This window comes from Tachypleus tridentatus, chromosome 8, assembly GCF_004210375.1.
Source record: "Tachypleus tridentatus isolate NWPU-2018 chromosome 8, ASM421037v1, whole genome shotgun sequence".
NCBI lineage: Eukaryota > Metazoa > Arthropoda > Merostomata > Xiphosura > Limulidae > Tachypleus > Tachypleus tridentatus.
The window spans coordinates 121152232-121440589 of NC_134832.1; the positions used below are offsets into that span (position 1 = coordinate 121152232).

Below are 288358 nucleotides of genomic sequence, written 5' to 3' on the forward strand. Positions count from 1 at the left end.
ATACTAAAAACAATCACACGATCGTAAGTAAATACTTTATATTTTGCTATTTGATGTTTTGATTGGAGTATTCGCAATAAAACTACAAAATGGCTATTTGCGAATTGTTGTCCCTAATTATGAATTGATAAGACTAAAAGAAAATCCATGTGGTTAATAACACATCCCATTTTTCCGGCCCGGCATGGCCAGGTGGTCAAGATACTCGACTCATAATCCGAAGGTCGCGTGTTGTAATCCCCTTCACGCTAGACATGTTTGCCTTTTTAGGTGTTAAAGCGTTATAATGTGATGGTCAATCCCCCTATTCCCAAGAGTTGGCGGTAGGTGGTCTTACATCGCAAAATTAGGGACTGCTAGAGCAGATAGCCCTAGTGTAGCTTTGCACGAAAGTGGAAACAAACCAAACCTATTTATTCTTAAAGTACTTTTGATTGACCACATAATGAAGTTTGACCGTTTATATGTACCCATGCCTTAACACACTTTATTAATAACTTCTGAGGTGGCAGTTATACGAGGTCTGTTCAAAAAATACGCAAACTATTTGAATTGCGCGGCTCCAGTTGGTTCCAGGGGAATCCGCTTGATGTCGCTAGGTTTGCACAGATAAGCTGATTACGATTTGTGTATTAGCTACGCGGTTTTAAGTGAAGTGCGATTTTTTTCGTTTGGCGGATTTCAGAATGAATGACCTGAAGGAGCAACGATTTGCTGTGAAATTTTGCGTTAAACTTGGAAAATCTGCGACTGAAACTTTTGCTATGCTTAACACGGCTTACGGTGATGTTGCTATGAAGCGTACGGCATGTTTCAAGTGACATGAACGTTTTAAGGATGGTCGACAGTCCATTGAAGATGATGAGCGTTTTGGACGTCCTTCTACGTCAACTGACGACCCACACGTCGACAAAATCAACACCCTGGTGCGGGCAAATCGACGTCTGACTCTCAATGAGCTTGCTGAAGAGTGTGGGATATCAGTTGGATCTTGTTACGAGATTTTGACCGAAAAATTGAAGATGCACCGCGTTGCTGCGAAATTTGTGCCTCAGAACTCGTGAGTTTTTGGCCAAACACTCGATCACTGTTCTTCCCCACCCACCCTACTCACCTGACCTTACTCCTTGCGATTTTTTCTTTTTCCCCAAACTCAAAAGACCCTTGAAAGGAAGAAGATTTGAGACGATTCCCGAGATTAAGGCAAATGCGACGAAGGAGCTGGAGGACATTAAAAAAGAAGCGTACCAGGACTGTTTCAACAAGTGGAAACACCGTTGGGATAAGTGTGTGCGTTGGGGAGGAGAGTACTTTGAAGGGGTCCCAGACCTGTAACTTCTAAATAAAGTACATTTTGTTTTATGACGTCAGTCCGCGTATTTTTTTTGAACAGCCCTCGTATGTGTGTATTTTGTACTTCGTAATTTAATAGTTTAAAATATTCAAAAACGTTAGAATATATTATATAAAATGCCACATCAGAACTTAGTACTTAACCAGATACGTAGGAACAAAGTAATTAAAGTTTAAGAATATTTAATTAAGAGCCTTAAAATGTGTAAATATTAAAAAAAAATACAAGCAAGTGTCTGTGGAAAATTTACGACAGAAGTAAAGCGATTTTGTGCAGATAAAAGGACCTAAAAAAAGAGGCACTAGGGTCACTTAACAACAGAGAAATATTTAATGAGTTATTGGAGTATTTCATGCTATATGACAATCCAGAGGACTTGGCAGTTCATAAGTCTCGTATTTATCACGAGTCAGGTCTCGCTTTTATTATACACAACACTAGAGTGTGCACAAAGTGTGTCAGGTGATAAGTTTCTTTTAAATAAAAATTAAAAAGTTAGATGATGGATTGTTGTAGAAGTAGACGAGTTTAAAGTAGCAACTCCCTCTGTTGTCAAGCAATGAGTATTTTAATGGGTAGGAAGTGGTCAAGTATTTCAGTTCCTACTGAGAGATATTGTAAGTTGACCTGTGCATGAAATGCGTTTTAACCGAAACAACGACATTTTCTATTATTGGAAGTTTACAAAATTCATTTGTAAAGTAAACTGATTGTACGAGTTTATACATTTATTTCAACTAGCCCAGTAGCTAGTTTATCAGACTGTGGATCGAAAGGTCCAAGGTTTGAGCCTGATATGCCGTAGAATACGTTTTGCATTTTCAGCTGGTGATAGTAGGTGTTGGGACATTTTAGCTGTAACATTCAATCCTGTTTTTAGGTTAGGAGTAGCTAAATAGACGGTGGGTGCTGCGACCTGTTATTCTTCTCTTAGTAAGATAGCCTGGCATAGCCACGTGATAGGGTTGCTTGACTCGTAATATGAGGGTCGCCTGTTCAAATACCCGTCTCACCAAATAGCCACGAGGGCGTTATGATGTGAGGTCTATTCCACTGTTTTCTGGTTAAAAGAATAGTCCTATAGTTGGTGATGGGTGGTAATAACTATCTGCCTTCCCTCTAATCTTTCACTGCTAAATTAGGTATGGCTAGCAGAGGTAGCTCTCGTGTAGCTTTACGCGAAATTCAACAAACAAACAAACACCTAGTGAAAAGTTATAAATTAGAAGTGTCGCTGTCCCTCTTAGTTTAGCACTTTTGTATCATAAGGTAACGTTCACATTGAAAACACCAAATAAATACCATTACATAAGAGGCTTTGGCCGCTAGGTTAAAACCTGGGGACCCATGTTGGCTTAGATGTGAGACTAAAAGCTTATAAAACTAAACATCTGGTTTCAATACTAACTGTGAGCAGAGCACAAATAGACAGTTATGTCGATTTGTGTTTATCAAACACAAGCTGGGGACTACGAAAACATGATGTTAGGTTGGAAGTTTTAAAATGAGCAAATGTCTGATAAGCTGGTGATCATATGACATTTCTGGGATGCATAAAAGTGGATTAATATATATATTGCCTGGTCACCAGTTAACCAACTAAGCTGTTCATTTAAGTAACGTTCGTCTGTACATTAACTGAGTGTTTCAAACATCATACATTGTTTATTCTCTGTAAAAAGACGAATTCATGACAATAATTACTCGTTTTTATTGTATTAAACAATCTACCTTTCTACCACCTTGTCACGTGAAATCGTAGGGCGGTTGTTACACTGTAGCTTTGAGTTAAAACTTTTTCATAAAGATGCTTAACACAGGAAGGCGATGTCCCAAGGTGATGCGAGTAGTCGTAGAGAATCAAGGTTTAGTTGGCGTAATATTGATAGGTTATGGTTGTTAAGATATTCCGATTTTCTTTGAAATATGAAATGTCTTAATTTTCAATCTTCAATACGATTTGTTTGTTTGTTTGTTTTCTGAATTTCGCGTAAATCTACAAGAGGGCTATCTGCACTAGCCGTCACTATTTTATTAGTAACAGATAAGAGGGAAGGCAGATTGTCGTCATCACCCACCGCCAACTCTTGAGCTACTCTTTTACTAACAAATAGTGGGATTAACCGTACAATTATAATGCACCCACGGCTGAAAGGGCGAGCACGTTTGGTGTGACGGAGAATTGAACCCGCTAACCTCAGATTGCCATGCCAGGCCTCTTCGATACGAAAACCATATCTTAACAAACATTCTGTACTTCCATGATTTCTGTCACTTTTTTTGTAATATATTTTTGAAGTATGTGATTTTCTACCACGTTTAAGATTTCTTTCGAACAAGATCATAGTTAATTAATACTCTATATGCGTTAAGTTTTATGGATGAATTTTATTAGGGACTGTACGTATAATTTATTATATTATTACTGTTTTTTTTCCAGACACCCTTGGATTTAACTGAGGTGGAAGAAACTTTGAAATCCACATCGAAGCCTGAAACAAAAATAAGAATTGAAAAAATAATACCCAAACGAAGCAGCGAAACGGATGTGTAAGATTACCATGGAGGGTAAATCACACTTTATAGGAACTATGTTCCAGGTTTCGGGCTGCCGTTATAATTACTTCCTTCCTCTTGATCACACGTGGTTATTCAAATTGCCATGAATATAAACTTTTTGCTGTACAACAATCTCCATTGTTTTGTAAATGACTTTATGATCATTGTTGAACCACACTTTCCACACACCTTCCACTATACGTAAACATTGTCTTCCTATACCGCGTTTATGTCAACCTAATACACAGAGTAATGAATGTGTAGTAAACTGGCTTCATGGCTAAGTCGGAGAAGGGTAATAGCATGGCCACTGAATAAATAGCGTATTGTGGAATTAGGGATATAACTTAGCGCTATGTCCTGATGTAACCATCCTTTCATTGTTTACATTTCCTATTATACGTAAAGCTCGATGTAACTATAAGTTATAATTATAATAAAAGCAACAAACGTTATTTTACCGTTTTGGAGAGTCTATACCACTTTGTAGTTGGTAGAAAATCTCCCATTCCATGTCGCGGTTGTTATTTCACCCAGACTTGTCCAAAGTTGCAACAAATGTCCATCTCTCACGCGAATGGTAGTTTTAATACAATCTCTGCAGCTTGTATTTACGTCGCCAAAATTTTTGAAGAGTAGCGTGTGTTTCGTTTTTCTTTACAATAACAAATACATGTAAGATATACTTCTTTACAATAACAAATACATGTAAGATATACTTCTTTACAATAACAAATACATGTAAGATATACTTCTTTACAATAACAAATACATGTAAGATATACTTCTTTACAATAACAAATACATGTAAGATATACTTCTTTACAATAACAAATACATGTAAGATATACTTCTTTACAATAACAAATACATGTAAGATATACTTCTTTACAATAACAAATACATGTAAGATATACTTCTTTACAATAACAAATACATGTAAGATATACTTCTTTACAATAACAAATACATGTAAGATATTCTTCTTTACAATAACAAATACATGTAAGATATTCTTCTTTACAATAACAAATACATGTAAGATATACTTCTTTACAATAACAAATACATGTAAGATATACTTCTTTACAATAACAAATACATGTAAGATATTCTTCTTTACAATAACAAATACATGTAAGATATACTTCTTTACAATAACAAATACATGTAAGATATTCTTCTTTACAATAACAAATACATGTAAGATATACTTCTTTACAATAACAAATACATGTAAGATATATTTCTTTACAATAACAAATACATGTAAGATATACTTCTTTACAATAACAAATACATGTAAGATATACTTCTTTACAATAACAAATACATGTAAGATATACTTCTTTACAATAACAAATACATGTAAGATATACTGCGCACAGATGGTTGGAATATTTGCAGATTGCTACTAATCATTTTATGTTGTATTTAAAAGTAAAGTAGGTATCACTGAGGTGCACAGGGGAAGTTGGGTGGGCCCAAGCTACTCCCTTCCTGTCCTTCTCTTCCAAAAGTGTCTTTTTCCTCTGTCATAAAAACTGTAAATAGCTAAAATAATTACACCTATTTCTACACCTGGCTTGTCGAGAGTTATTAGGAAAAACAGAATACTGCAGAGTTAAAACTGATGACGCACAGGAACTTGTAGACCTTTATAATAGAAACAAACAGCAAAAAACTGATATACTATTATGTATCAACACGCAATAATTCACTGTTTGGTTTTAAATCGCTAAAGTGCTTACAAGATTAATTGAAAAAGAATAAAAGAGGATAGAATCTTGTTTCTTCTGTGATTTTTTTACCATATATGTACCACAGACAACCCATATTCCTCATGATTTCTTTTAATGTTCTCTCATAAAACACACGCAATTATTTAACGATTCTTGAGGAGTGAACGTTTAGTCAACGAGCCTCAACTCTTTTAATGCTCTTTGCACATTATTTGTAGTGATCGGTAATAGCTAACCACTTTACAAACTTAGGCAATGATAGTGATAGTTTTGGGTGCGGTAGGCTGTTGTTTTTCACTTATAGATGTTATTCACTCTAGTCGCCTTTAAAATTTAAATGAGATCTGAGTCTGTTTGCTGTTTCGCAATAGCAATCGTCTTTTTCTGGAAGTGCTGTGACATTTTGCTTCGGTCATAAGTTCGTCGTGAAGGCACTGCACACTGTCAGTGGTTGAGAATCCGCCATAAGTGAAATATATAGACACCAATTATGTCACTTTAGTGCCATGGCTCGCAGTGGTGTTTATATATAGCATACAACGTTTTATATTGTTTTACAGGCAAGTTTGTTTGTTTTGGAACTTTGCACAAAGCTACTCGAGGGCTATCTGTGCTAGGCGTTCCTAATTTAGCAGTATAAGGCTAGAGGGAAGGCAGCTAGTCATCACCACCCACCGCCAACTCTTGGGCTACTCTTTTACCAACGAATAGTGGGATTGACCGTAACATTATAACGCCCCCACGGCTGGGGGGGCGAGCATGTTTGGCGCGACGGGATGCGAACCCGCGACCTTCAGATTACTAGTCGCACGCCTTAACGCGCTTGGCCATGCCGGGCCCTTTACAGGCAAGAAAAGAACAAAAAGGAAACAGCACGTGGTTTTCACTACACGCTATATCTTCCATTTGAAATATTTATCATGAAACTAAGAGACTTCATAGATTTAACTCTAAAAAGATCAGAATGTTCAGTCTTTTATCATTGTTGTGGCTATTACCTGACGTCTTTCGCCTTGTTCACAAATATATTTGTTTTGTAACACGTTATCAAGAATTATCATTTTACTTGATTTGCTTACGGCAAGTGTTACAAAAATATACTTTCTCTTTATCATATCGTTGTTAGCGTCTGCTTTGGACCGGAGGAACGTGATTTCACAATACCTTATACGGATTTGTATTGTGTCTAAAACGTTATATCGCTAAATCGAAATATGTAACCAAGAAGAAATATGAAAATACTAAATAAAATTAAAGTTCGTTTTTCTTCCACTACTGGATGTCGAGAAAACCAAGTTTATAGTAGTATATTATACTTGGTTTGTTTTGAATTTCGTGCAACTACACGAGGGCTATCTGCGATAGCCGTCCCTAATATGGCAGACTAGAGGGAAGGCAACTAGTCATCACCACCTAATGCAAACTCTAGGACTACTCTTTTGCCAACGAATATTGGGATTGACCGAACCACTATAAAGCCCCAAAGGCTGAAAAGGCGAGCATTTTGGTGTGACGGGGATTCGAACCTGCGACTCTCAGGATTAAGAGTCGAGAGCCTTAACCACCTGGCCATGCCGGGCCTATATTATACTTCTTCTGTTGGTAGCTGTTATAATGACATTCATAGTTTAAAAGTTGCATTCAAAGGACACAGGGAACGAACCAAAAACTAATGATAATAATAACCTCATATTTCTGTATGTATGCTACGCAGTATATTTACATGCTTTACACGAATAGGAGGAGGACGTGATTTCCGCTTTACTGCTACTGGTTCTATAAGTGAAGAGTTCCTAACTGTCGTCCTCTATTTTTCTAGTGAATTTCCTGTTAATGAACACCCTGGCATGGCCAAGTGTTTAAGGAGCTTGACTCGTAACCTACGGATCACTAGTTCGAATCCCTTCGCAGAACATCCTCTCGTTTTCAGCCTTAGGGGCGTTATAATATGATGGTCAATTTTATTTTTCGTTGTAAAAGAGTTGGCAATGGGTAGGTTGGCTAGCTGTCTTCCTTTTAGTCTATCACTTCGAAATTAGGGGTAGTTAATGCATATGACCCACCAGTAGCTTTGCAGAAAATTTCAAAACCGAATAAACCTGTTGGTACAGTTTCAGCAACTGAAAAGTCTTTGTTTAGTTTTTCTCTATGTGAGCAACTAAAAATTATTTTTACACCAGTAACACTTTAAGAGAAATAAAAATCCGTCTTTAGTCCAATGAAACTTCACCTAGAATACTAGAATGTTTCTCTAGGAGTGTCACCGAAAATATTCTGGGGTTGGACCACAAGAAGAAACTATTACTCAAAATAATTTAAACATATTTGGGACGTAAGAGATAATAATTTATGTGAGATATATTTCAAGCCTAGTGAAACACTTCTGGTGCACTGCGCCCAGAGAGAAACCCAGGTCTAAGTGAAACGATTCTTTCACCTTAAAGTGTCTGCTTGCACTCAATAACGTTTGTTGACAGCAGACCTTCAGGTCTGGTTTAGCCCAATAAATTTGTCTTAGGACAACAGAAAGTACATTGTAGTGTCATAACATCCAGTACTTTATCAGAACACAGTAAAGTTTACTTGTGTTAGGATTTCGGATTGGATAAAAGTGATTTAGTGGTTACCATTACTAAATTTGATGGTCCACAGTTCGCTTCCCGTTGTAGCAAAATCCCTCGTCGCATTTTGGAGCTATAGGTAAGTTATAAGAGTAACAGTCAAATCTCCATTTTCATTAACAGCAGCTTGAAATTTGGCGGTAGGTGTTGTGGACTACCTACCATCACTCTCGTATATTAATTGAACGTTAAGGACGCAGATATGCTTGAGTAACTCGGCTAGAGCATCTGAAAGAAACAAAACAGCATGCCGGAAGACTCGTAATTTGAGGATCGTGGGTTTAAATCCCCCGTCACACCAAACATGCTTACCCTTTTAGCCGTGGGACATTATAATGTTACGGTCAATCCCACTATTCATTAGTAAAAGAGTAGCCCTCTAGTCTTACACTGCTAAATTAGGGACGGCTAGCGCAGATAGTCCTTGTGTAACTTTGCGCGAAATTTAAAACAAACTAAGTATGCCGGAAAAAAAAGAACCTGTCTGAATTTATTAACAATTTGTTAGTATAATCGGATAGTGCTTATCTGAACCAAATTATTATTTTGTCAACATTAACATTTCCGCTTAAGGCCTATAATCTGAATGTCAAAGTATCAGAAGTAAAACATATCTAAAGCTAATAATTCGTGTGTTAACATACCAGAATCCAATAACCATTCTGTCAGTACACTGAAATCCTGCCCGAAGTTAATAACTCTTGTAAGCATACAAAGAATGTCTGCTTGATTTCAATTATTTTTCAGGTATCATAACAGAAGACGTTTTTAAATCCAATAACTCTTATGTCAGCACATTAAAAGGTTTACGTGGCTCAAAATACTTTGAAGTAGCGTTTTCTTTCCAGAAGAAAAATATTATATCGATATACAAATTATAATAGGGCAAGTATATTCAAGCATAGGGCGTTTTATATGATCTCTTGAATGCTTTTTTTACTTTTTGTCGATGAAATGCAAAATTATAAAGTTGTAGTTTTATAATATTTAACTAAATATCCATGAGAAATAAACGAAGATACTTCTAAGTCGTATAGTTTTTTAAAAGAATTATATTAACTTAAATTTTGGTGGAAAGTTTTATTTTGTACGTTATCAAAGAGAGAGAGAAAGAGCTAGGAAACTTTGCGATCGTAGAAACGAGTTGTTTATTTTTTGTCCTTATTATAAGAATAAAGAAACAAAAATGCAGCAGAAAACTTGATACGTTTAAACAACGAATTTGCAAAACAATAAAAAAAGAACACGAGTTTTTTTTGATGGGTGAAAAAAATATTTTATACAACGGGCTTTCAAGAGCGCTCCCTACAGGTAATTACTAACAATTTTATTTTCATCATTAAAAATGCTTTGTAATAAAACAGAAATATATCAATGAAGTATTTTGCAGAAACTTTAACGACAAAAGATCGTCACATCAAGGACAACTGATACTTTTAACGTCATTTGTGTCATTTGATGTGGAATTGTAGTTTAACAAAATTATCTTTATAATATTTGATTTTCATTACCGGAATCGATATAATTCTTTAACTTCTAAATATTTTATTTACTTATTTTTATCAGAGAGATTACATGATATCCTCACGAATGACGTTTGGAAAGAAGTAATCATAAAGTATGTTTTGTGAATACGACATAGAATTCTAGAGTTTTTATTTCTTTCATATATAAAGACTGCTCTGGACACCAATATCTCACTTACGATTTTCATGTATATACATATAATATGATATTTTTAAATGATAGAAAAACTCATTTTCAAGATTGTTTTGCTATGAACGGTGGTGACAATAAACACATGCATTTAATTTAAATTGTAACCATCTTTGTGCACAGCAATAAAGTGCCACTATATAACCAATAAAATAGACTTACATTATATTAGGTCTACTCTGCTTTTGCTGCTATATTCTATTATGATGTAAGCTTCTATATATGTTTCAAGGAAAACTAAAAATTGCTTCGAATATCCTTATTTTAGAAATGACTTTTAAATATTTAAAAATGTTCCATATTAGATTCGTGTAGTTACTGTTTTTGATAGGAGTTATTACACTAGGTTTTAATTTTGGAAAGTAAAACAAAATTACACACAGTTGGAAACATCTCTATTTAATGTGAGTACTTTATGGACACAATGCACCACTATTATTTATGACTGAACTCATTAAGCACAAGAAAGGTGCAACTTTCCAGTCCGACATTTAGTTCAACCTTTCCTAGAATTTCAGGATTTTCTTATCTTTATGAATTTTATATAATATGATAGATCGCTTCGTTATGATTATTTAATTCAAACTGTAGTCACTTTTCTTGAAGTTAAGTACATTTACTTGAGGACTGAACAACAGCTTTGACAAGCTTAATCTAAGTCCATTTTCCTTGTTCTTGTCGATATGTAATAAGAAAACATAATTTTGAGAAGTAAAAACTCAGATCCGATACGAACTTTTGATTATTTTTTCATGCGCACTGCAAGTTATTATGTGTTTCAATGACTGGGTAAATTGAAGCCGAATAAATTAATTCATTCTCAAAAACTTGCAAATAAAAGTTTGCAAACAAACCCAGTTGTTTCTATACATTAATAAAATAATAAACAGGAAAATAATTGAAAACCGAATTTGTTTTTTTGATATTCTACAGTTTATTAAGGATTCTAAGAACGTAGGTTTCAGTTAAAGATATCTGTATTGCTGGGAGCAGTTTTAATTATTTAGAGATGGCTCTGTAGTCCCGAGGGTATCAAAAACTTTATCACATCAGAAAAGAAGAAAGGTGGAAATAACAAGCAAACAGTGATCTGCAGTACAGATGTCACTACTGTCGGGATGTTTGGCTTGTGTTTGTTTTTATTCGTTGCTAGCTTTTTGTTCATCCTTAACTTAGGTTTTCTAATGCTTTGTTTTTGCACTAATAGCGGCTCATAAAATTGGGTTATAAAATAAGTTTTATTTACTACTTTTGAGTGTGACGTGTACAGAGAGTGGAATTCTTTAAGAAATTTCCTTTATGCGTTTGGATGTTAAAGTATCTTTACTTCAGTATTGTTATGCGACTGGATGAACGAAAAATATATTCTAATGGTCTCTGTTGTTTGGCAGGATTTATTATTACCATTTGACGTCTAAATCGCTTAATGATCACATAAGTCTTTTATTTCTTCGACCAAAGTTTCACAAATTTCGTGCACAGACATAACGTTCACTAAGTGATAGGCGTAAAATCTAGATAATTAGCAACAGTTACTCCCTTATTGTCCCTAATACATACTAGCAGTTTCACGTATCTCTAGTATTAAGTTTAAACACAAACTCAAAATGCACAAAACTAAAGTAATAGACAAATCGACTTACAATCTTGCTTACTCAGTAATCAAATCAACTAATATAATAGATTCACAAATCAATCAACCAGCTAAGTTCGGTGACTAACTTACGTCACTTATGGTCAAGTGTTTTTTGATCGTTTAATGTTCTAATCACAAACTGTCTGCAGACAAATAAATATAGAAATCCAAGTTAAAATAAATATAACCCTAAAAGGAAAAAAAAGTTCTTAAAATAATTCATTGTAACTTAAGGTCGTTTATTGTTAAGCGTAAAGTTACTCAATGGGATATCTGTCCATTACCCACCGTGGGAATAGAAAACCAAAATGTCTGCAGAGAAGACTTGAATTAAGGCATCAGAAACTACTTTTGTCCCACTGGACTAGGCTTGGTTTGTTGTGGACATTGTTGAAGTCTGCATTATTCAGTTATTTTAATATCGAAAATTAAATCATTGAACGTCGAAAAACAATACATTCTCTCAAGGACTTTCAAATACAGATGTTCAATTTCATTTCTTTGTTTCAAAGGAATAGATAACGGGATACAAAAATCATGACTACTGTTTTAAATGCCTGATTAAGGTTCTTTATTCAAATTATAATCACAAACACGTCACAGTAAAGAAAAACTTGTTTATTCGTTATTTAACGTCCGCCAGTGGCACAAGTGTATGTTTGTAGACTCAAACCACTAAGAACTGGGTTTCGATGCCCGGGGTTGGCAGAGTACAGATAAGTGTGTAACTTTATGTATCATTCTAAACTGAATTAGTCGCTCTACAAAGATTTGAAATAGTTTATCTTTTGTAAATTATTTGATATTCAAGAATAAGAAACCCTGTATTCATTATTGTCAGTGTAGCATGACGAATAAATTGTGCGTGGAACGCCACGCGGTGATAAGTTGATGTAAGATTATACACACTGCACATGTGGGTATGTTAACTTGTTTGTTTTGAACTTTGCGCAAAGCTACACGAGAGTTATCTGAGCTAGCTGTCCCTGATTTAGCAGTGTAAGACTAGAGGAAAGACAGCTAATCATCATCACCCACCGTCAACTCTTTGGATACTCTTTTACCAACAAATAGTGGGATTGTCCTTCACATAATAAAGTCCCTAAGGCTGAAAAAGCGAGCATGTTTCGTGTGATGGGGATTTGAACATGCGACCCTCAGATGCAGAGCCGATCGCCTTAACCACCTGGTCATGTCGGGCCAGTTACGTATATAAACGCATGTTTTAATAATAAAGCTCTGTTGTTAATCTGTATTCAAGGGTTGTAAACATATGAGCATTTGTGGCTTAAAATTATTCGTATATATTATTATCATTGATATTGATTTAAGTATTTCGCATTCTATACACAAAATAAGTATTTCAAATTCTGTAATAAAATGTACGGTTTATTTGTTTATGAATTTCGCGCAAAACTATGCAAGGGCTATTTGCGCTAGCCGTGCCTAATTTAGCAGTGTAAGACTAGAGGGAATGCAGCTAGTCATCACTACCCCCCGCCAACTCTTGAGCTACTCTTGTATCAACGAATAGAGGGATTGGCCGTCACATTTTAATGCCCCCACGGCTGAAAGGGCTAGCCTGTTTGGTGCGACGGGGATTCGAACCCGCGATATTTATATGACGAGTCGAACGCCTCAATTCACCTGGCCATGCCGATCAAGAATGGACAGATTAACGTATGGTTGGTATCTTTAATGCATTTGGTTTCATGTAACCACGTGTTGTTTTGATGCGACTTATTTGACATCACGAAAATCCTCTTTATTAGTGCTACAAAAAATATGACACAAAAATAATGATTTGATCTGTGGTAACAGAAATAAGAAGAAGAAAAAAGAGCACATGTTTCACTTTCCGTATAATCTTTTTATTCTGATTTTAGTTTATCATAAATTGCCAATAGATGGCGATATATAATAAATTCAAATTCGTAAACGTGAAATAGTTGTCAATGTGTGAAAATTTCCACTTTGTAATGTTGGAAACTAGAGTTTTGTTTGTTTTATTTTATGACATTGAAAACATGTCTGAACTTTGAACTAAAGTGTTTTTGCGTGAGTTGTTCTGTCCGATTTAATTTGAGCATAAAACATGGTTAATGGCATCATCCTGTTACGTTCTTCGGAGTCAATTTTGGTCAACACAATCGATTATCACGTGAGGGCCGTTACAACATTATTAGCTTTGAAAAAAACTGTTGTTCATTAATGTGGAAATGTAGCATTCTAAGATAGACGTGATTGGCAACAACGTACAGGTATCCTCTGGATAACGCTTGTCAAATAGCAAAGAAACCCAACGCAGCTAATAGAACTTTCCTTATTTCGTTATAGCACTTCAAGCAACTGGTACTGTTGAAACAACATAGGTGAGATTAGTGAATTGTATGTTTATTAATATATTTACTTTCACATAGGAACAGAAAAGGTTGAAACGAGACTTATTAAAATATTTTACATGATTTAAGTCATTTGGTGTCCGTTATACACAAGCACAAATTTAGCTTTTATTTAAATCTCTTCATAAATCTAAGAGTATTTATCATATATTTTTGTATAACTAATTTTCATTCGTATATATATATATATCTAAATATATATAACAATCACAATGCTTAGTGTTTTATTTCTTGTCAACCTTATGACATGCTATGTTTTGGCATATCTTTAATTAACTTTAATTTGATTTTAGTTAAATAACTTAATCATGTAATTAAAATATATTAAACGAGAATTTCAAACTCTAGGGTTAGATTAAAGGACTGTTTATTCTTTTATGCTCAAAGCTAGATATAGGCAATAAGTGCTTTGTACAGTGTGGGTATCGAAACTAGATTTTTAGCGTTATAAGCAGTGAGACGTACCGTTGAATCACCAGGGATTCTGTAGGGTGAGGAAAATAAAAAGTAGCTGAATGAAAAGAGTATATATATAGATATATATATACACACTATTGATTTGTATACATGGATAGTGCACGCCATATCAGGCTATGGTAGAGGATGAAATTCTTGGTAGGCTACTAACGGCCATCTTACCACACTCACACAAAACCATCTTGCTATATTATGGTATTATATATATGCATATGTTATGCAGTAATTTCATGCAATTCTCACTATTTGGTCTTTGATTACATCAACATTTTGACGGATGTGGCAAGATCTTCCATTTGTAGGTGTTTATTTTAAGTTAATTGCGTATCATTTACTGACTTTAATGTCCATAACACGCATGTAATAAAAGTCCAAATCACCGAAGCTGATGTGCGATAAGTCGTCTTTCATGTAAGATAAATGTATCCACTTTACTGAGCACGATCGCTACTTACTTATAAGTTTAAATAATAATATAACATAACTGTTTTTGGTAATTATACACACAGAAGTTTATTTGTATAAGCCTCTATTATGAACTGTTATGTGACGTCACATATTCTAACCACACATATTCCGATCAGTCAAAATCCATATATAAATATGATATGCAAGTACAACAAGATGAAATCACTTGTTCTAGGTATATTTATAGTTGGCCCATATCAATTATTCAAAACTATTTAAAAACTGCAAATAGAATTCCGAAAATTTTATTTAAATCTTGGCAATCTGTTTTAGTTGTTTATAAATGGTATTTCACAACTCAAGTGTTACATGTGATAACAGAATTCCTAGATTTATTATCGTTAACGATGTCTACAAAATTTATAATTATGGTGAAAAGTTCAGACGATTTGAAACAGTATGTTATAAGACGTTATTAAGAGATCGGTTCTAATAAGTAGTTAGAGTTAGCAGGAGTTAACTTGTTTAGTAAGTGAGATACTACATTCTTCATAACATTTAAGATAATAAACTTGTCAGATGCATAAACAAATAGAATCGTTTTTAATTCTTGTACCACCTGCTCTTGACATTATTTGTTTTCATGTAGATTTCGCCATTTTAAGTTCCGATATACAAAGAGTTTTTTTACCCTAATTTACAATCTATATGCGTGAAAGTATCTCATTTCTAAAATTCTAGTAAAGTGCATTTGAAATGTCTGAAAGAAGACATATTGCTTTTAATTTGCTGAGCGTTGGTGGAAATAAATAAAAGCTATTTAATTATATTTTAATTAAACGAACTTTAAAGAGATCGCCAGAAGACAAATGTGTTGAAATAACGCCTGGAAAGAGCAGCACAAGAATGACACAAGCCAGTGAAACAGACAAATACAAAAATAATGTAAACGTTTAGGTAGAAATGTTGTGTCAAAGACAGGCTGAGAATTATTAGAATAGAAACAAAACAACGTAAAAATTATGCAATTAAGATGTATTAATGTTTACTTACTGTCTTCATTTTTGATTTAATCGAAGACGATTCTTTCTTAGACAATGAAAATTGTTTGGTAACTGTTTTGTTTGTTTGTTTAGAGTTAAGCAAAAGAACTACAGAAGGAGCTAGCTGTACTCTTCACACTACAGGTATCGAAACCAGGTTTATAGAGGTGTGAGTTCGCAGACATGCTGCTGTGCTACTGGAGGGCCCTGGCAGTGGTAACAAGTAAACATAAATAAATTGTACATGTCAACTGATTAATTTTTTTTTACTTTAAACTTTTCAACAGCTTTTATCAATGCCAAAAATTCTACCATGACGAGATTGTTTTTTTAGTTAATTTTCTGAACGTGTAATAGGAAACATATAGAGTGAAGCAGCTAGCGTGGCTAAGCTAAGTCAGATGAGTGAAAGACACAAGTCTAGCTTGGGAACTAAGCAGGGTTAGATAGAATGATATTTTATCGTTTTATACTAAGTCTGGAAGCGCACCAAGTCTTAAGCCGAGCGTGTTTAAACCTAGATGTATTGGTCCATTAAACTTAAGACATTTTACGATAATTTCGTCAAACATCCTGGATTTTTCGATCCACTAAATTCAGAAGTTTTTATGAGAAAAGACTTAACAAGAAGTTACACAAGTAATAATTCTGTGAAGTTTCTAACATCTTTCAAATTTATGAAAATACCAGCGTCATCGTTATATGATAAGTTTTAATTTGATTTCGAAATTGTTTATTTAATTCTGTATTAATGTGTTATAAACTATACAGCTTTATATTAATGTTATTAGTAATTCTGTTGTCGCCTCAATAGCTAAATTATACTAAGAACAATTAAAATAACCTCAAACTCAAATTAGTCTTATCAGTACAATATGTAAAAATCAAGTGATCAGGAGGTTAGGGCGCTCCACTCATAACCTGACAATCGCAGGTTCGAATCGATGTCACACCAAACATGCTCATATTTTCAGCCATGGGGGCGTTATAAATGTGACGTTCAATCCCACTGTTTGTTGCTAAAAGAGTAATCCAAGAGTTGGCGGTGGGTGATGATGGCTAGTTGCCTTCCTTCTAGTCTTATGTTGCTATATTATATACAGCTAGCGCAGATAGCGTTAGTGTAACTTTGCGCGAAAATTGAAAACGAAATCAAAATCTAAAGAAAGTCTGATTGCTAAAGGAAAATAATCAATATTTTGACTGTACATTTGTATGATCATGAACAAACTAGATTTACAGTGGCTTCTCATTTAGTAAAAGGCCACAATGATCCAACGGTAGATCTGAAGTTATAACACTAAAAACCGGGTTTCGATACACATTGTAAGTGCAGAACGTACAACCCATTGTGTAGCTTTATTTTTAACATTAAACAACATAAAGACATATTCAGAAAAGCGCCCGCAGTGGGTCAACAGTACATTTGAAGGCTTATAACGCTAAAAACCGGACTTTGATACTCGTGGTGAGTATACAACCCATTGCACAGCTTTGCGTTTACCAACAAACAAACAAACCTTAAAAACACAAGCAAGTGTTTTGTAGAAATTGTTCGAAGCTGGTTTATTTGAATAGTTAGTAGTTTAGTTGCTATCAAAGTTGCGTTACTAAACACATTAATTATTCTATCGTCTTAAGAAGAACAATTTGCCAGTGTCCAACACACGTGTCCAACATCGAACCTTTACTTTCCTGAACGACTTTATATTAATCTTTTTTTATTGTTTATCCGAGAAAGAAAATACACTTAGGTATCCGATACATGTTTAACGTTGTTGTAGAAGCAAGTTATTCAATAGGATATAGATATTTTTACCACTTTCTTTTGTCGTGTTTAAGCAAAATAATGAAACGACAGAGAAGGAAAGAATCTCATCATTACGTTTCTCAACTTTCTGCTCATTTGAAATGAAATCAAATTACTGCGTATTTGTTTAGAAAATGTACCATCGGCTAGGATGCCTAATCGAATTGATTGCTGTGAATTTCTACCAAGCCAATGAAACTGTTCTCCTTGGTGTAAACAGTAAAATTGAGACGGAAGACAAACGTCACTTGACGGCTTACTTACTCTTCTGGTCTATAAGGAACTAAAATATTAGGTTTCTTCATCAAAAGATTTTGCGGAGAGAATCTGAAACGAGGCGAGCGAATTAAGTTTGTTTCTATCCTAAAGATCTTTTCATGTTTCGGTTGGTATAATGGCGTTGATCTGTTTGCTAGATAACTTTATTTACGCGTTCGCTTGATCCTGTTTGCGTGTGTGTGTGTTTGCTGTAAGGAACAAAATAGTTCAAAGATGTCTGGTTTTGTTTGTTCTTATGCAACAAACAGAAAGACTCGTGAAAACAAAAATATTTGGAAAACTTGAGGTGAAAGTCAACATATTAGAAGTTATGATGTCTTTGTTTGTGTCTATATCATGAATGTTTAACGAACAATCAAAAACTGACAAATACAGTACACGTTAAGACCATTTAGGTTTGTTTTTGTCATTCCTAGTTTAACGTATAAAGTGGATCGCTAACATATTCTACTTGTGTGTGTCTTCTTATAGCAAAACCACATCGGGCTATCTGCTGTGTCTACCCAGGGGAATCGAACCTCTGAGTTTAGCGTTGTAAATCCGAAGACTTAACGCTGTCCTACCAGGCGACACTTTACTTGCAAAATAACTATTGAAAATTCTTAAAAGCTATTTAATATTTTAATACAAAGCGTATCTGATATTTTAGTATTTTCGAACTGAGCGTCACCTCATGCGACACCAAGCCAATGCGGTTAGACGAGAGACTCTTATTAAAGTTCGAGTACAGCCACTTTTAATTTAAAATTACTAACCAGAAAGAGGGCAACAAATGCAGCATTCACGTTGTCTGTGCGACTGTTCGTGGTCGAATGGTAGATTAACTGTTAAAAATGTCCTCATAGCTCAAAGAGAGAAACACATTCAGTGCAGTATTGCGGCTCAAGACTTGCGCCTTATAACACTCAACGCAATACGGTAATTATTAGTCCACACTGGCATGTCGTATCGATTATACCTTTATATTACAAGTTCTAAATCTTAAACTTTTTTATTGAAATAATTAATTAGAAAAATTTTGGTCTATAACTAGTGACGTAAGGATGCCTCTGCAGTTGCGAGGGCGGGAAGCAAAAGGGGCCGCTGAATCAAACAGAACCGTGAGTATAATTATAGGAGTTAAATACAGGGCGTCCAATTATTAGTTTATGCCGAAGCATCTGTTGTAATAATGCCACTACTGTTAGGTTTGTTTGCTTTTGAATTTCGCGCAAAGCTACACGAGGACTATCTGCGCTAGCCGTCTCTAACTTAGCAGTATAAAACTGGAGTGCAGGCAGCTAGTGATAACCTACCGCCAACTCTTGAGCTACTCTTTTACCAACGAATAGTAGGATTGACCATCACATTATAACGCCCTCACGACTAAAAGGGCAAGCATGTGTGGAGTTCTGGGGATTCGATTACGAGTCGAGTGTCTTAACCACCAGGCCATGCCGGGGCTTGTAGTAATGATACAGTTATTCTAAAGTAAAATAGATGTTATAAGCTAAAGGTAATTTTATGAATAAATTAAACATATTTTGTCAAGTATCTATGAAAAATATGTGTTAAGTAATAAACAAGTAATTAAAAAATAAAATAAATAGACCGAGAGCATCTCGCAGTCAGCATGCTTGAATGTGAAGTCACAGGGGCACTATAAAAGGGTCACATCTAAGTATGTATTCGATTATTTGGCGGATGGTATTGTTAATTATCTGCCTTTCATTTAATCTATCATTTCCAAGATTAAGGACGGCTAGGGTAAAAAATAAATTACTTTTATAAACCTAGTAGAAAAGACCAAAAAACCAAACGTCTCAAAGGTTTAACCTGACGTTATTAGACCGAAATATTTTCACCTGATGATATTAAGTTATTTGGTGAAACATTAATAAAAATATTAATAAATTAAATATTGCACTTATATTTGTACTGACCATGGCGAGTATAAGCAAAACATATTATTTAAAATGATTATGTCACTTGTTCTAAATGTCGTCAGAAATACATTGAGTTTTATTCAAGGACATCTGAGTATTGTACAAATAGCGTGTTTGGAAAACTGTCACAGACGCTGGTTATTATGCTTCTCGTATTTTTCAGTCAGTTTATCAAAAGGGAGCTATAGCAATCATCATCTGTTGGACAGCATTTAATCGGGGGAGGGAACACCAATCCCGTATTTTTGCATAGACGACGGAACATATTAGAATTTTTTTAGGAGAATATACACTTTATTTGCTGGATTAATCGTCCTCACTGAGTTGAAAATGGAAAGGGCGACTTTCCATGATAGTTACACACAATTCTTTATTTAATATTCAAAACGGCACTTCACCAGCGAGTCAAAATGTGGGAGCCTGTAGCTTCAGTGACTGTCCCTTATTACGCTACCCATGAATTTTTGAAAGAGAGAAAATAAGAAAAATAAATAATGCAAAATAAAAAAAAGCGATTTAGATATGCAGTATAATATACTACTTATACATTCTGTGTCATGTATAAATTATCTTGAATATACCTTATAATCCTCATCGTGCCTCTGGTGAAACGTGATTCATTCAGAAATAGTTCTTAATATATAATATTTTTAAATATGGGACTGCTTTGTAATCATTCTACGTATTGATTAAATATTAAGTATGCCTGAATTGCCTATTAATCATAAACATTGTCACCTTATATATGTATCTTATTTTACAACGTTCTTTATATCTATTTAAAAATACCAGTTAGACATTGGTGGATTCACTTTGTCTGTTTTTGAATATTGTTCAATAGCAGTTGGATTTGATATTTTATTGTAGGAGATTGTCACGAGTGAGAAAAAGTAGATGAAATAAAAACGAGTAAAACATGCAAGTGAAAAGATGAAATGTCGAGTGTAAAAAATACAATAAAAACACTACATGAGCTGTGAATGAAACGTATTAAAATCAAAAGACGAAATCTTGTATAGAAGAAAGATGGGCGAAAAACAAAGAAAAAAGGAACCGAGACAATAAAATGACGCCACTATGACGCAAATAAATAATAAATTGCTGTTTTTAAGTACTTGCCATTTTGTTAGGATGTAACCGATTCCCATGAAAGCTTGAGAGACCGATTAGTGGTAAAGAACCAAATTTATTTCTGTTGTAAAATAGTAAGCACGTTTGTCTTTCAGTCATACTTTATATATATATATTTATTTCTGTTGTATCACAGACAGCTCTGAAACTCCTTCCACACCGACAGTATAATTGTAAGAAGAAAATAACGAATTTTCTAGATATCGCTATAATGCAATCTGATCTATCTTTACTACAAATTGCTCTAGTCTTTTTGGTCTGAATTGCTCGTAATACTCTTCTTTCTTATGTTCACAGGTTCAAATATATTTCTGTTGGGATTTACGTTACAGTACGTTAATTCAAGATGATAACAGAAACAAAAATTCTGGATAGTTAATGCTCGGGTACTCTTGGCAGCTGATGTAATATTATTTTGAAGACAGAGAGCACCTAATCGAATTAACTTATGTTTAAGTCTGTTTTTTTTCTGAATTTAGCACAAAGCTACACGACAATTGTCTGCGCTAGCCGTCCCTAATTTAGCAGTGTGAGATTAGAGGGAAGACACATAGTCCTCACCACCCACCGCCAACTGTTGGGCTTCTCTTTTACCAACGAATAGTGGGATTGATCGTGACATTATAACGTTCCCACGCCTGAAAGGACGAGCATATTTGGTGTGACGGGGATTCGAGTCTGCGACTCTCAGATTAAGAGTCGAGTGCCTTAACCACCTGGTCATGTTGGAAGTCTGTTTAAGAAATAACACAAAATATAATGTGTTTAGTTATGAATTAATGAATATGATTTTATGACTTTTCGTACACTGATATTTCGTAAATGAACTATGATGAAAAAAAACAGGAACATCCACAGTAAATAGATAATTGAAAAAAATAATAAGTTGTTGTTTTTGTTGTTTTTGAATTAAGCACAAAGCTACACAATGTGCTATCTGTGCTCTGCCCACCACGGGTGGGTATCGAAACTCGGTTTTTAGTGTTAAAAGTCTGCAGATATACCGCTGAGCCACTAGGGGCAACAAAAAAAGAATAAGAATAAAATATAAATTAAGCAAAATCGAAAATAATTGCCAACAATATGATTTTTGAATATTACGAAAGACATATTGTGGTTTACGTTAAATATAATTATATTAATTTTATATTTAACACGTGTAGTTTTTTCTCTTATGACAAACTCACCTCGGGCTTTCCGCTATGCCCTCCGAGGGGAATCGAACCGTGTATTTAGCACTGTAAATATGTAGTCTTAACGCTCTCCCACCAGAGAATTAATTTGTTTTCCAAATTTTAAAAAAAATGTATATAATTCTTATACATTAGTCAATTGATCCATCTAGCCTTACTATTGAACAAAAGGTTGGGCAGTTATTAAAAATGTATCAGTTTATTATTGGATAGAATTTTATCGAAGAGACTTTACACAGTCTCTCAAACATCATTAAGTATGAAAAATAGAATTATTTTGGGTATTTTGTAAGTAGTCATGTTATATTAAAATCTAATTAAAGTTAATACACCAAAAGTGTATTACTTCTAAAAAATACTGGTCTTATTGAAACATTTTACTCCTAGATTACAGTAGATTTCTTGGTTTTGAACTGTTCTATCTTTAGTCAATCATTGTTTTGAATTTCGCACAGAGCTACCCGAGGGCTATCTGCGCTAGTTGTTCCTAATTTAGCAGTGTAAGACTAAAGGGAAGGCAACTAGTCATCACCACCCACAGCTAACTCTTGAACTACTCTTTTGCCAAGGAATAGTGGGATTGACCACATATTATAGCGCCCCAATGGTGAAAATGCGAGCATGTTTGGTGTGACGAGGATTCGAACCCGCGACCCTCAGATTACAAATCGAGTGCCTTAACCACCCGGCCATGCCTGGTCTCAGTCGTTGTTATCTCGTTCAAGGCTGCCATCTTAATTCAATGCTATTAGTTTTAAATCCAACTCATATAATACTTAATTAAGAAAACAAAGCGAGCACATAACCCCATCCTGTACTATAGTATTATATTTTAAATCACAACATTAAAATAAGCTTTTCTTACATTCGTAAGCGTTTTTAGTTTAGAGGAATAGATTTGCTCAAATAATGCTTTAACTTTCCCTGTTTTTACAGCATACAAAATGTGGGTTTGCTAATTTGCGATCGATAGAGTTTCTTACAGAAAAGATAATACGTAACATACATAGATAGTTACTTTTACTGTCTGCAAATCGGATAAGAATCATGAGCTGCCACAAACTCAGCTTCAACCACTAATGGATACAGATCTTGAATATGAGGTGCGTTTTGAGTGCCAGCTACGTTATGTTTGTGTATATAAAGACAGGTTTGTTCCCTGTGGGAACACTTAATTTATAACTTTTAAGCTCTCTTTCAACGTGGAATGTCTCGTGTTAACAAAATTATGCATCCTTAGTATTTTAACTTTTACTTAAAAATGGAAAAGTACAATTAATCTTTAGAGAAAGGGATTAAACATTTATACTTTTTGTACCTATGCTTAGGTTTTAACATGTAGGTAGGCTAGCATTAGAACGATAATGTATACTTCAATTCATTAAAAATATATGCACCCCATGGCTCAGCGGTATGTCTGCGGACTTACAACGATAAAATCCGGGTTTGGAAAACCCTGGTGGGCAGAGCACAGATAGCACATTGTGTAGTTTTGTGCTTAATTCAAAAAACAAACATTAAAAATATTTTTATTTTATTTTGATTTTCACTGAAAGTTAATTTTCACTTCAAGTTTAAGTTTTAATTTAACTTATATGATGCGGGACACATTCAGCTGATAAAACCTTTTGAATGAAGTTTCACATTACTTTTGTGAGATTGACACACATCGATAAACGCTGTGACATTATTTTATTTTTGTAATTGTATTATATTGTTATTTTGTGTAAATAAGAAATTTTCTGGATAAATATATATCTACCAACGTTGAGTCTGTCTTTGTGATTATTTTCGTTGTGGATCAGAAAAATTATTATACTCCAAAGTGTGGTCTAGTCCAAATGCAAAAAAAAAAGTCAGCTGTCCCACCTGACTAATTTGCACAAAACCCTTTTTGAATGGGAAATATGACAAAGTAGTAAGGCAGAGAAAAGGTTTGTGCTGTAACCATGGATATTAGCATTGTTGGGTGCTACAGATTCTCTGAGAAGGGTTGGCAGCCAGTCTTTTCAATGCTATAGTTATCCTCTGGTTATTTTATGTAGAGATGGTTTTCTCTTTGAGATGATGTTTGTATAACATGGAGGGTAAAGAGCTAGTTCTATGGTTGTGGGCCGATGTGAACTGACATTACCTTGTTAGTGGCAGCAAAATTGAGAGAACCATCTATCTCACTCAACTGACCAGCAGTTGAACGGCTTGCAGCAAACAGTTGTTGTTGCTGTTGAAGGCTTTAGGAAACCAATGAAGTTCCCAAGATAGGTATGGCTACAGATTAAGAAGTAAAATAAGTAGAGGTCATTCCAACAGAAGTTGTGGAAATCTTTGAGTATTAAATGCTCTGAATGAGATCTCTATTATGGCTAGTAAATTCTAACTTTGTTTTGACAAATTATGAGCATCTGTTTGTGACTGAAGAGACATGCCTCCAACTAAGTCTGGGTCACTTAATCTGGATGAGAAAGATAGCAATATTAATTCTCGGTTGTGTTATCGGTATATTGGGTATGGACATATTGCAAAAACATACAACAGACTTTGCCTATGCAACAATGAACTGCCTTTTGGCTAACAAGAACCGCCCCTAAAATGATGGATTACTTGTGGATAATTTACTAAGGATGTGTTCACACAATGTAAATAGTAATAGAACCAACCTGAGAGAGCAAGTTGATGTTTGCAATAGTAATCTGGGTTCACCTCAGAGGCTGAATCTCAGTAGCTTAATGGTTAGATGTATTAACATGTTTGTCAGACCAGATGGCCAACTGGGTAATACCAACCTTACATGCCGCTCCATACAGATTGGTGGCCAATGGCCAATACATCCACCTTACAGGGTTTCCTTTTTCAATAAGAACATAGCTAGCACTGAGACAATGTAAATGTTGAAGAACAGTGGTATTCAGCCATTCGAGAGTGCATGATTATTTTATGGTGTGATTTCTTGGTAAAAAACCCAATAATAACAATATGTGTCAATTTATCAGGAATGAATGCTATAACATGTGTTGATGTCCTTTCATTAGTGCAAACAGATAAATCTTTGTATGTGTTGGAAAACAGTTATCAGTTAAGTAAGCCTAACTTGGCCTCTGAATTCTGGCAAACTGAGCTAGATGATGAGATAAGAGTAAAAATTGCTTTTAACACATAGCAAGGGTAGTTTGAATTCAGAGTTATGCTACTTTCGAGAGGCTAATGGAGTTTAAACTGAAATGAATACAATAGGAGAAGTGTCTGGTATATGTACATGATGCCTTGTTATTTGGCTGAATGTTTGACTTTACTGATACAAACCGTTCTTTAATTTTGTAGTCAATAATAAGAAACAAGATTAAAGTTAAAAGTAAAATTTATTTGTAACATTAGTGATAGAGAATGAATCTCAATGGATCCTGTGAAAATCACAATGGCTTGAGACTGGTCCTAACCTGTGACAAGATGAAATGTTTAAAGTTTCCTTGGGCTTGCATTGTATTACTAATGTTTCATGGCCACTTTGTCCATGATGGTTGCACTCATATCTGAATGAGGAGTTACAAGTGCATTATAAATGCTCAAACATGATTTAATGGAAGGGTTTATGTTGGTCTACCTGTGGCATAATTGTGAGTTTCAGTTGGATACAGGTGTCAGCAGTAGTGAAATAAGCAGTGTTGTAGCATATGTTGGATGCGGCTAAATGTGTGATTGCATACACAAGTCTTATGCTAACAGCTTTTTAATACAGTTAAAGCACAATGAAGAAACACGTGTATGCAGTTGTAGTATTGCTGAGGCACTACCTGCACTACTTGTAAGGGATAAAGTTCACTCTCCAAGTGAGTCACATGTGTCTGAAGTGGCTCATGAGCTCTAAAAATCATGACATTGTAGAAGTACAGGATGATCACATTCTTCCATCTAGGAGTACACAGAAGTGCAGATGGACTCTCTAAGCACATGATGAGACCATGCCTGTTCATTGAACGTCTTGATATGTAGCTTCATGCTACAATTGTGACACTACAGGCCCATACTATTGATGGCTCCATGGATACTCAAACCCACCCTGCAGGAACTTCAAGATTAACAATTGAATATCAAAACTTAGCTTAGGTACTCCTTGAGCAACAGTACAGAAAGTGATCAGTATAGATTGACTAACTGAGCGCATATGTGTGTGTGTGTGTGTGTGTAGTTTATGCTAATTGTTGAAGCAGCTGCAGGTGCTAGAAAGTGTGTTTTAACAACTTTATTAACAACTTAGATATGGTATTCAATCTGTGATGCAGCTAGTGATATTCCAATTCTTATGGAAGTGATTCCTTAACCTCTGCATAACACAAGGGCTGGGGAACATCAGGATATTACTCCAAATATGGCCAATATCCATTAATTATGCTACTAGATGGGTGTGAGTCTTGATGGAAACTGATGGTACTTCACTTTTTGACAGGTGCAGAGAAACAAATAGCCATGATAGAGCAAACTACGGCAAATAATTATTGTTTTCTTCATATAATAGCCCAGATACTGCTGGTTCTCTCCCAGAGACTGAGCAATATAATCAATATGTCCTTGTCATTGTTGATTACTTCACTAAATGGGCCGAGGCATATCCATTGGTTAACATTTTTCAGCATAGATCATTGCTATTGTGTTGATAAAGCAACAGATAGCATGCTTTGGAGACTTTGAGCAATTTACAATAACCATGGAAGTAATTTTGTCAGTCAGTTCATTTCTGAGTTGTGTACAGTGTTATGTTTATGGAAGAGTTACACATCATCTTTTCGCTTCTGATTAGACAGATTGTTTGGCAGAATGAGTTATTGGATGCAGATGTTGGCAAAATTTATTAATGCCAGTCAAATAACTCGAGACAAACATTTGACATATATTATGATGACATATCATGCAAAAAACAAAAATTGACTGAATACTTATTCAAACGTGTGGATGTTAAATGTAGATGTAACGTATTACTCATCTCCTAGGTAAGAAGAACCACAAAGCCCAAATATATGTGGAATGGCTGAAAATGATACTAGTCGAATCTCATAATTTTACACACCAGAAACTACAAAAAGCTGCCATAGGGTAGAAGATGGACTAAGATAAGACAGTTTAAGAGAGAAGATCCTAGGCTGGATCCTGGATATGGTTATAGCAAATGGAAACAGCATGGAAGCATCTTGGCTATGGTTTAGCTGATCCTCACTGGTACTTTGACAGGCCAGTTCCCTGAGGTATGACATTTAGTATCCAATATGTACTATATATATGCTATGATTTCACTTTATGGACGAATTTTTCATGCTTTGTTTAATCCAAAAATTTGAGACTGAGACTGATTAGTTAGAGAAGGATATGAGTACCGTTGAAGAGAATATAAAATCAACTATTGAGACAGAAGATGCTGCTGCTGGTACGTACATGAGACAGAAGATGCTGCTGCTGGTACGTACATGACTATATTAAATGAGTCACGTTAGCAATTACCTGAATAGTTCAGTCAGCATGCTGACGACGCTCATCAAGTCAATATGGTTGGGAGTAACTACTAAATCAAACAGTAGGATAGCTATACCAAGAATGGCATGTAAGATGTTATGTGTGTGTTAAATGGTATGAGTAGCACTCGTGTACCATGCTGGAGCAGTTACTGACTGGAACCTGTTGTAATCCCGTTTTTTCTGGTTGTCCATGCGAGGTTTCTTCATGAAAATCGCACCCTTATCATAGTGGAAGTTTTCCCAAACCTCCAGTGGGAATTTTCTTGAAAATGACTTACAATTTTATCTGTGTTTTTGTCCCGCTAGGTAATCATCTAGTTCAAAGATTGCTAACTGATAAAGCTTAGCAACAATTGCTTTGTAAGCTTCTGAGTGTTGATAAAAGATGCCTTGTATAAGCAATATGGTATAAACAACGTTTATATAACATTTAGATGCTTGTTGTATGGAAAACTAATGATTGAAAGGGTGTTATAACCCTTTTAATTCTGAAAGTATGAGTGATTTTTCTCATAAAACCTTTTCATTTTGAATGCCTGAGAGACTTTTCTCATATAAATTGGCACCCTTATCAAAGTAGCTGTGGTTCTAGCAAACTGGTGGGAAGGCTGCTTTTAAAGGACTTATCCATTTACTTAACTATTGTTCCATGGAATATTGTGTTCTAACCTGAAGCATAGAATTAATTTAATGACTTTTCAGTGTAAGAAGACTTGTTTAGCTGTGATTGGCAATCTGTAGATTCCTGTGAAACTATACAATTTGAATGGATTGTCTTGTGTCAAGGCAGTGCACCAGTCGTAACAGTGTATGTAAATCTGCTGTGGCCTGATATACTTAGTAGATGTTGACAAGGGAATGAAATGATATACAAGTGTAGAGACAGTTTAATAACATTATTGGTGCATAAATCTTTGAGCTTAATAGTCTAGTTTAGGTAAATCTCACCAGAAAATGTTTATTTTTTGAGCCTGTGAAGCTATTGAATGGCAACAATTATTGAACCACAACTAGAATAAGTTAACTTATAGAAGTGTTGCATGTAGGCTACTATGATAATGGTACATGTGCTTTAGAAAGTATTTCAAAATCTGTTAGTGCATGTAATGATGAATAGATTTTGCAGTCTTAAGTGTATGTAAATATGCATTTGAAATTATATGCATGCTTGGTGTGTTATTTGTATATGAAGCTGTACAAAGTGAGTCAGAAGTATTCTTTAACATTGAATGAATACGTCACTGAGAACATAACGTAGGCAGAAACTTTAGTGGCAGTCCTGTATGACCTAAATGTTTGCTAGAAGTACAAAGATAGCTGTGTGTGCATTGGCTTCTGAGGCAGTATCTGAAGAAAAAAAACATGTTGTTATTTTCATTTATTTTTGTGTAAATGACTTAGTCGAGAACATTCATCTGGTATTGGATTTTCTGGTAATGGATAGCTCGTGATATAGTTGCAGTAAAATACGGTTATACCTGTATTTAGTGAGTACAGATGAACAATATTTCAGTTTGTTGGAGCTGAAACATGGGTAAGTAAAACTATCTGTAGAAAGTAATATTTATGAGTAGTGATGAAATATTCACAATGTATACGGTGTTCTAAATAATTTCTAAACATTCATTTACATGTGTAAATATGTACTGCGTACGAATACTGGAGGTGAAAACTAACACTTCCTTCTGAGAATATAAATCAGTTCTCTGCTAACCTTGTATTGTATTGAAGAAAATTATACGTTATTATCGTTGAGTTTCCATGACTTGAGTAATTAAGTTGATGATTGAATGGTGTTCGATCTAATGCTCATCACTGTAAGACCCATAGCTGTTGGTTTAATTGCTATTTGAAAAGAAAGGGAATTTGAAGGGTCTGTGGGAAAACTGTGTAACACAATCATTGCATAATAACATAAGAAAGCACGTTCTCCTTTAGATATAGCTTAAAGCTCGAGGATGCCAGCATCAATGAAGATGTCTGAAAGTCACATGGGTCATGAAAACACATAAGCCTGATGACGTAGAGCTTGACTGAGATTTGTTTTCAACATTAATTTTTATACCTTGGTTCTGATGGAATTTTCATAATGAGGTGTTTTTGCATCCACGCCATTATAGCATTAATGAACAGTTTTGACCAAGCTTCTCTGAGTGATAGGAATTATTTCTAACCTGTATTCTGAATTCCAGCTTTTTATATATAGGAGCAACCTCTACAAAATACTTGTTCTTTCAACCCGATTAATGTATGTGACCCTTGGTGTTTCTCAGTCCCAAAGTGCAATAAAAACATGGAGGGAACCAGTGAGGATAGCTTCTTTTATTTTAGAGATTTTGTGTATTTTTCCTTGCCTTCCATGCTTGAGGACAGCATAGTGTCTATGTTTGTGGAGCTAATGGATGAAGATGCATCGCAGGATAATGCATCTCACAACAGAGCCTGGAGGCTATAACAGTAGGTTTATTCCTCTATGTCTGAAGCATAGCATTACATCACCAGCCACTATATATATAACCACATAACTTAGTATGTTAGTTGTTTCCATGAAAATCCAACACCAGACATACTGACTCTTGGAACTGAGGAGAAAATTAAGAGCTGTAAGACCTGAAGACACAAAAACAAGTCAAACTCATAATTCAAGTAAGTCCTCTGATGGGAAAGAAGCAATGACAGAAGCACTCTGTTATATCCAGTCAGATGATATTTTGCCAGAAAAAAGAGCAGGTATGTTATGTGTAGACACTTTTTATGTGATCATTGGATAACGTGGCCATAGAAGATTCTCGCCTACTAAAATCTCTACCCAGAAGCCAACGGAACTTTCATCAACACCCAGAACAGTCCTTTGAGTGCCAGCTGCCACTGCAAGTTCTTTAGTCATAATAGTGATGGTAACAACGACTATCACCTCAGCGACCATGGCAGTGACTAAGCTACACTATGGCATTGTTTTCAATATCCATGGTGGTGATTTCGACAGTAAATCTGCAATTAAAGACTGAAAAAAATGAAACTCTTCATAAAGATCTCAAAATAGGTAAAGTAGCAACTCACACGAAAACAAATAGTGATTTTACAGCATTATTGTATGGATCAGATAGTCTAATGAATAGAGTACTGGACACTTGATGATCACAAAGGAGATCCACCAACACAACTTGAAAAAACTTGTGTTAACTGTGTGAGGATCTGGTGCATAGTGAGAAACTCATGCTAGAACTACAAAGGATATTAGCAAACCATCAACTAGAAACCATTGGAGGATTTTCTGTTGGGATTCTCCAGATGACCAACTTCATCTTAGTGTCTTAATTGTATAAGATGACTATAGAGATAGTTTCTCAATTTAGTGCATCATATTTTACAAGTAGCGTGAACAAAAAAGGCAAAATTACGCATTAGTGTTAAAAGTATCACGTAGGTGCAAATAGCACATGTTGTGAGATACGTCATACTGGACTGCTAAACCGTCTTTATAACCACACTGTATATATATTTCCATTAATTGTATATATGTATTCATTTATTTAAAGTTATAGTTTCATTTATACATCTAAGATTAAATTTTTCATTTGTGTATTGTATATATGTACTTACATTTCTTTAAGATAAGGGTTAGATATAAGAATTTTGTTTTAAGTTCTACAATATATATATGTATTATACTTTTGGACATAAATCACCTCAAAAACAATGGTTATATTTTAGTTTCTTGCCAATGTTTCGAACAAACGGTTTTTTTTTCAAGCCAAAAACAAATTTGTCGATTGATGTAAATTACAGGGAGTTTCGAAAGGAAGCAATACCAGAGAACAGGATGCAACACAAGATAGAACCAAGATAAATAAATAATATAGTAAGAACAATATGATAAAGTCGAAGTAAAAAACTCTCCTGATTTAAAGAAGGTAATAATAAAATTATTAAAAAAATAAGAACAAGTTTAAGAAGTAAAGAAAGAAATTACTTAAATATCTTAAGTTAATAAATGAAGGTTATTTTAAAAATAAATGATAAAAACTGAGTCATTCGATAAAACCCAAAGGACGAAATAGCCCACTTTTAAAATTATTTATTTTTTATTACAGTTCGTTGATTGGTGTTAGAAAGGACATGCCATAGGATAAGTACCTAAAAGTGCTCATGGAAATGATCAACCCTGTTAAAGTGCTGAGCACTTTAATTTACCTTCTGATATTTAATCAAGATGATACATAAGTATTCGTCTAAAGTGAGCTAGTGATCTTTGTCAGAAGGTTATTTTAATGTATTTTCTTTGTTTAAGAGTATGTTTTGCCCTGTTTTAAGTTTTTAGTTATGCATAACTACAGAATTAGCTACTTGAGTTGCACTCTGGTCATCGCAGGGAATCGAGCCCTGGAATTTAACATCATAAGTCCGTAAACTTACCGCTGACTCACCGATTCGTTTCCATCAGAACACCCACAGAAAGCAATAATTGGGCTCGAACAGCACGTTGTCATGTTGTTGGCTTTTATTTTTTTCTCGATGAAACTTACCAAGAACCCGAACATGAAACTTATTTCTAACAGGATTGTTATTAAAGTTGTTTGTCAATATTACTAATATTTAACTACTGACCAGAGGGACGGCAACTAATTATCAATACTCAACCTTTAATCAACATTGGTAAGAGATTGACCAACAGCTCAAAGTACGGGAAATGTTTTCTTATATTTTACTGATTATAACTCGGCTCAGTCACTACAACAGGTCTGAGATTTTTTTTGATACATTAAAAATATCTTACTGATTTGTTCCTTAAACGATAGATTCGTTGACGATGTCTATATACATAGCCATCACGTTCTCCTTACTTCAATATTTAAACTTCTAAACCCATAATCCGGACAACTCGCTACCTTAACACATTCAAGGACCAACATCCAAGCTGCCACCGTCAGCTAGCCAAATCAGTTCTCCTCTTCTCTTCTTTCTTTCTCATCTCATAACTTTCTCTGAACACTACATAGTTGACAGCCTGTAACTTATCTCAAGTGATTCGGTATGTATCACACTAGCCAAGTAGTTTCAATATTCATTTCCAGTAGAACTAAACCTTAATTATGCGAGTGGTGTTGAAGATAAACAAATATTTCTGAGCACCCCTTTCTGTCTCTCAAGCCCATTCGGGGCTTGTGAGATTCAAACTACAACAACTGCTAAATTACTTATTTACTCAATCCGCTGAAATTTCCCTTCTTTGGATTTCTGAAAAGCAAGTTCTGTGGTACACCACCAAACGATATAAGATTACATTTGTGACCGACTTGTAAACTGCCTTGAGCAGCGGTTATAATACTATACCATAAACAAATATATTTAATATAGAAAGAAACATATACTTGAAATCGATCAAATAGGCTCATAAGGGAGAAAATACTATTTGGTGCGTGAATTCTGGATAACTGGCTAGCTAGTTAATATAAGTGTGTCTTTAGTAAAAGAATAACAATATAAGCACACCTGATGTCTTTCAATCTTATGTACCTTCATAGCTACTAACACATATACTCTCATGTCTTCAGACTTAAGGATTGGTACAGATAGAAACAAGGCTGAAAGAACGAGCATGTTTGGTGCAGTTTAATTCAATTTGAAATTAGCTACCAAAATGTCTTTATGATTTTTATGTTTCTATCAACAACAACAAAAAAGGAAATAATTTATATCTTCGCATGTACTATTATACAAACGCTAAAAGGCTTTGAAGTAGATAACTTGTATATCTGTGAGGAATGTAATTAATAGAACATGTTTAACCGTGATGTCGAAATACGTTAACCTTCATAACAACTTTCAGTTCATTCGATTCCCACCAGTGGATCTAATTTAGCAGTGTAAAACTACATGGAAGGCAGCTAGTCATCACGGATTCGAACCTGCGACCCTCGAGTTACGAGTCGCACGCCTTAACTCACCTGGCCATGCCCGGCCGAAATGAAGAGTGTAAGAAGAGTGAAAGCTTCATAACGCTAAAAATCTGGTGTTGATACCGAAGTGGGCACATCGCAGCAAGCCAACTGCGTAACCTTATTCATAATTACAAACATTCAAGAACTGTTAAAACACTTGTTTGCAAAAGCTTATTACAAAGCTTTGTAAAGAAAACTGAAATATGATTTAATACGCTTTTACCAGTTAAATTAATGTATCAATTATCAAAGTGGTTACACTAACTGAGTCAGAAGCTCTACAGAGAGCTTAGTGAGCGACTGATAGATCCGAGGATTACAATGAAAGTATATGTTGTTTTTTATAGTAATGATACTAGTTTGTTTGTTTGTTTTGAATTTCGCGCAAAGCTACTCGAGGGCTATCTGCGCTAGCCGTCCCTAATTTAGCAGTGTAAGACTAGAGGGAAGGCAGCTAGTCATCACCACCCACCGTCAAACCTTGGGCTACTCGAATAGTGAGATTGACCGTCACATTATAACGCCTCCACGGCTGAACGGGCGAGCATGTTTGGTGCGACCGGGATTCGAACCCGCGACCCTCGGATTACGAGTCGGACGCCTTAACACGCTTGGCCATGCCGGGCCATAATGCTAGAAGTACTCTACGTATAATAAAAATGATAAAAAAGACTGTAATTCTACCCCAAAAGGTTTAAACATTAAAGCGACAATTTAGAGATACTTGTATTAAAATAAAGGATTTAAAAGCGAACGAGATTGGTTGGTAGTGCCGGGAAATAAAATATTGGCACGTCACTCTGTAGCTCTAGTCAAGACAAACACTATTATCGTGGTATATCAGTTTCTTTTACATATGTGAAAAGAACAAACATACAGATATTCCTTCGAAAAGCGACAGAAAACTTTGACTTGACAAGTGTGGCTTTTACAAATTTAATTACTGGAATACAATGAAGTGACTTCCATTTGAAGCCTATATCTTTCATTCTTGTATTTTAGGCTCTGTTAGAGTTGCTACAGCGTTAATCTTGTGCTTGCAATTTCGAAATTTCAGAATAACACAGGGTTTTTTTTTAAGTTATTACTATTTTATCATGCAACGAAACCTAATTTTGCAGTGTAAAACTAGAGGCAAGGCAGCTAGTCATCACCACCCACCGCCAACTCCTGGGCTACTCTTCTACCAACGAATAGTAAGATTGACCGTAACATTATAACGCCCTCACGGCTGAAAAGGCGAGCATGTTTGGTGCGACGGGGATGCGAACCCGAGACCTTCAGATTACGAGTCGCACGCCTTATTTAACCCATCTGGCCTGCTTGGCCAATCAAACTGTGAAAGGTGTTATTAATGTTAAGTGATCACTTAAATGCTCACAATATCTCAACTAATATTAGGGATAGAAGTGTGTGTGTTTTCTTATAGCAAAGCCACGTTGGACTATCTGCTGAGCCCATCGAGGGGAATCGAACCCCTGATTTTAGCGTTGTAAATCCATAGACATACCGCTGTACTAGCGGGGGGCACTAAGGGATAGGATACAACACAATAAAATTTAGGCTTAGTATGGAACACAATTTGTTCAGGATCAGCGTTTTGCATGTTATATTTGTCTTAAATAATTTCTGTCTCCGGATTTACAACGCTAAAATCAGGGGTTCGATTCCCCTCGGTGGGCTGAGCAGATAGCCCGATGTGGCTTTGCTATCAAAAAAACAAACAAACTTAAATAATTTCAATGAATTATCTCAACTTATTTTTTTGAGTGTTAGAGTTGGCGACAAATATACTAGACGCTCAACTTTTAGAATTTTTTTTGGTGAAAAATGCGAATAAATGCACTTTAATATATCATATTTGGGCGATAACCTCATATTCTTCTGCATTCACATAGTTGACAAGAAGAATTTTTAATAAAGACTGTAGTTCAAAAAATGTATTTTTTTCCTTTTTAATTTTGTTTTCCGTATTCGTATCTCAAGATGGAAAAGATAAGGGATAAAAAAATGTACTAGAACTTCATGTTATGTAGGCCTGGACGCTGGAAAACTTTCTGCAGCAAGCATTGCCTCACGAGCGCTTGGCGTTTCTGCGACTTTAAGTAGGGAAATCAAACACCTCTCATGCATTCATTCCACCCAAACGTCTCTTCAAGTCCTTCCTCAACGTCACATTGTAGGGTTATTTCAAATTCCAGAAAAATTCATGAAGGTCTCCAGAGAACTGGCTCTCGCCTTGCTCGTGTTCTCTGGCGGTCTTCACTTCGCTATCTGCATAACGTTTTCCCAGTCTCTGCACTTATATCACTCTACTGAATAAATAACCTCTCTTATACGTCCATCCACGCACTCTACCCAAATTTTAATATTCTGATCGTTAGAGAATGCCTAAAATCCTATTTCGTCCGTTCTCTCGTATTTCATAATAAGATTGACATTTTTTTTTCTACTTATGTCTTCAGGAAATGAAGTGGATTACACTACAATGACGATATGTGGTGAAATATTCAATTAAAGAAAAACAGTATTTGAAAGAAGAGTTATCCCTGTGGTTATTAAATGCACTTTATAAAACGCCTATCTTTACATATATATATATTTGAATTTTCGCGCGAAGCTAGACAAGGTCTGTCTCTATTTGCTGTCCTTAATTTAGCAGTGTAAGACTAAAGGGAAGGCAGCTAGTTATCATCACCTTCCGCCAACTCTTGGTTTACTATTTTACAAACGAATAGTGTGATTGACCGTCACACTATAATAATCCCACGACTGAAAGGGCGAGCATGTTTGGTGTGATGGAGATTGAAACTCGCGACCCTCAGATTACGAGTCGAGCGCCTTAACCACCTGACCATGCCGACCCTTGGATTACGCCCTAACCGCCTGATCACGATATATATTAATTGCATAAGAAGGAATATTAAAAGTTCATGTTATTTTTATAAAATGTCTTACTTTTCGTTCGTGGTCAGTCTCACCATCGCTGTTCTGTATCTTATTTGTTTTTTGTTGCTTTTTGTTTTGCAAGTGTTATAATTTTACTCATAAGATAACTTCTAAATTTATTGTTTTCAGTTTTGTTTTGGAACGCTGAAAGAATTCGTTACTTAACAAACCCTATTATATAACTATTATATTTATTTGTAATTAATTAAAGATTACTTAGACTGTCATAGTAACTAATTATACACACTAATCCGACATTGTCTAGAAACCAGTCGCTGCTTCAATGCATACCATTAGTTTTAGGTATATAATATTAATCATTAATAGTTTAGTTTTGAGTTTACTTACTGATAAGGTATATGTTGTTACAGTTTTCATCTTTTGCAGCAAATAAGATTAGTTTCCAGAACGAGTGCGACGTTTCGATCCCTGGTGCCATGATTAAGAACTTTTGTACTCGATAATGATCACACCAGTAATCGAAACGTTGCACGTTGTTCTAACAACTAACGCCACTTACTGTAAAAGCTGAAAACTGTGACAAAATGTTGTTGAACATTGTACAACTTATTAATATTTACCCTGCCGCTTAAGACTAGGGACTCGTATCGCTAAAAATCGGATTTCAATATCTATAGTAAACCAACACAAATAGCCCGTTGTGTACCTTTGTGCTTAACAAAAAACGTTCGTTCATCACTTCATAGTACGTGTTGCTACTTAACGGAGCGTATTTATTTATTCTGCAAATACATTTTTCATTAAATTATATGGCCAGGTGGTTAGGACGCTCGACTCGTAATCAAAGGGTCTCGGGTTCAAATCCCTATCACACTTAACATGCTCGCCCTTTCAGCAAGGGGGGCGTTATATTGTTACAGCGAATCCCACTATTGGTTGGTAAAATAATTGACCAAGGGTTATCGGTGGGTAGTGATGACTAGCTGCCTTTCCTCTAGTCTTACACTAATAAATTCTAAACAAAGCAAAATTTATAATTTAATGTTTGTTTGTTAGTTTGTTTCGCGCAAAGCTACTCCAGGGCTATCTGCGCTAACCGTTCCCAATTTATCAGTGTGAGACTAGAGGCAAGGCAACGAATCATCACCACCCACCGCCAACTCTTGAGCTACTCTTTTACCATCGAATAGTGGGATTGACTGTAACGTTATAACTCCCCCACGGCTGAAAGGGCGAACATGTATGGTGTGACGGGGAATAAACGTAGCTTCGTAACCTTTTTGTAAATGACTTGGGTTTAACCTCTCACACTTATTTATTTATACTTAAAAGAGAGGGAGTTAAAATTAAACTGTATTAATATTTTTTGTTTCATTAACTTTCTCTGCGTTATCTTAACGTTGCACTTTTTGAAAGATAAACCAATGGTAAAGTTTTTCTTTAAAAGGCAGTGGAAATGAGAAGTGATTTTTGAAGTACATTGTAAATATATTTTGTTAAGTAGTGGCATCCTCAAGCTTCCTTTTGAAACATAGTTTCATCGCGAGACCACTTTTGGAAGCCTGAAAAATAAGTAAGTTATTATTTTTAAATGGTCATGATGTTGAGAAGCTACTCTTTTTAATCCAATACTATATTAAGGGTAACTGATACCACAAAGCGTTTGATTTTAGTATCTCGACGAAACACATTAATTAATATTCACAATGCTTTTAATTATACGTCACCTGACAGAAAGGCTGCCATATTTAATACAGATAACTATAATTAATCAGTTTTGCTTTTTCAAGAGATAACTATTATACCATTTGTTTTCTTCTCATGGATTCTGCTGCAAAACGTGACAACCTGTAGCAATTGATGCGAATAGGTTTAAAAGCCAAAATGTTTTCAGCACATAAACATAGGAAAACGACAGTTTAAATATTACACGAGAACATTATGATGGTAATTTCACTACGTAACTCACTGTTTCTCTGCAATAAGAGTGAAAAAATGTCATTGCAGTGCAGGTGTTTCAACAAATTATATGTTATTATAAGTGGTATTAGAAACCACTTATAATATGTAGTTGCAAGAAGTACATCATGTGATCGAGCTTCCTTTGACGGATGTTTGTGAATTGCTCAAAGTGTGACTTTTTACGATTATATTAATAGCTTTATTTCCTACCTCTTAAAATTAGAAGGCATAGTTTAAAATAGTCCTGTGATTTTATTTATTTTAAAGATTACATGCTGAGAAACGGGGAGAATTTTTAATTGGTAAAGAAAATTTGCTGGTTTGTCATTTTTAACTTATTTGATATTATTTCATTAAACAAAGCAAAAGCATTTAAATGAACCCTAGTTAATATTGTACTATTCTTACAACATTTCTGCCCCCCAGCGGCACAGTGGTATGTCTGCGGATTTACACACTAAAAACCGGGTTTCGATACCCGTGGTGGGCAGAGCACAGATAGCCCATTGTGTAGCTTTGTGCTTAATTCAAAACAAACAAACAAACATACAACATTTCTATCCTAAGCACGGTGATATGTCTGTGTGCTTATGACGCTAAAATCCAGGTTTCTGTACTTGTGGTGGGCAGAGCGTAAATCGCCAGTCGTTTAGTTTAGTAAAAAACAAACTCGCAGCAATAAATTATACTCTGTTTTAAGCTCTAACACCATTGTATGGTTTGTATCAGTTTTAAGTTTGAAACTGAACCTTAAACTCTTCACGCCGAATTTCTAATCATTGATTTTTAATTATACATCATTAAGCACACCCAATAGGGTTTCTGAATATTCACAGTGAACTGCAATTATGCCGTGAGAAGAAATCCAATACAAAACCCACGTTATATCATTTGACTGAGTACAATTGTAAGTATAAAAGCTATAGAAATAATCATTCTGACATCCATGGTTATTCCAATTAGATCTATGTTTATATATCTGAGAGTAAAGATATAAATCTGACATTGTCTTACACAAGCCATTGGGTACAAAAGCAGTTGCTCCATAAATTTCCTTATCCAGTCTTTTGACAAAAGCTTCTATTTATTTCATGCAAAAGTCTGATTTACTAATATATTGTGGAAGTTCTCTAAACTCGGATCAGGAGGAGAGATACTTTCCAGAGTTGCTTGTCCATTTCTCTCTTCAGAGTCATCCATCACTTTCTGAATGAAAGAAGCAACATCTCGACAAGAATGTAGCCATTCTTCAGGACTGGCGGCTCGGAAAACGTGTCTAGACTGTCCAACCATCCAACAAGAAAAACACCACACACACAAACATACACACAATACACATAATGGCTGTTATAAACTAAGAATAACAGTGAGACTCGCATGAAAAAAATTCTCCTTACAGAACTGCTTTTGTCATATGAAACATGGAAACATAAAATTAAGAACTCTTTATGTCATTATAACCTTTTAATTTTACTACTTAAAGTGAAAAACGTATTCTTTTTGGAAGTTTTTAAAGAGTTAAAGTTCCAACGATACCTTACAGAACTATGGAGAGAAGTAAAGGTTCAAATACTTAAAGAACCGATAATGAAGGCAAACTATAACATTCGAATTGTATAAAAACTGTACAGTAAGTATACAAGATATCCTGATTTGTGCCTCGAGGTTCTCAGTGGTTTTGACATGTATATTTGATGTAAAACATTCGAAACTATTGATCTCAACTATGACATTTTTAAATAAAAACACAGTAAAACGTAAGGCACAAAATTCCAACAACGCTCAAGGTTAGGTAGTTAATACGTTTTGTAAAGTTTATTTTTAATTTTTTTAAGGAACACCCTTGTCTGATTTAATTTCAGGCAGGTTTCAAGTTCAATGCGTGACTGAAACTTTACACTGCTGTCAAAAGCAGAATATTACCCGTTTTAATTCGAAGCAACACATCAGTTTTGCATAAAAAGTATACATGTGTGACGTCAGTATTTTTTTAACGATTTTTGGGATTTTCAACCTCAACGAGACCAGATGCAACGACCAGGTCAGTTTGTCTGTTTGTTATAGAGCAAAGCTACGCTGTTTTTTTGTGGCAAAGCCACAGCGGGCTATCTGCCGAGCCCACTGAGGGGAATCGAACCCGTAATTTTAGCGCTGTAAATCCGTAGACTAACCGCTGTACTAGCGGAGGGCTACAAAGCTACGCGATAAGCTATCTTACCTACGTTTAATCTTCCAAGGGGAATTGAACTCTGCATTTTAGCGTTGGAAGTTTGTAAGCTTATACAGCTGAGCCAAGCTTACAAACTAACAACGCTAAAATGCAGAGTTCAATTCCCCTTGGAAGACTAAACGTAGATATGATAGCTTATCGCGTGGGACTTTAAAAACGCATTACGGAAGGTAATAATTTGGCAGCGCTATCCGCCCATACGGCTACTTTAACCACATAGTGAAGTACTTGATATTTTTGTAGTGTAGCCTGAGATATAAGTGTAGATCATGTTCAGCGGCATATCGAAAGCTCTGATCTTGGACCTTCTGATTCACATCCAGTCATGTTATTGGCAAGGCAACTTATACTCTTGTTTAATAAACTTGATTCCCAATCTGCAAGTGGGAAAGCGAAACCTATTTCCGAAGATGCTCATCCACAGATGCATTATGAGTGAAGATATATCCCATTATTCATTGTAGCCGAACAGTTGGCGTGTGTGCTGTTGACCAGTTACATTCCCTGTGGTTTAAAATAAAATTAACAACCAAGAAACGAATCGTTATGTTCAGCAAGGTTCATCACACTGTGAAACCAATTATTCATGGTTTGGGGTCGTTGATGTACTACAAAAGTGATAATCAAAACGCATTATTTGAAAAGACGTGATTATCCCAAACGTTGATGGTGGGCTCTGTTTACTAGCTGTCTTCTCTCTTGTCTGTTAGATAAACTTTAGAATGCCTTGTGCAGATACCCAGCCGTTCTATATTTTTGCGCGAAGTTCTTAAACAAGCATGCTAATAGTTGCTTATCAAGTGTTATGTTTATTATGGTACAAATATAATACTTCATGCTTAACCTGAAGATGACGTAAGACCTAAAAAGGTCGAAACGCTGTTCTCTACTTTATTTTAAAATCTATACCAGCCGTCTTGAGAATATATTTTTACTTCAAATGGATTTCTGGTCATCACGTAATGCTTCACCATTTTAGATAGCTGCTCCTAGCCTATAGCAATGTCTTAAGTTAATTAAGTTATTTTCTCTTGGTTTATTTCTATTTAACTATTTACCATTGCAATTGTTACGATCGTATTTTATTCGCGTTTTAATTTTCCTTCTCACGTTCACCAGCTTTTTTAAGCTATATTTGGTCCTATCAAAAATTTAACCATACCTAAATAAACATAAAGAAACGCTTTTTATTTCCAGTAACTAATAATACATGAATTAAGAACCAGTTTGTGCTTCTGACTAGCAACTGTATTACTTTCATCTTCACCTCTTTCGGTTTATTTGTTCTTTCTCACATCTTCCTGTCTTCTTCCTTTTTTTCGTCGAATTCCAGCCTTTCATATTCCTTTCTCAAACCCACGCTAAAGTTATTCTTTCCTTTCTGATATTGCATATGTTTCCTATATATCGAATTATAGCGTTTCATAACCGTAAGGAGTCACTATACAGGTTAAGCGTAGTAAGGCTCTGTTTCTTTTTGAATTTCGCACAAAGCTATAAGATGACCATATGCGCTAGCCGTCACTAATTTAGAAGTGTAAGATTAAAGGGAAGGCAACTAGTCATCACCACCCACCGCCAACTATTGAGCTACTCTTTTACTCACGAATAGTTGGACTAACGGTAAAATTATAATTACCTCACGGTTGAAAAAGCGAGCATATTTGCCCTAACTACCTGGCCATAGAAAGGCAGCCAATACCCGGTTACTCCAACAGTTTTCTAATGAAAATTAACCAATTTCGTTAGGTACCGAAATGCCCTAAATATTATAGATATAATATTTTGCTAAAAATAAGTTATTTTGAGCATCATTAGTGTACTGTTTTATAATTATGAATCCAGTACTTTGTAACCTAAATTTTCTGTCTTGAACATTTTTGTACATGTATTGTTCCATTATAACATTTGCACAGTTTTACCATTATACGTATGATTATTTACAGTTCAAGTCTAATTCATTCGCTAACTTGTTGTTTGATGTTAAGGATGTATTATTCCATTATTATAGACACTGTTTCCTATGGCACACCTGTGCACTAAAACATGTTTTTGGCATTTATTCATTTTTCATTGTATCCTTTATATTAAATTCCTAATGGAATTGTTAACACAAATGTTCACAACCAAGTCATAATTTCCTGCTTGTTTACATTGCAAAAATACATAAAGTAAGACTGTGTTTCTGTTTTAGTATCATCGACCTTGTGATCGTTCTTGTAGTTTTATTGTTATTCTCTTGTTTGTATTAAAATTCACAAGTCTGCTGCCGTTTCGGAAAAATAGAAGAAATACAGCAAACCCGAAACAAAGAAGTGAAACATGCTGCTCGTATTTCAAACATTTCCTCCTTACAAATGGAAGAAAAAAACAACAACACCGAAATGCGCTGTCCATGTCAATTTTTTTTTTTCAAATTGTAGCAATTTACTTGGACATTACAGTACATTAACTTGCAGCAAAGAGTCCACGTAACCATGCATTGAATTTCTATGAGCGGCAGAAAAAGTTGTGTCCAGTTCAAAGCGTTAAAATACTAGCTGTCTTGATTTATAAACAGTATCGTTAAAACAAAGTCTATTACTAAGTTTGGACATTTAACCAAAAGGTATTGCCAGCACAAGAACCGAGTGACGACAGGAATTTCTCTAGTGAGAGTGAAAGTCTTGGACTTCCAATCATTTCTTGTTTCTGGCAGCAGGAATAACTTGGTCGTGAAGCAGAGAAAACAAACATCTGCAACTAAAACAGTAGTTCTGACAACTGGGTTACTTTGGCCTTTTTGTTGTTTTTTATATCAAAGGCACTAATACTATTAGTATTTGTTGATAAATGTAAATTAGTATAAAATGAAGTTAAAAGAACTAAATTAGGACTATGCATTTTTTAATGTACTTCATGCTGACTTTGGAAAATTACTTAACATATTGTAAACTTATAATACTTAATAAATGATATTCTGGGCTTAAAGTGGCATAGCAGATAGTGTGTTTTTTCGCAACCTAATTACCACAGGATCAAAACCAGTCATCGAACATGCTCATGGGGGCCGTTATATTAAGAAAATCAATTCCAGTATTCGTTGGTAAAAGAGCAGCCAAAGAGTTTTACATTGTTACATTAGGGACGGCTAGCGCAGGTAGCTCTCTTGTAGCTTTGTACGAAATCCAAAACAAACAAACAAACACATTTTATAATATGACGTGACAAGGTATGGTAATGTAGTTAGGGCTCTTGATTTACAGTTTGAGAATCGTGATTTCGAATTCCCGTCACACCAGACATGATCACCTTTTCAGCCGTGGGAACTTCATAAAGTTGGGGTCAATCCCAGTATTCGTTGGTAAAGGAGTAATCCAAAAGTTGGCGGTGGGTGGTGTTGACTGGCTGTCTTCCCCTAGTCTATCGCTATTAAATTACGAACAGCTAGTGCTAATAGTTCTTGGTTAGTTTTATGCGAAATTTAACGAACTATATTTGTTTGCCATCGATTAATAGAACACAATAATATACTAGAAATGTAAAATTATGGCACATTTTTACGCCCTCTGAAAGATGGCAGAGTTGTAGAGTTCGATTCTCGCAGCGTATAGACCCCAGCACGTAGCGTTTTGATAAAACAAGCAGAATAACATATTACAAAACTAATTTCATTTCCAAATACCCTCCAGTGGCTCGGCGGTATGTCTGCGAACTTACAACGCTAAAAACCTGGTTTAGATACCCGTGGTGGGCAGAGCACAGAATGCCCATTGAGTAGCTTTGTGCTTAATTCAAAACAACAAGAACGACATCATTTCCAAATATTTCCCACGTGTATAACACAAAATAAGCAACTATGCTAATGAAAGCTTTATACATTTTTCTTAAAGGCAAAACACGTATTTTCGTTTCAAGTTCATTTACCCATTAGCAAGAGTGAATATATAATTATATTTTAAAATCAAACGTACTGTTCCAAGACGAATAAGTTTATTGGCTGAAACTAGCAATACGTGTTAATTTTTGGCCATCTTCGGGTCCTAAGAAGGTCTAAACATTGTTCTGTACTTTATCTTAATTAAAGTGCTAATACTCATAACAGACATCTTGAGAATACATTTTTACTTCATGTGGGTTACTCGTCATCACGAGTTTGTGGATATCTTTGTTTCATACATTGTGAAAAGCGAAGAATAAAAATGACCCACTTATTATTGACATTTTGATAAGTTTTTCAGGATTTCCTTAACCTACTTCAGTTATTTTCCTTTTATGCATTCTATAGCTGATTTACTGTATTGTACCTACCACAGATAACTACAGTTTTTTTTTGCTAATCTCCGTCAACCGAAACGGCTCGGCATGGCCAGGTGGGTTAAGGCGTTCGACTCGTAATCAGAGGGTGGCGGGTTCGAATCCCGGTCGCACCTAACATGCTCGCCCTTTCAGCCGTAGGGCGTTATAATGTGACGGTCAATCCAACTATTAGTTGGTTAAAAGAATAGTCCAAGAGTTGGTGGTGGGTGGTGATGAACAGCTGCCTTCCCTCTAGTCTTACACTGCTAAATTAGGGACGGCTAGCGCAGATAGCCCTTGAGTAGCTTTGCGCGAAATTAAAAAACAAAGAAACAAACAAACCGTCAACCGAACGTGAAAATGGCATCGGAAATCCTAATCCAGTCGATTTATGTAACTAGGCTTTGTGGTAGTGTAAAATAATTAAGATACGTAAAAACAATGGACTTCGTTACAGATTACGGAGCTAATTAAACCTGCCTTACGTTACGCCATCTTATCATAGCAATACAATACTACAATAAAATCAGGTATGTTTGGAAGGCTATGAATTTATTCATTTCATTGTAATATAATCAATCAGGTAGAAAAAAACTGATTAACAAATTTTAATTGTGGCTTTGCTCATTTGTCTCTCTCTCCCCAAGTCTGTTTTCTTGTTCCGTAGTTGAAAAGTTAACAACTGTTGACAAACCTTTGGCAGCGATCACGTGCTGCTCTACTCTTCAAATCTCTTTCGAAAAAGAATTATTCAGACTACTAAATTGTTGTTAGGTAGATCTGATGATGAAATCTAGTTACTATGCAACAGAATAGAATAGAATTTTAAATTAATCGCATTCACGTTTTATAGCTGTACAGTTTTCTATGCTCATATTGACATTAGTTTTATATAATTCATACAGTTTGGAGGTATTCTATCGAAGGTATTTTAATTTTGCTTTTGGGGCATAACCACTGAGGGTAAGTAGCTATTTTAAACTACTGACCAGACGGAAGGCAGCTGGTCAGCATCACCAGACCATCCACCTTCTATGCTAAGGAGTTATGTGCCATTCTTTTAATGCCACAACAGTTTAAAGAGCGGATAATATTTTGTGGTATTCACTCCGTCTATTGTAGTATAGGTCTGATCTACGACTATCGTAAAAGCACTTTCACAGTTTAGTAATTCAATTTGTAATGACCGTGTGTTTGTTTGCTTTTGAATTTCACGCAAAGCTACAAGCGAGCTCTTTGCGCTATCTGTCCCTAATTTAGCAGCGTGAGACTAGAAAAAAGGCAGTTAGTCATCAACACCCACTGTCAACATTTGAGCTACTTTTTTACCAACGAACAGTGGTGCTAAGCGTTACATGATAACGTCTCCACGGCTGAAAGGTCGAGCATGCTTCGGGGATTCGAACCTGCGACCCTCAGATTGGAAGATGCCTTAATCGCCTGGTCATACCGGACCATCGTAATGAAATAAGCGTTAAAATCAATAATATGGTTAATACTAGGATCAACAGTTTCTCAGTAAATATAATAACACTGTATCCAGTACAAAAACTGTATGTCATACCATTTTTAAGCCTGTTTTAATTAATTCAATCATTTGAACAGACACGTGTCGCAATTTGTTTTTCTGTTGAACATAATTTATTGATATTAATTTTAATTTTAATTTTAGTCTTACTCATTTGCTCTCAGATCTTTATGGTCATCTGTTAATACTTAACACAGCTTTTAGAGGGCTCGGCATGGCCAGTTGGATAAGGCATTCAACTCGTAATCTGAGAGTCGCGGGGTCGAATCCCGTCACACCAAATATGCTCGCCCTTTCAGTTGTGAGGAGTTACAATGTGACGGTCAATCCCACTATTCGTTGGTAAAAGAGTTGTCAAAGAGTTGGCGGTAGGTGGTGATGACTAGCTGTCTTCTCTCTAGTCTTACACTGCTAAATTAGGGACGGCTAGCCTCTTGTAGATTTGTGCGAGATATACATAAACAATATTCAAACAGTTAAATTGTACTAGACTGGCTGTTTTATGATTAACATTTAGCCAAATAAAAACTTAACTTTTAATACTTGTAAACGATGCAACTTTTCATGATAACTACATTGAAAACTTCCAAGGCTACTTTATAATATATCTTATAAACGTTGTTAATTTTTAATTTTTTGTTTGAGGGGTTTGTTGAATGACGTAGATACAATATTTTAAAGGTATTTTGAATTATCTATTAACATGGTAAGTTAAGTAGCTAATTCATGTAAACTAATTTTTTTTATTTGATACAAACCTACAGAAGAAATAATAGGTAAAAATTTATATTTTTGTTATTGGTTATGTTATTTCTGAAAAAAAAAGATTAGATTGCTAAATATAGAATAATTATCGTGTGAGCTGTTAGTTAGTTTATCCTGCTTTCACTTGTGAGACACGTCGATTTGCGTTAAAAATGTTACAATTAACACTAATTTGATGAATACATAAAAACATAGTTTATCGTTGCTGTAATGCAGCGCCACCGTCTGTTAACCTCATGAAACTATCAGTGGCCTGCTATGATGATTAAAAGTATTTTATCAGGCAAGAAATGATTCAGATAAAAATCCCTTCCCATATAATTTTTACTTTCAGTTAGATATGTTTAGCGCCACAAAGGGTGGTGACGTCACTTGGCTGGGATTTCCACCGCTTTTCTCTTGAGTCAGTAAACTTCAAGCCCTCTTTAGATGCCCTCTAGAATAACGGCGCGATTTATTCGAACTATCATTCTCGTTTCGTCTTTCTCATCAGACACTTTCCGAGACATTGTAACAGAGGCAACTGTACTGGAAGAGCTTGCACAGATACATTAAATTCTGTAAGGATTAAATACAACTTTATAACGCAAAATAAATGTGCAAACAAATATATTAGGTTATATTTGACACACATTCACTTAGTAAAGTAGAATTAGAAGATCAAATGGCGAGTTCTTTGTTCTGACAAGATTGTTTTTTGTGAATGTTTTATGAACTACCAACTCTAAATACTAAACCATAGATACAAAAGTAGAGTTTCCCATAAACCACCAAATGATTTTAATAGAGAAATCTGTTATTTTGAGCCCTGTGAAAATATAGTGAAATACGTTTAGATAATAAGGCATCCAATAAATATTCGCCATTAAACTTTTTCTTTCTTCCTGTGGTAATTTTTTTTGGTGAAAGACTCTGAGTGTATAGCTCGCACACCACAAAACATTCACCCATCCGTAGAGCGCGACGCGATTCGCTTGACGTCACGTGGCTACTTGCAATATGAGTCACATTTCCCGGCGGGACAGGGGCCAGTATCGACTTACACCCTAATCTATCGAAACTCTGCTGAAACAGTATGTGCAGAAGCTCAGTTTTGCCCGGAGCCTGCTTTTATTGTTTTCATTGCAACTGAACAGGCTTCAAGCTAAATAAATAGCCTCGCTTTCAATTGGTTCTGAAACAAACCAGAAACTGCTGACTGCATTTCAAGTGCGTGCTCTTCTATTCTCTGAAATAAGTAAAAAAGTCTCGGCATATTACACTTTCTATAAAAAAAGAAATTCAAGAGTAACAGCCACTTGGGACTTGGGATGGAAGTTTATAAATAAAAATTTTTATTTAAAACAAACAAACGGGAATTTAATTATCAGAAAGTATTTTACGATAATTCTGGTAGATCAAATCATTAAAACAAGCTCTTGGTTTTGCTCCAGGTAAAGATATTTTAGTATTAAAAACTTTTACTCTTTCCCGACAATCAATTAGAGAGTAACAGCTTCCATGCGTGCCTTCTTCCTCCTCGTGTTTTCTTAAAGAACTATTTATTGAGAACATGGCGGATTTTGGCATTACGCCTACCCAAACTGAAAGTGTTGAGAATTTTATTGTATTCGCTTCTTTTAAGTAACTCTTTGAATCGTCTGGTATTCTGTAAGATCGAAAGAAGATAAGGCTGACGCTTTGGTTATGTTATTATTATTATATGGTTTTTATATGATTTCGAAAATATTTTTTTCAGTTAGTGTTGATTTTCATAATTTCTGATAGATCCTTCTGATGGTGAGTGGTAACATCAGTTCGAATGAGTTTCCTAGTTTTGACCAGTTCTTAGTCTCAGCAGGTCGTCTGGATTATAAAACAAGTCGTTGGTCTTTTGCGTGCAGAATGCATAGAATTTGAATTGAAAAGGAATTTCGGAGGGCACCGGCAATTACAAGGGCACTATCTGTTATTGGATCTCGTGCTATAGCCGTTTGTCTGTGAAAAAAAGAAGGTCCACCATTTAGGTTTTCTCTTATTCACATAACGACAAGATACAGTTATTTATATCTAGTAGACTGTCAGCCCACCGCCATTGTCCATAACAAAACAAAAACAAAGGCACACGTGTCCGCAATAGTAGTTTATGTATACTATTATCTCAGACATTTCCAGGAATAAAACCAAGTATAGCCATCAGTATTTCTGTTGTTAATATAAAAAAGAAGAGACGTATAGAGCTTACAATTACACTCAGGTAACAACGTATTGATTGCTTACTTTCTTCTTAGTAAACCTAAAATCAATACCATATTGATTAATGTTAGTTTAGTGCTGATGGAAACAGCCTTTGTGCTACATTTAAGAAATCAGCTCTTTTGTATACATATCGCTTATATATTTTCTCGATACCATGGAGATAAGTACAAATACATTATTGTATAACACAGGAATAACCAAGAAAGTTTGTTACAGGGTAATATGCGTATATGTAGGCTCCACCGAATGAGTTCCGTTGAGCCAATGCTAAGCAAAAGACGTACAAAATGGGCTATGCACACTATGCCTATTATGGACAAACTTTCCGCTGAGTCACTGGGAGTAGGGAAGGACAATGATTTAAAACATACCACTGATAAACAACTTTTGTGTGTATTTGCAAGTTTGTTGCAATAAATCGATCTTTATATTCCTCACTGTTGTTACAAAGAAAACTAACTGAATATATAACAGATTAACATCCTTTGCATAACGTTGTTGGTAAATATCCATGGAAGTTATTTGGCCACTGATGATAGAACATGTGGTTTTCTAATGACATAATGCGGAATTTCATTAACCTTTTTTTTTTAATGAACTGTTTGTTTGTTTGTTTTTTGGAATTTTGCACAAAGCTACTCGAGGGCTATCTGTGCTAGCCGTCCCTAATTTAGCAGTGTAAGACTAGAGGGAAGGCAGCTAGTCATCACCACCCACCGCCAACTCTTGGGCTACTCTTTTACCAACGAATAGTGGGATTGACCGTCACATTATAACGCCCCCACGGCTGGGAGGGCGAGCATGTTTGGTGCGACTCGGGCGCGAACCCGCGACCCTCAGATTACGAAGCGCACGCCTTAACGCGCTAGGCCATGCCAGGCCACTTTAATGAACTGAGTTATCCAAAATGATCTTTTTATGTACACGTGTATAATCTCCGGTACAAGCAAGTTTTAATAGGGCTGTAAAGCGGTTTTCGTTATAAAGCACGAACTCTCTCTCTCTCTGTGTGTATATACAAATGAATATTTACTTTATGCGTAAACGAAATAAAAAACATGAAGAAAGTTCATTGGTGGATTCTTGTAAGGAAATTTATAATTTTTATAAGAGGTTTGATAATCATTCAAATTCTTTGAAAATAATAAGTCGTTTTACTTTTTGTTAAGGTTGTTTTTGTTAATAATAACTTATGTGTAAAAATAAAGAAGAGTGCATAATATATCAACCACATTATGTTTGTTTCAAAATTTCGCGCAAAGCTATACGGCTTCCCCTAATTTTAAACTGATTGACTAGAACGAATGCAGTTTATCAAAAGCACCCTTCACCAGCTTTTACACTTCTGTCGTCTGATCGAATGGGACATTACTGTTAAGCTTAAAGCGCACCCACGGAACACGTATTCTTTTTTGACAAAGGGTCGCGAACCATAAATTCTCGGATTTACGTTCCGAACGTACTGTCAACGACAACGTAAACAGTTTACAACTTGTAAACTTCAACACTTTCTAAAATATAGTATTTTAAAAACCGAAACAAAAATATTTTGAAATATATAATGTTATTTCGAGCGTAAAAATATGTAGATATAATTTTAAGAAAAACGAAGAAAAAACCTTTTAAAATTCGATTGTCGTGGGATACTAAAGAATTCACGAACCATAAAGCTAGAAAATACAAATCTATATAAACTATATAATGTGCATAAATGTATCATTTTATCCTAACTTATGGTAATATGAAATCAATATCGCTTTACCCAAATTTCTCAAATCCCTGTATAAGAGTATTCTCTGTATGTCTGTAAAATGTTTAGGAAAGTCGTCTTTCCTTGCTCGGACAGGAAACAACCATTAAGTAGATTAAGACAGAACAAAAAAAAAAGTTTCTTTTCAGAAACATTCGATTTGCAAGGAAAAAAATACTTCTTGAGTGTTACAATTTTACTGTTGTTTTTTGTTGTTGCGACACAAGCATTAATAAAAAGAGTTAAACACAGTAACTGATAGCTTGACTTCAACATATCATTCCCATTCTAAGCTAAGATGATGCTTGTTTGATTTGATCAGATATGTTTAATACACTACATCCGTTACTCTGTTTGGAGGATGAAGCTTCTTAACGAATATTATTAACCAAAAGTAGATATGGATTCTTAATATAACTATCCACTTATCTGGTTACTAACACAAGAGGCAATAAGCCAGTGTCTAAGGATCCGACTAATTACGCGGGAAATTTATATTAAATTTTTGCAAAATGTCGTGAAATGTAAAGATATCCAATTCGTTCATGCATATAAAACGTGAAGAATTCTAAAACATTAACACTGTATAAATATGTGTGTGTGTGTGTGTGTGTGTGTGTATTTTCTTATAGCAAAACCACATAGGGCTACCTGCTGAGCCCACCGAGGGGAATCGAACCCCTAATTGTAGCGTTGTAAATCCGTAGACATACCGCTGTACTAGCGGGGGGCGTATAAATATGAAGAATCCTGAAACATTAACACTATATAAATATGAGCCCCCCGCTAGTACAGCGGTAAGTCTCCGGATTTACAACGCTAAAATTAGGGGTTCGATTCCCCTCGGTGGGCTGAGCAGATAGCCCTATGTGGCTTTGCTATAAGAAAAACACACAATATAAATATGAAGAATTCTAACACATTAACACTGTATAAATATGAAAAATCCTAAAACATTAACACTGTATAAATATGAAACAAAGAAATAAGATAAAAACAGCAGGTAGCTACTACCACTGCAATGTATCTTTGAAACTGTTTTTACAACATAACCAAACCAAATAAATTGTCCGCAATAACTCAGTCTCATGAACACCTATACTTTCAGTAGAGTGACCTATAGAGGTCAATCTGCTTATAATATAATCAATCTAATGATAGACTGGGAGACAGACTTAGGTCATAGCTGAGATCACTCTTTCAAAATTGAAAAGGTTATTAGTTTCCGTAATTAATATTGTTTTATCCTCGATAACAACTGAGGAGCTGCTTGAATGGACCCACCTTTGGTAGTAGCTGGAGTTTAATTATATTAGTATAATTTGTAACCAGTCGTCGGTACATGTTTGCTAGAATAGACTAACCCCTTTCTCGTAAAACAGTTTCAAATGTAAAGAGATATCGAGGTCCATTCTATTAATTTCTCCAGTAAAAATTTTGTGAATTATGGACGGGATTTAGAGGAGGACAAGGCAAATTATGGATGTTATTTGACTCGTATCATTGCAGAACAAATGATGATGCCTAGTGAATTAACACGCTTGTAGAGGTATGCCTTTTCTATTAATATTCCATAAGTACATGTTCAGCAACATTATCCAGAATATAGAATAAAGCACGACATTTTTCAATGGTATGATATTCATTATGTTTACCAGAAGTAGGTAGCAGGATTCGCTTCTAAACGATTTCGTGTTTAAATTCTGCTTTACTTCTTTGAAGCTAAATATGCCATTAAAGATGACACCTTTTCTCCACAACTGTAATAAGTGGATTATGGGCTACAGGATGTCTATGAAATCCAGAAACATAAACCTCCCTCTTCCCGTACAATGTGAGAGTTAATTTTTATAAACCTTACTCAGCTTCACACCACAGGACTCACGAATCCAACGTCACTGATTTGGTGTTATACAGGAAAGTCCTGTTTGTTTGTTTTTTGGAATCTCGTGCAAAGCTACACAAGGGCCACCTACGCTAGCCGTTCCTAATTTAGCAGTGTAAAACTAGAGGGAAGGCAGCTAGTCACCACCCACCGCCAACTCTTGAACTACTCTTTTACCAACGAATAGTGGGAGTGACCGTCTCATTATAACGCCCCCACGGCTGAAAGGGCGAGCATGTTTGGTGCAACGGAGATAGGAACCTACGACCTCCAGATTACGAGTCGAATGCCTTAACCCACCTGGTCATGCCGGGCGGAAAGTGGTGTCCAAATCATTTATTGATATTATTTTTCATTTTGAGCTGCGTTGCTATTTGCAAGTTTAAACGACTAAATGGTGATCACTATTTCTAGTCTTGATTGTTAATTACAGAACAAGATGTTTATTATGATCATATTTTCAAAGTAGAAACTTAATATATTTATTGTTAGATTATTATTTGAAAGTAAAATATTGAGTAATTGTCGCTATTTCAAAATGAGTAAGTACTCTTATTACCATTAGTCCTACACTGTGGTAAGAACTGCAATAACACTAAAGATACTTTGCAGCTTCAACTGCCGACGCGTTATAAATGTGACAGTTAATTCCATTATTCGGTTCCAGAAGTCGGACAAAGGCATTGTGGCTGTGATAATGCTGACCGTCTGCCCTGTGTCTCGTCAGTTGTTCAAAATTGGGAAATTATACCCGAGACTCCTGTTTAGCTTTTATGCGCATGAGGTGCCGTTCTGATTAAAATGCCATTACTTAAATAAAAGCCCCCCGCTAGTAGAGCGGTATGTCTCCGGATTTACAACGCTAAATCAGGGGTTCGATTCCCCTCGGTGGGCTGAGCAGATAGCCCGATGTGGCTTTGCTATAAGAAAAACACAAACACTTAATTAAATAAAACTAAATACGTTCTAGCCCAGCCAGATTACCCACCCAATTAAAACATGACATTTTGGTTTCATTTTACTTTTGTGCTTATTTTAACTTTTGAAGGTAAATCTACTTCGATTACTTTTCGTTATTATAATTGACTTCTTAAGAAATCTGTTGCATGAGACTTTGCGTCATTTTCAACAATTCTGACGACGCCGAGACTCAAATAAAATACTACCGCAATTTTTCGAATAAAACATACTTTATTTTTTACTAAGAATTTATCTACAAGTTAGGGTAAGCAATCCATACCACCACTACATCGTGTTGTGAACAATGATGTTTACTTGCTAGAAATATTGTGTTCGATTATATATCTTATTAGTTTTCTTTCTTTCTAATGGTGCCCCCCGCTAGTACAGCGGTATGTCTCCAGATTTACAACGCTAAAATCAGGGTTCGATTTCCCTCGGTGGGTTCAGCAGATAGCCTGATGTGACTTTGCTCTAAGAAAACACACACTCCTTTTTAATGTATAACGGCCCGGCATGGCCAGGTGGGGGAAATGTGTCCGACTCGTAATCTGAGAGTTGTGGGTTTGAAACCCGGTCGCACCATTCGTGCTCGCCCTTTCACTCGTGGGGACGTTATCATGTGACGGTCACTCCCATTATTCGTTGGTAAAAGAGTACCTCAATAGCTGGCGGTAGGTGTTGATGACTAGCTGCCCTCCCTCTAGTCTTATACTACTAAATTAGGGACGGTTAGCGCAGATATCCCTTGAGTAGTCTTTGCGCGAAATTCAAACTAACAAATAACAATTCTCGTGTGTAAACGAGAATTGTCTCCTGTTTTCGTTCGTGTACAGAATCTTTAATTAAAGATCATTTTTGAAACAAAATGATCATGAAGTGAGTCTTGCGAATTTTAAGATTTATTTACATCCACACTTAGAAATATTACGAAACACAAAACTAATTACCGCTATATTACTTTTGATATTAAAATTACAAATCGTTTTCGCTGAAATCTTTAAATTCAGAGTCCAAATCACAATCTTCAAATAGTTAATGCAGTTCCTTTGTACAGCAAGCGCTGAGACAAACTTGCTCTTAGCGATTTTACGACATTTTGATGATCTTTGTTTGCCTGCTGTGATTGCAATGATGGCAAACACTACCCGCAAATTCTCAATTTGCAATTATATGAACACTCTAACATTATTTTCATCAAAGGGTTACTCTACCCGCAGTATCGTAAAAGTCTGGATACGTATTACTTTCGGTGATAAAACAAATTTGACTTTTTTTTGCATGTTATATTCGGAAAAAATTCGGTATTAATTTTCCTTTACTTTCCCCTATCCCATACTTTGCTCAGTTAGAGCGAAAATGTATGAGCGTTTAAAATAACACGTAATGTTACATGAGCTCATCACATTTATATATATATATATAATATATCGATATGTATCTGCTGTTTGAAGCTAACAGCAGATATAAGAATACTGCGTGAGGAAAAACACTAGTTTCACAATGATTCGCTGGTGATTTTCAACCTATTAGACCCCACGGTACAGGCGTCTAGGCGCCAGTGACGTCACATTAAGCGTCTGCTAAAGTAACCATGGTATTCAGACATATAATACTGGTCTTGGAACTTCTAGGAACAAAGGGTAAGTTTTGGACGTACCCGGGATGCCATAATTACTGTCATTATTTTGCTGCCTGAAATTATAAATGTAGCGCACGGTCCGCAACATAATTCATATTTATAGAAGTATAATATATTTATCTGTTTACTTAATTAACATAGCTAATATTTTCTTTTTTTAATCTATCTTTCTCTCTTTTCATTCAGCCTTCTTTGTTATTTCTTCTGTATGCTATATTTAGAATAACTATTTACAACGAAGGTGATACTTTCGTTTGCTTTTCAATACGTTAGGTTTCTCCAAATATTAACTATTCAAGTTACAATAGCATTGTAAATTTTACGTTGTCAAGTATGTACATTGAAACAAATGTTTTAATATAAAGTGCATAATATTCACGTGAAGTTTCGTGATAATTAAGAAACACGCGAGTGCATAATTTTCCACTTTTTATTTCGTCATACAGAGAGCAGATTTGAATGTTATTGTCAACTGGTTCATCCTAACATTCTGTGACAGACTACAGACTAATATAAAGTGAACCGCTATTATTATTTACCTTTTATTAAATTTGTAACCTAGCGCTATCCTGTTAGTTTCAGAATTTTCGCGCAAAACAAAGAGTAGCTGCTAGCTGTGCATGGCCATACCTAATTCTGAACTTCTATACTAGATAGAAGACTGCTAGCCCACAATATTCACCAACAACTTTTGGGCTACTCTTATTTAGTCTACTAGAGTGGTTTCAAGCTTATAGCGAACCCACAGCTACAAAGCGTGGGACTGGAACTCGGAATTTCTGATTCACACCAAGAGCTGCTAACCATTTAGCCACGCTCGACCCTGCATTTCTGTGAAGTTTTTTTTCCAGTGAATCGATCATTGAATCTGAATTTAGAAAGATATCAGACTTAATTGTCTGTACTTTAGTTTCACTACTAACTTCTAACTGCCATTTTAGAAACTAAGAGGTCAACCTGTTTCATTCAGTCTTCGTTAACATGGCAGTAAGTAAAGTCAAAATTGAATTTTTTTATTTTTCGGATACGATAATACAATTATGGATTAAAGCTCAAAATTGTAGGACAACAATATTTTAAACTGTTTTTATTGAGTTGATTTTACTGTTTCTTTATTTTAGAGAAAAACTACATTGGGCAATAATCTGCTGTGCCCACTGCGGGGAATCGAAAGTTGAATTTTAGCGTTGTAAATCCATTAGACTTACCACTGTCCCATGAGGGACATTTTTAATGGTAGCAAAGATATACAACAATACAGGTTGAGCCCTGATTTCATTACGATTAAATATGACATTTACCACTAATACTTAAAGACTGCGTTTGGTACATAAATATAATAAAAGTGTGAAGAAATAACAAAAAGGAACAAATAAAATTTAGATTTAAATGAGTCAAGTATAAAGACTGATAACTGAAACACTGGTTCCTGGTAGTTACAAAAAAAGCAATTTGTACAAATAATTAACTTCAAGTAAAGTTTGGTTTTGGTTTGAATACGCATAAAGCTACACAAGGACTACCTGCACTAACAGTCTCTAATTTAGTAGCATAAGACTACATGGAAAGCAACTGGTCGTCACCACCCACCACTTACTTTGCGGTTACTCTTTTACTGAAGAATGATTGGATTAACCGTCACTATAAAACGCCCCCACGGCTAAAAAAGACCAGGCTATGTGGTATGACACAGATTCGAACCTGTGGTCCACAGAGGAGGAGTTAAGTGACCTATCCACCTGGCCATGCCGGACAGTCAAACCACGTTATTTATTGATTTGTCCATAATTCTTTGAAGGCTACTTTAATGCTTGATTATTCTTACATAGGCAAAGAATAACTTTCATAGGAGACATTTGTAACATTTAGTGAGGGGGGAGGTTAATAATTTAGGGTCATATTCAGGGTAGAATAAAACTTCATAATCTATCGCATTCCCTACCTAATATTCCCTTTGTGTGAAGTCTACGGACTTTTACTGCTAGAAACCGGGTTTCAGATAGCCCTTGGTAAAGCTTTGAGTATTAATAACATACAACAACCTTCGTATGAGTAAACTGAGCTACTGCAGTATTTAAAGACCCAAACAGTAACGAAATAACTCTTTAAGATATTACCATATGAAACAGCATAGTTCTTATCCACGATATAAGTTGGTTTTTTTTTTACGGTATTTGTTCAATAAATAAAACAACAAAGACATTCATTACTTATATGGAATAATAGAATTAAAAGAAAACCGGTTAAATATAATATGACATATGAATTCTTATGACTGTTTTCCAACAATATCATTTACTTATTATTGTTGGCCTCTTTTTTTTGTTTTCGTGGGTTTGGACTCAGATATTTGGTTGCAGTGAAGTCACCAAGGTAACAGACCTAAAACATCACGTGACAAAGTGAGTCATGGCGCCAAACTGTCTTGAGTTCAGCCCTCTATCCAAACGGTAACAAGCACGGAGAACACGGTAGAGGTGACGCGGGGCTAGCAATGTCATTGGCACCTGTTCGACCCCGTGAATCCTGGCTAACCACTAGGTTCACGTTCACCCGCTGTCTCCTGGTAATGACCGTCTGGCAGTCCTATTTCCTGTTCAGTAACGTATGAAAATTAGTTCATAGTTCCATGCGTTCACCTGGTGTTAAAAGTATTGAAATCAGAATTATTTTTATATGTTAAGTTTATTCTGTGAACAATAATCCTTCTGAAACAGTTTTATTTATAATAAAAGTTTTTTTTCATTAATCTAACACCCCAATTATCTTCTATTAACCTATTATTTAGTTTAACTTCTACCTAGAAGGTTGTTAAAAGACATTTTTATCATAAGTCATCAAATAAGTTTGGTTTAAAATGTCACCCAACTGCCCCCCTCCCCAGTGACACATCAGTATGTCTGCTGACTCACACCGCTAAAAACCAGCCTTCAATACCCTTGGTGGGCAGAGCACAGTCTCACAATTGGTCTTAGATTATATCTCATAATTTCTGTTATATGTTATAGATTTATAAAAGTTTCACCGCCTGAAAAAAAACAAAACTCTTACAAAGTTTACCGCTCCGTTTGATATGGCCTGGCATGGCCAGATGGGTTAAGGCGTTCGACTCGTAATCCGAGGGTCGCTGGTTTGCATCCCCGTCGCGCCAAACATGCTCGCCCTTTCAGCCGTGGGGGCGTTGTAATGTTACCGTTAATCCCACTATTTATTGGTAAAAAAAGTAGCCCAAGAGTTGGCGGTGGGTGGTGATGACTAACTGCCTTCCCTCTAGTCTTGCACTCCAAAATTAGGGACGGCTAGCGCAGATAGCCCTCGAGTAGCTTTGCGTGAAATTCAAAAATAAACAAATCGTGTGAGATTGGCTAGAAATACACATTTCATCAAAAGATAAGGATCAATCTCTTTTATAACTATTCTGTATTTTTACAAGTTAGAACATTTGAAAAGCTTTAATTCTAATGGTGTTTCTTCATAGTTCATTGCTGGTTAGAACTGGTGTAATTATACAGCTAAGTACAAATGTTCAGAGGTCCGGCATGACCAAGCGTGTTAAGACGTGCGACTTGTTAAGCTCAGGGTCGCGGGTTCGCATCTCCATCGCGCCAAACATGCTCGCCCTTTCAGTCCTGGAGGCGTTATAATGGGACGGTCAATCCGCTATTCGTTGGTAAAATAGTAGCCCAAGGGTTGGCGGTGGGAGGTGACGACTAGTTACCTTTCCTCTAGTTTTACACTGCTAAACTGGGGATGTCTAGCGCAGATAGCCCTCGAGTAGCTTTGTGCGAAATTCAAAACAAACCGAACCAAACAACATTAACCTGAAATAAAATAAATAACGTGATTTCTGTGAAAATAGAAGTTGATTTTGTAAATGGCTATTTGGTAACGATTATTCAGGAAGTGACGAAATATGTCACTTAAGAAATTCGATTATTTTTAAATTTGTATATTTTTAAAACCTTGGCCTTTCCTCAGTGGCTCAACGGTAAATCTGATATCTTACTACGGTAAAATTCGAGTTTCGATATTCCCGGTGGACAGATTACAGATAGATAACCTTTTACACAATTTTATGTTTAATAACGAACAAAGAACAAACAATAAAAAAATTGATGTGTGTGTGCGTATGGTACCGGTTTCAGGAGCTCTGTAATATGCTTTCAACAAGGAGGACCTCTTTGATTTACTTTTGTATTGTTAAATATATATTGTTTTATAAACGTATTACTGCGTAACAATAAAACATTATAAAAATGGCTGCCAATGTCCGGTAAATAAGATGAACTATTTTAGCGATTATAACTTGGACAAGTCTCTTATTATTAGTTTAAGGTTGTATATGAGGATCTTGAACAACTCCAGCGGTCCTGAACTTTCAATTTGACTTATGTGTTCTTAGTAAGTTTAATTTTCACCGTGTGTCTATCAGAAACAAACAAATGACCCACCAACTTATCAAACAGACGTGGCATATCAATGTAATTTAAAGGAAATACTTTTGAACTCATTAGACAAATAGACATGTTACGATTTTGATAATGAACCAGCAGAGGCAAATTAAACGTATGCTTTTGCCTTAAACAAGACCCTCGCCCATTTGTCCTTCACGTGCAAAGTTGAATGAGTATGTATGATGCATAGAAGGTATTTTTTATTGGCTAAGTTGTACAAACGTGACCGCAACGGTTAAACTTACTGTTTGCTAATAGAAAGAGGATAAAACCAGTAAAATTAAATGTATATGGTTTCAAAAGGTGACCTTGTAACAGAGAGAAGCGAGTGGAATAATATTGTGTTTAAAGTTTAATAACATTGTAAGCCTGTCTGGACCTTCCGAAATGTCAACCTCTTCTAATAATTGAAAAAAAATAATATTAGTGATTCAAATTCTGCATTAGGTAAATTGCGAATCTGTCTTGTTTCCACGTCATTACTTTTGCACATTATTGTAGATAGAAACGTGAATAAAGTACTCACCTTCCCCCATACCCTGGGGATCTGATTGACATACTGAAGTGTTTAATGAAAATATAGACAATAATGTAGATGGCCTATTCACGTAAAACATTCCCTTTGTTAAAATTTAAATACTATTCTGTTTTCTACTCTATATACATCTAGAAATTATCCGGATTTCTTGCAGGGTCTTTTCGAATCTTTTTTCTTTACTCGGATATGTAAATACTTTTCCCAAACGTTTAAGGGATTTCAAATTTTTATCTACTAGGTTTAAGCAATAATGTTTTACTGCTACTTATTAAGCCGAGTGTGGCCTCGTAGGTGGCCTGCCCAACTGTGGAGCTAAAGCTTCGTGTTTCGCGTCCCATTATCATAAACAAATTACTCTCCGTACTTTAAGATCATGTGTGCGTTATTGGAGTGACAGTCAAAATTCCACACTTAGGCCTGGAAGAGTAGTCCGAAGACAATCGTTAATGCTGTTACCTTCTCTCTAGTTTGTCTGTTTAAAATTACGAATAGAAATCGAAGATGACCAGGAGATGAGGGCGCTAGGCTCCAATATGTCGTTTGCGGGCTCAAATCCCTGTCCCATAAAACTTGCTCGCCCTTTCATCCATTGGGGCGTTATACGTGAATCCCACTATTCGTTGGTAAAAGACCAGCCAAAGAGTTGGTGGTGGATAGTGAAAACTAGCTTCCTTCCTGCTAAATTAGTGTCGACTAGCTTGTGTACATTTGCCCAAAATACAATAAACAAAATATATGAATTTTTTTGTCTAATTTGGATTTTATTTAAAAAAAGGCTTATGTGAACACACAATACGTTTTAGAAATGTTTAAACCACTTGAATATAAATTCCCAAACGTTGAGCGTTTATTTTATTTATGTATTTGGCATAGGTCTGTTATGTGGATACAAATATCTGATGGATGTATAGATTATAGTATGTATATAAATAGCAACCAGTGTTACAATATTTAGAGTATATAATATAGTGGTCTGTAACAGATGCAAATAATTCCTTGTCCACTTAACAATTTGAGATCCATACTAGTTTTGTCTTGCTTACGAGGGCTGTTCAAAAAATATGCGGACTGACGTCATAAAACAAAATGTACTTTATTTAGAAGTTAAATGTCTGGGACCCCTTCAAAGTACTCTCCTCCCCAACGCACACACTTATCCCAACGGTGTTTCCACTTGTTGAAACAGTCCTGGTACGCTTCTTTTGTAATGTCCTCCAGCTCCTTCGTCGCATTTGCCTTAATCTAGGGAATCGTCTCAAATCTTCTTCCTTTCAAGGGTCTTTTGAGTTTGGGGAACAAGAAAAAATCGCAAGGAGTAAGGTCAGGTGAGTAGGGGGGTTGGGAAGAACAGTGATCGAGTGTTTGGCCAAAAACTCACGAGTTCTGAGGCACAAATTTCGCAGCAACGCGGTGCATCTTCGGTCAAAATCTCGTAACAAGATCCAACTGATATCCCACACTCTTCAGCAAGCTTCCTGACAGTCAGACGTCGATTTGCCCGCACCAGGGTGTTGATTTTGTCGACGTGTGGGTCGTCAGTTGACGTGGAAGGACGTTTAAAACGCTCATCATCTTCAATGGACTGTCGACCATCCTTAAAACGTTCATGCCACTTGAAATATGCCGTACGCTTCATAGCAACATCACCGTAAGCCGTTTTAAGCATAGCAAAAAGTTTTAGTCGCAGATTTTCCAAGTTTAACACAAAATTTCACAGCAAGTCGTTGCTCCTTTAGGTCATTCATTCTGAAATCCGCGAAACGAAAAAATCGCACTTCACTTAAAACCGCGTAGCTAATACACAAATGAAGATATCTGCAATCGGGAAATGGCGTCGTAATAAGCTGATCTGTGCAAACCTAGCGACACCAAGCGGATTCACCTGGAACCAACTGGAGCCGCGCAATTCAAACAGTCCGCGTATTTTTTGAACAGACCTCGTATAAATCGTTCTGTATAGAACAAGGACATATGGCTCTTAGTCAAAGGATTCCGTACTAATGTTTAAAGAAATGGTTAAACAAGTTCTACTACATAGTAGGATTAATATCAGAACGCGCGCAAGATTTTAAAAAAAAATCCTTTTAAGATTAATGTGTATATTTAGCACATTAATTTCTTAACTTATTGCACAATTTTCATTAATGTTATTAATCAGATATTCTTCTGAATTTTTATATTGTTTTCTTTTGTTTTTCATTAACTTATTACAAACTGCTTTTTTTCGTGCTGTGTTTCGTCTGTGACGAATTCTATTTCCTTTTGATCAAGTCTTGTATTAAGTTGCTCTTTGGTGTTCTGTTCTATGTATCTATGTGTTAAACTCTTAAACTGCATAGCCAGGTAGTGAGGACGATAGACCCACAATCAGAGGGTTGCAGCTTTGAATCCCCGTTACACCAAACATGCTCGCTCTTCCAGCCGTGAAGGCGTTATAATGTGACGCTCATTTCCATTATTCGTTCGTGCAAGAGTAGTCCAAGCGTTGACGGCAGGCGGTGATGACTAGTTGCCTACCATCTAGTCTTACACTGCTTAATTAGTGATGGTTAGCGCAAATAGCCCTCGTGTAGCTTTGCGTGAAATTAAAAATATTTAAACTCTTACTTACAGTTTTTCACTGCTGGCACTAACTAGTTCAGAACAGTTTTGGAATACAAGTGATTTTTGTAATAGTATTACTTGGTGTTAGTGTTATACTTAAGAATATCTTATTATTATGTCACGTGACGTGAAAATTTATTCGTCAGAAATCGATAGGCCTAGTAATGAAGAAATGATTAACTTAACTGATAAATATAAACACCTGCCACGCAAAAAAGGAGTTGGGTGGAAAAGAGGGGAGAGATAATTAACATTGACTTCCACCATCCTTATCGATTAGAAATTTCTTACTGACGTTCTAATAAACCAAAGACTATAAATCGATAAAACAATGGTGTCTTCTTCCTATACCAGGAGTCCTGGGTTCCAGAGTAAGAGAAGAATAAAACAAAAGAAAGATTCGAAGATATATGAGCTTCCTGTCCCATAGGCTACTGCCTGAGGAAAAGATTTCAAACTACAGAAAGATATATATAGTATAAAAAAGCGAGCTAAAATAAAGTGGCTATGATTAACGTATTCGTCCACTCTGTTCATCCATTATATCGATTTAAGAAGCAAAACTTCAGGCCGTTTTTTACAAAAACAGACGAATTGGATTCCGTCACTGGGAATTAAGCTTCTATTGAATTTTTCACTTTCAAGGATCTTAATAAAATCTTTTTTCTCTGATTAGAATCAGCAAATACAGAACAGATAAAAATGAGGATTTAGTCAGAGTTTGTCAGTCATGAATTAATTAATGTGTGTTTGCCAAACACAGCTGTTCTTGTAAGCTGTTCAAGATATAATGTGTGTATGTATAGAAACATTACTATACATATACATATAGACACACATTCCAAAGGCGATTGTTTTGTCTCGACTTCATTCTGTGTCTATCCATACAGACCCCCCCCAATTGCACAGCGATAAGTCTAAAGGCTTACAACGATAAAATCCTGGTTTCGATACCCTTGGTGAGCACAGCACAGATAGTTTATTGCGTGGCTCTGCACTTAACAACAAACAAATCATCAAGACAATACGGAGACTTTGTCGGAAATGTCTTCGTAGCGTTGATTCGCAGTGCTTTCAATATAATATATAAAACTTTACTTTTGTCAAAAGTCTGGTCGACGATAGAATATTTTATATGACTGAAATGTCTCCCAGCAGGATTTTTATTATCTCAGCGTATGAATATCTTGTGTCGGAGAGAGCCGTTACATGTTGTCCTAAAAACAACAGTTTTCAGTAGTATCACACACTACTTGTGTTAGGTCAAACGATGTCAAAATGTATTACTTATACATCCGTTCCATCATGATTTTCTGATTTTCTTATTCAATATAGAGTTAGTACGATGTACCTAACTATCTATATATATGATTTATTTGCCTTATTATAAATACCTAAAATATAATTATAATAATTGATTATAATCACCTTTCGTTAGCAAAAGATGTTCATACCGTAACGCCATAATATACATCACACAGTGAAAACTTATTATTTTACTCTTCTCATAAGACAATATTATTATAATTAATTATAATCACGTTTAGTCAGAACGAGGTGTTTTTATCTTAACATCATAACATACGCCACAAAGTAGCCAATTATTACTTCATTGCTGTTTTATAGACATAGAGTGTTCTCACTTTTATAGACCTGACTCATAATATTTATATCGTACATGATGTATACATTTTATAAGCAACACAGATGAAACGGATAAAATCTATTAGATATCTTTATTCTCAAAGGAAAACTACGATATGTGTGCCTTATCTTGGGCAGAATGCAGGAGTAAAGCACCTTGAACAGGAACAATAATTTTATCAGACGTATTAAATGGAAGGTTATATAGAAATGGAATCTCGAGAAACGTCTTTTGCAGCACATGAGAACCGCGTCTTTGCCCTTGATAGGATAGACAAGTCAAACACTTAAACCACAAGTTTGTTTATTGTAGCTTTTATTGGACTCGTCAAACACGTAAACTACAAGACTGTTTGTGGTAGCTCTTACTGGACACGTCAAACACGTAAACTACAAGACTGTTTGTGGTAGTTTCTCTTGAACAAGTTAAATACTTAAACCAGAAGACTGTTTGTGGTAGCTCTTCTTGGACAGGTCAAACACTTAAACTGCAAGACTGTTTGTGGTAACTCTTCTTGGACAAGTCAAACACTTAAACCAGAAGAGTGTTTGTGGTAGATCTTACTGGACACGTCAAGACTGTTTGTGGTAGTTTCTCTTGAACAAGTTATATATTTAAACCACAGGACTGTTTGTGTTAGTTCTTATGGACACGTCAAACACTGAAACTACAAGACTGTTTGTGGTAGCTCTTACTGGACACGTCAAACACTTAAACTACAAGATTATTTATGAGAGCCCTTCTTTCAATGAGGATTTACAGGGAAGAAAGGCTTAACGGAAACATATTTTTGAAACGTGTTATTTTGCCATTGGTTGAAGCACTGAAACACTATTTTTAGTAGAAGTCTTTGCATAAAAAATCCTTTGTTCCGTTTTCGAATTTTGGACTGCTTGACTGTATGTGAGTCTGTTCGTGAAATGATTGAAAAATGTTTGATTAATAAACTTTAAACATATAAAAAACAGTTACATCGTGAAGAATGTCTTGTAATAACTCAAAGACAAAAGTATAGTATAGAAACATCCAGTAATTTCGTTAAATGTTCGTTAAATAAGCATTATCGGTGAATGTTACAATTATAATAAGACAAGTAAATCAGATATACAAAGAGTTGAGTGAGTTGTATTAAAAAGAATTTGAATAAGAAAATCAACGAATCACGTGACAGTTACGTTATGCGAATAGTATGATTGTTTTTTGTTTTGAATTTCGAGCAAAGCTACTCGAGGGCTATCTGCGCTAGTCGTCCCTAATGTAGCAGTGTAAGACTAGAGGGAAGGCAGCTAGTCATCACCACTCATCGCCAACTCTTGGGCTACTCTTTTACCAACGAATAGTGGGATTAAACGTCACATTATAACGCCCCCACGGCTTGGATGGCGAGCATGTTTGGTGCAACCGGGATTCGAACCCGCGACCCTCGGATTACGAGTCGAACGCCTTCACCCACCTGGATATGCCGGGCCCGAATAGTATGAAACCACTGAGAACTGATCGCTTTCGAAAGCTATTTCCGAAGCAACGTATTAATACACTTAGATTGTAACTGAAATAGAATCTCTATAACCAGAACGCTTTCGAAAGATAGACTTTTCTTCTCCAGGGGTAAACTGGGGACTAAATACATATACAATAAAAAAATTTCAACTTGTAAATGTATTTAGAATCTTTTGCTGTCGTACATTCAACACTTTGCACAATCACTGTAAGCTTGATCATTAGAGTTGATTAAAGATTGTTTACACAATTTATATTTCATCAAAATGTGACATTATTGGCAGGGTGAAAACTTTTGCAAGGCACTGCATACATCACACTTAATCGTTGCATACTTCAAACATCATGAAAATTAAACGAGTATTCGTATAATTTCATCAATTTATTTTCGATCTCACTATTGAAATGGGTGCTGAAAAACATCCATTCTTGCAAACTGAATGGTTTATAGAAAAAATGCACAGCGGAGTGTAGTGGTTTAGACATGATAAACTTACAACGGAATATTTTACAATAAAAACTACGGTGGACGGTCGTCAAATTGTGCATATTTAGACGCGACGACGTGATGAGGCCACAAAATGATCTTTATAAAACGTACACATCTTCTGTATGTTAATTGACACATAAAGCTGAAACGTGTAGTTTTAATTAAATCAATGATTTGAAAACAAAAGTCACTGGAAAAAATCATACTTTGAATGATAATCCCAGAAACACCAATAAAAGTGAGTAAGCGCAATATAAATAATCGTTTAAAAAGTTTAATAGTAATAATATATTTCTTTATGTTTGATGTATACAAAGATAGAAACGTGGGGGATTTGGTTGAACCGAAAAGCAAGAGTAAAAGGCACGAAGCTTTCCTAGAGGGCTGAGGTCATATTCCTGTATTTTGAAAAAATGGTACATTCCGTAGTAACCGTCTGCATAAAATCGTAATGAAATAAACATTCGACATTCAAAATCTTGTGAACAGATTTATGAAAATGATGAGACATTTTAACTCACTACAAGAGTTTTCAATAACGTTTACAGTTAAACCAGTGTACGTTGCCTGTGTCTTGTGGTAGGAGGGGGTGAGATAGGTTTTGTAGGCTGGAGTCTAGTTCTAATCGCAGCTCTACGCCAAAAAGTAATCCATGTATATCTGTGTTTCTAGCAGACGAGTATACTAGGAACTGTAACGAGATAACTCTGAGGTAGAGAGCAGAAAAATGTGAATATTCCTTGGTTTAAAAGACACGTATTAGAAGAATAATTCATAGTGTGAGCATTATGCATATTCTTTTCTTTTGCTCAGATTACACGTTCGACTTATATCAGTAGATATTATTACTTCTTTATAGCAATTTCTTATTTGTTGGAATGTGTGTTGTTCGAGATTCGTATGTTGTTGTTCATATTTCCTTCTGAAAGTACTTCTCATTGAAGCCTTTTGGCTTCGTCACATCCTTGTTTATGAACAAACACATATTACCACTATTTCTTGTAAAAAAAAAACACGTTTTATACGATTTCTAAGTTCTGCTTTATTGTATCATTTAACTAAAAGTTTAATACATTTCCATCAACTCAACCAGTTATTTAATCAACAATATTCAGACAAACTTGAACTGATTTTTTGTTCGTATCTTATCGTGTTTCGCTTGTTTAAAAAATAAACCAAAAATATTGTACTTCTGATTTATTCCTTCTATATTTTGGACGTTACTCGTCTTATTAAGCCTTTTGCGAGTTTCAAAATTCTGTGCATAAAGAAATATCGATAGTCTTTATCAGAAACCAATTTTTACGAAAACCTTCGAACCAATATCATTTCTTGCTTCCATCTTTTCAAGGTACGTATAAATATTGATTATGTAACGTACTGAATATTCCATATTTGTATAGATACCATTAAACTCGTACCTATAACTGATAACTGATCGATATACGTAATATTGAGTGAACTTTACAATAAAAAGGATGAAATGAACTGATTTATGTTTTGTAAGGCTGATCTTTAAAAACATGATTTATTCTATATGAGAATAAACAAACTTCGAAAACCATCTTCTTCAACGAGAAATTTAAATTCCCACACAAAAGAAGCAGTGAACATGCATAGAAAAATAAAAATGAAGGAAACAGCTAGAAATCCTCACGATCTGAATAAATACATGAAATAACGATTTGGTAAACAACATCCTGATATCAAATGTTACGAAATATTTAGATATTAGGCCTAGAATTTCTTTTGTGACAAAGCAGTAATCGTTGTTACCATATATTTGTTCTGAGTGCGAAACGCTAAAACAATCCAACTAGTGTAATACATGTGAGAATTAGTTGGAAGGAACAAGTTGCAAAAACATGTACCTCGGTGAGACAGCAGTAAGATTAAAGACTTAACAGCTCTAAAATCTTGGTTCGATTTCCCCCACCGGAGATAGCCTATAGCCAAATGAACCTTAGCTCTAAACAAACAAACAAAAACTTTGCTCCCCTTATTTTGAATGGTCATTAACATGTCTGTCGGGTTTATGTAAATCAGTTATAACAACTGTTTATTTTGAACAATGTTTTATACGTCTGCATCATATTTAAAATATAATAAACCCTGAAACCCTGAAGTTTGGATATGGGAATCTTTTATTTGAATTTGTTTCTCTAATGTAAAAAAAATGAATTTAGTTTATCGTTTAGAGCAGTTCCTTCAGTGTTGTTACACGTTTAGAAATAAACCAGTTACAATAAACGCGAGAGTGGACAAGACCTTTTGTCACCCGGTGTGACAGGGTAGGTCTTCCGATTTACAATGCTAAAATCAGGAGTTCGATTCCCCTCGCTGGACACAATCAGTAGCGTGATGTGGCTTTCCTATAAGAAAGCGTAAAATCTTTGATCCTCTGCTTTTTTGGGGGGTGGGGTCTTTTCACGAGTCTTTCAAAATTATTTTTGTAATGTTAGTTCTGTATTGATTAAGGTTCAAAGGCTTACTCGCGCAAATTTCCAGTCGTTTTATCAAAACCCTGTAAAAGAAACTTAAGAAAATGAAGTATGCATAGTTCTAAAGTATGCAAAGTCTAAATAAGTGCTTTAATCAAAAGTACAAGATAGAAGAACTACTGTAACAATTATTTCTTAGTGTCATTCGGTTTAATAGAAAATTACCGTTTTTATTATACCTGAGTAAAAACTGTCAGTTTAATAATGGATTACCTGTGAGCATTATATTTTAGTAAAAACTGTAAGTTTCATTATGTAGTATCTACCATCATTATTTCTTAGTAACCACTATCAGTTTAATAATAGAGGTTACTACTATCACTATATCTTAGTAAAAACGGTCAGCTTAATAATGGAATTACAGTTATGATTTGCGACATGAGTACAGTTTTTTTTACAATTCATGTGGTTTAATTACCACAAGTGTGGTATTTGTTGTTTAGTCGTTTGATGTAGTTTAGATAAACCTTTTTCATCCATCAGAAGTATATAACGCCACCTTTATTATTGTAGTTAGATTATCATTATAAATATATTTAAGAATGTGTTTTGCAAAAACTTAACATGTATGATTTGCCATTGAAAAATCTTGTTTTTTGGTGATCTGGTGTACAAGAAGGTTCAGAAGATAATTGTTCGCACTCGAACTTCGTAATTTGTCCATTAAATATACATTATTTTGAAACAGATAAATATGAAAATATATTTTCATAATGTTGCAGGACGTCAAGTATAACAGTACACAAGATGTTTGCCCTACATCAAGTTTGGTCTGTGTAGTGCAAAAATCCCTCTGTCCTTATAGCAGGATCTAACATTTTCAACATAAGGCCCTCCTAACACATTACGCACCCTGACTGAAGCGTCCTACTCAATGAATGTATAGGTTCTAAATATCTTAACAGCATTCTGTGTTTTGTTTATTTGCTCCACCATCCTGTCACCTTCTGTGGTTCTCTGTTTAGGAACCCCTACCATATAGATGCTCCCGTACGTTTGAAACACTATTTAATGAAATTTGGAAGTAACGATAGTATAGTACTATTGTTTCTTATATTGTTTTAGGATGTGAATTACACATCCTGATTACGTGAATAAATTAATGTTAGAAACGTTTTTGTTTGAAGATAAAATAGGTTTTCAGACCAATGTGATGTGGTGGTAAGTAAGAAAGAAATGTAAAAAAACTTAAGGTCCATCCCTTTAAGGCTGTTCTAAGACACCAAGAACATGACAAAGCCTGAAGAGAAGATCATTTTAGTACCCACGTGACTTTCGCAATGAAGGAGATCATGAATGTATCTAAACAACGACCTCTAGTGAAAATAACAGAGTCGTTATTCGTGTAATTAGCTCATTAACGAGCCGAATAATGAAAATACACTAGGTTGTGTGCAAACACTGTACCATTAACTTTGTACGGTATGGGTGATTTTTTTCCTTCTGTTTTAACTCATTCATGATCCTTTTAAGTTGCCAGTTTTCGAAAAGAAGTTTCGTACAAGTGTTCCATTGTAATGGACGATCTGAACAGTTACAATAGGCTGTAAATGACAGCGTAATTATCAAACTACTTTGAAGATGTGAAACTTTCAAAGTGCATTGTTTTATTCTAACATCTAGACTATTTGCTGTCATGTAAATACAATAGAGTCTTGAAAACAAACTCGAGACTGAGCGTTCTCAACTGAGATTAATTAAATAAATTAATTAAATATCGTGGAGTAAAAGAGATTCACCATTAGCTATACATACCTAGAAAAGTAAGATTAAAATAATCAACAACTGGAGGGTATAAAGTATGTGAGTTACAGGTTTTGATATTGAGGGTAATACTATTCCTTTGCAGTCTGAAATGATGTAGTAAATACTGGCGGTTAATTAACATACTCCTTAATGCAGTGATTACCAGTAATACCATTACGGCTATAAAACTACTAAAGTAAATGAAATCGAGAATTACGAGTAAGCGCTCATAAAGACAATAACTTATCACTAAATGAGAATCTGAGAGAAAAACAGTTCCTGTAGGAAGAAGAAAATACAAAGTTAATGAGAATTAGATACAAAGCATTGGGTTTCATGGTATTAACTCACATTCTACAACGTAACAATGGGTATAAAAGTATTAGGTTGGGCGTGGCCTTATGGTTTACTCTATCGGTCTACTTATACAAAGGTCCAAGGTTCAAGTTCACGATATGTATTTGGAAATTGTATGCATTTTCAGCTATGGGCGCGTCATAAAGGTGACAGTTAGATCACTATTCAGTTCACATTAGCCGTGCATACTCCTCACAGTTGTCCCTCCATCTGATAAACTGTTCTAAGTAAAGGATGGCTGCGTCTGCATCTTATTTGGTGGCTTAAATGAGGTATCACATAAAGAAAATTTGTGGTAAAAATGGGAGTGTTAACTACGAATATCATAGAAAAAGCTTATAGCTCTTGGTAGCTTTTATTGTGAGAAATTTTAGTGAATTATGTGACGTAATAAAATGAGTCTCTAGAGCCAACTAAAATGTGGAAATTATAGTTAGTTGAATTTACATTGATAGATTGGATTTAGGGACAGCTAGCGTAGATAAGTCTTGGTTAGTTTTGGGCGAATATTCGAATAAAATAAACATACTCTATATATTTATATATATATGTATACATTTTTTAAGGGGCCACACAATAATTCACATGTATTGGGAAAAATAACTTTACACTTCAAACATTTTGAGATACTTGAATGATGTTTCTAAGTAGCCATACCCAACTATTAACGTTAGTAATATTTTGTGCGTTCTGTTAAATTTAGTCTCTTAGACTTTCAAACAAGATAAACCAATTTAAAAACAAAAACCTACTCAAAATACGTGCTACGTACATTTTCAAAATAATTTTTGAATAAAGATTTTAACACACGTATCTGGTTCCGTTCTTTATTTTAAACTGCTGACCAGAGGAAAGACAACCACTCAACTGCAACCTTCCACCTTACACCCACGTGAAGGTGATGACGGTTACTCTTATCCCTCCCTTTAAATAACGGGCAACATTTTCTGGTATCCCTAGAATTGGAAACCTCCTAAACATCTCCGAAATCTAGAGCTCTACCAAAGGGCTAACCAGAGCCCTGAGAATAAATGAACAATAAACTTAGAAAAGAGATATATATCCTGGGACTGAAAACCTTTCTTACAATATATTATTCCTTGTGATTTTTATAATTTTAGTACGCTTGTTAATGATATTAGCCCTCACGGAAATTTGCTAGTTAGTTAATAAATACGTTTCATACGAAAAAAAAAACCCAACGAAAACTAAAAGATCCCTCAACAAAAATAATTGTACATTAATCCCATTACTACGATGTAGCCTACAGATGCACATTAGGCACCAAGTTTGAAGAGGAAGGTATATATATATATAGAGAGAGAGAGAGCAGCTATATTCGACTTAAATCGAAAACGCAGCAATCATAACTGCTACGGATGAATTCGAGACATTAACACTGATGACTTTCGTCGTCTAAGCCTTTCATGTACGAGTGCAGTTTATCACTGTAGGAAAAGCGAATCGTATTATCAGGAGTTTTAATGATCTTTCTCAGAGCTAGTTTAGCGTATACTTTAGTTTTCCGGATCTCTTTTTCAATATACAGCCAACATCAAAATAAATTCGTACTGCTAGCCTTCAATGCAAGCAACTGCTCGTTTTAATGTAAATGGAAACTGTTTGAGATGCTTGTTGATTATCCTCGAGTATTTACAGATATCTATAAAATACTGTTCATGTGACATTAATGTATGTCTAAAGACGTATCTCAGTTCTTACCTCGATACAATGTGATGCCAAATGTGAAGAGAGAATCTATTTTCTCACTAGAGCATGGATGGAAAGCTTTATAAATCTGCATTCAAAAGTCGTTTGTCTAAAACATCCAAGCTCTGCCTCCATATTTGTAGCTATTTATTATATAGTCCGAGGTTTTAATTGAGTAATGCAAATCTCTAACTGATAGCAAAACGTGGATGTGAGTGGATTTCCATGGCAATCTAACAACCCGAGTTAAACCTCGTAACGTTGAAAGCTCGTGTTGCGCCCAGAAGCGACTGTATAACACGTCGGCTATTGTTCAAATGCACTCCACTTGTATAACTTAGGTACGAAAACTTGTCTTTGTTGGATTATTTTCTGAATTTATAAAGCTAAGAAGCAAATGTTTGTCTTTAAATTGCTTTTTAAACATAGCTACGAAGCGAAAAATGCATTTCAATCGATATTGAACTTGTGAGAAAAAAGCAGACATGAAAAATATTTTATACACTAATTTGAAACTAAAAGTTATCACTGACAACACTATAATCTACTTTCACTTACAAAATAGATATCTATTTACCTATATATATTATGAAATAATATAGGTTTGAAGGTTTACTAAGAATTGACTTATAAATATATCATAAAATAAAAGAGTTTTTCTCAGGCGAAAACAATAGTCTTGTGAATAATTAACGCTTGTTGACGTTTTCTTTCAAAATTTTAATTAATAAAAGTGTTTGAGAAGGACTTCTTAATTCTGAAATATGAAGAAACATAAACAAAAATTTATAGAACTGTTGATTTTTTCAGTGTTTGACTCCTTGACTCAGCAAAGTTTCCGTTAATATCCCCTTCATGTTAAAATAACTTTCGCAAATGTTAAAAGCAAAAGCAACATTTCTTACACTCGTTTTTAACAACTTTTTAAAATGAAGAAGTGCTTCTTAGGAATCAATAAACGTGAGAACTGAAACAAGGAAGTTTGAGAGTGAACTGATACTTTTGTTATATTACCGTAGTGCTCTTCTCTTCTATTTCTTCCGTCGTTAATTTTGGACTCTTCCAACAAAAATCTCGCTTCATCCTCAGTCAAAAGCCCCAAAGTGTTATTTTAAATACCAGCTTGGTTTCTTAAGATGTAGGTAAGCCCACAAGATAAGCTTTTTCAGAAGCTGGTTGATAGAGGAGGCGGTTGTATATTAAGGAAAACTGTTTAGTTTTCTGGACTTTTATGTAAACATTAATCCATTATTAGAATTCCAATGGATAACATTGATATTTCGAACACATAAGAACAGACTGCTTATAAACAAGATATTGTCCAGTAATCTGTTAAAACCTCCTAACGAGACTAGACTTACTTTTTCTTCTTTTTTGTTTTTAATTTATAGTCTGTATCGATCAACTGTTCTTATAACAATCCTTTACTTTTAAGAACGGTAAGTGTTTCATCTCTAATGTCTAGCTGCTCCATCATCCCAACAATTTTGAGGTTTATTTTTCCCAACTGATGGACCCCATTACCCTTTTTTTTTTATTTGCAGCGATTTTTGGTGGACAATATATTTCATGGACAATGCAACGAGTGATTACACACTGATATGTTTTTTTACTACGTCTGTTCAATCACAAATCTTACAAACCCAGTGTATATTAAATAAATGGTTAGTTTAATGCTAAGGGATTTAACACTTTTAATAAACATAACAATGATTAATTAAGGGATCATCTTCGTTGCAAGTATAAAATAGAATCAAGCTTTTGTGGAACTGGATTTCCGAAATATCGGACGTCTTAGTCATATTTAATGTTTACAAAAGTTAGGGCTCAGCATGGCCGTGTGGTTAAAGCACTCGATTCGTAATTCGAATAATGCAAGTTCGAAACCCCGTCGCACCAAACATGCTCGCCCTTTCAGCCGTGGGGGCGTTACACTGTGACGGTCATTCCCACTATTCGTTGGTAAGAGAGTAGCCCAATTGTTGGCGGTGGGCGGTGATGACTAGCTGCAATCCCTCTAGTCTTACCTTACTAAATTAGGGACGGCTAGTGCAGATAGCCCTCGTGTAACTTTGCGCGAAATTCAAAACAAACCAAACAAAAGTCAGTTTGGTGAAACTATTTTCACATTAAGGTTGCATAATGATCGGTTTGTAACATTTCCGTTAATAGATTTGTATTTTTTTTCTGTAATTGTATCTTTCACTTTTCTGTTATAGCGCAAGCGTGACCTAGTGTTAGCAAATCGGACAGAGAGTCCGATGGTCACGGATTCGTCTCCCCGTCCCATCAAACATGCTCACGTTTTCAGCCGTGAGGGAGTTACAATGTTACGATCAGTCCCACTATTTGTTGGTAAAAGAGTAGCTCAAGAGTTGGCGTTGGGTGATGACTAACTGTCTCCTCTCTAATCTTTCACTGCTAAATTAAGGACGGCTAGCTCAGATAATCCTCGAGTAGCTTTGCACGAAATTCAAAATAAATCAAACCAAATTTCTGCTGTTGTCTGAAATTTAAAATTAAGAGCAGCTATTCCTCAACCATAAGGGTTTTCGATCTGGTTGTTTATCACATTCAATTAAACAAAAAAACAAACTTCGTACTTTTCCGCGTTCAAAGTCTTTATTTAATAAAATCAATTAAACATTTCCACGAGTCTACTGTTTTGTATATTCAAACGCTGTGGTTTATAATTCAACCAGAATGTAAGTGTCCTCGAATTCTGCTGGAAAAATCACTTAAGGTAGTTAGTTAGTCAGGTTATTTGTTTTAGCGCAAAGCCACTCAATAGACTAACTGTGTTCTGTTCGCCGTGAAGACTCGAACTCTGGATTTTAGCGATTTAAGTTTGCAAACTTATCGCCGATCCACCGATGGAATTTGGAGTTAGAAAAAGACATTGAAATATATTCGTTTATTAAAATTTATAAATTGTTTATTTAATTTTTAATTTCATGGTCCTTTTCGAGTAGCAAGATGACCATTTATTATTGCGCGAGAGTAATGGCGTACGAATTCAAAATTTATCGTTCATATTACCTTTATTTATCGAAGGTAATATGTTTCGCACTTTGTCTACTACGGCTTTCCGTACTATAAATAGCTTTGATCTAACTCCCTATATAACAAACTTCTCTTTGTCCGGAAATCAGTGAAACATATAATGTAAGGAACTGCCTTTTACATAATTCTTTACTGAACTTTAATTTCAAGCTTTCTTTTAAAACATGCATTTAAGGAGTTTATAACCTTAATCACCCCCACATAAAAAAGAAACAAGTTTTAATGCACTTTGACAAAAAACAAGAATTGTTAGTGTCCATTAGATATTAGTTTTCTTAAATAAAGTTAAACTAATGGCTATGTTCCAAAACACTCTCTTCACATCTTCTGTTTTTCTCAGTCTTCCTTCCTTTCCTTCTGTCTTTGAACCAGGACATAATGATCTGGAAAGTTACACGACCCTTTTCGAGATGAAAGCACATAAACACACACACACACACACACACGAGTATATATACATAGACAAACTAACAAAATGACGAATAAAGATAACTTTCCCGTGCACGGCAACTGTTTTGATCTACATAATTCTTACACGCAACGGTAAGATTTTTATCCATCGACTTTCCTCATTTCTAGGATGGCATGCGTGATTCCAATGTTTCGATACCGTCCTTCAAGTGAGTTTTTAAAGAAAAAAGTTGCAAATGTTAATCACACGTGTCGGAACCACTTTATTGGTTGCTGTGTAAAACCTGGAAAAATACGTAAAAGTTTATTGGTTCCTCATGTGAACCTTGGCTGTATAAATAATTCTAGTTAAAGTAGAATATGGAATATTTTAACGGATACTGCTTGGATTCTACAAGAACAGCTAATTGTTCGTTCAATATATACTTTTATCTGTTTATATGTCTCGCAGTGTTTGACGCTATAGAACTAGGAATATATCGACAATTTTTCATGTATCCATCAATATATTTATCCATTTATCTCTCTATATATAAACATCCATTTATCTCTCTCTCTCTATGTATATATATATATATACATACATATCCATCTTTATATATTCATCCATTTATCTATTTATTTTTCTACCTTTTCATTCATTCATCTATTTGTCTGCTCGTTCACTATCATCCATCTGCCCTTATATCTGTCTATCTATAATATAAACAGAATAAAATAAGATAATACGCATTCTGCCAAAGGCATTCTAGCGAACTAACAAAACTCTACTGGTTAAACTTCTGGAATTCCTCGGTGACTGTTACGATGAAATGCAAGTTTCACAAAAAAGTTTATGTCTGTCATTCTTTAACCACAGTGCCTGGAATGAGCCTATTAACGAACAATGACTATCATTTGTTCCGGTTCATTTAGCTTCAGGTACTGGTGAGTAATTGGTCAAGAGATTCTTATTCGAACCAATGCACTGTAAGAGGATTGAATTCCATCTTCAAGCTACAAGAAATCTGAGTCTCAAGCGGCGTCTTTTTGCATGGCTTACAAATTGGGCGGTTTTTGGCAATTGTTCTTCAGTTTCTTTCTTTCTAACTGCAAAAAAACTGCTATCCATTTAGTTCGCTCTCCCTTGATATTTTGTTGGATTATTCCAGCTGCAATAAATACCATGTGATATCTACGACGTATGAAAAAAAATGGAGTTCGACTTATTACACTGTTCTTAGTAATAGCAGTGGTTTGTTTTGTTTTGAATATCGCGCAAAGCTATACGACGACTGCGCTAGCCGTCCCTAATTTTGCAATATAAGACTAGAGGGTAGGCAGCTAGTCGTCACCACCTACCACCAACCCTTTAGCTACTCTTTTAACAACGAATAGTGGGATCGACCGTAACATTATATCGCCCCCATAGCTGAAAGGGCGAGCATGTTTGGTGCGACGGGGATTCGAACTCGCGACCTTCAGATTGCAAGTCGAGTGCCTTAATCACCTGGCCATGACGAGCCAATTTAAGTGGTAATTAAAATGATAAATGCATCAGTTAATCTACAGATTATTAAATCTAGACTTTAAGCGTACCGTACAAGTCAAAGAAAGAAGAATCAAAATACGATGGTTTAGTTTTTACATATTTTGAAATTTTCAAGAAAGTTTGAATCACGTGAGAGCTTAGACTGCTTGCAATGTGTGTTTTTAATCCTGCTTTAATCCTGTTGAAGTAGTAAACTTGGAATCACAGTTACTTTGTGCAAACATATAATTCTGTTTTGTTACTGAAGAACAAAGCAAGGATAGTTTAGCTTTAAATCGCTCGAGCAGCTTGGAAATTTTAATTTGATATTTCAAGAAACGGATAAAGATAAAATATGGGTAACTATGACTCAATCATTTTATCATCAGATGGTTTATGAGCTTTTAAGCTATACAAATATTTACCAAAAAATGAAAAGTTAAAGTATATTGTGATGCGTAAATTTCATAAACGAAAAATTAAGTAATTTGGTTGATGTTTGTTTGTTTGAATTTCGCGCAAAGCTACTCGATGGCTATCTGTGATAGCCGTCCCTAATTTAGCAGTATAATATTAGAAGGAAGGTAGCTAGTTATCAACACCCACCACTAACTCTTGGGCTACTCTTTTACTAACGAATAGTGGGATTGACCGTCACATTATAACATCCCCACGGCTGAAAGGGCGATCATGTTTGGTGCGACGGGTATTCGAACCCACGTCCCTCGTATTACGGGTCGAGTGCCTTAACCACCTGGCCAGATGGTAAGATACTCAAGATATTAATAAGTTTGTTGAGGTTTTAAATTCAATAAACAGATTTTAAGTTGACGTTTGAAAAAAAAATGATAAAGCCATGCTCTTCTTAGACGTGTTGCTGAGTATTTTGGTTTTGAAAACGTATTTTTCATACATTGTGACTTCACCGTATATTGCTCAAACATCCTCCCGTTTGAAATGTTTCAAACCAAAATGACCATGACAAGTTTCTGGTACGTCGCTTTTGTATTTCAGATACATCAGCTCAATCAACACGATATTATTCTTTAATCACATAAAGAATCTCCAGAAAGTCTAATGTTGTCTCTTACTGTGCCACGTAACGCCTAATGTCGGAGAAGCGTAATATATAGATGGATATTTCGTATGACACTGAATAGAAATAAAACTGATAATAATCGTAAAATTTCTATCTTTGCTATCTTTACATGGTATTTATATCAGCCATTTATAATATATCTAGAGATGTAAGTAGCATTTATACCGAGAATTTGTTGCCTTTCCTTGACTTTGGTATTCATTAAAAGGTCTGGTGAGTAACTTCATAGAAAACATGCGGTTGAGATGGCATTATGTTCTTCTTATTTGAAACCCATGCATGACTAGTAAAGAATTGTTTGTTTTTGAATTTCGCACAAAGCTACTCGAGGGATATCTGTGCTAGCCGTCCCTAATTTTGTAGTGTAAGACTAGAGGGAAGGCAGCTAGTCATCACCACCCACCGCCAACTCTTGGGCTACTCTTTTACCAACGAATAGTGGGATTGAGCGTCACATTATAACGCCCCCACGGCTGAAAGGGCGAGCATGTTTGGCGCGACGGGGATGCGAACCCGCGACCCTCGGATTACGAGTCCCACGCCATAACGCGCTTGGCCATGCCGGGTCAACTAGTAAAGAAAGAGTTGATTGAAATTACAATCCACTTTACTGTGACGTAATGTTCCACAACGTGCAGATCCAAAGTCTAGTACCAATTCGTCTTTTCGAATGACTAACACTTGTCTTTAAGCCTCAAACAGAAATTTATGGGAAGAAGGTATAACTGTTTTGCCACCTTCTTATTTAAAAAACTGAATTTTTGAGTCACAGCTGTAACTTGTTGAGAGATGTTTTTGAGGTTTAATATCTTAAGAACAAATTCTTCTCTCAGATGAGAAGAATCTCCAAGTAGGACAGCGATAAGTCTTCGGATTTACAATACTAAAATTAAGGATTTGATTCCTCTTTGTGGATACAGCAAATAGCCCGATGTGGCTTTATTATGACAAGACACACACATGAAAAGGGATTTCTTCTTAAGATATTAAACCTCAAAATTTCGATTTGTTTTTGCACTATCCGCTGATGGTTAGGTCTAGATTTTGAGTAATTGTAGATTTTGCTTGTTACAACACTCATCGTAAAGAAATTACCAAAAACACTGGATAAATTCATTACTATTTGTATGAAAGATACAATATAATTGTGTTTGTTTGTTTATAGTTAAACGCAAACTGTGTTCATCCCACCACGAATATTGAAACTCTATTTTTGGTATTGGAAGTCCCAAAAGTATTGCTGTGCCAGTGGGAGGCAGTACAGAAGTGACCTCCAGCAGTGTTCGGTAAGGTTCAACAATGTTTATATCTTTATTGTGGTTCATATATTGTTAAGAACTCTAGATCAATTGGCGAAATTATAGCTTAGAAAAATGTGTTTAAACCAATAGTATAGACCCATCAATAATTCTAGGGTTAACTAAAATATCTCGGTGATATAATTTTTTTCTGCAGAAAAAAAAAAGAAAACATGTGTACGCCTTCAACTCCTTCTGACCACTTATGCTCTTTGATGAATGACTTAATTCAGTGTAAAATAACAACACTTTATGATACAGTTTGGAATTGAAACTACAAAATATATTGATTTTATATCAGTAATTTTAGAACTTTTATGGCCAGTGACAACATTTAAGATATTAGTAAAAACAGAACAGTAAATATAACGAATTTTATTTTAACATGATTTGAAAACATAGTTTAACATCGATCATTTTGTCTTATCCTACCATACGCGAACAATTTGTTTTAGCTGATACAGAACTGTACATTCTAAGCCTCTAGTAACTGCCTGCCATCTAATAACGAATAATGGGATTATAGCGTAAAAAACTAAGTAGTTGCTTCAACCATAGTCTAGACAGGAAGCCTATCTACTGACCTTCAGTGTCTTTCCACTTAACTGGACCGGCTAATTAACCATTAAGAGGTGCTTTTCTCTTCGAATCTATAATTGTATCTAATTATGTTATCGAAAATCCACCACTCTCAGGGTTCTTTGTTCTACAGGGGCCGTAAACTTCAGATTTAAATTTAGTGTAAACATTAGCCTTGAGATTTGATACAGAGCTATGACATGTGTAGTTAAAACAATATACACATTGTAGCCTAAGAATTAACTGTAAAGCCTTAAATGTAGAGACATGCAAAGAAACTTTAGATAGTTTTAATTTTGAATTTCGCGCAAAGCTACACGAACACTATCTGCGCTAGCCGTCCCTAATTTAACAGTGTAAAACTAGAGGGAATGCAACTAGTCATCACTGCCCACCGCCAACTCTTGGGCTACTCTTGTACCAACGAATAGTAGGATTGGTTTGTAATGTTAGAGCGCCCTCACGGTTGAAAAGGCGAATATGTTTGATATGACAGGGATTCTAACCCGCGATCTTCAGATTGTGATTCAAGCGCCCTAACCACCTGGCCATGTCAAGCCTACTTGAAATTGAGTAATCAACATCTATTTATCTATCGTCATCAGAGTAGAGTCTTTTATATGTCTTCTGTGCAAAACCTACCTTATTTTCACAGTGATAAGTGATAAAAAGTTATCAGTTAACAGTTCTGGCATTGGCTTTAGTTGATTGACTTTGAATACAGTTCTTTGTAATGAAGTACGCGTATGCTTAGTTTCTAATGATTTATATATGGCTAAACGTACATACTTAAAGAACTAGGATCACGATTCTAATTCACAAAAATAATTATTTCAGTCCGTACGGTATGTTTATTGGCTTAGTGCTTTAGGCTAAACATATCTTTGACCGTATAGTTTCTGGCGGCTTTTGGAGCCTCATTTGAAAATTTCGTCCATTTGATAATCGTATAAACAAGATAGCTTGAAGCTAATGTTAATCTACGTTTGGGTTTTTGGAAGTATTCTGCCGCATAACCTGTACTGGAAACAAACAAATAGTTATTTACGTTGAGAAGAAGTTTTTTATGGTACGTTTTTAGTAAAATGTGACCTCGTTAGATGCTGTATGTTATAAGAGTAAATTTGAGGATTAAGCAGTAAATGAGGACATAACTTACGTTGCAACGTGGAGTGAAGATGGACGTAATTCCTTCATCATCCAACCATCCCTATTTAAATTCTCCGAGGTATCGTTATAGTCTGTGCATGTGTCTTCCTATATCAAAGTTAATATTTCTTGGAGAGATTAAGAACCTTTTAAGACGGTAATAGATGGAAGTGCTTTTTAAAGGAAAGTTAAGTCACTGACCTGAAAAGAGTTTAAAAGCTGTATTTTTCTATACGGCAGGAACAGATAATTTTTGATACTGATTTTCAGTTCTATGTGTTTACGGTGTTATCTCTAAAATCATGAGTGGTTTTAAAAAAACCCGGTTTCTACCAGTATAAGTTGCAGATATACCACAATGCCACCAGAGGCTCAAGTTAAAATTTAAGGACATTGTAATATTACTACTTTTTCTCGAAAATATATATTGTTGAAAGCAAATTACAGTGAGAAATAATAATGAAATTAAATACTTTAGTTTTAGGGACAAAATACCTACTTTAACAGATTAGGTGTGTAAATAGATAAACTAGATCGTAGATATAATTCAACGTCTTAATAATGTCAAAAATAGAGTAAATATATCTAGTACCTATATTTAAAATAGGCATACTTGTATTTTTTATTTATAAAATAATGGTTAGGAGATAGTGATACATGATTTCTTATTAATAAAACCAGCAAGCATTTAATTTATTCAACTGTACTTTAACCGGATTCACTTCTCCCATCTCACTTTGGATGTGGTTTCTATAATTTTCTTTATGTGTTATATCTTCTATTAAGCGTTTATCATTTCAGTTTGTTTGTGTGTTTTGTAATTTCGCGCAAAGCTACACGACAACTGTCTCCGCTAGCCGTCCCTGATTTAACAGTGTAAGACTAGAGGGAAGGCAGCTAGCTAGTCATCACCATCCACCGCCAACGAATAGTTGGATTGACCGTCGCTTTATAACGCCCCCACGGCTGAAAGGACGAGCATATTTGGTGTGACGGGTATTCGAACTCGCGACCCTCGAATTACGAGCCAAGTACCTTAACCACGTTTATTAGTTACACAGGACTATAAACTTAAAAAACACACAATAAATGTTTAGGTTCATATATTGCTTGGCAAATGAGTAAAATCCTTGAATCTTAGCCATATTTTGGTATAATTACCTGGTATATCCATATCACTACTATAACACAGAAAAGCACTATTTTTTCATTCTTAGCAGTTTTTTTTTTTATCTTGTCTTTAGATATGATTGTTCTTTGATCTCAGTTGCTGCCTCAGAATCTGGGAAACTTGTAAATAATCAAATCTGGAACAACGAATGTGATACTGCAGCTGTAACGAGACATGGTTCGTGCTGTTCTGAATGTTTCATGGGTTTTCTGTCACCGTGTTGATACTTGTTTATTTCATTACCTTTGGCATTAAAATTAAAGTTCTGTAAGCAATGCTTCGCTAGAGAATGGCAAAGTGCTTCCGTCAGCTAGCGCCATCTTTCATTCGATTCTAATGAAATAATACCTATAGTGTAGTTCAACAAAGTAAAGTTATCGTGTATACTTAAATGTGTAAAGAGCTCTGAAAACACGACATTAAACAGTGGTATGCCTTTCAACAATAAGTAATATCATACCTCTCCCGGAAACTGGTGACCTTAATACACATTAAGAAGTAGCTAATACAAATGAATACTATCAACAAGTAGGTGGCAGTACTGGTTATTTGTTTTATCTTCTTCACAAGTTCTTCACAATATAGGCCTAGTATGACCAGGGAGGTTAAGGCGTTCGACTCGTAATCCGAGTCTCGCGGGTTCGAATCCCGGTCGCACCAAACATGCTCGCCCTCCCAGCCGTGGGGGCGTTATAATGTAACGGTCAATCCCATTATTCGTTGGTAAAAGAGTAGCCCAAGAGTTGGCGGTGGGTGGTGATGACTAGCTGCCTTCCCTCTAGTCTTACACTGCTAAATTAGGGACAGCTAGCGCAGATAGCCCTCGAGTAGCTTTGCGCGAAATTTAAAACAAAAAACAAACAAACAAAAATTTACTAAAATTTCAAACTATAAAAAATGTTGAAGAATGTTGACAAATTAATAAATCTTTCACCACTATACGTTTCCAATATTGAAAGACAGAAGTGGATCATAGGTAAGTTTTTGTCAACACAAATTTAAATCTTCAGAGAATTAAATCTTTCGCTATGGCTTCCCGCTAGTACAGCGGTATGTCTACGGATTGACAACGTTAAAATCAGGGGTTCGATTCCCCTCGGTGTGCTCAGCAGGTAGCCCGATGTGGCTTTGCTATAAGAAAACACACATACACTTTCACTGTGTGGAACGACTGGATGTTAATCATAAGTAATGCTCGTGATTAAGAAGTTAGCACATAGGATCTCACACAAAACGTTGTAATGGTTTTCAAGCGAGACCCGAAACTCGACCGTCGAAAGAACTCGAGTTTTGGGTCTCGTCTGAAAATCATTACAAATAAAAAAATGATGATAATAAATGTGGTGTCAATATCATTACAAAATCAAATGTATTAAGCGTATGAAAGATGTTGGACTAGTCCTTAGTAAAAGATCAGATAGGTTGAAGAATGCGATAAAATGTCTACAATCAGCAGTAACAAAGAAAAAGGTTTGAAAATCACCCTGAAAGAGAGAAGCAATGGATTCGCTAGATTCATTCAAATTTGGTTGGATAAGGTTGTATACAAATATGAGTTATCACTGATTAGTTTGTATACATGAAATCTTTAGGCTCATAAAGTATTTTCACAAGAAACTGGTTGCAATAACGAGGTATCATCCTTAGTAATGCATTGTATTACTACCAGGAAAGTGGTGTAACACCTTTATCTAAGAATTTCCTTATGATGTCCTCGCGATATCTAAGACTGATAGTATATTATCTTTTCTACTTAGGTACTGTATTAGTTAGTGTTGGAGTGACGAGTTTTTCGCACAAAGTCAATATTCTTGGGCGAGATATCTCGTCATCACTGGATATAGCAAGTATAGCGTGGCTGACATCTTTGTATGGATTATTCTTCACTTTCACTCATAAGTTGTTAGAACTGTTATCTACTGGAATGTGGAGGTTTCACTATTCTTGTAAAAGACGCGTATGGAGTTTCACAATCAACCAGGAAAGTTATGTGTATCGAAATATGAAATAAGAAATTTCTTGTGAATGAAAGTCCCTCTGCAACGATAAAATTAAATGAGAAACCCTTACTCAAGACATAAGTTTGGTAAATCTTATTTTATAAAGGCTATTTCAATACTACGAGGCCAAAATTTTGTGGAATGCAGAATTTGTTTTCTAAGAATGGATTCGCATGAAATATAAATGAAAAGTTCTGGTGTTTATAATAATGGATTCCATGGTTATGGTGAATATGTTTAGCTTAAAAGGTTTGCACAACTGTTGGAAGGAAGAACAACCAAATAATAAGAATATTAATACAAACAAACATCAGACAGAAAGTACCACTAAGTTTTGTTTGTTCTAGAATACATTAAAAGATCGTGAAACTGAAAAAAAGAAATTATATATAACAATAAGTTAACAGCGTACTATTATATACCAAATCACAAATACAACAAGGCATTGTGACACATAATACAATACTTTTTAATGGAAGGAAATAATAAATATAAAGAAAATGCATTAGAAGTGTTATAAATAAAATTTTATTCTTAACTATTTAAAGTATTAAGAGAAAAATACACATGTCAAGATAGAGAATGTATAAATAATTTGAAAAACAGATTTAAAATTTTGTATCAGATCTTACGTGTGTGTATAAAGACGGTTTGGTTTGTTTTAATTTCGCGCAACGCTATTCGAGAGCTATCTGCGTTAGCCGTTCCTAATTTAGTAGTATAATACTAGAGGGAAGATAGCTAGTCATAACCACCCACCGCCAACTCTTGGGCTACTCTTTTTACCAACGAATAGTTATATTGACCGTAACATTATAAAGCTCTAAAGGGGCGAGCATGTGTGGTGTGACGGAGATTCGAAACCGCGACTCTCGGATTACGAGTCGAGTACCTTAATAATCTGGCCATGCTGGGCCTGTTTAAAGAGAGAGGAAATGAATATAATATAAATGCAATGCTTATATAAAACACAAATCCATTAAAATCGTTAGAAGATTTGGTATGAATAACAACAGGATCAAACATTGTTTTTGAGGTTCACACTTCTATTGGTTTATGGGGGTTGGTCTAAGAAAAGAACGAAAAGAGTAAAAGTCTGTGGTTGTTATTATTAATAGTATGATGATAGTGTTTTCTAAGTTGCCCACTGACCATGAGATCAAACTCTTAAATACATAATCAATATTGTGGTACTACCGGAAAGCGGTTCACATTTGCTTTAACAAATCGAATAAGGTTTGTGTGTGTTGTATGTAGCAGATGCATATAAAAGGTATTTTGTCGAACGTTTGATTCGTCCTTGTGATATTTTCATTGAAGCAATGCACATTGAACTTCTGCACACGTCGTTACTCCGAACATGTTTAATATCTGTGTATTAATAAGTGTGTAAATATTAGTAGTTGTTTAAATTATTATACTTTAACAGACCGTATGACTCTGGACTCCAAACCAGTTTTCACACACAATTAAGCAAACACTTCTACATTTTGTTATATTTTGTGCTGGTTTTGTTTGAGGTTTGAAAGTTTGTACACAATGAACGTGTTATTATTAGCCCATATTGAATAATTTCCAGAATTTTTTATACATTTTATACGTTATATTTTATATTTCTAGAATATCTTCCTAGATGTAACATATCTCTGTTTATCTCATTTTGTATTCTTCTGGTATATATGTATACACATAAGGTTTCTTGTTCATTTCATCTCGATTGTTTCCAAAAATATCGTTGTATATATGCTGTCCCTTCTGAGCTCGCATTGAATACTTTCACAGTATCTCTACACAATTTTACTTCTGCTTAAATTAATATTCCCTGGTGAGTCAGCAATAAGTTTGCGGAACTGTAGTGCTAAAATCCTGGGTTTAATTCCCTGTAGTAGGCAAGGTACAAATAACCCATTCTGTAGCTATGAGCCGAAAAAACACACAGGCCTAATCGTCTTTAGGTAATGTTTCCATAATATATTTATGCATTTTAATGTTTTAATATCAAGGAATTATGCAATTTTGACCCAAAACCTAAGTTATACGAAAGGAATAACATACAAGCCTTTAATTAATATTGGATATTTCCACAATATCGCTGTACATCTGATGACAGTATCACTGCTAAAAAGATAAGTTATTCCACTTTTTTTTGCTCTCCAAATTTTACGCATGTGAGAAACTTACATAAAGCATTGATGTTTTAGGCTACTTTAATAATGAGGAAGTTTACAGCGTACGAGAAGAAACGTAAAATTGGGCATTAAAACACGACTAAAGTATTACAGTTGTTCTGTAAGAGATTCTGTAATTCCGAAACAAAGTTTAGGTCGTATGTGCTATATGAGATATAAACAGTACTTGTTCACTAGTAACAGTGCATTAGAGAAGATTAATATATCCCATTTTTTCGTGAAATAAAAAAAACCATCATTAAAGGGTTTTATCTGTAATTTTCGAGGCTTTTTTTATTATGACAGTTTTTCTGTGATAAATTGTACCCACGCTTTTGAAAAACCAAGTAGCAAGCTGGTGAGATATTTCAGTCTAATGGTGTGTAACGACTAAGCTGCTGTAGCATGTTACACTGAGATCTAATAGGTGTAATATTTCATTACAGTAAGAATGATAGTAATTTTTCCCAAAGATTTATCCACTGTGGCTGACTAATATCAGACACAGATTAATTATAATATTTAACTAAGAATCATCACTTATTCTTGCTGTAAACCCGTAGTGGCAACTAAAGACTGATGAGATTGTGATTTAAATTAGTACCAGCTTTACTCTGGTGTAATATTACACCGCTTACTTTTTAACGTATGAAAAATTGCTCTTCGTTCTCCTTTTCCTTCACTGGCTTTTACTTTTTCTGCTCATCTTTGGATGTTGATTTCATCTTTGTGTGGATATTGCTTAACTTCAAACAGGAATATGAGGTTGATGATTACAAGGAAAATAAATCTTCGGAAAGGTGATTTTTTAACTCGCTCGATCTGAGGAGAATTGTACGACAACAAACTAAAGGTGGTGATTAATCTGCATCCAAAGCTAGGAAGCAGATACGGGTAAGTTCCTTCGGAGAAAATTCACCCACGATTAGTCTGAATCGTCTAGCACTACAAAACTCAGATATTGGCTTTATTGGATTGTGTCTATTAATCACGGGTTATTAAATTATATGGGTTTAGACTTCCATTCTCGCATTATGCTGTTCAATTTTTCAAACTCCATTGACCAGGAGGCGTTCAATCTCTGACAGGTGTGAACAGTGATTAATGTACGAGAAATGGAAAGGAGGTACAGAGCAGAAGAAAGCACCAAAGTTTTGTACTGATCATTTTGTAATTTGAATAATGTTTAAAGACGAACGTGAAAAATCGTGTTGGTCAATGTTATGTTCAAATATTATTCGAGCACCCACAGTATAAACTCTGAAATGAAAATATGTATTCTCATGAAAGTTTGGTTTGTTTTGAATTTTGCTCAAAGCTATATGAGGGCTATCTGCGCTAGCCGTCCCTAATTTAGCAGTGTAAGACTAGAGGGAAGGCAGCTAGTCATCATCCCCTACCGCCAATTATGGGGCTACACTCTTACAAACAAATAGTGGGATTGACTGCTACGTTATAATGCCCCCACGGTTTAAAGGGCGAGCATGTTTGGTGTGACGGGGATTCGAACCCGTGACTCTCGGATTACGAGTCGAGTGCCTTGACCACCTGGCCATGCCGGACTTATGCTGAACAACTATATCTCTATATTCAATCAAGTATTTTATTCTTAAATTAGGATACATATAACTTCAAACTTCTAAAGAATTGTTCGATTCCCTTCGGTGGACTCAGCAGATAGCCTGATGTGACTTTGCTATAAGAAAACACACACACACTCTGAAGCATTGTTTGGTTGCTTGGTTTTTGACGAAGATATTGTATTTTATATTTCCCTATAATCGTCAATGACACCCGTCGTGTTGGGTTAAAACAAAAAGTTGTTTTCTGATATAGAAGTTAAAAGACTTAATCCAGAATTTACTAATGGGTTCGGACCCCAACTACTTCAAAGAAACATTCTTTGGAACTCTTCATGCACCATACTACGTGTGAATTCACGACTTGGTTGATTTAAAGGTTTCTAATAACACATGAGTTACACAAAATATGTAAAACAAAAACACCAGTTTTGTAGTACATTACATTGATTGTTGTATGAATCCCCCTGTGTATTATACATAGAGCATGAGTTCTTGATTTCTTCTTTACATCCCGTGTTCTAATAGATAAAAAAATAAAAGTATTTATTTGTTGATAAGGGCAAAGCTGATAAATGCCTCAAATACCGAAACCTACTTTTAGCGTTAAATACGTAAGATCTCAAAATTGCAGAAGTTATTGGGAAGCAAACTCAACAGTAATAATTACAGCGTGATGTGAGGACTGTATTATAATAAAATAAAGAAAAATTGCAGGTTACATAAATTAGTAACGAAGCTATTAAACTTCTTAATTTATACGAACTATCTTCAAAGCTTTCGGTACACCTAACATATAGTTTTAAAAACATATCCGACAGAGGGCAGTTAGTCTCAGTAAAATATTCATAATCTTATTAGACGAATTATATTTATAACCTATGTGATACTTGTCACCACATTAAATTAGATGCCGATTGATTTCGGGCGTTTTTTAATATTCCTATTTTATATATTTTGCCCCCCCCCGCTAGTACAGATTTACAACGCTAAATCAGGGGTTCGATTCCCCTCGGTGGACTCAGCAGATAGCCCAACGTGGCTTTGCTATAATAAACACACACTTATATATTTTATAACTTTCCACTATAATCAATTTCACAGTTCTAGGTATGTATTGTATTTACAGGAAATGAAGTGTCTAAGCAGAAATCAACAGAAATGGCATTTAGAAACTACGTTTGGTAGGGTGTGGCCTATGAATCAGAAAGTTCATAGCTCGCAATCCATTGCCATTAAAGTATTCTCCACAATTATAAGAATGAATGACAGTTAAATACCACCATTTAGTCAAACAATCTATAAATGGCATTGGTGCTGCTCGCTAGCAACCTTTCTCTAGTCTATTAGTTCATAATAAAGGATGAACGACTCTTGCGAAGATAGCTCTACTGTAGTTCTCGCCAAAAAATAACAACAAAAAATAGCAACAACGTTATAATTAATAATTTATTTCTAGGAGACAATAACACGAAATAAAACATTTTAAAACAGACTATTAAATAATACCTATTACAAAATTTAAAATGTTCAGTTCAATTTCCTGTAGCTAAAAGTTTGAAAGAAGTTATTTAAAAGTACAGATTGTGTAATTTTTACAAATATAAACGAATGAAAGTCTGACTTTTTCACCACAATTCTTAGCGTAATGTACAAGTAATTTAAGAATCTGTTATATGTATAGAGTGTTTACCAGTTTAAACAAAACAGTGGCAAGTCTTGAGGCTTACAATACTAACTAAATATTAGGTTTTCATACTTGGGGTGGATACAGATCAAACAGTTCGTTGGGTACTTAACAACACAATCCGTCCATTATGTTGCATATAAATTTTACTTGTTGCAAGTTTAATGTTGTGTTAAGATCGAGCATAGTTTATAAAGGTTAATGACCTACGTTAAACATAGTTTGACCCCGCTTACTACATTCACCCATAGAATAACATGCACTAGGAGTTTCTGCTTGTATCACTGTTAGTTTGGTTTTTTCCTTTCTTTACTGCTTTAATCTCAACTAATTTGGGAAAAACCAGTATTTTTGAAAGTCAATAATTTTTTTTTCACCCGAGGGACTGGCCCAGTAGACAATCCTCATGGACGAGTAACTTCAAGGAGAGGGATTCGAACTCATGACCATCAGACTATGAGTATAACACTCTCGCCACCAGACCATACCAGGTTCTGTTTACTGCTTACATTACATAATTAGTTGCGAAGAATTTTTCATTAAAGGACTAGAGGGTGGAATTATTTAAAGAACGTATGCACACACATACACATGTATATATACATATATTAGGAAAGGTTGAATGCATTCTTATAAGACAGAGAGGTATTTATACAAGTAGGACCTGTACAGCGGTAGGGATAAGCCGCCTATCAGGTTTGATAAATTTTCATAAGCCTCACACGTGAAAGAAAGAGCAGTTCACGAATCTCACATTTAAAATTACCATCATTAAACTAAGTTGGTAAAATAGTTACTATTTTTAATGAGATATATGTATAAAAATGAAAAAATAAACAGAACTAAATCAATGTAATTATAAGATTGGCTATAGATGTAATCACATACTTTTATGAATGGCATAACAATGTCTCAGTTAAAAACTAAATTTTCCTCCAAACTCTAAAATGTTAACAATTGAGCTCTGAATCAGCTATACACCCTGCTTATGTTGTTATTATTTGATGGCCGCGGCATATCGGCTTGTAGAAAGGATCTGAGGTTTTGAATTTGGATTTCTCAAAGTATAAACCTTTAGCTCGTAACTCCACCATCTCTTGGCTACTTTAATATATAATTACAGTTTTCCTCTCAGGAGATCAAACCCTTTCGATTGATGTATTTGACCACACCCAAGGCCTCACATATTAATTCACTCTAATCCCGCTTAAGAGAATTTCAGTTTGAGGGTAGGCAAGTAGAGATGCTGATGAGTATTAAAATCGAATCGGGTATACACGTGCTCCATTCTTGGTACTGCTGGCGCAAAAAAAAAAAAAAAAAGCCAATAGAAGCTGGATGGAGGAGGTCTCATTAGATTAATTTATTCTAATTCAGCCTAAAAGAATTTGAAATATCACCGGTATTAAGGATTCCCTTTGGTTTTACTTAGCACATAAGGCTTGCAAGAATGGATTCAATATGATGGACGATATATATATATCTTACCATTAAGCAGACCTTACTTTCGCATACAACTCTTAGTTGGGTACATTTTCTTAATTGATTTATATGAAAGCCAAGTGGTAATTTTCTTTTTTAGAATCAGAACAGTGGACCTTTTACACTTTTTAGAATAATTGGAAAGTCTTTCGAGGTCTCGAATTCCCCCCCCCCGGCTCTAATTACAGCCCTGTTACATTGTCTGTTATTTTCAATATTTCTCTCCTTCGAGAAAGTCATAAAAATTGTTTTTTCTGAGTTTCAGTTGTTTCGATCTGTGATAGAGCTCTGGATTTTGGAGCTCGTAAGACAATCAAAACCAGATGCAATGGATTTTTAAGAGCTGAGTAAATTTTTTATGCATGGAGGTGTCCAAGAACAACCGGTTCTCGCTGCTAAAACCGAGTTTTGATACTTGTGGTGGGCACAGCTCAGATAGCCCCTTGTGTAGCTTTGTGCTTAACAACAAACAAACACAAATAACTATATTATTCTAAACTTAACGTGAACATGAATATTACAACGCACATATTTTATATCTTTTAACGCGTGCTTAAGATTATTCAACGTGTAAGTCTTGATTTTCGTTAATATAACATTAACAAACATATATTAAAGAAGGAAGTTTATTTGGTTTGTTTTGAATATCGCGCAAAGCTTCACGAGGGCTATCTGCGATAGATATCCCTAATTTAGCAGTGTAAGACTAAATGGAAGAAGCTAGTTATATGACTAGCTGCCTTCCCTATGGTCTTACACTGCTAAATTAAGGACGGCCAGTGCAGATTGTTCTCGAATAGCTTTGCGCAAAATTAAAAAACAACAACAAATAAACAACCTTCTGCGAGCAACTGATGTATCTACAGAGATTGATATTCTGTCTAATACTGTTACAATTAGGAAAAATAAACAAGAGGGAATCCTCAATAGCTGCGGCACTTGAAATTATTATAGGAAAGATAAATTAATATATGAGACCGTTGTTTTACTTTGAATTATGTTTTTGTACGCTACCAATACCAAGGGCAAACGTATACTCGTTTCGGTTTTAATATTTTTACGAGCCTTCCCTCAAACTGAAATCATTTTGGTCAGGATTAGAAGAAATTACTCTATGAGACCTTGGACGTGGTCATAGGCATCAAATGAAAGAGTTTCATCTCCTGAGTCCAAAACTGTAATTATATCACAAATTGGTTAAGAAACGACGGAACTATGAGCTAAATGTTTGTGTATGAAAAATATACTAAAGAACCGTTCTTGAAGCCATTATGCCTTACAAGGGATCACTGGGTTCTTCAAGGTTATCATTGTAACCCAATATCGAGAAAGACAGTAAAATTAAGCGCACACTTTATATGTTTATATTTCTTTGTTTGTTTTGAATTTCGCGCAAAGCTACTCAAGGGCTGTCTGTGCTAGCTGTCCCTACTTTAGCAGTGTGAGACTAGAGGGAAGACAGCTAGTCATCACCACCCACCGCCAACTCTTGGGCTACACTTTTACCAACGAATAGTGGGATTGACCGTCACATTATAACGCCCCCACGGCTGGGAGGGCGAGCATGTTTGGTGCGACCGGGCTTCGAACCCTCGGATTACGAGTCGAACGCCTTAACACACTTGGCCATGCTGGGCCCTATGTTTATGAAGTCATCGATTTCTTTCTTAAAATCCTGTAGTGTGAGGTAGTGGCCACAATTACCCCTCACCCGCAACTAATCTATAAATAAGTCAGTCATCCTGTTAAAAAGATGAAACTATTTCAACTCTCTTTTCTAAATTTCAAACATGTGTTTTCTCATCCTTTTGTTTTAACATTTTCAAATCGGTTAAGAGAAAAAGGAGATATAACTGAAAGTTTGTACTTGAAAAAAAAAAAGAACTCAGCCATTCAATAAGCCGGTTTACTGTGGCTGAAAATGAAATAAACTGTTTTAAGTTTATTTTTTGACGAAAATGAGTAGGAGTGACAGAGTGAAATTACCTATAACCTCTGACCTTTTGAGAAAGCTTAGCGTACATTCAAACTAGCAGAAGCTCGAAATAATATGGTTATTTTCAATTAAAATTGCATAGTTTTTCAACACGAGTTTTGCACTGGCATGCGACAGTGACATTTCTCTGTTAGTGAGAAAGAGACCTGTATTTCGCTGATGTTGTATATATATAATTATTCATTATCCACGGTGGTTATTGTGTTATATGACAGGAAACGTGAGACGAAACATCTGCTGTCTCAGCTGAAACGTATTTTGTAGCATTCAAACTTGGAGAAACTTTTTCATAAAAGTGTTTCCAGAGCAACACATCTGAACAATCACCTAGTGCTTTTAATTTGTTATTTGCGTAAATCAACAATATTATTGTAGAGAAATGGAATTTCTTCTCTCAAAGACCACGAGAATGAAAGTTGGAAAACCAACAAATGTATGTACGTTACTACCGCACAGGGCTAATATAAAAGCTATCAATTCATGTTGCGTCTAAAATTAAGATTGAAAAGAATGGCAGTGAAAGGAGGACCGTTGTACACGTTGATTGTTATGGCAAGGTAGAAGCCTCACATGGAACAGGAAATAACTTGTCATAGAAATACAATTTCTGAGTCATACGTTCGACACTGATTAGGAAATAACTTGTCAGAAAAATAAAGTTCCTGAGTTGCATAATCTATATTGAATAGGAAATAACTTGTTGCAGAAATAACATTCCTAAGTTATAAGTTCTAAATTAAACAGCAAATAACGTCATAGAAATACAATTTCTGAGTTAGGCGTTTTACATTGAACAAGAAATAACTTGTTAGAGAAATAAAATTATTAAATAAAATTATTTTATTAAATAAAATCTACATTGAACAGAAAACCACATGTCACAGAAACAGAATTCCAGAGTTCTATATTGGACAAGTTTGGTTTGTTTTGAATTTCGCGCAAAGCTACTCGAGGCTACCTGCGCCAGCTGTTCCTAATTTAACAGTGTAAGACTAAAAGAATGGCAGCTAATCATCATCACCCACCGCCAATTCTTGGGCTACTCTTTTACCAACGAATAATGGGATTGACCATCAAATTATGACGTCTCCACAGCTGAAAGAGCAAGCATGTTTGGTGTGATGAAGATTCGAACCCGCGACCCTAAGATTGTGAGTAAAGTGTCTTAACCACCTGACCATGCGGGACCTATCGGACAGGGAACAGCTTGTCACAAAAATACAATTTAAGAATTATAAGTTCAAGATCGAACGGAAAATAACTTAGTACACCAATATAATTTCTAAGTTACGTTGAGCAGAAAATAAGTTGTCATAGAAATACGTGACCTTATGTTTAAAATTCCAAACAAAATCAAATTCATATGTCATTTCTAAAATTGGTATTTTTATTTTGTTTCTTTAATGAAACAGAATTACTGGACTGTGGTGATTGTTATGTTATCAAATAAGTGTTAGATATACACATAAGAGTAATGTTTACCTCTGGTTTATTTAACTGAATTTCGTGCAAAGCTACACGAGAGCTATCTGTGCTAGCCGTCCCTAATTTAGCAGTGTAAGACTAGAGTAAAGGCAGCTAGTCATCACCACCCACCGCCAACTCCTGAGATACTCTTTTACCAGCGAATAGTGAGATTAACCGTTACATTATAACGATCCCACGGCTGAAAGGGCGAGCATCTTTGGTGTGACTGGAATTCCAGCCCGTGACCCTCAGATTATAAGTCGAGCGCCCTAACCTCCTAGCCATAAGAGGGCGAAGATTTACTTGAATTAGCATTTGAGCTTTCATGATTGACTGTGTAACTGATTTAATGTTGTACATTATTTTAGTCTCTACATTTGTTTCAACTTTCTTTTTTTTTATGCATGTGACATATATTGTTGGATGTGTATTGCGCAAGTCCCGCATGTTCCCTAAATTTGTAGAAGTTTCTCTAGAGCAAAAATCAACAATATTTGTTTAAAGAAAACACTACCGTATTTTCAAACATTGTTGAAAGTCCAAGAATCTCGTCTGATTGGTGTATAAAAGTGACGCCCCGAGAGACTATTATTATTATTGGTCTGCTACAGTCAGTATACTACAAACCTCGGAAGTTATAATTGTGATTAACGATTAGTAATCGGAAAGCTACAGAATGTAAGCAGTAACGTTTACAGACTTGACTTTGAATATTACTAACCATGCAACTTCAGTGAATGAACTTCGGAAGTTAGTATTTCTATGAGGACATTAAGTATCTTCCTCAGTAAAAAGTCAGCTTATAAGTGTGTGAGGTCAGCCAAGAAAAGACACCACTAGCTTTAGCGAGATGTATCAATATTTACTCAGAATAAATTTGCTCGTCGTGGACCTGAACCGTGAATAAAATATTCAGTTCTAGACCAGAGAGAAGACTTAGTATGGTTTGTAAGCTTGTAAAACTATTGTATATAAATCAATATTTGTAATAACCGTTTTTATAAAATGTATTGGTGTTTGTATATAAAAATATATTCGTGGTAAGAAAGAAAATTGTGTGTATCAATCTTGTTGGCAAATATCATAAATTTGATACATATTGAAATTCAACATAATGCATCGTAGACTCGTCCGAGATAAATTATAATACGTATCAATTGTGATTCAAATTAATTGTTCAATGTATATATATATATTGTGTTTTCTTATTGCAAAGCCACATCTGGCTATCTGATGAGTTCACCGAGGGGAATTCGAACCTCTGATTTGAGCGTTGTAAATCCGTAGACTTACCGCTGTACCAGCAGCGGACCCAGTGTATGTAGATTAGCTGTTTCTTTGCCCCTAGTGGCACAGCGGCATGTCTATGGACTTGGACTCTAGAATCTGGTTTTGGATGTCTGTGGTGGGTAGAACACAGATAGCCCATTGTGTAGCTCTGTACTTAACTTCAAACAAACAAACAAATCTAACTGTTTATGTGTTAATTTTATGTTAACATAGGTGGTGGTAAATGTCATTTATTTATAAAAAACACTTTTAATTTATCTGAATTATTTTAAACGAAACAAATCTGTTTCACCTAATACAATAATTTTAAAAAACGTATTTTAATACAGACATTGTAAACAACATTTTAATGAGTAGCATTAGTTTCTAACTCAAATTTTATCTATAAACGAATATCCTTTATTTTTTCGAAGGAGAAAAACGAATAATAAAACATCTAAACTCAAAATATGTAAAACAAAATACACATGTAAAAACAGCAGTATAACAAGTAAGTATAGGTTTATAATTATCAAGTTATTTTGTAAGAATTGAAAATTATAACAATAACTGGCAAGAGTTAAATCAAATATCTGCAACAATATATTTGCAGAAACAGAAATTTTTTGTGTGATTGTTTGTAATTAAGCACAAAACTCTACAATGGACTGTGTGTGCTGTGCTTACCACGTGTGCAGGAAGTCGGATTTTAAGGTTGTAAGCATTCAGAGTTAACTAGGGTGGTATTGGTTGAAGATTCCTATATAACATACATCAGTTACAAAAAATAATTTGTTTGATTCGTGTAATTGTTACTCGGGGTCATTTTAATACGTAAAATGTAACTTTTTAATGATTTGTTTGTAATTAAGCACAAAGCTACACAAAAGGCTATCTGTGTCTTACCCAACACGGGTATCGAAACCCTGTTTTTAATGTTGTAAGTCCGCAGACATACCGTTGTGCCAGTAGGGGGCATTCTTAACGGATGTGAATCATGGACTGTTAAAACATTTCATGTTCTTTCCCGCTAGATCGCAGTTGTACGTATTACGTCGTATTGTCTATGTAAGCACTAAACTGTGTAATGGGCCCGGCATGGCCAAGCGTATTAAGGCGTGCGACTCGTAATCTGAAGGTCGCGGGTTCGCATACCCGTTGCGCCAAACATGCTCGCCCTTTCAGCCGTGAGGCCGTTATAATGTGACGGTCAATCTTACTATTCGTTGGTAAAAGAGTAGCCTAAGAGTTGGCGGTGGGTGGTGATGACTAGCTGCCTTCCCTCTAGTCTTACACTGCTAAATTAAGGACGGCTAGCACAGATAGCCCTCGAGTAGCTTTGATCGAAATTCAAAAAACAAACAAACTGTATAATACGCTATCAACGCTCAACACTGCATCTGCTGCAGAGATCTAACTCTGAATTTTATTGTTATAGGCGTCGAAGATAACCACGTCATTGTGTGGAAGATGTAAAAAATTGTGATCACAGAACATCATGCTTTAAGGGGAAAAACGTTTCGTTGTCGAGAAATACGAAATATCCATATTTCATTATTCATTAGACTCTTGTTATTAAAGCTCTGATTTGAGTAACCACGTATTGTTGATTATAGAAATTAAAGGGGTGAAGCTAGAAACGTTGCACAATACTATAATGGATTTAAACTAATCATGAAATATTATTTGTAATGTATTCTATCTTCAACATAGATCCTAACCTATCACTTGTTGAGAGCACTCGACAACAAAGAAAACATAATTAAATTATAAAACGATTTCGTTCCCAAACCATTTGTAACCCTCAAATGCATAAGTACTTTACAGTTTCCATGAATGGTTCGTAATATACGTTTTTTTTCTTTGTTCTTTTTGTTTTTGCTTTATGTTTCTCATGGAAACACTAGCAGCATCGCGGACGTCGAGTTTATTGATTCAAAGTTTATAAAAATATAGAACAGAAGGCAAACGTCGATACAAAGAGCACGTGGGTGTAATTTATTACCTCCTTGAAGAAATGCGAAAAGCTTTTCTTTAAGGAACGATCTTCAAAAGAATAAAGCACTGTTTAATGACATGCTATAAAAGACGTGTCAATTTTTCGTAAAAAAGTACCTTGTGTGAGTAGGAGCATGTGTGAGCATATTTTTGTAAATGTCAAAAACATACGCGTAGAAACTGAGAAAACTTCGTAGCACCTAACGTTGTAGGGTTACTAGATTTATTTTTATTTATTTTCAGACATTTTTTTGTAACATTAGATCGATTTACGTTTTATTTGTTATTTAAGAAATTTTATCAAATATTGGTGTTTTAAACGTTTTGTCTGGAATTTATACCAACGACTATGACCGAGTAAGTTACGTACATGATGAAAAAACTAAGTGTTTTGTTTCTAATGGATAAAGATCCATTTTCATAACGCACAATATATACGATTTTTCGTAGTATTTTATCAGCATGTGGCGAACAATAAAAATATATTTTAAGAAGACTGCACTGCGAGAGTTAACGAGGAATATCAAAACTGATTTGCCGAACGTAACAGATGATCTCTGATTTATTATGTTACATATTATGATTTCAAATAGCTGGAAATTTTCATTTGAATTCAGAAATTAATTGAATATCAACATGTATTACTTTTGTGATATTTGTAAATAATATTGATACACAATTTTATTTCTTAATACAAATATATTTTAATATACAAACAACAATACAACTTATAATAACGGTTATTATAAATAATGGTTTATCTGCAAAAGGTTTACAAACTTAGAAACCATACTGAGTCATCTGTCTGATCTGGAACTGAATCTTTTATCGACAATTCACAATGAGCGAATTAATTCTATGTTGATACACAGGTACAAATCTCTTGACGGGAAGCAAGCTAGCTTCTTTACACGTGAGTTTTTTTCCCGACGAAGATATCTAATGTCTTCGTAGAAACATTAACATTCGAAGTTAATTCACTGAAGTTAAACGTTTTAGATGTTCGAAAACTATAAATGTCTCTGGTTAAATAACCGTAGTTTCTCGATTAATAAGCGTTAATCACAGTTATGGTTTCCGAAACTTATTATGTACCAAATGTAGCAGACCAACAATAGACACTATCTCTTGGCGTGTCGTGTTGATTCATAATCATTATGCGAGCAACATTCTATAAATTTCAGTTGGCTGAAGAATACTGGCAATTACTAGTATTTACATATACACACTGTTGGTTCTGTTACGTACTATCATTTATTTCCGACGAGTCTCTGATTTATTTCTTTATTTACGTTACGTTTTATTCTATCTAAAATAACCGTAAATTTGAATTTGAGCTTAGTAGTTAATTAAATGTTAATACGTATTAACTTTATGTTATTTGCCAACAAGATTGATACACAAATTTTCCCTTTTTTGAATACAAATATATTTTAATATACGAACATACAAAACAATACAATTTATAAAGACAGTTATTACTAACAGTTATTATAAATTTTGGTTTATATACCAGAGCTTCACAAACTTACAAACAGCACTGAATCTAATGTATTCTAAAGACAGCTGGTATGGGTATTAGAAAAATGTTTTAATCCCAGCCGTCTTTAGAATACATTTTTACTTCAAGTGGGTTTCTCGTCATTATGGTCTGAGTCTCATATCCGGCTTAGAACACTAAATATTTTATCGACTATCCAGGTCCACGAAGAACAAATTAATTATGAGTACTGTCACACCACATTTAAGCTAGCTAGTTGTCGTTTCTTGATTGGCTTTACACCATGTAAAAAATTACTGCTTCCAGTGAAGATATTTAATGTTTCGTAGAAACAATAACGTGCCAAGTAATTCACTAAAGTTGAACGGTTTGTAATATTCAAAATCCATATCATTCCAGGTCAAATTCTATAGTTTTCCGATTAACAGACGTTAATCACAGTTATAGCTTCCTAGACTTAGACTAATTGGTTATTGTTGGTAGAACTGATACACAATGCAAAACAGAAATCCACAGAAAAATCACCCATACTGGATTATACGTTAACAAAACAAAAACTCAACAAATTAAGAAACCAAATAAACACAGCCATAAAATTATGTTTACCTGATAAAATTAATGATGAGATCAACAAAATAAAACAACAATTCATCAACATCAACAAATTTCCTCAAAAAACCGTGGAAAAAATTATACGCATACACCAAGACCAACAAGAAACAAACAACAATAAATCCCAAGATACAAGTAACTATGAAACCGTATACTACTGCATACTATATGTTCCCGACATCAGCGAAAAAAATAACCAACAGTTGGAGAAAATCTTATATCCAAACACGACATTTCAGTAAACACCAAATTTATTCTAAATCCAGGTACAAAACTAAATTTCATACTATGTAAAAAGTACATTAATAAACACAGTAACAACATTATTTATAAAATACAATGCAACAACTGCCACGACTTCTATATTGGAGAAACAAGTAGAAAAATGGAAACTAGATTTAAATAACATAAAATAACACCTTCACACGTTTTTGAACACTGCAAATCAAATAACCACAACATAACCATAGAAAACACCCAGATATTAAGTAGGGAAACAAATATAAACAAACACAAAATCAAAGAAGCCTTACTTATACAGCAACAGAAACCAAAATTCAACCAATATAAAGGAATACCTTTATATCTATACCAATTAATAACTCAACATCCAACTGCAACGCCCCCTACAATCTCTTACCCGTTTATACTCTCGTCCCTAAGACATGTGTATGACAACGATCACATTCAAACACTCTTTCTTAACCTGAAGATGACCTAGGAAGGAAGGTCGAAACGTTGTTCTCTCCTTATTAATAACAGTGTTACTACCCACCGTTGTTCTCTCCCTATTAATAACAGTGTTAATACCCACCGTTGTTCTCTCCTTATTAATAATAGTGTTAATACCCACCGTTGTTCTCTCCCTATTAATAACAGTGTTAATACCCACCGTTGTTCTCTCCTTATTAATAATAGTGTTAATACCCACCGTTGTTCTCTCCTTATTAATAACAGTGTTAATACCCACCGTTGTTCTCTCCTTATTAATAACAGTGTTAATACCCACCGTTGTTCTCTTTCTATTAATAACAGTGTTAATACCCACCGTTGTTCTCTCCTTATTAATAACAGTGTTAATACCCACCGTTGTTCTCTCCCTATTAATAACAGTGTTAATACCCACCGTTGTCCTCTCCCTATTAATAACAGTGTTAATACCCACCGTTGTTCTCTCCTTATTAATAACAGTGTTAATGCCCACCGTTGTTCTCTCCTTATTAATAACAGTGTTAATACCCACCGTTGTTCTCTCCTTATTAATAATAGTGTTAATACCCACCGTTGTTCTCTCCTTATTAATAATAGTGTTAATACCCACCGTTGTTCTCTCCTTATTAATAACAGTGTTAATACCCACCGTTGTTCTCTCCCTATTAATAACAGTGTTAATACCCACCGTTGTTCTCTCCTTATTAATAACAGTGTTAATACCCACCGTTGTTCTCTCCCTATTAATAACAGTGTTAATACCCACCGTTGTTCTCTCCCTATTAATAACAGTGTTAATACCCACCGTTGTTCTCTCCTTATTAATAACAGTGTTAATGCCCACCGTTGTTCTCTCCTTATTAATAACAGTGTTAATACCCACCGTTGTTCTCTCCTATTAATAACAGTGTTAATACCCACCGTTGTTCTCTCCTTATTAATAATGGTGTTAATACCCACCGTTGTTCTCTCCTTATTAATAACAGTGTTAATACCCACCGTTGTTCTCTCCTATTAATAACAGTGTTAATACCCACCGTTGTTCTCTCCTATTAATAACAGTGTTAATACCCACCGTTGTTCTCTCCTTATTAATAACAGTGTTAATGCCCACCGTTGTTCTCTCCTTATTAATAACAGTGTTAATACCCACCGTTGTTCTCTCCTTATTAATAATAGTGTTAATACCCACCGTTGTTCTCTCCTTATTAATAACAGTGTTAATACCCACCGTTGTTCTCTCCTTATTAATAACAGTGTTAATACCCACCGTTTGTTCTCTCCCTATTAATAACAGTGTTAATACCCACCGTTGTTCTCTCCCTATTAATAACAGTGTTAATACCCACCGTTGTTCTCTCCTTATTAATAACAGTGTTAATGCCCACCGTTGTTCTCTCCTTATTAATAACAGTGTTAATACCCACCGTTTGTTCTCTCCTTATTAATAACAGTGTTAATGCCCACCGTTGTTCTCTCCTTATTAATAACAGTGTTAATACCCACCGTTGTTCTCTCCCTATTAATAACAGTGTTAATACCCACCGTTGTTCTCTCCTTATTAATAATAGTGTTAATACCCACCGTTGTTCTCTCCTTATTAATAACAGTGTTACTACCCACCGTTGTTCTCTCCTTATTAATAACAGTGTTAATACCCACCGTTGTTCTCTTTCTATTAATAACAGTGTTAATACCCACCGTTGTTCTCTCCTTATTAATAACAGTGTTAATACCCACCGTTGTTCTCTCCTTATTAATAGCAGTGTTAATACCCACCGTTGTTCTCTCCCTATTAATAATAGCGTTAATACCCACCGTTGTTCTCTCCTTATTAATAACAGTGTTGATACCCACCGTTGTTCTCTCCTTATTAATAATAGTGTTAATACCCACCGTTGTTCTCTCCTTATTAATAACAGTGTTAATACCCACCGTTGTTCTCTTTCTATTAATAACAGTGTTAATACCCACCGTTGTTCTCTCCTTATTAATAACAGTGTTAATACCCACCGTTGTTCTCTCCCTATTAATAACAGTGTTAATACCCACCGTTGTTCTCTCCCTATTAATAACAGTGTTAATACCCACCGTTGTTCTCTCCTTATTAATAACAGTGTTAATGCCCACCGTTGTTCTCTCCTTATTAATAACAGTGTTAATACCCACCGTTTGTTCTCTCCCTATTAATAACAGTGTTAATACCCACCGTTGTTCTCTCCCTATTAATAATAGTGTTAATACCCACCGTTGTTCTCTCCTTATTAATAACAGTGTTAATACCCACCGTTGTTCTCTCCTTATTAATAACAGTGTTAATACCCACCGTTGTTCTCTCCCTATTAATAATAGCGTTAATATCCACCGTTGTTCTCTCCTTATTAATAACAGTGTTAATACCCACCGTTGTTCTCTCCCTATTATTAACAGTGTTAATACCCACCGTTGTTCTCTCCTTATTAATAATAGTGTTAATACCCACCGTTGTTCTCTCCTAATTAATAACAGTGTTAATACCCACCGTTGTTCTCTCCCTATTAATAACAGTGTTAATACCCATACCAGCCGTTCTGAGATATATGTTTATTTCAAGTGGGTTTCTCGTCATTAAGGATATTCTCTAGAAATTTTTCCCACCGGTTTCCTTTGGCATAAAGTTCTAAAAGTATCATAGATTGCAAGTTTTGAAGTGAAGTTCGTAACAGTATTGCATAAATAAATAAAAAAAAGCGTCGTGCGTAACGAACACATAAAATAAAGCAATGTTAATGGAAAGTAAAATGTATCCTAGCAGGAAAGACATATGAAGAAAGAGGACCAATAAATTGGAAGAGGAACACTTTCTATACAATCCTTATTTCCAGCTATCACATATAAAATATTATAAAATTAGTATTAAAAATGAATATCTGGAGCGCATACGTGTTCTCAAGTCCACAAGGTGAATGGCCGTTTTATATAGTCCCCCAAATGAGACATAGAACTAAGGGTAGAAAACTGAAAATTAGCTGATTGTTTAACTAAGTTATTGTACACAGATTATTAGTTTAGTAACAAAAATTTCATCTACATTTGTCCTTCCACTTTCCTTCATCACATCCTTGTAAACATATAGCATTTAAACCTAAGATGTATAGCTACTACAGTTACAGAAATGAAAATTAGGTCTTAGAATGACATTATAACTTTACTTATAAATAGTCTTAAGTACAGTACAGTTTAGACCTAACTAAACTAGAGTGAAAAAGGGACACAAGTTACAGTGTTATTTCTTTATTGAATTATAGGCCGTACTTAATAAAGGCTTAGCTAATCTTAGGCCATAAAGAAGTTGTTTTGTTGATTTCTATGCCTGCGTGTGTGTGTGTGTGTGTGTGTTTCTTATGGCAAAGCCACATAGGGCTATCTGCTCAACCCACCAAGGGGACTCGAACCCCTGATTTTAGCGTTGTAAATCCGGAGACATACCGCTGTAGTAGCGAGGGGCGTTCTATGCCTGCAATTAAAATTATTTTGAAATTGAAAGTCTTGATACATTAGTTTACTATTTGGCATTCATGTACTTTCTGTTAAGCTGGTTAACTGGAAATATAATCCTCTATATAAATAAGTAATATTAAAATAAATATACTGATTTGGTAGCAAATTTTTTGCAAGTTTCTGCTAAAACAGATAATTACATACATGTTATTGTAAGCTTCACATTAAACAAAAACTGTAGACTTTTAAAACTTTGTCATCAGATACCGTTTTTTTATAATTACATAAGTATATATAACATGTTTATAACAACGCTTCTTGGATATTACATTATCCATACAATCAAAATTTTAAGAGATTTTGAAACCTTTGCACAAGTTTTATGTTTGCAAACAAACAGAAAATATACTATAATTTCAGCTCATTTTAAGAGCAAATTCTATTCGTTAATCATCTTGTCCTAAATAATTGTTTAACATTGTATACTAAAACAACTGTAGTTGAATACATACCATCGAAGTTTCTCATATCCTTAATTGAAATATCTAATAGTACTGTAGCGCTACTGCTTACGTTTGAATGCCTTCTTCTGAACTGCTATCTTTTGTTTTCTTTACCAGCTGGAGTTACGTTGTCGGCATTGGATTTTTGCACACAAGTTATAACAAGTGATAACAGTCACATTTTTGTCACAAAATTCGTTAGTGTTAACCAAGCCAGGCAATACTTCACAGCACTGTGATAAATGTTTCCGTATTAGACCTTAAAATTTTGTTACGAGACCGAGGCATTGAATGTTTTTATTTGAAGCGCAACAATAGTTTGTGTCCGTCACTAACCAGGCAAATGGATTTCAGTCTCTTTAATACAGTGGTATGGAAAGTATTATGTATTCACTTGCTGTGCTACAGATAAGGAGGGTACATAGAATGTGCTCAAAGAAACTCTCTCTAAATGTAAAAAGTCAGTAAGTGATGAGATAACATACAATTGGTTGTTCTTAAGTTTTCCGTGTATGTCTCGCCCGCGCGAGTCCTTATCGTGCATTACACACCTGTCATGTGAAGAAAGCAGTTTATACAAGGATTTGGAAGAAAAAAAAATCCAAACACGAATATGATCTAACCTAAGGCTATTGAAATTTAGACCTCAATCCAGAAAAATTGTATTATTTTGTAGATGGATTTCATTGATTATTCTGTATTTGATAACACTGTGGTAAACCATTTTAGAATTACATAAAATACATCAGATATCACAAAAGTACCAAGAAAACATTAAGTAAATCGTGCAATAGTAACGTTGATTTGATTAAAAATATTCTTCACGTTTTCCCTTTCACTCGAGATCTTTGTTTACAAGTTAACATAATTATCTCTCTCTCTTCGTGATAGGTATCTATAGTGTTATACAAATCTCCATAAACCAGATATTCCACTATGAGATGAGAGTTTAAACCTAAAAACTCGTTCTCTACACAGTATTAAACATAGGCGATAAAAAAAAATCAAATGATGTCACTGTGTGTTCTTTCCTCAAAGTAACTTTTCAAAAATTACGGAGTTTAAAACACACACACGAAAAAAACTGACATTCTGAGTGACCTAAATCCCTGTTACGTGAAGTTTCTTGAGTGGATAGCAGTTATGAAGCTTTACGAGAGTTTTGTTTAAGCCCTTGGTTCACCTTCTGTTTGTTTTGCTTGTTTTACGGATAAAGACCTGTAGTAAATCTTTGCGTATTCTTTTTTGTAAGACCCGTCTCTAATACCTAGAGGTATAAATAATGACATGGAGAAAGTCTCTGGTCACTTGACAACAGACTGAATCTGTCACGATGATTTAGAAACCTAAGCTGTTTACTTTGAAAAAAAGTAGAAAATGAAAGTAGAAGAAAGCAGAAAAAAGAGCACGTGGTTGAAAGTGATAACGTTTAAAGTAACCGTGGCGAACGTTTTATCACTGGATATCTACAAACACTTCTGATAATTCCGTTTTCAGAAGCCTCAAGATTCTGTAGTTAGTCGATAAGGATAGTTATATATTGCAGGATCTCTAAATAAACGTTATTTATATAAACGTTTGAGAAAGCTTAAGAAATAAAGTTTTTAGACATCGTGTTTGTGCAAAATTAAAATGTTTGAATAGTGTGATATTTAATATAATGGTAAAAACAAAATCAGACTGTTGTAGTTAAAATACGGGAAGTAACTGAATAGATGTCATCATAAAATGTTCATGATAACTTGTTAATGCTAGGAGGAAAAATGTATGTTGGAAACTTTTAACAAAGCAGTTGTAATTATTGTCTTCGTTTTTATAAGAAATATATATTTTTTATGTTTTAATGTTCAGTATAATCTTTATGAAAAAAAAGAAAACTTATACTGAACATATATATATATATATATTTAAAACATATTCGGAAAAACAATCTGACGTACCGTCTTAAAGTTTAATAATGAATAGATAATCCAACATCATTTAGAATATGCCCCTGTCACATCCTAAAACAGTTATAGAGGTTCATAATCGTGTTTTAATGACGCGAGCAGCATGTTTAGTGAGAATATTAGAAAGGTTTGGTCTATAATTCTCTGTTTGTATCAAACTATAATACAAGTTAATACTAGTAGAGATTTGGTGTTTGAGAACATGTTCTAAGGAAGAGAAATTAATAATATTCTGAGGAAAGAGAGTAAATGTGTATGCTTTGCAATCGTATTCGAATCAAAACATGGGCACAGAAACGGATCGGTACCAAAGTCTCAATGTCGATCACAGTGTGATAGCATAACTTTTTATGCTAGTCTTTAAAATTGTATTAAATTTACAGAAACAAAAAGGAATCTAACATTTAGTATCCAGACGATTTTCGTGAGTATGTATTCTAACATTCATCCTTATTTCCTGAAAGTTACATAATCTGGTAGATGTTTGCTGTGTGTCAATAATAAAAAACACACAAAAAAACTCAAATATCACAGTTATAACGTCAGTGCCCCTAGTAGGACAGTGGTAAATATTTGCGCTTAAAACCCCGAAAATCAGGTTTCGATACCCGCAGTGGGCAGAACACAGGTAGTACATTGTATTGATTTGTGCTTAACATCCAATAAATCCAATCTTAATAACGTGTGTAAGTTTTTGTTTGTTTGTAGTTAGTTCATTACAAAGCTGCACAATGGGCTATCTGTACTCTGCCCATCATGGGTATTGAAACCCGGTTTCTACCCTTGAAAGTCTGCAGACATAACGCTGTGCCACAATGGGCATACGTATAAATATCCCTGTAGTGGTTTACTGTTTCAGCGATGTTTAGTCATAACGTAGTTACTTCGTTTTTTGAAACTAAGTTACATAATTCATCACTTTTCCTGCAGTATAAATATTTTTGCTTTCTTTTTATTTATAGAAAAACTGAGAATTAATAGTAGTTAGTAAATCTAATATGCATGCCGAAAATTTGTTAAAAATGATAATGAATTGCCTTGAGTCGTAATACCTAACAACAGATGAATTTAAAGTATTATTTGTCTTAAAGTGTTTGTCTTCAGTGTTCGGAAAATATTAATTATAATTTTCACATAATTTACTTTTTTTCTTGTCTGAAAGTCTTATCAAGTGCTTCTTGTACAAAAAAACAACAACAAGTGTTTTAGCTGGAGGTCCAAATCGGATTTAACTGACAGTTGTTTGAATAAGAAAATAATACAAGTGAAATTAAGGCAGATTTTCTGAAAGGTTATGATGCAATTATTACGTAAAGACAGCTTGTTAGATCCAAATGATATGACATTTTTCAAACTGATATTTAACGTATTCGGTACGAAAGTAATTATTGAAACTATGCACATAGATTGCTAATTGAAGTTACATTTAAATCTAATAATCTTGAACAAGAAGTGTTAAAGTAGTTTATTTCTATCCAATAGGCAGCTACTATTTTTACTGGATAATAACATTTCATTTCTTTAATTCCTCGAATGAACAGTCATGTGATATTCGTAAGTTTCAAGCATAGCTGAAGGACCTTTTGTATTCTCCGATATGTAACATCTACAAATCTCCCAAACTTCTGTTATCAGCTACAGTTAAAGTTTCAGAAATAGTGACTTGATTTATTTAGCTTTATCACGCGGATGTATTCATTCTTTCTACTCAACTGTTTTGAACTTTATTTTGCTTAATGCGCTCTTTTTATGAAACTGAAAAAAAGAAGTATTTCCCGAAAAGTTATCGCGTAGAATAAAACCCCTTTTTTACGATTTTGAACTCAGTCTACTTATTTCACCCAGTCGTTTTCATACGTTCCTCAGTTGGATAAGCAGATTTATGGCTTAACTTCATGACGTTCACCGACAGACGTCGCTGTAAGAGCCCGAATATTGCTACACGTTTCTGTACTTCGAAACACCTTTTATTCTTATGTCAAAAAGTCGAAAGTGGTTAACATATTCGAGACATTTCCTGAGATCTATTTTAGCGATTTAAAAAATTGTATTTCTTTTAACCGTACATCATTGGCTAAGTTGTTTGTAAACTAAGTTCCTGAAATTTATTTTAGAATGAGTTATATAATATCAAAATTTTTCTTACTAGTGTGTGTGTGTTTCTCTTATAGCAAAGCCACATCGAGCTATCTGCTGAGCCTACCGAGGGGAATCGAGCCCCTAATTTTAGCGTTATAAATCCGTAGACTTACCGCTGTACTAGCGTGGTGCTTTTTACTAGTGTTCGCTCCTCTACATAAAACAAATTTTCTCAACCCAAACAAAGCCGTTTTTACATATGTTCTTTCCTGCCCTGTGTTTTGTTGATTTGCTATTTAGACATAAAAATGTGCACCAGATACATGGGATATTAATAATTATTATTACTTTTTTCTATGCAATAGAGTTAATTACAAAACTGTCCAGTGTCCAGTTAAACAAATAATTAAATTACATTAAGAGGCAATTGGAGAATGGAGTGCATAAAAGAAAATGTTTAACACGTGTGACTTGATTGTCACGCACAGTAAAAATTTAATTTGTTATCTGCATCAAAGTTGAATTTTGTAATAGTAATGTTTAATATTTTAAGTATTATTGTCAAGTTTTATATGGGTTGGATTCTTTACAGTAGATGCCTGTGACTTCCTGGCAATAGATTTTAACAATAAAGAAAGAGCACACAGTCCACATATAACATATAAATGTCAGGTACAAGATGTAGCCTAATTCTTCTAGCCACCACAGTTTTACAGTAGTCTATTTTTCACGTGGTATTGTTGAAACGTAACTCTTTCTGAACATTAATTTCATTGAACCACGTATAACATTTTATGAAAACGAGTTGACAATATATAATTTTTCTAATGTTTTGAAAGATAATTTCAAAGCACCTATAATCACAAATCTTTACTTTACTCTTGAGATCTCAGTTAAAAGAAAACAATGAATATCTGTCATTTAAAATTTGAAGAAAATGAAATAATTGAATAAATTTTGAATACCTTATGATATATTAGAAACATTAAAGATAGAAAAGTGTCAAAAATACAAAAGATGCAAATTACTCTACAATAGCGTCTATTATCTTAATTATTTTCAGTTTTTAAAGTTGGCTTGTTTTTATGAGTAATTTTAATATGTACGTCTATACCCTGTGTTTGGATAAAAACGCAATGAAAATAGTGAATGAACATAGTTATATAATTGATACGTTACACTGGCGTAACAACATACTCATTTGTTACACTGATTCACAATTATTTATGGTATCTGTATATGTGTCAAAACGGCTGGTTTGGGTTGAGTAAATTTTTTATTTAGAGGAGCGAACAACATTTCGATCTTCTTCGGTCATCGTCAGATTCACATAGAAAGAAAGAACCTAACGATGACCGAAGAAGGTCAAAATATTGTTCGCTCCTCTACATAAAACAAATTTTCTCAACCCAAACCAGTCGTTTTGACACATATATTTTTCTCTACAAGAGGGTTTTCTCGTCATCACTGATTATGGTATCTGTGTTGATCTTGTCAGTTAGATTGATAACACTCAATATAAAAAATAGTAGATAGGAACAAGTTACCAGTATTAAACAACCAGATTTAACTTATTACTTCCCAGTCTGAATTAATTTAACATTTACAAAACTTGTTTTCTTAGTTTCAGTTGTCATTTAATGTTAATAACTTTTGCTTTACCATTTTACATTTGAACTTCGACCCAACATTTTATTTCACCCGTTTTGTTTTCTATGAGTGTTTCAAAACTGGTAAAATCCAACTTTCTTACAGTCTAGAACTTAATTTATTTGACTTATTTCTATTTCCAATTCTCACTAACTAATTGAAGTCACTTTCTGAAATATTAACTGATTGTTTACAACGAAAATGTTCGATATACAACACAGGCTTAAGAGACGTTTTTTTATAAAATTCGTCAATAGTTAGATACTACTATCCATTAGAATTTTTACAAAGAAAATGAATGGATTAATTCAATTTAATAAAAACATTGGTATGAAATATTCACAGTTTAACCACTTCTGTTTATAATAAATTTAAATTGCGTATAGTCTCTCATGTAGAACATCTAGGTACCAAAAGTCTTATGTAGAGTAACACTATCTGTATATAATATTACCATCTCTGAAACGATTTTGAGTAAAACAATTAATAAAAGGGGTTCAGTGAAATTCAACAGGTGATGATATTAAAAAAGTAGTTCCAATGCATTCGAACTACTTTACTCTTCGTAATAACATACGAGATTAAATATAATTAAAATATTTCACTTGTATTTGATAATCCATGTAATTTAGAAATGAGTTATCTTTTTTTTAAATATTAACTCCATGACTAAAGTGTTTGGAAAATTATATTCAGTAACCAATATATTTGTCAGAATTTCCTTCAAAAGTTAAAATATAAATATCTCTTCTTTGATAAGAAATAAACTAGATAAAGCATAATTATCTTTTTATATGCTTTTGTTTTGCAACTAATAATAACTTATGTATTAAGCAAATTATTTAATGTAAAAATATAATATGATTTAGAAAGTTGAAATGAATGTATAACTATTATAACAATATTAATTTAATTTCAGAAGAAAGAAGGCCTAGCGAACATTTGTGATTTTACAATGAAAACAAAACGTTGGCAGAATCATTTATATAGCAAAAGGCGTCTTATATCGCAACACACCATGTCATGTTTTACCCGTTTTAGTATATAAATTAACATTTTACTATTAGTGAAGTGGATTATAGCATTTTTTTTTTTAATTTCGCGTAAAACTACACGAGGTTATCTGCGTTAGCCGTCCCTAATTTAAAAGTGTAAGACTAGAGGGAAAGCAGCTAGTCATCGCCACTCACAGCCAACTCTTGAGCTCCTCGTTTATTAACGAATAATGGGACTGACCGTAATGTTATAACGCTCTAAGGCTGAAAGTGCGAGCATGTTTGTTGCGACAGGGATTCGAATCCTCAACCTTCAGATTACGAGTCGAACGCCCTAATCACATGGCCATGCCGGTCCCATACCACTTGTGAACAACGTAGGCAGCGGCGAAGTTTGTCAAGAACCATATCCAAGTTTATATAAACTATTTATACCTATTATGCTTGTTTGTTTCTAGTAATAGTGAATTATAGTCCCTCACTGGTACAGTGGTAAGTCTACAGACTTACAACGCTAGAACCTGCATTTTGACAACTGTGGCGAGCACAGCACAGACAGCCCATTGTGTAGCTTCATGCTTAACTAGAAAATTATTAAAAATAAATAATACAGTCATTGATTATCGTAAAATTTATGTAGCATAAATAAATCATTGTTATGCAGTTTTGACCCAAACAAATAAAATTATAGCATACGTACAAGTTCTCATAACTGAGATGAATACCGTAAGAAAATAATTGAATCAGAAAGAACCTAAATTAGGACTTCACCTGACATTACCTCTGCTGAAACCGAGTCTTCATCGTGTGAGATATTTGAAATTATTACTTATTAATGCTAGACGTTGCAAAGAACGTGGATCCCTCAATAAACCAATTAACTGTCTCGACATAACGTAATATTTTTCATTCAGAAAATTGGTTTTCAGTAATCTTAAGACTTTTAAAAAACATTGAACATGCATTGAATAAATTTCACTTCGGTAGTGACGATTTAAAAAAACAAATGTATTGTTCCAGCAAAAAAAATATTATACACAACTTTGACATAACCGATTTTTTATTAAAACGTTAATTCTTTCGTGATTTCTGTTCTTTTCTGTAAGCATTTCTTTAACAGATAAAATCACATGACTCTGTCTTTTGTTTCTTTAAGCCTAATCCAACCGGGAACTTGTTAGATTGTGAATGGCTGTATTGTCCTAAGAATGCTTATCATTATCTATCGAGCCCAAGAGTTGGCGGTGAGTGGTGATGACTAGCTGCCTTCCCTCTAGTCTTACACTGCTAAATTAGGGACGGCTAGCACAGATAGCCCTCGAGTAGCTTTGTGCGAAATTCCAAAACAAACAAACAAACAAACAAACAAACAAAAACAAACATTATCTATCGATTCTTTAGAATCTAGGCTTATCGTAATAATATACAGCTGAGATTAAGCGATCTTATTTCAATTTAGATGCAACTGTCGTTGTTGTTGCTTTTCAAGTTATTTCCGTGAAGTTTTTAAATGAAGTCTACATCCATTGTCGAATTGTATTCTGTCTATAGCTATATCATAAGACAAGACAACAAGAAAACGAACTGGCCAACGTTAACATCAGCTGTATATGGGAGTTGTTTATGAGTTTTGTTCGTAATCAAGTTTAAAGTTTGAACTTTCATTTGGGCTCGAACGGCTGGAGGGATAGGTCTAAGAGTTGGCTGTGACATAGACTGATGGCCAAGGGTGATGTGACCGAGCCAATTGGGACCATCTTGAAACACGATTCCTTCACTGCCATACTGTTTCCGGAAAAACATAAATCTTCGTAGAAAAAAAATGAAAAGAGCAGTCTGGCTATGTCCCTGGACTTCAAAAACACAATTCTTTTGTCACAATGTATGTTCATCAGTATACTAGGACGTTAACAAATCACATTACTTTAATAGATGAGAAAATGACTCGGAATTGGAGTGTTGTTAAAAAAACACGAATGATTCTCTAGCGTTTAATAATACTTAATACTTTTTTCTTGTGTGTTATCGTTCAGGTTTTCAAGAATTTATTAGCTATTCTCATTTCTATGTCTTCACTCGATATTCTGAAAAACTTCTAATCATAACATTTGAGTTTGTCACTGTTCTTCCGAGTATAAGACCCAAAAGTGATTATTGTTTTCACTCTTATAAGGGAAATTGTGAAGCATATCGTTCAGACTTCACTTATATCTTTATATGAATTTCTAATAAATTTAAATGGAAGCCAATTTTTCATGCTCTAACATAGTGTGCGAGAACTTACAAACACGTACGTATCAACTTCTGAAAAACGCCAAACCGTAAACTGTTTGTTTTTTTCCATTTGCAAGTGTCCTCCAGAGGGCTTAGGGACACTAAGGCTATCTGCACTAAATTGTTTTTAACTAAATATAAAAATCAACCGTTTCAGTCATAACTCCATAATAAATTAATTTTGTAATATGTCTACATAGTGGTGCACATAAAATGTTTATGGATTATCAGTTTTAATAAGTCAAACTTTAACAATAACTTATTACTTCAATTTATTTATAAACTAATCCCAGATTTCACTAGAGACATATAAGAAGCATTTATAGCCAGTAATGTCTATTATTTGACTGTTGTACTAATTTATTATGGCCCGGCATGGCCAAGCGTGGTAAGGCGTGTGACTCGTAATATGAGGGCCGCGGGTTCGCATCCCCGTCGTGCCAAACATGCTCGCCCTTTCAGCCGTGTGGGCGTTATAATGTGACGCTCAATCCCACTATTCGTTGGTAAAAGAGTAGCCCAAGAGTTGGCGGTGGGTGGTGATGACTAGTTGCCTTCCCTCTAGTCTTACACTACTAAATTAGGAACGGCTAACACCGATAGCCCTCGAGTAGCTTTGTGCGAAATTCAAACAAAAACAAACAAACTAATGTATTAGGAGTTTCGGTGGATATTCTAAGTCTTACGTAAGTCTCTGTGAAGATCCTATAATCTTTTGAAAATAATCATCCACACACGAAGAATTAACTATTCGAAAATGTCAAATACATTTTTCAACATTCATTATACATTCTTTATTCTGAATACTTTATCAACTTAATGAAACTTTTAGCTATCTTTAACAAAGTAAGTTCACATTGAGGAAATGACAGAAACAATCTAATGGGGCTTACTGTCATGACTATGTTTCGACTTCAAACATTTCCGATTAATTTCCTGGTTAATATTTATTCCTCAAAGAATCCAGTAACAAAGCTTTACTTGCATCTAGCGCAAGAGCGCACAGCAATATTGCGTGCTCAGATTTATTATATTTGTTCTCCACTGGTACACGTCATGGTTTACTTTCACGAAGCATTTTCCCACGTGCTATGACACGTGCCATCTAGTTTTACATTTATTTCCAACATTAAGGGAACCAATGAAATACGTAGACAAGGTGATTATGCAGTTACCTGCAGCGTACAACATGTACCCTATATAACTCACAAAAAGTCATTTCAAAAATGTTTGGTATTTTGAAAATAGTTTTCAAACCTCACGAACAACTAATATTAGGCTGTCACGTCCTACTGTACCAGTTTTCTCCACGATAACGAATTACGAAGGAATAAATGGTTCAATACATATATTAGACCTTTTGTTTTTTTATACAGCTTGAACTGCTTACCTTTTCCAAACGCTATTGCTGTCTAAATACCTAATTAATATTAATTTTCTGATGCATTCCTATGTTTACAGTTGAAACTCCGTCTGGTTAATGAATCTAATAATCCCGATTTACTTATAGTATAGTATGACCAGTTTACAATGTCTGACGATTACTGCACACAAGCATTAATATACCTACAAGGTTTGTTTGTTGAGTTTTGAATTTCTTTCAAAGATACACGAGGGCTAAATCCGCTAATCATGCCTAATTTAGCAGTGAAAGACTAAAGGGAAGGCAGCTAGTCATCATCACCCACCGCCAACTCTTCGGTTACTCTTTTACGAATAGTTTGATTAACTGTCATATTAGACAGTACCCACAGCTGAAAGGGCGAACATATTTTGGGGGTTGGAGATTCGAACTCACGACCCTTGTATGGCGAGTCTAGCGCTCTCATGCCAAACCTATATATCTCCAATATACAATACTAAATCCACAGGCCGGACATGGCCTATTTGGTAGGACACTTGCACGTTACAAGTTTGAATCTTGTCCTCGAAAATGCTCGTTCTTTCAGCCATGATGGTGGTAAATGAGTAACTCGAGTACTCATAATAGTCTAGTACAGTTGGCGGTTGGAAGTGTTGATTAGCTGCCTTCTCTTTAGTGTCTCACTTTTAAACTAGGGACAGTTACCACAGTTAAACCCTCAAATAGCTTTGCACGAAATTCAACAAATAAACTAAGCCTATTTATTTACTACTATTATCGAATACTTATAAAACACTTTACACTGTAATGAGGATGACAACAGAAAAGTTAAACCTAAACGCATTTATCCATGATTCTTAACAGTAAAGAAGATAAAATATACTTCTAGAAGCGTTTTTCATTAGTTACTGTATACAATAAAATGTAGGTGAAAAAACAGAGCTAAGCCTAAATACATTTTCCTTTAACCACCATCACATGATTATATTATATATGTCACATTGTAGTAAAAAAAGGGAGCAGGTAAGTCTAAATCCAATTATTTATGACTATTAACGCATAATTAATATATATCCACAACATAATGGCAGAAACCTAAACCATCATTCACTATATTTAAAATAAAATAAACAATTGACCAGCTAGTTAACAGATACGGAATGGCTTGCTAACGTTTTTAGGCATAACCTATGATCTTAGACCACAAAACTTGGTAGTGGTACTGAATTTACAATTGATACGGTTTACCTACTAAAGTAAGAACAATGGCGAAAATCCCATCTGTTACAAATGTCATTTGTTTACCATTATCACTTGATAAGATCGCTCAACAAGACAATGGGAAAGACTGTGGATAAAATACAATGTGCTAAGCTATATTATATATCCAGCAAAAGAAATAAATTGAAAGGTAAATAAGGTGGACGTTCTAAGTTTCTTTAAAAATTAGAATAAGAATCAGGAGTGTCATGTGACAAATAACTTGTTAAGGAGGGAGTAAATAAGGTTAACATTGCATAAGCTCCCACTCCAATACAGGTGATGGACCCTACGCTATGTATTAATCAGGTTTAAATGGAAATATTTCACAAAACTCTCCTTTGGGGTCTCTTCCCAAGATTTTGTTGTGGGCGGAGGAGACCAGTGCCCTTTATGACCCAATTACACGACGCTCGTGGCAACAAAAACAGTTTATTCTTGATGACGAAATACCCACTTGAAATAAAAATGTATCTCAGAACGGTTGCTATGGGTCAGTTGCAAACTCTCTCTTTGTTAACCTGAAGATAACCAAAGAAATTCGAAACGTTGTTTTCTGCTCATCAATAAACGTGTTAATACCCATACCAGCAGTTCTGAGATACAAATACAATTTATACAACACTGACGTCTATATTACAATCAGTTGGGCTTATCAATAGACAAACAATGATGGTCCATTCTCATCTACGTAATTTGTCCTTTTGATGAATTAATTTGCAAGAATCTACTCACAGATAGAATTGGAGACGGACGTAACGTAGAGAAATTGGCTCAGACAGATTTCATTAAAATAATGCGTCTCGTAACTTATACATCTTGACGTTCTAGTAAAAGGAGATTAGATGAGACCACTTATAATAAAATATCTTTCGATTAAAGGCCTTAGCCGAGAAAATGGAAATAGTTTTTTTCCTTTACCAATAAAAGCTTGGAATATGAGTTATCTCAGGAATAAGTCTGTATTTGTACTTAGGATTAATTAAATGTTCAACCTATTAGATAAATTTTCAATGAAGTTTGGGCTCTTGGCTCTTTAGTTAACCTTATAAAACACTGACTACAGAACAATCTTTGGACGCAGAGGCCGATTGGGGATCTCACCAGTTAGAAATTAGGTTTATTGTTGAGACTACTTGAGGTTAGTTAAACTAATTAAAGCAAGTGAACGAGGCTTAGGTCCAGTGCGAAGTAACGTGACTGTTCTTCACTTTCTGCCATTTATCTGCTTATACGACACGTAATAATCAAAACGTCTGGGTGACTAGATTGAAAACGATTTTCTAATTAATTTAAGTTATAAATTTGCGTTTTCCTTTTTATTGTTGTTGAATGAAACATTAGAGCTCTTTCTATATTACTGTCATAAATTATATATGCCGTATTTTGGGACTATATTTTATTTTCACTTAAAAAAACTTGTTACCATAGAAACATGTTATACGTATAGACGTAATGTGAACAATAACACGAAATTAGTTATTCAATTTCTAGGTCCTATAACAGTAAGTTTAATTACCATAAAAAAGAAGTTATGTAATTTAGAGAGATTAGATCCAACACTAAAATTTTTTCAAATAAAATATGCTCAAAATATTTAAAAATATGGTTTGAGTTTTGTTTCACACAAAAATTGTGACGTCCTTTAAATATAACAGACATTTTAGTGTAACGCATAAAACGGAAGTTGAAATAAACATTTGATCATTAAAAGGATTCACCAGTAGCCCTGGTGTGATACATTTGGAATTTATACGTATATGGAAACACTAGAAATATTATTTATACACACAATAACCCTATTCATAGTTAAGACGTTTTTGTTCCAAGTTTAATGTTATGCGTCTGTCTGCGTGTGATAAATTAACTACTTTTTAAAAATTTGTTGTACTTTTAACTGCTTGTTGCCTAACCACCCAGAATATTAGCACTTTCATGTTGAAATACGTTTTATTTGGAGAAACGCATGGGTTTTAAAACCAACTAAACTTAATTTCATACAAAAAGAAACTCACAATTTTTTAAACCAGAATGTATACGACTTAATGGTTATTTTCATTTCAAGGTTGAGTTTGTCTGTTTTTTTATTTTCACGCAACCCTACACGAGGGTTTTCCGCTCTAACTGTCCCTAATTCAACAGTTTAAGACTAGAGGGAAGGCAAGTAAGTAGTCATCACCACCCACCGCCAACTCTTAGGTTACATTTTTATCAACGATAATGGGATTGACCATAACATTATAACGCCTCCATGGCTGAAAGGGCAAGCTTGTTAGGTGCGATAGATTACGTCGAGCGTCTTAACTACCTGAAATGTGAGTGAGTAAATTTTCTGTATAATAATCTGCATGTGAAACATGGATATAGAAATATTCTTCACCATTCTTCTGTTATTTCTTACATTTTTTTTTAAAAGAAAATCGTAATTAGCTCGTTTGAAAACATTTTGAAACATTTCATATAATGATTTCTTAATGGAGAAATGAATCCGTTTTTTATATCTTTCGAGTTTTGTTCTATTATTAGTTTTATTTCAACAACTCAACTCAAACAACAGCTTGCTATAAAGACATTTTTAATTATTTAATGCATTCATTCTCTCTCACACAGAAGTGTTCGTGGCGGGTACACATAAGGTTTCTACGTGGAATTTCTACTGTCTTCGCTCTGCTGCCTGTTGTCCAGTCCAGTGGATTATCAGGTTAGGTCACATTCTTTAAATTATTTATCTCTAAACTGACCTTTATGTCTCTTTCGGACAACCATTTTCCTCTTTTCTTGTGGTGTCCACCGAAGTACTATTTTGTGTAGGGCGGAAGAAGGCATTCTGCCAACATGCCTCAGCCAACAGTTATTTAATGCTGATCGTATCACTAGCTCATAAAACTCTTTTAATTCGTCGGATACATTTGTTGTTTGATACAAACATATTTAAAAAAAGAGTTATAAAAATGAGCATTTTAAATTGTGTGTTGCTTCTGGTAAAGGGTAGTGGAAAATTTTTAAAATGCTTTTTAATCGACAACAAATGGAAAAAGTGTTTAAAGTTTATTTATTTACTTTTGAAATGCAAGTAGTGTTATTGGACTTTACCCAATAAAAATATTAATTCTTGATAAACTCGCCAGGACTACGTGTTTCGCTATGTTCAAAATTAATAATTTGTTTGTTTTATTTTATGCAAAACTTAACGAAGACTACCTGCGTTAGCGTTGTAAGTGACAGACTAGAGAGAAAGAAGACACTCAGTACCAGCCTACCGCCAACTCTTGGGCTATTTTTGTTACACCTGACTGTGGAAATTCAATGTCACACTTATATAACACACCCATGTATTGAAAGTACGGAGGACAATTCATTTTTGCCTGTGGCAGTGATGGGAGGCGAACATGGAATCCCATCTCCACAGTCCGGCAAGTCAACCACTAGGCCAATTTTGGTTCTATTCGCAATTACAAATTATTTTCTGAAGTATTCTGGTTCGAATTTTATTATTCACGGTGGTGAGCAATAAATAGATAAAGTTGCCGAGCTTAATGTATCTCATAAATTTAATGTTCCTTTTATTTGAAACGTTTTATGGAGCTATTTGGGTTAACATTGGGACATGGAGCTATTTGGGTTAACATTGGGACGTTTTAACTTATTCATAGTAATTTGATTTGGACTAATAACGTTTGGATCAATACTTTCGACACGGCTATAGGTTGGAAGGTGTTTTCAGTACAAAGTGGACTTTTTGCTGTGTGGATAAATAGTAATGCCAGTCAAAGTAGCTACAGGCCAACATTAGTTTACTACGTTATGTCAAATAGGAATACTATGCAGCCTTTCAATAAATATTTTCAGTTTTTTCGATAAGAAAACAGTTTATTGCACCACTTTTAGTACGACTTAACGTTACCTATTAATTAAAATGGTCTATTACATCAAGTTTTTGGAAGACTTCTACGTAAATACGTGGGCGGAGTAATCAGCTATGTCATTATTTTTACTAATATCACGTAACTTCTTGGTTAACAAGGTCAGTCATATCTATGTTGTAAGGAATGTCCATAAACTCATAGACAAAATTTTTTTATTGCATCGCCTTCAGTCTGAAAAATGTAAAATTATCCAACTAACTATCCGTTATTTCTTATTTATATTTCTTCCTTACTTATCATAATCGTAAGAGTTTCATCTAAATTATACGCGCGCAGCAGCTGCAAGCAGGAATAGATAAACGGGTTATCTAAATTAGCCTTTAGAAACATATCCCTTTGTTTCAGACCACATTCTTCCTATGTAACTGATAGGCATATTCTTACGTGTATAATTTTCAGTAAGGTATTAATTACTATGAATAGTATTTTAAAAGCCTTTAGTTACGCCATTTTGTTTGCCAGGAATATTCAACTTATTCACGGATCTGTGCTTAAGACTAAATCCACAAAATCGCACAGTTTAAGGACTTAATGCGTGCAGGCTTTGAATGAATTAGAATCAGAGAGAATGACACCGATTTACTGGACTTTTACTCATAAAACAGCACAAAATTTAAAATTAATATTAAAACAAATGGAACACTTAGCTTCTGAATATTCTATAAACTAGCTAGAGTCGTCGTTTCTTGAAGGGAAGTTATGTAAATTCATGATTAAATAAAGGTTATCGTTTGACGTGAAAAGTCGCTTCCTTTATATGTAATCGCAAAAAATAAAAAAACGACCACCAAAACTGCAAAACACAAAATATAAAACCGAAAATTTGTATGTATTTCCGCGTGGACCAATAAACTTTCAAGCAAAATTTGTTGAAGTTTCATCAACAGGGAACGAAGTAGTGGTAAAAAAAAAAACACACACACACGCAAAAACTCCAGTAAAAACCGCAAAACGAAAACTGAAAACTTGTATGTATCGTTACATGTATCCCGTGAACCTTCATGCAAAATGTGGTGCAGCTTTATCAGTAGCTAGTAAAATAGTGGCAAAAATTGCTCATAAAAACCATAAAATACAAACTGAAAATTTGTATGGATTTCCCCATGTATTCAATGGACTTCCATATCAAATTTGGTGAAGATCTATCTTGGGGGGAGGGGCGGGAGAGAACAAACAGTGCTATTACATTATACAGATGTGACACATGTAAGGAAGTACTAACATTTAAACTTAGAAAGCAGATATTATTACGATTCGAGCAAAATAAATGGTGCCTCCTAGCAACACAGTAATATGTTTGCCAACTTATACTGCTATAAACCGGGTTTCGATACCCGTGGTGGGCAGAGCACAGATAGCCCTTTATGGAGCTTTGTGCTTAATAATAACAATCAGCATAAATATCATCTTGCAATATACGTGTAGTAAAATTCTGCACATTGCTAACAAATAAACAACAACCGTTTGGAATTAGATGTAAAATATGAACGTCAATTGCTTTCAATATCCAGTTAAAGTAATAAGAACGAATAAGTCTTGTAACTGTTTATGAGGTTTCCCGTCCAAAATACCTGGAATTGAAGTAACTGTTCTCTACCAATAGAAGAACGAATAAGTGATGTAGCTGTTTATGAAGATACCTGCTCAAAATGCCCAGAACCGACGTATCGGTTCTTCAAAATTGACCCTCTACCACCCTTTAGTTCGTCAATCAAATCTCACACTCCCAAAAATTTAATCCATGAGCATTGGTTCTCGGGAAATGCTGAGAATATACACACCATTATTAGTGAACGGCTGTATGCAGATGTAAAATCCATATGTGGTAACAGAGCTTTTAAAATTATTAGTTTGTTGTAAAAACACAAAATTACACAACGAGCTATATGTAATATGCCCACTATGGTATCAAAACCTAATTATAAGATTATTAACTCATTAATTTACTACTGAGCCACCAGAGAGAGACACTTTTCAAACTGAAAAACAAAATTGAATTGTGATGTGATCCGTTGTCAAGTTTAAGGATTTATATAAAGCTACGCCTCGAGTGTAACATTTTCATTTTTGGCTATCGTTGTTGGTGTTATATTATCTCTTATACAACGTTTTTAACGCACAATCTGCAATTTTTACGATTATTTTTGGGAAACTATTTTAATTGTTACTGATGAATCCTCCATTAGAAGTACACACAATAAATCATACAGACTTTAAATTTCATATCTGTTTTCTCTGTATGTTATTTGATTACTTGCAGTTTGAAGATAAACACTTTAAGGCCTACGCAAGTAATATGTGAACATGAGTTTGTAAGGTCATTTACGCCTTGGAGTTCGACGAGTTGCTAGTAATCGTTAACTAAACGCTTCAGGAATTTCTAGCAGTTTTGAAAGCCAGTTAATTGTTTTGCTGTCAAATGCAGCTTGCTATGCTGTCTTTCCTGGCCTCGTTGGGAAGCTTTCCTGGGTTGGCGTTCTTGTTCATTAACTGCCCACTGGTCACAAACATGAGCAGCACGAGAAAAAAAAAGTACATAAACCAATCAGAGGGTCTGAAGAGTTTGCTTACTCTCGACGACAGTTCCAATGGCGCTCGTTTGTCTAACGAAACAGAATTAAAGTAGAAGAAAAAATTGAGGTACATCAAGTTACAGAATAGAACAGAATGCATGTTCACAGTAAACAAAAATTCCACAAGTTTCTTTTTTTCTTCAATATGTTACGTGTCACATGGAGAAACATAGAACTAATGTATGAAACGTATATGATGCGAGAGACCTGAGGGAAGCTGACAACATTGTATAGTTTCCGCCAAAACCACCTGTCTATTTAGAAGGGGATAAGTTGACTTAGTTTAGAACGCCAAATTAGCCGATAAATGTGGCTGAATAGCTTTTAAAATATCAAGGGTTACGAAGTTACTAGATATTATCACCACAGTTCTGAGTAACTAATAATTATTTTTAAAATAATTTTTAGTGATTCGGCGTTTTTGTACTGAAAACAACAACAACGTAGAATGGCAAAAACTATTTTCTTGTATAAAACAACTGCGCATACGAAAGGGTGATTAAAAGACTCAGGTAACTTTATTCTGATATCGATTTTTACTTACTAATTTAACTACTGCACTTCCCAGTCATCTTGAAAACCGGTTAATCAATGTTCAACGTCTCTACGTTTCTTTAACACACTTCAAAAATCCCACTGATTTTCTTTTATAGTGGGTAGGTAACAGTTTCACGTACACCAATCTGATTGCTTTCACAGCTTTACAAGAAAGCTTTCCTTTTGCTCTTTATCCCTCGAGGAGGAAAAAAAAACTCATTTAATCGAGCACTTCAAATGGGAAGACATTTTTAATTCAGGAGTGAAAGGACAACCCAGGTATTATTAAGACAACTAAGGTACCATTAAGACAACCAAAGTATTATTACACTCTTCGTCAAAGAGAAGTAAGTTGATTATCGTATACCTTGGAAAAGTAGACATAGGCCATAAGATTTTAAATCGAATTTAACATAAATATTTTCTTTCAGATGAATACTACAAATACCCGCTATTGTGTGCGAGCTAGTCGAACTTTAAAACGTGGACCATTAACCTGTTGACTGCCAAGTACTTCAGCTGCTACGGCAACTACGAACCAAGTTCAAAATACAACTCTAATGCTTCTTCATTTTGTAACTTTTTCGTGACTCCATTTGGGATCGAAAGTGAAACAATTTGTAAGAAAGTCAAATGCATGTATGGCGAGGCCTGGCATGGCCTAGCGCGTAAGGCGTGCGACTCGTAATCCGAGGGTCGCGGGTTCGCGCTCGCGTCGCGCCAAACATGCTCGCCCTCCCAGCCGTGGGGGCGTTATAATGTGACGATCAATCCCACTATTCGTTGGTAAAAGAGTAGCCCAAGAGTTGGCAGTGGGTGGTGATGACTAGCTACCTTCCCTCTAGTCTTACACTGCTAAATTAGGGACGGCTAGGCTAGCACAGATAGCCCTCGAGTAGCTTTGTGCGAAATTCCAAAAAACAAACAAAACAAACAAGCATGTATGGTGCTATCATCTAGCGTTGAAGTTAGATATTATTGAGAACGAATTAACTCGTCCGTGGCGCTGTTACCGATCGGCTTGGACGAATTATTTCGTCTACTGCACTGAACAGGTTAAGTAGATGAACAATTACAGAGGTTGAGTGTGTCATATCAAAATGATTTTGGAGCCTTACCACGTTGTTATTGTCCACGTTCCTACAGGCGATCTTACAATATTTAAAGGCCTTACTTTTTAGCAATAATCCAGTAACGTAGTTTAAATTACTAAGATATCGTCGTAAGTTTGTCAGATCTAAGACGCACCACTAATTCCTGCATGTTTTCTATAAACTATCTTATGTATGAAGACAGTGTTGTTGTTGTTTTATTCACTGCTCAATACAATAGTTTGATTGTACAGAAATCCGTAAGCAATGCGTCCAGTGATATGACCGATATATTTTTACAAAAAATAACTTTATGTTGTATGTTGTTCCTGGGTTATGTGGATGACTTTTGCTACTGACCTTTGTGGTCGTGGATTATTGTCTGTTACAAAACGTCTTGTTGCATCTTTTTCCGAATGGTACTGGTATGCTAACTTGATCTATATTTCTTTGTTTTTCAATATTGTCACATATTAGGCAAATCTCGTTTGTAAAATTCTAAATCCTCGACTTAAATAGGTCTTTATTAACAAATGTATCAGCACTTTGCTTCCAAAAGAGGTGATTGGTTAAATTTTTACGCTTAAGTTTTTACCTCTGTTCATCTTTTCTTCGTAGCTGCAAAACGATATATAATCTTGGTATATCTTTAAACAAAACTATTTGCTTGGAAATAAACATCTATCTATAATTTTCAACTTGTGGAAACTATGTTACACTCTAGCTTAAGAAAAGATAAGACTGTATTCAATTAATTTGTGAAATTCCTGGTAATGATTACCAATCATTTCTCATTATGAACAGATAAAGCTAAGCTCTAACTGGAGTATAGTTTTCATTACTCCAAAGTTTATGTCCTCCACTGATACAGCGGTATGTTTGCAGACTAACACTGCTAGAAACCATGTTTTGTTACTCGTGATGGGCAGAACACAGATAGCCCATTGTGTAGCTTTGTGCTTAATTCCAAACAATCAAACTAAAGTTTATGGTATAAGAAAGATGGAAGATGGATATGGGTTAGTGGTCACTGAACCAAGAGTAGAAATATAAGGATTCATGGTTTTGACCCACTGTTTCGAAAATGCTTTTTATTCTTTGGGTTCGTAGATGGGCCATAAGTCTATGTTTGTTGTTATGCAAAAACCACACAAAGGGCTATCTGTGTTTTGCCCACCACTATTATCGAAGCCCAGTTTCTAAAGGTATACGTCCACAGATATATCACTGTGCCACTGGCTAGTATGGGCTACAAAGGTAAGGATCAGGTAAGACTCCAACAGTTGACGGGAATATGTTGACTAGCTACTATTTTCTTTTTAGTTCAAAACTAGAGACGTTTTTGCACAGTTTGCTCTTCTATAACTACGAGAGAAATTCTGCAATCAACAAAACGTGACATAATTTTCTGATTGACGCGCTAGAATCAACTTAACAAATGAATCCTGTTGATAACTTTTGGGACCGATATAACTTTCTCTATATTCTTCAAGTTTAAGTATCTTGTAGTTTTATGCTACTTGTATTTTATAAGCTAATCTCATTTGTCTAACTATTAAATATAATGGCCACACTCATAGCATGCTCACAATCTCAAAGTACAGAACAACGCGAACTCTCATTTGTTTCTATATAACTTGTTTGATGATATTCTGTAATTAATTGTCTTTCTCCAAGTATAAATGTATAATGAAATATATTTTATCGTCTTCCAAGTAATCAGTGCAAGCAAGACAAAAACTTTTGCCCTGTTTTGTGCTAAATCAAGCTTTTACAATGCTTTAGAAAGTATATTTTCTATTATGCAACATCATCAACTAACTACTAAGCCGACACATGTGCGTTATGGGTACTTGGAGCCATAGAAACTCAAGATTGCGGGTTGTATCCGTTGCAACTCACAGTACTTTTATCCCCATCATGCAGTGAGTGCTTGTGCATTTTATTCTCTTCATGGGGGCGTTGGAATCTCTTTATCTGTAGAGACTATTAAGAGGAGTATTTCCTACCTTCATTAGCAAACGGTGTATGCTTTAATATTACAGTAGAGGTGTATGCTTTGATATTACAGTGAAGGGTTAACAATCAATCATAATTGTATAATATTTATAAAGTTGTGAACATTATTTTGTCTTCCATTTTTATTATCTTTTTATTTAAATATTTTCATATTAGTATTTTCTCTATGTGATATCAAAATAAGAACTTAATTTAAGCATCGTTTAAATTACCATAAAAATCTTTTGTGAAACAGTTGCTTTTTGATTAAAAAAAAAGTGAAACATCTCAACATGTTGTTTATGGTACTGAAACGAATTAAGTTTGAAGTTTAAAAATCATAAACTGATTAGAAATCTTGAACAATTAACTGTAAATACTTTTATCCTTATCCAAACGGTACAGCAGCATGTCTTCAGATTTACAACACTAGAAACTGGATTTCGATACCTGTGGTTGACAGAGCAGCACAAATAGTTCACTGTGTAGCTTTGTGCTTAACTCCAAACAAACATATTACCTTACATATATTAGTTCTAGTGGGTCATCGGTAAGTTTACACAGAGATTTCCAGCTCTAAAATTGTGGGTCCGATCCCTCGTGCTGGTGAGGTTACAGATAACCTATTATATAGATTTTGACTAAACAAAAATAGAATATTAGTTATAGCATTTCAATCAGAGATATTGAAAAGAAATTTTAAAATAAAACGTAAGCCTCTCCAGTCGGTTATTTTATACCACTGCTTTATTGCACGTGAGAAGAATATAGCCCAATAACATTCCTGAATCACTGTCTAGCATAATTTTACTGACATTTAAGCTTTCGGTTAGATTTTTTATTTTTATTTGCTCCTTTACAGACCTTCTGCAAAGACACTCAATGGAAAAAAGAATTGTATTATAATGATAATAATAAAAAAATAGAATGATCTCTGAATATATATTCATATTATTGAAGTTCCAAATCATTTCAAACTTGTCTTCAAAACTTCATGTCTGATTATCTTTAATACGTGTACTTCATACGTAGAGAGATCATATACAGTTCGTAAGTTTTTCTGTTGTTACACAGCTACACAGGCCCGGCACGGCCAGGTGGGTTAAGGCGTTCGAATCCCCGTCACAACAAACATGCTCGTCCTTTCAGCTGTGAAGGCGCTATAATGTAAGGGTCAATCCCACTATTAGTTGGTAAATGAGTAGCCCAAGAGTTGGATGTGGGTGGTGATGACTAGCTGCCTTCCTTCTAGTCTTACACTGCTAAATTAGGGACAGCTAGCGTAGATAGCCCTCGTGTACCTTTGCGCTAAATTAAAAAAAAATAGAAAAATACAAATATACAGCTACATCAGTTCTTCAAACATAAAACATGAATAACTGTTACTCTGGACCCATCTGATTATTAACTTAAGCCTTTCAGTATGCGGTATACACAGGCCCGGCACGGCCAGGTGGGTTAAGGCGTTCGAATCCCCGACACAACAAACATGCTCGTCCTTTCAGCTGTGAAGGCGCTATAATGTAAGGGTCAATCCCACTATTAGTTGGTAAATGAGTAGCCCAAGAGTTGGCTGTGGGTGGTGATGACTAGCTGCCTTCCCTCTAGTCTTACACTGCTAAATTAGGGACAGCTAGCGTAGATAGCCCTCGTGTACCTTTGCGCTAAATTAAAAAAAATACAAAAATACAAATATACAGCTACATCAGTTCTTCAAACATAAAACATGAATAACTGTTACTCTGGACCCATCTGATTATTAACTTAGGCCTTTCAGTATGCGGTATACATGTAAATGTGTAGAGGAAATGCCCTATTTCAGAGCGATGCATATTAATGTTTTGTATACAAGTAGACATGAATATAGAAGTAAATTAAACTTACAGCAGTCAGGTCCTTTTATCAAGACATAGCATTGGGTTTAGAAATCTTAACCACTCTCACCCATTATATTTTGCTACCACCAATGGAACGTTCTTGTATTTAGTTTTTTGTCTAATATTTCGGGTTCTTCAAGAAGAAATGCCCGAGAAAGTTCTAACGGTGAGAGTACTGAATAAACCTGTTGCATTTTCTGTATTTTTCTGATAAGAAAGAGGTTAAAATTTTGTTGTGATATTAAAAAAATATGTCTTCAGGTTTTTAAATCAGTTTGACATTTCAAGAATTTCCCTTTTCTCTGGGATGCTTTATTACGGGAATGAAAGTGATATTTAAATTAACTGTTTATTACCCACTTTGTATTTTCTGTACTTCCACATTTCAGATACTCTAGACACATATAATTAGCATTGCTAATTATGACAGATTATTAAGACGTTTCACGTTATATTCTACTTTATTCATTCTATAACGTAATATACTGGGAGTGGCTCAAATGTTGGGTTCGGATCATATGACCTATACAGTTCACTGCACGGTGTCCAGGAACACTATTGGCAATTGCAACTATGGTGGCTTTAGTGTTAATACCTACTGCTGATCTTAACCTACTTGCATTGCGTGTGTGCTTAAATGAACTTGTAGTAAGTAGTTATTTGCACAGTTCTTATCAACGGATTTGAAGGATGACGTGCATTTGGGAACCATTTGGTATAAAATGTGACAGAAGCTCGTGCATTTTAACCATATTACCCGTTCAACTTAACCATGTTAACTCTTCTTTGTCCATCGACAAGATAACGATAAGCCTTACAACGCTAAAATACGAGATTGGATTCCTAGCGGTGCATCGCAGCAGATAGTCCAATGTGGCTTTGCTCAACCAAACAGTTAACTTTTCTTCAGCTAATACTGCTATTATTCAAATAATTTCGGAATAGCTGTTGCGCAACGGTTGTGTGTTCCTTTATGTACAGGGCTTTTATTGTAACACTTGTAACGTTTTAGTTCCTTAATAGGTGTGATAACCTAATTATGAAAAATTCTGTACATCAAACCTATATTGTGTGATAACTTGTGCAATGAGCAGATTTCAATCTTCTACGTCACTACACGAGATTAAAGAAGATTGATAGATTTGTATCAATAATTTTTATTATTGAGGAGTGATTTCTTCAACATACTTTATTTACTGTTGGCAACATTTCTGCTAGTGTCATATTAGGTATATAATGCATATTAATAAATGTTTCGAATGATTTGACGTTTAATGTCACAGAAGTATGGTTACAGGATAGGTTCACTATACCCTCATTCTATATCGGCTATAATAATGCGACAGAAGTATGGTTACAGGGTAAGCTCACGATACCTTCATTCTATATCGTCTATAACTATTTACTTTACTTGTCAATAGACCTCTCGATCATGCTGTTTGTAATTTTTGATGAAATGTAAAATGATGACCATGCTTCACAGTTTCTTTTTCAAAACCTAAAAACAACTAACCCTGTTATATTTTTGAATTTTGTGGAACTAGTTCTTGAAAATAAATTATTTATCACTCTTTACCATATGCATCTTTTGTTTTTTACCGAATATACAATGCTCCGTCTATACCGCTAACTATCATAACGTTATAGTAACTCGAACACCAGACGTTTCCATAGAAACGGACTCGAGTAGATGCCTATCAGTTTTTGACTTGGTAAACTACGTGCTCTCCAATGATAAATAAGTTATCTCGAATCGACTGAATCTTGAGTTTCGGTCTTTACCGCAGTTTCTCGATTTTGTGAGGAGAATTTAATTTCCGGGCATATGTGTTTGTCTAGTTTAACATCAAATAAGAATATTGTTGAAATATAAAAAAGAACGCGGGAGGGAAGTAACTTGGGCCTGAGGTGTATTTAATTTTGAGTCCTGCCTGGGATCGAGGTTATCTACTCCTAACCGAGAAACTTACAGTAAGAAAAACAAAACTCCTTTAGTGTATGCTAAAGGTGGCCTCAGACATTTGGAAAAAGAAATTCTAGCTGTCAACTGCAGCTTTTAACTTTCAAAGGTGGAATTTTACAAGTCAAAAATAACTCATACTGGCTTTGTATCACATTACATTTGGTAACAGTTTTGAAAAACAACATATTTGCTTGTTTTACACTTTCACAGAGGTCATTTTTAATTACACAAAATGCACTGATTTCATTCAAAAATGAAACAATGTAAGTAAGTTTTATATCAAACTAACAATTCTGATGTCTAAGAATACAATTACATAACTATACGTATTATCTATATAAATGAAGACATAATAAAATATTTCGTATCTTTATTATATGGTTTTCAGGTTTGAGTTGTTTATATATTTATACAGTTTTGAATACGGAAAGTTTAACCTACATGACAACCACAGCTCGTATAAAATCAGGACAGAACGGCATGTATCAGATATACGATTTGGCTTTGTTTAGCGTTGGTTAGATCGTGACAAATATGGATCGCTTTTATGAAGTGAATGTAATTGCCCATTCGACGCAAAATATTGAGACACCCAGACCTTACACATGTTTTCAGATAAGGAAGTTAGAATTTTCAAGGCAGGGATACTCTTTGTACTTAACCTGTTAACTGCCAAGTATTTCAGCTGCTACAATACAACTCTAATGCTTCTTCATTTTGTAACTTTTCACGTGACGCCATTTTGAATCGAAAGTGAAACAATTTGCAAGTAGGTCAAATGCGTGTATGGTGCTGGCATGTAGCTTTGAAGTTAGGTATTATTGAGAACGAATTAACTCGTCCGTGGCACTGTGTTACTGATCGGCTTGGACGTGTTATCTCGTCTACGGCACTGAACAGGTTAAAGGCACTGGGAAACAAGGACATATGGATCAACTAGGGTCATCAAGATCATCCAACAAGAGACCTGAAAAAGTCGTTATTACATCAGCCTTGGTAAGCAAACTGCAGCCTCTCACAATAGCACGGATTAGTGAATATAGTGACAAAATCAGTCCACTTTTCCTTTAAACAATAGTAAGAGAGATAATGAAGGACTTTCGTCTGGAAAAACGACACAAGTCACGTCTAAGCGAGTTACTTCCACAACATACAATTCAACGTCACATAATTCGAGTAACTGTAGAATGAAACAGATAATCGTCATATTCCATACATACATACCAGTCAAGTTATCACCTTTACACCGTGCCTATGGATTTATGTGCGATCGAATTTTTGAAATGAGCGCTGCAAAAATGTCGTTCTATTACACACTAGTTGGCTTATGGAAATTTCGCACAGAAAAAGGACGTGCCTTGGACATGAAACCCTCGACGGATTCTTTTGCAATAGTAACTGCTCTGCAGTGTTACTGTGAGGCTTCAAAATTGTTTCAGTATAACTGTCAAACAAGTTAAGATGGCGTATGTTACTTATGCTTGGTTTAAGTTGTAGAAACATTGAATTAGCAACAATGGAAGCGTTGTTCCAATATATACGTGAGTGGCAGTTTGAATACAAATACTATATTCGAAGCATCTTCATTAGACGATAATGAAAATATTATCATAAATAGAAGTTTATAAGGAACTGTGGTAGGCTTTAACTAATTAATGAGGCACGTTTTTAAATTAATATATCCGATTTCATAAACTTAGAAATAATAAGCTTTAGGTTTATGTAAAGTAGGAACAATTAAACAGACTGATAGTAATAAACAGAGACTTGTATTAAGCTTTTACCTAGGACGGAGTTAAGAGGTCAGATCGACGCTGTGAAAGAACATTAGAACTGTAGAACAAACCGGTAGGTTAAGGCACTATTTCCTTGGAGAATGATTTCGTCTGTCCAGAACTGCGACAAAAACCTTCTCGCTATCACGTTTTTAAAAGTTCTGTATATAGAAAGATAAGAAAACGTTCTGTTCCGATGGGATTTCTTTAGAGCTGGGGAGATAATATTTACTGCGTCTTATGGCTTTTCAGTCCTTGCATTACTGTTCATAAAACTTTTAGAAGAAGAAATGAAACTTTCCGGGGAAGTTGCCCGCAATAACTGCTCCATTAATGATACCCCAAGATCCTTTAGCTGCTGTTTTAAAGATAGTAAGGTACTTTTTTTTTTCTCGTCATTAACCGAACGTCACGTCATTTGGTGTCTGCCAAGGCTTAGTGATTAAGGCTCGACTTGCTGTCTGCGGGTCGCGGAATCGAAACCCGGCGCCGAACATGCTCGTCCTTTCAGTTGTTGGGTCATTATAATGTTATGATGGCCAATCCAGATATTCGTCAGTAAGAATATCCAAAGAGCTGTCAGTGGATATTGCTGGACGGCTATCTCCCCTGTGGTTGGAAGTAACCCTTAGAAGTTTTGCTGAAAATAAAACAAACAAATGTAGCTTCGTGAACTACATGCTGAGTTAGCGCTTTTCTGCTATAAACATACAGAACTCAGTTCTGTGGAAAGAAAAACAACACATGTGAATAACAATTTCTAATGCAAAACTCATTTTTTAGTGGTGAAAAAGCCAACATGTGTAAGAAAAGGATTACTAGTGTAAACCTGGTTCTTGTGGTGAGAAAACCAACGTATGTAAATAGCGATTGCTAGTGTAAACGTGGTTCTTCAGTGGTGAGAAAACCAACATGTGTAAATAACGATTGCTAGTGTAAACCTGGTTCTTCAGTGGTGAGAAAACCAACATGTGTAAGTAACAATCACTTGTGTAAACCTGGTTCTTCAGTGGTGAGAAAACTAACATGTGTAAATGATGCTTAAACATTTAATGATGAGAAACACCCATGTGAAAAGCAGTTATTATAACTTACAATATCCATACAGTTTTTATTACAAAATTACATTTATATTCAAATATATAATTATGTTATGCCTTATCTTTATTAGCTTTCTTAAACATCTGGAAATCATTCTTGATGACGAGAAACCCACTTGAAATAAAAATGTACCTCAGAACGGCTGATATGGGTATTAACACTTTTATTGATAAGCAGAGAACAACGTTTCGACCTTCCTAGGTCATCTTGTTAACCTGAAGATTAACAAGATGTTAATCTTCTCTGCTTATCAGTAAAAATGTTAAAAGCCCTACCAGCCGTTCTGATATAGTCATGTGAAAAAAGATAGGACACCATATGAAAGCCTGTATATTTTTGTAACATTTTTGGATATATAGATATTTAATCTCAATTTAACAATAGTGAGATATTATAGGAATATAACTAAACAATTAAAACAGAAGAAAAGTCTTTTCAAGGTCTTCTGTAAATGTTTTTCTACAAAAATGCATATTCTAACTGAAGAAAAAGTTAGAACACCCTCACATTTATTCCCACTTATAATGGCTCAACTCAGACACAGGTGTATCACACCAGGTGCACATGATTAGAAGATCATTACTCAGCATTTTGAATGAGGCTTGTCCTATTTAAACCTCAGACATTTAGTTTGGTGTGCTCCTGACTGTTGAAATGAGAATAAGCACCATGGTGAGAGCAAAAGAGCTGTCTGAGGTCTTCAGAAATAAAATTGTAGCAGCTAATGAGTCTGGTAAGGGATTTAAAAAGATCCCAAATGATTTTGAAATCATCCATTTCACTGTCCGGAAAATAGTCAACAAGTGGAGGGTTTTCAAAACAACTCCCAACATGCCCAGGTCTGTCATCCAAGCAAGTTCACCCCGAGAGCAGATCGCAAGATACTAAAAGAGGTCTCCAAACACACTAATATGTCATCACGGGACCTGCAGCAGGCTCTGGCTACTGTTGATGTGAAAGTGCATGCCTCTACAATCAGAAAGAGACTGCACTAGTTTAACTTGCATGGGAGGTGTGCAAGGAGGAAACATTTGCTCTCTTAGAGAAACATCAAGGCCAGACTGAAGTTTGCCAGAGAGAATGTAGAGAAAAATCAGGACTTCTGGAATAATGTTCTTTGGACAGATGAGTCCAAAATTGAATTATTTGGACATCAGAACAGAGGACATGTTTGGCGTAAATCAAATACAGCATTCCAGGAAAAGAACCTCATACCAACTGTGAAGCATGAAGGTGGAAGTATCATGATTTGGGACTGCTTTGCTGCAGCAGGACCTGGACAGCTCACAATCATAGAATCCACCATGAATTCTACTGTGTATCAGAGGATGCCTGAGGTTCATGTGAGACCATATGTACGAAAATTAAAGCTGAAGCGGAACTGGACCCTGCAACACGACAATGACCCAAAACATACCAGTAAATCCACCACGGACTGGCTGAAAACTATGAAATGGAGAGTCCTGGAATGGCCGAGTCAAATCCCAGATCTTAATCCCATTGAGATGCTGTGTGGTGACTTGAAACGGGCTTGAGGAGTGGGGCAAACTTTCTTCAGACCGATGTCAGAGACTGGTAGATGGCTACAAGAAGCGTCTCACTGCAGTTATTTCAGCCAAAGGGGGTAACACTAGCTATTAGGGGGTAGGGTGTCCTAACTTTTTTCTCAGTTAGAATATGCATTTTTGTAGAATTACATTTACAGAAGATCTTGAAAAGTCTTTTCTTCAGTTTTATTTGCTTAGTTATATTCCTATAATCTCTCAGTATTGTTGAAATTGAGATTAAATATCTATATATCCAAAAATTTTACACAAATACACAGGCTTTCATAGGGTATCCTAACTTTTTCACATGATCTGTATGCATCTTAAATCAGATAGTTCCTTCTCGGGTTTTATGTTTCTAGTTCAAATGATTTATTTCACTCTGGATGAATTCCTTGGTAAAATAATTAATAACAGTTCATTGGTTTGGTTTGATTTGAATTTAGGGCAAAGCTACACGATGGCTATCTGCGCTAGCCGTCCGTAATTCAGCAGTGTAAGACTACAGGGAAGGCAGCTAGTCAACACTACCCACCGCCAACCCTAGAGCTACTCATTTACCAACAAATAGTGGGTTTGATCGTAACATTATAACGCCCCAAGGGCTGAAAGGGCGAGCAAGTTTTGGTGTGACGGGGATTCAAACCCGCGATCCTCAGATTGCGAATCGAATGCCTTATCCACTTGGCCATGCCGGGCCTGAGAAAATTTCATATCAACAAGTACCCACCATGTTTTAACATCAGTTAGGTTATTAACCAAATTCTATAGACACGTGCATGAAAACTAAGATCAAATTACTCCTGATCAGATTATCTGTAACACCTGTTTGAGGTGGGAAAAGAAAAACCAAGGTTATCAGTTCAGATGATGTTTTCAGAACAGTATATTTAACATGATAAGGGAAGTGTAAAGCAGTAACGTATTTCAAAGCTTAAATTCATCCTTTACAACTCTGAGCGAAAGCGGTTAAGCAGTAATAACCCTTGTAAAATAAAAAGATGTGAAATGTATTTTCCTGGAACCATCGCTATTCTTTCGGCAGTGATACAACAGCAAACAAACCAAAAACAATTTGTCTCATTAATTTTCCAAGGATATATGAAAGAAGTATAATAACTGAAATATATCAGAATATATACCGCCCATAGATTTTTTGGAGAGGTTTTTTATGTGATGATAAGGTGATTTGATTGGCTGAAAAAAAAGTCCTGATGAAGAAAAAAAAACTACGAGAAAAAATAATATGATTTTTTTATGGTTTTCACCAAGAACAAAAATTCTCATTTATAGATTCCGAGCAATAAGGGAATGTCTTTACACAATATTTGTCCGATACAGAAAACCTGCTTTCCTAACAATATCATTCTAGGGTTTATTATCTGTTCCTAAGGGGCCCGGCATGGCCAAGCGTGTTAAGGCGTGCGACTCGTAATCTTAGGGTCGCGGGTTCGAATCCCCGTCGCATCAGACATGCTCGTCCTTTCAGCCGTGTGGGCGTTATAATGTGACGGTCAATCCCACTATTCGTTGGTAAAAGAGTAGCCCAAGAGTTGGCGGTGGGTGGTGATGACTAGCTGCCTCCCTCTAGTCTTACACTGCTAAATTAGGGACGGCTAGCACAGATAGCCCTCGAGTAGCTTTGTGCGAAATTCCAAAACAAACTGTTCCTAAGTAAATCTTACGTTGCATATGAGTTACACTGTCAAACTTTACATATGCTCCCTGAAATTCATTTTCTTTGATGTGATATTCAGTAAGACCACGCAAATAACTGCTGTCATGTAGCGAATGTTACTATTTGATGTTCGTGTTCTACCATAGAAATTTATAGTTTTCAAATAATTAGATATGTTTCTAGTGACATTTGAAAAGTAGAAAAATAAATATTGAATTTCTTAATATAGATCTCACATTCAACGGCTGTGTGGACTTCATTACTCACGTATGTAAGAAATACAAAACAAAACAGATTTTACATTTAAAGTAACTGCAGAGGAAGAATCGTATTATTTTCACATCTTGTTTCGAATAACAGAAACTATCATTGTACAGGCTATATTGTTGAAAATAATTCGTGCAGATACACGATATATTTGGACATTTTTTAATTTTTATCAAATACCATGATGCGAGTTTCTTCTTAGATTACTGATGATTGCAAATAAAGTGTAACGAGTATAGAACAAGGTAAGATATGACACTAGCACAAAGTAAGATATGATACTAGAACAAGGTAAGATATAATACTAAAACAAAGTAAGATATGATACTAGAACAAGGTAAGATATGACACTAGAACAAGGTAAGATACGACACATTCATTGTTTTAGCGCGATTTCTTAGTGACTTTTTCACGATGAAGTCGGTAGAATGTTTAACTTTGTTTAACAGTTCGCAGTGAAGGGGTTTCTATAGTAACTAGTAGAGGTTGTTTGTTTTTTGTTTTTGGAATTTCGCACAAAGCTACTCGAGGGCTATCTCAGATAGCCGTTCCTAATTTAGCAGTGTAAGACTAGAAGGAAGGCAGCTAGTCATCACCACCCACCGCCAACTCTTGGGCTACTCTTTTACCAACGAATAGTGGAATTGACCGTCACATTATAACGCCCCCACGGCTGAACGGGCGAGCTTGTTTTGTGCGATGGGGATTCGAACCCGTGATCCTCGGATTACGGGTCGAACGCCTTAACTCACCTGGCCATACCGGGCCAACTAGTAGAGAGAGAATCAGTTAACTGTGAGGTAAAAACAGGGAAGGATGAAGAGAGTAACAAATAGTTAACTGTGAGGTAAAAACAGGGAAGGATGAAGAGAGTAACAAATAGTTAACTGTGAGGTAAAACAGGGAAGGATGAAGAGAGTAACAAACAGTTAACTGTGAGATAAAAACAGGGAAGGATGAAGAGAGTAACAAACAGTGAACTGTGAGGTAAAAACAGGGAAGGATAAAGAGAGTAACAAACAGTTAACTGTGAGGTAAAAACAGGGAAGGATGAAGAGAGTAACAAACAGTTAACTGTAAGGTAAAAACAAAAAAGGGTGAAGAAAGTAACAAACAGTTAACTATGAGGTAAAAACAGGGAAGGATGAAGAGAGTAACAAACAGTTAACTGTAAGGTAAAAACAAGGAAGGATGAAGAGAGTAACAAACAGTTAACTGTGAGGTAAAAACAGGGAAGGATGAAGAGAGTAACAAACAGTTAACTGTGAGGTAAAAACAGGGAAGGATGAAAAGAGTAACAAACAATTAACTGTAAGGTAAAAACAGGGAAGGATGAAGAGAGTAACAAACAGTTAACTGTGAGGTAAAAACAGGGAAGGATGAAGAGAGTAACAAACAGTTAACTGTGAGGTAAAAACAGGGAAGGATGAAGAGAGTAACAAACAGTTAACTGTAAGGTAAAAACAGGGAAGGATGAAGAGAGTAACAAACAGTTAACTGTAAGGTAAAAACAGGGAAGGATGAAGAGAGTAACAAACAGTTAACTGTGAGGTAAAAACAGGGAAGGATGAAGAGAGTAACAAACAGTTAAAAACAGGCGATGAAAGCAATAACTTAACCTCTCACATTTATCACTAAAACTAATTACGAAAATATATCTCAGCGTTTACAGGACAAAAACTAAAATAATTAATCAAATAGAACTTGTTTAAAAGTTGTCGTTGGAAAACTTTGTCTTGTAAGTTTAGAAAATACTATTAAGTCGGTGCTGTCTTTTCAAAGTAATGAAGAAAAAACTACAAACTCATTACTGGTCCCTACTGAAACTACACAACAACTATGAACTCAAAACAAAACATAGATTATGTTTATGACACAAATAAATTTCATGAGGTAGAACAAATAGACAAATTACAAAGCAGGGAACCTAATAACTTGAGTTTTTTCGACAACTAAACCTTCCTTCACAACGAAGAAATCGGATAAGTTCCGTGAACATCTTTGAGTACCCGAAATCTTTATAGTGAATTTTATTGAAGAGTCATAGGGTAGTAAGATTGGTCAAATAACGTCAGGGTGGTAAAAGAAATAAAAATCTGAGCTGTATGGTAAATGTGCTTATGATATGGAGACTGTAATACGTCTCCTCTATGTATCAGATACTTACTCAAACCTGAAACAGTGCACACAACCAAACGATAATGTAAACAACATATTCATGAAATGTTGATCAAGCTTTGGTTACATTGCAAATATACTTTAACGGTCAAGAGATGTTTGGCGTCTTCTGAGGACTTCTAAGTGACAAAATAAGCAATGGGCTAGGTTCCATAGTATAATGATCACATGTCTGGCACGTGCAAAGTTTTACAAGGGCAGTGGTTGAAGTGGTGATGTGACAATAGATTTTAGTAGATCCATACAGATTTTGTAACGTTGTCGTTGATGGTCGAGCCCACGTCTACTGACGACGACAGTGATACACGTGTGATATGTTTATTTAACCTTAAGTTCCATGCTTCAGGAAGTAGATGCGAGTCTTTCAAAGTTGAGACTGGCCTGCTTGTGGTATTACTGGTTGTTTTAGATGTGTAATTGTCATGCCCAAGAGAAAGATACACAGATACAAATAGAGCATATTTTATTGCTTTGAGTTTTATTATCACGTATTATTAAACATTACACGCGCAAGACGCCTACTTTTATCGTTAACTTAACAGTGAACGAGAATATCTTGTCACTCGTTCTGTTCGCTGTCACCACTATTGCCAACAGATACTTTGTACGGGACAAAAGGTTAACCATCTGTACTGTTAGCACCGGACTACAAATAGTAACAAATTTCCAACAACTAGCAGCTATTATTTGCAGGATCGGTTGCATGATGTCATTAAAGGTCGTCACTTCACTAATTTCACATATTTATGTTTTTCTTAATACTCACTCAAAATACGCAAACCGGTTGTCTGTCTACGCTTCAATATGTAGTTTACATATAAATTATGCTGTGCTATTTATTTATGCTCTTATAATTAAACAAAACAATTAAAGAACTGTAGTCATTGAATTATTGGATTTTTCTGACTGTTTCATCAGTTTTCTTTACCTATGTATTTTGTAATTTATTCATAATTTCACTTATGTTAGAAGGCAAATTGTTCTGTTAGAAACATCTTGAAATTATTACACAGTCTGATATTTAAATCTTTACAGTTTTCTGGAGTCAACAGAGAACATTACAGAGAACACATACGTTTATCTAGATTATACACAAAAGTCAAAGTATGAACTGTACTCCTCTTTCTTCTGTGTGTGAATTCAAAAACATAGGAACTTTCAAGACTTTAATGTACAAATACATCGATAAGCTAATATTTTGAGAACTGACAAATACATACACTCAAAGTGATTAATCGAAAAGTTTTTGCTCCTTCTGGTCAACAAACCTCACCCCTTATTTGACTATTTGCAAGCTGCGGTTTGTTTTAAGCGCAAAACCTCGAAAGTGGGATATCTGCTCATTGTAGAGATCGAACCATGATTTAACAATATGAACTCTCAAGCTAAACGTTAAGTCACCGAGGGCAGGAAAACTATTGAATCTTTATGGGTGTCTGACTTCTATAAATGTAAATAGAAACCCAGATAAACTAATTCAAAACACTCTTTCGATTTAAAAATGAAATAAATATTATGATGTTCCAGGCTTTGTGATATGATGGTCAAAATCAGAATCTGTTAAAACCTTTGTTTGTGGAAAGTTTATTTGTTCGTGAATATTTTTTTTTTGCGTTTAAATCTTTCTTATTCATAAGAAGTACACGAACTACAAGATAAAAGACTCTTAGCAATGAAGAAATTAAACCTATGGTGAGTTTTAGACTATGGAGCTCCCATTCAAAGAAATACTATCAAATTTTCTCTGAACACCTGAGAATGTTCAATATCCCACTATGATATTGCAATACGTGTACCCTCGCCATCTTCCTATCCGGCATGCTGAAAACAAACACTGCGCAAAAATGATTCTTGTAAGGTAAAAACCATGAAATGTACTTGTTGTAGGACACTTCTGTTTGTATTTAACAAGGAATGTGTCGTTTCACACAGCTAAATTTTCTATGAATCTCAGTTGTGATTCATCATTATAAATGTAAATGAAACGTGGGTCGTTTCACTTTATGATTTTTACAGCACTTCATATAATCTACAATTACTGAGAGATCACGTTAAATGTTCATTTGATCTTGACCCTGAGCTACCTGTAAACTTACATTAACCTCTTTTTCTGACCCAAGTATGCCTGTAGTACTTATCTTTGACTTTTAATTCGGAATATCGCTTGTCAACTAAGAATGATGTAGTTGTTTAACTCTGATCCACATTTGAGACGCTGGTGTTCATTGAAATGTTCATATGACGTTCATATATAAATTATTGATATAATTCTAGAAACTCCCCCTAATATATGTCACCAAATTTTTAACAACAAACCTGACCTATTTAGGTCATTTTAAACAATGAACTCGATTTGAAGGTGTGGCCAAGACGTTAGTGTTCCAGATAGTAAGGTTTAACGACTAAACTTGCAATACGTAGTTAATGCTGTGTGTGTATACATATATATATGTGTGTGTGAATTGTTTTCTGTTACAATTAACACAAAAAATGATCATTAATACTGAGGTTTTCAATATTAGACAAGTAATAGACTATTATTCAAACTTTAAAATTTTCAAAGTACACCATTGTATTTGTCCATTTTCCTATACACCGAACTCTTCAGTTTCCGTCCTTATTTACCTATCAATATTATACTTTTGGCTGTGCTCTAATGTATCTAGGATCATAGCCATGTCGTGCTTTATAGACATCTATCAGAATATACCGATTACTTTGTATGCACGGTTTACTAGAAAGTCAAAGAAGTGAATACTCAATGTGAACCTATGCACGAGCCCACGCTCGATATCATCTCGCGTTTTATGATGAAATAAGTGCACTAACAGCTCTATAGTCATTGCTCATAAAACAAATGAAGTTGCCATATACTTTATCATAAAGTCCGATACATACGTTTTTAGTTATTTGAAATGTCCGACCAAATAACTTTGTACATAAGTTGTTTAATAGAGTATCGAAATGATAACACGATTTATTATAGTTAGCAATGTATCCAATTATAGGGTAATTAGTTTCTGTAACTAAATGTGATTATAAATCGTGGAAAAATGCAACAAAATAAATCAGAATCAGTCGTAACGAGGCACTGGAAATATCTTTCATGCTCCCTTGTCTCTTTAATTTACCTTAAATAGAAACGAATAAACTGCAAACTCTCATAAATAGGCCGAACTCCAAATACTTCAAAAGGCTATGTTACAATGAAGTAAGGATATCACACAAATAAGGCCGTAAAAACACAATTAATACACATATATAAACATGCATATAGATGTGTGTATGTTTGGCTTTTCTTCTCACTAAAAATTATACACAGTGTAACGTTTCTACAATTCTCGCATTTCATTAGTGGCATTGTTTAGGCCCGGCATGACCAGGTGGGTTAAGGCGTTCGACTCATAATCTTAGGGTCGCGGGTTCGAATCCCCGTCGCATCAAACATGCTCGCCCTCCCAGCAGTGGGGGCGTTATAATGTGACGATCAATCCTACTACTGGTTGGTGGGTGGTGATGACTAGCTGCCTTTCCTCTAGTCTTACACTGCTAAATTAAGGACGGCTAGCGCAGATAGCCCTTGTGTAGCTTTGCTTGAAATTCAAAAACAAACAAACTGCATTGCTTATTTTTGTCTCGTCTGTTTTCTGGTCATAAATCTTACCGACTGTTAAAATAATTTTGAAGACTAAAATATATTTTGGTGAAATTATTTAGATTTAAACCAGGCGATTTTAGCAACAGTTTGCTGCTACTTACACTCACAATTTGTGGTTTCGATGTCGGTTATGAGTCTGTTTTGTGATGAAACGATGAGAAAATTATTACCTTAAAAGTGAAATGAAACACAGTATGAAGATTATTATGTTTCTCTAAATTGGTATAATATTATGTTTGTAATATTACTAGTAGACACAACTGTAGCTGTCAGAGGAATTATCGAATTAGGAGGAAATTGCTAACACTTTTATTATCATAAATTGATTTTTGTTAAATATCACATTATGATAAATGAAAAGAATATTCATAATTATTATACGAGTAAAATAGAGAATGTTGAGTTTTTCATTTTAATTGATAGTTTCTCTAAAAAACCTTTAGTGATAGCCTTGGAAAAAATATTTCAATATCTATCTACATAAATCTATCATTGAACGACACCAATTGTTTGTTTTGAATTTTGCACACAGCTACTCGAGGGCTATCTGTGCTAGCCACCCCTAATTTAGCAGTGTAAGACTAGAAGGAAGGCAGCTAGTCATCACTACCCACCGCCAACTCTTGGGCTACTCTTTTACCAACGAATAGTGGGATTGACCGTAACATTATAACGCCCACACGGCTGAAAGGGCGAGCATGTCTGATGCGACGGGGATTCGAACCCGCTACCCTCAGATTACGAGTCGCACGCCTTAACACGCTTGGCCATGCCGGGCCAACAGCAAGTCAGAAGCTGACAATTAACACTTTGTTATGAATCTCGAGATCAACTTTCAGCGACATCTATTATAAATACCACTAAACACAATGGTAAAGAACAAAACGTTTACAGATTTTGTCAACAAAATTTAATGTCATAAAGAAGGAACGGAACATGTTGGCGCAGGCACAGTCTGCTTCAAAATAAGCATTCATTGTTGTTTGTTTTGACTGTATTGTTTAAGTGTACGCCAACTATACAGTGCGCAGTTTATGTACGGATATTATTAATCAATGTAAGTAAACGAGAGTGTCGAATGAGAATCTTTCACGTACGATTAAAACGGTACACGTATGTTTGTTCGTTCAAACATTGTTAACTAACGAAACCGTTACTTAGGTGAACAAAAGCTTGTATGTAACACGTAGCTTATGACGAATTTCGTCATGTCTAGAAATTACTTCTCGTTCGTAAAACCATCAGCACGAACCCACGACATAGTAAAATATGACAAACTTTATTCGACTTACAGACCGACAGAGTAGATATCGACGACAGGGTTCGAACTGAAAATCTTGGAAGAAATTTTGTTTAAATTAACACCAGTTTATATTCAGTATACTGTTTGTTTGTTTTCGAATTTCGCGCAAAGCTACTCGAGGGCTATCTCCGCTAGACGTCCCTAATTTCGCAGTGTAAGACTAGAAGGAAGGCAGCTAGTCATCACCACCCACTGCCAACTATTGGGCTACTCTTTTACTAACAAATAGTGAGATGTGACCGTCACTTTATAACGCCCCCACGGTTGAAAGGGTGAACATGTTTGTAGTGACGGGGATTCGAACCCACGACTCTCAGATTACGAGTCAAGTGCCTTTAATCACCTGGCCATGCCGGGCCTATACAGTATATCCATCGAAATTTTTCCCGAAAACTGGAAGTCTATTATCTTAGTTTGAGTTCTTAATTTTTGTTCTTTACACGTTCACGTCATTCGAAACTCAGAAAACAAAACTGAATCACACGTCTTTCTTGAACAACAACGCTGGCTTTTCTTCTTCTTTTTCTAAGAAGTGAGGTTCAGCGTTGTCCGACATGATGATGTGACTTCTATACTTACACGAAGCTGCGAAATAATTAACTGCGCTTCTTTATTCTTCTCCGTGTTCAGTTTCATCAGATGCTAGGGTGGTTCTCTACAGACTCTATCACACACAAATGTCTGTCGATGCTATTAAATACAAAATGTTCTTTTCACACTTCTTTTCTTTTAAAGAACGTCGAGTCATTACGGAAACACTTTGGTCGGTGCGTAAACCGAACTTCAAGTGAGGTGTCGCCAACGGTTAGCACAAGAATGAAACTACCTTAGGCTAATTCTTCCACAGTTTTAAAATATCTCGTCTCACACTCTTAACAGCAATTAAAGTAAAACACCAGAGAAATTCCAGAGATTCACGTGCATGCTGATACTCGAACTTAGAAGGTGAAATGTTACTTTTTTCTGAAAGTAAAAGGCTAATATCAGTAAAAGGTGTTATGTTGTCATAAACTATATAAACCTTGTACAGATAGTTTAGGAATAAATAAGTATATGTGTATACGCCTGTATATTAATAAATAGGAGAATACAGTGTATCGTTCGTTTGTTTGTTTCAGTGTAACGCTACACAAAGAGCTCTCTGCATACTCTATAACTTGAATCGAACCCCAGATTTTAACCTTCCAAGTGCGTAATATTTTTTTGTGATCCACTATGGGGACAAGAGCGTATCAAAATCAGATAAAGCAACTTGTGTTACATTGGAAGGATGTACCCTAAGATTAAATAAAAATATATAGATAATCACATACTAAGAATATAAAACACACAAACACACGAAAGAGTAAATAATTAGAAGAGGGAATCGTGTTTCTCAAAGACAAATATCAAACTAATTATTGAGTGTCAATTTAAAAGTGAAACAAGTTCGTAATTTAATACACGTTTATCTTCTGTAATGGCATTGCATTTCAGTTGTGCATTGTCCTAGAAAAAAACTGATAATTACACGTAAAAGTTGTAAGAAGTGAATATATAATGTCATGTCACTTGTAAATATGGTTTTATGTAAAAACAACTTTTCAACGCAACCTAAGATGTTATTTAAATACTTTTTAAGATATGGTTGCAGCCAGGGAAATTTATATTAGTGAATATTTGAGTACTTTAGTACATTATACCAGATGGGTGCATTTGTTTGTCGAACTTTGTACAAGACTACTCGCGAGTTATGTGCGCCAACCGTCACTGGTTTTGAAGTGATAGACTGGAGGGAACGCTCATCGCTATTAACTCTTCGACTGCTCTAATCTAATAGTGGAATTAACTGTCACAATATAACGCCTCCACGGCTGAAAGGAGCGAACATGTTCGGCGACGTTCATCCCACGATCTGCAGATTGTGAATCGAGCTCCACATTTAGGCCTGATGAGATTTGTTTATTTTAGAAAAGACATCTGTTTACAGCCCTTTGTAAATTTAAACTGATAGTCTACAGAGAGGGGCAGCTGATTAACAGAATCTATTAAGAGCTCTTGGACTTCTCTAATAAAGCATATTGCACAGTCCGTTTTCGCAACAATGGTTCTGTAATAATTAAAAATCTTCAATATATCAAGACTTGAAAGCGAAAACTGTTTAGTACTGGGTAGATTTGCGTTACATTCAGGCTTCTACATATATTGTAAAGATTTAACGTGAATTAAATAAATCCCAAATACACTTAAATGTGTTATCCCTGGACCATTCAGAAAGTAATATCAGTAAAAGAAATCATGTTATTGTAAGCTCTACAAGGGCCCGGCATGGCCGAGCGTATCAAGGAGTTTGACTCGTAATCCGAGGGTCGCAGGTTCGAATCCCGATCGCACCAAACATGCTCGCCCTCCCACCCGTGGAGGTGTTATTATATGACGGTCAATCCCACTATTCGTTGGTAAAAGAGTAGCCCAATAGTAGGCGGTGGGTGGTGATGACTAGCTGCCTTCCCTCTAGTCTTAAACTGCTAAATTAGGGACGACTAGCGCAGATAGCCCTCGTGTAGCTTTACGCGAAATTCAAACAAACAAGCTATACAAACCTTATATAGTTAGTTTAGGAATAAATAATTATATATTGATCTCAGTAATACCACTGTTCTGTACGTTATTTTGTAAGGACGCATGCATAAGGTTTTTAAACGTTTGATTGAAAATATTGAGGAAACTAAATAAGAATGTAAACCAAGTATTTTTTGGGACAAAAAAGGGTTTAATTCTGAGTTTTTTTATAGAAGTTGCGAGAAATGGTTTAATTTTAGATTTAATGATCTCGAATTACCGCTGTATTCGCATTATGTGCCAACTGAAACTAGAGCGATAAAAAACAAAAAATAACCTATTTCTTACCTGGAACCTACACTAATGTAGGACTCTTAATTTGGACTTATTTATTTTATCCAACGTGAAATGCTTGTCTTTTATTGTTACTTAATCTTTGGATGCTATGTGCGATATATTTCACACGCTAAAAATATACAGGGTGTTCGGAAGGCCACTGTGCACTTATATATTTATTAACAGACATGTTTCAATATAGAATACAGAGGTAAATATGAATGACAATTATAAACAATGTTGAATGTGACCCCCGTTGGCATCAATACAGGCTTGGATCCTTCTTATTTTGTTTCTAAACACAGCTATCAGTTGCTGGCTTGAAATAGACTGAATATAATACGATTATAAAACTGCACAGTGACTTTCCGAACACCCTGTACAATGTTTTTTGTTTTTTTTAATTTCACACAAAGCTACTCGAGGGCTATCTGAGCTAGCCGTTCCTAATTTAGCAGTGTAAGACTAGAGGGAAAGCAGCTAGTTATCACAACCCACTGCTAATTCTTGGGCTACTCTTTTACCAACGAATAGTGGGATTGACCATTACTTTATAACGCCCGCACGGGTGAAAGGGCAAGCATGTTTGGTGCGATGGAGATGCGAACGCGCGACCCTCAGATTACGAGTCGCTCGCATGCCTTTGCACTCTTGGCCATGCTGGGCCTATACAATATGAAAAATTTGTCCATACGACAAATGAATTTCTTGTTTTGTTTTGTTTTTTGAGTTTTCGACAAAGCTACATAAGGGATATCTACACCAGCAGTCCCTAATTTAGCAGTGTAAGACTAGAGGAAAGGCTGTTAGTCATTATCCTCACCGTCAACTCTTGGGTTACTTTTTACTGACGAATACTGGGATTGACCGTCACATTATAACGCCCCACGGCTTAAAGGGCGAGCATGTTTGGTGCGACTGGGACAACACATGAAATTAGTGTTTTATTAGTAGAAGTGAAACCGTCAAAAATGTTGTTTTTGAATTAAGCACAAAGCTACACAATGTGCTATCTGTGCTCTGCCCACCACGGGTATCGAAACCCAGTTTTTAGCGTTGTACGTTTCCAGACATACCGCTGAGTCACTGGGGGGGCGTTAGAAAACGAAGAAACTAGCATAAAAATAAAAGATAAAGGTCATTAAAACTGATAGCAACTTTAATATTCATATTTTTGTTCTATAAAATAAATGCCAAAGAATATTAAAAATTCCTGATCAAGCGACAAATAATGGATATGCATTTATATTTGCCATTCCACCATAGCGCTGGTATTTTATGCACAGATTAACGAATCTTTGTATTACTCAGCAGGAGCATTGGCATACGTGCTTAAATTATCTGAAACATAAAGAACACAAGTGAAGTTCCAAATCTGCCACACCCTCTTCCCTTTATAAAAATGTTTTTAGCAATATACTGAAAGGAATGGCATTTTTGTGGTATTCATTACAAGAGACCTTTAACCTTTTAATAAAGTCAGTGGGGGGATGAAAACTCATATTTATGTCTCTCCCTTCCTATGACTCTGCGCTGTTTTTGAAAACTTACAACGCTGAGAAATTGAGTTTCGATATTCGTGGTTGACAGAGTACATATAACCCATTGCGTAACTTTGCGTTTAACTGCAAACAAGCGAAGTAATCGAGCTAGTAATAAGCTCACGACATATTTAAACAAAGGAAGAACGAACAGTTGAAAACATTTCAGGAAACCTTTACATCCTTTTTTATATATTATGCCTTTTAGATACTTGTAAATAACAATTATACAGAGGGTACTTTTGGCAGTTACTTCTTAATGTCCACTGGAATGGTGTCACTAATGTTAATACTACTTTCGATCAATTAAAATACCTTGGAATCTAAAATAACATTCTGCGCCATCTACTGAATGTCAGCTGTATCTGATTTCTATCACTCTCCAAGTCTAGGTGTGGATTGTAATCTTATATTCAAATATTTAACTTTCAAAATCATTCAGTTAATAATAGTTACTTATACGAATTTTTTTTTTTCATGGCATTTAGTACCTTCATATTAATAATCATATTATACAACACTTGGGCTGAATGGTTAGGCTGAAAACGTCTAGCAAGAGCTCAGACACAGCCATCTGGCCCGGCATGGCCAGGTGGGTTAAGGCGTTCGACTTATAATCCCAGGGTCGCGGGTTTGAATCCCCGTCACTCCAAACATGCTTGCCCTTTCAGCCATGGGACGTTATATTGTGACGGTCAATCCTTCGTTGGTAAAAGAGTAGCCGAAGAGTTGGCGGTGGGTGATGATGACTTGCTGCCTTCCCTCTAGTTTTACACTGCTAAATTAGGGTCGGCTAGCGCAGATAGTCCTTGAGTAGCTTTGCGCGAAATTAAAAAACAAACAAACAAACACAGACATCTATAATATAAAGCTATTGATTAGAGAATGGACAACAAGCAAGTCGTATATATCTATGTGGCAACTTGTAATCGAATGGCTGGATTTATTATCAGAATTATAACACTCTTACGGCCGACAGTGTCGGGCGTGTTCAGCGGCATATCGCGATTTGGACCTTGGACATTACGTGTCGTAAGTCTAGCATTAATAATTGGGCACTCCTGACCCATTTAACACACACACGCATATACGTATATATAATTTATAAACATATGAATTTCAGAGAAAACTTACCTAGTTATAAACCCACACTATAAAATCGGAAAATAAAGTACAATGGAATGCCAATAATTTTAATAACATCTAAAGTTAGTGATTTTAGCTTGAAAATATTTTCATTTTGTTGAAATGGTGCGACTTATTTTATCTTTATGGGCAAAGGAGAAACACTAAAAAGTAATAAGTACATGAACAGCTTGTATATTCTAATATCCCACTTCACAACAAACTGATAATTAAGGCTCAAACTGTCTGAAGAGTTACTGACTTCGAGAATACACATGGTAATATAAATTAACAATTAATGTTACAAGTTTTTAGATAACTCTTATTCATGGTGGACATAGCGCAAAAGGACTGTTGGTTAATTATGTGTTAAAATAATCATAACAGTATTACCTTCTAGAACTGTATATCAAAGACACTAACAAGTAATGGTAACTTCGAACAGTACGTTGCAGTGTAATGAAAAGAAAAGTTGAAAGACTTAATTATTGATTTCTATAGTTCATCACTTTGTTGTAAGTTGTAACAAATCAAGCGTCTTGTATAGTTGAAAAGTTAGTGACTTCTAGCACCATACGTTGCACCATGCATTTTACAAAGCAAAATATTTATAATTTTTGTTATTCTTGTCATAAGATGTTACTATTAGGCCTATCATGTCTTTAAATACTACATTATTTATCTAGTACTTTAGAGCTTAACAAGACTTGAAGAGTATATAATAGTAGTATTCCATCTACACTATATTTGTAATATCTATTGTCGACGACGTGTTCCGCCTAATACACATATCTTTAGGCCTACTAGAATACAAAAAACACAGTAGTTGTTGGAACTGTTTATATAAGTCATTTTTAGAACAACAACTGTTACGGTGTGAACGCCTTTTACAAGATTATGAGGCGAGATTAGAATTAATTACACATGTCATAAGACATTACCACAAGACCCATTATGTTGGTAAACGTTACATTATTGTTTATCTTGTCCCTAGAGATCTATAACTCTTTTAAGTTCTCGATAGCATAATGTGCTTTGTGTAACGTTAGATATTCATATTGTGCATAAATAAAACGGTTGCTGAACTTTCAAGTTGTTTTTTTATCTATCACTGAATACAATAATCCTTCATGTTCTGCTCCTCTTAAAAGTTTGCGGAAAACTTACTTCTGTCCTTTGACAATTTCGCAGAACTACTAAAAACTCCTTGTACAATGTGCTGAAAAATGTAACTGTTTTACCACTCAAATATAATTTTTATAAGAAACTGCAAAATTTTTATCCTAGAAAAGGATTTACGGTCAGTTTGTTTGTTTGTTTTGAATTTCGCACAAAGCTACTCGAGGGCTATCTGCGCTAGCCGTTCCTAATTTAGCAATGTAAGACTAGAGGGAAGGCAGCTAGTCATTACCACCCACCGCCAACTCTTGGGCTACTCTTTTACCAACGAATAGTGGGATTGACCGTCACATTATAAAGCCCCCACGGCTGAAAGGGCGAGCATGTATGGCGCGACGGGGATGCGAATCCGCGACCCTCAGATTACGAGTCGAACGCCTTAACTAGCTTGGCCATGCCGGTCCTGTACGGTCAGTGTGTATGTTCCATTTCTCGAAAAATAAAAGTACAGTTTATGTAGATGACTTCAAAGAATTTTCCAGGGTTAACTAAGAGATTATGATTGACGCTAATTTTTGCAAACGAAACACCAAAAATAATGAAAGCCGAAAAAACCCAATTACTTTATTAATGTACAGTTAAGTATTGATTGTTTACTATCCAGAAAATAATGATTTTATAAAATAAAAAGGTTTCGAAAGACGTTGGGCTAAATTTTACGATCCAAATATTGAGATGAAATCTAGTCAATAGATGTTCATCACTCTACTAATTAAATTAAAGTTTGACGACGAAAATAAAATATATTATTTTATAAATAATAAAATAATTATTTATTATTATTGGACATTAAATATTGTATGCTCACAGTGGCTTATGAATATAATTTATCCCCTGAAGCTTTATCATCTCGGCTACAGGTCTTCCCTTTAAATTTCCAAAATGTCTTACCGAAAAGAGTAAATTGGATGCGCTGTTATTCATTCGCCAGATACTTTATTGCCTACTGTGGTTTAACAAATAATAGAAGCAGAGAATGGCAGAATACCAATGTTATAAACAAATTTAGACACGAGAAGACTTGCATGGCAGAAACCGAGAACTTGATCTTGTTGTTAGCTGTTCCACATTTGAAATTTTCCTTAGATGTTCCGAAGTGGATCTGAATTCATAAATTCATCTTTGATCTTCCGAAGAGTGTGCTACTAAGAACCTTGGAAAAAGACTTTAAAATAATTCATAGACCTTGAACATGAAGTCACGAAAAATTCTAAGTGGTTTCACAAAGATATAAGCTTCTAACAATTTGAACTATAAAGAAATTTCTGTCTTTATATAACCTGAAAACGTTTTGGTCATTTAAACTGTAATTGTTAGCATGTCTGGCAAAAGTTGTTATTTTCTATAATATCACTTTACAGAGCCCTCAAATGATTCTAATCCATAAGTTCTTGACGAAGGCACGAGAATATTCAGAATACATCAAAGTAAAGTTATGTTTAGTAATAGTATTAATAACAATGTTGAGTGCATATATACATTACAAAAATTACTTTGCACTGTTAGCTTAGTGTGTGAATTAATGACTAACCTAAATCGCCTTAGCTGGCCTGATTTTATCAGACACTAACACAAAATATCCACTATCCACTGCGGGATTATGAAGCACCCTTATGATTCATAGGAGTCTCAATGTACCAGTCAAGTGTCTCCATTATCTTAACTTAATTACTTCTATAGTTGTCCCACTGCGTCAATCCTTTAATTGATGTTTATCTTGTCATTTACTGAATGTGATTCAACAGTTTTTTTTTAAACCAAATAGTTTTAATTTAGCTTTCCAGATTCCTTTTTTTCTTCCTGTGTTTTTATGTGAATTATTTTTAACTTCTGAATTCTCCATTATTCACCGATAAGTATTTTTCTTCTTGATTTTTGTTTCCGTTTCCCCAACTCAGTTTGGTTGAAATTTTTTTTTAATTTTAGATTTGTATTTTTCTTCTCGTGTCTGTGTTGAAAAAAAATAGTATTTGGCAAAAATCTCCACTCGTTGTTCATTCAGTAAGAGGGAATTAGAACAAAATACGACACTTTTCTGAAGACCTTCGGAAAGCAGAATTATGAAGGTTAAGGGCAATAGGGCAAAATTGGGCAATAAGCGATGAATCAGCACATTCTGATAATTAAAAGTTTTATTTTTATGGCGATTCATCAGATTTCATTTTATTATTATTAGTCTGATCACTATACAAAATTCGCTATATTGTTTATTAACCTACTAGTGTTGGTTTATATTATTGTAATTAAGCTTGTTTTCATCAAACGTTTTTGAGGATTAATATTTTTGAAACTTACGTAAGTCACTAAAACACGGATTGCTGAAGAATGTTAAACTATCTTTCGTCCTACTTATAAAGAACAGACCTAATTTACGCTTTCCACCCTTTGAAAATTTTCCTCGGCTTTTAAGGAAAATCATCAATATATTCCAGATTATATTATAATTGAATTTATATCGCAAACTATGTTATAAGTACAATCATGCAGTTTCAAAAAGAAATTAGTAACAACAAATCTTTACTTTTGGAAAAAAATAACACAGTACATTTGTCCTCATTTTCCACTTTATTAGCGCCAGACAAATAATTTTTGTTGCTTTATTAGTGTAAAGCTAATAATGAGCTATCTACACTTTGTCTACCGTGAGTAGATAAACCATGAATTTTAGCGTTGTAAATCTATACAGTTACCTCTGGCTATTCGCAGGAACAGATAAACCTGTATACTGGGATTTCTATTCTTTTCAGCGAATAAACCTGAAGAAACAGACACGTCTTTGTCAGTAAACTTTACATTAACCATCAGTTTCTGCTGAGACCTGTTTTACTTGTTCCACAAAATTACTTGAAAAAATATCAAATATTCGGTGTTTTTATACATTAATACGTTGTTTGTTTGTTTTGAATTTCGCGTAAAACTGTGCGATGTTTATCTGCGCTAGCTGTCCTTAACTCAGCAGTGAAAGACTAGAGGGAAGACAGCCAGTCAGTTATCACGCCTAACGTCAACTATTCGGTTACTCCTTTACCAACGAATAGTTTGATTAACTGTAACATTAAAACGTCCTTACGGCTGAAAGGGCGAGCATATTTGGTGTGGCGGGGATTCGAACCGGCGACGCTCAGGTTGCGAGTCGAACACCCTAACCACTTGGCCATGCAAGTCTCTGGAAGCTGTGTTATGAATAATGCATAGAAGAATCGTTAAGACTTGTGTACTTATATACACGTAAGCGAAGAAAAATATAATAAATAAATCTAGGAATGGCTAATTTGTCTTCCAAAACAATACAAACAAGATAGCAGTGATGGAATTCGCACCATCCCTACATAATATCACAGAGACACAGTGTAGTTGATTGTCAACAGAAAAAAATAGAATATATGAAATTCATTTATGATTGGTTTATATATATCTACTGCTATATTTTAATTCTATGTTATGTAGGGGTGATTTAAGTACCACCCCTACTATTCTGTTTGCATTGTTTTAGAAGACCTGATATTAGCCTTCCTCCCAGTGGCTCAGAGGTATGTCTGCGGACTTACAACGCTAAAAACCGGGTTTTGATACCCGTGGTGGGCAGAGCACAGATAGCCAATTGTGTAGCTTTGTGCTTAATTCAAAACAACAACAATAACTGATGTTAGCCATCCATATATTTACCTCCTTTTTTTGAAAAGTATTTACTTCACTTGTTCACTTAATTTTTTAATGCAGTGTTTCAATAAACATAGGATAGATGAATTTATAGCCAAGTCCTAGATGCGATGAAGTTCCAATTGTAATATCTATCGTTTATCAATTTTTTGTTTTTTGTTTCCTAGTTTCTGTTTCACCCTGAACTTACGTTTTTCAAAAGAACACCAAATTTCTCTAAAAAAACTGACGATAAAGGGTAATAATAACATCGTTTACAATGGAATTATGATTTTTTAAACATAGTTACTAATTAACAATACTCATATAAGCGAACACTCGTTGTTTCGAAGCCACGTTACCTAGTGAAACTGGTTGACACAATTGGTTTGGTTTTTCGGTTATCATGATATCGAAACGAAGAATCTAAAGAAAGAAAAACAAGAAATCCAAACTTTTTGCTGTTATATCTACAGCCATTCTTGGAACTTGGAACTCAGCCATTACGTAGATATTGTTACAAAAGGAAACTCCGTATAATATTATACATGTCTTATGACCTGTTGAGGAGATATTTATAATAAGATTACAATAAACAATCCGATCCATCTCTACACAGGCGGTACTACCGCCTGCCTTATATATTTGTTACTTCAGATTTACATAGTAGAATTGTTTTTTGTGGTAATTTCGTGTAAATCTACTGGAGGGCTGTCTAAATAAGCAGCCCTAACTTTCAAGTGATTAGCTAGAAAGAAGGCAGCTTGCCAACACCATTTCCAACTCTTTCTAGTTATTCTTTATCAACTATTAGTGGAATTGACCGTCACTTTATAACAACCCCAATGCTCAAAGGGCGAGCATGCTAAGTGATGGAATTCGAACTCTCGACCTTCAAATTACAGATCGACTACTCTAACAACTAGACTATGTCAGGTAGGTAGGAATGAAATAGCTATCGTTGAGTGTAGGTGGTACGAGAAAGTTGTTGGTCCTACAAATTTAATCATCAATATTCATATCTTATTTACCGACACTAATTTGTGTTTAACAGAACATTTTAAATGAATACTTATCATTTAAGATGACCCGCAATAAAGACTTATTTGCCAGAGTAAATGATTAGTTCTAGGCTAAAGGTATTTACTTTGTATCAATGAATTGGTTTACTATTGTTCTGCTACAGTTATAGTTATTTTATCACTTATTACCTTGGGTGTTATTATCAGTTATGTTTGATATGAAATTAGAATCTATTGTATTTTGCTTGTTTGATTGTTTTGATTTTCGCGCAAAGCTACTCAAGGGCTATCTGCGTTAGCCATCCCTAATTTAGCAGTGTAAGACTAGAGGGAGGGCAGCTAGTCATCACCACCCACCGCCAGCTCTTGGGCTACTCTTTTACCAATGAATAATGGGATTGATTCACATTATAATGCTCCTACGGCTGAAAGAACGAACATGTTTTGGTGCGACGGGGATTCGAACCCGCGATCCTCAGATTACGAGTCGAACGCCTTAACCGACCTGGCCATGCTGGGCCTCTATTGTATAATTTACATAAATACACCAACTTCAACTTTTTCGCACGTATTTAACACATTCAATATAAATGTATATATTCAGGATATATTACAGATTTCCCTCTCTCCTCTCCGTCGAGCCCTCCAGTGGCACAGCAGTACGGTAAGTTTACGGACTTACACCGTTATAAACCGGGCTTCGACACCCACGGTGGGCAGAGCACCGATAGCTTACTGTGCTTAATTCCAAACAAACCTCTCCTTCAAAAAATAGGTGTTACAGTTGCATAGATTTATTAGTAGTAAAAACACCATTGTTCTTCAAACAGTTTCTAGTTTTTTTGTATATTCCCCGAATGCCTACTTTATTTGAACATTCAACAAATACATATAAAAAAAAATCATTTGTAGCATAAGCAAACAAGGAGGTAATTTCATTGTTTGATCCGTATACCTGTAAAGGTATATAACAGTCATCATGTGAGACAATGGGTAAAGACAAGGAATTTCAACAAATATTTCACACACACGACATCATAACAGTAACATCTTTATCAATTACCATTTCTTTGACTTATTATGCAAACAATTCTGTCAAAATTTTTAAGATGTAATGAACAAAATAAGTATGTCTTTCAGAAGAAAAAATTGCAATTACTAAAGGCTGGTGATTAACACATGGAAAAGGTAAAGATAACTGAAAAGGCTTATAAAGTTAGTTGACGCTATAATGTGTGTAAGTTGACAAGCATTCTTCAAAATATTTAGGAATAACTAGCCATATACAATGTACCAAAAATGAATACTACGAAAACTGCTGTATGAGAGCTGATAACCAGTATGTAAGTTCATGTTCTCTAACAGAAAACTATGGCTTCACTTAACGATTGTACGTTATTAGCTTCTACTAAATCAGAACACATCATCATTATGAAACATAAATTTAAAGAATTTAGAAATGTTTCACTTCCAATGGCATTGACTTGAACTTACTGACAAATTACGCGTACTGTAGAGTTACTAATATCATATAATTTCAAGAGTGGCGAGCTTACGAAATTGTACTTTATAGTAACAGTCATTCTTACAGTAAGAGGTATCCGTACAGTGATTGATACAGGTTAACATAATAGGATACTCTTTTACTGGACAAGAGACCATAATGAACAAGTTATATTTGAATAATTTATTCAAGTACGTTTTCTTGTCCGATATAAGAATAGAAATAAATTATAATAAAAACCTGATTACATGAGCTCATATGATATCATATAATTAATGGGCTGAGTAGTGTTTTTTTCTCTTCATATTCATTCTTATTTATGTAACAAGTGTGTGGCTAGTGTGGCCTTGTGAATACCGAGTCGAACTGTAAATCTGAGAGTCTATGGTTTGTGTCTTTTGCCACAAATTCGCGCTCCGCACTTTAGAGCCATAGGTGCATAATAGGAATAGTAGTCAATTCCAAATATGTTATTAGAGTAGCCCAGTGGTTGCTGATAACTATCTGCCCTCTGTCTAGCCCACAAAGTTCAAATTCAGAGACTATAAATATAGATAGATTTTGTATAGCTTTGCGCGAATATCAGAAACAAGTAAACAAAGAACGAAACGTAAGACAAAAAAAACTAGACGAAGTCAGAGGAAAAGAAAGTTTCAAACTGAAATTATCAGTGAGCTGTGGATGTAACATATTTACTATTGTACAGTTATTTTAGTGCCTTCGTATGTTTCAGTGTACTTTTATATTTTCGCATGTGGCGTGTATTGTTGACTGTGTAATGCGTAAGTCCTGCCTGTTATCGAAATTTGTAGAAGATTCTTGAGAGTAAGTATCAACAATACTTCTTTTCGGAAACCCTGGTGTGCTCGATCATTGTTGAAACTTCTAGAAACTCGCGTGATTGCTATATAAAACTGACGTGCCGGAAGAAGAAGGTTATTATTGGACAGCTATAGTCAAGGTGCTATAGCCCTTGTAAGCTACAATTGTGATTGTGACTATTAATCGGAAAACTACAAAATTTAACCGGAAACGCTTATACATTTCGAATATTACAAACCGTAAACTTCAGTGAATTAACTTCAGACGTTAGTATTTCTACAAGGACATTAAATATCTTCGTCGGGAAAAGTCAGCTTCTAAAAGTGTGAGGCCAAACAAGAATAGAGCTAGAAAAATATATATGTAAAAACGGCTCTACGTAAAAATTTTCTCAACCAAAACGAGCGGGTTTTTACATATATATTTTTTCCCAAAAGTGGGTTTTCTCGACATCACTGTAGAATAGAGCTAGCTAGCATTCTCGTCAAGTGAAGTATACCTTTGTATGAACACCAAAATAATTTGCTTTTTGTGGATCTGGATTCGATAAAATATTAAGTTCTAGACCGGATATGAGACTCGGTATTGTCTGTACGTTTGTAAAAAACTGTTATATATAAATCATCATTTGTAATAACTGTTAGTAATAACCATTATTATAAATCGTGTTGTTTTCTTGTTAGCATATTGAAATATATTTGTTTTTAAAATAAGAAAACTGTATGTATCAACAATGTGGGAAAATACATATTAACATTTAATTAACTTCTAAATTCAAATTTCTGGTTTGTTTGTTTGTTATTTTGCGTAAAGCTACACGAAGGCTATTTAAGCTAGTCGTTTCTAATTTAGTAGTCTAAGACTATAAGGAATGCAGTTAGTCATCACGACCCACCGCCAGTTTTTAGGCTATCCTTTTACCAATGAATAGTGGAATTGACTGTCACATTATAACGCCCTCCACGACTGAAAGGGCTAGCATATTTGGTGTGAAGGAGATTCAAACCCGTAACCCTCAGACTGCGTATCGAGCGACCTAACCACCTGTCCATGTCAGGTTTAAAATTTCCGGTTATTTGAAATAGCAACACGTAATGTACTCGTCCGAGGTAAATTATTTGTAATACGTAACAAGATGAATCTGTAGTGCTTTGTTATATTCATTGTTAGAACTATATTTAAATTCTGAATAATTTTGCAGTAGATCCCGACTAAAATACATGTTGAATTTGTATTCCTTGTCCATTTCTTTAACTTCTTCCATTATATATATAACTTTATATATAGTGATTGCAAAAATACTCAGAAGTGTGTTATTTAGGGGAAAACAAATGTTCATTTGTACAATAATAATTATATCCCTAACTATAAAGGTAGAATACAGATTATAGTTACATAAAAATATAGCATGTTTTGGTAGCTTTTTCGTGCTTGAATCTTTTGTTTATTATCCACTTTCGTTTTTACTTGTATAGTTTAAAAGAGACACTGAGTTCACTTGTTACGTGAGTTTACTTTAACAGTAAGTCTGTCAGGCAGGCTACAAGAGGAACACAAAACAGGATGATATACTTTTAGTATTATTTAATTTAATTTAACAGTAAGTCTGTCAGGCAGGCTACAGGAGGAACACAAAACAGGATGATATACTTTTAGTATTATTTAATTTACTTTAACAGTAAGTCTGTCAGGCAGGCTACAAGAGGAACACAAAACAGGATGATATACTTTTAGTATTATTTAATTTAATTTAACAGTAAGTCTGTCAGGCAGGCTACAGGAGGAACACAAAACAGGATGATATACTTTTAGTATTATTTAATTTAATTTAACAGTAAGTCTGTCAGGCAGGCTACAGGAGGAACACAAAACAGGATGATATACTTTTAGTATTATTTAATTTACTTTAACAGTAAGTCTGTCAGGCAGGCTACAAGAGGAACACAAAACAGGATGATATACTTTTAGTATTATTTAACGTTGGTAAAGTTGCCCAATTACGAAATGGTTCACTTGATAAAATATGTGTAACTAAACGTGCACATACTACTGCCTATCTATAACGAATATAACTGGTTTCTTTGGGCTGTCACTCAGGCATGTTTGAAGACAAAAGTTGAATGAAAACTTAATTGTAAGTGGAATACAAATTGTGAAATATTTCCGCTTGAGTTAACTCTAATGGCCTGATATGTAATACCTAATTTGAATTTGCATTGTATAACATTAACTTATTGAATATTTTATGGTTTCTCACGTTACTTGAAAACGACACGCAGTCTGTCACTATAACTCACACAAGTTATGTATAATAATTATCTCACCAGGTTCTTCACCTGGATGTCTACATGACAGTGAGATTATTGTTATTTCGGTAATCCTGTTATATGTAGAATTCAAACACTGCGTTAACACGTACCCATCTGATAAGGTGGATAGAAGGGTAGGAAGGCTATCAGAGCCTAAACTACCGTAAATTATCACTAGTGTCTCTCACACGCAACAGGCACGAACACTGGTATACTAGGTAGTTTTACCCCAAGTTATCGCTATACTCGTATTGGAACTAATTTTCTAGTTACATACACATATCTATTTACTTTAAGACCACACATGGGTCTTGTCTTGATATACGATATCTGGACATTTAATATCTATAACTGCTTTTCGTGGAGCTTATTACACTGAGTTGTCGTTTTTACTCAACAAAATTGTTTATGGAATGAAACTCAAAACGATCAGTATCTTATTTCTCGATGTTAAAAGTGACTTTTCACGAATAAATAAATGTTTTTAATCTCGAATGTCTCGAATTTACAGTTTCCCTAGTGTTATTTGATTATATTAAATGTTATACTGGGACGTTCTCGCCACCAGAAGGTAGTAACAAAGAGACTTGACATAATTTAAATAAAGTGTTTGCTCTTAAGCATAAAGCTGCACAGAGACATACCTGTGATTTCTTCAATATATACGTCGAAACAAGATATCTAGTATTATAAGTAAAGATCTATATTCATTCTTACAGATGCACTGAACAGGGAGGCGTTCTTTAACGGCGTTCAAAGAAACACGTTAAGTTTATGCTTAGCTCGTTGATCTTGCTAAAAATCACATATGTGATTTGTTTTCCTGGTTAAGAAGGCCTAACGTTACATACTATATTCTGTAGCGCCACCCACGTCACTAAAGGTACTTTCAGTAGAAAAAGGGTATCACCTGATCTAGTGTGTAAAATACCACTGTCTACATTTACAGAGTATGTGCTACTTTACAGCCAAATTTGTCCTGAAGAAGTTTACGTGACACCACAAATGAACAACCCAGAACAAAAGGCAGCTGAAGGGAAAGAAATTTAATCAGAGTAATTCACGAAATTAGCAAATGTGGAACGTTCAGTTCACTTACTTAAGTACGTAAGAAATACTAGGTATGCGTTTACATTATGCAATACGTGGGGTACTAAGATACTAATTAATTAGGAAACATCGTCTTAAATAAAATACGGCTTTGATATACCACTACTACAACTTCATTTTAACAAGTAACAAACACTAAAATCCATAGTTTGATTCCTTGTGGTGCACAGAACATAAATAACCTGTCGTGTATATTAGTCCTAAACCAAACAAACAAATTCACTCTCTACCAAAGGAAACTTCAGTAAGTTGCGATTGTCAACTTTTATTTCAGTCCAAATAAATGCAAACCGTTAGCACTTTAAAACTAGCAGAAACCCAACAAATTAGCCAATAGGACATTATTATGCACAACGTCAAAAAAGACTGGCATTTTATTGGTTATATTTTCGGAAAAAGTCTAAGAACTACTATGTTTTTTTTAAGTATTTTGAGTTCATGTTTCAGTGTTAATCCATTACTCGAATTTACCATGCAGATGTTACTCTGTGTTACATTTCAAATTGTAAAACTTTAATGTTCTGATGGCGTATACCGAGTTAGCAGAATATGCTGACAAAGTGAAACAAAGAAACCTTTGTAACTAAATCCATTTCTTTCTTGTGGAAATCAAATTTGATGCAAGCGTGGTACAAACAAACAACAGTACGTGCTTTGAAACTTTCTTAAGAGGAAAACGGAAAAAAAATGTGCAACTTTCTTTCAAACTTAAACAAAGAAGAACATAAAGTAATACAATAAAATGATTTATAGGCCAGAAAAGCGGTCGTTTTCTTGACAAAGTTTCAAAACTAAGGCAGAAACAGAAATAAAAAGTTTTGTCATCAAATCAAATATGTACACAACGGAAGGAAGATCAATACAGTAAAAATAGATTAAACATACACTGTGGCCTAGAACAAAATATTTCGCGAACATAATAAATTTTCTTAAAACAACTCTTAAAGTGCACAACGCCATCTGAAGAAATTTAAACTATTTCTCGGTTAAATCTCGAGAGGATGGATGGCATGAACATGAAGAGGATGGATAGTGACACACGCTTCTTAATCTCTCTCTCTCTCTCTCCCCCATCTCGGACAAGAAATTTGGGTAGGAATCAATCGGGTTTGTAGAATACGGTAGAAGCTGATGCAGCTCTTTAGGAGACAGAAATGAAGCTGGCGCATGCTTAGGGATTTCAAGTTCTTTCCAGTTAGAGCAAGGGACCTTTCTATTTTTGCTCACGGACACTTTGTTTGATTTCTTTCGGATATTTTTCTCTTCGTCAGGAAATAAAACTAATGGAAAATTTGTGTATATTTCTAACAACCACTTTCATTGTCTAATGTGATAACAGTAAGGTTAGGCTTTTTCTAACAGCTGCTTTCATTGTGTAATGTGATAACAGTAAGGTTAGGCTTTTTCTAACAGCTGCTTTTATTGTCTAATGTGATAACAGTAATGTTAGACTTTTTCTAATAGCCACTTTCATTGTCTAATGTGACAACAGTAACGTTAGGCTTTATCTAACAGCCACTTTCATTGTCTATTGTGATAACAGTAAGGTTAGGCTTTTTCTAACAACCACTTTCATTGTCTAATGTGATAACAGTAAGGTTAGGCATTTTCTAACAGCTGCTTTCATTGTGTAATGTGATAACAGTAAGGTTAGGCTTTTTCTAACAGCTGCTTTCATTGTCTAATGTGGTAACAGTAAGGTTAGGCTTTTTCTACAACCACTTTCATTTCTAATGTGATTACAGTAAGATTAGGCGTTTTCGGCATCATATCTGTCTTTTGTCGTGAAAAGTAATTTAAGTAATTTTATTCATTGCTTTTAGATGTATGTAAACATAATATAACTTCGTTTCCAGAAGACAAGGTGCTACCACATCTTATAGGTAATTATACGAGAAATCACGAATTTAAACTGTTACGCCAATGTACTTCTTGAAATCGTCTCCTGAAAGCGCATACTAAGTGAAAACTAAAAAGCGTACACGAATACCTGCATGTCCTGTATCCTGTATGAACATATTTTTTCAATGAATATTTTTAGCGTCACTAGATACAAGTAGACAAAAGTAAGACGGACATCAATATCGTTCATAACTATATATTTTAATGTTGCACGTATAATTCGATCTTATATTTTACTGTTACGTGGTGAAAGGAGAAATCAATTTAAATAGGTGGACAAGATGCCAACACATCCTATATTTCAGATGTCGATCACAGTGATGAATAAGGTTTTCAAGATCCTTTAAAGCAGACATTTTGTGTCAAGGGATTTATTATTTCATCTTTTTAATGATCTAGCGTATATTTAATCTTAGCGTGCCTGGAATGTTTATTTGAAGATTCGTGGTTTGGGACTTAATTGTGATAAACAGTGACAGTCAAATCCAACTATTTGTTGACACAGCAATTGCCCAAAAATTGATGGTAGGTACCGTTGACTAATTGGCCTCCTTGTAGTTTATCAAGTCAAGATAAAGGATAGTTACACGCAATTCTTCAGTACCTCTTTTGTTTTGCAAAAATTGTTAAACAAACTGTATCTAAAAGTGCATTCAAGTAAAGATCCAACTGTGGAATGGTAACATCTCATAGTTATCTTACTATATGATCTATATGTAAAACGAGAAAAAACTATTGTTATATATATATATGGAAAAGGATACATCTAAAAAAGTGTTCCAATTTTTTTGTTTGAACACTAATACTAGAGCATTGCTTGCAAAACAGAAAATGTTTGTTTGAACACTAATACTAGAGTATTATTTGCAAAACAGAAAAGTTTGTTTGAACACTAATACTAGAGCATTGCTTACAAAAGAGAGAAGTTTGTTTGAACACTGATACTAGAGTATTGTTTACAAAACGAACAAGTGAAGAGTTTTTAAACAAACACCATGAAGAGCAAGATATAAAATTAATCTTAAAGAAAAACATTTGCCAATTAATGGGCAAAAAACGTTAAATTAATAAAATATATTGGCAGATGAAATCTAAGTCAAATATTTACAAATTTAAGTTGATCAGGTTAACTGCCAACATTAGATAAAAATTGTTCTGAGCAAAAACCAAAGTTTTTGCTGACGATACCATCTATTTTCACCGGGCGAAACGGTGTCGTTTTGCTTATTTAAAGTTTCTGGGCAAAACCGAAACAAAGAACTATTTGCGCATAGACATCCATAATTCTTCACTATAGTCTAGAGAGAAGGTAGCTAGTTAACAGAGTTACAACCAGTTCTTGAGCTACTCTTATCTGATCGAATAGTTGAAACTGACTGTCACTTTTATTGTGCATCTTCAGCTTCAACGTGCACATTTTTACTGCAGTGGGTCGCGAACCATGAATTGTGAAATTCTCAGTCCCCGATCTTTAATGTTCGTACTCTAGTTTTGTTATTATTTAACCTTTGTAAGTCTGTGAACAATGTTTATACTTAGCATGCTAGCACTGTTACGAACATTATTTACTGTTACACTGCACACATTGGACACATTTCATGAATGTCGTACTTAAAAAAGAAAAATGGGCCTGGCATGTAATGGAGATGAAGACGTTTGATTCGCTATCTGAGGGACGTGGATTCGAATTCCTGTCATCGAACATTCTGGCCCTTTCAGACCATGCGATCAATTCCACCGTTCGTTGGGAAAAGAGAAGTCCTATAGTTGGCGATGGACGATATTGACTTGCTATCCTTCCTTTATTCTATCTCTGCTAGCTTAGAGACGACTAACGCAGATAGCTCACGTGTTGTTTTGCGCAAAGTTCAAAATGAAACAAAAACAGTCAAAAGACAAATATAAACAAACACAGATACGTTCGTATATAGAACTGAAAACTTTCAGTAAACAAACTATGCTATGAATTTATCATCAACCAATTGTTTTAGACAAATCTGTATAGTTCCTTACATTTTCCTAAACGTATCGAGTCGACCCATCATTCCATGGGTCACATTAAGGAGTCCGTATCATACCTTATAATATCATGTTTAGTAAACGAAAAGCAAACTGGCAACCATTTAAGGCTACCCACTGAAGATTAATTGGATATTCTAAAACATCTGCCTTTAAAGAAATGAGTAGAAAATTTAGACTCGGGAGACATTTTTTTTTTTAAATGACAGAAGTGATAAACTGCAGTTTATAACCTGTACTTTAGATGAGACACCTTAGTTTGAATGACATAACGCGTGCAGTATGTGTGAGCTTGCGCAAGACCCGACTTTTAACCAAGAGTAAGTTTTTATCTAGCGGATGATTAATGCTAACCTTTATCACGCTCATTAGCAAATGGACTTAAAACTCCATTAACGTTCCCTGATTTGGTCTACGAGCAGTTCTTCTCAGTCGTTTCCATAGATACCTGGGATCTAACGAACAAAATTGGCATTCTCCAAATGATAGTTTCATCAGCCAAATGTGCTAATGTGCTAATGTGCTTTGAAACACAGCTGTCTCGAAACTTTCCTGAGTTTCCAGCAATTTCTTAACAATATTCATGTATTCCTTTGGAATAAAGAAACAAAAGGAAAGTTGATTTTGGTCAAATAATTTTAAACGCAGATAAAGCGCGTGTTAAACGTGAAAAATCGTAGAATTATTTTTTCAGAAATACATATTTAGGAAAATAAATTGTGTTTTGACTAATTGTTTTATAGTGATATGTTAGTCTTGACCCAACGCATCTTGCATAGTTGGAGTTTCTATCCTTCAACCGGTTGAATTACCTTGATGGGGGGCCCGGCATGGCCAAGCGTGTTAAGGCGTTCGACTCGTAATCCGAGGGTGGCGGGTTCGAATCCCGGTCGCACCAAACATGCTCGCCCTTTTAGCCGTGGGGGCGTTATAATGTTACGGTCATTCCTTCGTTGGTAAAAGAGTTGTCTAACAGTTGGCGGTGGGTGATGATGACTAGCTGCTTTCCCTCTAGTCTTACGCTGCTAAATTAGGGACGGTTAGCGTAGATAGCCCTCGAGTAGCTTTGCGCGAAATTCAAAACAAACAAACAAACAAAACATTGACGGGGTACACATAAACCAAAGCTGTAAAGAACAGTTCACGTATTGTAGAGAATAATGTTAATCGAATAAATTGACGGCATGTCAAGGACACCTAATTAATTCAACATTAGATTTCTATGTAGACACTCGTTTATCTTCACATAAAATCACAATACTAAAGTTAACGGTATAACAATCCAAAAAAACATCAAGATTAACAATTATGTTGGTTTACAATCACATCCGGGCTTTTACTGTGGTTTTAGAATGGCATATTTTTCGTTAAAGGGTTGGTTGCAAGTAGAAAAGGGGCTTCGAATATGAGTAAAGTATTATATTAATGACTGTGACATTTTTTATTCCTACACATTAAGTAACATATAATAAACTAACAACAATATGGTATATTAGTATGACTGTTTGTTACAATTATTCCTACACAATAAGTAACATATAATAAACTAACAACAATATGGTATATTAGTATGACTGTTTGTTACAATTATTCCTACACAATAAGTAACATATAATAAACTAACAACAATATGGTATATTAGTATGACTGTTTGTTACAATTATTCCTACACAATAAGTAACACGTATTAAACTAATCGTACTGTGGTAAGATATTATTTTAGTAGTATTGTTTTAAATATATATATAACTTAAAAAAAACAAGCCGAAAGTAAAATAAATTAAATAAAAAATGCTCCACTAATTGTAAAGGTCCCAGGGTACAAACTATAACGTGGGATTATAAAATGTACCCTAGGGTTTGGAGGTGATTGCGGAATTAGGTCCCATATTGCGATGGGGATACATCGTTTACCAGTCTTAACCTCCATTCGCCAGTCTCACGTAAGAAATAAAAGAATAGAAACAGTTGTAGAAATAGAAATTAGAAGAGCGAGATATGGGTGCTCAATCAAGCCCACAACGTCCCAAATTTATATCACCCTTCACTACCTGCTGACAGTTGTGGGAAGGTGACTACTCTCCCAAGTAAATAAAAATAAGGTACTGCCATTTGGCGGTAAGTGAGTTGAAAACTTCCCTCTTGAAGTGAGCATTCAAACCCCCAATATAATACAAAGGCACTAAGTGACAACACAGCAAACGAACTATATCTACACGAAGCGTCCCATTCACCTGTCCAAACAAACTAATATATCTCCCGAACTATCACCCATTCACCAAGTCTACTGTGACTATCATGTTTTAAATAAGCCTTTATATACTTATATGTTTCACATTTCGTTCTCCTAATTCCAATTTCTATACTTGTTGCTACTCTTTTATTTCTTATGTGAAATTGGCAAATGGAGGTTAAGACTGATAGACGGTGTATCCCCATCGCAATATAGGTTCTAATTTTTCAGTCACCTCCAAAACCTAGGGTACATTTTATAATCCCACATTATAATTTGTAGCCTGGGATCTTTTCAGTTAGTGCAGTGTCTTTTGTTTCTTTTTGTTCCGGCCTGTTTTTTTTTAAAGTTATAACAAACTAATATAATTAGTCAGTGAATTAGGTTTGCTGTTTTTAATGCAGTCCTTCCTGCATGGAAAGTAACATGTATTAAACTAAAAGTGCGCGTGATCTCTTGCAATAAATGTAAAGCGTACACGCATAAAAGACCAATTTTAGAAATAAGGAGGAACTGTTTCCTCTTTTGTTACTTACATTACACCTTGGACAGAAAAGTGAAAGAAAATATAACGTTATATAATTCCAATAAAATTCACTTCAGAAACTGATACTAATAAGATCTGTTTAATCAGTTATTTATTTTAACTATATTTGTACCACGTTGTCTTCACATGTTCTACACATGAAAGTCATTTCATAACTTTCCATTTTGTCTTCTCTATTCGCCTCTCTTACCTCCCATTTTTGTATACTTTATAAAGGATTTACCTCAAACTGGGACAAGTTCGCTATATCAGTAACAAGTTTTCATTGAGTTAAAAGGCGCACTGGTCGAAATACTACCCACTGAAGAAACACGGTAGTAAAAGCCTACCTCCAGCAGAAGTTTTACAACTCCGAATTCTCTGCAAAATACAATCTAACAAACTTATGAAGAGAATAATTCCAAAATCAGTGAAACGTTTCAGTTTAATGACCGTGGGCAAGAAATTACTTTTGAATAACGTAAACATTAACTATTAGAAGGTGATCCATTCTGCACTTTTCCTGTTCTATTGTTGAAGGGGGTCCAGTAGTGAGTACAAACTTCCTGAACAGTAATCAAAACGCAAAGCAAAAACAAAAGTTGCTATTTACTTCGATAGAGCAAAAGTTACTAAATAACTGAAGGAATTTTTATTATACGACTGCTATTGAAGAAGATACTACTAACACAATCACTTTTGATCAAGTTATTGTTTATTGAAAATTAAACTACGATTTAAGTAAGTAGGCTTAATCCACGTCTGTTGTTCTGTGATGGTGTATACTTTATTTAAGATGAATGATGCAGTTGTTTATTTTTTTAATTTATATTCATATGTTGCATTTAATTCGATTTAGATAATTAACATAATTTATTCTTATCGTTTGTCTGTTTCAAGTCACTTTTGTACCGTCCCATACATAATACCTCTCTTTGATTCTGTAATTAATATGAATATTTGGTAGAACATTATTCACATTGGGGTGAAAATGAGAAAAAGTTCAATCCAACGTTTTATGTTTAATGAAACGTTAAGCAGTACATTCACGTTCTAATTTACAGTAAAAGGTAAAGCACGACGTATCCTCGTATTGTTGTAATCAGTTTGTTTGTTTGTATGTTCTTAATTTCGCGTAAAGCTACACGAGGGCTATCTACGTTAGCCCTCCGTAATTTAGCAGTGTAATATTAGAGGGAAGACAGCTAGTCATCACCACCCACCGCCAACTCTTGGGCTACTCTTTTACCAAAAAATAGTGGGATTGATCGTCACATTATAACGCCCCCACGCCTGAACGGGCGAGCATATTTGGTGTGACGGGGATTCGTATCCGCGAGTTGTAATCTGTTTTTTAAACAACAACGAAGTTGAAGTACCCCTCCCCTGGACGGAAGTTATGTAAGTTCATGATTAATGAAAGGTTATCTTAGGACATTAAAAATTGCTTACCCTATACGTAGTTGTAAAAAAACACCCATAAAAAATGCAAAACAAAAAATGTAAATTTGCACTCACGGACCCAAGAAACCTTGATATCAAATTTGATGAACATCCATCTAAAGGAGACAAAGTATTGGAAAAGAATGTAAAAACACCCATGAAAAAACACCCATGAAAAAACACATCCATCTAAAGCAGTGGTTCCCAACCAGGGGTGTGGGATAGTGTGCCAGGGGATGCGAGATAATATTTCAGTTTCTTTTTTTATATTAAGGGTGCTGTCCTATATATTCAAAAATTGTGCCACGCTTTGAAAAACTCTTAAAAAATAAACAAGAACAAAGGAGTCATTAAATTTAAATTGGCTTATGAACATTTGAACATTTCAAATTCAAAGAAATTTCATTTCATGCATGGATGAAATTTATTTTTTTGTAGGCCATGTAGGGTTTATGCAACATTTAGTTTGTTGTAATATTTTTTCTTTTCCAAATGTTTCGTTTTTATTTATATATCATTAAAAACTAATTATAAAAATTTATTTTGGCCACCTTTACCTTTATTCCTAAATAAATAATTACTGTGAGGGGTGCGAGAACATATTAAAATTTTTTAGGGGTGCAGGGCATAAAAAAGGTTGGGAACCACTGATCTAAAGGGTACAAAGTATTGGAAGAAAATGAAAAAAGACGCATAAAAACCACATCCATTTACAAGGGACAAAGTATTGGGAATAAAATGTAAAAACACCCATAAAAAACACAAAACTGAATATTGTATGTACCCAACCCTTTGGAGCTAAGTTGTATCTGTTCCTACACTTCAGCTCATCAATGGTTTTAAGCCAGTACAAAGGTTTAAAAATACCATGTAACCCTTAATTATCTTTAAAAGACAACTTCCAAACATCTTTCTAATCTATTATTCACAACCATAGCTGACATTTGTATTTAAAAACAGAATATCAGATTTGTCTAATCACCTTTCATGTTTGATAGTCAGCCTTGTGTCTTCTTTTTCTGAGCCCCCAATGGCAGAACTGTATGGCTTAGGACATACAACGAGAGAAATCGGCTTTCGATACCCATGGTGGGCAGAACACAGACAGCCTATTGTGGAGCTTTGTGCTGAATTTAAAACAAACCCTAAAAACGAAAGGCTAGGTCGTGGTTCGTACAAAATACCCTTTTTGCTACTTTATTAACAGGATAAGCTATACTTATTACTTAGGCCAAGACAAGTACTTGTAAATGTATTTGAAGCAAATATAGTGATATTAAATATCAAAGACAAATAATTTATTTGCACAAAAGTAAGCTGTTTTTATTACAATTTCTGATGATAAACCTATAATAAATATGTTCGTCTATTATACTATTAAATGCTAATAAAAGATACGTCCTTCAAACCAGTAAACGCTTTCGATAGACTAATTATAAACATACTAAATTATAACCACATCTTATACGAATATACGTAGACTACACAAGGCTGAAAAATTAGACGGTAGTTGAATTTAGAGTAATTAGAAAGATGAATATTTAACCCTCGAATGCCAGATTAACCAGGAATTTACCTTCTAAAATAAAATAACAATTTATAGATAGTTTAATAGGCATATGTACAATATCTTGTACAACTTATTTATGAAAAATCACATTCGATATTCAAGCCCTTCTATAAGAAATATAATAAATCAAGAAACAGACATTTAAAACGAGATAAAATGGTACGAAAAATTTGGTTTGTTTAGAGTTTCGCGCAAATCTACACAAAGGTTATATGAACTAGTCGTCCCTAATTTGTAAACGAAAAGCTAAAGGTAAGGTACATAGTCATCATCATCCGTCGCCGACTCTTGAGCTACTATTTTACCAATCAATAGAGGAATTGACTGTTACTTATAACGCCCCCACGGCTGAAAGGGCAAGTGTGTTTGGTGGGGCTGGGATTCGAACCCACTGGTTGCCAGTTGAGCCTCTTAACCGTCTGTCAATGACAAACCGAAAACATTTGGCAAAAAAAAACGACTGTTGAAGAATTGATGTTAATAAATATATTTGAACAGAGATCTAACCTGAAAGTAAAATCACTCTGAAAACATAATGTTTCTCACCACCTCTAAAGTCCCCCCCGCTGGTATATCAGTATGTCTAGGGATTTATAACGCTAAAATCAGGGATTCGATTCCCCTAGCTGGACTCAGCAGATGGCATAATGTGGCTTTGCTATAAGAAATAAACCACCTCCAAAATTCTATAACAATGAACTACACATGTTTGTTGCACGGAAAAATAGCAAACAATTTAAAGTGAGTGTAAAAAGAAACTTATTGAAGAAAAGTTCTTTTATTGAAATATTTACCATTTTTAGTATCTTAATGCATACATCGATCACCAATGATTGTTAGGTAAAAAAAATAAAATAATTTTAGTCCTCAAACTATCGACTGTTTTAATGTCGATCACTGTCGCTGGGATCCACACATCATCTCACGCTATTTGTTTCGTTATTCTAGCGCCAAGCTGCACGATGGCCTTTCATCTCTGTGGTCATCGAAGGGATCAAACCACGATTTTAGCATTTTGAGCCTCCAAGCCTTCGCTGAATTATGTAGGAAGGCAGATGACATCCACTTTTACTCTTGTGTATTTATTTTTTTCTATTACAACAGACGGGGTAAAGAACTAACAATATAAATGGAGTAAAATCAATAACTTATGTTGCTATTAAAATATATAGGAAGCTCCAGCAGAAACTATTGGAGTGGGTGAAATGATACATGGGTAGTACTTTTGTTTGTTTGTTTTGAATTTTCACGCAAAGCTACATGAAGGCTATCTTCCTTAGCCGTCCCTAATTTAGCAATACAAGACTAGAGGTAAGACAGGTAGTCATCACCACTCACTGCCGACTTTTATGCTACTCGTTTACCAACGAATAATGAGATTGACCATCACATTATAACGTCCAGGAGTGAGGATGTTTGGTGTAACGAGGATTCGAAACCGCGACCCTCAGATTACGATACGAGCGCCCGAACCACCTGGCCGTGCCGGACCGAGTACCTTTGTTTACATTTTTTTGCGACCGATGTGTTATTAGGGTCCAATGCCAAACTAAGTAAAAGATCAACAAGTTATTTTAGGCAAACATTAGCTTATTAAAATGCGTTTAAGAAATTAATGGGATCCAAAGAGTTTTAATTTCAGATTATTTAAATTACCCTATGTTCATTTTTTAGTTGCATTTCTTTCGCTACGTTACAAATTAAAATGTGTTTTGTTTCGAACAATAGTTATTAACGCGTGCAGTTCACTATTTTATACTGCCGATGGCTCAGATTAGCTCGAGGGCTTATAACATTGACAATCGGGGTTGAGTTTCCATAGTGAGAACCATAGAGTCCCTCCCTTGTGCAGCTAAGAGAAACAAACATTTATCTGGATCGAGCGTCATCTATTTGCTAGTCTGTTTGGACTAATAATTCAAGAATTCAGTGTTTGCGTCCCGTTAACGCAAAAACCCGCTAAGTACTTTGCGGTAATAATATGTTGTAAGAGTAATGGGCAAGTCTCACTGTTCGGTAAAATAAGAGTAGCCAAAGAGGCGACGTTGGGCACTTTTCACTCATTACGTTTCCTGTATTCTATCAGTTAAATATTACGGACGGCTATGCGTAAAAACATTTGTGTGTCTTTCAGTGGCATAACGGTATTTTTTCGGATTTACAACGCTAGAAAACGAGTTTCGATACTCGTGGTGGGCACAGCACAGATAGCTCATTGTATAGCTTTGTATTTAACCATAAGCAGACAAAATTTTATGTAAAAATACAATATTTAATATATTTGTTTGAAAACAGCCTTCAGTTAAAAGATCCTCCTTCCCCACTGGCAAAGTGGTATGTCGGTGGACTTACAGTGCAAGAAACCGGGTTTCGATACTCGTGCTAGGCGGAATATATTTAGCCCATTGCGTAGCTTTGTGCTTAACTACAAAAACGATCGAGAGTGAATGAAGCATTGTTATCTACTTATCCAACCTCACTTTCTACAATATTTGCGTATGAAATGATATATCAGTGTTAAAGATAATGTCTTAGCTGTTTGAATATTATAAAGAAATGTTTTGTAAATTAAATAACTTTTGCTTTTGGGTTAAAAAGTTGTAACATGAGAAATCGAATGTAGAACGCCATATTCTTAGCCTTCAGCTTATACCAACCTAACAGATGTGCTTTCGTTTAAATGGATACGAAAAAAAAAAAAAATTCAACAATGATCTCATGCCTCGTGGGTTCGTGTGAAACTTCTACTCCGCATTCATTATGAGGCATTGTTGGCATTCACATCAAACTTTCACGAGCACGAGCTAAGTGAACACTGGTGCCATCTGCCGATCGGTTCTGCATCAACGAATTATTTACAGTCTTATAAATTTTAAATTAGGGTTGATACACGCGAAAAAATTTCCAGTCAATTTGGTCATGTTAAAATAATCTTGTCGGGTCATAATCATTTTAGAATGCCCATCACAAAACCTCGATCCCCCTCTCTCTTTCAATGAACCTAACCTTTGACATAACTAGAATGAATTAATTCTAGCCTAAGACTGTACGAAAAAATAAAAAACAATTCATGTAAACATACCTTTAAATTTTAAAGAGATATTTCTAATTGTGTATCTACTGACATATATAATATTACCAGTTTTGAGCCGGCACTGATGGTCATCTTTCGAAAGAGAAAGATTGACAGTTTTGAAGTACAATTAGTGGTTACATCATAGAACTAACATAAAGTTCAATAGATTTATCTAAATTACAAAAGCTCTCTTATTATTATTATTATTATTAATTAATTAAGCAAAGGAGACTTTAGATAATCAGTAATGCAATAAAATTATTATTCGTGTTCATCTGATTTACATGTTCCTTTAAGGGCTAACCGCTTGACGCAGCTTACAGAAGAGTCTTCCGCGTTCACATTTTTTTTTATACATTGAGTACAAAAGTCACCGCAAGGAAATTCTGGTAATCGTTTGCCAACACTGCACTCACATAGTGAAAAGTCAACTTGACTTTACTTCTGCTAAAAACCTCAGATCGTTCTGTTGGCGCGATTCAATCTAGACTTGCGCAGCTGGCGTTCCTGCACGCGCGGAGCGACACGCGCATAATAAGCTGTGTCACGGCTGCTGTTTAATGCAGGTTGGAGGGAGAGACGAGGGCATTTAGTTCTTGTCGTCAAAGCGGCTCTGTTGATTTGAGTAGTTACGAAGTTGTGCGCCGGTTTCGTTCTTTTCCTTCTGTTTTTGTTTTCGTCGTTTTATCTCTAGTTAATTCACACACCTTTTAGTTGTTTTTTTTGTACACATTTCAATTGTTTATATTGTCGAAACAGATCCCAATCATAACAAATATTGCAGTACCAGGGCCTGGGGTAGAGATAGTCACTTAATCCTTCCAGTGGAGAAGAAAGGATTTCAACTTACACCGTTGTATTTGGTTCGTCGTTGGTGTGTTCCACAGGAGTTAGTCACCGTGCAGGCATTTCAAGGTATAGAAGCTGTAGCAGAGCAGCTGGGGGCTTTGCAAGGTAAGAGTGGAAAGTGCTTTCCTTACTGAAGAAATAGTAGTATGTTTTAATTGTTGTTTTCAAGTTGTAGAACAGTCACTCGAATGCGCACGTGTCTTTAGTTTAACTTGTAATACGGGTGTGAATAGTAATAATAATAATAAACAAAGAACCGACAGTTTTGTAAAGTATCCGGTTATCTTATGTATCACCTGAAAGTAGAAGCTTAGAAAATGTGATTTTACTTCACCTCAAATTACGTTTTTTTAGTTAAACATATAATTTTGTTCTGTTATCTTCTTAGCCAGTTTTTAGTTTTATCACTATAAAAGTATACCAGATACGAATTTCTCATGTCATTCTACTGACCGTGGTTTGGCATACATTTACATGTGTAATCTAAAGTTTAATTTTGTAATACTTTTGTCACATACAAGTTATTTATAAACATTAATTTTTTTTATAGTTGAAATATCTGCTTTATTAATTATGAACTCTGGGACTAACATAATATAGAATCATTAAATAATTATTCCACCAATTAATAATAACGGAAAGATTCAGGCTAATGTTAATTAAACAACGTGACTTGTAATGAGGTGTGTTGAGAAGTCGTGTCTTCGTATTGGTGTATATCGTCTTTGTTATAATCAAATGCACGATCAAAAATTAGCTGATATCTATGATGCCTAACGTAAATACATTCCTTTTGGTTTTACGGCAACGAATAATAACTGCCAGATTTTCCTTTTCGTTATCCAGATGATTCAGTTTATTGCGCGTTCTTCGTTTTACGCTGTTTTCTTGCACGGTCATTTGAGGAGGAAGAGGTCGAGTGCTACCTGACCCTCCAGGGTATTCCACATAATTACCCAAATACCAACACAGAGAAAGCTCGAACGGTTATTTGAATTCATAGTGTGTATAACATGATTGATAGTCCTGAAGCTTTGTGTTTGTTTGTCTTTTTCATGTACCAACTTTGTTTTATTTTGAGAAATTTAAGTTTCTATATCAATACCTTGGTTGTAATTACATCGGCCAGTATCATTTTGAGCAGTTGTAGAAAAAGAAAATGGCCGAATAGCACGTGACATTCGAAAACCAACCATACCGTCTTTGCTTTCAAGAAGCAGGAATACAGTACTTTTATGAAGGGGAATCACAAACTCTTAACATTGTAACGCTTTCATTAAATTGTAACTGAAAAATTACAAACAAAGGTATAACATAATTACAATTTATAGTAGTGGATATACTTGTACTGAGGTAAAACAGCATTTACACATGTTTATTTTTTGCATACGTATTGTAGGGCATCCAATAATTAATTGTTATTATTATTATGGTTAGAAGACTAAGAGTGTGTTTTAAATATGTTAGGCCTGTCTTATACTTACTCGTAGAGAGAGAAGAGGATGGGGAGGAGTTTCTTTCACGTGATCAGACGTTTGTCTGAGAGATGGCATGCAGGCGGCCTCGCGCTCAAGCTGCGTGACCGAACATCAACCGTTAGGGGAGGCTAGTAATGGAGGGTAATGGATAAGGGTTGATTGAACTACATCTCTTTGTACAAAAGCATCTAAAGCGATCTCGGCAAGCTGTCAGATTCTTTGGTGCCGCATGGTGGATCAAACTTGAAGATCCTAACTGATTAAACCGTCAATTTTTTCTTGTTAGTTTTACATAGATTACGTATATTAGTAGTTCGCATGGTAATTTATCTTTGTGAATTATATAATAATAATAATAAAATCCAGTATTTTCAGTAACAAAAACTGCATATAAATGTTAAAATATTATCCCTTAACCAGTTTTTCTTCTTTCTCAGAAACGTGTTTATGTTTCGATAAACCATAAAACTTGTTTATTTACAAATGAGTGTGGAAAGTATAGTTTTATTTCCTTCCCCCCATTTAGTATAAACTTTGACGTCAAAGGTAATTTATCTGTAGAAAGTGATGTGAAACCACGTGCTTCTTTCGTCGTATTAAACTGGGTTAAAGATCGTGATGACACATCATTCCCACAACGTAAGCATTAGTTTTACTCGCCCTGCGATACAAGTTAGCCACGTGAAGCCGCTTGCATTGGGAAATTTGTCTCGTTTTAAAGTGGAATACATTGTGTATAGTTAATGTGCTCGGTCATTTCAAATCACTACAGTTACACCAAGATCCAACCTTTTAGATCAAACTTTCATTTTACTAGAAAAATGAATCGTTCCTCTTTCGAGTTTTTCTTTCAGTTTTTATCTCGAGTGAAATTTGTTGAAATGTTATTGACGTATCTCGCTGATCATCTAGCTTTCTAAACTAACGTGTCAATTTGAGATTCCCCGAAATAGTGTTTCGAGAAACTAAAACCCAAGCGTAAAAGGCTGAAAATGTTTGAACATAAGCAACTAGTCAGTTTTCACCTACGGGATACTGTTATAGGTTTTAACATTTATGCAAAGCACGTGTAGTGGTTTCTATTGTTTTGTTACTTGTTTTGGGTTCTTGAGTGATTCTGTATATAAAATAAGTAAATAATAACAATGATGCAAAGTCTAATTCATTCAATGATAACATCTTTTTTTTTTTTTTAGATCAGAAGTTCTGAAGGTTCATTTATAAACACCCAGTACTGTCTCCTTTCTCAAGTATTTCGTTGAATAACTAAGAAGAGTAAATAATGACAGTTTAATATCGTTAACCCAATAATCAATCTACATATTAATTTAATCAATCATTTGTTATATCTGATTTGCGATATCTGTTGTTTAAATTACTTTTGTACGCTTTTGTTTTTAAAGTTCGTCATTAATATTTGGCCACAAAACAGTATAAACGTATAAATGGAAAAAATAAAATCCTCCAACACTTCCCCCCCCTTTGCTGCATTGTGATATCCGTTGAATAATATTACACAATAAAACATTTACTTCCATAATTAATAATAAACTTCATAATTAACATTAATATTCATAAATACAAAAATTGCAATCATTATGTGAGATTAATAAACAATATTTTGATTTATTCTATCCAGTTACCAGATTTTTCTTTCATATGTGAAGACCTCTTGCTGGTTATCAACACTTGTTATTTCAGATAGTTTAGGAAAACTATTGATGGTTATTTTTTGTGATTTTAAGTGTTCTAAACAAGAGCATTAAGCTATTTAGCACGTTCAATTAATTCTGGCAGACTTTCCCAAAGCCATTATTTAGCCATTATTCTCTTGAAGTGCTTCCAAAACTTTCACGATGGATAACCTTTAGCTTGTAGCAACTGCCTTCTTGGTTTTATCATCTTGTACTTTGTTGTAATTGGAGCCCAACATTTGATACCTGTTGTGTAGTACTCGGTTTTCCTGGTCTTAAACCTTCAAACTGTTTGATGCAAGTTCATCTTCGCAATTACGTTCCCATATTGCCTATCTTCCAAATTCAATCGCCCATATTATGTTGTGTGAAGGGCCTCCTTTTGGTGAAACTTTGACAACTTGCTGCTGTTTGCATCAGTCCAGCCTTTTTATTCATTTGGAAGGAGTTTTCCACCTTTGTTACCTAGTCGTGTTGAACAGGAGTTTTCCACCTTTGTTACCTAGTCGTGTTGAACAATAGCAATGCAGAGCTAGTGACAATCGCCATGTTGCAAGACTTCAGTTAATTGATTAAATTTACTTAGACTGGTATGTTCAAATAATGCCCTACTTGTATCAGTTGGAGCAAATAAAGTATTATCATCCTGAAAATATTGTCTTGGTGTATTATGTGTTAGATTCATTTTAGTCTTTGATAGATTGCTAGTGTTTTCCACACTTACGGTAGCACCCTTTTCAGATTTTGTTGCAAATTACGGACTGCACCTTCTTTTAACTTGTAAATGAAACGCCCTCTGTTCCGTGGCTTACATTGAGTAACCAGTTATCTAACTAATCGTTTTGGTTTATTCTACATTTCTATAGGAAAGTTAATGTTCTCCGACTACTGGATCCGATGATCGCATATCTTTTGGATGGTAATTTTCTAAGGGTATATATCTATTTTGCTTCAGTCGAATTTGCATATCTTCATTCAAATGACATGCGAATTTATTTTTCACCAAAGAGTTAATAATTTCATGAAACGTTAGTGAGGTAATCACATCTTCAGCAATCTTGGTTGTTTCATTCCTCCTCCTCATTCTAAAACTTGTTTGAGATTTCTTATCTATTTGACTAATGACTGGAAGTTTCCATGATTTACAGGTCCTTGAGTCAGGTCACATAACTGATGGTAACAGTTGTCGACCAGATGTGTTGTTCTACTCCTTGTTAATGGTACTTCAGCTTTTTGGAATTCCTGAAAATACGTGGCTGGTTTGATGTTTGCATTTGTGAATTTTTTCGAGACGTTTGATCTTGGGATTCTTATTACTTGTTATCATATTGTTTTTCTTGCTCTTCATCTTTTGAATTTCTTTAACGTCTCTCATTATAATCCTTCTTTAGAGCTTTTTTTTTTTTACTTGCTTTTCTAATTAACTGTGTATCTTCTAGATTTTATTCCATAAAGTTGATCTGGGTTTACATTTATTTAGTAAATATTATATCTTTACTGAACTAACTTTTTATTTTTAAATTTCAGTCTCTTCCCTCAAATTGTTTCTTCTTTAACCTTCATTTCATTAACACTTCTCTTAACTGTTTGATTTTCTACCATTTTATCATTTCCAACAAATTTTATTTGTCGCCAAAATAATACCACTTCTGAAACCAATGTTGTAAAGTTTTCTGTTAGTAAGCAGGTTCGTTTGGATTATTGGATGATAATAATAAAAATATATAGTCTAGTCAACTTGATCATAAGTTTTATTGATTATTTTTAATCGCAAATGCTGCATGTTGGTTTTACCAACGTCTATGATAGGCTTAAATTTGTCTTTAAAATTACAACAATTTCACTTGATTTCTAATTTCTCGTATTTCTAGTAATAATAAACAATTTCAAAATTCACAAAACCTGAACTGACAGACGCATGACTGATAAACTTGACTCTGTAATCTATTCTCTTCGTGAATCAATATAATATAGACTTGACTAACATGTTTTTCATATCGTTCAAATAATTTATTAAAAGATCTAGGAAGTTAGTCATTTAAAATATGATCACATGTGATATTAATTTAACTAAAAGTAATAAATGTGCGAATTAAAAATATCTCGCGCACAAGAATTCCAGGTTTACTTTTACAATGAAAATTTGCATGTCTAAAACATCATAAAACTGACATATTTAACATAACTAAACTTCATTAGCTGGGGATTAAAATATCTTGCTAATGAACTTTTCATGTAATAGTTCTAACTATACCTAGACATTTTTAAGGGTTGTTCGTTCAATTTCGTTCTCTCGACACTACAGCGGTAAGTACCACGCACCTGTTCCGTGTTCAAGCATTCGTGGATTCTACTTGGAGATGTTGGGGACTTTGTGTGGTTTCTTTGACTACTTGGAGATGTTCAGCACTTGTTTTCTCTCTTTCGCTTTATATGGCTCTTCAGAATCGGAAGATTTCGGCACTTACGCATTTTGTTTCTATTGTTCCCTAGATTTCACTTGCAGATGTTTTTATATTTGCTCTTTGTGGTTTTCTGAACTACATTTGGAGATATTTCGCACTCGCCATGGTTTCTATGATTTCCAAGAGCCCATGGATAACGTTCGTCACTTGTGGGTCTCTGTTTTTGTAGTTCCCTCACTTGGAGGCGTTTTAATATTTTCACACACTGTAATTTCCGAGACCTCCCTGGGAAATATCAACACTTGGTCTTTCTCCTGTTTGGTTCTTCGGCTTCATAGGGATAAAAATAATGAAATAAAGTTTTATATTAACTCAAGGAAATGTTATCAGGAAGATTGCACTTTCCTTTGAACTGTTTTTGTTTAATCCATGCAGTATGTTAACTTTCATTGGTCGTAACTAAAGGAATATGTGACTATACAGTCCCGATCGAGAAAGCCACCTAAGAAATGAATCCTCGACGATTCCTGGTTCACTTGGAAACATCGCACTTTGTTCTTCTTTTTATGGTTCCTCAGACTTCGTTTGGAGCTGCCGAGTACTTGCAGTATATCTATCTATATATATTTATCCTTGAATTATGTTTGGATTACTTCAACAGACTTTCTCTGTTATATATACTCTGTTTTTGTTGTTTGTCTACTCTGTGTATAGTTCTACTATAGTTAAGTTTTATACCCACCTAAACTTTACAGTATGCAATACAGGTATGTATGTGCTTGTTTGTTTTAAACTTTGGGTCTGGTTTGGCGAGATATCGGGCTTTCCCTCATTTTTTTTAACTTAACCATGTAGAGATTCTTTCCGAATCGCTCTATGAATCTGTCTCGATTGTATGAGTTAAGTGCATATGTGCTACAGTGTATTCTGTTTTGTTGTACGTACGAAGTGCTTCGTAACTTGCACATTATAACCAGCTGTTTTCTTCAGACCTACAAAGTTGTGTATTCTCCACATTCCAATGTTAATAACATAGCTTTCATTCCTTTCTTCTCCAGTCTTAATTACTTATTTTCACATAACTTAAATTTGAAATACAATTAACATGGCGGTTGTACAATACAAGTTTGTTATGCCAGATTTAATTCTTCTATGTGCTGTCTCCAAACTAAAAGTTTTTCGAATCAAACGACATCCATTCCCCCACCCAGTGTAGTTTCCGACGCTCCATCGTGGATCACCTGATTGGACTTAACGTTAATTAAGGAAGTTTTTCTCAAGTGACAGCATCTTGTTTCTATATTGTGTTTACCTTGAGAAAGCTCATGATACTACTTGGAGGTATGACATCCTGTAAGACCTCCACTCGTATGGGTTGTGTGGCCATTAGCCCATTTTTTTTATTAAACACTTTTTAATAAACTGGACTGGCGATTCCAAGTCCCCTGGATTCAACATTTTTGTGTTCCTTCCCACAGGAACTTGAGTCCTTTAGGGCTGTTTTGAGTGTCACACTTTTCATTATAAAGACTAATGCCATCAGTGGACAACCCCTAATCGTTGACTGAAGTGGTGGATCACAGGAGATGATTTTACCTATTTTCACTCTAAAACTGTTTGCATGCACTTCTGCTGCCAACGGGGTATTCACCCTAATCCCGAACTCCTCCTTGGAGAAGTTGTACTTTCCACGGTCCCTGAGGCAAAGTTCTTGGGGCTTATCTTTGACCTATAAGCTGACCTTTATTCCACACATCATGCAGCTACATGTCAAGTGTACAAGGGCACTGAACATCCTTCGTGCCCTCTCTTCCACCTCTTGGGAAGCAGATCGATGTTCCGTCCTAAAAATACATCGTGTCCTCATTCGATCGAAACTGACCTATGGGTCTCTGGTCTATGGCTCTGCTAGGACCTCGGCCTTGAAGATGTTGGAACCCTGTTCACCATCAGGGACTTCGGCTGTGCACGGGGACCTTCCGCACATGTCCAATCTATAGTTTGTACACTGAGTCTCATGAATCTCCTCTACACCTTCGCCATTTGCAACTGTCTTTACGGTATGATTCAAAACTTCGATCCACACCACAGCATCCCACCTGGGACTATGTTTTCCTTCCTCAGTAGGCCATGCATTTTCAGATTAGGCGATCTACCATCCTGTTCGGGTACAGTTGGATAAATGGGATCTGTCCTTGGATAACATTTGATGTATCCACTGGTCAGTCCATCCTACAATGACTAATTACCATCCCCCAAATGAGACCTTCCTTTGAGTTATCTGAAGAAGGCGGATATTTCCGATTGAAAATACCGTCTTCTATCTGCTGAACATCTTTCGGACCATTCCTTCATTCTCATTTATAAGAATGGTTCGAAATAACAGACTGTGGGATCAGCCATGTTGTGGTTCGGTGGTTGCCCAAAGAATCCCCTCTATAGTTTGTGTTCATCTTAACTTGTATGCAATTTCTCTTGCCCTGGTTCACATAGAAGCTAAGCAGTACTCGAATTCGAATTGCACTATTTATACTAATTCACTTAGTTCTCAACTGGCCCTGGAATTGCTCCACATTAATTCCATTCTGTTCTCGTCGATATTTAAAACTGACTGGTCCGTCTCTCTCTATTATCTACTTTTAACCATTTTTGTTCTGGATACCAGGCCACGTTGGTATTCGTCGAAATGAACTCTGACATTGCAGCTAAGTCTGTCTATTCTGGTGCTATCACGGCCGTGCCTATCTCACACATGCACTACGGTCCTGTATTCAATGCTCGGCTCCGCGCCAGTTGGCATTCGAATTGGAGTGAGCAAAGTGATAAGTTTTTCCAGATCAAACCTTCTATTGTTCTTTGGCCATCTTGCTTCTGTAAGCATCGAAAAGATGTCCTGGCTAGGCTACGCATTGGTCAGTTTTTAATTCATCGTTTTCTTTTATCTGGGATTGATGCGCCAATGTGTGGTCTGTGTGACACTCAAGTCACAATAGCCCCTATTTTACTGTCGTTACGACGGTGAGCCACGGCACCATTTTAAATATATTTTTACCATGGACTCACCCTTGACGTCGGACATTGGCAATCGACAAATTTGTAAGGGCCATTGGCCGTTTTAACTCTCAAGTTTTTAATTCGAGAACTGGACTTTGTTTTCACATGATTCCTTTTTACGAATTTTAATATATTTACCTTAATTTTTACCGGTTTGCATTTTCATCAAAACTTGTATTCTAAAAAAACATTTTTGTATCGCATCTGTTTTATTCCCACCCATCAATTGTTAATTCTACCAATTTCTACAATAATTAAATTGACTGACTTTGAACTCAGAGTGTAAACTATCGTTTAACACCGTTGATTTTAAGCCTAGCTGAAACTTAAATTAAGAGTGTATTGAAGTATATGTACTGTTTTCTACTCCAAGATATGGAATAAAATATGTGATACTTCGGGATACGAACAATGTCTTATCCAGTTACTTTTTATATAATTTACCTTTTTAGTTTTTGAAGACACCTTAAACGTTTGTTTGCAGTTTTTGGTGTTTTTTTTCGAAGTAAGAACTCAATTACGTCAGGAAAATTACTTCAAAAGAGTTTCCAAGTGCGAACATAATTATATAGGTAATTTAGTAATTATAGCTTGTATTTTTCAAAATGAGAAATTGCATTTTGTTGCATAAAATTTGTGTCACAAAATCTTGTGATATTTCTAAAAATTAAAGAAATTTTGGTGGTCGACTTCATTTGATTACCGCATTCACAAAGTATGAATCTTATATTTTATCAAAGTAGCACAAATTTTTACAAAATTCTTTTTATGAATAGGAATGCAACATCAAAAGTCATTTTATTTAATTTTTTTTTCTGTAATCTTTTTTTTGTTCTGGTGAGACTTTTTGTATCCTGATACTTCTGTTATCATTTAGAACTTGTACACTATCATTGCTTTTGTAACGTGGAAAAATATTAGATGATCAAAATTGGTGATATGAACGGGTTCAAAGCATTATCAGGCTCATTTAAACATGTTTCTTTCTGATCTTAACCCATAATATCAGCAATTGGATCAATGATGTCTTGGTACGCCAATACATTCAGTATTATTTAACACAAATTTTGGTTCTTGGAATCTCGACACTAGTTATCTAGTGCATTAATTTTTAGGTTTTATAAACTGTGCTTTACATCAATTATCTGACGCGTAACTCAGTTTCTGATTATTATTTTGAACGTTTCCACTGACTTCAGTGGTAGTTGCGCGTTTCGTTTTTTTATCTAACTCTAATAGACAGTTAGTCTTTCAATGTGTAATCTAATGTGTTAGTAACTTGAGAGGAAATAGGAGTGTGCTAATTTATCTATGTGCAATGAATTTGTTAATTCACCGTCCGCCTGCTTGTAGTTTTAATATCGGTCTCTGAGATCATAACATGTTGTCTGAACTAGTTGAAATTGATATGGGAGCAAAATCCATCTTACAATGAGCCAGCATTACGTTTATTAACGTAACTCTAAAATGTGTTAAACTTTCTGTGGTGGACACAGCGCAGAGAGTCTCTAGTGTTAACTTTTCACTAAAACAAAGCAAAATATCTGGTAAAAATCATTTGTCTATTTCCTTTACTTCTGTTCATTTCTTGCCTACATCAGAATTTGCATGTTCAGTTGAAGAAAGTAAATACTGTTTACTAGTATGCATTCGAAACGTTACATCTTCCTGGGTGGATGGGTTTCAGTATGTACACTGTCGCTAATAGTTTTACTTAATGAAATTACGAAGAAGTGAGTCGAACTATACCTTCACATCCAGATGTTTTATATACATGTAAATTCAGTGCAAGTGTTTTTAGTATATCGTACCTGTATGTATTTACTAGAATGACAAAAGTTTTAGTAGGTAGGTTTTGGTTCACTGTATCGTCACTCAATGAGGTAGGCTTTGATTATCCTTCATTATATGAATCGAAGTGGTGGTTTTGAACGCACTTGTTTTCGATCTTAGACCTGTTGAACAATTTTTATTTCAGACGATATGTCTCTAGCTTATTTTGTCAGTAATCGGTCCCTTATTTATTTGTAACCTAACTTGAATGTATCCTCACAACCATCAAAACATTGATGGCTTTGTTATCAGTTCCTGGAGATTTAGTGGAACAGATGTATTTTTCTGACATACCAATTTCGTTTTCGTGTTTGGTTATTTAACTGTTTCAGTCATGTGAGGTGAAAAATTTTTAGTTCTATTTTATTTAACTGTTTCTTATGTCACATTGGCTTTTAATCTTATTTTTAACTTTAAAAAGCCTCGTCATCAGACCAGTTCAAGTTTTCATTTTTACATATTTCTCTACTTATATCAAGAACGTCAGCTGGGGACACTGAAATTATTAACATTTAAACTTAAACTACAGCAATACGTGTAAGAGTTAACCTTTATTTCAAAGTTACCCTTTTAGACGAAGTGATAATTGCTAAAATGCGTGGAAATTTGGCACGAATAAATTACTTTTGATATTAAACACTCTAAAGGCCGTGTTGATTTAAAGGATCTTTAGGCATAGTAGACGTAGTTTAATACTATGAAACAAAAGTTCACGTGGGATAATAACATTTACCATAATCTTCTGAGAGGGTGACGTCAGCCATATAAATCTTCTCTGGGTAACTCTTTCGTAGAACTATCTGTGTTGGTGGGTTATAACGTTGTTAGAATTTGTAATTCTCAACTGTTCTTAAAGTCTGTTTCATTACCTAGTGGAAGCTCATATTTTAAACCTGTTTTTATATTGTAACACTCGTGACTGACAAGTAAATGAAACCCCATATACCCGTTTATATTGAAAGTTTAATACACGTTCCTAGAGCCCTGAGATATTTTTGTGGTTAGGATGATCTACTTGCAAACTGCTAGTCGCAAATTCGAATCATCGTCATTTCAGCCATGAATGCATAATAATGTGATGGTTAATCCCCTTATTTATTAGTAAAAGGGTAGTCCAAAATTTGGAAGTGGTTGTGTTGGCTAACTGTCTTTCCTTTAGTCTTTCACTGCTAAATGGAGATTATCAATACAGATAGCCCTTTAGTTACTTTTTTGCAAAATTTAAAAACAAGCTTTCCGAGAATGGAAGCTGAATGTGATCATATGTGAGAACTGTATTGTAATCATAGTACCGTGGTCTGTTTAATGGCTTTTATCAATTTCTTTCATTGAATGTACTTACGATATTCTACTCATTGCTTATTAGGCCCGGCATGACCAGGTGGTTAAGGCACTCCACTCGTAATCTGAGGATCGCGGGTTCGAATCCCCGTCACACCAAACATGCTCCCCTTTTCAGCCGTGGGGGCGTGTTATAATGTGACGATCAATCCCACTATTTGTTGGTAAAAAAAAAAAGTAGCCCAAGAGTTGGCGGTGAGTGGTGAAGACCAGTTGCCTTCCTTCTAGTCTTACACTGTTAAGTTAGGGACGGTTAGCGCAGATAGCTCTCGTGTAGCTTTGTGCGAAATTTAAAAACAAACAACTGATAGAGGAACTGCAAAAAAACGCAACAAAAATAGTCGATTCGGTGGCCAAAGAAATATTTCATGGTGTTATTAAATAGGATTTTCTTAGAAACGTTTACAGACCTGCTTCTTTACATTATCTTGTATTTTTAACCCTATGGGTAGGAATTTTAGAGAGCTTGCACTGTTAAATTAGAGACGGCTAGTTCGTATAGCTCTCGTGTAGCTTTGCGCGAAATTCAAACGAACATCGCTTATCAGTTAATCTGAGGTTTGAAGTGTGTGTGTATAAGAAATGCGTTATAACACATGTTTACAAACTCTTCCCACGTAGTTGCTTAGAAATAATGAGAAACGGTTTCTCAGGTGACCATTTCTATATTAGAAACACGAGTAGGTTTAAAACTTCAAGCAGTTCTAAAATCTGATATCACAGACTTGTTACGAAATTACAAAACTTTTAAAGAAACTTTTATAACGGATAAAACAAGGTTTATTTATTTCGAATATCTGAGTAAATCGAGAAATCATGTATGCGTTTTTAAGTACGTATTATTGCTGTATTACATCCACTTCGACGAAGTAGACGTAGAGAAACTGTCGCAACGACGTATATACATTATAAAGCACTGCGAAAGCAGTAGCCGTTTGAATTGGTAGTTCCGTAGTTGTTTGTAAGGGCTGTGTGTTTACTACCTAAATATTTCACATAAGATCTCGGAATCAGCACCATTAGATATTCCTGCATGGCTTTTCTTCTTTCTGGTTCTCCCCCTTTTCGTATAATGTACTTGTTCCAGACGCTACCGAAGAATGATGGCAACTGAACCAGACATATCGTAGCTCGCGGCCCCTGTAGATAATGTTTCTCCTCTCACATAAGCAGTTATACGTGATAATCACATTTTAGGGTTAACTGTTGACGTGTATGACGTCAGTTACCAGAGGAACTTCACCCGTTCTAGTTTGAAATTGTGGTTTTTATTGTGCGATAAACGTTTGTCGTTGAACAAAACTTACGATGAATAAAAAAAAAAAGTATTTTGTATTACTTTTTGGGTGAAAAATAATGCGTGATAAAATGTGGTTGAATGAGGAATAAATTGGAAAGCGTTCACACTAAACAATTACCTTTTATAATTAGCATAATGAAGTGTGACGTCAAATAATAGGTGAGTTTAAACGCTGGTTACAGTAGTTGTATAAACTAACGATAATTTATAAAACACACAAACAAAATTCTGGAAAATGAGTACGTAAGAACCTTCGCTTAGTTTTAGAAGAACGAAAATAAATCTAAAAGTAATTATCGAATAACTGGTTATGTACTAGAGTAAAGGGAGCTTCCATCTTTGAATTTAACATGTGTGGAGGGGAGGGCATTTAGAGTCGCCGAAAGATGTTTTGAAACTGTATTCCGATGACATCGCGAGTAACTGAAGTGACTGAATAATTTATTTTTACGCAACGTTTATAGATAAAAATCAATACTTTTATCAGAAGACGAATTTACTTGTATTTTAACAACGTTTCGGATCTGTTTTATAACGCGGCGATAAACATGTAACTTAAAAACGTATCTTTCAAGGTGATGGGCCTCTGGAGAAGGGCAGTGTATAATTGTGAGTGTGCTCAAGTAAGAGCTATGAAGAATGTATGTAGTAACGGTGAACACTGTGGTACTTGTACCTTGAACCTATGATGGCATTGGGGCACTTAATCGATAAAGCACACGACAAAGCAGTGTTTCGGATTTGGTTACCATAGTAACCATCACGTCAGCAAGCTGTTCTTGGTCTAGTTGAATCTACAGTACGCGTATTAGCTCCTTCGATACGATTTTCTTTCTGCAGTTGGAGTTTTAAAAAACTTGTTTTTACTTAGCCTTTACACAATGGTATTGAAGTTCGTGCGTAACGTTTAGCAGATGTGCACTTCTGCAACTTCTGTTTCTACGTAGATTCAACTGTACAGCTATATGTAAATTAATATCTTATGAACAAGAACGAGATGGGGGGAAGGTAACATCGTTATTTACGTGTTCCGTGAAAGAAAGTATTTTATAATGTGACTTAATAGGTGTTCGCTGAGCAAACAAACTTTATTTGTACAAGATTAGTGGTTTTGATAATGTTAAAGCATTTTTAGCAGTTCTAAAATTAAAGTGGAAAAATCATGTTTATTGGTTTCTCAAAGTAGCTGTAAATGTTTTCCGTTTTGAAGTTTTAAATGACAATAGGAAGAGACTATATGCTACTGTACTTTAATAATACTCTATTTAGCAAGGCTGCTTCTAGTTCGTGTGTGTGTGCGCGACCAATGCACATTTGTACCACCATATAACGAAAGTAAAATGTGTTAGTGGAGGTTACTTAACGATTATTTAACTGAAATTTACGTTGGTGTTCACAAATAAGCAGAAATGTTCTAATGCCTAACTTGCAGTTTTTGTTACTAATTGAGAGAATTAACTATAACAGCTCCTCTTCTATAAGTAAAAATGGTAGGTATGGTAGCAGTTGAAGTTTGCATGTTTTAAAATACAAGCCCTAGCCATTAATGTACAGTATTCATTGCTCAGGCTGTTTGTTGTCACTTTAGACATATAATAGCAGACTTGGTAGTTAACTTGAACTGATACTGGTTTGGATTATTTAGTATTCGATTTAATACATGCACTATGATTCAGTTTTTAATTTGAAATTAATTTTATTCACGTACATTTTTCGAAGAGGATTAGTCGATATTTCTTATCAGGACTTTCTTCTGCAGCTTACAAAAAGAGCAGATAAGTTGTTAACATCACAAACAATAGTGGAGAGGAGTGTTGTCCGTTGAGTGTTGTCAACGTACATTTTGAGTCGTAATATAGAATTTAAGAACTTGTACTTAAAATTTTAAATTTCTGTAAGTTACTTTTCTGTAACTACTAAAAGAGCGCCACAAAATATTTGCGGTTAGAATAGTATCGTCATTGCAACAGGATTTGTCCCTCTCTGGTACAGCGGTAAGTCTACGGATTTACAACGCTAAAATCAGGAGTTCGATTCCCCTCGGTGGACTCAGCAGATAGCATGATGTGGCTTTGCTATAAGAACACACACGTGTTCACGCACGCAACGGAATTTAAATACAGAATAATGCAAAATAATTCTAATCGCGTACCGCACACAAAAATGTACAAGTCCAATTGTCGTAGGCCTAACTAACCTTACGAAGCTTTCATTATGAACGTACCGTCTATATTCGAGAAAAAGATACATTAACACTGTAAACTGTGTACGTTTTTCGCTTTAGTTTAATTAGGGCTGAGCTTTTCCGTACTTAGTATTATCATATTATTACTAAATAAACTTACTGTTATTCTACGACCTAGCGTTAGATTTTTATAAAAACTTTTTTAATGTGTTGTACAAAATACCAAATAAAATATTTACATCTGTGCACACGCATTTCAGGATAGACGAAAACTTGGTATTATCATCATAAGATTCTTTCAAATGTATTCGCTGTAAATATGTTCAGTCAACGATGCTTTAAGTGTGTTGATATTACGTTCTTCAGCTTAAAAACATATTGCTAGAATTTCTAAATTGTGTTATAAAATTCGAAAAACATCTGTAACTAATGGTTTGTTGGTCTCAAGTAAATTACTTGTTTTAGTACAAGCGAATAAACATTTTTTTTGGTGTGTGAAAAGTTATCACAACACTTCACTCTTTGTAAAATTAAGTTCTGTACTTCAAAATCCTAACTCCTTGTGTACAGCCGAATTCATTCATTCCTGTCAATTTTTAACTACGATGTATGTGAAAACAATGTTTTTAAAAAAGAAATTCAGTAAGTGGTAAGTTGGCAAACTGAATTTTCAGAAAACCATTTGTTTTTCTAACAGTTAAAATAAATCTTCTGAAAGAAAAAATTAGATAACCGATGAGGAACGTAACGTTTATGGGAACAAAGCCAGTTTATGAAAATAGAAATGTATATTTAAAAAAAAAAAAAAACAGTACGATAACATTAATGTATCGCCTTGATCTGTAACAAAAATAATGTTGACAAACCGTCTCTTTACATGTTTTATCAAGACATGCTTCAAAGCACTTTGTTGTTGAAATTCATATATCGAGACAAAACCTAAATGTATATATTTTAGTGCCAGTGAGTATCCGATTAGGTGTGTATACAATACTTGATTTAAAAATATATGTAAGTCTCTCACTGCTTAATATTACATTTGCATTACATTATTTTATGACAACGATAGGATTTTTAAAAACATAACTGAGTGAAAAAAGGGTAGAATTTATTAGTGTTTTTTAACATTATTAAATAAAAGCGACATCCGTATGCAGTTGGTTAATACTACTGCACGCAGCTTTCAAGATACAGAGAAAACATGCCATCTTTATTCATAAATTTCAAGTACTGCAAGTCTATTTTGCCCGAGATCTTCAACTAGTTGTTAGTTTATAACCTAATCGAATGTTATGTTTTTTAACAGTTTAATACTCCTAGAACGTGGTATTTTCTGTAACTTGTTATTTAAAGAAAATAAGGCTACAGTGACGGCGGTAACGGTAAATTTTAACTTTGTTAGACCCAACGATAGCTTGTTTGCCAAGATAGGCCTAATTTATGTGAAGTTACTATTAGGGATACAACTCGCGCTGAATATATAATTATAATGTAAATATGAATTTGTTTATCGTTAGTGCATAAGTTATGCGAATTTAATGTATATATAATCTCTTTTTGTTTTTTTCTTAGGGAAGAATAGAGTACAACTAAATTAGTAAACTTTATTGTAACAACTAAAATAATTTTTGTTGATAATCTACCGTTACCATTTTTTAAACTATACGGCTCTATTTCAGCTTGTAGAATATATTCTTCCAAATATGGCATAAAAAAAGCTATAATTTTAAGATTAATTTGGATGCAGAGATTATTTAAGATGTTGCAGCTATATGCTAGGGAACAAAATCTGTTTTTTCTTTAATATAAAACTATTTTAATAAATCTAGTGTCCAGTGTATTGGCCTAATTGCAGATGGTAAATGGGAACTTAGGCGAGTGTTTTGGGTTTCCCGTGGCGTTATTGGTACTTCTTTTCTCTGTAACTCTGAATGTAAAGCTTTCGAATAGAGATTAAAGCGAGTAAATGACGTAGCTGTAACGCTGTGTAGGTGCTATTTACATGGATATCAACCATAGTAATTTATATCTCGCATTTTCAACAATTCAGGCTGTGCCAAAATTATTTTCCATGTGACGATTTTTAGCTGGTGCCTGAAAACTTGTATTAAAAAAAAAAAAAAAAAAGCTAACATAATGGGGAATCTCTAAAACAATGTATTTAACGCACTTGCTATAATGTTCAATGATGAGAGCCTGTATCATTTGATTTTTGATGTACTAAACGCAACGGTTTAAAATGAAAATATGAAAAAAGCGCTTAAAATGAGGACGTTTTGAGGGAGTTGATTGTTAATATTTGGGACAAACTGCTGTCTTTTCATAGACGTGTATGTTTACGTTTACAACATTCATCACCCAGAGTTACCTTGTTCGATTACCTTAATTTTTGTATGGTAGCTTGACTGTGCACATGCGGTATTTTGTCTTTACTAGAGAAATGGGGTAGAGGTCCCGAAACAGTATACATTGCCACCTTTTTTGTATATTCTTGGCTTTGAATTTTAAAACACCAGTATCTAATCAGTTAAATGAGTTTTTTTTTTTCCCCCTTCTATAAAGTATAGTATATAATTAGCATCTAACGAGGTCATTAGAAATTTAATAACAAAGAAGGGAAACATTATCTAAACTTATTCTATGCAGTTTTTACTTTGCTAACAGGTACTCCTCGGCTAGTATTAATAATACTATTGCTTAGTGGTAGCTCAACGGCACATCTGAAGGTTCATAACACTAGAAATTGGGTTTCGATACATGCGATGGGCAAAGCACATGTAATTCATTTTGTAGCTTTGTATTTGACAACAAATAAACAAAACTATTGTTACTACTAATAGTAATAAATGTTTGTTATCAAAGCGTGAGTGAGTTTTGTGATGACGTTGTTCATATGAAATATTTCACCCACTTCAATTGGTGCAAATTTCACATTTTCTTTCTTTAATATAGGTGGCAGCAAGGTCCTTTAAAAGGAATGCTTGAATTAATCACGTGCCGCGGGTTTACGAAGCTCGTGCATGCTGCAAAACCTTGAGTTGACGCCCACTATAGCAGACTGTCTGGTGCATTTTGACGTTGTATTTCAAATAATTCTGAATTTGTCGCTGCTGCTTGTAAACCTAAAAGGGCGTGGTCAGTTTGTCACGAAGATGCCCAATTTAACCATCCACTTTCTCGTGATCGATAATTATGCAACTTTTTAAAACAAGATTAACCGTGAAAATTCTACATAGTTCTAGTTGGAAACATAAATCTCGCGGCTGAATAATAATGTGTGTTTGCTAAACTGATTTTCATTTGTCTCGTCTTTCTCGTTAAATTAAATTTTAAAGTAACGTACATAGCTATCCTCTGGTAATTGGAACTGTGGAGATAAACCGTGTACACTCGCCCATTTAAGTAATTTTATTACCTAAAAATTCAAACCGTTCTTTAAATGGACTTGCATTTCCAATTTCCACTTGCAAGTCCATTTAAAGGAATCCCCCCGCCTTGTTTTGTAAAGTGATTTTGCTTCAATTGGGAGTGCTTCATCTTCTCTGCGGAGAAGGAATTCATCTTGTATGCTTTTTAGTTTAGACATGTGACCAGTCGGCGCCAGAGTAGTAAATGCGATGGATAAAATAACGTGGTTTATAAGATGGCGGTACCGATTTCTTCATCGTACACATCGCTTTTAATACTTAAATTGAGAACCCTTTAATACCATTTTCTTAATAGTGACAAAGGCCGTGGCTATTTTGACCGGTTAATTAGTACACTTAAAAAAAATATGGATGAAGTAAAACTATACTAATATTATATTTTTTCAGTATTATTGATTAAAACATTTAATTTTATATATCCACTTCTGTTTGACTTTTTATCAAGTATTTATTTATTACCTTTTACATATTTCGAATCTGTAGTGTTTCTGTGAAAGTAGTAATAAAACACGAACGAACGGTGAAAGCTTCCACCAGTAGAAACGTAACTAGGCTTACCCTAAAATAGCCAATGTTTTTCCAGCTCCAGCGGTATTTTTGGTAAAGTTCAACTTTTGTATAATAATTATTTTCAATAGCTAATACGTACATATATTTTGGCTGATAATAAATTTACTAATATACTCAAACAAGCTCTTTGAGTAGTTTTGCCCTCCCAGAATTCCTTGAAGCTTACAGTATACACTAACCCTAAAAATCATCTCGTACAATGATATTAGCGTCAGTTTTTAAATTTCGCTACATCCCTGGTTTATCATTTAAACCTTTTTTTTTCTTAAGATATTCCCGGGAAACTGAATATGTTTGTGGAATTCGCATCTTGTGTAAACTCGTAATGGCCAATCTTATCTATTCACCATCTGTTTAAATATATTTTTGCACTTAGTATTGTTGTGTTTCTGGTACATCTTCACGTGTGCATCGTGCTCACCGAACAAATAATTGATTTGTACTTTTAAGAAAATCGCTTGGAAATGTTTAAGATAAATTTAATTTTTGTTGTTCATTTCAGATCTTGCACATTCGACTATGTTACTGTGCCCACAATATAGGTATCGAAATCCGATTTTTAACGTTAACGTCCACAGATTTATCGCTGAAGTCTGTTGAGGGAGGAGGTAAAATCTGGTTTATTAGAAACATATTTCTCATTATTTCATGCTCATTTATCTTGTATAACAGTACTTAATGTTTTGATATTACTGACTGGAAATAGTGACATTTGTCTTCACTAAAATGTGCAAATTGAATGAAGAAAAAAAAGTGTGACGTGGATCCAAACATCCAAGTTATTATAGGTTATTGGTGGTGATTTAAAGGACACATGCACACAATGTAAATAAATAAACTATATATATATACAATAACGATAAATAGTTAATCATCTCTATTTGTAAAGGTTTAACAAACGTGTATCTAAGTAACAGATTCGAGAGCTTTGTGACAACTCTGCGTTTCCGCCCAGAAAAGTTCAAGAATTTTGGTTATTTATACATAATTCATCAAATCTTACCACTTGGCTATTTATTATGTGTTCTGATAAAAGCTAAATGTAGGTTTTTTTGGTCCGTTATCAACTTATTTGGCCCAGTATGAGAGAGAGAGAGAAACAAAGGTTTTTGGAACAAATGTTCTAATTCTTTGACTTCAATAAGTTTTTATCGCTACTAATCTCGCTGTAACAGTTTTAATTCGACCGATAGTAAACATAATTTTTCAGCAAAATCTGTTTGTCTATTGAAGGTGTGATACATAATTTCGAAGGGGAATATAAATGCTTCTTTAAGTTAAGTTCAGGATTTCTCTGTATTTTTACGAAGTCTTTAATTTTTTTCTTTTCATGCGTGCATTTCAACTGAACGTTTGTCGCTCGGGTCGTTTGCCTTATTTCGGTTTTCTTTAAAATGTTTCAGATAAGTGCTTAGCACGAGAAGGAAACTTAATGTTTAAACAATATACGATAAAACAAACAAACAAAACTATCCACTAAGAAACTTTACTGTTTAGCTTGGTAACCTGCTGATTACTTTGTAAATAAAGTAGCATTAGCTTTATGGGTAAAGGTGTTTTATGGGTATTTTGTGCACCGTCATAATCAAACGCTGGATTTGCAATGAAATGAACTACAAAATGAACACGAACTTACTGCTACTGGAAATTTTCAGTCTTCAAAAACACTGATCAAAGCTAGATAGGATGGGATAAACAACAAATCGTATACCTCGGACCAAGCTGGAAAAGAATGAATGACATCTCTTACTGGATGAGTTAACGCCTCTTCGTGCACAGCTGTAGGACATTTCACCAGTGACGTAGTGATATACAACTTAATGGTACACCAAAGTTGTGCTACTAATGTGTTTAAAACTGGGGTATTTAGAATTTTATATACGAGGGCTGTTCAAAAAATACGCGGACTGACGTTATAAAACAAAATGTACTTTATTTAGAAGTTACAGGTCTGGGACCCCTTCAAGGTACTCTCCTCCCCAACGCACACACTTATCCCAACGGTGTTTCCACTTGTTGAAACAGTCCTGGTACGCTTCTTTTTTAATGTCCTCCAGCTCCTTCGTCGCATTTGCTTTAATCTCGGGAATCGTCTCAAATCTTCTTCCTTTCAAGGGTCTTTTGAGTTTGGGGAACAAGAAAACATCGCAAGGAGCAAGGTCAGGTGAGTAGGGGTGGGGGGTGGGGAAGAATAGTGATCGAATGTTTGGCCTAAAACGCACGAGTTCCGAGGCACAAATTTCGCAGCAACGCGGTGCATCTTCAATTTTTCGGTCAAAATCTCGTAACAAGATCCAACTGATATCCCACACTCTTCAGCAAGCTCCATGACAGTCAGACGTCGATTTGCCCGCACCAAGGTGTTGATTTTGTCGACGTGTGGGTCGTCAGTTGACGTGGAAGGACGTCCAGGACGCTCATCATCTTCAATGGACTGTCGACCATCCTTAAAACGTTCATGCCGCTTGAAATATGCCGTACGCTTCATAGCAACATCACCGTAAGCCGTGTTAAGCATAACAAAAGTTTCAGTCGCAGATTTTCCAAGTTTAACACAAAATTTCACAGCAAGTCGTTGCTCCTTCAGGTCATTCATTCTGAAATCCGCGAAACGAAAAAATCGCACTTCACTTGAAACCGCGTAGCTAATACACAAATGAAGATATCTGCAATCGGGAAATGGCGTCGTAATCAGCTGATCTGTGCGAACCTAGCGACACCAAGCGGATTCCCCTGGAACCAACTGGAGCCGCGCAATTCAGACAGTCCGCGTATTTTTTGAACAGCCCTCGTATTATCAGCAACCTTAAAGCGTATTCTCTGTTCTTCATTGTCCTGGTTCTTTCATGGCCCTGCTTATAATGAAGCTACTGCGATTACTGTAGCTGGGTTACTTGTATGTTAAAACAACAATTGAAGTTTTCAAAGTATAATTAAAACACTTAAAACTTCTTTGTAATTCACCTTTTTATGTAGCGTCTCGTTTTCCTAACTCAATCGTAAACCTAACCTAATCGTATTAAATCTATTGGAGACACAATACGAAGTAATTAAACACAAAACCTTGCTTTCATAGCTTGTCGAATACTGCTAGATAACGATAGGATACACAAATAAGGGACTAAGTTACGAATGACAATAGTTCATCAAACTTGATGCTTCCCATCTCAAGGTGGTATAAAATTCAACACCGTTTCGCGGTGTCTCCACGTGGAAGTTCTTGTCATAATTAATTGTTGGCATATATAATTTTTTAAATCTTTCACATTTCGCGTGGTGGGAAGAAAAGAAGTAAGAGAATTGGGGAAAGTGAAATGAAACATGCAAATCCATCCAAATTTCTTTTTGTCAATAAGAACAAATCACCAAAAGCCGAAAACATTGAAGTTATAACTAGCGATTCCAATCCAATTTCCCAGAGCCATTCATTTCACGAGTGGCTGGTTGAACACACAGCACCTCTGTTGTGCTGAAGAAAACGAATTCACTCTCCCAAGAAGAAAAAAAACAAACGAGTGGATTACTGAAGAAAGAAGAGACTTGATGAACGATAATGGTGAAAATAATTTAAATGTCGGCTGTAACCTTAACACCATCAAGTTGGAAGAGATACGATGATTTAAATTGATTCGCAATGAATAACTATATACATGCAAGCATAATATATGCACGAATATTGCACCTATGCACAAACAGTAAGATAAAACTAGCACTGAAGACTAGTGTTTCTGTCAACTCGTCGTAAATGAGTTCTTTATTCGGAATAAATTCATTGCCGAGCAGCTTAAACTAATTGTTTAACCAACTAATTCCTCAGTGCTCAGTTTGTTGCACCTCGCTGGAAATCTTGGATCATTCATTATTTTTTACGTAATTTGGACTATTTACTGCTTTCCCAACAATCTTGAATGTAATATCATAATGTTTGTTCATAACCAACTTCGTAGCAGTCTTTTTGAAAACATCAATAAATATCGATTTAATTTTAAAATAAATGTTTTTTTTAAAGATATTAGCACATGGTACTGGTTACATTTATATATAGAATTTGTTGCTGATCGCATCCACTATTGCTACAATTAAATTTTTTTTTTGTTAATCACTAGACAACTTTTATAAAACGTTAATGTTATATTAAAGGTGTGTGTAACAAATATACTGAGTTGGACAGAATATAAATAGAACAAACTTCAATATTAGAAGTTCCAAGAATGGGTGTATCTTGGTTAAGCCTCTACATGTGACACACTGCTTGATCACATATGTAATACCGTTGTCACGCAACTCCAACATTGGAGGTGACGACAAAGATATCTTTCAAAGGACAATTTAGCATCAACGACGTACCGGCGCCAGGTGGCAGCTGAATGTTTATTTCTTAAAACGTAATCACATTTCCCATTCATGAAAGAGGTTTTCAAGATGTGTTCAATCTCGGCTCTAGTTTTATATCGAAGCAAACCGAAGCTTTTAGAAATAAGAAATATTGTATATTACTTTTATTCAATATAAAGTAGGATTTCAATGAAGTGATTTTGGGCTTTAGCATAGTAAATGTTGGCACAATACTCGCATCCATCTGTTATAGATCTGTGATTACAAAGCTTGCTTTAACTCGTAGTCGAATTGGAAAGCTTTACTCGAGGCAAATCGTAATTTATAAAATGTCTACAGTAGAACTAAAACGTCAAAATAGGAGAAAGATGGACATAATTTCTTCACAATATTTGGTTTATCTGTATCGAAACTATAAGATTCATGAAAACTTGATTTTGAGGAAAATAGATTAGGTTACATGTACTGAAGTCGAGTAGAAGCTGAAATCCAAAAAGCCTGTTGTCGTTCTTACAAGTTAAATGTGATGCTATTTTAAACCTCTTCTACATATTACAATATCCAGATAACAAATGTAACTGTTGCTTGATAAGCATGTAAGTGCTTTAATTCTGTAGTTCAGTGATCTTGCTTTCACGCAAGTTTTTAAATAAACCATAGGATTATCATTTTGTTTGTAGTTAAGTACAATGCAACACAAAGGGCTATCTGTGTTCTGCCTATCACGGGTATCAAAACCCGGTTTCTAGCGCTGTAAATCCGTAGACATGCCACTGTGCTACTGGGGGTGGATATCGTTTGGTTTTTCAATTGAACAATGCTATTTCTATGTAATTTACCCAAATTTATTTCACAATATAAAACTATGTTTGTTTTGTTTTTTATTGGAGTTTCTTACCCTAATTTCGTTATGCGGCCAATGTAGGTTGAGAATGGATGTTTCTATGAAGAAAAAAAGTACATTCCTTTATACAATAGCATATATCGTACATTGTAAAAAAAAACAACAAAACCACCTATCATTTGGAAAAGCAATAAGAAACTAGTTTTCATACTAAGCTTACGATAAATTTGTATACTGGGATTTAAGCAGTAAATATACGAGTGAGTTAGAAGGATTTTTGTACTATTTTCTTCTTTGGAAACTTAATACGATATTGGGGGGGGGAGTAAAGCTCAAGCTCACTAATAGATATTAGTAAAGTAATTTATTACTTTACCCACCGTTTCGTAAGACCGTTGGCGATCTTCATGTGGTTTTACAACGGACGTTTCAGTAAGGATTGTTTTCAATATTTCAGTGAGACCAGCGTACGCCATGGACTCGACCACAGTTGTGTCACAGCAGAACGGCACCATTCACAACTCGGTCCAGACAGGAAACATGGTAGACGATTGTAACACGAACTTGATCGTGAACTACCTGCCCCAGACCATGACCCAGGAGGAGATCCGAAGTTTGTTCTCCAGTATCGGAGAAGTGGAATCGTGCAAGCTTATCAGAGACAAAGTTACAGGTGAGACTGTTTTGAACGGTATGAAAAGGTTCCTGCAATGGTCTGCTTATGACAAAAATATATATTCGAAGTGGTGTTTGTAAGAGTTAGAAGAAATGTTTGTATAGGGTGTATTTGTATGTGTGCGCGCGCTGTATTCTTTCATTAATATAATTACATTTGTAACGTATTATTTCTTTCGGACAAGTCTCCGATTTATTACTTTACGTATGTTAATGTATTATTATTTCAAATAACCAAAAGTTTGAATTTCTGGTATTTGCTAACAAGGTTGATGCACACAATTTTATTTTTTTTAACACAAACATATATTTTAATTTACAAACATAAAACCAATACAATTTATAATGACGGTTATCACTAATAGTTAATAATGGTTTATATACAAGTTTTACAGACTCGCAGAGAATACTGATTCTTATATCTGGTCTAATACAGAATATTTTATCGACGGTCGATGAGCGGCTTAATTCTGAGTTGTTGATTAGTGTCACACCCTCGCTTAAAATAACGATGTCTTTCGATGATTTTCCGTACACCGATTGGAAGCTCTCTTCTTACCGAATACATTTAATGTTCTCTTAGATATAATAACGTTCAAATTAATTTACTGAAGTTGAATGGTTTGTAATATTCTAAATGTATAACGTTCCTGGTCAAATTTTGTAGTTTTCCGATTAATAGACGTTAAACACAGTTATAGTTTCCAAGGTCTATAGCACACTGAACGTCGCTGTTCAATAATAATAATAACAATAATATTAATACTCTTATCTTTCGGCGAGTCTGTTTTTTACATGAGAATTACGCGAGTTTCTCGGCATTCAAACAATATTCCAGCGTGTTTTCATAAAACAAATATTACAACTATGTACATGTATTTTTGTTCCTGGATAGTATATGTTATTTCTTAATTGTTCATGTTGTGAAAGTACAGAAAATGACCATTATTCTCTTCAAACTTTGCTTTTGTGACCTATATAATGAAATTTAGAAATTAACCTATTTTCTATGTAAAAACGGGCACATTTGCACACTTTACATGAGGTCTGAATAACACAACTTATGAATCAAGGTTTATATGTATTTATACTAAAGTTATACAAAAATGAACAAAAATGTTTAGAAGTGAGTATTTTATCGAGATTTGCGATTGTAATGTAAATCACTTTCCTGTATCAACCCCCAAATATAGTCTCCCATAATGTTTCGTTATACGCTCCTAGGTCACAAAAGCAAAGTTTTAAGAGAAAAGCAGGTATTTTCCATTTACTTTAGGCATAAGCAATTGGGAAATTAACACTATGCCTAGGAACAGGAAAAAGTAAAAATTTTGTTAGTTAGTATTGATTCTCACTTTTAAGAACTTTCTACAAATTCTGAGAAAAGGCGGGACTTGTAGCTTGCTTTCGCATGTGATGTATATTCTTGACTGTTTATTGCACAAGTGTGTATATAGAGAAAAAGCGTAGGCGCTAAAATAAACGTATAACAGTAAATCCGTTACACATTGAATCAATACAGTTAATATTCTGTCACGCTCTGCAATAATCATTTTGAATTATTTTGGTTAAAAATTAAACCTACAATATTCATTGAAGCGAGTTGATTATTTATGATTTCTCGTAAAAATACTAATTTGCGTTTATATTTTGGATTAAGCCTAAGTAAGGCAAATTCTGTCTGGCCGGACTTCATGAATAATAAGGATTACGATGGAAAACTGTTCATGAGGATGGCAAAACTTGAATCACTTTAATGCTTCGTAATGTTTTCATAATTTTATATTTTCGTTTATAATCGATATATTGTGTTTAAAAATGAAATGGTATTACCTCTGTTTAGTTTTTTAATACCGTAAATGAGCGAAGGTTGTTATCTTGATAGCTAATACTGCAAACATTTTCGATTAAATAAATTTGTGTTTAAATATTTTGACATCAGTGTTTGGCTCTTTGGGGTTCAAAAGTAGTTCGTAATCTTTGTTCTTAAAGCTTTGTAAAATACACGTTAAATTTGAAATGTTTTTATAACATGAACTACAGACTAATGTGGGAAATCCATACTATTGTAACAGATGTAAGTATACATTTATTTTAATATCTACGTTTGTTTCGGTATATGTATTTTTTATGCATGTGTTGCATATTGTTCGATGTGTATTGCACACGTCAAAGTTTCATCTGTTCTTTAAATTTATAGAAGACTCTTGGGAGTGAGAATTAACAATGTTTGTTTTAAAAAACGCTAGCGTGCTTTCGAACATTGTTGAAAGTTCTAGAATCTCGCGTAATTGGTATATAAAACCGATGACCCGAGAGACAGTTGTTGTTGTTATTATAATTATTATTGATTAACTACAGCTAGTATACAACAATAAGTCTTGGAAGCTATAATTGTGATTAACGCTTATTAATCGGAAAACTACAGAATTTGACAAGGAACTTTATAGATTTCGAGTATTACGAAATGTTTAACTTCGGAGAATTGACTTCGGGCGTTACTGTTTTTAAGACATTAAATATCTTCCTCGATTAAAAAAAAAAAAAAAAAGAAAGAAAGAAGGGGTTAAGGCCAGCAAAGGAAAGACTGCAAAAGCTTAACCGAGGCGTAACAATATCACTCGGAATTAGTTTGATTGTCGTGGACCTGGATCGCCGATAAAATATTCAGTTCGATACCGGATATAAGACTCCTTATTGTATGAGTTTGTAAAACTGTTGTACATAAATTATTATTTGTAATAAATTAATATCAATTGTGTTGTTGTTTGTATATTAAAATATGTGTTAAGAATGATAGATTATTTTCTATTTTGTTGGCAAACATCATAAATTTGATACATATCGAAATTCAACTATCTGCTAAATTAAAATTACAATTTCCGGCTGTTTGAAATCGTAATACGAGTACGTAATATAATAAATCGGAGACTCGTCAGAGATAATTATAATTCGTAACACTATATGTGCCGTACGTTTTAATCGCGCTAAAACGCTGTTGTTTTATCAAGTGAAAAACGAAGTTTTATGAAGAACACGGTAACGCCAAAAACGTATTTTATTACGGATGTTTAAATTTCATCATCAGCGTTAATCTTAAATATAACGTTCAAACTACAAAAACATTAGCATTGAGAGTTTTCGCAATCGGAGTTTTAGAGAGAACCCGATTAAAACGATAATGTAATGGAATGTACAGCAAAACATGCGGCATACATGTTTTTAATAAATAATTTATCAAGGAAAACCTTTACAGAAAAGGGCTTAAATTTAAGTATAAACACTATCTTTAAAATAATAATAATAAATATCAAATAAAAACTGATAATTGGGAACGAACTACGTGCAGGAAAAGTCAGTTTGTAGAGGCACGTTCGAAATAGAAACCGTTATTCCCGTGGATCAGTGCGGGATTCATGAGGGTACAACCCATGCAAGTGCATAGAGGGGGAACCTAAACCTAAAACTCCCCCCTTCAAAAAAAAGGTACTTCAATTTTGAATCGCCACAGGAAGGAGGGCGTCCAGCTTCGTAGTATTGCGTGAAACCTGAAAGGTTAAATCCATCTCTTACCCGTAAATTACCTATAAGTTGGGTGAAATTTTAATAGATTCTGGGAATTTTTTTTTAAAACCTGCCATCACTGTGTAAATCGTAAAATATTTTTATCTTCAAACGATTTAAATTCCTTTTCTCCACCTAAGTTGCTTCGTGTGTAAAATGTATTTTTCTGGTCTGTGCTGAGTATCCTTGTTGGATGAGTAATAAGCGTGAGGGCTTACAACGCTAATATTTACAACACAGGAATACAGCCGACTGTGGATTACAAGAGAAAAACTACTTCAGTTAAAATTTTGTGGTGAATTAATCAGCTTAGTTGTTATTTTTACACGCACACCATTTTAAGAGAACGTATTTTACAAACTCCAATGATTGCGGCTTCATAATTTTTTGAAACTATCCGATATAAGTCCAGAATTTAGTTTGAAATGGTAATTTGTAGAAAATAAGGTCTTTTATTTCAGTCTATAACAAAAATACTTTTTAATGAGCAGTAACGAACATTTGGCTTTACTCACAATCATGTCTCTGCTTCTAATATTTACTATCTCATTAATGTACATCTAGTGGAATACATTGACATATCTCGAGCAAAATCGTTATAGAGGTAAGATTTTAAGATTTGTTCCTGTTCCTTTCTGAAACTTTGGAAAGTAGTTAAATTTTGGGTATGGTTTTCATCTTGTTACTCGCCTCAACCTACTGTTGGATAACGCATGTAGGACGACGTGGTGCATCTTGCAAAATTCCATCAGTTCAGTTAATTCTGTGAGGTTCAGTGCGATAAATCCATAACGGATTCTTTAGTTGTTACAAGTGAACCAGATCCAGTAACCTTGTACAATATCGCATGTGGTCACTCATGCTGTTAGAAAGACTTCCTTACCTAAAACAGCAGCAACATTCATCTCAACATAACCGACTCTACTGATGTTCACAGAAATGTCCATGTTTAATTATCGTGAGAACCCGCTGCTCGCACTCATGGCTATACAGAGCAATTCAGGTGTTTGTCATATCACTATCTTCGTTTCACGCGTTTCAAAGTTAGTTTGAATCGAGGAGTAAACGTTCGTCATGACGACATTCATTTGTTTCCTTCCTTTTATTGTTATCACTTGTACTACCAGTGATTTTTAACAAATGATAGTTTCTCTTGAAAGGTCTGGCTTCTTATGAATCTGACTAGTTCTCTTGCAGTTGCTTACCTTGTTTCATAAATTCTACGTAGTAGTGCACCGTAAAATTCACTAGGTAAGAGTAATTTAAGTTAATATACAGTGCTACCACTTCATGTTATAAAGTGCGAGCATTGTTTAACTAAATTTACATTTTGTAGCTGCTGAATATAATGTACAGTTATAGTATTTGTTTAGGAAGTGGGAAATTTTCAGATTTTAAGATGTTTCATCACATGAAATTAGCAAGGAATCGATGTGACCTGAATTAACTTAAACATTATCACCAAATAAACAGTCTTAGCTGAGTTCTGAAGACTTGTACAGTTCAGTACGTGCTACCCGGACGTAATTAACGTACCTATTTTTTCACTAGATATACTATGCATAATTCCAACTTGTTTCATTTTTTTAATATAATGCTATAGACCAAGATTGTATTTACCATGTCCACATCCAAGTATGTATGACCTTCAAATACAGCATATTCTCTGCACGGTATGACCTTTGAGCATTGCGTTATAGCAGCCTCCACTCCCAATAACCTTGTTTGAGAAGCTTTAATAAACCACGGTTTTAAGACTCTTATAAGACTGAAGAAAAGCTGTAAAAACTGCTCGTTTGGGTTGAGATTGCTTTTTTTGTACGTAGAGGAGCGAATAACATTTCAACTTCCTTCGGTCATCGTCATTTGTATCGAGATTTGTATGTGCTTTCGAGTAAATAGAACTGAGCGAGACCGGCCTAAGCAAGAACATTCCTTCTAACCATGAAATGTGTCTTGTCTGATTGGTTAACGTTTTTCTGAATAACAAGACTTGGTCTAGTGAACATAGCTGTTTTATTTGAAAGGAATGGAATCGAGTGTTTTTTGACATTTTGTCATCAAGGATATTAAATTGTTGTTGGAGGGGGGGGGGGAGAGAAATAACTCCCTTCCTGTGTACATGTCTCGTTTCCAGTAACGACAGCACAGCTACGAACTGTCGAGGCTTGCTGGGGTTTCGTAAGTTTCAACTACTGAAATTGCCTCGTAGCTGCTATCTAAGCAGTCTTGGGCGTGGAATGTGGTATAACTTTGACTACCTAATTATCAGTCAAATCAGCACATTGCCCTGTGAGTTGAGCACGTTATCCTTCGTTAAAGCACGTATAACTGACGTAACTCGACAAAGGAAAACTATAGTTAACGTCTTTTTTGTTGTTTTTTCAGGTTGTACAAGAGGCTAAAACTAGCACTTTCGAAACGTGGGCCTTCACTAAAACACGTGTAACGTAAAAAAAAATTCTTGCGTTAAATTGTTTATCAATATAATTTAACCCCAAAACAGCAAACATTTGCTTTTAAAAACTGCATGATTGGCCTTTATTTTCACTAAGAAAACTTGGTAACACAGACCATGGAATTATAATGTTTTAATGTCAAATTTCGTAATAATAACTTTACTCAAGACATTAACAGTAACCAGTTCTAATGTAGCACTAGTTTCTGTTTAATAAGTTAATCAGTAACAGTTTGTGTACCACATTTGCTAACCACAAGTTCCCAAGGGTAACCGTTTTAATAGTAATAAGGCATCTAAGGTTTTTAAGGCCCTATTGAGAGGGATTTTTTGTGCTGGAATTTACACTGTGGTATACCACAAAATGTTATCCATTAAATTTGTAGGTGATAGATAACCCCTAACGTCAATTATTGGTAAGACTACTACTCACTCGCCCTCGATTGCTACTTCAAGTTTTCAGTCTTAATACATAGTTCTGAAGTAGATGCATAATGAATTTCCTGTGTTATACCGACCATAGGTATCAAAACCTAGGTTTTAGCATTGTAAGTTTTCATACTTGGCTCTGAGTGGGAGACCTAGTTTTGTAAGTAACTGTAACTTTTACTCGGAGAACTAAAAATTCAACAATAAAGGGAAGTGTAATTAGTTAATAGAATCTGTGTGGGAAAAATTCGACCTAATACTATGGTAAGTAAATTATTCATATTCTTATGAAAAGCTATTCAAACGAATAAGTTAACAACTATAAGAAATACGGAGAATTATTATAATAAATTCAATGGGGGGGGAAGGTAGGAACGCTTGTATATCTACATATGGCCATAGTGAGGGTTTAAAATTTCTCTTTAGAAACTGGTCGTGAATGGCTACATTTTGCGTACACACTAGGCCAGGTTCTGAAAAGCACGAACGTACGCAAAAGGGGGGGGGGGTTGTCAACTGAATCCCGTATTTTGGTAACGTGAAACGTAATTATAGCGCAGCTGTTTATGTTGTTGTGCATTTTGTACGCAGTCTACATTTTCGATGAAGTATTAGCACTTTCAGGCGTGCAATACACTTAAGCATGTCGGGCAAATCTCTTTTTAATAACTATTTATTGTGTAAGACTTTAACGTTGTATTCCTCCTAATTTTAAATAACCAAATAAAAACGTGCATTAGACTAGGAAATGGTGAAGTGCCCGAGGCAGGCTGGGTTAGAAAAGTGGTTTTGTGAGCTCATACTCGGCGAGGAAAACTTTCAGCACTTGTTTAAGTATAGTTGTAACAATTGACTCCTTTGCTTAATTGTATGCTTTATTGAACTTCTAACGTACATAACTTTTATTTGCTGATTTTTATTTTAAAGCGTTTTGCGCGTTTCAGTTTCATCGAAGACTGTTTTATTTATTTATTTATTTTTTTTTTTTCGTCATAATATTCAGAAGCAACGCTGGGAAAGTTAGTTGTGGGACCATAGTTTCTGATTGTTAATCGAACATAACGTAGATTAGGGACGGAAGCAAACAAGGTTTTAAACATGACATTTTAGGAAAAACATGTAGGTTTCAGAGAATTAGTACACAACTTCAGATTTGCAGACGTAGACAGCGCTACGATAAGTTCCGAACTGCGTAATGATGCGTGAAGTTCATCCAGGTGACGCTCCTTACAAATGCTTCCCCCCATTCCCCATCTCCCTTCCAACGCGATTGTAACGTCCTCTATTATTGTAAGGCTTGTCAGCTGATCAGAATACTTCCGTTTGTTTGCTGCTAGCTTTTGTTGTATACTATACATGTTTGGCACGTGTCCAGCAAGTTTGACCCAATCTATAGCGCACACGAAAAACTCGTTAGTTAGCCCTACGGAAACAGATGCTCCTTCCCCTTTTGATACCATAGAATGGTTGTCATGACAACTCTGGAAAACAGCTGCGTTCAAAATAGTATTTCAGATTATTGAATTATAAACAGTCGCTGCTGACAGCGTTATGATTTTGAGATCAAAAGTAACTGGTTATTGGATTTAGAAGATACTGTAATTGTTGATTTCTTAAATTGTTATTAACTTTCCATGAGATGCTAGTGGACGTTACGTTACCATTGTTGATTATACTAATATTAAGCGCGACAACCAAAATGCCTAAAACTTGTTTCGGTCAATTACTCATAATAAAATTAGAAATAACTTTTAAGTTCTCAATAATTGTTTAAATTAAAAACTAATTATAATAAAACTTTAAGAAACTTAACTAACAAAAAACAAACCCTTACTCTCCAGGTAAATATTAAAGAATAGATTTTATTTTGACCAACGATTCGCCTTTGCGGCTTCTTCAGGGTTAGTAGAATAATTGTTTATTTATTGCATATTATAATTTATCCGGAACGAATCCTCCAATCTATTATGTTACGTGCTATAATTTAGTATTTCCGAATGAGTATCCGATGTACAGGGTGTTCGGAAAGTCACTGTGCAGTTTTGTAATCATATACATGTATAGGTGCACAGTGACTTTCTGAACACCCTGTATTATATTACATATGTTAACGTACTACTGTTTCAAGTAACCACAGATTTGAGCTCAGTAGTTAATTAAATGTTTGTATTAAATTAATTTGCCTACAAGATTGATACACACAATTTTCTTTGTTTTTTTAAAACAAATATATTTTAATATACAAATATAACAACAATACAATTTTATAATAATGGTTCTTACTAATAGTTATTGCATATGAGGTTTATATACAATAGATTTTACAAACTTTGCAGGCAGTACTGAGTCTTATATTCGGTCTAGAACTAAATACTTTATCGATGATCCAGTTCTGAGTTGATATTGTTGCACCTCGCTTCAGCTAATGAAGTCTTTCTTGGTTAGCCTCACTCTTACAAGCAGATTCCTTACAGCGAATGTTTAATGTCCTCGCCAAAACAGTAACGTCCGAAATGATTCACTACGTCGAACGGTTTGTAATGTGTAAAATCTATAATGTTCCTGGTCGAATTCTCTAGTGTTTTTTGGTTTTTTTTTCCGTTTAATAGACGTTAATAACAATTATAGCTTCTTAAGCCTACAGAACACTGATTGTAGCTGACCAATTGTAGTCGCTTTTTATAAGAATAACGCGAGTTTGCAGAAATTTTGACAAAATTCTTGCGCGCTTTCGTGAAACAAGTATTTTTTTTCGCACTGAAGAATTCTCTATTAATTTCGAGAATAGGAGGGATTTTCGCAATACAGTCAAAATATATGTCACATGCAGAAAAACTACAGAAATCGATGTAGATACTAAACGTATAACGGTAAATCCGTTACAAATTAAAATATCTTTTTAATTGTAAACTGTTTTGTAATATTTTATTTCTCGATTCTGTTGTAACGCGTGTCTTAACAATGTATTATATATTATTTTTGTTATACTACGTAGCCATATAAACATATATTAAGTAAAATATATAAAATAAAATAGAACCATAATGTTTTAGATTAACTGAAAATACAAGTGTTACTCCAGAGAATGCAAGTGTTAAACTGTATAATTAGTGGATTTATTTTGTTTAATGAGTATAGCTTCCATGTAATTTCTTTTTTAAAATAATAACCGTAATAAAATAATTTTGATTTACTTCGTATTATTTATATCGGAACCTTTTGTTCCTGTTTTTGTTGTTAAATTTCTTCCTGATTACAAAGTATCTTCCACGAATCCCCTTAAACTTCACATCTCTCGCTTTAAATATCAACTTCTTCCCATTATAAACCTACCTGTGGAAAAGGTATTTCGATGTTTAGAAGATCTACAAAGATGAACCAGTAAAGAACGTTTAATATCGTACAACGCTTGAAACTGTTTCGATAGAGATATCCATTTGTGTAGTTTTGCGATTAACTACAAACAACAGTTTAATAACGGATCAAGATTTTCCACTTTCAGTGCTAGAAGAGCGTGTTATAGTTCAGTCTTTCAATAAAGATTCAGTTTGTGGCCTGTACTTTGGAAGATATCGCCATTATAAACTAGGGCTGTTACGATACGTATCCAAATACAAAAGATTTACCAATGGTTTGTTACAAAGCTTCAGACAAACTTTTAATAGAAACAGACGTACAATGTTAAGAGCTTTAACTTATCTAGTGTAACTGTAATTTATTGCTACAATTTGAAGTAATTTGTAGAAAGAAATGGGGAGGGGAATAAAAGGATAACTTTGATTTTATTTTGTTTTATGAAGCTGGTCAAATCGACCGACTTTACATAATTTATTAAAAAAAAGGTTTGAGAGAAATTTATTTCGGAGTTTTAGAAATTCTATAAAATTTTAATTTTTAGATAAAAAATTATTAATTCTAACGTAAATATCTTTGCACTTGAAGCAGTGACTGCTTTGAATTTATACATTAAGTCATTAAATTTTAGTAAAAATACTTTTATAAGCTTCGTGAAGAATAATGGATTGTATCAAACGATGTATCGATAAAAACCGTATCACGGCTTCACGATACAATATTATCGTTTCGTATCACTGTCACCACATTCATACAAGACTAAATGTAGATGTCTGTTATATATATTGTTGAAAGGAAGTAATAGCAACTTCTGGAAATTATAAAACTACACCCCCTAGGTACAGGGTAATGACAAATTTTGGCCAACATCGACATTGTATTTATAAATTAGTTTGTTACACTAAGGGTTTTTTTTTTTTGTTGTTGTTGATGTTTACAGTAATTGCTTATGATGTAATTAACTTTCTAAGAATGTGTAGAGAAATGGGAATCTCAACATTTCCTGATCTTGTATCTCAATATTTTTTTGTATATGTCATAAACTTAGTGTTTGTTACACCTACAATTAATTTCGAAGATTTGATGCACATAATAACAATGGTTTGCGCAACCGCAATATTGCAAATGTTACAAAACGTGATACGCGATGTGTGCGAAATGACATTTATGATATCAACGACACAATTTCGAAAGAAGTGTAAAGTTGAAATCAAGAGGATCTTGATTGTACAATAATTGCTCACTATATTGTAGAGAATTAGGTGTTTAAAAAAACCCAACAAACTATGGTTGATTTGTTGGGAGAAAATAACCGAGTATTTAAAACTTACAGAATTGGAGAATTTCTTTTTTCATTTGCTTTGAACTTATTAGTCTGAACGCTAGTTATTTCATACACCGAACGCAATATTGCGAAAGTTTTCTACTTCCACAGAAGTCTCTAGTGTAGATTCGTATTATTCTGATAGATTTGTTTATTCGGTTGTAAAGAAGATCAAATTCTTAATCTTACAGGTTTGTCTTTGTGTGTGTATGTGGAAAGGATGTCATCTTAGATTTGGTATGCACACATATATATGTTAAATCTATTTTTTTGATTAGTAGGTCAAAGTCTGGGCTATGGGTTCGTTAACTACGTTCGTCCAGAAGATGCTGAAAAGGCAATCAACACACTAAATGGACTCCGACTTCAAAATAAAATAATTAAGGTAAGAAATATTCTTTGTTGCACTAAAGGAATTGTCGTTTTACTTGCGTTTTAGAGGGATACAGAGTACTTTCGAAATCGAAATGCTTGAATGTTTCAAAGACTTGTCCCCTGAAGGAATGCACAGTGGAGATTTACATGTTTCAAACGAGCTGTTGTGTCCATTTGTCTATGTTCGGAAGGGGGTAATTTAAACCTTTTCTTGTGTTTATGAACTTATGAGACCCTGGTTGTGGATCCAGCACTTTCTGCTTGTTTTACACCATCACGCCCATTTTGTGTATTTTAGCGTACAACAGCCACTTGGTGAAACAACTTCTAATCTTTAACGCAGGTGCCCCCCCCTCATGGCACAGCGGCATGTCTACAGACTCGCACTGCTAAAAACCGGGTTTCGATACCCGTGGTGAGCAGAGTACAGATAGCCCATTGTATAGTTTTGTGCTTTGTTCCGAAACAACAACAACAACAAATAACCTGACGCAGATAATAACCTACACAGCCGTAACAACGCAGATGTTACGACATGCGAGTTGCATGTTTCAAAATGAACGCAATAGTGTAATTAGTAATTGAGCTGTCTTAAACATGAGAAATTCAAATAGTTGATGCATAAGCGTAACTGCCAAACCATAATAGTTCCCGTGATGCACCTGTAAGAAACGTTTTGATTCTCGCTTCGAAATACTGATACTTAATATTCCAAACTGGGAAAGATTCATAAACTTGTTAATAGTAAATAAACAAGCTACACATTGTTATGGTACTTAATATCTGTAGATTCGCTTGGAGTGGAAGATTGATCAGGTTATGAAATTTTCTGGAAGACCTTTTACAGAGAAAGTTTAGAAACCCATACCTAATTTTGCTCTTCCCATAGTGATACAGAAGTCCTGGTTACATTACAGTTAAGTCTTCATCAACAGCAGAGAAACTAAACTTGTCGTTCTCATCATTTGGAATTGATGTGTAGATATAAATGTACTGGACATTACGCAGCTCAGCATCTTGTCTGTGCCAGATATTTGCATTAGGCTTAACGGATGACCAATGTGCTTTAACTTCACGCTGGATCACTTCCATTATTTTCGTTCTGACATATAGTAAGTTGGAGAATGACGAGACAAACGTGGGTTTTAATAAAGATGTAACTATGGTACCTCACAAAAAAGGTATATCAATCTTCCTGATGTTGAAACCTAATTTCACGCTACACGCGTATTTTACAACCTTTGAATCTCTAAATCCTGGGTTAGAATTAGGAAACGTTTCGTTCGAATAAACCTTTTTGGAAAAGCAACCGTGTGTGTGTAAAAACAAAATTTTTCCAATTGAAATCTATTTGAAACGTTATGTAGTTTGAAATCTCGCTCAAAAAAACAACTCTACTTTCCATGGAGAACTGGTGTGTTTTAAGTGTTCGTTTTTAGAGAATTTGAAAACTTTAATTCTTCGTGGTGGTGCTGAAACTCTTATACGCTAAACGTTTTATTTTGAGCGGCAGAATGCCAATTTAAGTTTTGGTTTCGGATACCAAAAGATAATTTTACAATTGGTTATATCAATGTGCGTGGCTTGATGTTTTGGTTGTGCTATCTACTCTTTAATAATAGTTAAATAATTTATTACTGTTCTTAAATGCGAAGTTGTCCCCTCAGTTTAAAATGCTAGCAGTAACAGTTTTTCTTGGTGTTAAAAAAAAAAATCAAATCTTACTATGATCGAAATTGGGAGCCAAGCTTGTATCTATACTTAAACATTGATAAACATTTAGCAAATATTCATTATTTAGTCAGACTGCGTTTACTGTAAAGTTATAAATGTTGTAAATGTAGCTACCTGTTTGGATACCAATTTGTTTTTATTATTCTTTTCAAGTCGTATGCTCAATCCTTTTAGGCCGCACCCCACCCCCCTCAGGCTAAGGTATGTTTATATAATACATATTTATTCACTTATTTTTTTTGTCAATACACACCAGTAAGCCACAGCAAGTAAGAAAGAAAGCGACAGTCAGTAGTCACTAACATTAGCTTTAGAATCGCAACTTTACAGAACCAACCAGATTCTTTAAAATATTGTTTTTGTTTTTGAATTTCGCACAAAGCTACACGAGGGCTACCTGTGCTAGCCGTCCCTAATTTTGCAGTGTAGGACTAGAGGGAAGGCGGCTCTTGGGCTACTCTTTTTACCAACGAATAGTGGGAATGATCGTCACATTATAATGCCCCCACGGCTGAAAGTACGAGCATGTTTGGTGCGATGGGGAATCGAACCGCGACCCCGCGACCCTCGAATTACGAGTCGAACGCCTTAACCCACCTGGCTATTCCGGACCCGCCTTAAAATATATGGTTGTAGTTTTCCCTCTCAAAAACATTGTTAATAGTTTTCTAACATTTAGATTAATAGTTTTTTTTTTGTCAACAACCTGCGATCTTTACAGCTATAACAAATATCGTTTTCCCGCTAACACTGTCTGAAGATAAACCTGTTAAACCACTTTTAGTTATAGGTGAAGCTGTATGAGAAAAGGCTAGTGACAACTCGTTTGGTGTAGGCATGCGAAAAGTGTATTCTGTTTAAGTTGAGAAGGTTTTGTTGAATAATTTTCCCAAGTGACTTATTTACACTAGTTGAGAGAGACTCCGTCGGTGTATCAGATTTTTAAATAATCCGTTTTTTTAATTCTAAGAAATAAATTTAAAAAAGGAAGAAACTGGATCAAAATTTGAATTATTTTGGGTATTTCTTAATCGGTTGCCTTAAGATCCTATATGTAAGTCGGGAGTCCACTGGAATACATCTACTGATAATGTGATAGTTTCGATTGCCACAGTCCGAGCAACAGAACGTAAAATCACTAGACTATCATTCGAGTTAACAATGAAGTGCTGTCCTGCTAGAACAGTGGTTCTTAACCTTGTTGGAGGTACTGAACCCCGGAAGTTTCGTACTTGCATTCACTGAACCCTTCGTAATTGGAAAAATAAAATGACTTTTTTTCAAATTCAAAACATAAGTAGATATTTTATTAGTGCACAAAATGAACACCATGGATCAGTTGCACACAATATCACTGTGTTCAAAGAACAAAACAAACAAAACATGAATTTCACACAAAAACAAAACTCTATGAATATTTACTGCAAATCAATGTGACTTTTTGCTGTTGCCTTTCAGAGACAAGTTCAAAAATGCACGGCTTCACCTTGGCAAGTGCCACTCTCATATTATTTTCGCAACAAAGTCTGTTCCTTTTCTTCGTTTTTATGTCTACCATCCTCGAAAAGGATTGCTCGCAAAGATACGTTGTAACAAATGGTATGAGTATCTCAAGGGCTTTCTTAGCAACAAGAGGGTATGCTACGATTTGGTCGCTGAGAGCGTTGTTGTTCTGAAAAGTTGCTGTTGAACCTGGCTCTGCTGAAGTTCAATGATTTCGTCGAGGTATTCATCATTGACATCTGCTGTCGGAACACTAAACGTGAACGGCTGTCTCACTCATGCTGTATATGACTCTCTGGTGGGGAAGTATTTGTCGCGAGACTTTGCGAGCTCATCTAAGTGCATGGCAATTGCTTGCTTCAGTTCCCCGGGTACAGAAATGTCTCTGATTTTAGACACATCTTCGATCTTACTTACACAGTCGTCCAGCAGGGGAAAGTTTGCGAAGTTATCATTCTCTTTTCGTCGTTTCCATAACGGTAGATTTTTTTTGAAAACCTTCAGGTTTTCTTCCGCTTCGATGATGTTGACTCCACCTCCCTGCATCTGTTGATTTGAGATGGTTGTGAGTATTGAAGATATCGGCCATGTACGCCAAAATGAGAATGAACTCGGATTTTTCGAAGCAATCTGCATGACAGTGTTGATGCTCTCGCAAAAACAGGGCTAATTCAACACGCATGGCAAAAACACGATTCGGGATAATCACCGAACATTAGAATGGTACAGAAATACTTCGAATTCAGAGCCCATTTCATTGCACAGCTCTTTGAAGATGCGATGCTTCAGGGCACTATTTTGCACAAAGTTTACACATTCCACTACAATTTTTAATACTTCTGCCAGTTTTGAAGGCAAGGTTTTTGTTGCCAACGCATATCTGTGCAGAACACAATGCGTTACAATGATGTGTGGTGCATCGGCTTTCACCAGCGCACCAAAACCAGAGTTTCGTCCCAGCATGACTGGACCTCCGTCCGAACAAACTGCAGAAACCATATCCCACGAAAGATCGTTGTCTCTGAAGAAGTCATCCACAAGTTTCTTCACGTTGGTTGCCTTAGTTGTTGTTGTAAGAGGCTTACAAACTAAATCTTTTATCTCGTCGTTCTTCACATAGCGCACGAATACAACAAGACGGCTTAGAGTGGAAACGTCGGTGGTCTCGTCGAATTGGAGGCTGAATTTTGCTGGGCTTGAAATCAGATCTGCAACTTCTTGAGCCAAGATGTCATCGCTCATGTAATCTATTTTGCTGCTGATGGTGTCATTTAAAAGAGGAATTTGGGATAACTTATTTTCAGCAGCTTTTCCCAGCATGATATTCGCCATCTTCAACGCAGCTGGTTTCACGAGTGCTTCACCAATGGTGTGTGGTTTTCCCTGCTTTGCGATCAATTATGCAACTTCGTACGTTGCTGTGAGGATCGGTTTGTCGATGGGTACAAAGCCGAGAACAGACAAAGTAGCCTTTTATCAAACCTGGCTCTCTTTACCTTGAATTCAGCAAGCGTCGTGTTCTTGTATTTCCCATTTCCATGCAGCTTCAGGGAGTGTTCTTAGTTTTGACGGTGCTAGACTAGAATTGCTTAACTTGGCATTGCAAATCATGCATTGAGGACGCTGACTCCCATCGTGTTCCGTTATACACGTGAATCCATATTGTACGTATTTGTCCGACCACTTTGTTTTTGCTCGACATAGTTAGTATGAAGGGATTGAAAGATTAAGAAAAAAAATCGCAAATGACGCACGATTACTACAGTCCCAAGTCGACTGCTAAGCGCACGAAGTTCCCTGCAGCACAGATATTATGGCCAAGTGATGTGACGTAATCAGCCGCAACCAGTTATGGCCAAGTGGAGCATGACGTCACCAATCATACGAGTAGGGTGAACGGAATGGACACACACACACACACACACACACACACACACACACACACACACACACACAATGTATGACTTGACCTCCGCCGAACCCTGAGACTGACTCACCCGAACTCCTGGGGTTTGATTGAACCCAGGTTAAGAACCACTGTGCTAGAAGATATCTTAGCTGCACGACACGCTACCTGGTGTCTTGATATACTTAATCCTCTTGAAAATAAAATATAACATTTAGTACCTTGTATGGTGCTTCTGAACTCTGAATGTTAAAAGTAAAGTGACAGATTTCTATGTTGTATTTAAGTCGCCATTTTAACTAAATAGTAAAGTAACTTGTGATATGAAAAAGCAGAAATTCGAAATTATTTGATTTTTTACTTTTTGTTGCTTTTTTTGGGCTTAAACGAAATGTTTATTTTAGTTTAATTTCACTTTCCCAATCTCTTATGATTTTGTTCGAACTTTTAATAACTGGTCAATGTACGAAGATTTAGGCCTAACCTACATCAAATTGCAATAGATATAAAATTTGATGCATTGCATCCAATCAGACACCTTTCATGATATCGAGTTCTAAGACCATTTAAAAAAACGTGACTTTTTTTTTTTTGTTGTTGTTTGATAGCTCGCATGTTTGATCATTCTTGATCGGTACTTAATTTGTGATCTAATATTCCAGGTTTCTTATGCCAGACCAAGCAGCGAGGCCATCAAGGGCGCTAATCTATACGTCAGTGGGTTACCAAAGTCAATGACTCAGCAGGAATTGGAGAACCTCTTTGCTCCTTATGGTCGCATTATCACTTCTCGAATCCTCTGTGATAACGTGAAAGGTGAATATATGGATAAGTGTAAAATATTTTTCATCTGTGTATACTTAGTCGTATAGAGCACGACATGATTGGTTTAAAAAAAATTCATCGTGGAAGGTAGTGTTATTGAGCGTAAAAATAGTCGCACGTATCTGTGTGTAGCGAGTTGAAATTTAGTGTGATGAGTCGAAAAATTTGCATTGTTTAAAAGAAAAAAGCTAAACGTGAAAGATGGTTTTCAGAATTGTCATATTACAGTTAACCAAATTCTAATACTTATGTACAATCTTGCAGGATTGTCTAAAGGTGTTGGATTTGTACGTTTTGATCAACGAATAGAAGCTGAACGAGCTATAAAACATCTGCACAACACTATTCCAGATGGTAGCAGTGAACCAATCACAGTAAAGTTTGCAAACAATCCAAGCAACAATGCAAAGGCACTAGCGCCTCTAGCGGCTTACCTGTCACCACAGCGTCCGTTTCCTGGACCTATCCACCATCCAGCTAACCGCTTCAGGTACATTCCTCTGTCGCCGATCTCCAGGTACGGGTATCTAGCGGCGCCTAGCGGTCATTTATTTCGCAGACGTTTAGTTCATTCGTTTCATCCTTTAAGTTTCATCTTATAATTCGTTCAAAATTGTGTTTCAGTCATTCTTAGACCAGTGTATGATTTCTTCTATCTGACCTCTGGGCATTTAGGTTCATGAATGTGGAATTCAGAAACTTAATATATAAAACCTTGCTATGTAGTACAAAATTGGAAAACATCTTCAAAGAAATGTAAACAAATAATTAAAGACGGTTCTTCGATTTACTACCGAGCCAGGCATACCCTAGAACCCTGGGTTTTCGCCAGTATGTAACCTTGCTTGGAGATCGATCGTGTTTTTTCTTTATATTTTGATTTCATTTTTACTTTGTTTTTGTCTTGAATTATCTTGTTTTGTGGTTGTGATTTATTCATGTTCATTTTCATTTCAGCTCGACAAGAATGACAATTTTATTTATTTGAAATGATTACGAGTAAGGGATGTCTACTAAATCACCAGTTTATAATATTTATGTTTTTGGAAGTTTAGTTTCCAGTAATGTAAGTTGGAAGTAATAAATTTAGTCATATAATTTTTAATTAAGTGAAGCGCAAACCTAATAACGTAAGCCTTTCCTTGTTGGTAATTTATAAATTATTAAACTCTACTGAGCGCTGTGATTGGTTATAGTTAAACACCATAAACTGTGTAAATATAGAAGTTTATAAATTAGAACTGTACAACTAAAATTAAAGACCTCATTTAAATTATACCTTTTAGCTAAGGCAAAGCAGTTCCTATAATGGATTGTTTGTTGTTGTTTTTTCAAGGACAAATCTTTAGCTCATTTCTTTATCTTGACCGGTTTTAGATATTGCAGTGTTGGACTCGGGACGTCAAACGATTTTGATTTGACGTATTTGATCACATTCAAGGTCTCGAATTAATTTATTTTAATCATGCCTAAAAGAATTTCACTTTGAGGATAGGCTAGTAGAGATTCTGAGTAACAGAATCGAATCAGGTGTACGCACGCCCTACGCTTGATATTGGTGGCGTACAAACAGAGTTAATAAAAAAAAAAAAAAAATACTTAGGTTAATTTATTCTAATCTTGTCTGAAAGAATTTCAAGTACCGCGGTTATTTAGGATTCCCTCTTGTTTAATAAAGTAGTAACATCATTAATATTGCTAAGTAAAATCATAGTTACTGTTTGCTTGCTTTATTGGATTTCGAATTAGGTGATTAAATATCCATTTTGTTCTCGTTGGTTAAAAATTACTTTTCAAAACCGACTCGGCTATCGAAAGTGAAGACTTTTCTGCTTTTTATACAAAATTTATAATAAAACATGGAAAACAAAATGTACTAACCAACTGTATTATTTACAATTATTAATTGCGCTATATAAAATTAAACGCTAATTCTTAACAAAATTTAGGAATTAAGTGCATTAATCCTGTTTATGATATTCAGTAAGTTTTTGAGTAACACATACGTATAATAAAACGTGGGATTCTTTTGAAGCCGCATTAATGACTTGTAATACGTGTATGTCTTTATATAGATATTTATCTTGTTTATTGATCTTAATAGTTATTTTATGTTTTGGAAGTGTGATAATTAGTTTTTCATTTACTGATAAATGATAGGAGTTGTTTGTGAGGGATAGAATTTTACATCCCTGCAGGTACTCTCCTCTGGCTGGAGATCTGCTGGCAACCAATCCTCTCTTAGCTGGGAATGCTCTCAACGGTTCAGGATGGTGCATCTTCGTGTACAATCTTGCTCCTGATACCGAAGAGAATCTCTTATGGCAACTCTTTGGACCCTTTGGGGCCGTACAGAGCGTTAAGGTCATTCGGGACCTGCAGACAAACAAGTGCAAGGGATTTGGCTTCGTGACAATGACCAATTACGACGAAGCTCTGGTTGCCATCCAGAGCCTAAACGGATACACTTTGGGGAATAGAGTTCTCCAAGTGTCCTTTAAAACCAACAAGTGCAAGACATAAAATCTACCTCTACTGCTCACGGGATGGGCGACTATACGATGCAGGTAGGGAAGGTATTCGATGATTCCTACTCTACCTCTGTCGTAAACCAACCCTTCAATGAAATACTTTAAACGAAGTGCTTCGTAACTGCAGCTCTAATCATCATGAATTTTGATGATGCAAACTTCTGGAAATCCTAGTCATGACATGTATTTATTAGAACTTTCTACACCAAATTTCCCAAAAGCCAAAGTAAATTTTTTACACTATGTGAACGTATGTCGGGTATGACATATGGGGTTTGAGACTAGCAAATGTTTGCTATACTATTTTTTTGTTATTTTTTCTTTTGCTGTCATTTCTCAGATTGTTGGTCATCCTTTGCGATGGTGGGGTTCACGTTTTAATCATGGCGTATTTACTTATTCGGTCACAAATGTTTAAAATATTAATTCACCTACCAGAGTAGTAATGCCCCTTAAAATGATTAGTTTACTAGTTATTGATCTCATTTAAAGGGAATAATATTTACTAGTCGAGGATGACCAAAACTATACCAATAGTAGTTTAAATATTACCTTTACCCTAAGGTGTTTTAACTTATTTTAAACTGGTTTTTTTGTTAAGTCCTATGAGTATTTATTTGGACAAGTATTTGCTGTTGTCTATGTGAGTATATTTGTCAGTTATGATCACGTAGATGCTAAATTTATAAGCATTGATTTAGAAAACCCACAACTGTTTTCTCTCCTTTTTATTTTGGTTACCAGCAGTTAATTTTTTTTTTTTTTTTTTTGCTTTCGTTTTGTTTCATGTTATTTTTGAAGCCAACTCCGGCTTTATTGTAGTCTTATTTTGTTGAATTAAACGACTTTTTTGTCACATTTTTGTTATGAGTTTGTTTATTTTTATCCTCTTTATTTTTTTTTGTAAATGCTTATCATAATAAACACCCTTTTTTATTTATTTTTAGAGGCACACTTTTAATAGGCTCAGCGCACTGCATGCAGTTACTGTTAGTTAAAATGATTTTGCATGCATTCGGAGATGGGGGGGTGGAGTGGGGTCTCAGCGATGTGCACAAGGCTTACCCGTACCATGAACCATCCGCCATTTTAGGAGCTCCTTAATGGAAATTGGAGCCAACACTACCGCCACCACGGCCACTTCCACGAGAATCTATTTTTGTAAAAGAGTTAATAGAAAAGCCGAAGATAAGAAAATGGTAAGAGCTCTTGGTGTGTTATACTGAAGTGCTGTTTGACCCTCAGTTGTTTACTAGTTTTGGTATAGAATCAAATCTTATCATTTGTGTCCATAAGATGTCACCCCAAAGTGGAATGGCGTCATACAAGAAATGAATAATACATTCCCAGTTGTAATCAATATTATCCAGGGATTTTTACAAGCATTCTTGATATAAATATATCTGTGAAATATGTCGCTAGAATGTTATCGATGCCTGAAGGGCACCAGTCATTAAAATTTGCCCAGTGGCGAAAATTTTAAATTTTGGTAAGTCGTTACCTTTAAATAGTACTTAACAAAAAAAGAAATTTAGATTATAAAGAGTTTATATGCAAAGAGAGCATAGGGTTTCAAGCTTATGGAATAGTGTTGGATCTAGGACATAACTGTTTACCTACAGCATACTTATAGCAGCTAGTAGGGTGCTTTGAACTCCACACAATATTCCCGTTGTAAGTATAGGTTACCTTCCATGTTCCTTTGTGTGTTCAACTACATGGTTGTAAAGACTAGTCCTATACTGGATTCGAAGTTCTTCAAAGGAAAAGGAGGCCTTGTGCCAGGTGCTGAACTTTTGCACCTTGTGTGCAATATTGTATGCAACTCCAATTATTACTTTGAATCAAATTCGATATTTTAGGTGTCATTGGATGAAATTCCTACTTTTTTTTTTTTTTTTATACGTAAAGCAAAATAACTCGAATAATTCCGTAGGTTATATATCCATTTAATATTCCGCTGCTTAATGCGAGATTATTCTCAATGGGCACAATAAGGTCTACAATGACCACTGGCTAAGATACTTTCCGGTGATTTTTGTTGGTTGTAATTTGTGACCTGTGATTATGTGACATTCCGTTTTGGTGGTAGTGTGATAAGTTCGAAAGAACCTTTTTGACGCAATAAGTATTTGGTAAACTAAGTAAGAGCACAAGTCTGGGATATGCAGGTCTGTCAAAACATTTTTTGCTACTAATTTTATAATTTGACAGTTTCCAAGAAAATTGTTAGTTATTTTTTGTTTTCATTTTCTAATGAAGAACATTTCGTTAGACAAATTTTGCATTTGCGAGGCCATATTGGTATTTAGTGTTTGCTAATGTTATTTAGCTTTCACTTTTGCGAATAACCAGTTCTATCTATTCGAAAAATTGTATTTGTGAGAGCTGACAACTTTATGAATATTTTTTTCATAGTCTGAACAAAATTTCATTCTGTATTCTCATATAGTAGTCTCATCCGAACATTCTGGTTAATGCTATGAGATTGGCTAATACAACAACCTAAAAATCATATGATTGGAATTTTAGTTTCTTAAAGGAATCCATAAATTGGCCTGTTTGCTCCACGCTGGCTTCTACTTAGCTGTTACCTCGTTCCAAAAATCTCCTGTTGACGTTTATGTGTTTACACGTCGAGGGTTTTGATGTATTTGTGATATAAAATATTTTGAGTTTCAACATTAAAAGTGATTTATTGACCAAATTGGGTCAAATTTCGAAAGTTATTTCAAAGCTCTTCATCATAATATTTTTTGGTTTATTTTTACGAAACACAATACTCATCTTCCGAATCTCCGCCGAAAACGCCCGAACACACCTCGTCTCCGAGGCTCTAGGGAAAGGGAAGACAAAAAGAAGCGTTGGTTGGTCGGAATTGTTCGTATTAGTCTACTTAAGTAGCACCTCCTCACGTACTTAAATTTTAGAATAGTTTTTGTGCCGTTTGTCTGTGTGTGTTGCTTTAAAGTGTAGATGTTAAGTTGCCTTGTGTATGCTGAAGTAGCAGTTTGAGTAATGTAACATTTTTCGTCGTATTGACGATTTTCAGTATACAAGGTTACCGTAGTCTTTTTTCTCGATATTTTATCATATAGGATTTTGAGCATTCTTTTCTTGTTAATGATTATTCACGAGTCAAATATTTTGGTGTTTTTGGTGTTTTCTGAAGTTTATCGTGTACCCCTCTATTTACGTATTATATAGTTTGGGTTTATTGCAGTTCAATTAGACGCAACGCCATCTACCGGCTTTATATGGAAGCAAGTTAAACCCTACGCTGAATTCCCTGGGATTGGCAACGCGTTGTTTGAGGGTGTTCTTGCTTGCGGTTTTTCGGGACGGCCTTGTATATTGCAGTTTGATGAAAGATATAGCTGCAACTTAATTAAAACAAAAGTAACTGAATTAATGAGACTTGAGTGTTAAGGGGTTCGAAATTAAATCTAAGTAGACCAATGGCTGTTGTTTTCTGCGTAGTTTTGACTGTACTGCAATATTTGTACTTTTCCATGTTGAAAATAAATTCCATCTTGGAACCCAAGTTTCTGGCTTCACTGTCTACTTACTTAACGGTAAACACTTTCACATTTGTGCGAAATATAGTTGCTACACGTGAAGGGAGACCGTTTGCGTTTTTTTTGTGTTTTTTTACGTTAAAAAGAAATCTTAATTTATTGCTTATTGGAAAAATACAGTTTAAATATAACTCTGGTAGATGGAATATTTTTTCGATTTTGCTTATTGGAACAACACTTGGGATGAAAATGATATAAGTTAATTTGTTTAATGTTTGGAGCAAGTTATCACAAACAGTATGAACCCAACACCAAAACCAAGTGTTTGACACATTCTCAAGTTTCAATAAATGACAGTTGCAGATCGATGAAAGTAAAGTTGATTTTAAATACTTTTATATATAAATATCTCAGGACAGTAATCGGCTGCTTGTTATTAAGCACAAAGCTACACAAAGGGCAATCATTGCGCTGCTTACCACGTGATCGAAAACCGATTTGTTTTAGCAGTGTAAGTCAACAGACATGCCACTGGAGGGGAGTTAATCCGTTGTGAACTACATTATTTTAAATGTTCGAAACGCAGTTTTATTGGCTGTTGTAGATAATTAAGCTTTAGTCTAATTTTATTCCGGTAAAATATATGGCAATCCGTGGTATTAAAGAATGTTATCCAGCGTGACCAGCAATAGCTGCAAGGTATGTTAACTTAATGTATTACAAACCATCTTGTGTTTAGAAACGTAGAAAATATTTTTCCTGATAAACTGTCAAGCAAATTTAATAAAACGAAACTGTTGGATAATGTGACAAAATTATTTTGTTCTAAGAACACTTGAATATTCCTTCTACATTTTAAAAGTTTTTGGTTAATATGTCAACTTTTGTTTGTGCTGACAGTAGTAACGATGACGGAATTTACACAAAATCTTGTCATGCGCATTCCTCTTAACTTTACAGAAACTTTTCAATGTCTTTACTTTGGTGTGCACTATGGACAAACCAGTTTGGTTGTGTGCGTATAGAATGTTTACCCTGTTTAAGAAGTAAGATGACCACTAATTAAAATACTGTTGCCCGAAATAGCTCCACTTACCCTTCGTTGTCAAACATGTGACATAGCAACCCAGCTATGGCAGTGAAACCAGGTAATATTTTAAGGTCAAGACAGATTGTTCAATTTTCTGCAAAACTTCGTGTTTAAGAGTTTTAAAGTGAAGCGGATACAAATACTTAGTCTGTCATCGAGAAGGCTCAAGCGAACTCCTTGGTGAAACTTGAATCTGGGTTAATGCTACTATATTGCCTAAAATAACCTTTGTTTAAATTTAACTTCCAAAAATACATTGTTTATATTGACGACACGTTTCTGTTTTATGTATCTTTTATCAAAAGCTTTAGCTATGAAAGGATGAGAAGTTTTATGTCTCGAGATCAATGTTATCTAGATTGTTGTACATATGTACAAAATTATGTTGATAGTGGTATATATGTAACTTTTTCTAAAGAGGACCGAGGTTGAATAATTAGGTGTAGACAAATAACAAAAACGCACAGCGCATTCTGGAGTTGTGAGTGGGTTATAAGAGTGACTGTCAAATCTTACCATTCGATAACAGCAGTTTGGAGTGTGTGCCGGTGATGACCTGTGTTCGTCTTCGTGCATCAGCTCAAGACGAGGAACGGCTAGTGCAGATCACACACGTGCAGGATTTTGCGAGCATCGGAAATATATTATTCTAAACGCTGCGAATCAAAACCTTCCCTAGACACAATATTAACGTGGGTGTAGAAACATTGGTAACATTAGAAAGTTTAAGAAGCCACTTTTTATTTTTACTCTCTTTAAGTGGAGTCGAAATGTTTCTAAATATTTAAACTAAGCATATCAGCTTTATCTCTCAAACTAGTGTATGAATCCGTTTATTTAGTATGAGAATACTATCCATTTTTTCGCTTGCATTTTAGCTTTTCGTGAGATTTTTTGAAGTAATTAAATAGTTACATAACTTCTAACACAGGGTAAGTAAATCTCTGTCGGGCTCGTCCAGCTTGACTATTGGGTAAAATGTATTTAAACTGTAAAGAGACATTTTCGATATTGCTTGCTGGAATTTTTTTATCGTGTGTATAAAACTGAACTTCACTTTTAAATACACAATTGATTTTATTTCATTTTTAAAACCGATAACGAATACATTTTTTTCATCTTGCTCGTGATTGATGGCAGCAGATAGAGTAAACAATGTGACGTTTATGTCAAGTGTGCCTTTTCTTCTTTAAATGGTTAGAGTCATTCTTGCTGTGAGTGGCTAACAACTAACTTGTTTTGACAGTTATGATTTCACTAAGATTGGAACTTTTGAGATTTTTTTTCTTTTTAATGAATCGAGTAACAACTTCAACTATGAACTTCACGCAACAACAGAGCTGGAAGAGGACAGTTTTTATATAGACTTGAAAACCCTAGGAAATGTCAGCCTATATGAAATGAACATTATCTTCTTATAATTACTGGACCGAGATAATCGGAAAATGCGAAAGAAAACTAAACCCAATCAACTCTGAAAGTTGATACGAGTTCTTTCTACATAAAATAAATAAACCTTAACAATAGAAATTTTCACCTCGAAATGATACTTGGAAATTTTTTTTTTCGTGGAATAGCTTCACTTTTATCTAGTGATAAGTAACCTAATTAGTTATTAGTAAATTATGAGAACATATTAATTATAAAAATTCTGAGTGAAGATAAATATAACATTCTTATCCAAAACGTTAAGTAATTATTAATCACGAAAAGCACTTAAAAACGAAGTATATAAACTGGGAATGGTTAAACAGGTTAAACGAAAAGAAGATCCAGTTTCTCAAAATGGAAACCGAAATGGAGAATAAAAAATAAACTTCACTGACGAGCGAATGGCTGAGTTTGTGAAGAAATTTGGAAATAAGAAAATACACACATGAAATATTCATAGAAAAAGAAATCGTGAGAAATCTACTGATTTTGTAATAATTTGTTATACATTACATCTTTAGAGACAGAGTGATCGACGCGCACAAGAAATATCGAATACACTGAGTGATGAACTGATACAGAGAAATAGCAACCGATGGAATAAAAACAAAATGTAAAAAAAAGATTCAGACAGTTTGATATCTGGAAGGAACATATTTTAAATATGGGTAAACAACAGATAATAAAATATTAAAATATATACTTAAAACGATTAAGGAAAGTATTTAATGTCCGAGAATAAAACTCAAAGGAACAACAAGAGAGGAAGAAAGATGTTTTTTTTTTTTTTTCACATTCGTTTAGAAAGTTAAAATTGTCGTCCTTGACGCGAATTTTTACTTGTTAACTTTGATGAAGTTTGAGAACTGGGCCTGGCATGGCCAGGTGGGTGAAGGCGTTCGACTCGTAATACGAGGGTCACGGGTTCGAATCTCCGTTGCACCAAACATGTTCGTCCTTTCAGCTGTGGGAGCATTATAATGTTACGGTCAATCCCACTATTCGTTGGTAAGAATAGCCGAAGAGTTGCACTTTACACTACTAAATGAGAGACGGCTAGCGCAGACAGCCCTCGAGTAGCTTTGCACGAAACTAAAAATAAACACCAGAAAAAGTTTCAGAACTAAAGTCATCTGTACTGGATTTGGATGAACTACACTACAAAGTTGTTAATACTGCCAAACAAGAGATTTGAAAACAAAAAGCATACGTGTAATGTGCGAGACAAGTCTGATTCAACCTAAAAGAAAATATTGGACACAAGTGGCTCACTGAGAAAAGACGTGTTATTGATTAGTAGTAGATAAACATCTATGGTGTGCAAATGTAAGTACTTGCCCATATCCGCAGTTTGGTTTCTGGCGGGTTTTTATGTATAAAAGATAGCTACCTACAGCTGAGAACAAAACTTATAACCACATATAAATATTCGAGGTAAGAAAACCTGAATTGTACTTGGTAAATAAGGACCTCCACCAGGATCCTTTTTCGCCTGTATTTCCTGCATCATCAAACATAAAGTACAAAAGTTGCAATATGATCTATGTTCTAATAAGATCAAGTCAGCTATCAGTCTTGTCCAGATCTAATTATCCAAAAATTAAGTATAAGTTATAAATGCACGTGAAAGTCGCTTATACAGAACTAGCACAAGTCTGGGTTGGGTATATTTATGTAAAACAAAACGTATTAATAAAAATATCATTGGTAATGTGTTCTTCAGCATACCTAGATCGTTCTCAGTTTATGTTCAATATTCTCAGCCATGCTTGGCTGAAACTGTAACGAAATTAAAAATTATAATTGTGACCCAGTATATCACGATGAAGGTATAATCTGAAGTCCGCACAACATCAGCTGTCATGGCAAAATACTGAATACATTATAACACTGAAGATAACAATGAGTAGTTCTATTATTGTTATGGAAATTAAATTCTTCATATAGTGCATACTCTTGAATTTTATATGCTTAAAACTTTAATAGTTAATTCATAGATGTTTTATAATTACTTATTGCACTGAAAAACATTAGTTGTATCTTATATCGAAAATTTGCACATCGTAGAAAAAGGTTTCCTTTGTAAACATTACTCCAGAGTTCAGATGCGTCAGATAAAACACTCCATTACACTCGCACATTTTATACAGTAACTGACAGTGGTACCATAATTATTTTAACTCTTACAAATTAAACTTTCTCTTTACACTGCACCTTTTTAACATCTTACGTGTCTGTCTGTTTAGAATTAAGCACAAAGCTACACAATGGGCTATGTGTGCTCTGCCCACCAAGAGTATCGAAACCCAGTTTTTAGCGGTGTGATTCCGCAGACATGCCGCTGTGCCACTAGGGCGCATTTTGCATGTTATGGACTTACAGTTTAAATGCTTTGTATTAAAAAGGTAATTTTTAGTCAGTAAAATAACCTTAAAAATTTAATAAGGCACGACACATATAAGTGAATAAAACTAACAAGAATTACAACAAATAATTAGAATATACATTTATCATTCTCTACCTCTTAAGTGATAAAAATTTGTACTTTGAAAGTGAAAATTAGCTCATTGTAAATCTGGTGAGATTTATTCACCCATATGGGTCATGACTTGTTAAACTCTTGAGGTTATCTTACTAACGAAATATTGCATCGTTTTAAAAAAGCGATACCAAGAAATGAAAATATCACTTTTTGTTTAACAGCTCCATAAAAATCTGCTTCATTTAGTAAAAGTTTTACTTCAGTTGCGTTTTACTAGTTAAGGTTTTTATTCAATCACCAAAAAAATATTGCATTTTTCGAACTTCAAAATTAGATAAGTGTAGTTTAACATCTTTATCATTCGTGTAAAGAAGAGAGCAATTGTTTGAGGGTTTCTGAAGGTTGTGTTTCTTCTAGGATATGGAATATCTTTTTACAGAAGTATTTGGTTTAATAGAGACTGCATTTCATCTTTCTGAGTTTAATTTTAGGATCCCCTCTTCTTTAACTATATTGACACTAAAATTTGTGTCCTTGTGTCTCCAGTCTTATTCCCATTAGACCGAGGCTTAGGGATCGTCCATCTTGTTGATTTGGCCTGGGAGATTCATTCGAGTCGGATGATTTCCTCAAAATCCTTTGAGGCAGGTGGAGAGATTGGAGAAGTCAACATTATTATAATAGGCTAACTGACTCTATGGCCAGTTATCTTAACAATTACTTCGGCTGTATTCAGCTTCTTATTCTACATTGATGTCACTGGTGTGTCCCTTGCTGCTTTGGTGTGAGGGCCACAGTAACAACTTGGTCCATCCATCTTCGTTAATTGCAATTTATTTGGTCATTGGTTGCAATGGTGAAGTTTTCAGATTGTCTATAAAAAATCTACAAATTCATCTTTATTCAGCTCGTGTGTACGATTTGTATATAAATGTGCTTTCACCTTTAGGCTTGACTCAATAAAAACAAGTTACTAAAAATATTGATAGAAACTTGAATTTAAAAGATACTGCACCAACTTTCCTGATTGTTCAGAAATTCAATGAATAACACCGGGTTAAATGTCACAAGATGGTTGTCAACGAATGTTTTTTTTTTTTTTGAAAGAATAGAACAAGGTGTCAAGTAATAAAACTGTCAGTTTTAATTGATTCAGTATCATAACAAAGTAATACATTTTTTATTACTAGGTTATCTGCTAGGCTATCTCTTGAGGGCCGCAATTCGAATAAACAATGCTTGCTGTAACATCTTCTATCATTGTTTGGTTACCAAGGTAAAGATGCACTTGCAATGGAGAAACTGTGTGTCTTAAGTATTGCATCTCTCTTTTAGAAACTGAAACCATGTTAATAGCTTTACGAGCACTGAACAGTATGTTCTTATTCTTGAAATGAAATATTCATTATAAGACTGATATTCCGAAACTAACTTTCTTATTCAACCGAGAGTTACCACAAGTAGCTTAACAGTGTAATCAAGTTTCACGTTCCAACTTTCAGTACATGTCATTTGTATAGAAATGTTTAAAATCTTAGTGAATGTTTGCTATTTAATAATTATTTTAAGATAAGAAACGAACTTACCACTTCGGTATTAAATACATTGTGTATTCCTTTAACTTGTTTAAAGCTTTCAAAAGCAATTACTTAAAAACTTACTAATATTTGAACTTCACGAAGTTGAAGGTTATTAAACACATTAACTCTGGCACTGAAAACAACGTGTCTGTATTCTATTTAAGTATTACATTAATTATACAAATAGCTTTACTTAGTGAAATATACTGCTGGTATACAATAATTAATCATACAGAAACTTATTTTCTCCATATGAGAAATACAATAGTTTCATATTTAAATATTTAAATACGGCGCTTGTTAAGTCGTTTTCTGAAAGTTTTGTTCTCAGTTCAGTAAGTGTATTATAATCCGTATGTGAATCCAAGATATAGGAAGTTTGATATATAGGCAGTTTCCATTAAACTCACAAGTTTACGAATATGCTAGATTATGAAGGTTTTATTATATTTCACGTTTGAGACTCAATGTAAGGTGGATAATACTGTTTCTTTAAGTGTTGTGTAAATCAGTCAACAATTTCACATAGATGAAAATATTATACTCGCACCAAACATGTTTTTATCACTAAATACTATACTATAGCTTGCATCACGACATAATTAAACAAAGGCAAAATCTGCTGGAACAAACATTTTCTGATATAATTCACGTTATTTCTTGTACTGAGCCAGACCAAAATTTCTCTTACTGTCCACAGAGGTAGAGCGGTATGTATGCGGACTTAAATCGCTAGAAACCGGGTTTCGATACCCATGGTGCGTAGAGCATAGATAGCCCATTGTGTAGATTTATGCTTAATTACAAATAAACAAACAATTTTCTCACTGTATACTGAAGAAAGTATACAAGATATATGCACGTGAATATATTTTTTTTTTTGAAGTAAATTCCAACCATAGTAATGCACAGAACTTATTCAAGCAGCATCTCGCGGAAAATATTATTCGGAAAGCACGGTTTCAAAAGTCCTTTCAAAGTGTGGTTACGATCACTGGCGGCTGTCAATTGCCACACTAATCTGTAATGTTATAAGTATAACTTTTAAAGATGAATTTTACAGAAAAAAAGAAAAGTTTGCAGTCAAAAGAACTACTCATACTGATTAATTTTGAAGGTTCACATTTTTTATAAAAAAATATGTGCTAATAAATGAAACATATAAGGTGGTGCAGAAAGAGCCCTTTCCGAGCGGTAATCCGAACGTTTTAGTTTATACGTTTGCCGCTAGGAAAAGTACTGTGACGTAATAGTTGCCAAACAAACCGCCAACGCCAGCGCGTTGAATGTAAATAAACATGTCCAGTGCATACGGAGAAACAGAGGCGGAGTCTGTTTTGACTTTGTGTTCTGAACAGTGTCGAGTAGCACCATATCAATTCAAACCTACTCTGAACGAACCTAGAACAGTTACTTTTGACACAGATCTGACAAGTTCTAGTGATGAGGACAGTTCCACGAGCGAGAGTAGCGGAACTGTGAGTGATACTGATAGCGCCCAGGCCGGTTGCGAGTCGGTCATACCTCCAGTGGAAGAATGGTAAGCCTAAGTCATGACAACAAATAAGGTCTGTATTATTTCACGTGCAATTTTAAGCATCTCGAAACTGTCTGGTGTTTATAACTTATTGGCATCACAGGTTACTTGTTTATACTTTTTCGATTATGATAACTAATACTCGGCCCTTCCACAATCATTGTACCGGGTATTTATGACTCGTAACAAAATGAATTTCAATTATACGTCATAATTCTGTCTATAAAATCAAACTAGATGTAGCAGTCTGAATAGTTAATGTATCTTGAAATGTTAAATTTGAAAAATGGAATTTTTCAAACTTTTCTATATTTAAAAATGATACAAAAACATCTACAGAATGATCTATCAGCTTTTAAACTAGGAATATAGTCTATTTGGGATTGACTTGTCCACTGTCTGGACTAGGAAATCAAAGTTTCACTGACTTTCAGGTGCCACAAATGCAAAACACGCTCATGAATGTGAAATGTGTATGCCTAGTTACATTCTTCAAAAACTTGTACTTTTGAAATTATTATATTATACTAGTTATTGTTTATTGCTTTATACTGCACATATACCTTTAAGTTTATCCTTTTTGAGATGGCAAGAGATGGCTTCAGTGGGGTGGAACCTGTACGCTGCAGGCTGAGATTATTCCTCAGCTCTACACGAGGAAAGATGAAGGGGACGATCCTGTCTATTGCCGATGGTTTTTCAGTCTCAACCTCCCTGGCTTGAAACCAACGGAATCCAAACCAGTGGGATCCAACACACAACATGAGTGTTCAAAGTGATCTTGACAAAGCTTTGCATGAGTGAAGGAGTCCAGTTCTTCCTATTGACCATCCGCACCCACTTTTCACCACCTTGCCGGTTCCTTCTTCTTGCACGGAAACGAAAAGAAGCTTTTGCCCGATGCCGAACAGTTTTTACAACCATAAGCAACGCAGTAAATTATGTTATCATAAAACAAACATAAAGCAGCAATATCAAGACAAAATATAGTCTCACAAATTATGTAATCCGAAAAAAGCACCGATAGATTTACATAAAACACCAGCACTGAAAGGAACACAATGGTCGGCGCGCAACGAAGCGTGTTTGGCAATTATTACGTCATAGTTGTAAAACGTCACGGAAACAGCCGAACGACCGAGAAAAACTTAAGTTCGAGGACTCGCATATTTTGTTTCATTTTTTACCTAAAAACTAAAGTGTTTAAAAATATGGCAACCACACAGGAATTATACCTAACTAAAGTACAGTTTCAAAGGCAATTATTAAATTTGTTGAAAATTCACCTTTAATAATATCAGCTGCCTCTATCAAATTCCTTCATGTTGCTTCGTCACAATATTTTGCTTTTTTCAAAGTCCTGTGGTCATAAAGCTGTCTTAATTGATGTAACTACGTTCTAGCTCAAAATATCTTGTAAGCGATCTACTTAGAAATTCCAGTTCATGAGTCAGAAAGTAGAAGTGACTCCCTTTTAGCGTCTGACACATACAGCTATATTAACAGCCAAGCATCTACTGACATTTTCAGTGCATTTAAACTCAGTCTTATCAACTCGAAGGTCAATGCCAGTATAATTGTTGAAGTTCTCAGCTGATGAATTGCTCCGAAAGCAGATCATTTTCATCATACATTGCTGTCCCCTCATAGTACTAAAAATCGGACTTTTGGCATTCGCACAGATAATTCATATGTAGCTTTGTGATTGACAACAAACATTCATTAATACAGTGATAACTAAGTATTAATACTGATTTCGTCTTCCTCATCATTCAGATGGAAGTGGTCTTCGCTCCGTTCCCTATTTGATTTCTGGTCAAACCAGGCTATCAAACGTCCATCTGATATACATATATTTTCAGTTTATCTATCTGTTTTATGTAGTTATATTTTGCTATATGACTGATAAAACTGATAGTTAACAGGCTCTTAATAAAGGGGGAGTAAAGGTCAAAATCAGCCCAAACTGAGATTTTGTTAAGCTATCAGTTAACAGTAAAGCCAAATCCAGCATTTACATTTAACATGTTATATTTTCACTGTTTTTCATACACTTTTAAAGTGTGTTTTCTACTCACCTGTTGACAAGCTAGTTGATGATACTTATTGGGCCTGTGATAATTAGAAACTAAACATCAGATACATGTCATTACTTGCATATATAATCGACATCAGGCCCGTGGTTATTTGAGCTATTTCTCTGGGTGCAAGTTGAATGCTGTATCTCTTGATGATGACAAACCTGAAGCTGACCTATGAAGATCGAAAGGTTGTTTCTGCTTGATTAGTAAAAAGTGATAATACCCATACCACCCGTTCTGAAAATGCTGCATCTGCCTGAGTTGGTTACCATACTCAATTCAGGCTCACTTTTCTTAGCTATTTGGAGCTGTTGTTGACACTATTTGCTGTTTCCCTTCTGAATGTGATATATCATTGCCCAGAATGAGATTTTTATCTACATTAATGTTTTGAATAAGAGGATATGGACAATCTTAAATCTTAAGAGATTCGTCATTCAAGTTTCTAGGCATCGTCTCCATGACATTTCCTGCTGCAACAGTAAGTGACCTTAGGAAGACCCACTCTTCCACGAAGAAATCATGCTTGAAGTATATTCTGAACCAAATTACATGCACTTTGATACACGCTCTCTATATAATATCTATCGTATGAGTGAAATAAAGTATATAACTGGAAGTATTATTTGTATATTTTTTAGTTGTAAATTGTAGGAAGTTTTGAAGTGAGACGTTCGTTTAAAAAAGAATAACGAACAACCAAAAATACTTGCTTCCTTACCCCTTAGAGTTTCCAGTTTATTTTTCTTATGCGTATAAAATATTGTGAATGCATCCAACAGTATTGTTTTTGTCAATAAAACAACAATGTTTGTGTCTATGTGTGTGTGTGCTAGTAACAGCTTATTAATTTTCTCGTTTGTTCAAACAGTCGCTTTCATACAATGCAAACAACTATTGGAAAATATGACGAAAAGAAAGGTTTGTTCATTATTATTGTTAATATTTTATTTACCAATTGAATTCTAGCTTGTGTGATAATCCACAATTATTTACAATTTATACGTACCTTTACCCACAGAAACAGTTTTGTATATGTAAAATAACATAATATATCAGTTAACGGTAAAACTTTGAACTGTGGGAACACAGCTCGCACATGTGATTCTAGACCTATACTAATATAGATAATATTTCTCCAATTATATTTCTGATTAAGTGCAGTTTCTCTCTGATAATTATCGTTTGTTTTCAATAATAAGATACTTTTGTAATAAAAACTTTACTGATGCACAAAATAACATTTTGGATCAAATTTAAAGTTTCTCTTCACAGAAATCTTCGCTATTAGCATTCACTAACCATAAATATCTTTATCTGATGTTCTTTACACAATAATATTCTTCCTATATCTTTCAAATGTAAACAACAACAACAAAATTTCGCGAAGAAAAATAACGTCGTAAGTAACTATTAAAAAGGCCTGGCATGGCCAGGTGGTTAAATCTCTCGACTCGTAATTCGAAAGTCGCGGTTTTCAATCCTCGTCACAACAAACATGCTCGCCCTTTCAGCCGTGGGGGCGTTATAATGTTACAGTCAACCCCACTATTCGTTAGTACAAGAGTAGTCCTGAAGATTGCGGTAAGTGGTGATGACTAGCTGCTTTCCCTCTAGTCTTACACTGCTAAATTAGGGAGGGCTAGCGCAGATGGCCCTCGAGTAGCTTTACGCAAAATTCAAAACAAACCAACTATTAAAAATTCAATTTTTGTAGCTTGTTCTTAACTTTTTAAATTTCATATTAGAATCCTGTGTTCTTCACCACTTTTCCAGAAACCAAAAAGTAAGGATTACATCTCGTTACTTTCTTTACCGTGACATAGACAGGCAATAATAGTCTCTAACAATTTTGTTTTGCGTTTACTTACTGATAAACTATATCTTACTACAATTTACAACTTTTACAGCAAATAGATAAGATTTTAGAACAAGTAAGACGTTTCAATCACTGATGTGGTTATTATCAAGTACATAATTTTTCGCAGTTTGTTTATTTTTATTTCGCGCAAAGCTACACGGGGGTCTTCTGCGCTAGCCATCCCTAATTTTTCAGTGTAAGACTAGAGGGAAAGAAGCTAGTCATCACAACCCACCGTTAACACTTGGACTACTTCTTTACCAGCAAATAGTGGGATTGATGGTAACATTATAACACCCACACGGTTGAAAGGGCGAGCATGTTTGGTGCAACGGGGATTTGAACCCGTTACCCTCAGATTACGGGTTGATTGCTTTAACCACCTGGCCATGCCAGGCAAATTTTCACAGTAAAGATGTTTTAGTATTTAAGTTGACATTCAAAATCTAACAATGTATTTAAATTTTAGTCTTGACTGTAGCTACTAATTCATATAAATAATGAATTTTACCATTTATTTATGTATGGATAAACAAAAAATACAAAGATGAATAAATATATTTTATGCAATACTTGCATAGGTTTAGGAGTATGTGGGAAATAACGAAGACATAAAGAGATAAGTATTGGTATTTAGTAATTTTGAGATTGGTTTATTTTATTAATAAAGCTTCTCTGTTTTTTTCTCTTCTTGGTGTCAGCCTCATGTTCTAATATTGTGACATTCTGTTAAAAAAAATCTATTTGTTTTCACTCATATGCTCGTGGACATGGAAAAGATTTTTGTTTGTTGTTTTTTTAACCTAATTTTTAAGTTACGTCTTGTTTATTTATGTAAAAGACTGGACAACCGTTACACTATATTTTGTAAATGTTTCCTGATGAGGTGGGTTCGTTATAGAATTTTCTTAACGTGTTTAAGTTTTTATTCCAGGGGTGAAAACGAATCGAGGTGTTTTAAGTTAAGGTTATATTTATGTTCTAGTCTTTTCGAAACGTCTGTTAGAAGTATGCTGATGTTTTCTACAAATGGAATGATGTATATAATTAAGCTTTCATTGTTTTTTAGTGTTTGAGCTTGTTTGTTAAATTATTCTTGTCTGTGTTTTTAATTTATCAATAATTTCCATAACTATTTTAATAAGAAACTGTTTAACATTAATGGAAATTCAGATAAGTGTGTAACTTCTTTATCCATGTTTCATATGGTGCACATAGTGTATGCTAAAATTATGAGGTTTTTAGAGTGTCTCGTTTCTGAAGGATTACCTGACTAGAATATCAATTTATGTAATTTTCGCTGTATGTGTTTTTCTATGAATTTTGACAGTGAGGCCTTTGGGAAGGGGTACATATGATATTAATGTTTTAAAATTATCGTGTAGTTGTTTCCATTTTCTGCTGTGAAATTTACGTTTCTTGGTAGATTATTTATGTATTTTAGAAATGTTTGTTTATCTTGAAATATACATTTATACATATATGCTAAAATACAAGCTTGTATGCGGAAGTGATTAGGGCATACTGTTTTATGTGATGTAAGAAAAGAGAGGCCAGTGTATCTGAAAATGAATTTCCCATGGCAAGTTTGTGTAACCGAAGGAAGTACGAATTTTTGTATTAAAAACAAGTAAACGTGAATAGTTATAACAAATCAATTAAGTCTTCCTGTTTTATGCTGATTCTATTTTTGGGATCTTGTGAAATAATGTTTGCAGCAAGTTGTATTGCTTAATAACAAAGGGTTTAAGGGAATATTTTTACGATGTCAATGTTAGACATAATGAGGTTACTCTCTAAACCATGTAAGTGTTGTAGAAGGTGTGGAGTGCTTTTAATTGGGTGCTTATTTTGGAAATATAAGATTCTAAAACTTGGTTAATGTGTTGACCAAAGTAAAGAGAGTTATAAGACGACCTAATTGAATATAAGGGTGTTGGTTTTTATGGACTTTTGGTAAGCCGTAGATTTTTGGAGTTCTAAGCTGATTTGTATGCAAAAATCATTAAGTTTAAAGGTAATACTTTTTATTTTAACGGTATTTTGAGTAATTTTCTCCATTATTTGTTGCCTGTTGGGTTAATATCAGTATTTGAATGAACAAACTTAGACGTATCATTCATTGTATTTACTACTAAGGAATCATGTTGTTTCGTCGTTAAAATAACAATCGAGTTTCTTTTATCAGTTCTTTGAATGACAGTGTCTCAGTTGTTCCTAAGAAGCTTTAGGCCATTTCTTTCTGCTGATGTAAAATTTTGTTTTATAAGCTTCTTTTTGTATAGTATTTTTAAAGGTTTTGTACTAGATTAATCTAGGAAGTTTTTAATGGACTGGTTTTTGTTTGGTAGAGGAATTTTTTTATTAAATTGTTCTTGTTTTTTAGAAAGTGGAATGTTTCTAATGATTCTTCTTTATCCTGATCTGAAGTAGACGCCATGTGTTTGTCCTTTATAGTTTGTTTTAACAGTTTTATTTAGGCTCTTTTTCTATGATACTTTTGATTTTTAATTGGGCTAAAGATTCACTTTTATTTTTAGGTTTATCTGGCTTTGGTATGAAATGCAGTTTCTTTTCGGCTTTATCTGTCGTGAACAAACACAATTCCTTCGACACGTAAAGGCCCGTCATGGCCACATGGTTAGGGCACTTGACTCGTAATCTGAGGGTTACGGGTTCGAATCCCCGTCCCACCAAACATGCTCGCCCTTTCAGCCATGGGGGCGTTATAATGTGACAGTCAATCCCACTATTCTTTGGTAAAAGAGTAGCCCAAGAGTTAGCGGTGGGTGGTGATAACTAGCTGCCTTCCCTCTAGTCTTACACTGCTAAATTAGGGACGGCTGACACAGATAGCCCTTGTGTAGGTTTACGCAAAAATAAAAAAAACAAAACTAAAACTGATACGTAAATAATCTTTATAAAGATATATATAATTCGTAATGGAAAATTAAAACAACTACACGATATTTTTTAAACATTAACATCACACGGTTTCACCACTAAAATTTATAGAAAAAAGCACATGCAGCGGAAATTACATAAACTGGTTTTCTAATCATGTAATCCATCAAAAGTTAAGGACTCTAAAAAGCCTCCTAAAGTTAGCATACACTGTATGCACCACAGAAAACACCGATAAATAAGTTGCACACTTGAATATTTCATTCACGTTAATCAGTTCTTTATTAAAGTAGTTAAGAAACTATTAATCTATTTAAGAAACACAGACAGGAGACACTTAAAAAACAGTCTCAAACACTCTACACAAACAACAGAAACCTAACTGCTTTTATTATCCCATATACAGAAAATAACTGTACCTATTTCAGACGTTTCGTAAAAACTAGCACATAATACCTAGATTTGTTTTTACCCCTGGAATGAAAAGTAAACACGTGTTAATAAAGTTGTATAACGAACCCACCTTCACCATAAAACATTTACAAAATACAGTGTAACAGTTATCCACTTAGGTGAAACAGGACGTAACTTTTTCTGAGCAGAACCATACAGCGCTAAAACATGAGCCGAGCACTGACAGAAGAAACATCAGAGAAACTTTAATAATAATATCAAACAATCTTCAAGTTAATAAGCACCTATACATATTTCTATATATCTTCCATTGTTATTTCTCCACAAATTTCCACTAGGTGGACACAGCAGATAGCTCGATATGGCTTTGCTATAAGAACCCCCCCACACACAAATGTCTAAGCTTATGTAAATATTTTGCACAAAATATTCCATAGTTTTTAAAATATTTATCCATCTTTGTGTTATTTTTTGTTTAACCATACATAAATAATCTGTAAAATTCATGCGGATTGATACTAACATCAATATGTAAATACAATCAATTCTTTACTGTTAAAAACGTGTACTTTGTAATAATTATACCAGTGATAGAAACAGATTTAATCAAGACTCAAAACCAAATGAACAGAGACCATTTTTATTACAATTTACATCGATTACAGTAAGTAAGGTCAATTTTTATAACAGGTACGACGTTTCTATCACTGGTATAATTATTACCAAGTTCACGTTTTTAACAGTATACAACTTTATATCTTGGAATATGCGAAAACCTTTAAAAAAAATCAGTTAGTGCATTGGCAACAAGTAACAACGTTTGGAGTTGCACAAAGATCAAAGTTCAAACATTTTTTTGTGACTTGCACTGAATAACTGATGCAAAATATCGATTATAATATTTCTGGGTTAAACATTTGTTGAAATAAAGTTAGAATGGTTAACTGTTATTTTAAATGTTTGAAATTTGATATTTGGGTGATATTTGGGACACAAGAAAGTTGCCTGAAAATTCTAATAGAGTTACACACTTTGTTCCTTTTTTGGATCACATGTGTCCTTGATCAGGTGCCAAGTGACAAAAGGGCTGGTAAGTGTTTGCATATATGTCACATGAAGATCACAACAGTTGATCTTCAAATGTCCAGACTTGCTTGTTTCATCGTGACACAAGTTCTTCATTCTATGCTTCTGCATATGGAAGGAAACCAGGAGAGATCAAGTTGCTGTGGTAGACAGAGTTTCTCCTAAATTCAACTTTTAACTTCTCATTCCTGATATTTTTTATCACCAATGTGGACGTAGATTTTTACCACAGTTGAAAAACATCATGATACAGTAGAGGGCCTCATCTGTTCTTTCACACATTCTCACATCATGCTCTCATACCCACTACTGTTACTTCCTTTCCACAATAACTTTGCAAATAGTTTTAGGAAATAGTATTTAAATTTATCAAAGTGTAAAACAAAGAAAGACGGTGAGAATAGTTTAAAATAACATATTTTTTATCCCAGTACCAAGAGTATAGTTCAATAACTTAGTTTATGATTTTCACACTAATGAAGATGTGAGTATAAAGTCCACAAATGGAAAATTGTAGAAACACGATTTCACTGAGAATTAATTAAACAAAAGCAGCGGAGGAAATACTTAAATATAAATGTACAAAATAAATCATAATATTTTCAGGTCCTACTCTTGTAACTAGCTAGCTTCAATGCTTTAGCCATCTGCATGCTGAGATGAGAATAGATAGCAGTCTTCACTTTACCAAAACAGAAAGTGCTGCCTCTCTACCATACTTTCTAGTTATACCAAAGTGCCAGTAGGATATTCCACAGTCACATTTGTGATCATAAATATTTCCGAATGCAACTAAAGCAAGATACAGTTTTCTTTAATTAATCTGTCCCAGAAATAGGAGTTCCATTGAAATTTTGGAAGTGTAGGAAGAGAGATTGTTGAACATACTTTGCTCATCAGTTTCACCTTGACTAAATACAAAATTTAAGAAAAATTTCAAAAACTAAAGAGTAATATTAATATTAGAATGATTGGAAAGGTTTGCTGATATTCTAATAAATGTAATCAGATATCGCCATATTTGTCAATAACAGCATTTAAATTTGTCTAATGACAAAAAATACAAATTCTCTCTTATTCGCTGCTTGACATACAGAAAATGCTTATCTTTAATAAAAAACCACCTGACCAAAAATGTCTTTTACAATCCGAAATTTAGTTTTTCACACTAAACGCTTTTATTATGTCCGAAATAGGGAAAATATCCACTACACATTGGTGAGTTCTTTATAAATGGAGAGATTTGTGTAAGAAATCCCAAATGAGCATGCCTTGCGATAAGTTAGATGGATACAATGTTCAAAAAGGGAGCCTGCCGTGTAACAGAAGGATATTTAACAAATCTGGACAATACTTTACGGTTTCTAACAATAATCTTGAACCTGGCCAAAATCAGTATAAGGTGTTAACTTACAGTGTTAAATGACTGTTTTCGTGTGAAATGTTTTCCGTTAGAAGCTGCTGAGATCATCCGTCATTTTTATAATTATCAGAATATTTTACATATTTACTTTAAAAAAAGCTTTAATATCATTGCACAAAAAAGTACTTTACAACTATTGAGTTTGTGTACAACAAGAATATTTGTCAGGGTTATTCAGATCATCAAAATATGTTGTCCGGTAATAGATTTAACAATTTACCACGACATTTAATTTATGACAGTTTTTCACCATTTCTTTTTGTGCACCCGCTAGTACAGCGGTTTGTCTCCGGATATACAACGCTAACATCAGCGGTTCGATACTCCTGTGTGGGCTGAGTAGATAGCCAGATGTGGCTTTGCATAAGGAAAACACACATATTTGTTTCTGTGCAGCAATGTTAATCTCTGCAACATATGAAGATAACTAGAGGAAAATAATCTTCTCAAGGACAAAGATCCGACTTTTTATAAGTTTTAAATACCTTCAATATCAAACCAGAGTTTATGCAAAGAAAAAGCCATACAAAGATTTAGAAGCCTTATAGCTCCAAAACTGTTCATGTCCCCATGTACGGTCATGATTTATCTGAATAACTCTGACAAATATTCATGCTCTACACAAACTCACTAGTTGTAAAGTGCTTTTGTTTGTGCAATGATCTTTAAGACTTTTTAAAGTGAATATGTAAAATATTCCGATAATTATAAAAATGACAGATGATCTCAGCAGCTTTTAACGGAAAACATTTCACACGAAGACAGTCACTGTAGTTATGGAGTATAGTTTCATTTGCAAAAGGCTCTGTCGCAAGATTGTCATGTCTAAAGCACACCATTCCTCCTCGTTTGCTTTCCATACTTCATCTAGTTTACAAGTATAGCGGTTTCCAGTGGTCATATCAACAGCTCAGTCGCTCGTAAATGCATAGGAGTCGCATCTCGCAACTTGATTAGTATGTTTCGGTATGAAATACCATGAATGCCTGCTTCACTCTCTAACAGGTTGAGATATATCAAGGTTACATGGATATTTGCTGGAGCAACATATGCACACGTGACTCGTATCGCTTTTTTAGACGGAGATCCTTCTTAATTATGTTGCGTATTTTTTTCTGGAAAACGTGGAGAACTTTTGCCAATGGACTTCGTGTTCGTGGATTCTCACCTGTTACAAGACGTTGTACTTTCCTTACCACGCCTGAGGAACGACGTTTTACAGGTCTCTTACGGATAAACCTGGTACCCAAAGTTGATTCATATTACTTTGCTTTCAAATGATGTTAAGTGCATTTGCTATCACCGCCTTAAAACTTCTAAATTCAAGATCTAAACATCTGTATTATTTGAATGTATTAATATTCCAAGTAAGAAAAGTCTCGAAAGTGATTCTGAGATATAAAATTACCTAAAACTCCAAAGAATATCGAAGTGTAGTTTTAATGAATGTCGTTTTACCGCAGTTTATATCAGCTGTAGTTTCCACGTGACTTACTGATTTGCATAGTCAATTTTAATATAAAAAATCATACTACCTGTATACTTGAATCATTTCAGTCGTGAACTACTGGATACACTGGTTAAATAGACTATTTAACCCAAATTATCATCTTAACTGAACCAAACAGTGATACATGTTTTAAATAACGCTGTAAGAATGTATATTTATTATTTAAATAACTGTTTTACTTTCTGCTATAAACAAAATACTTTAATTCTCTGTAACTGCTCATTACAATATATTCCCCACCTGTATAGTTTAGTACAAGCTGTTTTACGTAACTGTGTAAAAAATTTTTTATATTTTTCCAAATCTACTGTTTTTGTTTTTGGTTGTTGTCAATCCTAGTGCAACTTACACTTCGCAGACAGACGTGGTCATGATATTGGCCACTAATAAAGGATGGAGCTTACGTATAGTGGGCTGCTCAGAAAAAAAGCCATAATTGTATGGGACGTTGCTATGGCAACAGTTGCATTTCACGGATGATGAAAATAACAGTGGCGTCATTACAGTTTTAGATGGAGATACCTAAGTATCGCTGTCAAGATCCGTTGCTAAGTCCAACTGACCTGTCAGTATGAGCTTGTTTGAAACCACTTAGTGACTAAATGATAACAGATATTGGAGAAAAATCCAGAAATCTGGAGTATCATTCTCATGCTCTTGAATTTCTTGTTTTGTCTGATTTCATCATTATTTTATCGCTACCAAATAGAGTAATTCATCAACGCAGTGAACGCGATATCTTTCAAAACGCCGCTAGTGCTAACAAGTATTCTTTCTGGATAAAATGTTTTTCATTCTTTCAAAGCTTTTCCTTCAAACCTAATTTTTGTTTTGCTATCTCTGGCGGCAGAGATCAGTAAAGCAGTTTCAAGCTTTAAGCCAAAAGAGCTCTGTGAACTAAGCCTGTTTAGTGAATTGCTGTATAGTTTCATTTATATGCTAAAATGGTGAAATAGCGCAAGCTTTTGCTACAAATGCACAAAAAGCTCCCTAAACTTCTAGCAAATGATATTCTAATCAAGATAATGTTTCTCCGTTACGCCTCATCAGGTCTTTGTCCCCGTATGGTAACACGGTAATGAAGAAACGTTTTGTTTCTATTATTGTACTATTTGCTGCATCGTTTACATGAGATTATTGGATCACCACATCGAGACAACAGAACTAATTAGCTAATTATCAGATAAAAGTCTTGGGGTTAAAAGTGTCAGTCAACTGAAGACTATAGTCAGCAGTAGGTAGGTCGCACAAAAACAAACAAACAGGAGTAATATTTTGACGTTAACTTAGAAACTGACATAGGCATCTTTTTAACGTTAACTTAAGGACGTGTCATTCATTATCTCGATTTCATTAAATCGTAAGACGCAGAGATTAAGGCGTTTAACTCAACTACATGTTCCTGCGTCTTTTCTGACATACGGGTTTCATGAGTTAGTTTCACAATCACCCACAAACAAAAAGCATTGTTTTCGATGACTACTCAGACCTACTATGGTTTTATTGTCTTGAAATTTTTATACGTTCTACAGTAATTCCAATATGCTGAATCAGAAAATGATATCCGTGTTTCTCCATCACATATAGAGTTTTCACAAAACGTCATGACTCGATACATAAAAGAACTCACCACGTAATTTTGAGACTAAAAGACGAATATTTCACAACAAAATCAGGATGAATGAGTATAAATATTCGTTCAACATTAATGTTGTTTCCTTTCTTTAGTTTGTTTGTATTTTTGTTAACAACGTAATAATATAAAATGTTCGTTGTAATAAACGATGTACTAATTTGGTCTAAGTTAGAGTTTTTTATTCTTCCCGGTTTGTAAACAAAGAAAATCCTTACGTGATAGAAGAAAAAAAATATTTTCGAAGCTTGCGTATGAATCCATTATCAATTTCAAACATTCGATTCAATGTTCCGTATATATCTATTATCTACTAGCTATTTCAAAGAATAAAATGTTGTTATTTCTTAAGTTTGAAGCTTTTAAAACGTTTAGGCCATGATGATAGGTATTTAATTTAGATCTTTGACAGTTTGTTTCAGAACTTCAGGCATTGCTACACAAAGACTGTCTGCTTATAGTTGTCCCTGTTGTTGTACTAACAGACTAAAGGGAAGGGAGCTACTATTCAACAGTAACCACCACCAATTCTTAATCCATGGAATAATGTCTTTTAACTGTCACTCTCCAGGGCATGTTAACTGATAACCACATTAGGCCTAGTTTTAACAGATTACGGCTAACACACAGAAATAAAACTGACAAAAAACTCCATATGACAAGACGTGTTTCTAAAGGCCTGATTTTCTTTCTCTCCACCATACATAAAAAAGTTACCTTTGTAAAATCCTGACTTTCTTTCTGTCCACTATATTTTCACATTTTATTTTTATATAAAACCAAATTTTGTCAATAAGGCAGGTTTGTTTGTTTTGCTTGTTTTTGAATTTCGCACAAAGCTACTCGAGGGCTATCTGTGCTAGCCGTCCCTAATTTAGCAGTGTGAGACTAGAGGGAAGGCAGCTAGTCATGAACACGCTTGGTCATGCCGTGCCATAAAGCAGGAAAATGTGATGTTTTAAAAAAATATTTCAAAGAGATACGTTATCGAATTATTTTTAATCTAAAACTATAACTGTCATAATGTGATTCATGTTCAATGAAAAGTTATATGTCTGTATTAAAAGGCCCCCCAGTGGCTCAGCGGTATGTTTGCGGACTTACAACGCTAATATACTGGTTTCAATACCCGTTGTGGGCAGAGCACAGATAGCCCATTGTGTAGCTTTCTGCGTAATTCAAAAACAACAACTGTATTAAAAATATTTTGACACAATGAGTTCTGAGCTCTGTCTGTAGATTCGCTTCCACAGTTTAGATGGTTCACCAGAAAACAATATTTTCTTCCAAACTTTGATATTTCGTGAATTATAAGGACGATCTAGCAAAAAAAAACAACAACAACCAAAAAACAACATATATAACACTTTGAACACGTGACAAATATGTCTTTTTTTGTTTTTCTGTACAGGGTTAAGTGAATAAAAATCTGTTGTGGTACTGCAGGTGTAAGTTACACATTTATAAAATCATCAGTAGATAAACCTAATTTCTTAATCCATTTATGATTTTAATTTTGAATATTTTATTTAAGCACGAGAGAAACAATATGTTACAATTCATAATACTAACGTTTGTCGTCTACATTAACCTAAAGATGTATCAGCTGTTAATCTGATCACTGGATATAAATGATGTTTACTAAACGTAGTAACATTAAATTAAGCTAACATGTTTTCTAGATTAGCACATAAAGAAAGATACAGACAATTAGACGAATTTCGCTGAAAGCGATCACTGTCTGATAAGACGCTATATTGGAAGAAAAGGAAATCGACAACACCAACAAGTAAATACTGTGAAACTCTTGATCTCCAGGCGATTAGTACCGTGCATGCTGGGAAGACAGCACCATCTGGTTGTGAAATCACGTGACAGGAGGATCAGCAACTGAGACATTAATTAAAGCAACAGGGAATTAAACTATAGCCTCGAAACCTTCGCTTTTCCACGGAATTGTAGCCCTTGTATAAAGCCTTAGATAAATTGATTTGGTAGAAAAGCTGACAGCATCACGTTACTGAGCTCAGATTGAGAGGAAAATAAAGCTCGCACATTTGCAGAAATGTGAGGTTGCCTGGGTTTTCGTTCTTATTAACACCTTTCAAAATAAATTCAAGTTCTTTTATACTCACTTGGTCCGAACCTTTTGTTCTTACAGAGTATAAGTATAACACACACAAACTTGAATTATTTCAGTTCAAAACAAACAACTTATAACAAAAAACAAACCTACATTAATTATCTTTGTTTCTGCCAAATTACTTCAGTTGGTTTCACGGAACTACTTTTTTTATTTATTTAACCACATCGGCTTTATATAATCAAAGGCTCCTATTCAAACACATATCCATACAAGGTATTCAGATTTTATAAATTAAGTTTCGTTTTTCCATTTGTAACAGATTCCTTGCATTTACCAGCTGTAGTTTTAAGCACACGTTTAAAATATAAACAATGATTAATTTAAAATAATTTCACGATTCATATTTGTGTTATTATATGTATATATACAAAACGTACAATAAAGATTAAAATCAGAAAATAGTCATACTTTTGTCCCAGGTGGTGAGGGCGCTCGGCTCGTAATCTGAGAGACGAGGGTTCGAATCCCCATCAACCAAACATCCTCACCCTTTCAACCGTGGGGATATTATAATGTGAGAGTCAATCTCACTATTCATTGGCAAAAAAAGTAGCCCAAGATTTGGTGGTGGGTGGTGATGACTACCTACTTTCCCTCTAGTCTTACACTGCTAAATTAGTGACGGCTAGCGCAGATTGTCCTCTTGTAGTTTTGCGCAAAATTAGGAAAACAAACAAACCATTTTATTACTTCGTTAAAAGTAAAGAAAATCGCAAACGTAAGGTAAGGTTTTCTTGCTCGCTGTTTCTAGTACTTCGATTCAACCAGTCCAGATAAGAAGTTGGACAAAGATCTTTTGTGATTGTTATCATTAGCTTAATTAGGCATATTTATGATTCGTTCCCCTTTTTGTGATTTCACGAAAATGAAAATTTAAGATATTGCGCCAAATTAGAGTTTTAGGCTATTTGTCAGTACTTTTACCAATCTAAACGTGAAATTGCTCCAATATTTCTTGCGACAATCCCCCCAAAATAAAGCAGACGTATTTGAAATTTAAGCTCTGTTTTTATTTTACAAGGGGCAAGTGATTGATTGATTAGGATTAAGCACAAAGCTAATGGGCTATCTGTGCTCTACCAAACACGGGTATCGAAACCCGATTTTAAGCGGTGAAGGCCCGCAGAAATACCGCTGTGTCAATGAGGAGCCATAAATGTCAAAGAAAAAACTTGCAGTGTATGAAATTGATAGCAACGAACCTAAGGATTATCTAAACGTTATGAAGCATTATTATCAATAGTGTTTCCGCCCCCTAGTGGCACAGCGGTATGCCTGCGGGTTCACACTTCTAAATAACGGGTTTCGATACCCGTGGTGGGCAGAGCACAGATAGCCCTTTGTGTAGCTTTGTGCTTAATTCCAAACAAACAATAGTGTTTTCAGTATCCCAATACACAAAATTACATATACCATGGCGGAAAATAGGTCTTAATGTTTAAAATGTTACCTACAAAAACTCACTTTGATACTAAACTAAGTGTCCATCCTTCTGAAGTATACATTCTATAGTTTAGGCTTCATTTCTATACTTTCAGTACCATTCTAACTAGAAATTGATTGTATTCTGAAACTTTATTAAATAAGGTGGCTGGAGAAAAAAAGGAGTACATATTGCATTAGCTTGCAAATATCGGTGTTCCCAGCTGTTTTTTTTAATTTAAAATTACTTGCATATTATAGATAGGAAACCGTGATTCTTGTAACTTTACAATACAGAGAGTATTCCAATTGATCGATTCAGTTAACAACAACAACAACAAAAACTGGCTTTAGATGAAAAACCACAGCTATGTTATCCTCGATGGTTTGGTTACTACACAAAATACTTGAACCAATAATATCAATAGTAAACAACCACGAATACAACTTAACTTTGGCTTTGAAGTTACTCGTATCAGCGTACGACCACACACACACACACACATGCATACATATGTACACGAAAATGTGATTTATCGAAAAATTGCTTATTCGTTAGTTACAGGAAAATGGATTAATGATCATTTTTTTATTGGTAGCTTTAGAGTTTTAGTACGGAGTCTTATTTTAATGTCAGATCCTTGTCACTTCGTATCACCACCGACAAAAACATGTGCCGTTTCCCGCGCTAACTTGTTAATTTCCAGAGGAACTGTCAGTGAGAGTCTTGGTTGCTTTGTTGCTGTGGCCACATTGTCTTCCTACGTAAGACGATCCATGCATGGAGGATTACAACTATTGATCAATATATACTGCTGATAAAGCCACTTCACAAAAGCAGTGGAGTGATGAAAACGAAACTTTTGGTTTCCTCATTTTGTAAAACGTGACAAACACATAACAGTTTATTTTTTAAACTATTAGGAAGAGCTCGAAAATATTGAAATCAGTGCTTAGATTTCTTTTATTTATGCTGATGGTTGTGCTATATTTTCAGCCACTTTGAGAGCTGATTTTAATGTTCGTGTTATGATACATCCACAACTGTATCTATAATATTTCCTTATAGGAGCACGAGAAATGTTTCAAAGAATCTGACAAGAAATGAAATATTGACCTTCAAAATATATATATATATATATTAAATTATGGGAGATTAAAACTGAATACGACCTTCAATACTTCAGTGAGATTGAAACTCGAGATTAGAGAGATCTAATACAAAACGGGCTTGTGTTAGTGACATTGTTTTTGGTATATCTCAGTTCATACAGCAGTCTGTCAAATTGGAAAGGCAACAGAAAATTGCTATACCATTAACGGTCAACAACTGCAAACAAAACGTTATTAGGAAAAAAAAGTTTCTAAATAGACAGAAACAGATTGTAGTTTTACAGTTGATTGTGTAAGAAAAAACAGATATATGAAACCTTGATACGTGGCACGTTCTTTTGTGAAATATATTAAATATATTTTTAGGCTTTAAACAAAAAATAGTATTTGAGTTGAACGATCAACCAGTAAACTTATGTGGTGTAGAGAAAAGTTAATAATAATACTCAAGTTATCTTTTTACTGAATTATTTTATTACTAGTTATTTTACATTATAAGAGGTATAAAACAACGTGGTAAATCTAGATGTAATGATCTTTACCTTTATAGTTATTTTAGATTATCTATGCTGCAACAGATTTAAAACACCACAGATAAGTCTAATGGAAGTGGTCTTTATTTAACACTAATTATTTGACATTATTTCACATTAAACAAAGATGTAAAACAACACAAGTCTAATAACTGATTTTTATTTATCTGCAGTTATTTGACTTTATTTTACACTAAACAAAGGTGTAAAACAACATAAGTAAGTTTAATGGTAGTGATTGCTAGTTATCACGAGTTATTTAACATTATTTCACACTAAACAAAGGTGTAAAACAACACAGATAAGTCTAAATACAATACTATGTTTTTAAAGGAAATGAAGGCATACACTACTATTTTATTTTTATAGTTTAAACCACAGATATATTTTAAAATGGTATTGACAATAATTAGCACTTAGCAAAACACGCATGAGATTGAGAAAAGATACCTTGTGACACAATCCTCAGATACATTTGGAATTTGTGCCATTCATTAGATTTTATAGGAGTCAAAGTTAAAAACATCACAATCTATGTAATAGGGAGCCTTCGTATGTAAACGTAACATTAAACTGTTCCTATGGGCGTTTTGATTCACACAGTGCATGTAATTGCATAAATTTCATATATAAAATAGGCCTTATTTGCTAAAATATAATCGTAAAGATTTTATAAATGTATATAAATTATTTATGCAAAAAATATTACGTTTTATAATATTACAGTTTTGATGTTCTAGTATATTTTTCTTATAAAGTCTCAAATTTATATTGTGTTAAATGTTCTTCCTTTGAAGTATATATGTTTTACTTTATGACCCCTTGAAATTTGATGGTCCACGGTGTAACAACGGTAAGTCTTGGAATTTGCAACGCTAAAATAAAGGGTTCGATTCCTCTCGGTGGACACAAAAGATGGTCCGATGTGGCTTTGCTATAAAAAAACGTAAGCAAATTTACTGTATTCTGCAGACCTTGTTTAGTAAGATAGTAGTGATGGTAGGGAGATATATTGGATTTGGTTGCAAATGTTGGCCTTTCTAATTTACTGTGATATCGACTGTTTCAAATTTGACTTGAATTTACACTTAACTGAAATTATGCGTTATTCTTTAAACATCAGAAACAAATATAATTTATTCTAAAGAGATATGATTCATAACAGTAACCGAAACCAAGAAATGAACTGTTATGTTAGGTCCCACCAAAATATATAAAGATAAAAGATTGTTTGAATTTTAATGACACACCATTTTCGTTTACAAAATCAAACATTGTGGGTTCTGGCTCGCTAACTTACGTCAGATAAAGGTCTGCAACACACGTCATATTCAGGAAATAGTTTGTAAATTATAACTAAAATACTGTCAACAAAAGAAACTAATCACGTCCACACATATGAAACAAAGAATGAAGACAACCTTTTTTGTATTATTAGCACTGGTATCTTACTGGTCAACTTCGAGTTTTCTGACTAACTGATCTGGATGTTAGAATATGCAGGTATCAAAAACTTTAGTTTTCAAAGGACGAAAGAACTGTTTACATTACACACTGTTAAGTCATATAAAAGTCGTAATGTGGTATCCCACGATCCAAGATTATCTATTTTGTAGATAAGTTCCATTAAAACTATTTTGAGGAAGTTTAACTCCAAATTTATACAAGCTTATGCAACCTTTTGCATCTTGCGATGACCTACATTCCAGGTGAACAATGGTACAAAAATAAACTAAAGTAAGTATAAACTTTAAATGCTTCACACTCTGTTCACAAGATTGTCAGATGAGCGCAGAACACCGACATGAAAACGTTTAAAAATTACCAAATATATCTGAAAGAAAGGAAAAATTACAGAAATTTTCTGATATAGCTGCCTTCCCTCTAGTCTTACACTGCTAAATTAGGGACGGCTAGCGCATATAGCCCTCGAGTAGCGCGAAATTCAAAAAATAAACAAACAAAATCAAACCATATCTGACCACACACAAAATGCTGTGACATATATACCAGGAACTAAAACGTAAACTAAATTTAACACCGAGGCAAAAGTGTTAAACTGATAAATTTTAATTTAATGCAAACAAGTTTATATGCTACACAAACAAATCAAATCTTAAAAAGGATCAAATTTAAAACTCAGATATATTTGTATTTATGACAAGAGTGTCAAGCCTATCTACCGCTGTCCCAAATTTTGAATTACTGTCCAACAACTTTAGTTATTCTTTTTCTTATGATAAAAATGAGAAAAAAAGTATAAATCTATTCAATACAAAAAATCGCAAGTGCTAAAGACCAACCGGATAAACTTAGAACTAAGAAACCAAGTACAAACACACCAATCACATTTAAAAGAAAGCAGTTGTTGTTTTAAATTAAGCACAAAGCTACACAATGGGCTATCTGTGCTCTGCCCACCACGTGTATCGAAACCCGGATTTTAGCGTTGTAAGTTGGCAGACATACCGCTAAGCCACTGGGGGGTATTAAGAAAAAGAAAGCAAATAAAAACAGAGATAAATGTAAAACAGATGAAGCTTGACTGACTAGAAATAAATAAAGCTGAGACAAGAAGGAAGTTAAATATTATAAGGAAATAGAACATTATATATAATATGAAAATTATGAAAAATCATAAGGAAGTTAAATAATATAAGGAAATAGAACATTATATATAATATGAAAATTATGAAAAATCAAAATTTAGAATACTAAATTGGCCATAAACTAGAAATTTAACGTAAAGTAAGACATAACAAACTATGAAAGGGAAAGTCCAAATAATAGACTGAATAAACTCAGGGGAAAAAACTTTGATTATAAAATACGATTCATCTTTAAAACAACCATATTAACTAAACACATGTATACAAAGAAATGTTTAAAAAATCTACAAGATTACATAATGAAACCTGCAAAGCATGGTTACTAACAGTTTATAAACATAATTATTTATAAATAACCTCCAGAAAACTAATATAAATCTCTGTCTTCCACCATTGATATTCAGAGAGTCTCATTGGTTTTATGAAAATCCCTCTTGTAATGTGTCAGTTGATTCATCGACTAATGATTTTCTGTAATAATTATCAGAATATCATGACACTTTTGCCCCGATTACAATCCCAAGTCTCTTTCAATTGTGTAGCCTTGATATTACAGTGTCTGGATCTTTTTTTCATGATCATGTTTCTCAGGATTTTTCTTGAAGCAGCCATCAATAGAACAATGGCTCAATGCGTGGCAAAAACCAACATACCAGAAGCTAACTGTAGTCGCTGTTGGGGTTTTAAAACTGGATGAGAAGATGGTGTCTTTCTTCTTCTTTTTAACATTGGATCCCACAATATATTACTCTTGGAATTTTTGGAATCTTCTATATTTCTCTTAGCATATGCATCACATTTTTGTAATACAATGTTAACACAGCAATAAAAAAAATGAGGACCAGTGTTACGTGGTCTTATGTTGTTTTTTCAATGTCGGTTACAAGCATTCTAGTCTCTATCATTAATGCACTTGTAGAAAGCTGTTTTGACAGCAACGTACTCACAGTGGTCTATTCATTCACTTTATTCACCAGTACGGATAACTCTGGATATGGACGGCTGTAGTTTTCATGAGGACCTGAAGGTTTCTCCATGAAGTTATTGAAATAAAGCCAAAATCTTCAAGATCGCCAACAAACAAGTCCTCCTTTGTCCATTCTTTACAGTACAGGAGTCAAGTATTTTGGCAGTCTCATGAGTGAAAAACAAAGTAACCAAAGATAAAGAATTATGATTTTATTAGCAAACGTCAGAACTCAAATTTAAAGTCGAGTCAGTTCAACCAGTTAGCAATGTATAGTTAAATGTCACGGTCACTCTGGCTTCCGTAAAGAAAGTGTCCTGAGCACCTGTTGTATACATTATGCATCTCGCGGTAGCAGTGGTGTAAATATACAACACACATAGTTTATATGCGATAGTTTATCTATTATTCAACAAGTACAGTATCTCACAGATTACGAGTCGAGTGTTTTAACTACTTATACACGCCGAACCATTAACAATTAAGTACTAGCCAGTGCTTCTAACCTTCGACATTTAATATCCTGTTTGCCTAAATTAATTATACTTAGTCCAAATACATAAGTAACATCATCGTGAAAGAAATCCAAAATTATACTTGATCAGTCAACACGAAAAAAAATTCTTTATGGTATTATAAATAAATTATAAGGTGTTGTTAAGCCATAATTCGTGAAAATGTAGTGCCTTTTTCAGAATTAATAGCAGGATAAAAATATCTAGTAACATCGGCGTAGTTCAAAAACATTAATTTTATAAATGAAACGCATTTTAATAACGAAACTAAATGAAAAATGTAGAAAACAACATTTTTCTTTAATTTTAAATGAATACATAATTGTGATTTGAGGTCATAAGGAGAAGGTGGCAAGATCTTCACAATCACCAGCGTAAACCAAGTTCCCATATGATGCGGTGTAGATTGTTTTCGCATTCTTAGAACAACCAGTGTTCTAGAGATACAGTCATGTGAAAAAGTTAGGACACCCTATGAAAGCCTATGCATTTTTGTAACATTTTTGAATATATAGATATTTGATCTCAATTTCAACAATACTGATAGATTATAGGAATATAACTAAACAATTAAAACTGAAGAAAATTATTTTCAAGATCTTCTGTAAATGTAATTCTACAAAAATGCATATTCTAACTGAGGAAAAGTTAGAACACCCTAACCCCTAATAGCTAGTGTTACCCCCTTTGGCTGAAATAACTGCAGTGAGACGCTTCTTGTAGCCATCTAACAGTCTCTGACATCGGTCTGAAGAAAGTTTGCCCCACTCCTCAAGCCCGTTTCAAGTCACCACACAGCATCTCAATGGGATTAAGATCTGGGATTTGACTCGGCCATTCCAGGACTCTCCATTTCATAGTTTTCAGCCAGTCCGTGGTGGATTTACTGGTATGTTTTGGGTCATTGTCGTGTTGCAGGGTCCAGTTCCGCTTCAGCTTTAATTTTCGTACATATGGTCTCACATGATCCTCTGGCATCCTCTGATACACAGTAGAATTCATGGTGGATTCTATGATTGTGAGCTGTCCAGGTCCTGCTGCAGCAAAGCAGTCCCAAATCATGATACTTCCACCTCCATGCTTCACAGTTGGTATGAGGTTCTTTTCCTGGAATGCCGTATTTGATTTACGCCAAACATGTCCTCTGTTCTGATGTCCAAATAATTCAATTTTGGACTCATCTGTCCAAAGAACATTATTCCAGAAGTTCTGGTCTTTGTTTACATTCTCTCTGGCAAACTTCAGTCTGGGGTTGATGTTTCTTTTAGAGAGCAAAAGTTTCCTCCTTGCACACCTCCCATGCAAGTTAAACTTGTGCAGTCTCTTTCTGATTGTAGAGGCATGCACTTTCACATCAACAGTAGCCAGAGCCTGCTGTAGGTCCCGTGATGACATGTTAGGGTGTTCAGAGACCTCTTTTAGCATCTTGCGGTCTGCTCTCGGGATGAACTTGCTTGGACGACTAGACCTGGGCATGTTGGCAGGTGTTTTGAAAGCCCTCCACTTGTTGACTATTTTCCGGACAGTGGAATGGATGATTTCAAAATCTTTTGGGATCTTTTTAAATCTCTTATCAGACTCATTAGCTGCTACAATTTTCTTTCTGAAGGCCTCAGACAGCTCTTTTGCTCTCACCATGGTGCTCACTCTCATTTCAACAGTCAGGAGCACACCAAACTAAATGTTTGAGGTTTAAATAGGGCAAGCCTTATTCAAAATGCTGAGTAACGATCTTCTAATCATGTGCACCTGGTGTGATACACCTGTGTGTGAGTTGAGCCATTTTAAGTGGGAATAGATGTGGGGGTGTCCTAACTTTTTCCTCATATAGAATATGAATTTTTGTAGAATTACATTTACAGAAGATCTTGAAAAGTCTTTTCTTTAGTTTTAGTTGTTTAGTTATATTCCTATAATCTCTCAGTATTGTTAAAATTGAGCTGAAATATCTATATATCCAAAAATAAGTTACAAAAATACACAGGCTTTCATAGGGTGTCCTAACTTTTTTCACATGACTGTATATTAGTGACACAGAAAACCAGTTTGATAGGGTATTCAATTTAATTGCGAACTTTACATCAGGCCCGACGTGGCCAAGTGGTTAAGACGCTTGACTCGTAATCCGAGAGTCGAGGGTTCGAATCTCTCTCACAACAAACATACTCGCCCGTTCAGCCATGAGAGCATTATAATGTGATGATCAATCCCATTATTCGTCAGTAAAAGAGTAACCCAAGAGTTGGCGGTGGGTGGTGATGATTAGTTACCTTCCCTCTAGTCTTACACTGCTAAATTAGGGACGGCTAGAGCAGATAGCTCTCGTGTAGCTTTGCGCAAGATTCAAAACAAAGAAACAAGCAAACAAACTTCACATCATTGGTGTAGCTCATACGTATTATTATTAAGCTATGAGTATAAAAATATAAATTTATCCAACACGAGTGAAGTTCCTTACGGACTGCAGATAGGTTGTATACACATAAATAGTAACGGTACTATTTTGAATATATCTTCTTCATGTATTCCTTGATGCACAAAAACATGTACACCGACTGCTGAAGAATACAGCTACCCACGTATTCTGTGGACGCTGTGGTACATCTGTATTGAGTTCAAAGCTAGGCATCAGATCAGAGAATAAAAAAACAAATGTTTTTCTTTCGGCATAGCATTATGATATATAACACATGGTCATCCAACTTATTTCATTCAAGGTTTTCAAAATTAGCATTTCGTAGTATGCACCACCTATTCACTGCAATATCTGATAATTGAAGTTGACCTGTAGTCCATATGGATCGTTCCAGATCTACCCAGTCACGTTGTCTACTGTTCTGTTAACACGCCATCTAACAAATATACGTCAACTGTGTGAAATTAGGAAGAATATATAGCGTATAATGATTACCTTTCTCAGGTTTGGACATAGAACCAGCTATATCCTGTTCTCTCAGAGAAAGACCTACAATTATCTGCTAGAGTTTTCCAAGACGTAACAGGATTTTTTCTGTGCATTAAATACGATACAATAGCTACACAATCTCAATGTTTTCAATGAAAGCAGCTATACCAAAGATTTCAATTCATTTAAAGTAGTATACGACACTTTCTGGATATCGCTATAGTATCTTCTGTTTTAGATTCCTGGAATAACAGCTATTTTCATCAGGTTGAATACTTTACCATTCATAACTACTCTACAATACATCATATTTCCCTATTTTCATCACAGGTTGAATACTTTACCATTCATAACTACTCTACAATACACTATATTTCCCCCATAACTGCCTATACAAGGGCCAAGGGCAGAGCATTGCCCAATGGTTAGTGTTAAGCATTGTGTATCTGAGGCTCATGTTTCGTTACCACAAAATAAGAAAGATATGCTCTGAATTCTGGAGCCGTAAGTAAATTATAATAGTGACAATGAAATAATCAAATATGTGATCTAATGAAAGTAGCTCAAGAGTTGGTAATGTGTAGTGTTGACTAGCTACCTTTCCTCTAGTCTATTGCTTCAAAAGTAAGGTTGTTTAGTGTAGCTTCGTGTGAAATTCAACATAATTTTGCTCTAAGTGTATTCTTGCAACAACACTCATGAATATTTAATCGTATCTTCTGTTTTAATTTAAAGTTCGTCAGCTACTTCAGTAATAAATGATCCTCTCAAATATAAAAATTTCCATCATTCTAGTACCACAATAATACCATGTTAATAGATAATAAATTGCTTTGTTTTTTAATTTCGCACAAAGCTACTCGAGGGCTATCTGTGCTAGCTGTCCCTAATTTAGTAGTGTAAGACTAGAGGGAAGGCAGCTAGTCATCACCACCCACCGCCAACTCTTGAGCTACTCTTTTACCAACGAATAGTGGGATTAACCGTAACATTATAACGCCCCCACGGCTGAAAGGGCGAGCATGTTTGGCGCGACGGGAATGCGAACCCGCGACCCTCAGATTGCGGTTTGTTTGTTTGTTTTGGAATTTCGCACAAAGCTACTCGAGGGCTATCTTTGCTAGCCGTCCCTAATTTAGCAGTGTAAGACTAGAGAGAAGGCAGCTAGTCATCACCACCCACCGCCAACTCTTGGGCTACTCTTTTACCAACGAAAAGTGGGATTGACCGTCACATTATACGCCCCCACAGGCTGGGAGGGCGAGCATGTTTGGCGCGACTCGGGCGTAAACCCGCGACCCTCAGATTACAAAGCGCACGCTTTAACGCGCTAGGCCATGCCAGGCCCAGATAATAAAACCTGCTAACACTTCCTTCTGTGTTTTACAGTTCCACCATTCAGTAACTGTTAGTGTTTAGTTTATTTAATTGTGCAATACAAAACATAAAAAAGTTGTGAACTTTCTGCTTGGTCTCAGGTTGGAGCTATTCGTTGACCCCTGTGCCCTATGCTGTATTAATGAACACTTTGTCACTGCCGAGTATTTAAAGAAGAAACTGGTTTTTCTTTCAGACCTGAATCACTTGAACAACATTCTCAGTTTCTTATCTGCAGTCTGAAATATTTGAATAAAAAATACAATTAAAACAGTTGAAACATCCTAGTCATTTCAGTACTTGAAGTTTATTTTACATAATTTTCAAAACGTGGCAGATGTATTGCGCATACAGAATGACATAATATATAACTAACACAGCCTTTACTTGGTGAGGAAATCAGTATTAGGTCTAGATTCATCATCCAGTTCGATTTACCAGTAATGTGTATCTTCAGTACTGCTTCATTATGTACCTTCTGAGGTAACAAAACATTCGTTCATACTACAGAAGTATATTTGTAATAATTTGTAGTATAATGTAATATTCTCCGATATTCAGCTTATTCATCCTTCTAAAGTCCATGCAAATCAAATATTTCCCCTTTACTTTCTTATAGTAATTTCATTTCAGGCTGGCAACATCTCTGATGCTCATAAGAATTATTTGTGGTGATTGGTTTGGTTTATTTTGAATTTCGCGGACAGCTACTCGAGGACTATCTGCGCTAGCCGTCCCTAATTTAGTAGCGTAAGACTAGAGGGAAGGCAGCTAGTCATCACCACCCACCGCCAACTCTTGGGCTACTACTCTACCAACGAATAGTGAGATTGATCGTCATCACGTTATAACGCCCTCACTTCTGGTGGGCAGAGCACAGATAGCCCATTGTGTAGCTTTGTGCTTAATTCAAAACAACATCAAAACAACCACTGATATTACATACACACATAGCAAGTTGTTGATCCTTACTAAAGGACGTCCTACGACTTAACTACCTGGCCATGCCGGGCCTATTTGTGATGAATGTTTATTAGACATGTGCTAACAATACACATTAGATGATGTGTGATTTTTTTCTGGCGCATTGGGCAATCTCGTGTAAAAATACACTGACACATTCTATGAGAATATCAATGAGTTCTTGTCTCTGTTTTGAGTTTCAACTAAATAAAACAATTCTTAACTAGTGGGCTTATTAAATACTCAGGAAGTCTTGCATTACTTTCAAATGTGATACACTTCATAGAAGTTTACATTACTGTGCTGATACTTACCAGCTGGAAGCTACATGTGTGAATATCCTTAATCACAGATCAACAGTGCCACAATTTCAGCACTCAAATACATAATTTTTAAATCAAGTTTAGCCTATTTTCTCCACAAACATCATTGTGTTTTGTATGTCGGTTCTATATTACTACAGCAAAAAGTGATCACGTATTAACATATTCCATAATACTCCGTGGAATACTACATGGACAGTTCGATCACTACAACATCCTTCTCGACCATCTCTCGTGCTATCTGTTGTCCTTAGGTCCATTTTAGTTGATATTACGTGTTTTTCCTACAGTGAAACTGAATGATATAACTTACAATAAATCCAAAACTGACATAACAATGCATAACAAAGATTAGAGACAACTAACTTTATTTGGTGCCCATAGAACCAAAATGAAACCAGAGATAGACTTCTATACTTACAATGTTGGTGTTAATAAATTAAAGTGACAGATTTAATCAAGATGCATGACACAAAGTTGGACAACTTTCTGATTTTTTTTAGTATCTACTGGAACTTGAATCTCACATTTATTTCTGACGTATACCCTGTGATGCCCAGTTTATAACAGTCAGAAACAGATACTACAACAATGAGATGAAGTAAAATGACACGTCTTCCAAAGCTGGTGGTTGGAACCATCTCAAGTTTCAGCGAGTTTTAAACTATCTGAGTCAGTTTGCCGCTGCTTCTACAAAACTTCCTATAGCATAAATCAAAATTGAATTAAAACAAAACTGTCTGATCTGATGAAAAGATATGGATAGTCCTATATTAAATGACCTGGTAAACAAACGTTAATAAAGAGGCTTCATTCTTCACACATGGGCGGCACAGATTTATAAAATGGATAAGGGAAGCTCACGTGGTAAATAGAAACAAAACTTAGTGGTTTCTTTAGAAATTGTATTATTAACTAAATCGTTTCGGGAACCTAAAGAACTATTATTTAGTCTTAAACTTGTTTTTGGGCAGAATCAAACACTTCTTCTAGCCTTTACTTCTACTACGATATCAAGTTTGAATGATGTAATCTCAACGGATGTCTTATCACAGCCAGCAGCTGACAGGTTCAGGAATGATCTTCCGTGCTACATCATAAGTTTATCCATATCAACAGACAATTTCTTGTGTATCCCACTCCTTTAAGTTTTAAATTTAGCCATACGGATTGCTCTGTTACTCACAGAGTCCAACTAAAAGCGCTGATCAGTGATTGGCGTACCCTTGTCATCAATTTGCTCATCATCCGATCATGATTGACTCTGATCAGTGCCTGGCAATACCTGGTCTGCTCAATGAATACCTAAGAGTTTCACAAAGACTTCTCCATATCGTTATAGGATTTCAAAACTGATCTCACCATCATTACTACTCTGTCCTGTGCTTCTGTATTTAGGAGATGACCAGGAGAGATTAAATTGTAATAATTGTGTTATTTATAGTTTCCTTTAAACTTTTTGTTCCAAATAATGAGTTGAGAATGTAAACATAACCTTCCTCATGGATAACAAAACTCACTGGTTTATAGTAACATCGATTATGTTTCTTACTGAAATTTAGAGTCGTATCCTCATTCCATCAGAAGTTAATTCCTTTATTGTCTAAACCCCAAAATGATCACGATTTATAAATCATACAGGGACATGAACAAGAGGATCAAATAAATAAAATCGTGGAAAAATAAAATCTGTAATAACAAATTCTTGTTGAAAGCACCAAAATGTGGCTTAGTAATGTACCCTGTGGTATTCGTATTCATGGAAGTCCAACAAATAAATACAAATACTTGTAATAAGTAACAGGTTCAGAAATGTTTTGTAAAATTTAAATGAAAACTGTAGAAAGGAGAAGTATTAAACCATAGTTGTGAAACAAAAGATAATGACCATCATTACTTGAGAGTGACTTCACTTTAGTCTTACTCTGACTCCATGCTTTCTGACCAATTGACCTGAAGGAATAAGCAAGTATCACAATCGCTTTCACAAATTATGACAGAACTGATATCTGATATCAGTAATTTAGGTCACCAAACTTAGAAGCCATTTAAGTTATATATCAAAGAAGATTCAATTTTCATCTCATAATAGCTTATACAAATCTTTGTACCACCTTTCCACTTAGGTATGACGAACACTCTAGAAGATTAATGATAGAGAAGCATAACGAACGAGCATGTGCTATAAGAAATTGATACTGTCTAATGACACTGTCTTTGTCTAATGCTAGAATTGTTACGTATTATAATTTTATTTCGGGCGAGTCTCAAAGTTATTGCGTTATGTGCGCTTCGTATCACTATCTCAATAAACGGAATTTTATATTGAACTTAGTAGTTGTCCCTCACGCCGCTAGAAACCGGGTTTCGATACCCGTGGTGGGCAGAGCACAGATAGCCCATTGTGTAGCTTTGTGCTTAATTCAAAACAACATCAAAACAACCACTAATATTACATACACACATAGCAAGTTGTTGATCCTTACTAAAGGACGTCCTACGACTTTCTAGAACAGGCGGGACTTGCGCGATACACAGACAAGAATATACGTAACATGAAAAAAAGAAAACCATACAGAAACAAGCGTAAGTAGCATAATAAACATATAAAGCTAAATCCTTGAAAGAATTAATACAAGCTTACAATTGTTCACACCCTCTCCTGTTTACTAGTGAACACCGTATAAATGCAGAACTATTATATGAAAATTAAAACCTTATTGAAATATACCTGACTCCTTTCTACGTTTGAAAGAATAAAATATAATATTTTTCTGCTTCCTCCATGTCACCATAAGACTGTGGTTACATTTAAATATATATTACAAATAATTTGTGATTGTTTTTTTTAGATATATTTATTTTCCTATATCTGAAGCTCGATTTACAATCATATAAGATGTAATTTCAGCTGAGAAAAGTGAGCAACTCAGCATGAACAAAGCATTAAAAATCAAAACCTTTAAACTGAATGCACTTAACAATTTTTAGACACCATACTGTGATTCTTTTATTTTAAACGTATAACCTAACCGTAATCACTATTGATTAGACTTAAACCTTACATATAATAATGAATCATGACTTTTAAACGCAGATGATGACTGTAATTGTGACTTGTGGCTCTTAAATGTAGGTTTAAATGTGGTCATTATCTGTATTTTGGTAGCTAAGTTTAACTGCATCTTTGTTTTTGTCTGAATTAAGCGATAGGCCTAACTGAAATCACTTTTTACTTGTAGTCAGATCCTTTATCTTATTCATTACTTGCGAGTTTGTACATCTTCAAATGTAAACCATAATGCAATTCTTCTATTCCAGGTCAGCCAGTGCCTCTGATTTTACGACTCAGCTATATTAAGTGTGAGCTACGATTCTTAGACCCGGACTTAAATCTAACCAATTATATACCTAGTAAACCTATCTGTAGATTGTGATTCTAACTCTGAGTTGCTTAGCTTAAATGTTTTAATAATAACGTTTGCTTATTTCAGAATTTCGCTAAAGCTACACAAGGGCTTTCTGTGCATAACAGTTTCTACTTATGAGCTGTTAGTTTAATAGAAAGGAAGCAGATAGTCAGTAGTACCAATCGATAACTTACGGGTTTCGCTTGTCTGTTCGAATACTTAAGTTTTACTGTCACTCTTCTAGTACAACCACGACCACAAATTGGGACCCACGTTTTAACGGCAATGAGCCACAAACATTGAACACTCGAATTCACAGTCTAGATAAGCTAACCATTAGAAATGTCAGTACGCAATGATCTATGATAGCATGGGCTTGTTTTAATAACCGTATTGATCTAATAAAATATTTGCATTATGGGTTTTCAAGCTTTCTAAACGATTTTAAACGTATCCTAACGACTGTATGACGTTTCGTTAAACCTTTTTTTGGTCGTGGAAATTTGAGGAAAACACATGGTATTCTTTTTAACTAACTACTGCTTTTCCATGTTCTATTGGCTTTATCATTTCCATTACTACGTGTTCAACAGGGAAACCCTATTCTATTAGTAAAGAAAACTTAAGATTGAAACATTGAGTTAACTTTGAAATAGTATCTTCAAATGGAATCTCAATAGAGTTGGTTTGAAATTTCAGAATATTTATGTACATGTATTCAAATGTATGTATTTGACTTCGTAACGTTTAGAACATTCTTAATCATTAGTCGACAAATAAGAAAACCTTTTATATCAAAATTTAAGAAAACCTTTATATCAAAATTCGGTGTAAGAGATTTGTGACAGTAGTTTAGTGAACGATGTTCACGTTACGACATATGATGACGTTCTCAGCTGATGTATTTCAGAAAATGTCATTTATAAAAAATTCGTATCACAAGGTTCGCTGTAACAGAGGTGAGTGTGGCGATGTTGGGTAGAAAGGGTAGAGGAGATACAGGGCGTCTTGACGCACGTGTTCTTCTTCGTCTAATTAAACGACATCCATCATAATCTTGGTATAACTAACAGACAGCGTGTAATATTGGATGAGGGATTCTGACTTGGAGTGCCATTAACATGTGCATAACTGGGGAGAAAGAAGTTTGGTTGGTTGGATTTCTAACGACCTTCTCCACACACCTTATGCTTTTTTACATGAGTAGCGAAATTTAAGTTAAAACTAGTGAAATCTGAAAAGGCGTTTCTTCATATTCTCCTAGCGGGAAGCCTTGAAATTACCATATACGTTGATAGTAATCTCAGATTATTTTAACTCCTTAAAGCCCAACGGATGCTGATTAAATACCTCAAGCATTTTTCAAGCACAAAAAAAAATAACAAAATCAACCAGATTTCATAAAATACACTTAAAGAATAATAATAATAATAAAGTATCGTTTCGTAAAATTAAATAACTGTATATGAATTATTAAGACTTATGAGTAAAGTTATCACTCTAGACATATATCAAATTAAAATATATTTACAACGTATGTCTGTTTTTGTCTTCCTTCTTTACTAAAGAATACAACGCAATCAAAATATTCTTCACCATGAAGGCTGCCTTTCTACATTATAGGAAAAGAATACGATTTCAACTCAATGACTGTATTTTCTTTGACGTCCAAATAGTTTCTATATTCAAGTAACATTTTTGATGTTGGAAAAAAATACTGAAACTTGTGCTTTTCCCCTTCAGATATCATGTAAGGTTTCGTTGAGTAATCCGTTTCTTTACTGACACAGTGGTATTACTATTACGTTTGTTACATTATCATCAGTTGGAAACAAACTTTAAGTAATTTTATACTTTTAGTCTAACGTGTTTTATATGAACATAAAATACATTGTTGCAATGGTGTTTAATTTACAGCAAGCAGCATTCACGGTATCTGTGGACAGGAAATTAGAATCCAGTCACTGAACATGCTCTAACTTTCAGATGTGATGGCGTGATAATTTGACGGTTAATCATATTTTTCATTGGTAATAGAAAAACACAACAGTTTGTAGTGGGTGTTGAAGACTATCTGCCCTTCCTTTAATCAAACCCTTCTAAATTAGGAACGCACGTGTCCCTCGCAAAATTCATCAAACAATAGTAACGTATCACACAACTAAAAAGTAAACTTTTCACTAATTTTTTATGAATTATAGACGCTTATATATTTATGGTGATCTAGAGGAAAAGAGCTGAAAGATGAAACTAATTAATAATCTTACATCCACAGTAATTTAATGAACCGTAGCACTGATTTTCGTACAAAGATCGAAGAAATAGCATGAAATCAGCTTTATTCATCCAGAGTGACTTAATGAACCGTAGCACTAATATTCGTACAAAGATCGAAGAAATAACAGTAAAATCAGCTTTATTCATCCAGAGTAATTTAATGAATCGTAGCACTGATTTTCGAACAAAGATTGAAGAAATAAGAGTAAAATGAGCTTTATCTATCTATTTTGCTTGACTAGGCTTATATTTCTTACACTCTCTAAATATATTTTGAGCCGCGGTGTAGCAGCTTGTAGAATGTCTGCGTTTTTCATTTACAATCTTTTAGTTTATAGTTCAGTCATCTCTTGACTGATTTGACATTTAATTTCAGTTTTAGACTCAAAAGTCGAACTCTTTCGATTGATGTATTTGACCACGCCCAAAGTCTCATAAATGAAGTTATTCTAATCTACCCTAAAAGAATTTCAATTTGAAGATAGGTTAGTAAATATCTTCATGTGTAATAAAATCGAATCTGGTACACGCGCACCTCACGTTTGGTATTGCTCTCGCACAAAATTATAGCTAATAAAAAGAAGCAAAAAGTCTAATTAATTAATTTACTTTAATCCTGCCTGAAATAATTTCAATTACACCGCAGCTATTGGTGATTCCATTATGTTTTCACTTTACTCCCGAAATAACGCATACCTACGAAATGAAAAGGTTAAAAAAAAAAACACTTATCAGAGACAGTTTAATCAATTTTGTGATCTGGTTTCTTACACTAAACAGAATAATTATCTTTCTTGGATCACAAAGTAAGTAAGAAGACGAGTATTTTTTAAAATGAAATAAGTAGATTGTAAATGAAATGGTTTCTCTATTTTATTTTTTAATAAAAATCTGAGCTGTAACTTTAGTTGATGTTATTTCAAAGAGAAAGAATTGATTTGGTGCACGAAATCAATTTCATTCTCGGCTGATTTCTCCGCCCCCTTAGGACTCAAGTAGTTAATTGAACTTGTACCGTTTGTTTTGACTATGATAGATAGTGAGAGAATTTACATGAAGTTTGATTAATTTAATATGCACTTGTAACCGGTTGCCTGTTAACTTGTGTTTTGGGGCATCTGGTTTAATCTCGTTTTCTAGGAGATCATATAAAAATGTAATTATGTGTAAAAAGGATTATTATATATATATATATATATATATATATATATTCATCATCCCCTAATAAATATGCTATTTTGATATTTCAAAATAATAATTTGCAAAGTGCTATTACATTGAATGCACATTAAAATATATTAACTTTAGGTCAAAGTTAATATTTTAGTAAACTAGAGCTGATTTATCAAAGCCATATTTTGGAAAAAAACGTAAAGTACAAATAATTTTCAAGGCAAAAATAATAGTAATAAAGAATTATTAGCAGCTACCAATTTATTTTAATTAAAAAACCTGCTTCAAACTACAATATAAACTAGAATTAACAAAATATAAATAACAACATACCAAAAAACGTCAGTCTATTCCATTACAACCAAAATTCAAGTTATAACCACTTACTGAACTTATCGGAATTTGACTAATATTATCAAACAATTAGCAAAATCCAATCAGCCACATAATAGAGTTATCAAAATCAAGTAAAGTACCATAATTATGAAAATATAACCAACTAAAGAACAGGATTAAAAGCATCTAATCAACCAAATACAGAATGGCCAACTTTTCTAAACCTCACCATGCTAAACATATCAGAATTAACAAAGCCTGACCAGCCGTATAACAGATTTAATAAACCTTACGATTCAAGTACCAGACGTAACTGAACATAGCCAACGACATACAAGATGTATTAAGATATAACCAAACATATATCAGGATTTTCAACCTCCAACAAATAATAGAACACAATTTCAAGCCTTCACTTGAACTTAACACATTCACCAATCACCATTATATATTTTTTTTCTAAGCAGTAAAGTACCAGATTCTAAATTAAAGATTCTCATTACTGTCTATAGAGAAGTTTTATATTGGAAATTATTCAGCACTCAGAGCACAGTAGTCAAAGATTTGTGTTGATTTCATTTTCCTTTAATGTTTCTCTATGTCTTAAGCTCGTGGAGTGTTGTAATCGTTGTGAGGCACGTGACCAACTTGGAATTAACAACGATATCGTACCTGGCTTTAGAGAGAGTTGTTTTACAGTTCATTCATATAACACATGTCATAAAACGCAACACCCGCTTGTGAACTGCAACAGCTCAACAACACAGTCAGAACTAAGGTCCTCTCATGCAATTACTATTGTACTCGTAAAAGTTATTTTAGTTTCCTATCATTCATTTAGATTGATCTGAAGGTTTTAAAACTCTAGTTTTACTGTAGTAACATGCAAAAACGGTAAAAGGCGTTTTAAGAGAAAACGATCTATTTTACATCAACCAACAATATAACTCTACTTACATGTACAAACAGCTGTCAGTATGTCGGTTGTTGAGACACCCATTGCTAAGATCTGGACTTTAACGTGAATTTCAAAACATTTAAAGCATATAAGACGGAATAAAAATACATCTAGAGACTAAATATTAAACTTTAGTAGGAATATCAGTTACTTGCAAATCTTTAAATATTTTATTATTATCACAGTAAACTATCCTTTTAGTTACTTTGCTATCAATGAGAACACTGATATAAGTCGTATTCACTGATTACATTAACGATCCAATTCACAATTGCTTGGATGGTTATATCATTATTCATTGAAAGATCTGTAGTATATTTACTCATTGACTCAGTGTTTGAGTAATCAAGTTCAACAGGGAAAGAGCCCTTAAGACACAGAGTATGCAACGTTTCAGACGTATTACATTTCGTTAAATTACTGTTTTTCTCGTTCTTGTTGTATTTATATATAAAGTATTTCAACTTTAAGTATGATTATATTTGCAATAATGGCCCAGCATGGCCAGGTGGTTAAGGCACTCGACTTGTAATCCGAAAGTTGTGGTTTCGAATCCCCGTCGCGACAAATATGCTCGCCCTTTCAGCCGTGGGAGTGTTATAATATGACGGTCAATCCCACTATTCGTTGGTAAAAGAGTAACTCAATAGTGGAGGTGGGTGGTGATGACTAGCTGCCTTCCCTCTAGTCTTACACTGCTAAATTATGGACCGCTAACGCAGATAGCCCTCGTGTAACTTTGCGCGAAATTCAAAACAAACCATTTGTAATAATCACACAAATAAATACAAGCCAGTTATTTGTTACTTTACTATCGAAAGCTAATGAATATAAAAACATGTCTTACATATATAAAAACACCTATAGGCTCAAAGATAAATCGTAGTATTTAAAGGCTAAGAATTTAGTTTCGAAACCCACGATTCGAGAAGCACAAATAGCCCATTGTTTAGCCTCGTGCTTAGCAACAAAAATTAGTATGTATATTAATATTCAATATTTTTTTGCTTTCAAATATTTTGGATAAAGTACCATAGCACTTTCAGTGCATAGATATTATCCTTGAAAGCCTGGAGCAAAAAGGATATGGGTGTCTTTTCTTCTCTTCTTAACAACATTTTAAGCCGAATGTTGTTAGCTTAAACACACGTTTGATAAATGTACAGATCTTGTATGGAAACAAAATAATTATTTTTTGACAGAGAGTTTATCAAAAACTGCGTTGTTATTCTGTTAATTTTTTCTTTTTTTTGCGGTTTAATATTCTAGGCTTAGTTTCGCCAACTTGATGATGTTGCTCAGGGATGAATTTGTCAAAAAAAAAAGAAGTAGATAGTCAGCTGTCTGTGTGTAAATATAAACAAACGACAATTTGAGAGTCAACGAATAAATTCTTTCTGACAAAACAATGGAACGCTAGCGCGTCCGAAAAAGCAGGTAAAATAAGTCACTGTACTACCAGTACTAGTACCGCCTTCAAAAATAATCTTCGGTACTCATTTTCAGTGAATATCGGCGGAATTTTACTCTTGATGTTGCTAAATAGCCTTTAATCAGAGACCCAACTTTGAGTTAATGAATTTCTTCGTCATTATGAACACACATGGCTAAATCATTGTTCTCAGAGTTGAAATCACGTGTTTATAAGCAGCAAGTTTTTAAACGAGTAAACAACGTGTGTCAATGACTAATTACTATTTTAATAGAGTCATCTGGAGCCTCAGATGCGCTATAGAAGTAACAGTCAAATCCTGATATTTGATCAAATAGGACAAGCTCAAAAGTTGGTGGTGCGTACCATTGACTGGCTGCCTCCCATCTTGTCTATCAGTTCAAATCAGGGAAGCTATGTGCTGATAAACTATTGTTCGGCTTGGCGTGAAAATTCTGAAATAATCCTAAAATCGACCTTCCCACTGCATCGGTCATCATTATGCTTGACAACAGTGCAATAGGACGATCGAAACGTCGCTCTTACAGAGATTTCAAAGTCGTTGAGAGGGGTTGTCTAACTCACTCAAAAACGTATTTCCTCTTCATCGTGAAGAATATAGATCGGTGCGTTAACGACACTTTTGTTATTTTCTTGAAAATATCATGGCCAGTTTTCCCCTTATTTTTAAATTCACAGTATCCAAGCTTGAAACAAATTTGTAAAACTAAAGAAATTCGCTACTCTCCTTTCTTAGACGTATGATTTTCTACGTCTGAAGAAAGTTACTACTTTTCTTTTTTAGACGTGCAGTTTTTAACCTCTGAAGAAATTCTTTACATTGTTTTATTAGATGTTTAATTTTCTACCTCTGAAGAAATCCGCTACTTTCCTTTCCTAGACGTATGATTTTCTACGTCTGAAGAAAGTTACTACTTTTCTTTTTTAGACGTGCAGTTTTTAACCTCTGAAGAAATTCTCTACATTGTTTTATTAGATGTTTAATTTTCTACCTCTGAAGAAATCCGCTACTTTCCTTTCTTTGGTGTACAATTGTTTACGTCTCTTAAATAATTAGAATAACATGTTCTTTTGATTGTTTGTAGTTAAGTACAAAGCTACATAATAGTTTAACTATGCTGTGCCCATAAGGGGCGGCTTGTTTGTTAAGCACAAAGATACTCAACGGGTTATCTGTGGCCCTCCCATGGCAGATATTGATATCCGATAGTGTTTGTTTCTTTTTGAATTTCGGGCAAAGCTACACGAGGAGTATCTGTGCTAGCCGTCCCTAATTTGGCAGTGTAATACTAGAAGGAAGGCTGATCATCACTACCCACCGTCAACTCTTAGCCTATCCCTTTACCAATGGATAGTGGGATTGACCGTCACATTTTTTGTTTCATCATAAATATAATACACGTGAAAGAGAGTCACAAATTATTGTTTGGTATTAATTCACACAATGATCCAGGACTTTTGATCTCAATTCCTTTAAAGTGTAAGATTTTAGTTTAGTTTCTCTTTAATTAAGTAAAACAAGTGGATCGCCCGAGAAAGAAAATACAAATACAATTCATAGGACAATATGGGTTGGAGTTGACTTAATGGTTTGTGTGCTGGACTGCATGCAGAAATTCTATGATTCGTAGAATATTGTGGTAAAAATGAGCTTCATACGTTTAGACTTTAACTGCGATATGAAAATATTGGTCAAATTCCATTATTCGAGCAAATATTCCAGACCCACAAAGACAGGGTAGAGTGAGTGTTGTCGACCCTAAGTGCATTTCCATTTGTGTATCAATTAAAAAGTATTGCTGGCTGTGTGTGGATAATCTTTATACAGGTTGACGCAAAATTCTAAAATGATCAACCTAAACTGGCTTACTAAGCCTACGACACTCGTCTTATTCTGTGGTCTCCCGCTGGGACAGCGGTAAGTCTCCGGATTTGCAACGCTAAAATAAATGGTTTGATTCTCCTAGGTGAACACAGCAGAGAGTCCGATATAGCTTGCTATAAGAAACACACCTATTCTGCGAATACAAGCTATCTTTAACTAATTACACTTAATAAAGATTATCTTAACAAATCATGTGACATATCACAAAGAATAAACAGAGAGTTTTTAAAGTTACGAAAGAATTAGCTGTCTTTGCAATAACAATCATGAAAAAGCACCATTTTGTTTTAATAGGGTGAAGAAGGTTCGTCCTAAGGAAACTTTGGTTTGGCTTGAATTTCGCGCAGAGATACACAAGGGCTATCTATTTTAACCGTTCCTTGTTTAGCAGTGAAAGATTAGAAGTAATGTAGCTAGTTATTACCACCCACGGCCAACTCTTGGTTTACTCTATTGAAATAGACAGTAAACTGCTTCATTAGAACTCTGAGAAATAGACAGTAAACTGTTTGCCGGCAATAACGTATTTAATTACGTTTAGGTTTCTAATACGCTATTAAGTTCAACATAATTAAAGGTGTTTTCTCCTGATTTTCGTTTGTATTCAATGTCTGGTGCATCACGTTGCAGTGTCCAACAGTAGTCAGCAAGCATTGACGAATTCCAGTTGCACTGATATCGTTTTTCCATTATTTCAGTATCCTGGTGAAACCAAGATTTCGATGAAACGTGATGGGCAAATTTGGATATGATTTTCGTGATCAGCAGCCAAAAATCTACAAGTAACACCCAACAATGTTTAAGAAGCAAAATCATTGTTGTGCAGTGTAATTAGATAACATACTAGTTGATACATCACAATGATCATAAGTTTGATTTTTTTTTTAATTGTGCTTTCACGGTTTGAAGCGAACTTATGGTTTTAAATAAAAGTTGTTTTGTGTCATCCATAAATCAGATATCATGTTTTTGCCATAAGAAAATAAAGGTTCTACATCCAAAGAACAATACAGAAACTGTGAACGCCACAATTTCAAAGCTAACTTCAAAACAATCTTAATACGTACTTTTCACTTGAAGTAGAATTTTTTAAAGAAAAGTTCGTTCAAGTCTTGATACTAATTTGTTGATACTCACTAATAACATTTCAAGTGAACCTGAATTTTCAAAGTTCATTTCGTCTGTTACTCGAGGCCCGGTATGGCCAGGTGGATAAGGCACTAGACTCGTAATCTGAGGGTAGCGTGTTCGCATCCCCGTCGCACCAAACATGCTCGCTATTTCAGCTGAGTGCGCGTTATAATGTTACGGTCAATCCCACTATTTGTTGGTAAAAGAGTAGCCCAAGAGTTGGCGATGGGTGGTGATGACTAGTTGCCTTCCCTCCAGTCTTACACTGCTAAATTAGGGACTACTACCGTAGATAGCCCTCGTGCAGCTTTGCTCGAAATTTAAAACAAACCACACCTTGCGTTTCTTCTTATACAGATTGTAATACATCATTTCTTCAGTTACGCGGCCTGGTAGTTTGAGCTCCGAGCTGTGAATCAAGTGGTACATACCAGGTTCTAGACGAGATGCCATTAACCAAATCCCAGCTGTAGGTGAGTTATAAAAGTGGCAGTTAATTCGGGCAGAGTATTTGGGTTGGCAACTGCTGCAGATTGACTTTCTACATTTTTAGCAAGTAAGTCAAGGGCGGGCGTTACTGAATCTTTCTGGCGTCTGAAGTGACTGTTTACTTCACATGTATACAAGGTTGTATTCAGAATGTAAATTATAATTCCAGTAAACACTGTAAACACACAATGGAATTTCTGTTGAATTGTAAACCTCTTTCAGTATGGAAAACTTTAATTCTCTGTTACGTAGTAAACATTGTTCGAGGTTAAATGGAAAAATAAACAACCTTAATCTAGGAAATTAGTTTTTCTTTATCTAAAAAATGGTTGTTTTGAATTAAAATTCCTTAAGACATTTCATTAAAAAAATCATAGTTAATGTATGACTGATGTAGTAAAAATCAACGGTGCTCCCATTTTTTTATATTATTATACTTTCCACACCCCCAATGGCACAGCGGCCTGTCTTGGAAGTTATACTTCTAAAAATTGGGTTTCGATCCCTCTGGTTGGCAGAGCACAGATAGACTATTGACTAGATTAGTGCTGTATGTATTTGAATTTCGCGAAAAAGCTACTCGATGGCTATCTACGCTAGCCGTCCCTAATTTAGCAGTGTAAGACTAGAGGGAAGGCAGCTAGTCACCCATCGCCAACTTTTGAACTACTCTTTTACCAACGAATAGCGGGATTGACCGTCACATTATAACGCCCCCACGGCTGAAAGGGCAAGCATGTTTGGTACGACCGGGATTCGAACCCTCGCCCCTCGGAGTACGAGTCGAACGCCTCAACACACTTGGCCATGCCGGGCCGAGATCAGTGCTTAACTACAAACAAACAATTTTACGTAAAAATTAGCTATTTGTTCAGTTGTTCTCTCATTATGACTGTCTTAAAGTTATTATATTTCAAATATTTTTGTAATTAATAAAAGTGTAATGCCATGCGATGTACGCTGTTTTAACATTTCTGCAGTACATTATTTGGTAATTCACAGCAAGAGCTCATTCTATTGTTCGACATTCATTCTTTTCTCTCTTTAAGTTTTTCTTCCATGCTTTCCGTGGTTCGGAAAGCTTATTTAAGTTGGAAAAACAAAATGCTGCCTAGAAAAATATTTATTGTAGAAAATTTGGAAATAAAACCCCTGATTTGCTGAATCATGTCGTATATTCCTTTTACCCTTTACCATCATGCCTTCTTCTTCTATGGTAAGTATTATGTTTTTTAAAAGTGATAGGCACGTTTCTAGATACGTGAGTTAAATGTACTAAAAACTCAGGCAGATTCGTATCTTATATTCAGATTAATATCAAAAATAGAAAATAATGATCCGTAAGAATGGTTTTGAAAATCAGCTAATAATTCTCATATATTATATTCTGTATACAAAATGCATTGAAAAAAAACACTCACTTTAGCTATCGAGTTTATTTGCTTTAGAGCACAACAACACAATGGGTTATCTGCGCTCTCTCCACTACTTGGAATTGAGCCCTGGATTTCAACCGTAAACGTACCGCTGATCCACCGGGAGTCAAACCTATATATATAACTCACCGACACATTTTCAAATATTATATGCATTTAAAAGTCTATGAAATAAGAATAGAAATACACTTAGATTTGTAAAGCAATAAAACAAACATTATAGAGACGACAGTTTTTCATAGTGTAACAGATTTATCGTTGTACATTTATTATAATGCCTATGCTTCTTTCTGTATCATTTTCCTTTTTGCATGTGATGTATGTTTTTCACTATGTACTGCGCAAGTCCAGTTGGGACTTGAAACATGTAGAACATTCGTGAGTGTAAAAAAGCAACAATACTTGTTTGATGAAAGCACGCGAGAATATTGGTGAAAGTTCTATAAACTCGCGTGATTATTATAAAAAAAAGCGGTAAGCCGAAGGAAGTAGTAATATTATTGGACAGCTACAGTCAGTGTGCTATAGGCCTAGGAAGCTATTTCTGTGATTAACGTATATCAGTCGCAAAATTACAGAATTGGACCAGAAACGTTATAGATTTCGAACATTATAAACTGTTCAACTTCAGTAAATTAATTCGGATGTTAGAATTTCTACGAAGATATCAAATATCTTTGCTGGAGGGAGTCAGCTTGTACACGATGTGAGGCCAATCAAGAAACGACAGCTAGCTACCTTAGGCGAGGTGTAACAATATAAACTCAGAATTAATTTTTTTTGTTGTACACCTGGATCGTCGATAAAATATTTAGTTGTAGACTGGATATAAGAATCAGTACTGTCTGCAAGTTTGTAAAACTGTTGTATATAAACTATTACTTGTAATAACTGTTACTAATAACCGTTATTATAAATTGTATTGTGTTTTTATGTCTGTATAATAACATATATTTGTGTTAAAAAAGGAAATTTTAATCAATGTTATTGGCCAATAACATAAATTTAGTACATACTAACATTTAATTAACTCTTGAGCTCAAATTCAAAATTCTGGTTATTCGTGATTGCAATACGTAACGTACATAACGTAATAAATCGGAAACTCGTCCGAAATAAAATAATAAAACGTAACACTAGTCACAAAAAACACTACTATATAAAGCTAATTGTTGCTTATTTTTAAAGCCCCCCCCCAAAAAAAAAAACAACAACAACAACTTTATTTCCCGGTTTGGAAAGTTTATATTTAGTAACGAATACGATAAAAAGCAGGAGTTTAGTATCGCCCCAAATGTTGACTTTGTTTGAAGTTTATTTTTGCATCTGTTTATTTAATATCACTATTACTAATGTCAAAAATTTGTCTTCTGAAACAGTTTCCTACCAAAAGATCCGTTTCATTAATGTATTTATACGAAAGCAGCTTTCACTTATTTCATTGTACTTTCCAGTTTTATTGAATTTGTTATTTCTTGTGTCTGTTGAATCAAAAGCTGATCGTCCAAGTGATATTCTTGCACCGCAAGGCCAGGTGGTTAAGGCACTCGACTTGCAATCCGAGGGTCGCGAGTTCGAATCCTCGTCACACCAAACATGCTTGCCCTTCCAGCCTTGGGGGCTTTATAATGTGACGGTTAATCCCATTATTCATTGGTGAAAGAGTAGCCCAAGAGTTGGCGGTGGGTGGTGATTATTAGTTAACTTTCCCCTAGTCTTACACTGCAAAATTAGGAACGGTTAGCGCAGATAGCCATCGTGTAGCTTTCAGCAAAATTCAAACCAAAGCTGTGATATTTAACTTTTTTATGAAATTTGAATATGATAAAATATATTTTAACCTGATTTACTGACCAAACAAATCCACGTAAGCTTTCCTTTAATTATTGGTTTCTGGTGTATTAAGGACAGCAACTGGTGTAGAAAAGAGAATGAACCTTTCATCACTTCCTGTGTAGTCAAGAATGTTGCTTAGAACGAGAACCACAAATCTCAAAATAAGTTAAGGAATTGCGAACTTTGTTAATATAGGTGAGAAAAAGTAATAAGTGGATAACTAAAGTATGTGAAATTCGAGATTCCATATCAACAAAATCAAAGGATGGAGAACATGTCAGCGCTGTCCACAAAATCCTTCATACTGTGCTATATAGTTGCCGTGTTACACAAAAATGTTAGTAGATGCTAGATACAAATGTACACTTTATGTGGATATCATACACGGGTCAGTGTATCATAGTAATACGCGAAAGTGATTATGCTGGTTTACAAATTAGGTATTTCCATACCTAACAGTTTAACAGATAAAACCAGATATAAATACATTTACACTCAGATACGTCTGTTGGATACAGAGGAGAGTTGCTAGACACGATTATTAAATTATATCGACGATGTAATTGTACCATAATCAACAGTTAGATAAAACTTAATCTACCCAGATTAAAAAAAACAACGTATATATATGTAAATACGTCTAATTTATACAATTAGTCAATCCTAAATAATTATCTCTAAAAAACATGATTTGGAAAGAAACTTTCATTCCTTTTGATTAATGAAACAATATTTACGAATTTCAATTTTTATGATACTGTGGACCTTTGTCAATGATATTTTAAAATAGTCCCTGAAGTTTATTTTCATTCTATTTTCCGGGCCTGGCATGGCCAAGCGCGTAAGGCGCGCAACTCGTAATTCGCGGGTTCGCGCCAGCTTCGCGCTAAACATGCTCGCCCTCCCAGCCGTGGGGGCGTTATAATGTGACGGTCAATCCCACTTTTCGTTGGTAAAAGAGTAGCCCAAGAGTTGGCGGTGGGTGGTGATGACTAGCTGCCTTCCCTCTAGTCTTACACTGCTAAATCAGGGACGGCTAGCACAGATACCCCTCGAGTAGCTTTGTGCGAAATTCCAAAACAAACAAAAAAAATCTATTTTCCGCCACTTTATAACTAGGTATTTTATTAAGTACGAAACATTTCAAATTGGAAAAAAGAAACGATAAACTTAAATTATTAACTTAAGTTATAATTAAAAAAGTAAATATCATCTCATGCTTTCTATACTTTACTGAAATATAAGGAATTTGAGAGAAATATACATATACCTGCCTCTCATCAGATTAAGTATCGTAGACTTGAAAAACACTTAAAGACAAGATACAATAGTTTTTACGATAACCAAAGTAATAATATGATATTCATTCAGCTGTGACAGTAAGCCCAACTATGTTAATAATTAATCAGATGAGCCGTAATAAATTATATCACGAATTGTTTATCGCTCTTATGTTAGATAATTGTTTATTTGTTTTCTGAATTTCGAGCAAAGCTACTCAAGGGCTATTTGCGCTAGCCGTCCATAATTTAGCAGTGTAAGACTAGAGGGAAGGCAGGTAGTCATCACCACCCACCGCCAAATCCTGGACTACTCTTTTATCAACGCATAGTGGGATTGACCATCACATTATAACGCCCCCACGGCTAAAAGGGCGAGCATGTTTGGTGCGACTGGGATTCGAACCCGCAACCCTTAGATTACGAGTCGCACGCCTTAACCCACCTGGCCATGTCGGGCCATGTTAGATAAATAGCCTAAACTCGTCAAAGCTTTTTTTTTCTCACTTGAAATGAACCTCAGCCTAAAATGAGTTAAAAAATTCAGGGCGAAATTTAGTGTTTTGTTTGTTGTTGTTGCTATTTTTTAATAAGTACAAATCTAAACAATGAACTATATATATTCTGATCACCACGGGTATTGAAACCCGGTTTCTGGCGTTGTAAGTCAGCAGACATGCCGCTCGCTATGTAAGCAAGGGACGTTTAAATGCTAAAGCTATTTTAATTCTAAAGCTGCTTTAGCGGTTTCTGGTTATAATAAACTTTACATCTACTCAGACGACTCGAATTTACTAACTTCTCTTTAGAGACCTCTCGATGTTTGATACAGAACACAACACACACTCGCGTATATATACATATATATATGTCTCTGTGTGTTTGTATATGGAGACTTTATGACATAAGAAGTTAAAATCTACTAGAATTGACGAGTTAGTGAAACAAAGAGATCGAAAGAACTCTATTCAGCATTTTTTATAGCTTAAAGATGTAAAGATAAAGCTAGATTACCGAAACTGCTGAGTAAGTCTTGTAACACTTGTACTTTTCCTTTTCCGTGATCTAAGCGAACCTTGAGCGAAACACATTGAGTTTGGAGCATCGTATTTTATAAGAGATAGCAGATACCAAGCGATGTGATGGCACAAAAATTTAATGATTACGTTAGGTCAAAGATTTTCAAGTATCGTACACTACACTAACCCACAACCATCTTGCTGTTTTCACGTGTCCAACAGTTGTATGCGATCAAAGTTTCTGCATTAAGAAATAGAAATAGGGTAGAAAAAAATAGCGCTTGTTTTTACCTACAAAGTTTATGATCAACCTTTCATTTTCTTTCGGAATCCATAATTTCTTTCAATGTTTACCGGAGTTATATTACAATATTTATATCTTAAAAATTGTGTTTTATCTTCTTTTTTTTTTTTTTCTTACTAAATAGTTTAAGATTCCCATACAAACTAAAGTAGGACTCAGTACAAACAGAATGACGGATGAAAAAAGAAACACGTTTAAGGTAAACTAGTTAGATATTAGCCAACATGTATTTTTTGATGACAATAATGAATAAAGAGAACTTCACGAGCTGGTAGCAAACGACACGCTATCATATTAGTCTGAGCGTGGCACGTATATAGTGCATTTTGTGAAACAGAAGTCGGTCTTTTCGGCGCCCTTAGAATTATATTAAGTATTAATTCAGTCACTGAGCTAGAACGGACATTTCTACAGAGCTTACATAATGTATGTTTTATGCAATATTTCAACATTAGGCTTTTACGCTAAACGTGCTGCTCTTTCTAGAACTTTTAAATTCATTATTTAGGCCTTTTTATCCACATACACACTATTTATTTATAAACTGTGATTGATACAAAAACACAACTTTGACCAAAACCTCTTTTGAAGTGAATAAAACTACTCAGCTACCATAACGCTTTTTGTCTGTTAGTTTGTTTTTCGTCCTTAACATATTCGTGGTTTGTTTTTCCGATTTTACTCTGCGATTATTTGCTTATTTTCGCGCAAAGCTACACTATAAATTATCCGAATTTTGACCTACATGGAAAACCAAACTCCCTGCGTTTGGCGTTATAATCTCATGTGGTCTAGTGACTAGGATACCTGCCTCTCCCCCAGAAGACTCGGGTTCTATTCCCCTCATGGGAATTAATATTGTGGCCCGGCATTGCCAGGTAGGTTAAGGTGTTTCACTCATAATCTGAGAGTTGTGGGTTCGAATCCCCGTCGCACCACCATTGCTCGCTCTTTCAGCCGTGGGGACGTTATATGTTACGGTCAATCCCACTGTTCGTGGGTAAAAGAGTAGCCCAAAAGGTAGCGGTGGGTGGTGATGACTAGCTTCCTTCCGTCTAGTCTTACACTGCTAAATTAGGGATGGCTAGCGCAGATAGCCCTCGTGAAGCTTTGCGCGAAATCAAACCAAACATATTTTTTCTTAATCAGGCATGAGTCATCATCTTGTTCTATATAAGTGTTAACCCCTAATATGTGCTAACGTTTCGTATAACTAACGTTACATCGAAGGGCAAAAGAAAATTTCTTATCCGAACCTTTAATCTGCTGTAAGACCTGTTGCTGATGGATCTGATGTATCTGTGCCTACTACACGGAACACTCTTGATACAGTTTCGTCTGATCTCAATAGAAATTATAATAGATATAGTTTTCATCCTGAAACGTCTGGAGAATCACAACTTTTCATATAAGGTGAAGCTAATGATTAGGTGACAGATTTGAAACTTCCACAGGATTCTTTATAGATTTTGTGGTCCAGACTATGGCTAAGAACTTTCTTTCTTCAGATTTTGATCCTAGCTACAAGGTCGTGAAGCGATGAAAGTGTAATATAATGGTCCCCTATGGGAAACGTATCATATATTAAGCTGATAAGAACAAATACTTATGTTTTACTGATACTGAAGTCATGAAAAAGAGTTTATATCATACTTTTCGCAAGAAGGTTTACTGGTTTGTTGCAACAATATTACTGAATTAATACCAATTCTAAGAGCTACAGTTTATGAACCAAATAAATGGTGATTGTTCATTGATTCTTCCAAAAGAAGTCTAAAAGGTGTTTTCCTTCAGAATAATAACGTATATACATCTATTCCTATTGCTCATTCGGTTTACTTGAAGAAAACATACGAAAATCTTGAACTTATTAATAAGGTCAAATAAAAAGAGCATGGACGGCTACTTTGTGGAGACTTCAAAGTACTTTGTATGTTGTTTAATCAATCAAAGTTTCCATGTTCTATATGTAAATGGGACAGCAAAGCACAAAATCAATACTGGATAAAGAAGCAATGACCACACTGGGTCAACCTTTATACAAGGATCGAAAAACATTGAACGTGAACGTTTGGTTGACACAAAGAAAGTCACATTCTATACTTCATATAAAACTGTGTTTGATGAAGCAGTTCGTAAAGGTCTTAGACAAAAAATGGCGACTGTTTCAAGTATCCACATGTGGGAAATCCCAGGTCTTTCAGAAGCGAAACTTGAAGAAGAGGATTTTGATGAGCCTCAGATTAGGAAATTGGCTTCAGATTAACAGTTCGAAAGGACAGTGAGGAAAGTTGAAAAAAGAAACGTGAATTACCTTTAAAGATGCTACTGACATATGTTTATGAAACAACAATAACTCACACCACGAAAATATTGTGAATCACATGTTCGATAAACGAAAATAGTTGGGATGTAATATGAACTGGAAAGTTAATTTCTTACATTCACATGTTGACTACTTTCCTTAAAATTTTGTCAGCAAAGAACAATGGAAAAGATTTCGTCAAAATATCAAGGAAATAGAGAGGATGTATCAGGAAAGGTGGAACATTAGCATGATGGTTGATTACTGACGGTCATTGAAACGAAATGCTCCAGATTTAATACGCAAAATAAAGAGCACAACACGTGGTTTTGAGACTGAAAGACGTAGATTTTCACATGATATTTTTCTCTTTTCTTCAATTTGTTTGTATTTTTGTTAACAAACAAAATTATAAAAAAATGTTTACTGTGGTAAAAATAATAATAATTTGATCTAAGTACGAATTATTGTTTTTTATTTGCGATTTGTAAAAAAAATAAACAAATCCCTACGTGGTAGAATATAAAAGAATATTGTTTTAGAAGTTTGCGTGTTTGAATTATGGAAAGTCTGCAATTAAAACCAAAATAACTTTTATGAAGTTTACATTCGCAGGCTTGTATAACTCGTACATTATAATACAATATAATGCCACTTGTTCTATTTTGAATTATAATAAATCTAAAAGTTTAGCTTAAATTTATATTATTTGTTACTCGGTCTTTTTCTAATCAAGGTAAAAACAGTGATCTAATTTTGTATTTTGAATTTTTGTTTTTCATTAAGAAACACTTTAATATAATTTGTTTTAAGTTGGTTCGCAGGCTTGTATAACTCGTACATTATAATACAATATAACGCCACTTGTTCTATTTTGAATTATAATAAATCTAAAAGTTTAGCTTAAATTTATATTATTTGTTACTCGGTCTTTTTCTAATCAAGATAAAAACAGTGATCTAATTTTGTATTTTGAATTTTTGTTTTTCATTAAGAAACACTTTAATATAATTTGTTTTAAGTTGGTTCTTGAAAGTTTTTGAAATGTGCGAATCTCAAACTTTAACATCCGTTTGTATTTCTTTGGCACTTATTACTATTTTCACGAAGTTTAGAAAAGCACTTGTCCTTATCTTCCTATTGTAAATTCTCTTTTCACAGTGTCACTAAAGATTGCAAAGTCGGGTCGTCTATCTTGTTTGTTACAGCCTACGGTGAACTTTGTTACAATATAGATATATATGATGTATATATATGCACACACATACAAACATATATCTATATAAAGTACCAGGACATCAAACTGGGAAAATCATGTGAAAATTCTTGATTTTATAGAAGTTTAGACTCGTGTTACACCTTGTAGAAAGGTGCATTGCTACAGACTCACAAAAACGAGAAGTTATCAAAACAATTTTGTTGATGTGTCTGTTGCCTTAAATGAAAACAAAAGGTCATGAGCATTTTTATGAGATACATCATAAGTCAGAACAACATCTGAGGAAATTTATTTTAAAATTATATGAAGCAGTGCGTTAAGTAATCACCAGAGCGAACCACGTTGTAAGACTATATAAGCCTAGCAAACGTTCATTCTTCCTGGTTTTATTACACTGTGACACTTTAACAGCTGGAAACTTAACAAGTTTTGTAACTAATCATTACATTAAAGTTACCGTTCGTACAGTTTGAAATACTTTTATGTGTTATAGCTTGAATGCAATAACCATTGTAATTGTTTCACCTACAGTTGTTGTTTTATCACGCCTGAAACACGTGCCTTAATTGTTATTATATATGACAGTAATCCTTTGAATAAAATAGTTATTAACATAAATTAATGAATTTTTATTTAAAAAAAAAACGTCACCAGTAACTCTTAACTTAATGAACTAAAGTAATCACAAGTGTGTTTGTTTCTTTTGTTTCAAGTCGAATCAGCAACTATAGGTAAAGGCTATCATATGTCGGAGGTCAAGCGGGTCTAGTGGTCGGACAGAGTGTCAAAAATTCCGAAGTTTACGCTGAAGATGCTCGGCATTTTCAAATCTGGAAGCGTTATAAGAGTAACAGTCAGTCCTATTATTCGATTTTCGGGAGGATCATGTCAAGCATCTCTAGGCTGGCAGTGAAGTGTGTATGTGTGTTTAAAGTGCTGTTCATGTTGAACATGCCAAACACATATTTACATGTTAGTATTTTTTAACATACGGTTTGAGACCAAACTTACGACCTCCGTCATTTAGATAAGGAATAATTAAAAACAAATTTTTTGCATTAAAAACGGGGAAAAAAAAACACAGCTAAACAGCAACTGAAACCCATAGCTTGTGAAAAAAAAAAAATCTTCCTCTTATTATAACTCACATGAACCTGAATTATCTAATGAAACTCAACTATACCAAGCAAATCATAAATAAAAATATTGTGATTTTAATGAATAAAATGTTGAAAGAAACGCGAAACCTTTTAATCCGATACGTAACGGTATTGTTTAGAAATTATATGTATCACATACGTTACTCCTCCCTGACTATAAATTACGAATATGACTCATAAAGTTCACGTAAACTCGAAAGCTCATTATAACACTGGGGAGGGGGGGTCAAGCATGACTCATTTTCACTACTCCATCATGATGACACACGACTATAATCTAGTTCCTATACATTCGAGCTAACTGAATAGAGCACAAAAGCACCGCATTCTAACGTATTTTGTTAAGTGTGGCAAGTGATACTGTGTGATTCAAAGGAATCTTTTGTAGTTTGAATAGTTATTGAATATAATGTTATTAAGTTCCTTATATAAGCATGTATCTGACACAGAGACAACAGCACTGGTAACAACAGTAAATTAGGGATCAAAATGCTGCCCGGAGATCGCTAATTAGCGATTAAAAATGGCATAATTACTGCAATGGTCGAGACGGACGTCACTTGGTTCCGAGACCAAAGAACCGTTAGAGGGGGTAAATGATTAATGCCTCTACTGTGATATTGATTCGCATTCTTTGTTAACTTCTCTTCCCCTCCTTTCATGGCCGAAACTCAAAATCCGGATATTAATGCTGGACCGGGTAAGTCTGAAAACAGCACATTTGTTCTTTAAAAGCATTTTGCTTTTGGCTGTTTTCCAAAAATTTTCCATAGGAAAGGCCGTTTCAAATGAGATTATCTTTCCGATATTTAGTTCACTAGAAAGATTTATCTGGAGGATTATGGGCTGTTTGAGCCCCTGTCTGAGAGTACCATCTTCAAAAGATGGCCTTCTTTTTGAGGATGTCTTGGCGCCTCTCTATTTATTTTATTTTTTTCACTTTACATCGGAAACAAATAACGCCTACACTGTTCTTTTGATGGAATTTTGGTTTTTATTCTGTACAGCGACTTTTCATCGTTGTTAATACACTTGCGGCATCTAGCGGTGAACGAAGAACAACACAAAAGTTTATTATATGAGTTGAAATAAATTAGTTTAGCCTTTAAATAATTTATTTAGAATTTTGCTCTTTGCTACATTTCAAACACGCACAAGATGGTATCAATAAAAACAAGTAGATATACAAATAGAGAAACAAAAAACGAGATATGGATAAAAGATAGAAAGAGGAATAAATTAGGAATAGTAGCTTCAAAGATAGTTCCACATATATAGATTTCGTGTATATTCACGTATCAATAACTTATGCTAGTTAAGCAATTACTTTATAATTTATTTTTTATGTAAATTCAATACTTTTATATCGCCACTGTAGTGTCTTACCGTGGTTTAGTTGTTGTTAGGCGCAAGCCACATGATTGGCTATCTATGTCTTGCCCAAAATGCTTGTTTGTTTTTTTAAATTTCGCGCAGCTACACGAGGGCTATTTGCGCTTGCCGCCCGTAATTTAGCAGTATAAGACTAGAGGGAAAGCAGGTAGTCATCACCACCAACCCCAAACTCTTGGGCTACTCTTTCACCAACGAATAGTGGGATTGACCGTAACTTTTAACGCCCCTACGGCTGAAAGAGTGAGCATGTCTGGTGCGACAGGGATTCGAGACCGCGACCCTCAGATTACGAGTCAAACGTCTTAACTCGCCTGGTCATGCCGGGCCCCAAAATGTTTGGTTACTTAGAATTAAACACAGAGCTAAACAATGGGCTATCTGTGTTATGCCCACCACGAGTATCGAAACCTTGTTTGTAGCGGTATGAATCTGCAAGCTTACCGCTTTGCCACTGGGGGGCGACAAAAATGATTATTGAAAGCGGTTTTAAGCTTTATAAGACTGCAGACTAACTACCGAGTCACTTGGAAGGGTGTCAGAAAATAATCTAGTTTAGATATTTGTTTGTTTTTGGAATTTCGCACAAAGCTACTCGAGGGCTACCTGTGCTAGCCGTCCTTAATTTAGCAGTGTAAGACTAGAGGGAAGGCAGCTAGTCATCACCACCCACCGCCAACTCTTGGGCTACTATTTTACCAACGAATAGTGGGATTGACCGTCACTTTATAACGCCCCCATAGCTGAAAGGGCGGGCATGTTTGGCGCGAAGGGGATGTGAACCCGCTACCCTCAGATTACGAGTCGCACGCCTTACATACTTGGCCATGCCGGGCCTATCTAGTTTAGAACATTCACTTATGCGTGAAACAATGTGCCAAATTAAAATGAAAGAAATACAAATGAAGGACAAATGTGGCAAAGCCACATGGGTAACTTTGTTCACACGAAGAAAGATAAAACAACTATTAATCTCATAAGCTTCAATAAATAAATAGAAAAAAAATTGGGTGAAACTGATACTTAATGATATTAATAAATTTGGTAGAGACTTGCCTTGTTTTAATAGTAATTAGTGAAATAAAAAAAAAGATACAGAAATGTATTAGGATAGCAGTAAGGTCTAAGATTCCCTCCCCACTGGGCAGCGGCAAGTTTACGGAGCTACAACACTAAGGGCCCGGCATGGCCAAGCGCGTTATGGCGTGCGACTCGTAATCCGAGGGTCGCGGGTTCGCATCCCCGTCGCGCCAAACATGCTCGCCCTTTCAGCCGTGAGTGCGTTATAATATGACGGTCAATCCCACTATTCGTTGGTAAAAGAGTAGCCCAAGAGTTGGCGGTGGGTGGTTATGACTAGCTGCCTTCCCTCTAGTCTTACACTGCAAAATTAGGGACGGCTAGCACAGATAGCCCTCGAGTAGCTTTGTGCGAAATTCAAAAACAAAACAAATACAACACTAAACTTCAGGTTTCGATTTCCGTGCGGTGGAACGTTGATAATTCATTGTGTAGCTTTGCGCTAAAATAATAATGATACGATGATAAGTCCAAGTAATAATCAATGAAATAATAAAATATAAATGATAGCAGATCACCAAAAAGAATGTCATAATCCTATAATGAATTATAACCTTGGAGTAAATTTGTCTTTTTACTCCATTCAATAGTTAAAGGCTTAGCAAGTATGAACAAAATGTTCATATGCCAGGGATCTCCAAATACTACTTCCTGCCTACACTATAATCACTAATAGTGAAAGCTACAAATCTGGATAACCAGAAGGAGGTGTGTTATGCTTGTTCTCCGCTGGTACAGCAGTAAGTTTGTGGATTTACAACGCTAAAATCAGAGGTTCGATTCTCCTCGATGGACTCAGTAGATTGCCTGTTGTGACTTTGCGATAAGAAAACACACACGATTATGCCTAAGCAATTATCCGAAGTTAACTGTCTTCATCCAGAATTATTAAATAACAACAATCGTTTTCATCACAATTATGTGATTATTTATTCTGTCATTTCAGTTAATACTCACGTTACAATTTTACAAGTAACTGACGACGACACTGTTCTGTAACTCTGAGACAGTGTACCATTATTTGATTATATAAAAGTATACCAAAAATTACATCACGTTTGCAATGTACCTCAATAGCGAAAAGTATGAAACTTTAGTGTGAACTATGTAATTGCATCATGTTACAATTAGCGGTAAGATCTGAAATGTGTAATACTGCATTGATAGAAACCATAACACTTTATATATCAGAATATGCAACAGAACACGAAAGAAAAATATCTAACTGTTTTGTTAGGTTTCCAGTAGACTGGAGAAAGATCACATGTGAACAATATACATTAGTATATGCACCAGAATATAAAAAACAAATGCCTAATTTGTTTCCTAATAGAGTGTAGAAAGATTATAGAGGTGGAAACGCATCCCAAAAGCTTCTCTGTTAGTTACAGATTGCGTTAAAATACATGTTAAAAATACATGCCCAGATGTTGCTGGAGATATCTCTTCTTCACTTTCCTACCAACAATGTTGCAAAACCCACTAAGTCTTTCTCTGCACGTTCAATATCTAATGAGAGCTTTGTTTGTCACCTTCCATCCATCTGCATCAATAAAATTTATCCATACGCAGTATCTATGTGCGTGCATTGTATTGTAGTTACTGAACCTACAGACAGGTGTTTTTTACGTATAAAAACTGTAGGAATCTATTTCTGTACAGTTGATAAGAGTTACGTACAAGGTAAGGCAGG

General features: G+C 34.8%; 1 protein-coding gene and 1 long non-coding RNA gene across 6 annotated transcripts in view; both read left to right on the forward strand.

Moving 5' to 3' along the window:
* LOC143224269 (uncharacterized) overlaps positions 1-4045 on the forward strand; it is a 13387-nt gene extending 9342 nt beyond the window's left edge. Inside the window, exon 3 of the long non-coding RNA XR_013013302.1 lies at positions 3795-4045. This is a non-coding gene — a long non-coding RNA (uncharacterized LOC143224269). The remainder of the gene's footprint in view (positions 1-3794) is intronic.
* A 76635-nt stretch (positions 4046-80680) lies between these two features.
* Positions 80681-221956, forward strand: LOC143223362 (ELAV-like protein 4). Of its 5 annotated transcripts, XM_076451247.1 has the most exons (8): positions 80681-80801; positions 120347-120437; positions 175865-176059; positions 200879-201094; positions 212504-212610; positions 218406-218559; positions 218833-219085; positions 220767-221956. In XM_076451247.1, exons 4-8 carry the CDS (start codon positions 200896-200898, stop codon positions 221089-221091), a joined length of 1038 nt encoding a protein of 345 aa, XP_076307362.1. In that variant the 5' UTR covers positions 80681-80801; positions 120347-120437; positions 175865-176059; positions 200879-200895; the 3' UTR covers positions 221092-221956. The 5 variants fall into 5 exon arrangements, with proteins under 5 accessions (XP_076307362.1, XP_076307360.1, XP_076307363.1 ...); XM_076451245.1 differs by lacking the exons at positions 80681-80801; positions 120347-120437 and having other exon boundaries at positions 175524-176059; XM_076451248.1 differs by lacking the exons at positions 80681-80801; positions 120347-120437 and having other exon boundaries at positions 175524-176059; positions 212507-212610.
* Positions 221957-288358: the final 66402 nt, after the last annotated feature.

Bases quoted from the DNA above. Each gene is read 5' to 3' on its own strand.
- LOC143223362 (XM_076451247.1), top strand. From the start codon at position 200,896: ATGGACTCGACCACAGTTGTGTCACAGCAGAACGGCACCATTCACAAC. The intron at 201,095-212,503 runs GTGAGACTGTTT...TTTTTTGATTAG, and splicing joins TATCAGAGACAAAGTTACAG to TAGGTCAAAGTCTGGGCTAT. The intron at 219,086-220,766 runs GTACGGGTATCT...ACATCCCTGCAG, and splicing joins CCTCTGTCGCCGATCTCCAG to GTACTCTCCTCTGGCTGGAG.